Source organism: Falco biarmicus, chromosome 3, assembly GCF_023638135.1.
Source record: "Falco biarmicus isolate bFalBia1 chromosome 3, bFalBia1.pri, whole genome shotgun sequence".
In the NCBI taxonomy this organism is placed as follows: Eukaryota; Metazoa; Chordata; class Aves; order Falconiformes; family Falconidae; genus Falco; species Falco biarmicus.
This window is the reverse complement of record NC_079290.1, coordinates 89890105-90178462: the sequence shown is the minus strand read 5'-3', so window position 1 is coordinate 90178462 and position 288358 is coordinate 89890105. Positions and strand designations below refer to the sequence as shown.

At 42.7% G+C, this 288358-nt stretch overlaps 2 protein-coding genes and 2 long non-coding RNA genes across 8 annotated transcripts; 2 read left to right on the top strand and 2 right to left on the bottom strand.

Moving 5' to 3' along the window:
- Positions 1–13670: 13670 nt before the first annotated feature.
- RNF152 (ring finger protein 152) lies at positions 13671–59605 on the top strand. Of its 4 annotated transcripts, XM_056332696.1 has the most exons (3): positions 14850–15270; positions 55569–56369; positions 57391–59605. In XM_056332696.1, the coding sequence occupies exon 2, from the start codon at positions 55757–55759 to the stop codon at positions 56366–56368; it is 612 nt and encodes a 203-aa protein (XP_056188671.1). In that variant the 5' UTR covers positions 14850–15270; positions 55569–55756; the 3' UTR covers position 56369; positions 57391–59605. The 4 variants fall into 4 exon arrangements, with proteins under 4 accessions (XP_056188667.1, XP_056188671.1, XP_056188670.1 ...); XM_056332692.1 differs by lacking the exon at positions 14850–15270 and adding an exon at positions 13671–14771 and having other exon boundaries at positions 55569–59605; XM_056332695.1 differs by having other exon boundaries at positions 14851–15124; positions 55569–59605.
- An 8073-nt stretch (positions 59606–67678) lies between these two features.
- On the bottom strand, positions 67679–81041 carry LOC130146395 (uncharacterized). The gene is made up of 3 exons (XR_008820896.1): positions 80869–81041; positions 70392–70528; positions 67679–68317 (listed from the first exon to the last, which is right to left on the bottom strand). It is a non-coding gene; the product is annotated as an uncharacterized LOC130146395 (long non-coding RNA).
- A 12683-nt stretch (positions 81042–93724) lies between these two features.
- LOC130146531 (uncharacterized) lies at positions 93725–167454 on the top strand. 2 transcript variants are annotated; one of them, XR_008820947.1, is made up of 6 exons: positions 93725–93915; positions 123710–123755; positions 142913–142945; positions 151727–152003; positions 152861–153064; positions 164765–167454. It is a non-coding gene; the product is annotated as an uncharacterized LOC130146531 (long non-coding RNA). The 2 variants fall into 2 exon arrangements; XR_008820948.1 differs by lacking the exons at positions 93725–93915; positions 123710–123755; positions 142913–142945 and adding an exon at positions 146588–146676.
- On the bottom strand, positions 145491–263275 carry CDH20 (cadherin 20). Its single transcript, XM_056332749.1, has 12 exons — positions 262955–263275; positions 182653–183019; positions 175789–176083; positions 173998–174117; positions 170429–170596; positions 168342–168529; positions 163449–163702; positions 159839–159975; positions 157176–157297; positions 155186–155303; positions 148585–148836; positions 145491–147098 (listed from the first exon to the last, which is right to left on the bottom strand). The coding sequence occupies exons 2-12, from the start codon at positions 182893–182895 to the stop codon at positions 146599–146601; spliced, it is 2397 nt and encodes a 798-aa protein (XP_056188724.1). The 5' UTR covers positions 182896–183019; positions 262955–263275; the 3' UTR covers positions 145491–146598.
- Positions 263276–288358: the final 25083 nt, after the last annotated feature.

Sequence of the window (288358 nt, the reverse complement as noted above, 5' to 3'; positions counted from 1 at the left end):
CTGCTACCTCTTTTCCTGCTAGATTGATGGGTATTATGGACACTACTGATGTATTGTTTGAGGCTAAAACTCAATAACAAGCTCAAATTAGATTTAAGGAAATGAGTCAATAAGCAGAACAGGAAGGAAACACACCGATTTAAGCCTAGAAAACCACATACCATTGTGTAGTGTGGGGGTTTAATACCTTTCTTTTTACTGTGAAACTGGGGTCAAGAACTTTCAGGTGCAGTGTCTGTGAGGGGTAATGTTCCTACTCTGTCTCAAGTCAAAACATGTTAATTACAAAAAAATCAAATTGGCAGAAGCTAATTGCTCTTGATGAGGTAAGACAAATGTTAACACACTGCTAAAGGAAAGCCTGGTGAAAACTGTCCTGAAAGGCCAGAGAAGACAGGCAAAGGGAAGATGAAATCAGGACTGAGAGTGAAATGCCAACCCCACGCAGAGATCATGTGGCTGAAGGAACACGGAGAAGGTGGAAAGGGTTTAGCCCTGCATGGCTAGGGCTAAATCAATAGGAAATTTCCACCTGAAGTTGTAAAAAAGGGGATAGTGTGTCCTGAAAGATTTAAAATACAAAGTCCTGCTCAGCCCGTTACCCAAGTGGTGCAGTGCTACCTGTAAATATTGAAACACAAATTGCCCAAATGGGCTGCTTGAAATGCTACTGCCGGAGTAGTGTGAGCAACATGTTTGTCAACATTGCAGGGGGACGTGAGCCAAACTAATGACAACACCAAAAAGTACAGTAAAAAAGGTGTACTTTCCCCACATGTCAGAGGCTGTGAGCTCCGTGCCAGGTTCTGTGAGGACATGGAGGCACATGTTCCCAAAGGCCTTTGTTTCCTGCTCTTAGTGTTTTACTGCATTTATATTTAGCCACACAGAGGGGGACAGTGATAAGGGTAGATTCACTCTTTCATGAAGCAAAGAGGAAGACAGGACTGTTAGAAATATCTGTTAATTTGGATTTGGGGCCTGGAGGCCAATTCATCTTTTCATGGTCCCAGAACCAGCTGGGGGGCTGAGGGAAACACTGTGCTTCACACCCTGGCGGTACCTTCCACGCAGGGGCTGAAGAAAGCTTAGAAGACTATAAACAAGTTTTCAAATGCACCAGGAGGTAGCTTTTATTCTCTCTGGTTTGCATATTGTGGAACTGGAGCACTGAAAAGTTGATATTCACAGTTTCCTACCGCTTGACACCTGCATGAAATGTCGGGGTTTCAGAAGCACTTCAGGTTCTTGAGAGGAACCGAGGGCAACTGCTCTTTCTCATGACTTTGAATGTTATGACACTTCTTTGCTAAATTTGCTAGCATGCAAAATGCTGGTGAAAGTCAGCACTGAAGCTGACTACAGCAGAGTTTTGAATCCATTCTCTCCATGCTAGATAATGCCTCTCATTACCACTGTGGTTTTATCCTTCCTAATGACTACTGCACTAGGAATAAATCAGTGACATGCAAGCCTGTATGTTTTTTGGCAAACACGATCACCCATGAAATTTGTATAATTTTTCTCTTTCTGCCCAGCCTGCCCACTTAGCAGCATCTCTCTTTCCTTGGGAAAATGATCCTTAATTGGGAGGGTCATTTATGGCACCAGCAAATGACTCAAAAGAAGCATTATGGGCAGAGACATCTCAAAAGGCCAGTTTCATCCCCTGGTCTGTGAATGGGAGACCTGGTTGCTCAGATCGGTGTTTTGTCTTGTGGTAGCTCTAGCCAGGGAGGAAGCACTGTTTCTTTGACCCATGATCATGTGAGTATCATCCCAGGTATAAATGAAGAGCTGGATCCACAATCACTGAAAAGGATCTCGTGACAGGGAATTTCACCTGATGCGTCTGGTAATGTTTTAGAACCAGTGACCCAAATTCAAGCACTCAAACTGCTGTGTTTGAGTTGCATAAACATACACAGGTCTCTCTAAATTTTGGACAACTGCAATATGGTGTGTACTGCTGCTGTAGTTTTGACAGTGCTAGCTCAGTGAAATTACTAATTGCAGTTGAAGTGCTGAAAATAATATAGCCATATGTGTAACTGCTGTGTGTACTTCATAAATGAGATGGTGCCATCGTAAACTGTGAAAATAATGCAGCTGTATAAAATCAGAGTGATGAATGCGCATTGGCCTGCAGTTCTACTAGTGCAAGCCAATGCGGGTACCAAACTGTTCTGTCAAAAATGTGGGCATTTAAACTTGCTTTGTAGGGAGGCAATTGTTTACTGTGCCCTTTGTTTATGCGCAGAATACAACGCTTGTGGGTTGGTGTTTTGTTTCTTTTTTTTGTTACTTTCCATCCAAATTCTTCTATTTTGGTGGAAAAGGGAGTGTTAACTACTGACGTGTCTGTTATGATGGTCACCCTCCAAGGTAGGCAGGCTTGGCCTCAGCTGTGGAGAAAATCACCCATTCTGGCCCCACAGTCAGCTGCTGTGGCTGGGAAGCTCCCATGTAGAGGGAAGGTGAGAAATAGGGCAAAGCAGAGTATGGCAATGGGGAGTGTTTGTCTTTGCTGCATTTCTCCCCCCTTTTAAGGCCAGAGAAAATCCTTAGTTGAGCTAAGGTCATCACCATCACAGCGCATCTGCATGCAGCTCTTCAGGGATGAAGTCTGGGCAAGGAAGGGACAAGCTGGAACAAGAGACCAGCAAAGACCTAGGCCACTAAGAGTTGAGAGCAGAAAGACAAGGAACAGGTTTACAGTCAAATGACACCCAAGTAAGGAGACAAAGGATCGGGAGTGAAGCCTAATGACTCACAGAGGAGGGAGAGGATGGAGAGACAAAGACCATGATTGCTATCAGCTCCTAGAGGGAACATTCCAGCCACATCCCAGGCTATCACATAGCTGCCCTGAGGGAAGAAGCTAGGAGAGATGCTGAGGACTGGTTAGTAAGCAAAACATATCTTCCTTGTGGTCACAGGGAAACCTGGCCAAACTGCTGGGACATTACCTGGAGAAGACGATGATAAGAGCAAATGACGTATTTTTTCTTTTTTTTTCTTTTTTTTTTTTAATAAAATAATCTGCAGCTGCTACAGTATTGCAACATTAAAGATGAAGGTTTAGAAGCAATTAAATCTCTGGCTGGTGTGACTGCACTGCTGGATGTTTCCAAAAGAGGCACACTCAGGGTAAGGGTAGTTAAGCCATCAGCAGATAAATGGGGATTTGTCAGCTTTCACATCCTAAGCAATCTCTGCAGGCGTGGGTGCATCACCGGGGAGTGACTGCCACTGTTTTATCAGTCTTGATAAGTATACAGAAACCTTTGTGGATAAATAGCAGCCATGGCTTTTATCACCAGGACCATAAACTTAGACTCTCCCTCTGATACCACTCAATAAAAAAACCCCCTACATCCCAGAAGTGGTTAGAAGTGTGTGAGAGACCCCTAGAAAATACTGGTGTGTCCATAGGGAGGGCCCTATGCCATAGCACACTTCTCTTACCTAATAAGCTACAGGTGGCTGAATGAAATGAGATGGTGCACTACATGTACTCAGCAGAAAAAGACCACACCTCGTGGACAGCCAGAATAACCTCACTCTTTAAATATTCACTATTTTTATTTTAATCTTCCATGCTGTGGCAACTTCATTGCACCACCACGCCCCCACCCCCCATGCCTTAAAACATAGCGTCAACAAGAACCAACCCGCTGGTGAGGCTGCGATGGTGCTTCAGCTGCAGACATGACTACATAGCATCAGCTCCAGAGAGGTTTGTCATGCTGCCATCAGCACTTTCTTGTTATATGGGATGTCTGGACAGGTAGGAGAAATATTAGGCTCTGGCAAGCAGCAACTTGCAACTGCAGCTGTTTTCACAGCTCAAAAATAAGCCAATGCAAGGCAAGGATTTGCTGCACTGAGAGCAGCAGGAATAAGGGACCAGAGACAGGCTTCCTCCTCACCTCAGATTTAAAGCTTGGTCCTCCTCATTCATTTGAGCTTTTCCCCCAAAGCCACCTGGCAATTTCCTGGAGCCACTGTCGCATGGCAGAGTTTTCCTCTTAAAATAAAGGGTAGACCAAACCAGCGGTGGCTGGCACAGGGTGCTGTATTTATAACACGTTAAAGATGAGGAAGGTGGTTACAGAAGTTCAAGCCAAGTAATATACTTCATAGCAGCAAGGAAGGAATTATGGGGTATGAGGTGAAAAGAAAAAAAAAAAAGCTAGCATCAGGAGTGATGCTGCTTGATCTCACTTTGATAAAGCCACAGGGAATGAGATTGAAACTACCTGGGCCAGTAAGTCTCCTGTGGAGAGCAGCCCAATTTGCTTAAGACAGCAATGATGGTAGGAAAGGTGAAATCCCAAGCAGAGGAAGGGTTCTGTGAAGCTGGTCTCTCTCTTGTGATTATGTTTGGGCAGTTGCCTAAAAGATCCTGATCCTGAGTTCAGAGGCTGTAGACAGCTGGATTTCTCCACTCCTGCTGTAATCTGTCACGTGAAGTAGAAAACCTGTCTTCTGTCACTAGCAACGCAAAAATCAGTGTAAAAACACATTCAGAAAGGAAAACCCTTCTGACTTTAAGATGCAATTGAGCTCTGCCACACACAGGTGGATCCGGCTTTGGAAAGATCTGCCTATAAATATTTTCTTCGTGTTCCTTTGCCAGATTTTTCTTTAGGCACCAACATCATCGTGTCATTTGAAAAAGCCAGAGTCCACAGCTTTCAGCCAAACTTACGGTCCTTTAGCAATTAATTTCCTAGTTTGTGTTGACTGCTATAGTTGTAATTTATCCAGTAATGTCCTTATTCACATGATCTAACCATGCTGCTGTCACTTGTCCCATAAAGGACTTTCCCCTATATGGATCCATGTCTCCTTAGCTGGGTTCCTGCCTTTGGGTCAGTGGCAAGCAGCTGAGGAGGGGCTTCCAGAAAAGGGTAGTTGCACCCCTGCCATTTCAGCATAAGCAATGGTTTGGCGTCAAAGGCTTTTCTTTGTTAAAAGTTGGGAAGATGACAATAAAAAAAATAATTTGTGGGGAAAAGGATAAGGTAAAAGAGGCTCAGAGTTCTGCACAGTAGTGTGGACCTATGTCAGAACAGTTTTAAAAGAAGGCTGAAAGAGAGAAATTAGTAGAAAATTAAGCAATGGAGGGGAAAGACATGCAGATAAAGTGAAAATAGCAGTGTAGGGTTTAAAGGAAGAGAGACAGGGAGTGAAAAATATATGAGAAAAACTAAAAAATGGTCAAGATGATAGGGAATATGGGGAGAATACAGAAGACACCATGGGAAAGAGAGAGAGGGCAGCGGATGCTGCTTTTCAAAGAAAAAAAATGAAGAAAGAAATATGAAGAAGAAAAAAATAATAAACATGGAAAATGGTAGACAGAGGCTGGAAGAGAAACAGAAAATGGTTGGAAGGGAATTAAAACGTTAGAGGAAGAGCATGAAGAAAGCCGTGTAATATTAGGACTAGCAAAGTGTATTTTATTTATCCATGTTCCTTCTGGATTATTTTTCCCTGGCAACTGCTGAGGGTCCAATTGCTGCGCACTCCCCTCCCTCCGTGGAGGGCAGCCAAGCCCTTCTCTTTGAGGATGATGAATGCACAAAAGAGTCTTGAGCGCTTCAACTTTAAACAAAGCGCTCTCCAAAGCTCCCTTCTGCCTTGGGCAGCTTCCCCCCAGCCTCCCTGGCGAAACGTGGCAGCTTTGTTACAACCCGTGTGCAGGCTCCCAGGAGCTTCTTTTGCAAGTTGATCCATTATGAATGCTGGGATGAATAAGTGAGAATCAGGCTAACCTCACCTCCAAAGAGGAGAGGCTGAATCTGTTCCCTCCTCTGCATCTCTTCTTGCATCCGCTGTGCATGGTCCTTGCAGACAGATGGGCTGGGGTGTCAGCTGTAACAGATATTTACCAACTTCTTTATGGGACCCTCCAAATCCTGCTGTGGTCAATGGAAACTCCTCCACTCGTTTTAATGGGACTTTGTGTGGTCCTGCAAGACTCACACCAACCCGTACCCTTTGGCCTCTTCAGAGAATATGATTTGCTGAGCAATTTAGTCTGTGGGAAAGTTGAGAAGCTGAGAAAGGCAAGATAAATCCTTTAATCCTTTTATTTCTTCCCCTGAGTAAGGGGAGGCCTTTTCCAAGTCCAAAAAGGTGTTTGAAAGAAAGGCCTTGCTCACTGGTAATTTTTGTCAGTCCAGACGGTGACACAGCAAATTCTTCAAAAGCTTCCTAGTGATTTAAGAGCGTAAATGCCATCTGACTTCAGAAACGAGGCTTGGGCAATTTTTTGCCCTTCAGCCACATCTTCCTGCTCTTCAGCCAGATCTCTAAGGAGGTCTGCGCTCCTTTAAGGGAGATGTGGATATGGGGGTTTACACAACTCCTTTTAAATCAGAGGCATGTATCAGAGCTGACATGTCACAGGACTGACATTAGACACATGGATCAGGCAAGTCTCACAGCCCAGAGGTCTGAACTAGGAACCTCCATACATATTTTCTGCAGCAATCTTAAATGTGATATAAATGGTGTTGTTTTAGAAAACATGAACACACTTGACTGGAGCTCTAGGAGAGTGAGTATTAATGAGATGGATCTATGAGCTTAATAAGAAGCTTATTCCCTCTTGGACCGTAAGCAGGTCATTTGGAAAAGCACATACTAACTGAGCGAGGCTGGGAAAAGCCAGAGTGTTTTAGAGAGCTCTCCCTTCGCTGCGGTAGAACAGCTATGGCTCTGCTGTGCTGCTGGGGGCCCCAGCGGTACGGCCCCTATCACCAAGGGTGTCTGCACCACTGTGGCTGCAGTGGCTTTCTTGCTGATGAGGTCCAAAATGCTCTCAGCATCATCTTGTTTCCAGCAGGGCAGGAGGTGGAAGGCCTATAAGGACAGAGCAGCAACTGCAGTCCACCAGACACTGTACACATTGACATAGGTTTGAACACCCCTGCCTTGGTGGATCTGTCCTGAAGACATTTGTTTGCATGAATAGTCTTCAAAGTAGACATGACTGAAATCCCCTAAGCTTCTTCCAGGGCTGCAAGGACTGCAGGATGAGGCCCTGAATGAAAGACTGCTGTGCCAGGATAGCCTCAACCAGGGCAGGCCAACTGGGCACCTCTTGCAGGGACAGCATTGGGTTTGGTGTACTTCCCAGCCACCAGCAATGCCATCCCCTCTGCTGAGGCATAGACAGGCTGCTCTCGTTTTCAGAAGCCCAAATAAAAGAACATATTTATTTCGTATATATTCATGTACTTAACTATTTACGCTGTCTATTGCAGGAAATCCATTGGATTTCCTGAAGAACTTTGTTACTTAATTCATTTTCAGTGGTGGTGAATCTGCAGCTGTAGTGTTAATTATAAATGATGTCATTTTCAGGAAGTGTCAGGATGAAACACATTTGCTGCCATGCTAGTGCTGAGCATGTAAACATCCCAGTGTGCTTGTTTTTCCATGCCTGCTTTGGATTTGACACTTAAATTCCAGCCTTCAGTCCTAATCATGCTAACACTTAACTATGTGAGTAAAGTTACTCAGCTGGGCATGCTTCAGTGCAGCTTGTTGTGCAGGTAAGGGCTGGCAAGATCAGCCAGTGGTTTGCAAATGTGTAGTATAAACAAGTCTACATAAACACAGAGACTTCCACACCTCGCTTTATTTTCTCTGCTGAAGTATACAGCAGGACAACAGGACTCGTCGTGGTGATCGCTGGACTTTCATTGTTGGACATGAGCCACGTGTTCTGCCTATGGTAACCATAGGTTTCATAACACCAATCAAGGGGTGTAAAACACCCTGAACTGGCTGGGTTGTTTGGTCCTAATGAACTATGTTTAGAGTGTTTACACAGCGTGATTTCATCTTCTCAAGGCCTGTAATGTGAACTGTGGACTCCTACTACCCTAAGGGTAATATATGTGGTACTTGTGCTAGGCTAGAGAAAATAACCTTTCTCCTACTCAGTTTGCTTTAATTAATGTCAGAGTTGAGTTGCACCACTTTTTTTGCATATTCTGTAGCTTGTTGAAACCTTAACCTTTTGGGCTAAAATTTTCTGTGCCAGATGACTACCTCATTCTGGATTCTGGAGGGATGTTTCTGGCTGTTCAGCTCTTTCTAGGAAATATTTTCCCAAACAGCTTCTTGTGGAAGATGTAGTGTCATTGCACTTTGGAAAAGGAAACCATGATCAGAAAGAGATAATGTTATGTGGAAAATCTAGTTTTATGCATGTGTCTTTTGTGGCTCCTGTGAAAAATACCCACATTCAGCCAAGTTACAAACCCTTGGAAAACTGCAGCTTGCATACATCTGGTAGAGGCTTTTAAGTTTGGCTGCTGATCTCTTTGATGCTTCTGGCAGTGGAGACTGTGCTCTGGTCTATGGCTGCTGAGACCGAGTGGGGGGTTTCTGGCGATGTTGTCCTTGGTGCCTCCTGGCACAGCCACGGAGGCTTGTGCTCTGCATCATTCACCTCCTGGGCCCCAAGTGGTGAGGAGGAAGGGTCCTGGCATTTTTTTGTGGAGGTGGCATAAATAGGTGGACTAAAGCAGTCTAGAGAGAAAGATGGAGGCTGGGGACTTGGAGTGGAGAAGATACTTGGGTCCTGCTGTAAGAAACCTGATATGGGAATTGGGGCTGGAAACTGCTGGGGTGAAATGTGAGCAACAGCCTGGCAAGGAAAACTGGAGAGATTGTGCTGAAGAGCAGAAAGTGACCTACCAGGGGTGGAGACCAGGGGTGGGGGCACAGGGAGCCTGGGACATGGAACTGGGGTGATGGCACAGGGGAAAGTGAGAGGGGAGGTTGGTGGTGAGGGGTGGGATGATGGGGTTGTGCTGTTGAGATCCCACACACCCGAAGGGGAGCCCAGGATGCTGTGAACAGCAGCATGCGGTCATGTAGTTGAAGTGTATGATTATGTCTGGAGGGACTTGCACAGTCAGCCTTAATTTGGGTGTTTTCTAATTTTGAACCCCTTGTGTTTGCAACCTCAGCTTTCCTTTTAATGGAGCTTTTTGTCAGTGATAGGACTATCTGTAGTTGTTCTGTAGTAAGCTTATGCCAAAGGGCCATCATGATGCTCTAGTATGCAAGTCCTGAACAGTGAAGTAGTCATTGCACTTGGTAAATTATGATGAAATATCTCCACGTCATTTATTTGTGTTGTGTTTGTATATGAGGACTGTAATTCTCTTAAACCATGGCTACTTCAGAGGAGGAGAGTGAATTAACATGGATGAATGAGGGGCTGTCTAACTAATGGGCTTTCAATATAGTTAATGCCCAGCAACAAATTCAATGTTGCCTTGGATAACAGAAGAATTGGGTTTTTTACATAATCAAGTTTTGGTAATTGAAATTCACTGATGTGAGAATATTTTTTACATAGATGTTTAGTCTTTTGTTTAACATACAGTGAACTATTAATTAATGAAAAGATACAGGTATGACTTTGTCCTGATGTATGGTAAAAAACAAAGGATCAAGATTTGATTCACATCAGTGTATTTTTCTAAACATTGCTTTCTGATGGGGTAAGGGGAGATAAAATTGCAGCTCTGCAGATAATTGCCAGAGCTCATAAACACTTCTTTTTCCCTCTTTCATTTCTTGACAACTGCAGCAGCAGAGACAATACCCAGAACTGTACAGAGAATAACCACTGTGGTAGCACCCCTGGTGTGTTTATCGAGCACTTTGCACTGGCAATAAACATTCAAAAGCCAGCAGGAGACAACCCTGAGCACCCTGTTGTTGCTGGCCTTGCTTTGAGCAGGGTTTTGGACAGGAGGATCTCCAGAGGTTCCTTCCCACCTCAGCCATGCTGTGCTGGGATAGGCTGGTGGCCAAGGTGCCAGGTTTGCACATCTCAGGCACTTCTACACAGGCTGCTAAGAGGCCAGTGGTGAGGCAGTGCCGTAGGTGGTATCCCAGTTGGTGGGACAGTGTTTGTGGCTTCTCCAAGGTGGCTCTCTGAGACTGATTTAGGCTGGGCCACCACTTTGAGGGAGGCAAAAGGATTTATCAGCACACCCAAGTGCTATCCTGGATTGGGAGCCTCAGGGGGGCTATTTGTGCTGCCTATCTTTGGGCACTAAACTTTAATGCAGGAAGCTTTTTCCCTTATCTTGTCTGTGAAGGGAAATTAGCCCAGGCAGAAGGTGACTCTGAGCATCCAAACCGGATTCCTGCTCTGAATTACCTCCTGGGACTTCTCCCCTTTGGTTGTAAAGGCAGCCAGATGATACTGAAGAACTTCCCTAAATTTTGTACCTCAAGATGCCAATGTACCTTCATTTTTAAGGTTATTAGTTACTAGATGAGCATTTACAAACTATCACAGGAGAAAATTATTGGTCAAATTTCTGTACCCAACCCAAGGAGGAAAAGTGGGTTGAATGGCATACAGGTGAATATGGAATTTGTTGCTCTTCTATGGTAAGCACATTGACCACCTTCTGCTTGAAGTCTTTAATGTTAGCACAGGGGCAAAGGCTCACCTAACTAGAGGGGGTTTTTTTGAGAGAGAAATTGTGGGTTCGAGGCAATTCATAAAACTGAGTTACCACAAATATGCAGCCTTTTTACATGCCCATTTTCATGTTAGCAATCTGTAAAAATACTCACTCTGTCGAATATTTTAAAGCACACAATAAAACAGTGTTTTATGGAAGAGAACAAGGGAACATGTACGAGCCTTGTCAGACTTTGATGAGCCAAAATGTTCATCGTTTTATCACAGGGTATCAATATGAGGAGTGACAATCACCTGTGATCAGTGGGGCTTGAATCTGTTTCCACCAACAGATGCCTTTTTAATCTCCATGAGCTGTACTTTTGCCTGGCAGTTTTAAACAACAGCCTTCTGCAAAGCTTTTGTGCAAGGTGGGAGGTTTGACAGGCCCTGATTCAGCAGCGATTTTAATGGTTAATGTAATTTTTTCCCATTAGTCCCAGAGGTCTGAGACCATAGAAGTCTTCATTTTTTTCCACTGGAAGATGTTACGTGAGCAGGGGATATTACGAAGTTTGGTTAGGTACTGCTGTCTCTCACACACATGCTCGCTGGCTGCTGAACCAAATGGAGAAGCACTGAGCTCTCTCTGCCTCTTGCTTGGGTGTGTGTGGGTGTGTGCAGGTCAGAGAAGTTCTTTCCTCTGTGTCATTAGCAATTTTAAAAAGGGGGGGAGGTGGGGGAAGCAGGGACATTACTATCCCTGATTTCTCCTCCTGTGACAAAGTGGCCAAGGGTTTCTAAAGCAGCTGAAGTAAAACAGGAAGACAGGAAGATACAGACAGCATGATGGTACAAACTTTGTTTCTCTAGGAGACTAGACCCCTTAGAATCAGCCTTGGGAATATGATTTAAGTCTCCACTATCGGCTGAGAAACAAAAAGGAATGAATCCCCCATGTGCTGATTATTTTTAAAATGCTTGCAAGCTCCAGTGTGGTTTTATGATTATTTGGTGACTTGCTTCTGGAGCTGAAAATCTGACACTGAAGTCTTACAAATATATTGTCTATTAGAGGTCCCTTAGGTGATCATAACAGAGAATCCAAGAGTTAGTTACCTTTGTTAGGGGATCCCAGTGCTATCCCAGCACTTGTAGGGATTGCTGCTATTGTCCCTATGAAAGATGAGGGACACCACCTCCCCAGTACGAGCTGGTCCAAGAGCAATTTGCTCTCATTGACTGTTACACATGATGTGCTTATGAAAATTTTAGAAAAATCAGATGGAAAAAAAAAGGTCCCTTGATCCAACCAAACTGGCAAGAGAATAGTAAAGGGCAGCAGAGCACAGCTGCCTTTGCAGGGCAGAGTGCAGGGCTGTCCTTCCCTGTCCTTCCATCTGTCCTTCTACACCCCGGGTGCTGGATGAGCCCTTTTGTGCCCGTTTTATCAGGTGGGTGCCAAAAAGGGCAGTGCCAGTGAAACTGTTGCCTTTTACAAACCTGCATCCCGGTGAAAAGAGTTTTATTGAAATAAACTGCGTGGAGCAATCTGAAGCTGAAATCTATTTCCCTGCCTTTATTTCAAGCCTATTGCTGGGAACTTTTCCAGATTTCTTCCCTAGAGATTTAAAGACTCTTCTTCTCATAACAGGTGCGGCCTGGGGGATGACAGTGGCAATGCATGAGTCCTCCTGGGAGTAATTACACTTCCTTTCCCCTTCCCCTTGTCTGCTGCATCTATCTGGTAGCGCTTCTGCCAGGACCTGTGTGCAAACGTTAACTTTAATCCATTCAGCAGAGGGAGTCAGATGCTAAAATCTAAGTGTGTGTGCTAGCCTTTCCAGGATCAGGACCTTGTATTTGCATGCAGGAGCAAAAATACTTGATTCTTTGCTGTCCGCTTAACCTGGATGGGGGTGTATAGGAGTGTCTTGATCTCAGCTGAGCTGTCTAAACTCTGCTGTAATGATAAAGCCACAGCAGTAACAATAGCAATATAATTAACAAAGTCATCGTGCCAATGCTCTTCAACACTGCCTTGCAGGTTCTGTCTCAGCGAGCGGGTTATCTTTCTCTGCATCTGTGTAGTTCCTGGCCTCTCTGATGGATGTAATTTGCAGCAGCACTGGCCAGCACTTAGTTGGAGGGACATTTGTTTCCATTTTGTAATGAATTTTCCTCTCTTGTGTCCATGGAGATCTGGTACTGTACACTGCTTGTGGGTATTAGCTGCCACTTGTTTTCTAAGGAGGAAAGGGGGAACTGATCTAGGGAATGGTAGGGGCTTGGCGCACAGACATGTAAGGAGTTGTGCCTTCCAAACTTGGCGTGCCTTTTCAAAAACAGGATGTTACACAAATACCCGATGTGAATTTGGCAAAAGATTCTCCTTGAATTGTAAAAAACCCCCGTGCACCCCTCTCCCAGACATCTCAAAGGCTTTTTCCAAACAAAACCTGGAGAACCTTGAGTGGCCAGGGTGGGAAGGTGTGTGCCAGGGTGTGGGAAGGTCGCAGCGGGTGCCATGGGTCACAGCCTGTCCCAACCTTGAGAGTGGGGTGGGGAGTGGGGGCGTGGAGGGGTGAGGGGGGTGGCAGATGGCCCTGTCACCCTGCCCAGCTGAGGGAAGCCTCGGGAGAAGCCACTTGGGCACTTGCTGTTCAGATGAGTCAGCTGGACAGCGGGGGGGGGGGGAAGGCAGGGAGCCGCAAAATCTTTCACACAGTCCTTCTAGCCCATCAGCAGAGAAGTGAAAGCTGCATGTGCTACAATGATGCCTGTGGTGTAAACTACACCGTGAGAGGTCAGGGATGGTGGTGACTAACACTTTGGAGGCAGATGTGAGGAGGAACCAGCCTCATACTGGTGGCTGAAATTTGGCCTATTTGACTTCTCCTGTCTCATCTCAATTATTTGATTAGGAAGGTCTGAAACACTGTGGGATGTGAAAATCTGCTTTGAATGTTCATTCTGAGGGTAGTAATTGAGTTTTAAATATTTATGGCGGAACCTGGAGTTGTACTAGTGGATGCACTATAGGCTTTCCCCAGCGGTAAGCCCCACTTGCTGGAGACCCTGCTCTGCAAATAGCCCCATTGCAGAGGAGAAGGGGAAGAAGGAAGGGCAGGAAACCAAGTAGGTTTGTGAAAATTATTTATTTCGTTGATTATAGAGGTCTTACTCCTCCACAGGCAATGCTTTCAGTGTGGAGCTGCAGGAGCTAGGGAGGACTGTTTTAACAAAAACTAGCACCTGGCTAACCTGCAGGTCTTCTCTCCCACCACTCGCAACCCTTTGCCCCAAAACAACACTGGCTCTGCAGAAAGACGAGGCAGTGAGGAGTGAAAGACGCTTGTCTGCCCTTGCCATTTGTAGCTCTTGCTGCTTGCCATTGCCGATCCCAAGTGAGACACTAGGATGTACATATGCATTTTTTCCTTTTACTGCTGATGTAAATAGGATTGTTTTCTCTGCAGGCAGCGCAGGAACGAGCCTGCGGTCCCGTGCTCTGTAGGCCCTGGTGCAATGAACACGAGGCAGGCCTTACTCCCTACCCAGCCCGGGGTCTGCCACGGTAAGACAACCGCCACGTGTACCCGCTGCTGACTTGATGTGCACCAGTAAGGCAGCTCTAAGTCTCCAGCTGGGACTGAAGGTCTTCCAAGGCTCAAAGCACCAGTGACTGGAGCCGGAGACCCTGCCTCGCACCGGGCGCTCGCACGGCGCCGCGTCCCCGGCGGGGGCAGCTGCGGTGGGCGCCCGGGACGCGCTGCTGCGCCCGCCGCCCCAGGGAGCACGCGCCCGGGTGCCCCTGCCCCCGCGCCCGTGCCCAGAGGCACAACACGCCGCATCTGGAAGCCGCAGAGCCCCTCCCAGGCACTGAGGAGCCCCCCAAGCGCTGCGGTTTCCCGCTCCCCGCTGGCGGGACCGCGCCGGACGGGGGGTGCCCGCGGCTGCCGCTGCCCTCGCCGCTGCGGGGCCGCCCCGCTCGCGGCCCGGGCTGCCGCCTCTCCCACCCGGGCCGGGGGGGGCGGTCCCGGTCCCGGTCCTGGCGCTCTCCGCCGGGCAGCCGCGCTACCCCTCGCTCGCCGCGGCCACTCGCTCGCCGCGGCCGGGGACCCGGGCTGGGGTGGTGGGACGCGCCGGGGTCCGGGGCGGCTCCCGCGCTCCCCGCCGCCTCGGCCCCGCCTCGGCCCCGCACCCGCGGGGGGCGGGGGGCGGCGCCGGCTGCCGGGGCGAGGGCGCGGGCTGCGGCGGGCGCGGGGCTGCCACCCCGCGGGCAGGCACGGCGGCGGCGGATGGCGGCAAGGTCAGTGGGCGCCCGCTCCTCGCCGGCGGGGCTCACCCCCCCCGGCCTGCCCCCCCCGGGGGCGGCGGGCGATGCTCGCGTGCGGTAGATCCGGCGGCGGGGGCGCCGCTCCCTCCTCCCTTCCCCTTCCCGGCGCGGCGGCGGGGAGCGGGGCGGCCGCGGATGCCCCCCGCCACACCTCCCTGCCGCCCGGGCGAGGGGGAGACGCGGGTTTCGTAACCGCCTGCCCCGCCTGGCCCCGCCGCGCAGGGCTCGCTGCGGGCTCCGCCGCGCCCCGGCCCCGCCGCCCGGCGCTCCCCCCGCGGCGGCCGGTCCCTGCGGGGGGCGAAGCCGGGGCGCGATGAGAGGTCCAGGTGATCCGCCGAGACGTGCGCGGGGCGGCCCGCGTCCCGGAGGGTGGCGGGGCGCGAAGGTTACTTTGCAAGCCGGCAGGGTTGCGCCTGCATCGCATCAGCCTTGTTCCGAGCGGAGGAGGGTTATCCTTGGGCTTCGCGAGCAAGTAAACCCAGCTAACTTACAGACGGGGTTTTGGTGGGGGTCCTTTGTTTCTCTTGGAGGTTTGGTGTTGGGTTTGTTTGTTTTTTTTTTTTTTATTTTATTTTATTTTTTAATTTCTCCTCCCTTCCATATGCTGGCAGTTAGCGGAGAAGATATGCGGTAACTCGGGTGCCGTCATAAGTGCTAGACATCTCGCTGGGTTTTTAGAAAGCGGCTTTAATTTTTTTAACCGGAGGAGAGTAGAGGCGTGGAGCCCCCTGCCCAGGTGGGTCCGCGCTCTGCAGGGTGGCAGCGCTCGGAGTTTGTTACGGCGGTAGATGCTGCCTCCCGGCTGAGGTCGAACTGCAAAACTGTGATTCAGGAGCCCTGCCGACATCCATCACCCCGGCGCCTTGTCCCGACATGCCGTCCGGTGGAGGGACATCTTCGGAGGCAGCTCTCTGCCCCTTCTCGAATGTGGATACGCTTAAAGATCTGTGCACCGGGCTGTGAGCTGGGGAGGCATGGAGGGGGTGTGTGTAATAGGTGTCTGGAAAAAACCCCAAAAAAGGCAAACAGGCTTTTGAAAAGGTCCCATTAATTGAACGAGAAACATAGTAATTTCTCTGCTCTTGTTTCCTTGCTGAAAACTCTTTTCTTCCTCCTCACTGCCGTCAACCATGGTTGGTTTGCTTCTTTTTTGCTTTTGGTTGGTTTTTTTTTTTTTTAATAGTACATTTCAGAGATCTTTTCTTTTGATACAGATTTGCTTAGGCTTGGGGTCTGATTGAGGCCATTGGAAAATGTTTGTAACCTTCCAACTTCTGACATAAATGAAGGTCCCATTTTTAGCCTTTCTGTACCCAGGCTGGGGTCACAGGCCTTCTTGGAATGGCCACTGAGTCTGAACTAATGCAGAGCTCATGGTATGATAATAACAGCAACTTAGGAAAAAACCTTCTGCTGGAAACACTATTCTTGGCTATGTAATGGTGCGCAACTGGGTTTCAGCTGGTTAATTACATGAAAGGCAAAGTGTAAAAGTAGCCCTGGCTGAGGGCGATGGGGCTGGGACAGCCGCGTGCTGTTGCTTTTGGTGGCATTGACGTGTCTGTGACTGTTGGGATGGGACTTTGTGGAAAATCCCTGCCACACACGCACTTTTGCTGTGAGTATAGTTTAAAAGCCCAAACCTCTGGTTCAAACCTGTAAGGTCTGTCAGAGGGTTTGGACAGTTTGCCAGGTATGTGAAGACAAATGAAAAAGATGTTTGTTTTCCACTGCTTGTCTGGGGGGAGGAAAGTTGGTTGGGCTGATGGAAGTTTTATGCGCATGTTATGTAGTCTCTTTGGGACTACTGGACAGTGCTGTGCAGTGCTGTGGAATATCCAGGTTAGAAATACCAGCAGGACAATAAATATTATTCCAGCCTTAATATAGTGTGTTTAAATGATACATGCAAATGCAATAACTCAGAGCGAGGTGCTCATCCACAGGTATGTTATGGCTTAGAGCTTGCAGGGAATGGGCAGTGGTCACCCTTCCCCAAGTGACTCACCTGGGGGTGAGCTTTGCCAAAATCCCTGGGTATGTTTTGGTCGTAGCTGTTCCTGGCTCCAGTTCAGGGTTCTCACCTTGACCCTTCGATGAACTGGAGCAGGAGCTCCATCAGCCACAGCCTGACAGAGGCTTCAGCACAGTTTTAACTTCAGTCATGTGTGTTGTCCTGGTGAAATTAAAGAGGGATACTCACAAACTTGCATGCAAAGGATTTAAGCTCAGGTCTGCCTCTCGTAAGCTTTCCAGGGTGTGAACTGCTCGTCTTTTTTACTTGCATGGTGCTGAGAACAAATGCCATATCGTGTCTGGGTTCAGTATGGAAGAACTGACCTTACTTAGGGCTGGTACTGACAGACGGGAGCAATGGTGCTTCTCTGCTGGAATTTTATAGAGGATTAGTTTGCGCTTGAGACATGAAGTCTTGCTGAAAGCTAATGAAGCTTATACTCTTAAATGTGCAAACCATCCTTTTGAGCAGAATTTAGTTTTCTAAGTCAGTGAAATATTTTTCAGACTGTGACCCCAATCAGTTGATGGCGCCTGGAAGAGACGGGTCTGGAGAGATGCAACTGATCTAGATGATCAGTTTGATCTAGATGATCAGTTGGTATGACTCTGCCAGAGACCTGGTGATTTGTGGTTTTGATCATATGGCTGTTGACCTTGGGACTAGCCCAGGGCACTGGCCTTTTAAAAGAGTGGTCTTACATTGCCTCCTGTATACCTGTATGTATTTGTCAGCCAGTTCTGCAGCTGTTCCATACATACATCAAGTAGCAGTTTTTCTGGCAAGTAATTCCACTGGCTTGACCGTGGTTATTCAGCTGAGTAAATGGTGTGCAATCTGAGTTCAAGGCAGTAGATATTGGGCATGAGTGCTGTCTTTTTGTGCAGAATGTGGGAAACTAATTCCCAGATCCTGGGATCCTGGCATGCCTTAAATTCTCTGCTGTTCTTATGCTTTGTCTCTATCCAGTGGGTGGGTGGGCTGGAAGTGAGATGGGAGGACTTTCCTCCCCTTTACAGTATGCAGCTCTTCCAGAGAAATTCCACAGCTGTTTCTGAGTCTGGACAGAGTTGCCTGCTTGCTTTGTGCGTGCTATTTTCTACGCAAATAGGTTTTCTGCTGCTGTGCTGAGCCCTGCGAAGGGAGCAGAGGAGCCCTTGGAATCGATGTAGCTCGGTAGCACGGTCTGACACACTGGGCGGCTTCAGAGGAAACTTCCAGCCCCACCAGTGCTCACCGATAGTGCAGCATCTCCCCGTATCTTGGGCTGGCGAGGGCTCGGCATTTGCTGGTCCCACCGCAGCAGAGTCGACCCCTGCCTCAAAGTTCCCCTCTTGGTGCAGGTGTCCAAGCGCCAGCAGCGTGGGCTGAGGGACGCTGCGGATGGTGAGGAAAGGGATGCTGATGTCTCCGGGATGAGATCACCTCCAGTGCTGGGGCTTGTGGAGGAGGGAGGAACCCCAGCAGGTTCCACACTTAAGGGCTCAGTAATAGTCCTTCAGCGCGGACAAGGCATTTCACCTCTTTCAGATGCAGATAACCTTGCCCTCCCTGTCTTCCCGCGGCAGAAATTACCCCTTCAGATGTAAAGGAGTTTGTAATTTGTTCCTTCCTGCTTCAGATGCATAAAACCTGGGCAGTTACAGAGCGTAACTGCAGTGTGTGCTGTGCAGCTCCAGGCTTGATTGAGCAAGGCGTCAGTTTCCTGGGACACAGCGGAACATGGAAATGCCAGTAATCAAATGCACCATAGTTTTAATCTGGTTTTATTCTATTTTATTTTAATTTAATTTCCCCAGGAAATGAGTGCAGCCTGTCTCCTGCCCTTTGTGTTTGGCCAGTTTCAACTAGATAGCACCAATGGTTGTCAGTCTTGAAGTTCATTAATTTCCCACTTGTTTTTGTTAAGATGAGTGGCTGGCTGGGAAATCTTTGAAACTGTGCTCTCTCTGAAGAAAAGGAGACCATTTTCAGCTATTCTCCATTCTGCCTGGTAGCAGCTGCCGCATTGCGTGAGTGGTCGTCAAAAATGCAGTACCTTTGTAGCCCTGGCCACCTCGTGAGGTGTTCATGGTCTCCGGGGCAGGGTGATGTGTGGGGTAACATTGGAGGGAGCTACAGGGGCTGTGACAGAGGGGCAGGAGGGCAGAGGACACAAGATCTTAAGCAGACGGGGCCTGTTTGTTGCTGCTTGAGATTTAGGAAGGCTGGCAGGCTGACAGCCGTAGCTTGGAGCCTGCTTTCCTTGACCTCCAGGACACCTTGGGCTGAACGGAGGGGAGCACTGGAGCAGATGGGAATGTGCAGCCTGGGCAGGACTTATGCAGAGGTGTGTCTGTGCACAAACTTGCCCGTGTGCAGTGGCAGCATGATCATCTGGGCGTTCACCAGTGTCATCCTGTCGAAACCAGTGATAATTTGGCACTGATGAAAAGATGTCATTTAGCACCATACGTTTCTCCCAAAATAGCTTCTGTGAGCGAATAGTCTCCAATTCCCACACAGCTCTCTCCTCACAGTTACTTTAGGCAGGTGTGTACTTGGGCTGATACAGTGCTGTGAGATGCCAGGGACATGCTGCTGTATTGCTAGGCCACCCTGGTGTAGATGTAGCTGGTTTGGCATGGGTGTCTTGGGTGATCTGCCTCAGAAATCTGAGCAAAACTATACTAGGAAAAGCAGCCTTACCCTCACCCAGGCTGTGCCTGTGCTGGTCAGCTTATCAGTATAGTTGTGCTGGGTGTGGTGAGCACATTTCTTCCAGACTCAGACTGAAGGAAGGCAGGTGTCTGTTCTTATGCAGTGGCATAAGAAATAGGAGCGTCAGGATGTCAAGGAGCATGTGTAGGATGCATATGCAATTTCTTAGCCAGTGCATGTTTTGCTATGCTACCCTCTGTGTTGCTGCTGGTCTTCAGACAATACATGCCTGTTGTGCTGGGGCATAGAGCCTGGCTTTTCAAAGATCATGGCTTTTCAGAAATCACCTGGTTGCTCTCTTATGTCAAAATATTGTCACCCTGGAGGGCTGAACAGAATCCTAAACACCTGTGTGCCACTCCTTTTCAGACAGCCTGTAATGCAGCTAAGCTCAGATGCATCTGTCAAGGTGAGATGAAGGGAGGAACTGTGTAGCTGGCTCCTTGGGTTGTGGAGGATGTGAGGCACCAAGACATACCAACAGGGCAAATGGGGAAGCTATTCCCTCTCCTCCTGCAGAAACTCTGCCTGCCAGAGATGGGGCAGGGCACCTCTGGCATCTGTGTATAAGTTTCTACACTATTAGAGATGTGACACTTAGTGAACGAGAATGTCTTTTGCATCCTTTCCTTTCCCCTCCATAGGTACCAACTTGTACCGCTGGCAGTGTGGCACAGTAGATGACTGGTAGCTAAAAATGGGCTCTTGGGCTTGGACCTGACATCCCACACAGGTCCCCCCTCTGACAGCGCTGGCCATCCAAGCTTTGGCATGGGAAATCCTGAAACAGGCAGTCATGGGGTAAAACGTTGCTGCTGTAACATTTCTGCCTGTTTTTGTTAAGTGTCATGCTAACTATATACATTTAGTGATGGTGTAGCACTTTCTCTGTCAGGTTTTAAACCAAACTGAGCAGGTTGCGTGCCAAGAAGGAAGGATTGCAATGATTTCACCACCACCACAGACTTTTCCATAGTGGAGCTTTTCAAAAAGTTGTGCACTGAATAGAGCTGCTGTGGCCCGAGTGCCTGGGACACTGTAGGCTCTGACTGGCTGCACCTCAGGGACTTGATAGCTCGAGGTTTTGCAGGCTCTGCTCTCTGGGACGGGGAAGGATAGAAGTGAAGCTTGCTTTGTTGGGAGCAAAAAGTACGCAAAGCTTGCAGTAGTAGCTGCCAGCACCTGTTAGACAAGGTAAAAATACTGCTTAAAAGAAAAGGGATGTGTGTTTACAAATGGGGGTCATATGAAAACAAAAGACTTTTTTTAAAAAGCACAAAGCCTACATAGCAAGCATACTGTCAGGCACACTGCCTCTTGCCAGCTAATATCATCTGCAAATAAAACAAGTTAGGTTGTTGCTACTGCAGCTGCTTTCCCTCATGAGGCAGGGTGAGCCAGACTCGTCTGACTCTGAGCAGTACGTTAGCCATTTGCCTGAAGTCCAAGGCGCGCAGGGTAATTTACTTAAAAAACCCAATATATAACAATTACCATCCAGGATGAACACATGCGACCGTAACGTTTGCTTGCAGTTGTGTTTTCTATGACACACGCTCAGAAGTTGCTTGTTGGCTGCATTCACCAGCAAACACAGCCTGGAGGTGATTGGCTTCTTCCCTGACCTGCAGTTAACAGCAGTAATTATACTTCAAGAAGTTTTAATGTGGGAGGTAGGAGGGGTTCAGCGGCTTCGGCAGGAGGCTGTCAGTGGGGTCATTTGGGATCCAGGCCTTGGGGAGCTTTCCTTCTGACCTTGGACAAAGCGCATCAGCTTCTCAGTGCCTCTGCTCTTTAAATCTGGTGTTATGATTCATATCAGAGCAATTGATTGATATCGGTCATGGTTCCCTCCTCTGAAACAACCCCAAAATCCCCAAATGTTTGTGCATGGAATAGAAGTTTAAATATAAAGTCTACCTCTCTTCGCCCTGCTCTTTACCTTGGGTAAAGGTGGAAGAAAAGAGAGTCGCTCACAGCCATCTGCTGGGGGCATCAATCATGCTGGGAGCAGCGTCTGCCAGTTGTTCCACACATTAGTAATGATGAAAAGATATAAACATATGAGCTCATAATTATGTTGTGTTTAAATTACTTACAAAATAATGACATTAGGAGAACAATGGGGTTACAAAATCAGGCGGACAAAAGCAAGGAAGTGCCAGGACTAATGTTGCATAGCTCCCCTTTGCATCTGCATTATGATACAATCTTTAATTCTGTAATTGCATCATTTTTTCCCTTTCACAGGGTCCCTCTTTCAGTGGATCCACAATTACAGCGTAATTAATTTTCTTTTCCTTACATTTACTTTCTGCGTGTGTCTCCACATCTATTTATTTTACATCCCACCCAAAACCTTGAACTGAGCAGTGCTGCTAATTCCTTCCTGGGGGCTTCACAGGTGGGGAAGTTCTTACTGCCACATCTCAAGTGCAGGTACTGTCTTCATTTTTGTAGCTGAGGAACGGAGGCAAAGAGCGAATAAAGCTCAAATAATTGAAACACCTTTAATTTTGGCTGCCTCAAAGAGATACTTAGGGGTGATTTTCTTTTTCACTCACCCCAGAATATCTGGCATGATGGTAGCATTCATCTGCTGGGAGCACAAAGACAGTTGACCTCAGCTGGAAGTCTTGGCACTCTTGCAAGTTAGCCCTAGGTGTCTTGGCCTTGCAGGGGTTGGGGACTGCCCTGTTAGGGGTCACCTGAAGAAAAACTGGTTTCAGGGGCTTGCTGAGCATGTTACAGAGACTGTGGAGCTGAGAAAGAGGCAATTCCTGCCTGCAGGTGGTATGTCCAACTTCCTTAAGCAAGGTGATTGTCTCTTTTTCTTCCTGTGTTGCCTCATTCAGTAATCCGCCTGGCCTCCACTGAGTGAGGCAGGGTTTGAGAGACAGCTGTCGCTTTTATCACACGACCATATCTTTTCCCCCTGAAGCAGTCGATTTCCAGGGCTCAAGTGATTTGTGATCATTAAATCTGAGACAGAATCAGTGCAGATGTATACAGGAGCTGGGTGAAGGTTGTATGGGCAGTCTTCATTATCCCTCTTAATTTTGGAATGCTCAAGTTTGTAGTCTCTGTATTAAAATTTGAACATGCCTGGGTTTAAACACAATTTTATAACCATACAGCGGAAAAAGGAGGAGGTAAATAAAAACTGGCCATGTCATATGAACCTGCAGTGACCTGGGTCATCCACAGGGTGTAGACCTTTGGGCTGTAGCATTAGCATTAATTTTGACCCATGAGATAACGGCCTGCTGAAGCGCACTGTTTGGCTGTGGATGGTGTTCGTTGCCAGAGTGGGATGACATGCGCAGCAGGTCATCTGCTGCTGTGGTGGGGGATTTTGACCCAGAGCCAGGGTACCCTCAATCCCATTTAAAGATGGGGTGGGCAGAGCTGTGGTGCTTCCTGAGTCCTCTGTGGCTTACCTGTGTCTGTCCTGCTCATCCCTCTGTGGCCGCCTAGTTTCTCATCCCCTTAAACTCACCCTCCCCAGATCCCCCTCCTTCCCCTCTGTTCCTGTACATCCCAAACAAATGCTGCCCGCTTCTCCCCTTGCTTTCTGGTACCATCGCTCTAGCCTGTGCCCATCTTTTGTTACTAGCAGTGCCACGTATTAATTTTCCAGAGGTCCCAGATCTAGCTACCCTAGTAGGCTTGTGTGCAGTCTTGATTCCAGTTTAGATCTGTAATATTTGCTTGTTCAAACTGTAGATAAAGGCCAGCCCAATACATTCGAATGGAGGATTTTAGGGCATTCATCTTCCTTACTTTTAGTCCAGAGCCATTACTGTGGACATCCTCTGAGATCAGGCAATGCATAAACAGCTGCTTTAGGTCAACTCTATAAAAACAGTTTACATCTAGAGAATATGCTGCATTCTGCTCTGTTTCTCAGTGATTTGTTGTATGCAGTCTTGTTTGATCCCACCTACTTTCTACAGTGAAGCCTAGGTGGATGTGCCATTTTATGGGGTTGAATATGAGACTGAAATGACATAAATTCATAGAAGATTGGGGAAGACTGGCTGCCCGTGCTTTTTTGTCTCCTGGGAATGAATAGAAACATGATAGTGCAAGCAAGAGTGTGCAGGTTCTAGAGGCTGGGCTTCCACATGAAATGCAAGTTGGTGCAACTCAGCTGCTACTTGGAGAAGCGCTGTCTGTAGTCCCAGCAGGCCATTAGATGCTTTTGGCCTGCATGTCAGTCTTCTCACCAATTTACAGTGGGTTTCTTCCTACAGCTTTGTTGAGAGGAGGGGAGGGCGGTTAGTATAAACCTCATGCTGCAGTAAGAGAGGATGAAGCAGACATTTCCGATTATGTTCAAATGAGCATAACGGTTGGTTTTCTTTATGTACTTTGGGCTTTTTTGTTTCGTGAAACTGGATGAGGAAAAGTGAATGATACCAGCTGAGAAAGTATGTTTGCTAACAAAATCTGGTCTCGGAACAGACCAGGCTGACCTGCAATGAAACAGTGGAGATGAGAATGATTTTAAAGTCAGACTTCTGTTCTTGGGAGTTTGTAATATGAAACGTGGTAGATATAAACCATGTCAAACTGGCACCAACCAATTCTCCCTGCATTACCACTGTGTGTGAGTAAGTCCAACGCCTAGTATTTGAGTACTGAACTACATGTATTTGAAAAGGAGAGACTACTAAAAGGAGCATGGGACTGGTTTTCAGCTCTGGTTTGAAGGTACTTGGGGGCCAAGGATGTTGTCTGGTCTGTGAAAGGTAACTGGGAGAAATGGCTTGTATCAATGGAGAGATCCACACATCTTTTAGAGGGGGGAAAAAAGGGTTTTGCAAATAAAAAAAGAAGATTGCACATCACTGGCCTAGCCATTTCCAGCCTGGAAGGTGGCAGTGAGCCTGTATGCCTAGGATTTGGTCTGAGTTTGGGTAGGCTTCAGTTAATTAATCCCTGTTCTCTGTATTTTGCGTGTGTGTTTTTCCTTTGAGGTAAGCATGTTTGGGCAGATACTCAGGCACAGTAGGTTGCCATAGCTCCCCTGTGGGGTGGTCCCTGGCCTCTCTCACACCCGGTTTGCCTCCCTTTCTCCTCTTCCTCACAGCATCTGTGGTCGGATGGTGAGTGGCAGGGCCAGGGCTTTGAAAAAGCTGGCTCAGCAGAGGAGGTGGAGAGCCAGCTGATGGCAGTATTAATATTCTTTGAAAACTGATGGATGAGACTATTATAAATTGTAGAGGGAAGTGAAACTTAACGGAATCCATGTTTTAATTGCATTCTGGATATTTTTCAGCAGCGAGCTTCTGAGGTACAGGACAGATTGAGCATTTTTGTGAGGATGTTGATGTAGACTGCACAATGTATTGTTTTGAAAGAAAGAAAAAGAAAAAGCTTTGGTCGGTCTGTTTTCCACACTCTGGTGCTCTCAGTCTTCTTCAGTTGTACTGCATGGTAGCATGCTGTGTCTAGACAGTAAATCAGACCTGAAACACTGTCCCAATGCAGCTGGAGAAAAAAAGAGTCTATTGCAAGCACTTGTGGTGTTGAGCCCAAGCCTGTGAGGGGTACTGAGGTGCTGGACTTGTAGTTTCCTCTGTGTTCCTTTCATCCCCGTGGAGAGGAACGAGGATCCTGGAGCTGTTCGGCTTGTGGTGACCAGCAGCATGGGTCTGTGTTTCCTCCACGCTGCATGCCCCCCTCTGGCACTGGCACCCACTTGCTTTTAATTTGGGGAAAATCCTTTTTCAGCTGATGAAGCTCCCCTGTTCAGTCTGAGTAGCACTCCTGAATGGATGACCCGCCTTACAATGGAAGGGTTCTTGCACTTCAGTTTATATCCTTCCTCCTCATTTTCCTTGTTATTACTTTTGTCACTACTAGGAGGAGCGCCTTCCTGGTCCTGGGCAGTGTCTGCACTGGACATCAGGTGCAGGCACACGTTGTTCATGAGCAGGGATGGAGGCTGCACATATGCTGCACCCATTGGGACCGCTTCTGCCCTGCTTGGGTCCATGGCTGGGCTGTTGCCACTGGTGCAGCTCCCTTTGCCTCATGGGTCTGGCTTTTGAACCCCACAGTATGCAGAGAAGGTCCAGCAAGTATGCAGTGAAGTGTTCTGGTAGGCTTTTTATGAGACAGCGGTTCATTTTTTTATTTGATGCCTTTGCCAAATGTCTTTCAATAATTTTGGAAGGTTGGTTTACATGACTAGTGCCTGTGCCATACTTTGTGCAGTCCTGGTAGCCACTGTGGTCAAATGCTTTCCTCTAAGCATTAGTAGTATATTACCGTATATATAGTATATATATACTATATGTATATAGTATTAGTTTCTGCAAAGAAAAGTGGGAGGCTGTGACAACAGGAACAAAATGATCATGATTTTAGGCATAAGGGATGTTGGTGAACTGGAGGCAGTGGACAGCTAACTTCTAATGAGTGCTATCTTTAAAATTCAGCCCAGACACTCGCGTGCTGCAAGCGGTTTTCTCAGGGACAGATGATTCACTTGAGTATGCTTCATCCAGGATTGGACCAAAACACTCTCCATCCAGTTTTGTTTTTCTTCAGGCTTTAACAAAACCAGTTTTCTTTATAGTATTTTTCCTTAGACTTTCTTTCCTCTGGAACTGAGAACTTGTCTCCACAGTCTCCTTAACCCAAACATAACTTGCCCTAATTGTGCATATTTTGAAAAAGTACACGTGTAGGTGGTTTAGTTAAGAGGAGAAAGCACCAGCCTTTTCTTTTGCCGCCTCCTGCTTTCTCCCAAGTCAGAAGCTGAGAAGGAGACACCTTTTAAGATGTTCCTGTTCAGGAGTGGGCTCTTAAAGTCCCAGTCTTATGAAGTCTTGGCATCTTCGGCAGACGAGCCTTCTGCTCCCATCAGCTGCAGATGCAGTTGCATAAGACAGGGTGTGATCAGGGGCTTGGAGGGCTGCTATTTCTAAAGTGAATAATTTGGGGTGGAGATCGTCTTCTGCCTGAGTGCATTAGCATCCCTATTTTCTCCACCTTTTTCATACCTCTGGAAGGATTTCTGGTGCCTGACTGGGCTGTGAGAAGTTTCCCCATGTTCCCCTGCTTATCTCCCTGGGGCAGCAGCTGCAATCCGAGTGGTGAGGTTTAGAAATTAGTTCCTCTTGCTGCGTTTCCTGCTCTGGTGTGGGTTGGTATTTTAATGGCTTCAAGCTAACGTTAGGGAGGGTAGCACACCAAAGAGCCCGGCTGCTGTGGGAGGTAAAGTTTCTTCTGTTCTCAAAACTGGTGTCCTTGCAGGCGATAAATGGACTCATGAAATGTGGTTGCAGTCCCTGTGAGTTACAGACATGCCTTAGCTGAGCAAGTGGTAAGTAACGAAGGTGAGCAGCAGATCGTGATGGCCTTCTGACATCCTAAAGGACCCGAAATCTTTGCAGTGTTTACTCTGAAAATAGTCTTTCTGCCTTTCCCGAAGTGCACTGTTTACACACGTGCAAATGTTGAGATTTTGCAGTGTACATGGTTGCGTTTTTTGTGCTTTGGGCACAGCTGGTAATGCTGATAGGAGCATTTCTATTGTACAAACACTTGCTGCTTGGAAGGTAGAAATTTGCTGAGACTGGCACTGGAAGCCCAGCAATTCTTTCTTCAGTGAGGGACTGCTGCCGGCAGAGCTGTGCTCGGCAATGTGCGTGTGTGCGGTCGCAGCAGGACCGGGGGTGCTGAAGTGCTGGCATTGTTATTTGGAATATTTAAATCCATTAAAGCTTTTTCTTCCTAGCATTTATTACTTAATATTATTATTTAAAAGTAAACCTGAATTATGCTATTTTGCAGATGCTTGGGAGTCTGTTTTCTTCCTTCCACCACATAGATCTGTTAATATCAGTGACTACAGCTACAAGGTGCTTGTCCAGGCATAGCTTGTCTTCACTTTCGTGGGATCAAGTCCTGTTTGGCATTTTTTGACCTGATTCTAGCAGGATTTCATTTTGTTTGCCGCACTGTTCTGTATGTCAGTTTGCCTGTAAATCACAGAATTGTAGAATCATTTAGGTTGGAAAAGACCTTTAAGATCATCAAGTCCAACTGTTGGCCCAGGACTTTTATGAGAACTGGCAGTGTGGGTAAGGGAAGGGGCTAATGCAAATACATTTCTTTTTATTTTGGAAGCTCTTGCAATCCACACTTCACTGGCAGGGTGGTAATGATGTTTCACAGAAGAATGCCTTTCTCATAATTTGATTTCAAAGTGCTCTAATGGGGTCCATCCACAGCCCCAGGCATGGCAAGCAACACGCCAGGGCCAGGGTCCATCCAGCAGCAGGAGACAGGAACAGAGACAGGGCCCAGAGACGAGGCTGGGGATGTGGCTGCAAGCGTGAGCCTGAGGTCCATCCAGGGACAGGGCTGGAGGGAATGATGTCCCTGGGGGAGGTAAAACGAGGTCCTGTTTCTATTTTTTAAGTGCCAATCCTGTGCTGTAGCCGTTCTGCTGTGTTGCTTAGTCAGCATTTAATTTTAGGAAGCCTGAAGGTGAAGGTATGTTGCTGTAGCTGAAATACGCCTCCTCCATCAGATCCCTGCACTTGCAGTATGTGGCTGCTTCGTGTGTGCAGAGCTAGGGACGGCAGTGCTCGTGGGCCATTGCGGTAGCTGAGGGAGGTAGCTGAGGGATTGCTTAGGCTCCCAGTATGTGGCTGGGCTCGGCAGGCTGCTCCCCGCTGCTGCCGAGTACGTAGTGTCACGCCGAAGTTATGTCAGAGGGACGTGGCAGCTTTTGCACCCAGGGCTGTGCAGTCTAAGGGCTCATTGTTTAAGCCCTAGAGATGGTTGATGAGAGGCCAAGATGGTTATTTGCATTACTGAGGAGTTGATTAGTAGACTGTGTTCCGTGGCTCTCATTAGAGACCTGATTGGGATCAAACAGAAAGGATTTGTGTGTGTGTGTGTAATTTATGAAGCCTGCTGCTCAAACCTCCAGTAATACTCTTATTCATTGCCTTCCACACTGGCAATGGGGAAGGGAAGCTGGAAAATGCTAGCAAAGGTGGCTGTTTCATGCTTTCCACAGAGGCTTGGGATGCTTCTTGGTGCTGGTGTCACAGTGGATCAGCAGCGTACTGTAGGGCCGCTATTGGAAGAGTGCAGGGGGATCTGATTTTCATATTCCCTGAATGTCAGTTTAAAACTGATGTTTGGCTTCCTTTGTATAAAAATATCCTTGTTGTTATAGGTGAAATCAAAGGACCAGGCTCTTTGGTCCAAAACTATTCTCGGTATTTGTTGCATGCTCAGCTGACCAAATTTGTTCAAATGGGAAATGCGTTTTGCAAACCCGAAAGCTTCCATGAAAAAAAAATTATTCCATCCATTTTTTTTATTATAAAGCAAAATACAAAAAGATCCCATTTCTCTGCTTCCTTCTCTCACCCTCTTTCTGCTGTGTTTCTCTTAGTGGCAAAATGAGAAAAGTAAAGGTTGAAGAAAAAGTTTTGTGTGGATACTCACACATGTGTGTATGGGGAAAAATCAAAATCAAAATACAAAGGCTAGTGAAAATCAGTGATTTATGTGATTTTATTTTTATAAAAAAGTTGCATTTAGCAACTTGCAGCAACTTCGCAAGTTATTCTACTTTGTATTCTGGTGGTACATAAACATAGGCTTCATTCTCCACTTTCTTGCCCTTGCTTATCCTTTTCTAACTACAGCAGAGTTGCATTGATTTAGAACTAGTCTAGGGTTTTGGATAGCAATGGCCAATTATTTTTCTGTTAGCTCATTAGCTTTTTTTTTTTTTAAAATTGGTTAGTACCACAGGTGGTGGCAACTCCTAGCTCTGAAGTGTGCCGTGCACTTCTCTGACTGGCCTGCCCTGCCTGCTGCTTGGCTGTCCCTGCATCACAGCTTGGGAGCCTCTCCATTTTACTCATGAGACACAGGTCTGAGCAAAAGCCAGTGACTGCTTTCAGAGGGTCTGCTGTCGCTGGTGTGATGCTGCATACTCTTCAGATGTATCAGCTTCCCCTTTTTGCAAATCAAATCAAAGGGGGTAATGTGCAGATCCTGTTTTATTTCAGCATGGCTTGCTCATTCAGTGGAGAGGATGCGAGAAACGCATGCAGTCATCTAGGTGGATGAAGCCATCTTTGAGTGTTTCAGTAATGTCACACATGACAGAAATTCTGAGCTTCTGTGTGAAATAAATGTGTCTTTTCCAAGAGAGGAGAATCCTTGACAGTACTTTTCAAAGCTGTTGGGGAATCATGGATTAATTAACTACCTTGATGATCACATTAACTTTTCATTTTCTTTTCTTGCCACTTTTCCAATTGCAGGCAAGAAGCAAAAAAGAAAACCAAAAAAAAGTAACATAAGGGAGGTGCTAGTTTATTTGGGGTTTTGTTTCTTTTACTTCTTTAGTGCATCTTTCTTGTCTGTAACCAATTCCTGGCAGTGTTTTGTGACCTCCAGTGCATCCCATCAGTGTTCTCCATTTGGAGCCCCTCCAGGCAGGCAGAAACCTACAAACCAGAGCACTGAAAGGACTGAACTGCCCAAAAGGAACAGTGTTTTGCACCAGCTCTTCCTCTTTTCTCCCATGTTGGCAAAGATTGGGGGGAATTGTTTAAACCAGTTGAGCTATACTGCAGAAGAAAAAGAACCAGAACAACATGAAACCTTCAATGTTTGCAGATGATTACAAACAGGATTCACCACTATTATTCCTCCTCAGAACACTTCTGCATTCACTACTGGTGTTATTTTAATACATTTTTAAAGTTTTTCGAGGTCAGCTTCATCTGAAAAGAGAGCTGTGATATGGTTGTAGTGCATATAGGAAGTTGGGGTTATTCTTGTTTGTAAGGATACATGTTTTTAGACTCTCTGGAGCTTTAATATTCTTGGAATATTCTTGAAGTGAAAACTAGGAGTTGCCTAGGCGTTAGCTGAAGAAAATGTCTTGGGCCACTGCAAAAATCATAAACAGAAGAAATACAAGTTGCTGTTCTTTAATGCTACATAAAAGGAAACTGCTAAACAAGTTTCCTTGGTAAACAAACCAGTTTGTGAACTGTATTGTATTACTTTTTTTGGTAAATGTGCCCATTTAATCAGCTCTTGTTCTAAGATAGATTGCTGGCACCTTACCTTCTGCAACCAAAAAGCTAGAAGAAAGAAATTTGTAGGTGTAGCAATTTCAGGAGATTGCTTGGAATCTCAACTGCTTATTAGGTTTGATATATTTGATATATTTGGTATATATTTATATATTTGATATATTTGGTACCTGGTATTTTGTTTCAGAAGTGCATAATGTAAATAAATTTGATTAGAATAGTGTTCATACATTTTCTGTCAGTCTCTTGGCTGGATTTTGTAGCTTGGTAGAGCACAAACCTCCAGGTGTTGGCAAAATCTCTTCCTGTGAATGCCTTTCCTGTGAAAAGCTGGTGCAAAATAGTTGTGTCCTAGCAAAGGGAAAGACTAGTAGGGGTGCTGCACCTCCTCAGTCTGTACAGGTCTCTGTGGCACTTTGAGGATGCATGCGATTTAGCCGTTCCTTCATCACAGCTTAAGAGTCCTTCCGCTGTGCCTCAGTTGCAGCTGCATGGCTCACAGATCTCACACCAGCAGAGGAGGGCAAACGTAGCATCCACCTGCCCTTACCTACTAAGAAAGGGTGCTTGGCATCTGGGAGTCACAAACACCATCTTGCAACCCTTGCTCTGTCCAGGAAAGCTGATGCAAATCAGAAAAAGCTAGAGAAGCAGTGCCCTGCAGTCCACACAACGCTGGCTTCCTAGGTCTTAAGAGTGCAGGGGATGTTTGGAAGCAATGAAAATAGATGGCCATGTGCCCAGTGCAAGAAATTATTAACTCCACTGAATTTATTTTTATAGTGAAATTGCATTTGCACAGCTCCACGAGAGATACTTTAGTGGGAAACAAACCCAGCAAAGCATTTCTTTTTGTGGACATAGTGAATTTGGCACAGATGTGGTGAAACTAACTATTCTCTTGATGAAAACACACTGAGGTGGTAATACCGCAGTTTTATATCCTCTCTAGGAAAATTTGGCAACGAAGCTGTGGTAGGTGGAGGTTGTATTTCTTTACACTCCAGATTGACATCGCTGTGGAGGAAAAGGTATGTCAAACAGGCATAGCTTTAGCAGTTAGGTGACTGTGATTTCAGAGTGAAGCACGGAATTAATAACTACCTAGAAAATAGAATATTACTTGATGGAAATTCGATTTTACTTTTTAGTGACTCAGGAATGTGAGCACTTAAGATTTGAGTCATACTCTTTAAGTGTGTTTCAACAGGACTTTCAAAGTTATGGGTACATTTCACTGCATCCAAATTAATATGCATGTAAAAGCTTGAGGGCACTGTCTGTGCTTGTGAATTGGGCAGTTAGTGACTTGGCCACCTGCATTTTGTGTTTCCATGCAAAATAATTTGCATTAGTAATAGAGCATTCCATGTGCATGTATTGTGTGTTGTAACTAATCTGCAGAGTAAGTCTGGGAAGCATAGGAGTCCATGTAGGTAAGACTGGATACTTGCTGGAGGCTGCTACATGTGTCTTGTCTTAAAAACAGAAGGGGAAAAAAAAGGCAGAGTGGAAGGGGTAAGGATTACCTGGTTATTGTAGTTGGAATCCAGTGCACATCAGTTAACGCAGTGCGCTGCTGATGGTAGGGAATTATGCAGGGCTCTGTTTCAACTGGTCTCCAGAATGACTCAGTGTAAGAACTGACAGTGAGGTCATGTGGATTTTTTTAAAAAAAGACCTGTTGGACTAATTAGACTATGTTATGTGGCTTAGTATTAGTTAAGCATGCCCAGAGTTACTGGTAAGAGTTCAACCCTTAATTTTCTGCTGGAAGCAGCTTCCCTTCAAGATTCAGAGATGTACAGCAGTTGTCATTAGAGATTGTAACTTATTAAACCCCAAAGCACTGTAGAAATTATGGGGGAAGTAAAGAAGCTGCACAAAGTAGGAGGGGAATTTATATGACGAGGGCCACGCTGAACAGACAGGTGGCTTAACACTCAGTGTTGCAGGGAGAAGATCAGTTGTATCAGTGCTTAGTAACTACTTTCACTGTGTCTGTTCATGTGCATGTAATATATATATAAAAATTAGTGGCTGCTGTGATTATGTATAATGACTTATTATGTAGTTGTTTGAACAGGGCAACAGAGAAAGTAAGACTTCCAGACTGTTATTTCTTTTGCTTATTACAAAGATTCAGTTCCTTCCTCTCCACCTCCCGGCACTTCAAACATTGCTCACATGTTATCTGTACTCGCCCTTGCTCTATCCGTCCCTGTCCCTGCCCACCTCTTGTTCCTGCCCTGGGCTCCAGCTGCCGTAGGGAGTCCAGTGTCTTTTCTCCTGCTGCTTTCTGCATCATCTCTGTACCCTCTCTAATTAATCTTCAGTAACACAGATGTAAATCAGGCAGATTTTTCGTTTCCCTTTAATTTCTGTAGCTATGTAAGTTACAAAGATATTTTTTTTTTAATTAAAAAAAAGTCTTTGTCCAGTGTTTGTTTCCAGATACTCTAAATGATGGGTAGAGACCTTAGAAGAAGAGTATTTCTACAAGGAAACTCTTTCAGTATAAACTTTGCCTTTTACTTTATCTGGCTGAAAAAATCTTCCTCTCTTGACCTGTATTTCCAGAGGGGCAATTTTATTGAGGTTCAGACTCTCAGGTTTTATATTGTAGAAAGGTTGTGTCCACTGAGGGAAAGCCTTCATCTCTCATATACTGTTGACTGTTTAAAGTCCAGAGGCACAGTGCAAGCCTGGAATTGTGAGGCGGTGTGCCTGTGGGAGGGCTCCGTCTGTCAAAACTGGGTCTTTGTACTGCCCAACCATGGGGCAATATGATCAGATTAGCCAAGACGTGCAGTGGGGTGTTTTTAGTGAATTTTGGCAGCTGCAGGAAGACAGAGGACTACCTGACTGGTCACAAAGTCTGCTGGGCAAACGCGTTTAACCGGTGAAAAGAGTTTGAAGCAATGCTATGTTGTATGCCTGTGATGTCTATGAATGGGTATTGGATGCCTCAAGACCAGCTTTGCTTTTGTGTGACATGGTGGCTGTGTGCTGGCAAAGGTTACGGGGTGACACTGGGCCTCTGTCCCGGCATAGTGTTCAGCTTGGTGTTCTTCCTCCAGTACAAAACTGGCTTGTCTTTCTGGTTGGGTTTTGATCCAAAAAAGTAGCCCCCGTCACCAGTGGACCACTGGGTGGGTACAATGTGCATGTTGTACATGACATGTCCCAAGAGCATGGCATGCCCAGCTTAGCGCTGGTGGCCAGTGTTGAGTCCGGAGCAGTTCTTTCCCTTTGAGCTGCGCCTGGTGTTGGCACAGCCTAAGCTAAACTTAAGCTGCCTGAATACCAGCTTAGCTAACTTGTTGATCTTTGGGACTATTCACTCTTCCCAGTCCAGGCAAACATCACTGCATACCCCTCTCCAAAGGTTGTTTTTTTCTCGCTGCTTTTTTCTCTCCCCCCCTGCCCCCACCCCTGCCCCGAGTAACAACTTTCAGTGGCACCTCCAGTAATGTTTCATTGCCATGCAAAAGGCGGAGAGCACTTTGTCAGCAGTCTACTTCAGGCAGAGAAATTTATATCTGTGAGAAGCATATGTACAGAACAGCAATTACTCAGATCATCAATATTTATATAGCAGATAATAGTCATCATGGACAAGATGAATATTGTCACAAGTGCAATAGCTGCTTGGGGGGGGAATACAAAATATAATTGCTAGGTTTCTTTAAATGGGATAATTATTTAACTTTCAAGTGATCGGTGAAAATAGCTTAGAGTCTGAATTAAATATTCAGTGGGAGTTCATCTACTTCTAGAAAGTAAAGGAAATTCCCCTTCTGTCTACCCTCATGTCACACAGGGAAACCTGCTTGGGATGTCTTCCTTTACATGTGGCTTTTGCTGAAGGCAATGCTGGTGTCAGTTGCTGAATGAGGAATCATGAAAAATAGTAAAAAAAAAAATAATCAAGCACCTTGTTTAGAAAACGAATTATTGTTACATTTGCTGTGGCTGGACACGTGTTGCTGAGATGGAGGCATGGTCGCACATGCTTTGCTTTTAAAAGACATACCCAGTGTCGGGTAGAAGGTGGCCATCCTTAGGGTAGGTTTTTTACCAGAGCTTTCCGGCATCCCTCCCGCTAGCTGATGTGATGCTGGTCGCCTTGGCTGTACCTGGGCTGGCAGGCAGCCCAGCAAGTCCCCATCCTGGCTCCCACTTCACACCAGCCTGGGTCTTGCCTTCAGGGTGGTGGCTTCCTGTTCACACAGGAGGTGCAGCTCCTGATTTCTGCAAAGAGAAGCCTCCTTCCATCCACCCTTTTAAATCCTTGTCTGGCATTGTGATTATTTGGAGGGCTTCCTTCACTGGCAAGAAAATCTGCTAGGTTGCCCTGTTTCTGAGAAGTATTAAATCAAAAACTACCTGCATGCGAGCTGTTTGCTACAGATAATTTACTTGCTGATTTTTTTCTTCTGCTTGTGAAATACCTCTGAAAGCTCCATTGCACTGGGACTCTGGTATTGACTGACTCTTCAGATGTGACTATCTGCGTATTTGTATGCCTGCACCGTGTCAACTTTTTTTGGTTGAGGGGAGGCAGTGGAAGGGAGCATGTGTAGCACTTGATGTTCAGCATTTAGCTCATTTGGGTTGGCTGTCATTTGCAATGTCAATTGCACAGCTTGGAGTTTTCAAAACACCAAAGCAACTCAGGAACATTTTCCACAGAGTAGATCCACAAAAGACCTGAAGTACTGCAGTACCAAACTTGCAGGCACTGCTTCTGGTGCAATGCCAGGAGAAAAGTTGGCCCAAGAGTGGGATTTGCAAAAGCTGACATCCCAAATAAGGAGACACATGAGCTGGCTACAACAAGGGAGAAACAAGAGGAGGTCTTTTAAGCCGGTAGCCCTCTTTCTGTACTGGGAAGATACGTTGAACTGCTCCTTTTTATTCCTTTCTGGAGTCAGGTAATGTCTACTGAGGTGTAAGCAGTGAACAAGTTAGCGGTTGCGCTCTCTGAGTTAGGTGTGATGCTCAGCCTGAAGGAAGCTAAGACTGAGCTCCCACCTTTGTCTGGCGGCATTTGATCGTGGATCTTTTCCTCTCCATAGGTAAACCCATTAGACTGCCTGGATTCTAGCCCTTCTCCAAATGAATTTTTAATATAAAATAATTAAACATTCATTGGAGCAGGGACAGGAAACCAGGTCTCTGCCTTCCCCTCGTACTCACTTTTCCTTTCTGACCTGAATATTGAATTATGCACTTCAAAGTTGAATGGGGTCAGCAGGAGGCATTGGTGGAGCTCTGCTGAGCTACTGAAATTGCTGGTACTTAAAACTTTCATCTGAGAGAAGGGAAAAGAATATTACCATTTTATCAGATTCACCCTTAGTGAATGAAAGTTTCCTTCTGCTGTGAGCATACCCAGGTTCTTGTGTGGATTCACTGAGCCTGCTGCTGGCATGTGGCTTGGGGAAGTCCTTCCCTGTTGCATGCAGATTAATTTGGATGGAAGACTTGTTTGAAGGTAAATTTAGCCCAGCTGAGATCTTCCTGATGCAGGTAAAGCTCAGGCCAATAATGACAGTGTTAATATTTCAGATGTTTGTCCCCAGTGCAATAGACAGAGATGCTTTCTGAACTGCAGATCACAGACCCAGTATTGCAACTAGGTGTCTTTAAACTTTTTCTTAGGTAGTACCCCTTATATTTTTTACTGATGCTGATGTAACCTTTGTTCAGAACTTAAGCTTGCAGTCAACAGACTTCTTAGTTACCTTCCCCAGATCCCTTTGAGGCAGCCACTGTTGAGAGTGGTGTGGGACTATCTGCAGAAGATTTCTTCTGCCTGAGGTTCTGCCCTGAGGAAAGTAAATTCTAGCCACCTCTTGGAGAGATTGCTGCAATTCATAAGCCAGCCCCTCATGTAGGTGAACCAGCCCTGTGATAGACCCATGCTCGACACATTCATTGCTCCTTCAGTTGTATTGCAGCTCAGAATAGCTTTTTTTCAGAGTAAGGAGGAGAACAAGGGGCCATTGAAGATAGCAGGTAATCAGCACCACTGATATTTCAGATTATTGAATTGTGTTGAAATAATGAGTTTTTTCATCAGGCTAGATTGTTTGTACCTAATTCTCTGAATCGTGGGCTTTTTTCATTGCAATAACTTACATGGGGATCTGGAGGTTATGAAAGGGATTGCTTCCCCTCACATTGAATGGGGTCCTGTGTTTTGGCTGTCTTGTTGCATTGCTAAGCCCAGACCCATTTATGTTCAAATTTGAGGATGAGATGTTATCAATCTGAGGAAGTGGGGTGCTTGCAGCATCCAGAAGCTGTGAGCCCCTCTAATTCCGTTTCACTTCAGTGTCGAGCACTGGGGCACTACTGTGAAGACTGTAGATCAAAGTCTTTCTGTTATGCTGGTGCAACCTGGCTAAAGCCTTGAATGGTTTTGATGAACAAGGGTTTAGAGATCTGGCCCTGTGTAGTAGTTTTCTTTTAAACTGAAAAATGGAAAGAATTGTGTGCTGAAGGATGGAGTCAGGGTTATATTGCTACAAAGCCTCAAGAATGTTCCTGGAGCAGAAAAATCCCTCCTGCTTAACCTCTAAGTGGTAAAAAGGTGAAGCTGTTTGCCTTTTCAGTTGGTTTTACAGCTGGTGTGAAGATTCATCCTGTATTGCCTTCTAGAAGTTTCTTCTGCATCCTAATTTTGTCAAAGTTCACTAGTTTATTTTATGGAGGGGAAAAAAACCCTGAAATCTCCTTTCGCTGAAAACGGGACTGAAGAGTTAGGTTTAGGAATGCTAGCACCATCTCCCATGGGAACTGTAATTAGCATACTTTGTTTTCCCATTCTTCCCTCCGGGCTTGGCTTTATGGCTGGCTTCCATCTCCTCTTTTCATGTTGAGTTGCACTGTGGTTATGGGAGATGCAATCTAGCTGGGAAACCCAATCCCTGCTGGAGAATGGGAACATGGGTCGCTGTATGCAAGTACCTCGAGCTGGTATAAGCAGCATTTCACAGTTCTCAAAATGGGTTGCCAAATTTCCAGGTTTTAGCAGAAAGGCAGCAATTCCCTTAGTACGGGTGACATAGCTGTTCATTTCATTCCATTCATAAGGCATTCACTTGAAACCTGCATTAAAACTTACTTTTCTCTAATTTTATTTTAAATTAGCATCTTGGCTTAATTTGCAAGTGCAAAATACCATTTTTTAGGGGCTTTCCCTGCAGTAATAAGTGGATACTGGAATTTGTTGTAAGTTCAAAGTACAGCAAGTAGGAGATGATGATTTGATTTGCCTGAGGAGACTTCTCTTGTTGGTCTAGCATAAAGATTTCTGAATTGTGGAATGGAGCTAGACCGGGAACAGGAATAAAGTACTCTTCAGACTTCAGATTTTACTTTCTGGAGTAGATTCCCTTCTTAAAGTAGAAATCAACAAAAATACTGGAGTTGTGTTGATTGAACAGACTGATGTGTCATCAGTTTGTGGAGTAGGAGATGCATCAGTGTATGAAGTTTGAGCATGCCTAGAAGACAGAAGCTGGTCAGTCATAGAAAACTGGTGAGAATTCAGTGAAGTTGTATTGCTCCTAAACTTGGTTTTAATGAGCAGTGAGCTGTTTTTACAAGAACACTGTTGCTGCTGTTATGTTGGCTAATTAGCAACCCCCCCTCAGGAAAAAACCCTGACCCTCCTCAAAGTCTTCCAAGTGTATAGAAACTTCTCTCAATTTCACAGTCTTCTGCCTTTTAGCTTACAACTTACAGCAAGCTGCCACTCTCCCTGTTTGTGTGACTTCCACAGAAGACGCAAGTAATAGCGTTTGAAAGGGAATTTTAGAAGAGATCAGAAAATCTAGGGCATGTCAGGATGATTTTGAGGTGATCTTAAAAATCCAGCAGATCAGCTGCATTTTTTTAAAGGGTTTTTTTTTTTTTCCTGCATGTTTTGAGATTTAGCCTCCCTGTTCTTTATCTAAAGGTTGGGAAGAGTGAGGCTTTCCTCTCAAACAGAGCATGTCACATACATTGGCATTTGGGGGAAGCAGGACTGCTTGTGGGGTGACCTGTTCTCCACCAGAAGGATTTCTGGGCAAGTCTGGCCCAGTTCTGTTCTTGAGAACAGTTACTGTGAAAGAGGCTTTGCCCAGCTCAATGGAACTGCTTTGTGTGGAGGGGTTGTGGGCACAAAGAGATACTGGCAGGACTGGACCCAGGCTGGTTTTCACAGCTTTAAAGAAATGAGGCTTTTAAAAAAGTCTTTATCCACCTGCAAAGTCCTTGTGATATTTTTTTAAACTCCTATGTAAATTTTTAATTATTTTCATAGATAAAATAAATTTCACGCTATCATACTGGTGTTCATGAGCATCCTTGCAAAAGAGCAAGGTAAACCAGTGAGAAGGATTTTGGTAAAGGAATGTGCGTTTTAAGAGGATATTATGCCCATGTTCAAAAAAAGTTTAAGGAAAAACCCTCACACGGACTTCCCTCTTGGGGTCCTGATTTATAGTCCAGGTCTTCTCTCTTCTGATGGAGCCACATCTCTAACACAAGAAGACGTGAGCGAGCTAGAGCTGGCTGCTTACGGTCTTGCCTTAGTAATGAGGATTTATTTAAAGAAAGGTTAAAGTTTCGTGACGTGTTTGCTTTCTTCCTTATGCCCACTTGTTTGGGGTCAGCGTGACCCAAAAATGAGTCGTGGTGTTTGGTGAAGGGCAATGGAAACACGACCTCACAACTACAGGAACTTTACTGTTGTAGCCCTTGGAGGAGCTATAGGAAAAAAGCCCTTCATATTCTGAGGAACCTGACTTGTTTTTTCCAACATTATAGGGTTACATTCCTGTGCTACTGCTTTCTCTGCTGGCTGAAACTCCTCTGTGGGGTCCAATGGAGAAACTCTTAGCTTTTTATGTTAATGGGTGGTTATGAAACAAGAACAAAAATATTAAAAGATCATGCACTGGCAATTTAATGAAATGATAAGAATCTACAACTTTGCCCTTTAATAAGATTATAAAACTGTTGCTTTTTCAAATGAAGGGAGACACAGAGGTGGCTGTAGCCTGTAGATGTGCAATTTTGAATCAGGATATCATGCTGCGTTGGAATTTTTCTGTTCACTCCTTTAAAGGTCTCGTTTTCTAGCACTGGTGCTCATTTCTGTTGTGTATTTTTAAATAATATACAGTAACATTTTTCCATCATAAAGGCCTGTGCATTTCAGTGACTTTTACTGCTTTCTTTAGAGAGGTTATGCAATCAGATATTTAATGACTTTTTTCCTTTAAAAAAATTTGAATGCCTGTGTTCATATCGTACTACTCACATTTAGCACCTGTGTTTTGCACCTGCACTCTTATTTTGAGGAGCCTGAAAGTCTACTTGCAAAATCTGAGCTCATTTGTGAAAATCAAGCTAAAAAAAGAATATAGGTGGATAGAATGATCATCTTTAAAGCAAGAAGCTTTCGTTCTAACGTTCCTTCCCTCTTTAGCCCCCCACCTCCATTAAATATATGATATTTTCTTCTAAATTAAAGTTCAGCTATTGCAAAGGGATTGACCTTTTTCATATCTATTGACTAGTCAGTGCTGGAGAATTTTGCATGCCTTTCTGAGCCACTTACAATGCAGTTGTCTACATTTTGCTGCTTGGAAACATTAAAGCTCCCAAGAGTCCACACTAATTGCAGTCTCCTCTATCAAGAGAGGTTGCTCATTAGAGATAGGCGGTTTGTTGTACCTAATAGCGAGGAGAATACTGCAGCCTGGGCACCCCTTAGTTCTGCTTCCTAGTCAGGTGGGTGGAATATCAAGGAGAGCATCCATGCATCTGTTCAGGAAGATCCATCGAAAAAGGAGATCCAAATAAGTTCCTAACAGCAACTGTGCAACTTGGTAAGTTGGAGATATTTCTGAGGGCTCATGATAACCACCAGGCAGTTACACGCTTCATTGCTGCTCAGCGTTAAGATTGGTATGGGTTACAGTTATGCTCCATGACTTGCTTTTCCACAGGTGAATATTTTATGAACCAAATCCACATTGGGATAGCAGCTAGGAAGGCAGAGTGAGCAACAACAGCTGCCCCATTCTTCTTTTCATGCCATCAGCCCATCTTTGTGTGTTAAAAGATACTTGCACTAAAAACATACTGTGTAAACTTTTGTCCAGTGCATATAGTACGTAAACCTTGAAAGGAATCATACCTCTTTCAGTGGGTGATGTTAGTGAACCATCAAGAAAAAAGGTAGGTGTTTATTGCTTGTGAGGAAATAAGTTTGGAATTCTAGATATAAATTAATTTCCTAAAACACTATGGATATTATGTGGCATTGATTGTGGACCTCCTGCTGCAAGAAGGGCGCATTGCTTGGTTTTAATGTGGTTTGTGTGTTGCTCATATCCACAGAGATGACCGTAAACTTTTCCAGTTTAGTGTCTATTTATATTTGGGGTTAATTCAAGGGGCCAGGGAATGCCAGTGATCCACTGACATATACAGGAGAGAAAAGGAAATTAATGACTTTCTGACACATCTTTTCTGCTATTTCCACATGAGCAGATGGATCCCACGATACAGGTTTGCCTTTAAGGGGAATTTAAGAAGTAAATACTTGCACTTTTGGTAAGAGGGCTGATTATTGTCCATATCTGAATGGGCAACAGGTAATTCATAAAGACTTCTGATAAAAATGCAGGCTTTTTTTCCACCCAGTTGTATGACCTTCAGTGTTTTAAACTTTTCCAGGGGACAATGATATGGGAATTGCATCTTTGTCAACTGAGCCAATTCATTACTTCTAAATGCTGACTGCTATGCTTGATGCCTAGAGTTGGACAAAACAACTGGGTTCCACAGTTTTTCTTTAAAATTTCAGTTTCTAAGAGAATAGCACCGTCTTCCTAGGTTTAAGGGTACCTCCTATCTCCCCTAGGTTGCACAGTGTTTTAGGGGGCCTCAGTTTGAAGATGGAAGGATTGGGAGGGTTTCTAGCCAGAGCAAAACAAGCAATTGCTCTTACAGTTGGATGAGAGTTGCAAAGGTCAGATGAGCCACAGCTCTTTGAGGTGGGTTTATTTCTTCTGGCGGACAAGGCTAGTACTAGACAGAGGCTTTCCTGACAGTCAGTGTTTGGTTGGAAGAAGTGTCAGTTTGGCTGACTTTGCTGTGGGAGGAGTGCAAGTGTTGGGCAAGGCAGAAGGCTCAGAGCGTGGGAGTCTTCACCACACCTCAAGGAACCATCTGTAGCGACGCTTCCTAGCCGTGCAGGTGAACACTGTAGCTGTAGCTGTATGTGTAGGGCATAGCTAAAAATAAACAGAAGGGAAACTGGTTTCCTAATCATTAGGGTGTGTTTTTTGTTGTTGGTCCTGTCTTAAAGCAATGAAAGCTAGCATTATTTCAGCTATATCCCTGCTTGCTGCTTGGTTGGAGGAGTGTAGGAGAGTGGTGGGAGGCAGTAAGATGCTGCCACCTCTCCAAGCACAACGTGGGGAAGCAGCTCTAGCTGCCCTGAGGGAGCTCTGCCCTCAGTCAAGGAGCAGGTAATGAGCTCAAGCTCAGTGCTTGGGGTGTGCAGGTACCCTACTTGCTTTTAGAAATGACTGCACAAGGCGCATCTCACCTTGCTGATGCATCCCATCCAGCACCAGGATAATCTTACGGTGCTAAAAGCTGAGACTGGCAGCATCTGGCCCTGCTGTTTGGGAGCGGGAAGGTGGAAACCGTCATCCTAAACCAAACCTCCTGAAGGGTGCTAAAGCCAAGCTAGTGGGACAGCCGAGCAGAACTGGTGCTTAATGCTTTCTATTCTGGAGTGCCACCTGCTGGGACTTGCTCTCTCCATGCCCCTCTTTTCTAGAGGCAGCTGCTCCAGAAGTTGAGAGCTTAGACCAAAGAGGATGGATGTTAGTAATAATAATAGTGCTAATTATTTGTATTGATCATTACATTATTTTTTAAATTGTCGTAGTACTTAAAGACCTTGTTTATTGGCAAAGACCTCACTCTGGCAGGTGTTCTGCAAACTCAGTGTGAAAGAACCTGGCAGAGACTTCACTGCTTAAAAAATACAGAGCACAGTATATGAAGGAGTGGTTTAAAGAATAGCAAATGATTTTTCCAATCCATGCTGTTACTCAGCAAAATATGAAGTATTTTTTTCTTTATGTCTTGATTTAGTGAAATATTTTGATCATTTCTGTGGCTGGCAAAAATCCAAAAGCAGTTATCATGAAAGTGAAAGACAACTGACAGTGAAGTCACTTAAGCAAAGTTAGGAAAACACTCAACTCTAAAAAGTAACAGTGATGTCAGTAAACAAAGTAATTCTGAAAACCTTTTGGCTGAAAAGCAAGGGATATTGTAGTTCATGGCAATTTTCAATGCAAATTTGGGCCCAGAGTTGACTTTTTTCCTTAATTCTAGCAGATAACTTGTTTTGGCAGTAGAAAAGAGGTATTTTTTGAATCTGTTTTGTAACTGATTTTCTGTCAATGGGCCAAATCCTCACTGGGCCAACTCAGTGTGGTTCCTTTGGCAGTGGTTTGGTTGTGTGCATTGACGTTTCCAGTGTTCAGTGCACCACTGTAAGGCACACAAATGTAATACTATAGCAAAAATGGAACAAAGACCTCAACTGAGTGGAATGTGGTCAAATCCTGCATAGGTGTTTAAAGCTGTATGCATGCACACTGTGTCTTCTTAGATCATCTCTTCCAATGCAACACTTTCTAGAGTGGCAACACAGACTTTTACCCTTTCCCCCTTTCTTTTAGCAGTCCCTAAGACATCTCTTTGGTTCTTAACTGCTGTTCTGTGTGGTGCTACATGGAATAGAGTCATAGATTCGTTTAGGTTGGAAAAGACCTTCAAGATCATTGAGTCCAACCATTAACCCAACACTGCCAAGTCCACCACTAACCCATATAATTAAGCACCATGTCTGCACATCTTTCAAATATCTCCAGGGATGGTGACTCAACCACTTCTCTGGGCAGCCTGTTCCAGTGCTTGACAACCCTTCTGGTGAATAAATTTTTCCTTATATCCAATCTAAACCTCCCCTGGTACAACTTGAGGCTGTTTCCTCTTGTCCTATCACTTGTTACTTGGGACAAGAGACTGACACCCACCTTGCTACAACCTCCTTTCAGACGGTTGTAAAGAGCAATAGGGTCTTGCCCTGAACCTCCTTTTCTCCAGGCTAAACAACCCCAGTTCCCTCAGCTGTTCTTCATAGGACTTGTTCTCTAGACACTTCACCAGCTTCGTTGCCCTTCTCTGGACACACTCCAACACCTCAAAGTCTTTCCTGTAGTGAGGGGCCCAAAAATGAACACAGCATTCAAGGTGAAATAAATGTTGGAAATAAGTGATGAAGCGTACCTGAGGTAAGTCTTCAAAAGCAATTAATGCTTTTGGGATATACTCTGGAGATCATTGGGATGAGTGTGACTTTTTTTAGAAATCCCTGAACCACCTTTCAAAGTAAGATCATTTAGATCCTTAGCAGGAAACACCTGTAAAAAACAGCAATCCTTTCAAACATGTAGTCCTCTTCAGGGTTCGATCGCATCATGAAAAGTGACTTGTATGTTGAAAATGCCCCATATTGTCATTTTTTTTTTAAGCCAGCAACCAAAAAAAGCTGAGTAAGTGGCTTTGTAAACATGCTGCTACAAAACTGCTGCTGATAGCTGGAGAGTGTTTATCTCATCTGCTTTTGCTAGACTGGGAAAAGTAAAGAAATCATGGTGTATTGCTAGACTTAAGCATTCCACATCCAGCAGTAGAGTGATATGAGTAAGAGGTACTTCTGACTCACTCAGTGGCTGACCACATCAGAAGAAAAATTGGTACAGAGTCAGTACAAAAAGCTTTGTTTGCCCTTTGCATTACATTTTCATGAATTTCTTCTGAAAGAAAACAGTTGAATTGAAATGAATGTTGCAATGAGCTGACATTTTAATGGAAATGACCATTTTTGCCTAAGGAGAAAGTATTTGCTTAATTTGATCTGAAACTGCCAATGAATTTGTTCACCTCAAAACTACATTTCTTTAGTTAGCTCTAACTCACATGCAGAAATCATGAGACTGGCTTGCAAGACAGAGACTGAAGTTTAGGGGTTCTACCTAACTGGGATTTGGGGCTTCTGAAGTTCATGTTTTCAGGCTTTTCTTCAGAAATATGAGGCTAGCAGCTTGATTTTTACCGAGTACTGAACTGATCGTCCATAATCCCGTGAGCCTGGGATGCACCATGACTGTATACTATTAAGATTGTGATGGAGTCTTGAGCATTAGCAACATTATGCCATTATCTTTTCTAAGTTTGTTCTGATTTACATTGCAAGGACTGCAGAACTAGGCCCAAAATTAAGAGGTAAAGCAGTTTGCTTCATTTTGGTTGTTTTACTCTGATGTAGCGTAACACAGTCCTTTCTGAGCATTTGCGCTCCATACAGCAAAAATGCTGTATACTGTTAGTTAAACTATTTTCACACCGGGATGTATCAAAAGCAGCCAGACTTTGAATGGCAGAAATATGATGGGTGATGTCTAGTTCAAGCTTTGAAGCTTACTTTAGAAAGAATGAAATACAACCTGACAAAGCTTGGCAGGTCTGATAAACTTCTTGCAGCTACAGAAGGTGAGTGGCTTTTGGAATTGAATACCATCTCTGTGAAGAAAAGTCACAGTAGATTTCACATGATATGGACAAGAATAATTTATTTTCCTGTGCATATGAGCAGCCAGTTACTGTCCCCATCCCAGCATGGCTGCCAGAGCACAGAGGCTAGCAGCTCTGAGCTCAGTCTTCCAGAGCTGTAATTTATCTCAGCCCACTGGAGAGGGGTGTGGCGGAGCTGACCTCGGTTACGGTGGTTGCCCTTGAGAGCACCACACTGCTTAGCTGTGAAACTACTTTTGTCTGCAAATGGTGCCGGTTCGTATGGGGGAAAGACTCGGTGCAAATCCCCTCAACTCTATTCTAGACTTCATCATAGAAGTCCATCCATGGGAGTCTTCTCATTTCTCTCACGGGGATGTCCATGTCCATGGGCATGAAGGAGAGAGCTGAGAGCTTCTGCTGATGTCCGTTGTCTCACCCCTAGTCAGAAATTTTCTCTGGTGGTACTGGGGCTTCGAGTCATGCTGTGTAGCTGGTTGAGTTAGTTGATGTGCCACCAGTTGTTTAGTTGCAGCTGTTGTGGGAAGGCTGTATCATGTTTCCTCAGGTCACACATTTTCAGGGTGGTACAAGGGTAGCAAAGGCATCTGCACTTAGCGATTCCCTTTATCTGCCTGTGGCTGCTGGCACGACGTTCTGTATTGATGAACAGTGTGTTAACTATGTAAATGTGCAACTGACCTTGAACGTGTGTCTTCCCATTAGCTTTCGTGGCTAATGTCAGGCCATGCACTTCATAACTTGTCAGGACTGGAGCTCCTGGAGTCTTTATAGTTTACGGCGAGAAACATGTGGTTTGGAAAAGTATAGGAAGAAATTATTTATCTACTATAGCCTGCTAAAGCTCTTCTGGAGGATTGTACTGGTGTGAAGACAGAGATATAAATCATGAAATAGGAAATCATCGATATGGATGCAGTTCAGGCTTGGTCGCAGTGAGAGTTGGACCGTTCCCAAAATTCACTAAGTAAGGGTGGTATTAATATTACTAGCTGACAGAGTTACAGGGTGAATGATTAGTTTCCAATAAGAAAGGAGCTTTTGGATCAGTTCCAGTTCCTTTTGGTGTAGTCTGCAAACCAGAATGACCAGTGCCATGACCTGGAGTAGCTGTAGTGCTTATCAGAGACCGAAAATGCATGAAGATCACAATTTGTCTGCATTAGGAAATGGCATCGCAGTTGACCTTGAGGATGCATATTAGTTTGCTGTCTTCTACTGTCGTGAAGATAAGCTCTTGGAAGCAGTTCTTCTGCGTTAGGACTCTGTTACACCTTTTCTTTTGATAAAGAGGGGGCTTTACTCCCTTGTGCTGCCCATTTAGCAGATTTCAGGAGAAAGGTAGAAAGATGAAAAAAGCTGCCCCTGCCCCATCTAATCTCCTTCAGACCTTATTCAACTTCTTTATAGTCTATGAAAGAGAAGTATTTACTTACTTCTTGTTCTGTGGCTTCTAACAAAATATTTTCCTATTTCTTAATCACATCTATTTCAGTGTAAAAGGATGTATTATTTTGATTCCCTTAGGTCTGTTGCACTTTTTTTAGCAGCCATGTGAAGGTAGCTGTTCGGTGATGTGGCTTGCAGGATCACATCCTCAGGAAGCCACGTGGGGTGAGTACAGAGTGCACAGCATGTTAAGCAGGTGGGATGTATGAGGTGGGAGCACAGAGCAGAGTTGCAACAGTTAAAACTCTCATTTGAAGGACTTCTGTTTGCTGAGTTAAGTGTGAAATTGAGTTTTCAGTTTTTGTATTGCATAGTCAGTGTGTGAACGTGTGAGTATCGATTCCTTTCTCTCCTCCCCTGTTTGAGCCAGGTAGATTTTGACCTAGTTTTATCAAAACCTATTCAATGACCTCAGAGAGCTGTAGCGCTCTCCTGTAATTATAGACTGGTGTCTTAATACACTAATTCAAGCTGATTCCCACTCAATCACCCGCTGACCTGTATCATTGAGAAACGTCTGCATTTGAGCTTTATTTCAAATTACTTTTCTTTTTTTTTCTGGATGATGTATTTTCTAAGTCTAATACCAAATCCTCAGGGGAGGGAGGGAAGAATCTTTTAATTAAGTTTCTCTTCAGGTATCAGGCAAATTCTATCAATGGCAGATGAAGCATAAGACTCTAATAGGAGAGCAAAATTTGTCATTTAAGTGATCAGGTGCTTCATGCCTCTCAGCATTTCAAACGCCACAGAACTGTTGTGTTGCCATAAATGAAAATCTCTTAGAAAGAAGATATTGCATTGCATTTAAAAGCTGTTACTGAGAGCGAGTTTAATGCCTATACCTCCTCCTGCAAGGTTGTGGGATTTTGGCTTGAGTGACTGAACGTGGGACCTCACATTAAGTTAGGGAAGCAACGCCTAAATCCGTCTTTGCCAACCACCTGCTCCACATGTCCTGGTCATTAATAACTACTGATGCTGCTTTTATTCTGGGGCTGAGGGGTAGATTTCTTTTCACACCACCCCTCCCACCCCCATTCCTCTTGATGTCAGTTTGAATGGCAAATGGGCCTCTCACTTGGCAGTGGAAAAAACTGGCTTTTAATGCCTCTCACCCTGGGGTTTAGGAGTGAGTCAGGCATAATTAAGAGCAGCCAACAAAACTGAAGAAGTGCTAATGACTCTGAAAGTGGTGTGCTCAGAGTGGGCTGTAGAAATGAGTACCATCCCTTGGGATGCTTTGAATGCTGGAAATTTTGTTTATTTGCAAATTGGGAGGAACCTTTTAATATCCGGTGCTGGGATATTTTCACATTTGGGATGGCCTAGGACAACAGTCAGGTCTCTCATCCTGTCAGTCCAACCCTCATGCAGGAAGAGAAATGCTAGGACTTAGGTCAGCAGAAGTAGTAAGGAATACTTTCACACTCGCCTAGCAGGGCAGAGCTTCACCTGGGGGTTCACTGTGTTCTGTCAGGCTGGAGGAAGCCTGGGAGATTTAGGGAACCATAGTTCTGGGGCAGCTTGACATGTGACCTTGTCAAAAATCTGCAGATGTGTCACCGTTGGGCTGGTGAGGAGCAGGTCAGGCTCCCACTGTCTGGGCTTCAGGAGCACCTACACAGAGGGCTGCCAGAGGGCTGGGTGGGCAGGAAAGCTGTCTGCCTCTGTCTGAAATGGGCACATTTCTGAGGAAGGTTTTAATGTCAGATAACGTTTCTCACTGGCAAAGCACATCGTGTGAAACTGTCCAATGAGTATAGCTGTACTGTTTTGACTCAGCAGTAAGGAACTGTACCTGTTGTTTGCTGACCTGGCACGTTGCAGGTTATTAGTAGTGTTTGCTGTCGGAACAAAGTGCAGCTGATCCCAGTCATATTTGACCAAAATAAGGTCTTTGGAGCCAGGGAATGTGGACGTGTCAAAGTTTGTAGATAAAAAGAGGGAGCAGTGCAGCTGACTATGTGACATGGAACAACGAGCAGCATGTGAGTCTCTCTCTGTTTTCTATAAACACCAAAGATTGGTGTTTTCACCTGATCTGTTTTTGCTCCAAAATTGTAAACTTCTACATCTAGTTACATTCCTGTGGGTGACCTTTCTGCCTCTGTCTCCTATTTCTAGGGCTGGCTGGTGACAATTTCTAAGGTAAATGCTGTGGGATGATACCTTGTAACTAGGCTCCTTTTTTGTGATCCGCCTGCAATTGCTCAGCTGCCAGAGAGGCAGGACAACGGCTGTCCTGTTTGATCTGTGCCATTGATATCATCCAGAGCAGATTCTCTCTCCATTAGCATGGATCCCCTGGCACTGGTTCATAGGATGTTGTAGACTCATATATCACAGTTTCACTCAGCTTTATTTCTTTGTGGCTTTATGCATCCAGGAACATGTACACCTGATTCTCATCTTGGCAAGGGCTGGACTAAAGCTAAAGGAACAGTGCCAGCTTGCGCTGGTTAAGGATTTGGCCAAATTAAAATGCTTTTGTTCTGCAATGTTTCTGTACAATTGTGAATAACTAAATGGAAAGGATGGTGGCTATATGCTGCCTGACTGAAAGGGAAGTGCCTGGAAAACAGGTAATTCTGGAGAGAAGAACAGGTTATCTTTGTTGCCTTATTGTTAGCTTTATGTCCCTGAAAATGCATATAGTCCTCTCAGTTGTAATCTACATGGTGGATGAACTGTGTCCATTTAACTTCTGGATCACAAGCTCTCATCATATTCACGGTCTGTGGAAGAGCTGATACGTACATTGAAAGCCACAAAAAATCTCAGGCATACCATGCATGGAGTTGCTGCCAGGTGGAAGAGCTGGGAGAAGTGGGTGGTTTTCTGAGCTTTGTTGATTCTCTGCTGCAAAAAAGAAGCTATCCAGAATCTGTCACCTCTGCCTGGTGGCTCACAAGGTGAAAAGTGGAGCTTGTGATGAAGCTGTCCAGGAGCTTTGAGGCAGTCTGGGTGGAGCTTTGTATGACCTTGGAGCAACCGCTTCTTTTTTCTCAGAACTTCTTTTCTTAGATGATGAAAGGATATAGTGAAAATACTTCTCTCTTAACAAGGGTGTTGTGATGAATAAATTAATTGATCATTGTGCTATTCTCAGTTACTATGGTAATTAGTGCTACAGAACAGCCTAAAAATAAATAGGACCATTTAGTGAAGGATATTGAGGAGAAATCAGGTAGCACATCCTGGGCATTTGCAACAGCCCTGATGTGTTTTGTCCAAACATGAATTTGCTGAAAATAGAACAATGCTGAATTTTGTAGCAGAAATGCTTCCAAATATTTAATATGTTCCTTCCTCCTCACTATCAGTTTGAAGTGACTCTAGCACATGTTTCCTTCCATGTCTGTGGGCAGATGATTCTTGCAATTAGTTCTCCTATGGAGAACAGTACTGTGGCCTTACCCCCCACCTCCTTTCCAGCCTAAGGGCACCTGAAATGAATGGATTTTCCTCTTTCTTCATCATAAATCATACATACTCAGTAATACTGTCAAAGAATTCTTAATGTGTTTGGGGACTTTACGTAATGAACCTTCCTTGAGAAAGGTGAAGTATCGTCAATGCGCTGCCTTGCTGAAAGCCTGTTATTAACCTTGCTGTGCAGCAAGCAGAGCATGCCTAAATACATGTATAAGTCTGTGCAAAGTTTTTGAGGCTTTCTTTCAGTGATCAGCTAACTACATCAACATGCCCCAAATCCAGTCTTTAAAAATATGATATGATGTTTAATCTTCTGTGAATTGTATTAGATTCCACAGGCATCATTAAATTATATTTTTGGGGCTTTCAAGTTGATATAATTCTGGGCCCTAATATGTTAGGAAGATATGTGAAGATAGTTCTGAGTTCTTCAGGGGAGGCAGCACCCCTTCAAGGCTGTGGTTTCCATTGCTTAGTATCACCAGGGCTGTCCTTGCTTAATAAAAACCATTATGTCAATAGGTAAGGATTTGCCATTGCTCTGTTCTCTGACATTGCCCAACTCCTGTCATGGATGTTCCATGTCTGTCTTTGCCATGGGTTCCAAAAGCAGTTGTCTTTTCTGACCTGGCCACTTGGGGACCACTTTATAGTTAGGGTTTGTGCAGAGCTTTCTCTGCAGCAAATAGGGTTTGTGCAGAGCTTTCTCTGCAGCAAACCTGTGCTTTCTTCTTCCTTTTGCTCTCCGTAGCTGTGCTATACTAGCTGCAGCAGCCTTCATCTGTTCACCTCCTGCAGCACCTCCCTACTCTGTGCTGGGAAGCTATGAATTGCAAGAGAGCAACAAAAGCTCCTTTCCCCCTTCTTCTCGGGGAGTATGAAGCTGATTCCTTGTCATTCCTGGCCTCCTGCTCACCCAGTAAAAGAGAGCTTGGTGCTCTGCTGTGGCCTCTGTCAAGGTACCAGCAGAACAGATAGCATGACTGACAGACAGCTGAAATACCTGTTTTATTCTCCAGACCTTTATTGCTTGAGTCACGCAATCATTTCTCAGATCTTAAAAACTCTTGGTTCATGCAAAAGTCAGCCCAAATTTGCAAGGAGGACCTTTGTGCCATGCTGTCAGCCACCTGGCTGTACTTTGATCTTCTGCCACAGGGGTAATCAGCTTTGCAGGTTCCTCCCTGGGTCTCTGCAGCTGCTTGTGATTCATTGTCTCGCTGGTCAGCGGCAGCCCTGTGGATCTTGGGCAGACCCACAGCAAGGGGACGAGGGTGCAAGGGAGGCAGAAAGGTCTGCTGTTCATTCTTCTCAAGGCCTGTCTCTTCTCGCCTCCTTTGCTCCTGCTCCTTTCTGACGCTTGAGTTTTGGAACTTGTGGATTTTCATACCCAGTTAGTTTTTATTTGTGTTGCTAGTTAGATCTCAGCCCTGAAGACTTTCCAGTTGCTGTCAGGTTTGTGTCAGGCAGAGTGACTACTCACAGTTGCAGTTCCCTCTGTCTGTGTGTATGGCCTCACTGTCATAGTCCCCAGCACTCCCTTCCACACGCCTGCCCCTATCCACACATACATATATGCTGTCGTTCTTCAGAGACGTAGACATCCTTGACAGCCTATTCTGATTCCTCTGCCACCCTCTATGTGTCAACAGTCCCTTTGCCCTTCTTAAGCATCGCTGGGTGCTGTGAGCAAATAATGACAAAATAATGGTTTTGGTTGATGCTTGACATCAGCCAGGCCCTCACGTGCAAGCCAACTGCCTCTTGGTCTTTGTGCGTGAAGCGCCAGGAAGAGACCAGTCTGAGTAAGCTTTGAGCGAGGTGTTCACCTGTGATAGCTCAGTACCTCCAACTGGTGTGGGGGTATGTTGAGCACAAACTCGAGTTGAGCCCCTGTCGAAGAGGAGTTCTGCTCCTCTGGCAGAGTTATGACAGTGAAGTGGTAGAATAGTACTGAGAGCAAGCTTTTTCCATCCTGTTTACTACAAAATTAATCAAATAGATATTATGCAGTTTGATTCTGACTATAGATGAAGGCTTGACTTTCTTTTATCCCCAAACTGAGCTGTGGCAGAATTCAGGAGTGTTGCTAGGCTTTCGGTATGGTTGGGAATAAAGTTACACTGCGCCCATGAAGCTACATGTCCAACCTTTGAACAAGGCAGTTTCAGCAAAGGCCGAGGGGTTAGATGGCTGTGGCTACTCTTTAACTTGTCTTCAGACATATTCTGAAGGAATCATACTAACCTCTCTCTCTGCTTACTGGGTCTTATCACTGACCTGTCAAAATACACCTCTGATCATTATTTGAGACGTTCTGGGAAAGTAAGAAATTATGTAATTCAGCATTGGTATATGCAGCCTTGTTACTTGAAATAATGTTTGTAGTTGTTCTTTCAGAAAAAAAAAAACCAAAAAAGGAAAAAAGTGTAACTTCAAGACACGCAGTTGGAAGTGACTGTTTCCTTGATTCAGCATCAGGTCAAAATGGGGTTGTTGCTATATTTACAGCTTCTGCAAATATATCCACACATATCTGAACAATGTATGTAATGTAGGTGGGCTGGTAAGCCCTATCTTAACCTTTTAATTTGGCTCCATCCTTTTCCTTTTTCTTCCTATAGATTGCACTAATGCTTTAAAACTTTGACCTCCTGGAGAAATGCTTCACAGGATTACTTGGCATTCAAACTAGCTGAGATCTTGTTGGGATGTTTCTTTTTCTTTTCCTTAGTACACTGTTTGCCTGGAGGTGACTTTTGTTTTATTCTTCAGTTCCAAATACTCATCTCATTCTCTCCTAGCCCTGAGCTACTGTAAGGATGTCACTGGGACAGGTATGAGGGTCTTGATAGTGGATGAGTTTATGACTTCTGGACAAGGATATGCAATCAGAAGAATGATCTTGATCCCAATAACATTCACATCAATAAGACAATGGTTTACTTGCAGCACTGTAAGTGGAGAGAGATGGTTGTAGGTGACAGCTAAATGAGGTCAGAGAACTTCATCAGTCAGTCCATTGACATCTAAAATGTGGAGACCAGAGCTTCTATGCAGAGATATGGATTTACATCTGCAGAAGGAGTACTTCCACCTGTTTTTAAACATAAGCCTTACCTTCTGAATTTCCAGTCATTGTGACTCATAATAATACTGCACTATTGTTGTACCGGGTTTTTTTGGGTAGATTTGCAGATACAGCAGATCAGAGTTGTGTCTTGTAATGTCTGAGCTCGAGTTTGGCTTGGACAGTGGGTAACAGAAAATTTTGTATGGATGTTTCTGTGCAAAATATAAAAGTGCTGGGTTGCTTCTGGCTGAAAACTTGGTCTGATGGCTTCAGTGATTAATTCCTAAGCTCCTATAACTAGTTTCTAATCTGGCCTTTGTCAGTGTTTTTCAGCTGGGAACCGCCTAGCATTGTGGATAGTTCTCTTCCACTTTTTTCTCTCTCTCCTGCATGCTGGTCTTTTAATGACCCTTTCTGATGGTCTTCCTTTGTGCCTGTCTGTATTGTAGGGATGTGGACATAGTAACAGGAAGGGCAGGATAAAGAAGATAAGACCTCTGCTATTTTTCTTCCACTTTCCCTTGGTGCAGCCTGCACATGGGCAGTGTATGCTTAGCCCCTTCTGCAGCAGTGTTGGGCTCCGTCTGTGCATGGACTATCCCTTAATACCACATTATACAGTGCTGGTGCAGAGCAGGTGCTGCATGGACCTATGCTGGCTTCATGCTGGCAGGGGTCTTTCCTCCCAGAGATGGTCTCTGTGCCGTGTTCAGGCAAAGCAACCCAAAAGTGCCATTCAGGCGGCTGGCAACATGCCATTTCCCCTGGCAGCCATTGCCTGTGTTTCACAAGCTCCTGCCTTCATAACTGCAGCCCCTGCTCCCTCCTGAGTCAGGATTGTCACTGCGTGTTTGCTGAAGCGCCTTGTGAGCCAAAATCCACTGCTGTTACAAAATCAGCAGCAGGGCCAGTTCTGCCAATGTCGGTGATATCAGTCATTAGCGTTTGAAGAGAGATGACGTGCATTTTGTTTTCCCTATTCAAGTACCGGTAACTGCCAGAAGCAGGATATGGGACAGAGTGGTCCAGAGGGCTGTCCTGCATTGCAAACCCCATGACTGTGCCTGTCTTCTCTTCTTGAGCTACGTTATTTCTGTTTTACTGACGTCACCCATCGATTAGCGTGTTGCCACCTAGGTGCTCTGATCCAGAGGGAAGAGCAAGAAATAACTGTATGGAAAAGAAGTCGTCCTCTGACAGCTGTGGTGCTCGGGTATTAACTCAAAATATTTTGGGAATAACATTGCAATAAGAGAAGATCAAAGGTCAGCATGCAAATATTTTGGGTTTTCTTTATTGTATTTTTGGATGCAAACTCAGGCTGATACTTCTTTGAATACAACAAGGAAGGCAATGTAAAAAGTTGTAAAAATGCTTTCTGTTCATATTTACCATGTGTTGGAATGACCAAAATCAACCAAAGTTCAACAACTCACTGTGAAAGTGAACACAGCTGCCTTTTTTTTTTGCATAGCTGTAAGAAATAAGTGGGGAAATGCAAAGAATCCCTTTGTAGTGAATAGTTTAGAACAAGGTTAGTAATAATTTGCCTTTAATTCAGTGCATTAACAGATTGTTCTCTGTGGTGTTTGGTGGTCCTGGGTCTAAACAGAGCTTTTTGTCTCAGGTCAAGTTTTTGTCAGTGAGGTTTATGTTTCAGAGGACCATGTTCAACAAGCTGCTTGTGTAACCAGGCAAACAGTTAATTTAACCGAAAATTATGCCATTCCTTTTTGTTGTGTGCAAATATGGGTGTTTCAGTACAGTTACTTGGTTGCTCATTCATGCACAGGCATAAGTTCAGGAGCCTGTAGAAATACATCTGTTTAAACTTAATTTTTCTTTCCCCCACTTTTCATGCAGACTTAGCGGTTGAGCCAAATAGCTAAAAATCCTCAGAGGTTTAAAGGATTAAATGAGAGAATTGTTAAAGTGCAGGAAGGGCTGAAAAGTCCTGAAAATATGACAGGAGATTAGATGCTGAAGGACCTGCTTAGTAAACTCAGGCTCCCCTGTTATGGGTATAAATATAACGTGAGTGGTGGACTGGTGGGTTGGTAGGGATTGTACAGCTGTGGGAAAAAAGTAATAAGGGAGATGTAGTGATAGCTGACCTGAAAGTTTGCTGCTGAGCAGTTTGGTGAAGCCAGTGGGAAGATGCTTTCTTATTAAGGGCTGCAAATGTATTTCTCCCACTAGATTACAGAGTGAGCACTAGTTTTAGTTCCCACTTAGCTGGACTCTTTTGTTCCCACTGGTTCCTGTAAGTAACCTGTTCCTTCATATTTTTCTGTTTGTCTCAGGTGCTGAACAGTTGAGGCCAGAGGTTCTCCTGCGCTCTCCGTAGCCGGCACCCGGCGCTGCCCCGAGCAGCAGCAGCAGCAGCAGCAGCAGCAGCAGCAGCAGCGCAGGAAGGCGGGTGCTGCCCCTCGGCTGTGGGGCGCCGGCGTGAGGCTTGGCGCCAGGCCTGCCGTGCCTCCCTGCACCAGCCATGGAGACCCTGTCCCAGGACTCTCTGCTGGAGTGCCAGATTTGCTTCAACTACTACAGCCCCCGCCGGCGGCCCAAGCTGCTGGACTGCAAGCACACCTGCTGCTCAGTGTGCCTGCAGCAGATGAGGACCAGCCAGAAGGACCTGCGTTGCCCCTGGTGCCGCGGGATCACCAAGCTGCCGCCTGGGTACTCTGTGTCGCAGCTGCCTGACGACCCTGAGGTGATTGCCGTCATTGCAATCCCCCACACCTCGGAGCACACCCCTGTCTTCATCAAACTGCCCAGTAATGGGTGCTACATGCTGCCCTTGCCCCTCTCCAAGGAGAGGGCACTACTGCCGGGAGACATTGGCTGCCGCCTCCTGCCTGGCAGCCAGCAGAAGTCCCTGGCAGTGGTGACGATCCCGGCAGAGCAGCAGCCGCTGCAGGGCGGCCTTCCCGCTGAGGGGGGAGCGGAGGAGCCGGACCGGAGAGGCGCTGTGAAAAGCTCCACCTGGTCAGGGGTTTGCACTGTGATCCTGGTGGCCTGCGTCTTGGTCTTTCTCCTGGGCATCGTCCTCCACAACATGTCGTGCATTTCCAAGCGCTTCACGGTCATCTCCTGCGGCTGAGGTGGGGAGTGGGTGTGTGCGCTCCCCCGGGGGTTGGGTTGGGGTGGTGGTGGTATCAAGCGAGACAATTCACCGCAGCTTTGCCCAGTGACTGCAGCACACTGTGCGCTGGGGCAGTGGTGCACTGGCCTGGCCACAGCCCCCAGTAGTGCGTTGTCGGGCCTCGGCAGCGTGCAGAGGAAATCACATCCTATGTCTGGCAGCGGCGGCGCTGAGGAGGACTGCATGCGTCACCGTAATCATTTATCAAAGGGACTGCAACTTACAGTGATTTTTTTTTTCTTCTTTTCTTAATGGTGTTACAAGATTAAAGACATCTGTGTAGCTGGTGACACTGTAAAGTATACGGTATGAGCTCTTCTCTAAACACAGTAGATTAAAATCAAAGCTGCTCCATGTAGAATTAAAGGAGAATTTGTGCGTGACTCTGTACAAGGTGTTCAATACCAGTCCACACATGCATTATTTTTTAATGGGGAGAGGGAGGAAGACTTGTAAAACCAAGAAATCATTTAGCTGGTAAGACATTTTATATGTTTTAAACTACACATTAATTATACCAAGTTAGGGAGTTGTACAGTAGTTTTTAAAAGGAAGTGTTTTACAAGCAATCATTTCTTTCCATGGTGTGTGTTTTTTGCCTCTCTCTGTTTTTCCCCATCTTTTTCAACATCAGGGAAGTGGCACTTGCAGCATCTTTAATTTGAAGGAGCTTCCAAGCAGGGAAGCAAAGTGGGCTAGGAGGAATATCTAAAAATACAGCCAAAACACTTCTGCCTAGCTGGCTTCAAGCAAAGGATGGCTTTGAATGGTAAACACTGGACATACTGTTTTACATCCAATCTGGCAGCAGGGCTTCTCAGCAACCTGACCTTCATAGCCATTAGTGAAGGGTCATGAGAAGTCCTAGGACTCCTCCTGCAAGACTGCGATAACAAATTGTTCTTCTTCTTTTTCTAGAGGATGTTTTTTCTTAATCATTTTTAAGGAATTTAGACCCATTTTGCTTCCCTCTTTTCTAGGAGATAAAACCGTGCACCCATGGATGGTGTGACAGAGGAGTTGCTCTAAGGAGGCCTCACCATCCCAACTGAGACCGAGGACCCTTATATGCAGTCATCTAGTAAGAGGCAGTGACTCCTGCTGTGAGGGCAACCCAGGCCAAACCAACCCTCTACGGAGTGGGCTACCCCTCCTAAACCACTGTGGCTGTCCTGGTGTCAAAATTTCTGGGTGACTGTAACAAAGCCTTTCCTCGCATTCCAGTCTTATAAATGTTGGTGTTTGTAAGGACAGATTTTGAAAAAAACACCACAGGAAGTGTCTCCCTCCACCTGTGAGTGTCATGAATCCCCAGTCATTGGCAGTTCACTTCTTTGGAAGAGCCAAATTCCTGAACATTCACTGCAGTAGCGCCTTGCTCTAAGCAGTTCCGCTAGCTTTAGTAGTACTGCTTGGAAGTAAAACAGAGCTCAGTGTGAATTTGGCTATTTGACAAGCCTGAAAGCTGAAATTTGTGTGAGATTTAGGGATTGGATCAAGGGGCACATGACAGACCTTTAGTAAGACAGAAGAATCTATTGATTTGCACTGCTGCTTTTTGCAAGTACAAAGCATAACCTTCCTGAAGCATGACCTCTTGTTGTCCACCTACTGCTCTTTCTAGTAATTAATTAGAGATTGCTCAATGCCATATTACAACACTGGAGAACATAATTTTGATTATGTGGTGCCCAAGCTGGCCCTTTAGATACCAGTGGTGTTCTGGTTATGTCACAAAATCCAGTTGCTCGTTCACAATAAACATTCTCAGCTAGGACTTCTGCCAGGAACATACCTCTAACTTCATGCTGGATTTCTTCCTCTCCCTGTTCCCAAACCACCATTTTCTTCCTTGATTCCTGCTAACAGAAGAATAGCATATGGTGCTTAATTGTTATGGCGTGTGTTGGGTCATGTATGGAGAGGAACCATTGTGCTGATTTTTATCTACTGTCATATGTATGCATAGCACAGCAAAAAAAAAAATCCTCAGATAACACATCCAATGCCTTTTTCATGCAAGGCCCATGTGCAGTATGCCTTGAACCTGGCTTACCAGTGTTGTAATTACATGGACACCTCTCCGCGGCATGTTTAATTTGGTTGCAGTAGGGAACAGCAGGTATTCCAAAACGTGTCTTGTGAATGTGCTAATCTCTTGTTGCCACTAGGTAGCCAGATTTCTACTGACATCCACACTACGCTGCTTATTCTGTAAAGGAAAGCCAGTTCACAAAAAAATCTTGCCTTTATAAGACTTTTGAGGAAGTGACCAGATACAGGACTTGACCTTCTACTGCCTTATCCCCTGTAGCAATTGCAGGAGCATATAGCATAGCTGGAAGATGCTCTGAGAGCAGCGCTGCTGCATTTTGCACCAGCTTCTGCATTTGTTTACCTGAGTTGTCAGTGACTGCACAAAAACACGAGGCAGTGAAAGAGCAGGTCCTGGAGATACAGTGCTGATAACGTTAACCTCCTTCTGGCTGTACCTGGCCAACTGAAGCTCTTGAGGCTGAAGTTTCTCCGGCGTTACAAAGAACGGCTGTCTTGAAAACCGCCCTCTTCGTCCCTACATGGAGGGTGCAGTATGAAAGATAAATCAGAAATTAGGTTATAATACCACCCTGCATAACACATTGTGCAACAGGCAGACCTGGACTTTATCCGGTATTAATGACGTAAGTATTCTATTAGCAGAATACCATCCTGTATTACGTAACACAGTACATTGTTTTGTTAATATGAATTTCCTGTACTTTTCATGCCTGCTGAAATGCATGTTTGACCTAATTTCTGATCCAGACATTTGCCTGCTCACAGCCTTGTGTAAGAGCAATAAGTAAAACCTCAAGATTCTTGCCTGCTTGTGTGCGCACAGTGTGTATGTTCATTCCTTTTTATAAATAGGAGTCCTGGAGATGTTTCTGTTCTGGCTTCGGTCTGTGACTTCAATTTTAAATTTGCAGCTGCCATATCATGTTGGATCACCTATCTTTTTTGCTGACTTGTGTAGAAGTGAACTAAATTGTTTGTTGTAATTTACAGTGTTAAAGTGTTTCTCAAGTATGTCAATAGTCATACTACTTTAAAAATGCAGTGCAGTCTGTCCCATTCCTTGATCCAATACCTGGCATTAAAAAGTGATACTGCTATATACACCTCTAACTTTTTTTTTTTACTTTTTTTTTTTTTTTTTTAAAAAAAATAAACAGCTTTGTCTTTGTAATTTTTCTCTGTGGAGAAACACATTTGGAGTTGTGTCAGAATCATCAGGTTCTGGGCTAGTTTTTCTTCTCTGTTGCCCAGTAAGAAATCACTGCTCAGTTCCTCCTCAAAAAAGACTGTGACACAGTACCGTTTGAGCAACCAAAATTTATGCTAAAACTTGTGGGTAATTATTCAAGCACCTGCATTTTTAGAGCAAATTACTCTGTATGAATGTGTATTTATTTGCTTGTTTAATGGGAAGGAAGTGTGTGTTGGGGTCCAGCTTCATTTTTTTTCCAGGGGGGAGGCCCAACTTCCATTTTTGGCTTGTGCTTTGCTGGAAAACAGACTTTAGGGTTCACTCTGTGAAATTTTGTTTAGTGAATTTTAAAAATTCAAAATATGCAATTTTGGTATGTGAGATTTTTTTTAGGAAATTGTGTGTTCGGTGATTGTTCATGCTTAACCAAGATGTAAAGGAGCCTGGATGGTTTGTAAACATGGATCAATCATTAACCCAAAGTTTCATCTTTATTAACGAAGCTCAGTCTGAATAAAACATCAGCAGGAAAAGAATGATATCAAGTGAATTATGGTACCTCTGTTACTTTGCCATCAAATGAAGAGCGTGGAAGGGAATTTGGCAAAACTGCTCTGATTTTATGAGGGGGTGGCTGGAATTCAACTCTCAGCATTTTAAGGCAAAATGTTGCGTGGATTGTGGTGAACTGTAAAGGTTGTTAATATTTTAATTACCTGGGAATACAGAGTTATAGCTGGTGACTACCAAGAGGCACATGTTTTTTTCTTTTTCCTGTTTTAATTAGATTACTTGGAAGTTTTAAGTAAATGTTTTGCTTATGGAAGTGAGGGATTATTTGCCTTGACTTAAGCATGTGTTGTACAGACTGGCATGCCTGCTTGCCCTTCCCCTTGAGCCTGCCTTCCTAGCCATGTTGTTGCTGGAGCCCTGGGCAGCCAACCTTTCTAATATTGCAAATGCTTTTCTGAAGTAGAGATAGCTGACATTGCACTGGTTTTGTTACATTCACAACAGGGCTAAACCAAACCCAAACATTTCATACATGAGTTGAGCTCTTCTGTAGGTGTCCTGGTATCAAAAGCTCCAGGCATCAGTCTACTGTGTAAACTGGTCCAAGCCTCTATGTTCCCTGGATCTTTTCACAGCAATGCCATGTAGTGGAGAATGGTGCCTCCTTCCAGTCATAGAAAGGGGCTGTACTCACCATCCACAGCTAAACTGCCCCCAGGGAATGTGGCCTGCTGGCAGGAGACACTTGGGTGAATACTGCAGGAGACATTTGCATGTCAAGTGAACACATCTTGAGTAAATGTTGGGGCTGAACTGTGAGATGTGTTTTTTCCAGACTTTTTCTGTGGGTGGATGGAGGGGGGAGGGAGCGAGGGAGGGAGGGAGGGAGGGAAGAAAGAAGGTAAATGGCAGCAAATGAGTCCCAGCATCATCTGGGAGGCTGTCGAAGGATGCGCTGGCCCTGAAGGCAAAGTTTTTTGTGCAAGAGCTTCAGCAAGACAAGATTGTCTGGAAATGCTGCAATGGATTTACAGCGCATTAATGACCTTTCCGGTGTTGTACACTGTCCGTAGGCCTGACAGCTGGGGCTGTTGTGTTCTTCCTCTTTGTCACTTCACCTCCTGCATGCTCTTGTTAACAAGCAAAGCTGCTTGCTTCATCCTCAAGTTGGAACGATTTTACAGACATATCTTAAGTTGCCCTGAGCATCTCTAATGAAAAAAATTACCTTCCAAGTTCAGTGAAATTTAATGCTTAATAAATGTTCAGAAAATGCATTTTTCAAGCATTTCCTTATGCTTCAGTACATTTTTATTTTAGTTCTAAATAATTCCTGTAATTTTGTGCTAAGCATGGTTCCTGAACATCAGAGGCAATTCTCAGGGATTAGTTAAGATCCACAGCCGGAAGGAAATATTTCCTGTCCCCCTTATCCATCCCGTGGTCCCTTTCAGATCTACACAAGTCCACTGGTTTCACTCTCCTCATCTATATCACACTGAAGCACCTAAGCATGGGGATGAAATGGGTACTCGTGGGCATGCAGGGAGCACCTACACAGTGGAGCACAGGGGCGTGTTTCCATGTTTGGGGCAGGTATGCACACAGTACATGCCCATCTGTAGCAGAGAGAGGCCAAGAGGATTAGTTAAAGGGCCTCAGGCTTTCATATCTCAGGAAAGCCATGTGCTTTATGGTGCTGGGATGATGAGGGGCTGAGGCAGCTTCATCACTGAAGCTCAAGGCCCAGACACAAGCTGAACGGGGATTCAGGGGGAAGAAGTCGGGATAAAAAAGCAAAGACTTGAATTCTCAGTGTGTGCAGATGTGTCACATTGTTTAAAAGAAACACTTGTTTTATTTGCGTGTGTGTTGACTGAACGCACAAAAGCAGGTGGCCATCTCCCAGGACTAATAATGAAGATGACAAGTTGGTGATGCCAAACAGCTAAAGACAGGATTTACTGAACCTATTAGATTTGAGAAGCTGAAAGCAAAGGAGATGGCTATTTGGTACAGCTATTGCACTCAACCTACAAGAAATAGTAAGATTGGGTTAGGGGTCTGTAGCTTTCTGGCTTGGTTTTCAAGATGGAGTAAATAAAAGAAATGAGAAACAAATAAATGAGAAACCTGAGTAGTTTCATGCCAAGTGTAATTTACTTGCCTGCCTTGAGAATTATAAAAAGAGGTGTGTGTTTTGTCACCGCGCTGGTCAGTTTTGGAAGCATTGCCCTGTGGATGGCCGCATGCACTGACTAGTTCTGAGTCATTAGGATTTGCATCTGCTTGAGAGAAATCTGAGTCTGGCTCAAGATCTGAAAAAAATCTTCCCCTGCAAGATGGTTTGAATTCAGGTTGTCATTGGAAAGCGTGTGATTTCACTTTCAAGAATTTAAGAATGGTGGTGGATCTTACAATACTTTCAAAACAGTATGTCATATGGTAGATGCATGTGGCTGACTATGAGCATAAAAGATTGCTCAGTTCTGAAGCACAGCCAATTTGCTGATTGAACTGAGAATGAATAATTTCTTGCTTAAATTATTTGGAATAATGGTCACAGATGTTTCTTAAAGATTTGCTTAAGGAATGTATTGAGATATCTGGGACATATATTAGGACATATTATTAGGAAAATATACTAACTCAGAAAGCACTAAAGCAGTACGTCTAAGACAGCTGAAGGGATTCAGTCACACATGATTAAATACTTTCTTGAATAGAGGTGGACTTACACTAAGGTGTTTATTTCTTGATACTTGGCTAGTCTGCATGACTCTTAAAGAATATTTGAAGTAATAATTTGCTTTGGGGGAGGTTTTATTTTGAAATTTGAAAGCATATTGACTAGGCTCTGTAATACCCCAAGGCACTTTCAAGCACCCAAGTGTAGAAACCTGTATTTCTATAACTCTTCTATTTTTAATTCCTCATGGTACATAGGTGAGAATTCTTAACTTATGGTGAAAAAAAAAAAAAAAAAGCAAAAAAGCAAAAAAGCTCGCTGTTCAAACCCACACCAAAACCCACCCTAGGAATCCAGAGTGATGACGATTTAAAAAACTCAGGCGAAATCAATTGAATTCTAATCGCTTCTTTCCTGCTGTGCTCAAATGCTGAGGGATTTGCTAAATCTACAGGTTGATAAAACTGAATCCCTGCTTAATGATTATATTCGCTAAACTGGCTAGCTGCAATGGATACGTAGAATGTTCTTTCTTTTCCTTTCTGACCTCTGGTTTATAGAAGACAAGATTTGGACAGTTGTAGCTGGATTGAGCAGCATGATAAGAGTTGTAAAATGTTACCAGCAAGGAGCATGGTTTTGTGATAAACAAAGAATTGCAACATCGAATGTCTTTCAGCAACCTTCCAGGCAGAACAAGCATGCAGCAACTCCAGCAGACCCCTGGGATCAAGAGAAATGACAGGAGCAGTGGATAAATCAGGATACTTTTTAATACTCTAGACACTCTCTGTGTTTGTTATTGCTGATGCCTGACTTTGGGTTTGGGTTCTTTCTTTCGTCCTTTATAACAAGAAACCTAAAAATCACTTTGTACTGTTTCCTTATCAGCATGCCATCTTCTGTTTCCTCTTCTTCAGCCTGTTTGGCCATGCTATTTCCCTGCAGATTTGCAAGGAAAATACCTTTGTATATATAAGTAACTGCAAATTTCTTCTGCATTTTCAGTGGTGAAAATAGTAACAAGTTGCCACAGAAATAGGAACATCTCCAGGGCTCTATACAGAGTCTTATGTGCAATACCTCTTTGTCTGCTGTTATTATCATATGTCCTCTCTAAATTAGTATTTTGGATTATTATTTCTTTACTATAGCTTTTTTTTTTTTAATAAAAAAGCAATAGCAAAACAAGAGTAAAACTCAGAGACTAGAAATTATTTGCACAATCTGATTCTTAACATCATTCATTAACAGCTTTTTTGGGGTTTTTTTGTTCCATATCAGTGACAATGTAGTGATTCATCTTCCTTTGGTGAGGAAGGGATATAAGGAAGAAGAAAATCCATATTCATGGCTCAGATTAGGTCTGCTGAGTTTCAAAATCTATGTATGTGCTGCTGTTTTGTAATACCTCATAAACCTCCTAACAGCTGAAAACTGCAATAGCACCAAAATCTTAATGAAATGTCACGTGCTGCCTGTTAAGTTTAAAATGCCTGCTGAAATGTGCAGAGTCCGGATTTTCTGGATGTTGAGCCCGCAGAGCACTATATGTGGAATTAGTTGTGACTGTCAGTTCTCTGAGATCAAACTTGAGTCTTATGCCTCATTTAAAGCCGTTAGTGGACTTGGCCTCTGAGGATCTCCGTCACATGTCCTATATGCAGTGGCAGTCCTCATTTTATAGATCTAAAGCAGGCAGCCTTTGATAAGGAGATATTTACCAATTTGGGGGGAAAATTATCAGTCTCCTTAAGAGATTGTTAAATCCTTGATTGGGTCACTGGCCTGACTTTGGACAAATGAAGATGGAAATCTGGTTAAATTGTCCTAGCACAGTCCGCCCCTGCTGTGCTTGCTTGGCGGCCCAAGGGGAAGGGAGGTGTCCTGGGGCAGGCGTCGAACCGGGTGAAACGTGGACAGGACCCACCAAAAATCTCTGTTGAAACAACAGCCCCGTAAGGACACACCACAAATATTCTCCTTGCTGGAGTGGTCCAACATAACATCTCTGGTTAGAGCGTGGGGTCTTATGGTTCCTCTGCCATAGATATGACTTTCAAGGTTTAAAAGAAACCTGAGAACCTTTCTGTAAGATTCTGGCAGCTTTCTAAGCCATGACACGTCAAGCTCTCCTGGCCACTCAGTATCCTGCAAACTGGAGAACCTGCCCTTCTAGTCAGCTTCAGGGGAGAAGGGTAGTCCCAAAGCAGGCTGCCCCATGGCAGGGTGCTGTGTCTGTTGCTGCACTAACAATCAGTGTGCTGCTCAGATACTTTTTTGTGGTAGGCTGTAAAAAGTGTTTCTCATCCTCCCGCCTCCTCCCCCACCCTCATTTTGCTTATAATTGTTCTGGAAAAACAAAAACAGGCACTAGGAAAAACAAAAAGAGGAGCAAAGCTGTTCTTTGTTCAGGCCACATTCATACCATCTGTTCTGTACCTATTTAAACTGTCAGAGGAAGGCAGAGGTGCCCCTGCATTTCAGCTGTGCTCCAAATGAGTCCCAACAGGCTTTGTGTTTTGGAGGCTAAACCTTGCTAAACAGAGGACCTCTGAGAAGAAAAATATTTTTGAGTCCTGTGAGGCAGCAGATGCTGTCGGTGATTGCTGGAAAGTGAAGGGGGAGCAGCGACAGTCTTTGCAGCCAGGCATTCTCCCTGCTGCAGTCCCTGTGGTTGGAAACCAGCCGGCTGGTGTGGCACAGGGCTGCAGCAGAGAGGGCAGGACCAGCTGCACACAGGCATGTATTCTCTAGGGAAGCTGCTTGTCAGCTTCTCAGCATGTATTTCAAGCTACTTGCAGTTGATATGAGTTTGGATTACTTCAGCTACAGTATCCCTAATTGCTCCTTGCAAGTGAGCTGTAACCTAAAGCAGATCTAAAAAGCCCATTCCACAGGGTCCGTCTTTGCAATATCCCTATTAGCAAGGGTTTCTGTATTACTAAGAGAGACAGGAAGGAGCGGGGATTGCTGCATGGTTGTTTTTTGGTGGTTTTATTTTTTTTTGTTTTGTTTTGGTGAAGGCAAATGAACTTTGACAGGCGTTAAAACAAAAAGACAAAGGAAAAACAGTGAATGATTTGAAGGTCACCTGAAGTGTCCTCAACACAGCTTTGAAGTGAGTGTTGGTTTTCTATCTCAGTGCCAACCCTGAAGATGTGTGTATGTATCTGCGCACTTAGTACATTCATTAAAACAAGAGCTGAATGAAGATTTGGATCTTGTTTTAAGAATAGTTACACCAGAAGCTGAAAAGTAGAGTCTGTCCTCAGGCACACATGGCTCTCCTACAGCTCTGCCGCTGTCTCTGCTCCTTGTTTTACACTCTTGTTTTACATGGTCCCTTGCTCTCTCTAGGCTGTCTCCCCCACCGCTCGTTAATTGTATTCTAGCTAAACAAGCAGGTTGGCACTGTTCAATGGCTGTGAACTGAAGTTCTTGACGTGTTTCAGAAGCAAGAACACATATAACTTGGTTTTAAATTACTTCCCCTTTCTTTTCTTATGAAGGGCTAACCAGCCCTTACAGATATATGAGCTGCTAGGCTGCCATGTCAAAATTTTGTCAAATATTGACTTTCTAAAGGTGAAATTAAAGTGCTGTTGAGAAATCTGCATAACTGGAGAAGCATTCTTTGCTCGCTTTGTCTGTCCTAGAAGGCATCTCAAACATTGCTGAGTTTCTAACTGCCCCCTTCTGTGTACATCCCACTCCCCTGCCCCTGTTTTAACACACGGTATTTTTGTAGGCTGATCTCTGGAGTCTTGTCCTTTGTATATGTGGAAGCGCTGATTTTATGAGAACTGTTCAGACACATTTGCTATGATTAAAATTCTTAAAAATTATTTTCAATAGACTAGCGTGTGCTTTTCTTTTTAATACAAAAAGTAAAATTGGCTGGGACATTCACTCATTGGTTCCACTGAGAGCTTTAATAGAGTTGCGCAGTAATAAAGGAAGACTGAGATCCTCAGCCAAGTTTTAGATGGGTGGAGGTGACTTTCAAGTGGTCCATCAGAAAGCCACTTTTATAAGCCTGTGAAAGAGAGGGAGAAAAATGAATGGGTTGCACTCCCTTTCTTTCCCTGGGCAACTTTACAAGTTTGGTACAGCTTTGGCCTTGACTTGGGTGCAAGTCCTTTGGGATGGGAGAGGTTGTGACATTTCCCTGTAATGTTCTGTGATTCTTGAGTGTACATGTGCTCACACATACATGTGCCTACACTCATGCGTGTAGGTCTAGAGATACTCTCTTACCTTCTTATCAGACACACTTTCTTATAAACATGAAATTAATGGGCGACTGGTATTAATGAATGTAAATCCAATAACTTCAGAGGAGCTCTGAGGATTTACAATACCCAAGGTGAGGACCAATAGATACAGATAATTTTTTATAGTCAGCAGTGTCTGGTGTTTAAATGAGTGTATTGCTGTGAGCAAAAGTGCAGCTCATTTTCCTTGTAAATCTTTCATTTTTAAACCTGGTTTCCTATGGAAATGAGACATGCACACTCATGCTCTGTGTCTGTGTGTCCCTTTCTGTTGACCTTTCAAACCAAATTTAACACAGTGGTAGCCATCTAAAAGATGATTAAATTTCTGTTTTGATGATGTGTAGGTAGAAGAGTAGAGGGAAGAGAGAGACAGATTCTGTATGTGCCAAACATATGAAAAAGCTACAGTGTAGACTTGAATCTTATTAGAAATTAGAATGACCATATGGGAAATGCTCCCCAATAAATGACTCAAGCTGAAGAAAAACTTAAATTGGAACTTGCAGTGAACAATGAGACAGCAGTGCACAGGAAATTAGGTTTTATTTTTGCTTCTCTTCATCTTATTCCTTTTCTTTTGAAATGCAGCTTCTTCTAGCATTTTATACATATATTTCTGTCTTGAGTGATGAAATATGGTGACACTGGTTGCCTGTATATGGCCCAGGGCAAATGGAGTTTGCCACCACCAAAGGCTGAATGTTTTCATTAGCAGTGCTGTGATACAACTTTTATGACATTGGTTTGCATTTAGTGACTTTAAGCAAGGGTCACCCATTTTCACTGTGATGGGACAAATACCGATTGGCAGAACCGTAGAGGAGCATCATCAAAAGCAAATGCCTGGTAATGGTGTGTTTGATTTTTTTTTAATGTCAAAAGCAATGCAAAACCATGCAGTGCTCTGTCATTTATGATAGCTTAGTAAATATGGTTGTTTTCGCTGGAATGAAATAAGAGTGTAAATTAGGTTTGTCAGGTGAGGTAACATGTTTTTTTAGTTGAAGTGATAAACTGAGAAAAAACACGTGAGTTTTTGTGCCCACAGGCTCCTCTTCAAGCCTGCAATAAGAGTAGCTTACATCAAAACTAGATACAGGCAGATGTCAATTGCCCTGAATTTGCTTTAGTTACGCCACTTCGTTGGAGTACTGAGGGAGTAAGGGAGATGTGACCTGTGGAGGAAAGAGGAAATTTTATTGAGAGTCAGGAAAGCTCTTAACCAAACACAAGTAGAGAGTGAAAGAGGCAATTTCACCAGTGAAAAATTCAAGTGGTTAAGGGAGAAAAGGCCTGAGAGAGACTTACAAAGTGGCATGAAAAACTGATATTCAGTAGATCCCAGTCTAACAGATGACCAAATCTCAGAATCTAGTACAGCTGTTAATTCCCAGGATAGATGGAAGCATTCTCAAATAGCAATGGTTTTTCTTCCCCTATGCCACCAGCAGGCAGGCATAATGGACATTTCCAGTGTCTTTAAACTCAATAATACCAAATAGGATTTCTGAGTAAAGCTGAATAAAAAGGAATTTGATATTTTTAGTTGTGTAAGTCTCGTATAAGGGAGATTTGTTCAAAGATCTGATGCATTGCTTCAGTGAGTAAAAGCCTTCTGTATGTTACCTAGCTAACTAGAGTAGCTTAAAGAGTGCTAAGCGCTGGAAAAAACACTTGTGTAGCAGAAATTGTGTGTCAGCAGTTACTGCTTCAAACAGATGGAGAATGAGAAGGGAGAAAGAAAGAAAGACTGACCTAGGCTTACCTGGGGGTCAGATAACCATTAAGAGATCCAGATTTCCCTGAATCCTGCACTTGTATCTGTCTTAGGCTACACTGCTGCAACCCAGGGCTGCATCTTTAATGTGAGAGTCATACATGGCGCCATGAAATGCTGATGAGCATTTGGACAGCAGTAACCTGCTCAGCTACTTGTGTAACAGTCCTTGTATGGGGCACGCAGGGAGACCATGTGGTGTGGGATACTCTGCTGAGTATGCCTTTTGGTGTGATGTTTCCATACTTTTCAGAGTACCAGCAAAATGGGGCCACCTGTAGCAATTCTGCTGCTGGGATTTCTCTGTGTTGCCCATGTAGGAAGTTGGGAGGAGGCTCCCAACAAGATGTGGAGTAAGGCAACAGCAGCACACAAAGGTATGAAAGATGTTGTCTCATCAAAACCACCCCTTTACTGCCAGCTGAAGGCATTATAAAAGATTGCTGGTAGCTCAAGTCTTATGCAGGAAGACAGGTTAAATAATCACAGTGTTCCTCATGGCCTCCTAGGCAATGAATCTGTGAAGCAGTGAAGTGGGTTGTTGCTTTCACCACAGAGGAATTCATCATGGTAGCCAAATTAATGACTGCTTTTCAAAAGTTTCTCCTGCTATCTAAAGGACTGATTTGCTACCTGCTGTTTGTTATCTGTGGCATTTTTAAGCTTCACCCAAGTAAGTATATTGCTTTGTGTGTTTAATGCCAGAATACAGCCTTCCTAACCTTGATGCTGTTCATTGCATTGCTTTCTTCTTTTGCTGGGCTTGATGATGATACTGTAACAGTGTACCCAGCCAAGAGCCTGTTAATTAGTTTCCCTTGCAGCTACCTTAGGGTGAGTTCCCTCTGCGCCTTTGAACGGGCATGCTCGCGAAGTTGACCTTGTGGTAGGAGCAGTAAGGCTGCGATGCTTTGTTGCTATGGTAGGCTGTGTGGTCTGTGAAGGTGTAACGTAAGGCTCTCTACGGCACTAGGGAAGGTGAAACGAAGCAAATGGGTCAGAGGAGTGATTGCAAATGAGCTTGTCAAGGCCTAACTGGAAGGCGTAGTACTGACTAGCTGATTTGCTTTTGCTGTCAGCATTAAGCAAATACATACCCTGAGCTGGGTTTAGTCAACAGAGATTATTGCCAGTGCTATCCTGATCTGGGGTTATCAGTTACATCTTTTTGTGTGTGTGTGCTTCTGTCACCTGCCACAGGCTGAGAGCTGTGGAGCAACAGGCAGAAGGCTTTCAGGGCAGGGGCTGATTGCAAAATGCAAGGGGTTAAATTAATCCTTCAGGAAACCTTACTGAGTGGAAGGTTGTTGGTTGCATACCCTAGCACATCTGAAAAATGTATTAGTAGTATAAATACAGGGGCATAGCTGACAATGGATATGCAGTGGTTTTCACTCTGAGTCTATTTTTTACCACCGAGTATCAAGTCTCCTAACTCATATGAATTAATTTGAGCCTTTTATCATCCTTACATATAGCTTTCACTGCTGAGGCACCAGAACACTTGGTACTGTCTTCAACTCTGATGTGTCCAGGACAGACTAGAATCCCCAGATTTCATCAAATGAGACATCTCCTCCAGAGTCAGTGAGCCACCTCTGCATCCTACCTGTATTTGGGAAGAAATACATGAACAAATTATGATAATAAAAAAAAATAACTTTAAAAAATATATAAAACAGGGGCTGTAACTTGGGTCATATTCAGCTGAATCAAAACACACAAATAAGTAAACAAACCAATGTTTTCATCCATTGCTGCCCTGGTTAGAAAGGCAGGACAATTGTCTGTGGCAGGCAAGCAGCTCCCAAGCTACTGTTCAGCTCCTTCATGTCCTCAGCCTAATTAATCGGTCACAGGTGCAGATGGGCACATTAATTGCTCCAATGTATCACTTTTGACCAGTCCCAGTCATGCCTACATAAGGGGAACAATGCAACTTGTGCAGCCTTTTGTGGTGGCTCTACAAGAAGGGGGGATAAATCATGAAGGCCCAGTTCTGCCACCTCTATTCTCACGGAGTAAGATGGCTTGTAAGGAGAGATGTTTGAAGCACAGGGGCTAAGGGTGGGTAAAATACTCTCAGCATGAGTAAGTATTACTGAACAGCAGATTAGCACACTGTGCCAAGCACTTATCTAAAATTGTTTTCCTCTGCTTACACCCTGAGATTCTTGTCTCCAATTATGTTTGTTTTGTTTGCTTTTTCTTTTGTCTGTGTGTATTCAAATATTGATGAGAGAAATTTACACACAGAACGAAGGATGGATAAGGTCTGAGTAGCACAGTAAAATAAAAGCACTTGGGTGGAGTTCAGCCATTAAAGCTTAAGGCTATATTTAACCTATTACTGTCTTCAGCTGGGTTTGAAGTACAAATGTACCTAGGCAAGAAAACAAAATTACAGTGGTTTAGTTAGGAGTTCCCTCTCCAGGAAGAGCTAGAATAAGCACAATGTAGCCTGAAACAAGGCCAGATTCCCCTGGGACATACTGAGCAGGACCTTGTTGAAACCAAAACAGTTGTGTGCTATTACATTAAGGCAGATCCCCTTTGGCATGGGTTACTGAAGGCAGCCTGCAGGCAGACAGCCGGTCCCAAGGCTGCATTGCAGGCGTGTGCAGCAGAGTGGAGCGACCCCAGTAGGACCAAATCCCCTCGTGTTGTGTCTGGTTTTACTGGGGCAGCAGCTGCTGATGTGGCTGCTCTAGCTTCATCCCTCTCCATAGGTGAAACCACATCTACCCCTTGGTCAGATCCCTCCAGCCTTGTCCTGTCTCACAGCTCCACTGCCAGCCCTGCTTTGGCTACTCTCCTTGATGTGCTGCTCACCAGGGGCCATTTTAGTGTTGGGTCTGAGAACAAACTCCTTTCCCGATGCCTGGCTTTCCTCTAGGAGTAGATCTCTGTGCTTCTCCCTGGCCTCCTGTGAGCAGCTCTCTGTTAGCCTCCTGCCACGCCGTGCAAGGGAGGCTCTTATCTTTTCTCCCAGAACTGGGAAGTCCTACGTCTGCTTGGCAGAGTGTTTGGGCGGAGGGAGCAGGGCTGGGGTGTTGGGTGTGCTACAGCCAAAGCAAAGGGAGCGTGGAGGCAACTGCCAGTGCAGGAGAACTTCAGTTAGGACCCTTGACTTGTCCTCTTCCACCCCAGAAGCTGGTGTGTTTTACCAGCAGTTTGGTAGAAGCAAAGCAGAAAATCGGGCTGTAGGTGTTTTTCTGTGGCTGACAATCTTCTGCCCTAAAAAAGTATTGCTTTGCCTGTGTTGAGAGTCAGTTCTGAGGGGAGGGTGAAGATCTGAACTTCCTCTGCTGGCCTGCTTGGAGATTAGGAGGTGACTTCTTTAACATATGCAGGCACCTGAACACAGTAGGGAAGCTAACAGCAGCACTATTTTTTGACCTCGCTGATAAACACACGGCATTTTCCAGTGCCTATAGGCAGAATGTTGAATGGAACAGCTCGCTGCTGGTGCCGAGCACCCTCTGAGATGCCTGATTTCCGTGCTCTGCTCACACGCTTTAGGCCCTGGCAGTCAACAAAGTTGAGGGCAGACAGAAAATTTCCCTGCAGGGTCAGATGGGTGTTGGTGTTCCATCTTTTTATGGGCAGAGAGGTTCAGCTGCTGGCATCACCTGCACACATCTGCCAGACAGGCTCAGACACCAGAGACCTGTCAGGTGATGATACCTCCTTCTGGCTTTTTACAAGTGCCCCATGATTCGGCTTTTGGAGGAGTGATGCATACCTGTAGCATTAGGATATTTGCATGAGACTGGGAATCAGGCTAGATGCTCTAGTGATCCCTGCTACCTTTAAGTTCTATAATACTGTATTTTTTGAGATGTAGCATAGGCTACTTCTGTGCACCTAAAAGAAAAAAAATCCCACTACCAATCCTCTAGATTACACCTCCTGCAGACCTTGTGCAGCAACTATTTTAAAATACCTTTTTAAAAATATGTTCAGGTCTTGTTTTTAAATGAAGGCTTTGACCTTGATCACTTGAGAATACATGGCTGAATTCAAAATGTACTGCTTAAAACTTGTTTAAAATATTGCCATGCATTATTTAATGCAGAAAGACATTTTAGAATATGGTTTATATGAAAACAGATATGAAATTGAATTGTATATTAATGTATCAAAATCAAAACTGTACACTAAGAATTAAACCAACCCTTTCATTGGTTTGGAAATTATGTAATGGTTGATAAGTTCAAAGGCAAACAAAAATAAAAATTTCAGACAAACATGGTTTTGTCCTTTGGTAATGTAGGTATTGGTATTAATGAACTGTTCCTCTTGTATGCGTGTATGGTTTTAGTCAAACAGCAGGTATGATGGAGGTATCATATCAGAACTGGATTGTTAACAACTATTCCTTGAAAGTTTCTGTGAAATAATAATAATAAAAAGGCACAGTCAGGTGCTCCTTCACATTTATCCAAGATCTATATGTAAATTCAGAAATAGTGCAAGCTGAAGCATAATGTTTAACTGTGCTTGTGTATATATACACATGTATGTGTGTGCATATATATATGTGTGTGTGTGTTTGTTTAACGATATTTATATCATAAAATTTCACATGTCATTCCCTAAGAAGCCTTGGGAGCACAGAATATGTTTTTATAAGCTTGTAGAAAACTCATAAGGAAAAGCTTGCAAAAATATTTCAGCTAAAATAATAATAAGGTTGGAGATTTTACTCTTCTGTACATTGTACCTCAACATGCAGCTTTTCAGTTTTGCAAGGAGCGTTCTCTGTGATGTGAATTTCCTATGCAAATTGATCTATATTATACACTGATGTAATATAGGCATGTGAAAAACTGGAGAAACGCCTCACAGCGAAGTTGGGTGGACATTATAGTAGACCACATATTGCCTGGGAGTAGGCCAGTGTGTTCTCAACCATACTTTTTTGCCCAGTAGTCATGAGGAAAATATTTAGAGGGATGTAAAAGCCAAAAGTACAGTGAACTGTGGATCGATGGAGATCATATGGATCTGGTTTCTTTTTGCTGATTAGTTTTCTTTCTTTTTTTTTTTTTAAATTCAAAATAAAAAATGCATTTGTTGTCACTGCACTCTTAAGATGGTTGGTTTTGCTGCTATTCCTTTAAGCATTTGAAGGAAGCAAACACAAGTGGACACTCCTGAGTTCATTACCCAGTTTACAGAGCAACCGGGGTAGTTTCCAGTGTGTTTCCACTGGCAGCTGAAGACAAGTGAGGCTCTTGCCCTTTTCTGGTTGTTCTGTTGATTAATGAGACCTTCCTGTTTTGCTGCAACACTTCCTGGACTTTCTTATTTCAAGCTTCTCCAAAGTCCAGCTGCTGCTAGAGCACCACACGTTCACACTTACAGTCCATAACCCATCAAAAGCACTAGAAACACTGCAGAGGAATAATTTGTATGTCCAGATAAATCGCATAAATTTGAGCTGGGTTCTGAAAATGTGCAAACCGTTCTATGGGAGACCCTATGCTGGGGTGTTAGCAGGTGGCAGAAATTAGGCCATGGGACTTGGAGACAGGGAGGTTGCTTGGAAAAGTGCACTGGAGTAAATGCCCCTGGCATCACACGCATGTGCACGTAATCTAAACTGAATTGCTAGGATTTCTTCCAATATAGCAAGCTATGTGTCATATCTTTCGTCTTCCTCTCTGTGGGTCTTTCGCTTTTTTCCCCTCACCTGCAGTGCAACGGTTTATTTTTCTATGCTTATGGTTGCCATCTCATGCAGGAGAAGAAAATACATCATTTCCAGGGTAAACCTGCCCATGAAGTTTTGACCACTGAGCAAAATTGTCCAGATCGAGACTGAAAAACGCTTGTAAGTTAGAGGATAGGCTTCCTTCCACTGACAATTTCCAGAACAGAGATTGTCAATTGGGAAAGTGCTATGCAGCTGTGTTTGTTCCTTGGGAGGGTTTGGGCAGAGTCCTGAAAACATTCCATGGCTGTGGGGTGGGAGTGAATGAACACTGGTCTTCTCCAAAGCAGTGCTGTGCAGGGCTTATTTGAGCTGTGCTTGCAGCCTGTATGGTTTTGCCCCTGCCAGCTGGAGCTGCACAGCTTGTTTTCAGCCACAGGCACCTGAACTCTGTTCCTTTTGTAGTTTGAGCAGAGGAGCTGTGCTTAGAGCCCATCCAGAAAGCTCAAGGATCAGATAACACCTCCCGTTCCTTACTCGTAAATCATCCAGGAAAGATAGTGTTTACCTCCAGACTTAAGATCTGTTCTTATTAGGGTGTCTACAGATCGGACTGATTGCAAAAATAAGCTGTATGTAGAAAAACAAAAACACTCCTCTGGCCTTTCAAAGCAGCAGAGAAGCAGCCACCTAGAAACTGTCAGGGATGTGTACCTTTCTCTCCTGTTTTGAGCCAAAGGGCAGTTACTCTCCTATTAGCTTTTCTGTGAGCTGACTTTCTGTGTATTGATTTTATGACCTTTCAACTGCTGTCTGTCAGGCTTCTGCACTGACAGCTTTACAAGGGTCTGTTATATGGTCAGAGCTTGGAAAATGTTTGTATCTTTGTTCTTTCAGAGTCAGATGAGTTCACAAAATCCTCGGGGCTGGTTGATGATATTCTTTCTCACCTCCAGCAGCACCCTACTTCACAGGTCAAATCAATGCAGCTGCTCAGAGAACTGGAAGAATTCAGGCCACAGAATCAGCCTTTATTGTCTGTTTCTGCCCTTAGCGAAGTTCAGGGGAAGTTCCTCCAGGATCAGGGTGGCTACCTGTGTGTGTGTATTTGTTCATGCACTCATCTATGGAAAACTGGCTGTATGCCACTTATGTTGAATTCTGCACCTAAAAATAGCTTTGTGGAAATGGGAGGTTTGCTTTGTTTTGTGTTTGTTCCCTTATCCCTGACTGATTGTTTTTGTCTGCCAGCAGGAACAAAGCCTTGTTGTTTCGGTGCTCTGACTGGGATGGGTTAAATGGATCCTGTTTTCAGAAACTGCTGAGCCTCCAAGCCCTTGAGATGTCTGCCCATTGGAATGTTTCACCTTCCCTAGCCCAAAATGGTGGCAGTTGCCCCTTCTTCCCATAGCGATATTGGATTTAGTTGCAGCTTTCTGCAACTTAATAATTTAAGCCCACCTAGTTTGTGGCTGTCGGGGAGAAGAGATAGTAGATTACTCTTCAGATATTCATCTTGGCTTTTTATAGAAAATAATTCCACTTCTTTGCCAAGTGATCTCTCACTTTTGTTTGTTCTCATCCTGCTGACCATTCATCCTCCATTCACCAGGCTCACAAACAACCTCATTTTTCATACCTACTTCTCCATTTGTTGACACTTCAGGCTCCTGCCCATTGCTCTCCTTCAGCAACAAGCTCATTCGCATTCCATATTCAAAACCCACAACATGATTCATTGAACAGAAAAGTGCTTTTGCTTTGCTCTGTTTGTCTGGGACTGACCTGGAGGATGACATTATAAATGAGCTCTTATATCTGAATTGCTTTGTCCTGCTTAGCAAAGTCAGTAGAAAATGGCAAGGAGCTTTTGGTCTTGAGTGGGGTCAGCTGCTTCTTCAAAGTCTTTCTTCTCATTGATCTTATGTCTTTGCTTCCTTCTGTTGCATGAAGTGTATGAGTTTCAGTTTTTAGGCTTGTGAGGGAGGTTTTTGGAAAGGGCAGTTTGCTACACACAATTTTCACAAAAAAATCCACCAAACCCACGCAACAGAGCAGAGGTGGTATGCAGGCATGAAAAGAGGGGGATGAGCTGGACACTGGAAATGTTGTAAACCATGAGAATGCTGCCACTTTAATTTTGCTATTTCAAGAAGTTCCAAAATGTGTGTTATTAAGATAATTAAAATTAATGGCAAAATTCACTCCTCAATGGTAGAATTCAACCTACAAACTTCAATTAATGATCTGAATTATTTGTTGTTCATTCAGACCAATATTCCAAATCCAGATACATGACTACTTTTGACACATATCACCAAAAAGGAATAACCAAAGACTAGTCTTAATTTTTATCTTCCACATATTAATGTGCAAATACTGCCCCAGTGTGCCATCTGTTTTACTAGATCTACTCAGCTGTCTTTTAATTTCAGTCATATTCTGTATCCATGCAATCAAGGCCTCAATCAAGGCCACTGACTACTGCTGAAGTCAACATCAAGATTTATAGAGCTGCAAAATACTATGGCGAAGGCTAAGACTTTTGAGACATAATGAATCTCAATAGATATCATAATAGAGATTACCAAGTGCTTTATTATATACAGTAGTTATTGTTGTCATGCAGAACATTCCAGGCTGTGACATAAAAATCGTGCTTTTTTTAGTGTAATATCTGGAAAAGGAGTTTAAGTTTGGAATCTAGAAGAAAACTGTCCTCAGAAGTGCGATCAGAAAAGTTCACGAGCTTTCCTGGGACATGGTACGGTTCATTGATATGAAGGTAAGTCCAGAGTAATACAATTGGCTGGTAAAGAGCAAAGTTTGTTATACAAAAAAGTGAAAGATGGGAGTGGAAGTGACTAAAATCCTGCAAACATAGGTGAAACAGGTGTCAAACTTGTGGTGTCTTAATACTGTTGAAAACTGGGACTTTTTTGGTTTTAGTAAGTTACAATTAAAGGTATAAGCAGGCTTTAGTGGAGTAGAGCACTAGTCTTGAAAAACCACTGGAATTCAGAAATTGGAACCACTTTCAGAGCGGGTGAGGAAGGAGAGAGAAGGAGGATATAAAGGAAGCAGGAGTTGTTTTTACTTTGAGTGGTGAAATATAGAGAACACTTGTGACTAATTTACTGATTAGGTAACAGTTTGTGACCTATGCCACAAATAGCCACAGTGAAATTGTTAGAGTCTTCTGGTGCCTGCTGTTTCAAAAGGATTTTGAAAAACTAAAAAGGAAACATAGAGGAGATGAGAGCGAATGTTTTTCGAGGCCTTGGGAATCTGGTGTTGAAACAAAACTTAAGTATCTCAGTTTATTTTATCAGCAATGAGAATCAAGAAGTGACAGGTTTACAGTGCAGAAGTTCCTTCAAGGAGAGAGAGTAATGAGGTCTAGACAAGCGTGTGACATGATCTTGTAGCTGGAAGCTAAAATTACACTAGTGGAGACAGCAAATAAAGCACAGGTTTTGAACTAGGAGCTCTGCATAACAATGGAACAAAAACGCCACAGATTTTTTTCCCCCATCTTCCTAATGTTTGTGTCACCTCTTTGGAAAGTGTACTTCAAGTACAAGGCACTGGTTCCAGTACAAGACTAGGTAGGTGAGTGTTAATCACTTTTAAAATAGAGCACCATACTGGATCAATTAATTATTGCTTTTTGTGGCCTTCAGCTCTGTCAATGTATTACACTCACTCCTTTCAATCACAAAATATTCAGAGATCAGGATCATTCTGTATTATTTGTTCAGATGTAGTATCTTCCCTCTGTGTCATGAATGTAGGATATAAAAATGATAGATACTCTCCTTGTTCCTTTAGCATTCAGGTGTCTCTCCCATCAGCTCAGAGTTTAGGACTGAGATTGTGGATGCTGCTTTGTCATGCAGTCTGTAACTTTAATCACTGTCTTATAATTTAAATGTAGGATTTCAGTTTTAGATGTGGATGTTATCACAGAATTTGGACATAATGCCATCATTTCTGCCAGGCAGACATAGGCAGCATGTTAAACAGTGCTTAACTGACTGTGGTCTTTTTCATGGCTCATGCATTTGCTGTCATCGAAGTTCTAAACTTCCAGACCCTGGGCACTAACCTTGAGGCATCATTGTCCTGTGGTTAATGAATATAATGTGAACATTTCTGGCACAAAATGAGCAGTCATATTTTGTAGAATACAAACTCATTTCTATATTACAGTTTCTCTTAGAGGGGAAAAAATACGTCTCATTTCTGAACTGTATTCCTTCATTGCTATTATTTACCTGTTTATGAGGAGCGATACTGTAAAGACTGGGAAACAGCATTTGAAATTCTAGATGTAAAAAGATGAAAACAGTGGCTAAAAGTGTAAGGGGAGCACAAAATAGGTGTTACACTTACTTAGCTGGTCTTTGGTTTTGGAATTTAGAGGGGAGTCTGGGAATTTTTCCTTCTAGATGGGTGTGGGATAGAGATGCTCTTTCCCTGGCATGCTGGAAGTTAATCACAGGGGCAAAGGTGTTCTGGTCTCAGGTTTGGCCATTTATCACATGTTCTACTCCAAAGTGAAATCCAGTAATTTCATCCTCACAGAAGAAGATGTGGAGGAATTAGTGTACCAGGGTTTTCTGATCAGGGTGCTGTAGGAGAAGTCTTGGCCAGAGGCAGGTAGAGGAAACAGGCATTTTGGCAACAGGAGGTGAGTGGGAAGAGGATACAAGCATGAAGAGCAAGATGCGAGGAATGAAATCAGAACACAGAACCGCAGATTTGAGGGGTCAGGGCATTTCATATAACTGCTTTTTTTTGTCTGCTGGGATGAACATGGCACTGGCCATGCACTAAAGCAAGAGTGGTCAAGTCAATTCAAGTGGTGTCTATATAAAGGAGCCTCGTGAAGGTAGCCTGGCTGTGCAGCCACTGCTCTTGCAGTAATCCCGAGCACCAGGAGGTGCAGGCAGGTGGGAGCTGCCTGGTTCGAAGCCTTGAGCTGGAAATGCAGGGAGGAGCATGCAGAGACCTCAGAGTTGCATGGATGGAGTGGGCACCACTCAGGGTGCAGAGCAGCGCTGTGAACACGGTGACACTGAGCTGATGAAGACTACTGAGGATGTGCAAGCACTCCCGGTTTTGTCATGGGCTGCTTTGGCTGCCTCATTTTACAGCGTGACAGCAGCTCTTTTAAAGCAGTTTGTGTATGTGGGATATAACATGTTTTCTCCATTTCTGTGTGCCCTTTTCCCAGAAAGTAGGCATCTGTGACTTTACAGCATTGTATTGCTTGAGTCGTGCCACTTCCATCTCCCTTCTTTAAATTAGGAAGGTACAGTAACTGGTGTAACAGAGCTCATACATTTCATCTGGGAGATTTCTGATGTACTGGGAAGGAGGAGGGAATCTGTGTGTGTGTCTTGTTACAGAGCCAATTTGAGCCCAAAGGAAAAATTTCCATTGATTATAACACAGCTTAAATCTGGCCTGTAATACCTACTAAACAACAAATCATGTTGTGATCCTTTTAAGTCATCACTTTATATATATATAAAATCAGGGGAATTATTCTTATTTATTATCCCTTCCACTTAAACCTTTTGGGGATAGCAATGCATTCAGTTTTAGTGATAACAAAAATACTGCACTTAATGGCTTTGGAAAATCACTAGAAAAAAGGGTTTGTATATGGGATTGACTCAGTTTATATCCTGCTAAGTAGCTATTGTGGAACAGGAGCAATTTACTGAAAAGTTGTGAGGAAAACCATATCACAGTACTGACACGTAGATAGAAATACCAAGTAGCTTGGTATTTCACAGCTAAATCATGAAGAAAAAGTTTTTAAAGTAACACAATGTCAGAGGCTTTTTGTAACTTGTAGGATTATGTCCACTAGAACCCAATTCCAGCATGAGCACAATTAACTGGAATAGGCCACTCTGGGGACCAGAGGAGGAAATCCTTTAGTATTTTCAAAATTGGTGATGGAAGGAAAGTAGCTTCACTTTAGCTAAGACTGAAGCTTGTTTTTTCTTCAAGCCCAGATTTTACCTTCTCCACTAAGACTAAACATACTTGAGGCTGATATTCTGCAGTCTCACTCCTCATTATCATCTTAGCTCTCTGAAATTGCCTCTAACATTTGAAAGAGGAAACACAGAAAGAAATTCCATGGTAGAGTTCCTTGTGTCTTTCTCAGTATGTTCTATTTTTAGCATACACTATTACCTGAAATACTATTAGTCATAGAAATGTTTGTTGTGTTACAGTTAGTGTTCAATACAGTTAAAAAATAAACCTACCTGTATATTCCGGAATAGTAGAGTCTTCCTACAATATGAAAGCCTTGGTCATGTGTCCTCAGCTTTGCAGGACAGCTTGGGAGAGGATGACTGCTTGATGAGTTTCTTTTTCAAAAATTATTGTTTAAAACCCACAGGCATTGGAAATACTGAGATTACTGCAGCTAATCTCCCTGTATGGGTCTCATGCCATAGTAGCTAAGCACTGCATATTTCCCCCCCCCCGCCCCGCCCCAAGAGATCTGTTTTGACCTCACAACAAACTTGTAAGTCCCCTGCTCTCACTCACAGAGGCTGGGATACTGCATGAAAGTCAGCCCAGAAAGTCCAGGGCAAGCGGGCTGCCCTTTATCTCCCTGTTGGCTAAATGTGGATTTGTATCTTGATTATTTGCTGCTCAGCCTCCCTCAATACATAGATTAAAGCATGCTCTGGGTAAGTATCTATCTTTGGGGGGCAGCAGAAATGTATTTTTCTGTGGAACGGTCCTTCTCATTGGATTGTTTTCTGAATTGAACACGTGAAGGTGCCTCCCAGTTCAGTAGCAGTCTGTATCGGCTCCGTACCAGCTCTGTCGGTCCTTGCAAATCAATGCAGGTAGTGGAGCAAGAAGCACTTTCTGTGATGTAAAACCTCTCTTTGAGTCCAGAAAGACCTATCTTTTTCTAGAAAACTAGTACTCATAGCTGATTTTGTGTAGGTTCGTTAAAGACAGTTTCACTATTACATCCACACATCGTCTGTAAATTAAAGTCTTTTTGCACAAGTTTATATGACAGGAGAAGGGTCAGGTGGAACAGCACCGTTGCTTTTCTTTGAGTGGCTGCTTCCTAACTTCTCTGAGGATAAAGGCAAAATCTTTCGTGCTCACATGCTCTGACCAGATTCAGTAGATACCTCTTCTGGCCACTCAGTAGGCTGCCGACAGGGGACATCATGGCTGCTTCTGAAGGGTTTAAACTTATGCTGGCTTGAGCTGTTGATAAGTGACCCTGGTGTGCAAACTGTCTCCCCTCAGACAAATCCATTCTCCTCAGCAGAAGCTATTTTATAGTTTCAAGTGATTACATTTCAAGGGTCCGTGAAGGCAGCAACCCCACGCTGTTAGTCGTATGTGAACAGTCTTTATTAATTACCTTTCAAAACAAAGCTTGAAAAGGGCACTTAGGCAAAGGGGAGTCTTACAGTTAAAGTGGAGTTTGCACCGTCACTGAGGAGAGTCCCCTTCTCAGACTCTAGTTGGTGTGCAGATTCATCTCCAAAATGGCTTTGCATACTCCTTGCGCAGAAATCCTGTGATATTCATACCTGAGAAGCATACTGGCTCGCTGAATGACAGGCTTTTACTGCCTGAGGAGAGGGAAGTATTTCCCCCTTACAATCCAGTCTAGAAGGCTTCAAGGCAAAGCTTTTCCTTGACCAAGACAAAATATTTTATTTTGCCTGACTGAGGGACCAGGACCTTAATATATACAATCTTTTGAGCTGGCCCAGGTTTCAATGCTCACAGAACTGAAGTGCCTTATGAATTAAAGACTGACCTCTCCTTTATCAAATGAAATTACTATGTCGGACTCATTCATGGAATGTTTCCCAGCACAGAGTTCACTCTGCTTTGTATTTCCATCAAGAGCTGATCCATAGTATTCTGGTTTATACTCACTGGTAGCATTGAAATATTTTTATTATTAAAAAAACCCTTTGCATGATGCCATGTGTGGTTTAGTAGAAACGTTCTCTCCTGTGCTCTAGAGGTAGTTTTAAGACAAATGATGGTGTTTTCAAAATTGTTTGAATTTTGTTTATAGCTTCATCTACCGCTTTAGTAGTAATGCACAGTGCTTTAAGATACATGAAATCATCTTTAGGTTCCTGGAGGGATGAATTTAGAGACTACTTTGAAAACCCATCTGACAGATTTACTAGTAGCAGGAAAGTAAAGCAGATAAAACCCATCATAAGTAAATCTACCCTTTTATTAAGGAGGTTCATCTTTCAAACCCTTTCGTGAAAATACTTTGCAGACCTTCATTCCAAAATTCAGCTGATGTAAATGAACATCTTCCTATTGATACACAAGATGATGTGTGGTTATATACCAAGTCTATTCCCCCATATTAGTTGCAAAGTCTTTCTTCAGAGCATGCATATGTAATTGCATTAATTTTGAATGGAGATCCTTATAGCCCCACATCAGAAATGACATCTCTAAATTTTGGTTAAAAATACTGCTCATCAGAAACAATTGGGCTTTAATGTGTTACCTCTCTGAAGTTCATCTAGGGTCACCAAACTCTGAGTCCTTTCCAATTACAAAATAAATATATGAGCTTGCAACACTCCTAAAGCGTTTCATTTCTACATGCACACAGACCTTACCTGACATTGACCTGACTTGGCACTGGAATGTCCATTAGATTTCACCACGTTTTAATTTCCAGGATTTTATCCATAACATAGCTAATATCAGCACTGATTTGAAGAAGTCATTTCCTTGCTTTTTGTGTTTTGTCAGTGATTAGAAATGCAACCATCTTGGCACTGATGGTGAAAATTCGTCATTGTAATTGTTCTTTAAGGTTGCTTTCTGTAACTCGTACGGCTTGCCAGAAAGACTTCCAAGGTTTCTGAAACAGTTGATAGCATTAGAGATTTACTGCACAGGTACCGGTGAGGAAGAGCCCTGCTCGTTCTAAGCTCTGCTCCAATCTCCCTTCAGCAGCTCATGTATTTTCTTTCAGACCAATACTTCACTTCTGCGATTTTCCACATCTGGGCTCAGACTGTTTACCATTTTGAGAAGGGTTCACTTCAGCTTGTTCGAATTCCAGGAACTCATACCCAAACCAAGGAAATAACTCTGTTTTCAATACCTTTCCATACCTGCACGTCAGATTGTTTTGTTGTTGTTACAGAGAGAGATATAATTCAAGATTTTAGGAGCTTTTTTTTTTTTTTTTTCCCAAGGTTGGTCTGCCTTGTGACAATAACAGTCAGAAACACAAGAAACTCATGAACGGAGCACATTCTCCTGCTATTCTAGCACCTGCAGCCAGTAGCTGCAATCATAAAATTTTCAATTTCCATAGTATTCCATTAAGAGATAAGTCCTGAAGTAAATTGGTTCAGCAGGTAGGCATCGAAAATGGAGAATTGTCTTAATCCAGCAGTTCCAGTTCAATTACAGTGTGAATTGTTGAGATACTTTCCATATGGTTATGAAAAATCTCTCAAACAACAAAACAAAGCATAGGATTATTCATAAATGCCACATGCCTGTATTTTGCCTTCTGAACGCTAGACTACACAGTAATCAGAAGTACTTTTAAAGCAAATAAAAATGTTGCTTCTGCAAACATAGGTGCTTAAATATTAATCGGAGCTCTACTGCAACCCTGCTGAAATACTTAATTTTCTGGCTGTCACTCACTGTAATTCTGACAGTAGTAATGAAATGGTGGTGTCAGCCCTGCTTGTTAGTGACCTGGGAGACTGCAGCAGGTGTCATTCCCTTTTTAAAAACATTGACGCAACGGCACCAATTTATTCCTGTCTGAAATTGTGGAGAGTCCTATGTAAATGCAAAAAGCAAAGTACAAAGAGCCAACACGACGTATCCTTTGCAGCCATGGTGTGTAATTCTCTCTCCCTCTGCTCAAGGCAACCACTAGAAATACTGATGTGTGATGTGAAGCCGCCTTCCAAGCCCACTGCCGCAGGAAGGGTCCAGTCTGCGAATATCTATTGTCTGAACTCTGGGATTTTCTCTTTAAGGTAAAAAGATGGACCACAGGCTATTGGTACGGGGTCTGGATAGGAGGTGTTTATTTTCTAGAATTAAATGACATTTTAATATAACTACTTCTGCAGCCCATCTAGACTTATTGCAAAGTGTGTGAAACTATTTTACCCCTGAAACTTTATCTAGAGATCATTTTGTAGACTTCTCAGAGATGAGAAATAAGCATAAAAATGATATTTACCTCTAATTCTATTTATATTATTAGACCTTGAGCACAGAGATAGGAAGAAAGTACTGTCCTAACCAAAGGAATACATGGTCGTGTAAACAATATGAATTCCTCAAATGGCAAGCCTTTAACCTTTCACTGGGTGGGCACCAACTTCCTCCGTGTTTTTTTCTCCACTGGAGAAGCCTTCTTTTTACAATGTCATATTCCCTTTGATACCTTTGGTACATTTTAGATTGTGTTAATGTAAAAAAAAAAAAAAAAAAAAAAAAAAAAGTAGCAGCATGTATAATTCCATTCTGTCTGGATTAAAAATTAAATTAAAACCCGCCTACAAAAGGATAGATTATTCTTTCTTTTTTTCCAGGTCTTAATGTTAAATTTTCTGGGAAAAGCACTATACTTTTTTGACCAAGACTTCCAGTATACTAAGATACAAAGAATATCCAAAGTTTTTTCTATATTGCCTGAAGTATTACTTCTGTCTTAGAGGCACCCAAATACTTGTGTGCATTTAATATATGAGTGTCTCTTTTCCTCAGCTACCTCTTTCTATTTTGAAAGCCTATTCCATCTATTATTATGAACTGGAAAGTATATTTTAAAAGTAATGATGACATATTGGCTGGAAGATTGGACGTGTCACCTGTGTGGGCTTGTGTGCTCAGCAGAATGAGCTAATTTATTAGGTGGCTTAAGCATGGCTGACATGAAGCACTCATGTTGTCAGTTCTTTCAGTGCCGGCATAGTATTTGGAAACCATAAGTGAAATGGCACCACCAGCTACAATGACACTAACCAGTGAATTTTACCTTCTCTCCCACTGACCCTGGCTGGAGGTTGGCCTAGCATGTTGCAAGTCCTCTGGGGTTTCCATCCAAGAGAAATGCAGGCACAGGGAAGCTCCTCTATGCCCATTTCTCACTCAGATATGAAGGCAAGGTGCAGCTGGAGCAAGGTCCCTTGTGCCCCAGGTAAGACATGGCCTCTAATGTGCAGTGCAGATGCAGCCTGTTACGTAGTACAGACAGGCAAGACCAGCATGACTGAGGTTGGAAGGGACCCCTGGAGGTCATCTTGGCCAACGACCCCTGCTCAAGCAGAACCATCTACAGCAGGTAGTCCTGGGCTATGTCCAGACAGCTTTTGAATATCTCCAGGGATGGAGACTCCACAACCCCTCTGAGCAACCTGTGCCGGTGCTCTGTCACCCTCACAGAAGAAAAGTGTTTCCTGACATTCAGAGAGAGCACCCTGTGTTCCAGCTTGTGCCTGTTGCCTCTGGGCCTGTCAGAGGGCACCACTGAGAAGAGCCTGGCTCCATTCTCTTTGTGCTCTCTCTTCAGGTATCCATACACATTCATGACATGTCCCCTGAGCCTGCTCTTCTCCAGGCTCGGCAGCCCCAGCTCTCTGACTTTCCTTGTAGGAGAGGTGCTCCAGTCCCTTCATCTCAGTAGACCTTCACTGGACTCTCTCCAGTATGTTCATATTTTTCTCAGACTGGGGAGCCCAGAACTGGACACAGCAGATCTGAACTTAGTGCTATCCCTGTTACAGCACCTTAGGGCCCAAATTGCTTGGAGTGATTCAGATGACCAGCCCTCCGTGAGTCCTTGACCTCAGAGCTGATGAGTCACCAGAGAGGAGCCCTGGGGACTGATTCTTTCCCATGGCTATGGGGTGACGAGGTTGGAGAGCAGTTCATGGTGCTGATGCTGACTGCTGTGTTGAGCAGGATGGCCCAGTAAGAGCTCTCTGCTCATGTCCTGCCCCAGAGCAGATGACAGCTGGCTCTCTGAGCTGTGCATGGTGCTTGGGCAATCCATGGCTTCTTGCCACCAGATGGCCTAGTGCAGTGCTGGGCTTGCTGCTGACATCCTTTTTGAGAAAGGGCATGTGCTATGGTGGCATCACGGGGAAGTACTGTGTTTACTCTTTCCTTTTTCTCTTCCTTCTTCCAACCTCTAAAAGTATCAACAGCAGTTTGACCCTCCATGCAGCCCCATTTCTTTATTCTTCCTTCCCTTCTGTCCAACCTCCTGAGATGTCTTTGCAACTCCGTTTTCCCAGAAAAGCAATTGCCACCCTCCTTCACCCTGGTTCTCCCACGCCCTTTCCTCCCCTTTCTTTCTGAGACCCTAGTTTTATTTTTTTTTAAAGGATGAGAAAGATTTTTCCTCTATAATTAACTTAGCACATGGATTCTACATTTATATGTATTTATGAAATATCAAATAATGTTTGAAACAACAAATAAAAGTAATGCATACAAATAAAGTTAATACATTGAGCTGCAGATGAAGCTCATTTGCATGCTAAGGTATGTTTATGCATTTTTTTCTCTTAATATAACTCTAAAATGAGCATTAAAAATGTTGAAATTAGAATTAATATTGTATTGTTATTCTGTAAACAAGACTCTGCATAATCTTAAGGATCAGAAATGGTATACAGCCATACTGGAAGGGTAAAAGAAATACACATTACTGGGGAAAAAACTCCCAAAAATAAATAAACCAGCATATTTTATCTTAATGCACTAACACAGTATTATGCTGAGGAACAGAAATAACCTTGGATATATGCTCAAGTTTAACAATTAACAGCTACCTTTGAGCTTATAATTTGCTGATATTTAAATGTCTTTTATAAAATAAGTTTATTTTAAAACTTTATTAGTTATATATTCCCTTTAAAGTGTATATAAAGTATATAGACCTTATTAGTTGTAGGAAATACTCTTTCTCCAGTCAGTCTGAAAGTGTTTAAAACAAAAAGCTTTCTCTTTTCAACTGAAAGTCAATATTGATCTTTTTTTTTTTTCCCCAGCTAGATTTCAGAAAACAAAGGCAAGAGATTTTTCTGAGTACCTCCCCCCTTCAGATCTCCTTCAGGTGAGAGCTGCTGCTGCTGAGACTTCTTCCATGGGTTGCATCAAGCAGCTGATGCTCATGGTGAGTAAACAAAGGGCAGAGGTAGGGGAAGTGGCGGAGAGCCTTAGGAGATGGGGAGCAGAGCACATTTTGACTTTCTGAAGTTGACTGGTAGGGATTAATACTCTGTTATCTGTGGGATGGAGTGAATATGGATTTCCATGTGGAAAAAATGGGAGTGATACCCACATCTGGGTACAAGAAGGTCAGACAGTGCTCAGAGGTGTCTGGCCAAAACACAGCTTTGTTTCTGGACCTCCTGGTTTCTTGTGAATGGTATTACCTGGCTTTTCAGAACTGTGGGGGCGTTAAAACTTTCAGCTCTGTTCACTCACTGCAGGTATCCACTGCTCACCATCCACCAGCACAGCCAGTGCTTCCTCTGAGCTTGATGAAAAGGCTCCCCAGCCATTAGATCTGAGAAAGGGGAGAAATGCTCAGGGCTTTCTGAATGAGGGTGAAACGGAGGCATGAAAGGTCAGGCCTTGGGACAGTAGGAACAGACTGTTGCAATGGTGAGAGGGTCTCAAAATCCAGATTTTCATCCTTAGAACTGGAGACATTCTGGCCTTGAAGCATTGCTGGCAGGAAGGGTTAGCATGGCCTGGTGCTCACGTGTCCTTCTCCAAGCAGGGAGTAGTGAAGGTCTTGGGACATTTCTTAGCAATATTATGAACTCCCAACAGCCTGATGCTGAGGTGGAGCCTGGTCAGAAAGCTCCTGTGCTGCAGAGCTGGTTGTGTCACACATGAGAAACCTGGAGTCACGGATGAGCAATAGGAAGAGATGTGAAAAGGCAGGAAAACCCACAGACAGACATCTTAAGGTAGGTGGTTGCCTGGGATGGAGCAGTTTCTACTCTGCCCCTTGTTCTGGGTGGTCTCTTTTGCAGAAGCTCCCCAGTTCATATGGACCATGAGTGACAGGGAAGCCATGAGGAGGGGAAGGGACTTGCTTTTTTTATGTGGGATTACGGAAAGAAAACAGCTACAAAGGCAACTGAAAACTGCAATGAGTGAGGAGATAGTTTGTGTCCCACTGTGTGCTCTGTTCTTCCAGGAGCTGCTCTGGTGCCTTTTAGAGAGAGGCAGAGTTCATGCTTTTAAAGAGGAGGAACACAAGAATGAGGCTGATAGCTTCTTTTCTCAGACAGTATCACATTTTTGGATGTTGACAGGTTTCCACGTGAATTACTGTTATCCAAGTTCACTGCTTGGTTGAATTGTTTTGCCTGCCCCAAATGTCTCTCAATTGTACTTGTTCCACAAGGCTTGCCACCTAAGCACCACTGCAATAACAGAAATCTCTTGTCATATCCTCTTTGTTTGTAGTCAAGACTTGGCGCTACTGTTACTCACCAATTTGGTGGCTTCAGAACAGCTTCTAAGTACATGCGGGAAGGACTTTTCTCAAGGTGCACCTGAGCCAAGAAATACAATAATGAGAAAAGTTTTTACATCAGTTTCAGAAACTCACCTTTAGGGAGGATGAGTTTGCAATGCTCTTGTGTTACATTAGTGGATATTTATCTGCAGAAAGGACAAAAACAAAACGGAAAAACCCCACTTTTTGCCTAATTGTGTTCTTTCATCAGTCGTCCTGCCTTTGGCCATTTCTATTTATATGTGGATTGACTGTGCGTTATCACAGATCTGTTTATAATTCTGCTAAGACATCTGTGTTATATTTTAAAAATAGTATTTCCTTTTAATAAGAGCTACATCCCAAGGTGCCAACAGGCCTGCCATTCTAAGTCTCAAGCGTTCTCCTTGATGGCAGTGGGAGGCAAATAAGACCAGATCTTTTTAATTTGCCATTTTCCCCTGGATGAGCTTTTCTTTCTTTGTTGAGTATGTAATATTAAAGTGGTATTTAGCTTGTAATCTCCTATTAAATCAAATGAGATGGGAAAGCTGATTTTGTTTAAGTCTGTGGTGGTGAGAACTGCTTGCAGGAAGATATATCTTTGCAAAAGGGACACGACTAAATAATTAATTTAACAATGATTAATTATTTTTCTCAGGCAGCGGGAGAAGGAGCTCAATAGGATAAACACTCAGGGTATTTCTCATTAATTTAGAAGTCACTTTTATGAGAACAATAAAGAAATCACTTGTCAGAAGATAATCCAAAATTAGCTAAGCCTTGATTCTGTAGTGATGGATTTGCTGTCTCTGGTGGTTTATATTATGCTTTAGATTAGCAAAATTGTTCTTTAAAGTTTGGTCTTGGAGTTTGATTGCATAAGAATTAAACTTTCATTTAAAAATAAAAAGAAGGAGCTTTCTGCAGTCTAGAGGAGGACTTGAAAATGTCACCTGAGCCAATTGTGATTAGGATGAAGTTACTTTGTGTAAAGAGGGGTGAAGAGACCTAAGGAGTATTTACAAAGTGGATAACCCATTGGCCACTGCTGGTACTGATCCATGTAGGCTCACAGATGGGCAGCAGAACTGGCAGCTGAACATTTGTTGTTTGTGTCCAAAACTACACTCATACATAATGGGTGGGCTTGTGCATGGGCATGGGTCATGTCGTATTGAATTAGACCTTTATTTAACCTGGTGGGAAGACATTACAACCTTTGTTCAGTATGACTGACTGCAAATTATAGTATCCCCTCTTTCTGTTACTGTGTTTTGTTTGATGTCGCAATGCGAGTAGAACGTCTGGATACTAAGAGAGCAAATTTTGGTATTAGTTTTGTAGCCAAAAAGGTAGACTTTTCCCAACGGATAGCTAACATGGGATACTTATGTTGTAAAACCCTAGCTGAAAAAAGACATCTGTATTTCTTACTCTGAAGTAGCAAGATGAGCTCAGTATTTTATGCCGTACCTCTGGGGTAAACTTCTAACTTGCGTAGAAGTGAAAACTACAGGAGCTTTGTCTTCCCTAACATTTTATTGGGGGTGAAAAATGCCAGCTTTTAATTAGTAGTGAAGAGAATACCAGTCTCTGAGTACCACTTGAATACTCTGAGTATCCTTTTCAACTGTGCTGAGCATATCCGTCCCTGAGCAGTTCTGTGGCAAGTCATCACTCCTATGCCAATAACACCAGTGCTTTTCCTAAGGTCATACTGTGGTGTGGAAGAGGGAGAAACTCATACTTCTAAGGAAACCAGGAGAGTTAATGTCTGTATAGGAAAATTTTGAAGAAATTGCATTGCTGCTAGTGTGTGGAAGTAGGGAAGGGGAATAAGCAATGGGAGGGAATTCACAGAAGTGAGTTGCAATATTTGCTTAATGAGACTAGAAAAAGAATTACGAGGAAGCATTGCTTGACAGCGAATATCTTCCCTCCCATGTGAGGAGGCTTTAAAAATAAACAAAGCTAAGATGTGTCCATTGAACAGCCAAGCTATCATTACTTCCGCAGGGATTATGCAGTTGTTAGGAAAGGGATGGGAAGTGGGGCTTTGCAAGCATCTAGGGCCCCATTGACAGTGGGAGGTTTCTACCCAAATGCCTTGTTGCTCCCTGCTAATTATATACACTTGACTTTACACCTCAAAAATAACTTGACCTCTTTGATAAGAAGTTTCAGTCACTCTGTCTTTCCAAGCAGATCTTTATTCAAACACGCAAATAAAAACTCACATTCTCTCCCACAAAGAGGTAGAGTTGCACTCATCTGCTTCTCATGATTTTCATCACATGACTGTAAAAAAAATCATGAACATTGAAAAATATTTAGGCAGAGTTAAAAAAGGCTAACGAGTTAAACCAACAGATATTTTGAAAATGGATATTTATAGTTATATTATTTCTGATCTATGCAGATTGCATGCCATAGAATTCAGTACAATTATACTCTCTCATACCAGCAGTGAATATGACCCAAGAGCAAAAAGAAAAGAAACAAAACCATTTCTGGCGCATTCGAAACAGGTTTATTTTGGTGATGACTTCTTGCTCAGCTGTGCACATCAAAACAAAGCGATTGTTATGCTCTCGGTGAGAATTTTATTTATATGCCATGACACTACCAGTACTGAATCATGGTGTTCTTCCAACTCTCCCCAAAACAACAGTCTGTCTAAAAGTATTTAAGAAAATACAGCTATTATTGTTTTCTTACATGTTTTCATACAGTGAATATGGGAAGTCCAAAAACACAGCCAGAGTCTTGCTGACACTTTTGTTTTCATACAAGTGAAATTTACTGTAATTTGTTTTGAAAGGAGGGTCACTCTCCCATCAGGGAAATTCAGAGGCGTCTAAGGAATATCAGTAAAAAAAATAAGATTTCCATTCTTGTGGTCAGTTGGTGGGTTGAAGGTGCTTTAGGCTTGCTTGGAAAGATATTCAAGGCCGTGGTCTGCTATCTGCTTCTCACAGTAAAACAGTTAGCAGCGTGCTGTGTTCCCTGCAGGGCTTCTGCTGAGTTTGGCCTCCACCAGAGCCGCCTTTAGATGCTTTCATCACTGCTTTCGTGTGACCTTATAGCTTTCCTGACTCATCAGAACTTGTTTCATGTCAGGAGACCACTTTCTTTGGCATCTCGCCTACATCCAAATAACTCCTCTCAAGGCCTTGTCGGAGTACTTTAGGGATATGACATTTTTGTTCATGACCTCTCTTTAGATACCTATGCACCTCTTCATTTAACCAACTAAAGGCTGTTCATACTCTTTATCTAGACGAGTGCCTATTTCTTACTAGGTGGGTCTTTGAAGACTTTTCATTCTGCTGGGCAGCTATTTCTGCCTAACATCCCCAACACCACAGAAGGAACTACAGCTGCAGTGGGGTATATGATAATTTTGTCATGAAGGAAAGGAGAGGGGAGGAAAGCTTGTTTCCTCCCTTCTCAGTGTAACTATTTACTAGGAAGCTATTCAGCAGCCTCTTAAGAGTAATAGGTGTTTGCTAAGCAGAAGCTTGCTTTTGTTTACAACAATGTGTAAATGGTCATAATACTAAGGTAGGGGTGGCTTGACTGAACCTTTTATGCCTGAAGTGAAACCAAGAAGTAAAAAAGGGATAGGGGGAAGTCTGCCCCAGTTCCCATCCTTTGTGGGAAGGACTGATCTTGGCTTCTCCAGTGAGTTACATCCCACCCTCCTTCGTAAGCCAGTGCAGTGCCTGTGGAGGGGCAAGTCCAAAGACCCAGTAACTGATCAAAAGACGGGGAGAGTGCTTTGCTTCTCTCCCACTTCATGCGGTATGAACCCATGTTTACAGCTACAGACCTGCTAAGCATCACTGCCCCAGTGGAGGGCGCTGTTGTCTATGTATTGTCCTTTCTCCTTCAGACAAGAGCCGGACGACGGGCCCATCACCATTGCTGCATCGCCTAATGTAGAGAGTAAGTATAAGCAGGCCTTCATGTCCTTATTACTAGTTTTGCTGATCCAACAAATACCGATTCCTGGGTCTTCTTCACAGTCCAGCCCAGAACCTCACCCTGACTGTGACCCCATCTCCTTGAAGAATTGTGAATCTTCCACTGAATTGTGACCTGTCCTGCTGCCTGTGTCCATTTCCCCTGGGGTCCACAAGCCACACGGCTTCCTGTGTCCTTCTTCCATTACCTCAAAGGTACTGGTGCATTTTAACCATCCTCTAGCAACGTAGTTAAGTAGTAGTCTCCTTTTCTCTTCCTGGACTTCATCGCTTACAAAACAGAATTGCACTGCTGTGGATCACAAACACTGCTCTGATCTGGTCTCTTTCGTGGTGGTGCAGGTACTACACAGAAGAGCCTGATATTTTTTCACTGTAAAATTTTGTCATAGCCTCTTGTTTCCCATCAGTTGTAATGGCTGAGGGTGCAGCCTGGAGCACTGCTATTTTTTACTGTGCGGACTGACAGCCTGCAATGGTGTTCACCTGTTCTCAGCAGGGCGGGTGGTGTTTGCTGTGCTGACTGACAGCCTGCACTGATAACCCCTTCTCAGCAGGGCTGGATTGCAATAGGTAGCTGCCCACTAACATCTTGGATAAATTCTCCCGTGTGTGTCTGCCACTGACCATGGCCATATGAGGGCAGAGCTTTGTAACTGATTAACAGGCCAGAGTAGGTTATTTTGGAGGAAACCTGAGCAGATGTGCAGTGGTGAGGGGGGGTGAAATAACACTATGGATTATGATCCAGTGGCTCAGTGTATAAATTGCTGGTCAAGGGTTGTGAGGTAAGTTTTGCTTTGTGGGAAATTGCTTGTAACAGCCCGGGTACTCTGGTTGCTTATACCAAGACAACGATGCCACGGCAACATCTGACTGGAATACTAGTAGGGAAAATATCAGCTCCAGCTAATGAGACACTAATCCTTGTTAAAATATGATCTATATCCCAAAGAGCAGAGATAGTGGCAACAACTTTTACGTCTGATTTTGTGAAGCCAAATAATATAGACAGCTGTTGTTCTGGGTTTGAAGTGCAGTATACAACAGATAAGGGTCACAACAGGTATAACCCCCAGGTTCCACCCTTAAACAGTAATAGTGATTGGGGAAGGGTAACAGATCACCCTCTAAGTGTGAAAGCTAGAAGTCACCTTTCCCATTTGTCCAGCCTTTGTGGATGAAAAGAGACTGACTTCACTGCAGCAAACTCAGCAGTTTAGTCTTGCTTTGCTCTAGGAAAACCAGTCTTTTTTCATTGAACGTTATAAATAGAGACACACTTTTCAATCTCTTGTGGAATCTCTCTGGCCCCCACTTGTCCACAGTGGCAAGCTACTTATCCTGGGGGCATTTAAAAAGCAACAGCACAAATCTAGGGGTTTATCTTTCTGTGCAAAGAGGAGAGCAACTTTTTCTAAGCTTACTGTTCTGGGCCACACTGAGTTACAGAGACTCTGCCCATGTTGTTGTACATCTTTCCTTTAGATGTTGATGTATTGTTGGCTTATCTGTACAGCCCTCTGCTCTCTCTGATAAGTTTTAAGTGAAGAGGGAAACTGCTGAGGTGTATATCTGAGTTCCTGAATCCATTCACAATGACATGAGAAGGAGTGATTTAGCAGGAAAACACAGAGCCTGACAGCAAGGTGTTTTGCTCAGCTGTTTCTGACAAGAAATAGAAATTACAGTAGAAAATCCCCTGGCACTTGTCAGCCCAGTCCCATGAGCCTGACCTTCCCAGTGGCATACTCCTACCTCCTGACCACTCCATTAGCTCTTCCGAACAGGATACAAGTGGAAGGGAGAGCAGAGGGCTGTATCGCTGTATCAAGATTTAACCCCTTGTTCATGGCTAAGTGCATGCTGGATCACAAGCCGTCATTACTGTGTCAGGCATGTTTTTTGGTTTACAACTCTGTGTCATAACACACTGCTCAAATTCTACCCCAGTCCCTGTGGCTTAAACTGTGTAGGGTCATAGGAGACTCCCTCTTGCCCTAGATCATCAAGTCCTACTTTTGGGGTGCAAATGCATCATACAGTCTCTTCCACAAACTAATCAATCTCCATTAAAAAGTAGTTAAGATCTTCCTGCTCTCTTTCTTCTGTCTTCCATTAGAAGCCTGGTCGCGAATCAGAATGCACTGCCGGGTCTGATTTGCAGGATAAGTTTATTTATTACCTGTCTTTAGCCTCTGGCTCTTTGGCTTGAGTAGTTCTTTTCCCTATCTCATGCTCACAATGTTTCACGTGTTCATAAAAAGCAGCACTGCCACCTGCCAACCTTTTTCCCTTTTTTCTTTTCTAGGCTAAACAAGGCAATCTTGGTGTCCCCTTGTAACATAGGGCTTCCACTTTTCTCTAATAATTTTGGTAGCTGATATCTGAACATCTTGTACATCATGGATGCTTGGCTTCTTAAGCTGGGCTGTACTTGTCTCAGAATTTTCCACCCTCAGATACTTTTCCTGATCCCATTAATTCAGTGGCATTCAGAAACTGCTTAAGTACAGTTTAAGGCTGTACAGAAAGCTGGCTGCATGTTGAGCACCACAGGTTAATCCCTTTGAGGCCAAAAAGCCATTCTGTCTTTTCATGGTAAGGTCAATGAACATCATTTAGAGGTTGTAACCCCTGGAAAACAGCATCATTATTGATTGGTACTGAATTGCTAACTATGAAAATAAGTAATATAACAGACCAACACAAATAGCTTAATTTCTTCCAACTGAAAAGCTATTAAAAAGCTGTGAAAGATGTTTTAAACTGTGTCAAGCACAGAGACACTCTTCATAAAGAACTTCCATTATTTATATGGGTTATCAGGTGCAGTTTGTAGGCTGATATCTGCAAATGTGCATGTGGAAATGCTAATTTGAAAGCACTAGACCTTGTATGATAGTCAGTAAAATAACCTCTGGGCTCTCCACATGTGTATACCACCAGTCTGTACACATGGTGATGCTGCCCATTTGAAACTGGGACCACTGGCAGTGTCTCTTCAAGATTAGACTAAAATCTCAAAGGCAGGAACTTTCTTCTCTATTTGTGTGAAAAGCTTTGTGTGTCTTTTTGACACCTTGTAAATAATATAACAGGGCTCTGCTCATTTTCTTCCTCATATATGAGCAGTTTCTGTCAGAGCAATAGGTAAGAGAGATAAACTCAGTAATATATCAAGATTAAGGCTGGATGTTGGGGTTGAGTGGTGCAGACCTTTTATTCTATGCAGACTGTAGCTGAGAGCTGCAGGTGAAGCAGCCATTTAGACTCTGAAAATGCTTACTTGTTATATTTGCTCTTCCCACTCACTAGAAATCATTCAAAATGAGCTGGGAGATGGAATTAACAAGAAAAATACGACTATAACTATAGAATGAGCACAGCTACTTGAGAAAATACAGATGACTCATTCAGGATCGAAGAAAAGATACTGAATGATAATTGGAGCGTTATCTTTGCAGGTCAGTTGTTTTCTCATTACCAGACCAGCTGTCCAAGCAGTCTTCTCACAGTCACCTCTTGGCTGGGGACATAAATCTATCCATATAGCTCATACTGGTCTTAGGTTTTTTTCTTATTGACAAGAATGGGGTAGCCTACCAACCTTTATTGCTCTTGTCAGCCCAGGAATACTGACTGTGGCATTATAGATATCCTCAAGAAACAGAATTTCAGGGCCCCTGCGATATGTTTTCTGCTGCAGTGGTTTTCACCCCTGGGATAGTTACGATGTATGATGCTGATGTGTTGGGCTTAACGGTTACCTCAGCATGTTGCTAGCTATTCTCTGCGTGGAATTTAAGATCCTCTCTCAACTGCACTGTCAGATCAAGTTTTCTCTTCTAACATCTTGGTGTTTAGTCTTTTTATCAGCCATGAGCCAGTGGTGGAAGAAAATGATTGCAGAGGTATGAGGGTGCTTCTCTGTCTCTTTGACCTGGTGATCCTCAACCAGTGCTGTTGGGGTGGCTTATTGTACTCCAACATGTTTAACTGTAGAACACCTGACTATAGGGGAAGGCTTGACCTTTGACTGGTTTTCTTTTGTGTGATTTACTTTGACTTTTAACCTGTTTTACTCTTCCTGGCATACTGTAACAGATGGAAAGCCAAGATGAAAAAAAATATTAAAAAAGACCAAGTCTGTCTGGCAGGGTAGAGTGTTTTCACAGTCACTGTCCCAGTTTCATGAAGCTTGTTGTCAGCTGGGTGAAATGCAAAGTCTCTCTTTTCAGAAGGAGCATACCTCCTGAGACAGTACTGTAGGGAGGGCAGTGGACACAGCCACTTTTTGCTGGAATGTCAGGAGAAGCCATGCTGGATCAGAAGAAAAGTCCATGTGGGTCAGTGTCACCAATTCTGGCAGTGGCCAGCTGCAGACTCTCAGGAAAAGAACTATAAGGAGCAGAGCAAGTGCAGAGGGATACCTCCTTGAGAAATCTTCCCTGCTACCAACTGTAGGAGATTCTCACATCAGAGCTTATATTGGCCTCTTTTATGTTTTATAAGTGATTGAGATAGCCCGATTTTAAATGCAGCAAGAGCTGTCACAGGTTCTGCTACCAAATTATAGAGGAGGTTGAAACCAGAACCTCCTGCTTTCTCTGTGTCCTGTCACTTGCTTCTGCTCTGCAGCAGTTACATGCACTGTCTGTAGGGGTTCCCCCAGACTCAAGATCTGACTTCTGTCTAGCAGGCAAAAGTACTGAGCATGCCTGACATACAAGCTATGCTGACATTTCTGCAATACTAACCATAATTCAGATGCTTTCCTTAAGGGGTGGTGGCAAGAGGAATTGACTGAGGAGAACGAAAGCCCATGGCAAAGGTTAGTGGAAAGCTTTTTCTGCATCTTTGAGGTTCCCTTAGGTGCCTCTTCTCTTTATGAGTTCAGTTGTTATACCCCTTGTAGTGCTGGGTGCTGATGGTACTTGTGCAAGCGAGACAAAAGATGGAAGAAGTAACCACAGATTGCTTGGCCCTGTGTCAGCCATTTATCTTCACTGGTGTGGGGATTTCCCCGCTCAGTAAAAGGAGATTCTTCAAAAGGGTCATCTGGTCTGAGTGTATCCTCTGTGACTAAAGCAGTCCAGCTATTGACTGCTGAGGTTCTGCTGCCTTTCTGTCCCTCCCAGCTACTGATTTGTAAATACCACCGGCATCTGCATTAAGCCACACTCCTCACATGATGGATGTAAATCAGAATAGCACCTGCACTATGGCATTTAATCAGCAGAAGTAATTTAGGAGAGCAACTTAATTGTTGTTACATAAGTGAGTCAGATCATCACAGACTAGCTGACTGGTTGCTACACAGGGCTCTGACTTGGGATTTTTATGTCCAACTGTTTCTAAAATGAAATCAAAGAGGGTGAATCCTGGCTAGTGCTATGCTGCATTTCCTCTTTTTCTTCACTGTATTCAATATACCCCTTCCCACCCACTGCTTCTTCCCATCAGGGTCTGTCACATGGTAAATCTACTGAAGGTCTTGCATTAATCATGCCCTAGTGAATTATCCAGCAACATATTTCCTCTGTCAGTCAACCTCCACTTTGAAATGATAAAGCCTGCTTGCTTGTGACTACTGCATATCACTGGTTGCCTTCTTACTAGTTTTAGTAGCAGAATAAATGGATTTAGACCGCTTCATTTGTAAATCCACAGCATATATCCACCTCTCTCCAGTTCTTGAAAGCTGGAAGTCCAGATGAAGCATAGGTGATGTTTTCCAAGAGCCAATTTAGAAAAGCCTGCTTTTGGCTGTAGCTTTGTAGCACTGCCCTGCCCTCAGAATCAGTCAGGATCCAGATGAAGTTCACCCTTATGGTGTGATGCCAGTACTGTAAAATTGTCATTAAAGAATTCCAGATACATTTTTTTTCTTCTAAGAAACTGTCTTGAATTGATTGAATTAAATCAGATATAACACCCCAGCTGTGTTGCATGTGCAGAGATTTCAGTTGTTAGCTCAATTAGTTTGTCTCTATAAAGAACAAATAGAATGCCTAGCCTGTAAGTAAAGAAGGAATATGATAAGGTAAAAAGAGAAAGAAAAAAGTTAGGTAATAGATCATTTTCATGAAAACAGTGTTTTGTATGTGGATTAAGGAGATAATCTCAAATATTCTGATGCATGGTGCCAGAATAAAAAAAAAACTAATCACACTTCTGTCTGCATGACTGTGTCTATTAATGTTGCAGATTATCCAAGAGATTGCAATTCTTTTATTACATTCCTTTTGTGTATTTCAAAGCACTTTTGCATGGAATAATTTTACTCTTTCCCTGATGTACTGTCAAATTATTCTCTTGTTGCTTATGTGGATTTTCCCCATAACAATGAAGGAGGAAAAATAATTTTAAAGGCAAGTGTAATTACAAAAACAGTAAGAGTTGGCAGTGGAATCTGGGATAGGGGCAGCGTTATTATCATCTTCTTGATAGACTGAAGACACTAAGTCCCTTTACTGTCCCTTTTATAAATTCCTCTTCTTTCCGCTCCCTCTCCTTTACCTGTGTTTTCCTCTATATGAGACTGATCCATACTCTGTGGAAGTACATGTTCCCCTGTTTCCTTCAAAGGAAAATGCCCTGCAAGTGCTAGTCACAGGCCTGCTTCTGAACACCATTAACGTGAAGGAGTTGAGGAATACCTAGGTCCTCTTTTGGGGAACCATGCTGAAGTACTAGATATTATAAAGCATTTTGAAGGCAATGAAGATACCTTTCTGATACCTGAAGGCCTTTCAGATACCTAGTGCTTTATATTTATAAGGGGCAAAACTCAAAAATTCCTAGGAGTCAGCCAACAGTGCAGCTGGTGGGAAAAAAAAATAGAAGCTTTATTTGTTGGCTTAGGCTCAGTCATTTAATGGTAGACTACAAATTGCTAATAGCTTTTGCTCCTGTTGATGTCAGGAGCTGGAGAGGGGTACTGTGTGGGAGTCCACAGTACCTGGTAGCACTGACTTTCACTACATAAACACAGATGTAAGAAATGAGCAGTGATGCTGGATGAGGGCTCACTTTCTATCAGTCCTGCGCCTATTTCTTAATGCTTGAAATGGAAAGTGTAGTAATGCCGACACAAGACTGTTCTTGTTTTCCCAGTGATGTTAGAGTTAGAAGAGAACATTTATTCCCCCTGCTACCACCGTCTCAATAGCAGGCTACTGTTTTCTCTTAACTAGTTCATTCCCTTCAAAGTTTTAACACAGCAGATCAGGCCAGTTTTCTGACGCTCTGTTTTCTTGTGGGTGTGCCAAAATTTGAAACAAGTAAATAAGCCTTTTCTTTCTAAAAGGACAGCTTCTGTTACTGCTGTTAATCTCCTGTTACTCTGCAATTGCTTTGTGAAGAGCATTTCACTAGGTAGCAGTAGCCCACTTTTCCATGCTACCAGCCTTCTTACCCATGCTCGACACACATCCAGTATGTTTATGAGCTGTTGTAGTTAATATTTTTTTCCCCCTCAAGTTCTGGTCCTTGTCTTAGGTTGTGCTTTTTGTTAACTCTGAGGGTAGTAGCTTTGTGTGTTGTAGAGCTTCTCATTTTCTTGAATTTTGCGTGTTTTCACAAAGTGTCAGGGCCCTGAGGGCGCCTTGCTCTGCCTGACTCTGGTTCCTGTCACAGGGCCTGACCCTGCTCCCCCACCTGCAGGTCCATGTCCCAGCCCAGCCTTGGCCCATCCCCAGGGAGGTGCACAGGGCTCATAACCCCCCTGCCCGCGCATCCCGGCTCCTGGAGGTGCTGGTGGGATGGGCTGTGGCTGCTAGGCCCTGCCATGACCCACCCAGGGAGCCCCCAACCCTCCTGGTTCCTGGCCCCAGGGAGCCACCAGCCTCCGCAGAGCCCTGACATCGAGCTTTGTGTGGCCTTTGTTTTTCAGTTTTGTTTTGAGTAGTATCTTGTTATTTCTATCATGTTCACAGTGTGAAGCCATTGTTCACATTTCCGAAGCTCAGCTGTGCTCTGGGTTGAGTTCCTGTGTTTTTACAACTCCTCCAGAAATCTGCTTCCTTGTGCTCGGTCCAGAGGCATAAGCACGACCTGAAAAGTGCTCCTGTTCTTTGCATTAAAATGTGCACAAAGCTTTCGATTTCCCTGCCTCTTGCATGAAAGCGTCTCTGCCAAGTTTTTATCTGGTGTGCAGGCCTCTTCCAGCTCCTATAATTACATTTCATAACCCCCTGTACCTGAAATAACTAAAAGCTCTTTAAAATGTCAAATGATCAGAGTCAAAGCCTGTCAGGAATGGAGCTTGTCAGAGACAAAGCTATCTTCTGATTGCCCTCCGCTTTGCTGGCACCCATTTCTTGCTGATACATAACGAAGCTCTGTTTAAATCCTTGGCAGCAGCCTCCTATCTCTCTATTTCACATGAATTTCAGCTCTGGCTGGGGCTTGAATCACTCCATTCTCTTAAAGTGTTTTCTAAGTTTGCTTTACCCACAGGACCATGCATTATTTGGGAATCGCTCACAGCCAAGGACGCCAACAACAGCCTGGGCCATCCAGGGTATGAACCCATCATCTCAGCCTTGCATGTGGCCAGACACCTCCATCCTTTGGCTGCCTCTTCTCAGGATGCGCAGAGCACATACAGCTCCTCACAAGCCTATTGGTTCTGCTGAATGAGGACAGGTGGCTGTCAGGAAAGCCAGAGGATCTGCTAAGGGCAGGCTAACCGTTAAGTCTGTTATTTACCCTTGTAGGAGGTTACTTCTGTGCCATTCCCATAAATCATTTCTCTTTCTGTTGTTTGAAAGTGAACAGTCCTTTTACAGTTCTTAGTCCCGGGGCCTCAGTTCTGTAAGCAATGTCAATTTTATACACGTGCAGTTTCTTTGCTTGTTTTACATGTGAGTTACCCAGGTAAGAGGAGCATCTGAATGAAGAGCTCCTTCCTACAAGTTTCTCTGTCTCTGGGGGAGTAATATCTGGGTCACTCTGAGCATGAAGCCCTTCCTTATGCCTCTGATAAAATGAACGGGCAGATTGAGCTCTACAAGATCAAACGAGAGATAACAACCGCTATCAATCATTTTCCTTTTCCTAGAAATAGCAATTCATCTAACCCATCTAGGGCTTTCGAAAGACAGAAAGGCTGTGAGAAACAGATCCGGCTTCTGCCCAAATCTCAAGACAAAAATGAACGTTGATAAATGTTTCAAAAGTCGGTGTCTCACTCAGAATTGCTCTGCTGGCTGTTCCTCTGTATTGTGGTACTTTTTATGCATCTTTGCAATATTCTAACTGGGAGTTTTTGCTTTAAGACATTTACTGCCCTTTGCAGCCAAGGCTTTCAGGGACCCGTGTCCTGCTAGTTTAAGCCAGCACTGCCCTCTTCTGGAGATGACATTAGGCCTTTTCAGTAGGAGTGATGGTCTTTCTTAATTACCAGCTTCATCCAGGACCTGGCACTAAGTCAGCAGAATACTTATTCAACTTGTATATGTTAGTGGAAAGCATGTGTAAAGTAGTTCTGCTTAGGTGTTTCAGGACATCAGCACATCAAACTGAAACCAATAATACTCTGACAGCTGCAGTGGAAACACTTGAGTATAAAATCAGGTGTGTTTATACCATACTGGTCTCTGAATCTTAAGTTTTGGGAGCAGGTCCTTATTTGACCCCTGCCAGAGGGTCAAAAATTTCGCTAGGCTGTGATAATTTGTCCATACTGAGCATCTGCTCCTCAGCTGCCTTACAACCACACCACTGCTAATCTAGTGTCTAAATATTTCATCAGCCTTGCTTCTTTCTGACAAGGTCCCTTTCAGAACAGGGAATAGGCACTTGTAGTTGCTGGAGAGGAGGGCCATGAATCTCAGCTGCCTTGTCAGGAGGAAGCCCAGGTGGCCACAATGTCTGTGTCTGCTTTGTGTGGGCTGGATGCGTGCTGTCAGATGCTGTGGTGTCCTGGCCTCTCGGCTATGGCTGTGAGGGGCTGGGTGTGCCTGGGGTGTGCACATGGACCTGACAGCTGGTAAAAAGTGCCACAAGTTGCACAGCTGAAGGCACAGGTGGTACTTTGTGTAGGTGGTTCTTGTGAAGGTCTTGAATTTTAAGTTACCTATAAAATTGCACAGCCTTTTTGAGAGCAGTTTATCTTATGGGTTGCGATGTGCTTAGGTGGTGGGAAAGGCTGAGAAGCAGAGCTAGATTAACTTTATAACTGTCACCAAGCCCAGATTTCACTTTAAATATTTTATATGGTGCATTTTCAGCCTGGAAAATTTTTTACCTTCCTGACAGTATTGAGTTTCCTGAAAAATATGATGTGGGGTAAATAAAAGGAAACCCCAAACCAAAACTCATTCAAGTACAATGAAAAGTACAGTGCTCTATCACTCTCTAGTGATTTCAGCCAGGAATTAGTGCTTTTCAAGAATCAGTGACAAATGATTTACAATATACTTGCATCGTCTAATGCATGTTATAATGACAGCCACACTAAGTGACTTATACCAAGTCATTCAGTGCCTCATCTATAATTGAGGATACCTGATGTCTAATTGCAGCAGTCAACCCGGCTGTTTTGGTATGATTGTCTACTGGGATTGCTAAACAAATAATAACTAAACTTTTTGTTGATGTTCAGTAGAGTTTGAAATAGATGGATTCTATCCTTTATTTCGGTGAACTTCCTAAATTTAGACTTTCCAAGAAGAAAAAAAAAAAAAAAGAGTGAGCTAATTGGTCTTTTAAAAATTATTATGCCATTGGCATGTGGAAACATTGCATACAAGACCTTATTTTGTAAGTTTTGCTTCCTGATTGGTAACACTTGGGAATTCTGAGGAATTATGCAAATGGTTGAAAGTGGATATTCATCCAAATCAGGGCTCCAAGTTCTGAATTTTTCAGTGACTTTCAGTAATTATCACTAACTCTTTGTCCAGCAAAACCTTGACACTGGTATACTCTGATCTTTCCCTTTCAAGTTGGCCATATTTTTAAGACAGAAGAGTCTTTCACAACATGTTTTGGAAATCTTCAGCACAAGGTGATTGCCTTTCTGATTTTCCTACAGACAACAACTGTTTATTTGTCTTTTCATTGTCTGTTGTGTGAAAAGATATGTACAAGGCTTCTCACATTCGGCAACAGAAATCTCTACTGCCAGTGTAAATTAGGAGTAACTCAGTCAAAAGCTATGAAGCTCAACTGGTGTGAAACGGCTCTGAAGAATTGATTCAAGGGCAATTGGAGTTAATGGGAATGTTCCCATTGACTTCCATGTGCTTTGAAGTATGTCATTTGTAATGCAAAATAAGTAACGGACTTGTGGGCTGATGGCAATGGTGAGGAGAAATGTTCAGATATTAATTTTAGCATGGGGAGAGCAGTTATCCTTAAGTCTTCGTGTAGTGTCAAAACGGAAAAGGCAGTTTCTCTTCTGGGTTGTTCTTCCCTGTCACAGCTCTTTGAGTCAATAATTTGCATTCACTTCTGCTCCAGTCCTGACTGTCTGATGCCTTCAGAACACCACTGAATCAGTAAATCCTCACCCTTATTAGTAGTGTTGATCAGTTCAAATTCTGTTTTAATGGCTTTGCTGGCAACACTTTAATTGAAACTACTGAAAAACTCATGTAAATAGTACCCAAGTATGTTTTAGTTAGGATTAGTCATACTGGTTATAATCAGGTATGTATTTCTTACAGTAGGGTCAACAATATTTTCAGTAGAATTTTCAGTATCTAGGGGTTTGAAAAAGCTATGAACATACACAAGCAGTCAAGGACAATCCTTCTGACCGCACGGATTCTCAGAGATTCTTGTTGCTGAGGTACCTGCAAGCGCAATAGATTTTGAAAGAAAGAAAATAATATCATTAGGGATCAGAGATCTCTTTCTTTCTTTTTTGGTTTGTGGTTTGCTTTTTTTTTTTTTTTTAGTTTTCCTTAACAATAGGTAGTCTCGAAAAAATCTACAAACAGCCTCAGCACCAAAATGGCTGCTCAACTCTGAGCTAAGGGGGACTTTCTGAAAAAAAGAGCAAGGTGATGCTTCGAGGGCTGTGCACTGCGCACTACAGCTGTGCTCTGCCTGGGCAGATTTTGTTGTGATTTGTCATGATGTAAGTGCATTTTCCTTTTCATCTGGCAGAATAGCGTTAATTTCTCCTGCAGTACCATGTGAGAAGATGAAAAGTTTTTTTGCTCCTGTGCAGTATACTATAATACAGGCAAAAGCTGTGCAGGCTTTTAAAATTATGTTTGGCCTTCATTATGTCACGAATTCATAGTGTTTCATAGAGACTTTATAATATTTCTGTGGTTATTACAAGCAATCAATTACTATGGAAATTATAGATTGCGCTTGAATGTTTGGAGTGAGAAATTATAGATAATTTCTGGCATGTTGGTCCAGTTTCTATGGTAATCTGAATAAGTGTGAATTAATTGCCTGTTGTTGCCATGGTTCTTTATGGTAATTCCAGACTCTCAGTGTTTGAAACATACCAGGTTACATTTTACGCATGTCTTTAGTACTTGTTAACATACCTCTTAGGATGTTCCAAAGGTTACCGTCATCTCATTTCCCCTGTTTTTTACTATCTAAGGATGTTAACATGAAGAGTTGGAAGATAATCTTCTTTAAGAAAATCTCTCTAGCCATATTGGCTTTTACTTTGCAGTCCAAGAAATCTGTTAAGGCCAATTTCCCATTACTGCTTTAGGCTCTGGCTGGGGCTCATAATCTTTCTTGTGCCGTAGTGATTGGCATGACATTATTTTTACTTACCTTTCTCTGCTGCTACTGTTAACAGATTGGAACTGCTGGCAGCTTCAAAAATGTCTTGGGCAAAGTAATGACCAAGTCAGCAAAAAAGCAACATTTAGATCCATCTAAACAGGGATTTGAGAAACAAAACAAAACAAAACAAAAAAAAAAAAAAGAGAGAGAGAGAAGAAGAAAATGCTAAAATAATGGGAACAGTGAAAAATAAAAGTGTTCACACCAAAAGAAAATCATTCTCCCACTACTGTTAACCTCATGTCTAGTGGATGATGACAATGAATCGCTGCACCCTGAACGGGGTGGTACAGCAGTGAAAAACTGCAGTGGCCTTTCTTAGGGGGCAGTTGCTGTGTTCAAGATAAGAATCCATGGAGAGTGTAAGGTATCATCAAGGGTTGGAACCTATACTCCTTTATGTGTTTGGCAGTGTGGTGATAAGGTATGTGCTACTGTGTAAATTAGAAGATGTGGACTGTTATCCAACATGTTATTAACTACGAGCCCTGTGAGCTTCAGAACAGACTCATGCTCTGCTTTATTTGTTATTGAGATGAAATTATGTCAAAAACTTGGCTATCTAAGCATCTGTCTTTCACACCATGATAGGTAGATGATTACTGGTCCGTCATATTAGTCATCATTAGTTACATACAACCCCTAAATTAATTAATGCTATTCAGATTACAAAGTCAAGTGTTCAGGAAATGCCAGTTGAGTTTATAAATGATAGAATTAAGGTATTTGCCTGTGGAGGCTTAACTCAATCCCTTTGTGCATGGTCTTTGTGATCCAGCTTTTGATTACATGAGCACATACTGTTTTTCCCACATTCAGTGCCAGGATGGCCAATGCTGTCTTTATGAGCCAGCTAATTGATATTTTGCACTCATACTTTCTTAGTGGGTGGTGCCAGGATTATTTATGATATTCCAGTCAGACAGTGTAGATGTGTTAAAAATTCCTTATTATCTACAAAGAGAGTGAGGACACTGATCAGACCATTTTTGGAAAAATTACATTTAAAGGGAGAAAGAGGAAATTTGGGAAAGTTGACAAATTCCCTGTAGTGATTCTTCCACATCCCCATTGTTTTGAAAAATGCAGAGCAAGGGGAAATTTTAAAATTAAAAAACAAAAACAAAAACCTTTTCATCATTCTGGAATTCAGTATTCTGGAAATAGTGAAACATTTGTTCAACATTTCAACACAAGCCTATGAATCTTTTTTGTTTGAGAGCAGCATAGCTTTAGACACTGTCTTAAAAACAAACAAGAACCTCCAGAAAAACATTGAAATGGTTAAATAACACAAAAAATTGCACCAGAAAGTTTTCTTAGATTAAACAAAATGGTAAGTAAAATGTGTTGATGCTTGTGATTGTCTCGAAAATATCTGTTTTGACTGGATCTGAAACAGGTTTTTTTGTTGTATTTCTTGTTTTAGTGGTGTGGTAAAAAATCAATTGTTTTTGCAGTAAAATGCAAGAATAACTGAGAGCAGCAGTAGCTTCTCCATTAATCAAAGTTGAAAGTGATCTTATCACAGGCGTAAGTAGATATTGATGGGAAATAGCTCATCTCAGGGTAGGAGAGCATTACAACATTGCTAACAAAGGTGTAAAAAGATCCAAAGATGAAATTAGATAAGTTTTATCTTGAAGTAAAAGGCAATTGCTTAGCTGTGAGCTTTAGAAAAAGGCTGCCATGAGAAGCAGTAGATTCACTATTTTTAATAATTTTTCAAAGTGAAATTATGGTTGGTTATTTTTGCTAGCTTTTTTGGTTGTTTTGTTTTGACGGGTATTTTTTGTTGCTTTTTTAAACAAGAATTAATTTCTGAGGAAAAAGTTATAATTATCAAGCTACTCAACATATTTGGGAAAAACACTGGAATGGCTCAATGCAGAGGTTCTGGTTGATGTAGCAGTTTGCAGATCTCCCATATTTATCCTTTTCTTCTTGGGTGAGAACAAAGTGTTGTCTGCATTATCTTCAACATAATCCTCATATCTGCAGCTCTCCTGCAGCTCTCTTTCTTTGAGACTGATTTGAACCATAGTTTACGTTTCAGGATAGCAGCTGTTCCCTTGCACTGGTCAGGAAGGATTTCTGTTTTCTCAGTGTACAGCCAACCAACTCTGTCCTAGTTTTTTCCGCTCCTCCTGAAGCATTTGGAAGGTTGAATGGGTTGACACAAAGCATGCTTTTCCTAAGCCATCTGGCTGGTGTGACTTGCTTACCTACTTGGGGTCACATTGATCCCTGGGTTTTGAGCAAGACATAATTTCTCTGTGTCAGATGGGCTGAGAACTTGGGAGTTTTAAATCTTTCCCCCACATACTTAAACTGACAGGGTCATCTTGTAGAAATCTCAAGCACAAGGAGCACTTTGGCTTTACTTGTGCTTTCACAGTAACATTGTGGACTGAAGAACATCCTTCTAGCTACAATATTTAGCGTTGGTTCAGGTGCTGCTGCTTCAATAGAGGAGGGAATGTAGTGGTCATCTCTTGCCTTGAGAACCGTGAAACTCTGCTCTGAATAGCAGTACAGTAAGATGGGGAAAATACCCTTTGTCAGAGGGTTTCAGAGATGTTTGCTAATTGCAGGGCTCAACAAACTTGCTCTTGGGTAGAAGCATGAATGCTTGAGTGAACACAAACTTTTTAATCTCTTCTCTTTCTGTCTTCTTGCTCCTTGTCTTCAAATCTGCCTCAAAGGGGGGCAATGAACACTTGATACAACATGGCAAATGAAGCAGCTGAACCCTGCAAGTGACTTGTGAACTGAAGTTGAGGAGCAGTCTCCAGGCATTCTGTGAGAAAACTTCGGGTCTGGAGAAGGACTTTCTGGATCCTCAGATCATAAAGACATGGAGGCCACTGCAGCCTGATTTGTTTTCTTTTGTGTCCAGTGTTACAAGGGCTCTCTTGTGTCACTCTACTTCCTTGGCTTTTTCTGATACTTCATTCAAAAAGATAAGAAGAATTTCAAATTATTGTCATCTGAGGAATTTGCCCAAACAGTAAAGAGACATGCTTTCAGCCAGCATCATACACTTCTGTTGTGTTTCTACACGCTTTCTTAGTTTTGGGTGTTTTAATGCAGAGAGATGCATTAAACACTCTGTGGTAAAACAATGTTCTTATTTCTTCGTTGTTTCTTGACTCCTAGATGCCTGCTCTGAACTTTTCTCCATCAACCATCTTGGAAGATTACAGATATGAATAGATATTTTGAGATTGTAATGTCCCATCACATGACATGTCCATTTATTATGACAGCTTACAACATGTCATGTCATTATGTATCATTTCTACTGATGTAATAGAATGTAGGCCACCAAGTACCAACCACATCTGCCAGATGGGGTGAGACTGCAGAAAGTCATTGCAACACCCACCTCTCCTCTGCAACAGAGTTGTCCTGGCTCTGGCTAATTCTTTTGATGACCTTTGAAGATAGCTGACATGCATAGTCTTTGTGGGAAAAATAAAGTGGTTATTTACCATCACTATAATAAGAAAACCAACAACAAATCTTGAACCTAATTTCTCATTTAAATTTGTCTTCAGCTACTGGTCAGTATTCTGCCTTTTCTCTTTTAAGGGATTGCCAGTGTTTTCTGTTTAGGATGCCTCTTCTGCACCATTGCAATTACTTCTGTATTTGTGTTAAAGGCATTGCACTCATTGCCTTTGTCCCTGCTCTCAGATTTTTTTTTTTTTTAGTATGTTTTATTTTTCTCACCCATTTTTCAACATCTTTCAGGAAAACTGGCCAAAAGAACTGCATATATTCCTCTGGGATTAATATGAAGTGCCGGAAATACAGAGGCAATGTCACCTGCTTTTCCTCCTAATGACTCTGCTCTTTATGGATCAAGGCATCTCATCAAGTGCTTTTATTACAGCATGAGAATCTGCATGGAATTGTTTGTTAGCTGTGGCCATGAGATTTCCTGTTCCCCACCCACAGCCCAGTGCTTCAACTGTGTAAGGCATGCATTGTTCTGACAAGGGGGCATGACACTGTACTTTCATTTATTGTGCCACTTGCCAAAATTTATATGCAGTGACTATTTAATATTTATTTCTGAATAACAGAAAAAAGTAGTTGTAAAAAGAGATTGTTAAGAGGACACTCAGACCACGAATACTGTAAAGGTGATCTCTGCAGGGTGAGAAAGGTCTTCTCTCCCTTGAGTCTGCAACTCCAACGGTGTGCATGCTTGGGAGCTCTCCAGTCTGGGGGAATATCAACTACCTATAAAACATTGCAAATCTATTTCAAATTTGCATTGTAAACAATAACCGTATTACTATATTCCATTACTCTGTCTTTGAAAAAAGAGACAATACATCTGGCTTTGATGGTTTGTATTTTATATTTACTCTTCAAGATTTAGGGGAAATGGAGTCAAATTAATATAGAGTGACTTGAAAATATTCTTTACAGTGACACAGTGCCAAAGCCATGCGAACTCCAGGCCTTTGATTCATAATCTCAGGCTCCATTGCCTTATCTTCCTTGTCTCTATTTTTTACTTCAGGCATAATTCAGCTAGAAATTTCTGCATGTCCTTTCATCATCTCTCATCAAAGAGAGGATTTTCTATGATCTGCTGCCTGTGAATATTATTATGGTCTGGCTGAGCCTCCCTAGTGGATGGTGACCAGATTGTGTTATTTGGACCTAGTGTTTAAATTCTGTAGTAGAGCTGCTGTCTTCAAGCTGAATTCAGTCCTCTTTTCATGATGTGGAGCCTCTGAAATGCTCTTTCAGGGGCACATCTTTTTTTTCTAGTCCCTTTCCTGAATCTCAAAGACAGTGTTGATACATCCTGGAGTATATACATCCTGGCTTAAAGTTTAGCCCCTTTGGGACCTTCATGGCAGTTGAAGTAAGGAACACAGGATTTGCAAAGGAACTTCCTGAGCACAGATACATGACTTTAAATAGTGCAGGGGAACTGCAGGTCCCTGGAAATCAATACCTATCTGGATGCAGCACTCTTTTCATCCTCCTGAAACAATATCTCCTGACATTCTATGGATTAAGTCATTGCCCTTCAGTTCTTTGTTTGTGAGCTCACTTTCTTTAATGTTTACTTAACAGTTAGTGCTACTTTTCCTCTTTCTTAGCATTTGCTGAATATTTTTTATGCCTCGAATCACTGTGGGATTACTATGGTAAAAAGTCATTAGAAGTCAATGATTTTCTTACAACAGCTGGCTGGCTGCTAGAATAATACTGTTCCAGTTAGATGACCCCAGGAGGACCCCATTCAGCTTTCTGGAAGGGTCTGTTCTTGTTTTTAAGCTGAGAGTCTAAGTGATACTGAAGGCTGAAATGAGAAAATTACCGTATTTACTTGAATGAAAACTATATTCCAAGAATGTACATACCCATGGACTATTAGCAAGTGGTGCACCTTGCACAGTTATAAATAGCTGATTTTTAAAGAAATCCTGGTTATTTTTTATGTACTTTATTCAATGCATTTAAGTATAAACAGTGTCTGATGTGTATTTTGCAGTCTATCAGAGGTGTTTTTCCTAGACAGATGCTATAGCTCAATCAGGTATTATGTATTCAACTGAGAAATGACATCATCCTCCTTTTCCACAGCCTTGCAATTGCAGTGGCTCAGTGGACTATTCTGACTCTTGTGATCCTGCTGTGTCATTTAGAAAATGTGTGTCTGTGGTGTCTTAGCTCAGACTTATCAGAGAGTTATATTTTTGACTGTATAAAAACAAAAAAAAAATCTGGAAAAACAGTCCATTCTTATTAAAAGACAAATGAGTGAAATAAATCTGCACTCCCAACAAACTAAATAAAATTGCAGTGTAAAATCACCAGAACTTCCCCAGGCTGGTGAAGAGCTTGTGAGCTGTGGGCTGCAGTCACTTTACAACAGAGCTTGCACTGATGCTAACAGGAATCGCATGTCTGGCAGGAGGGCGGTGGTGATCCTGAAAACCAGCTTCTTGGAGAGACACCATTCTGGCAGTGCCTTTGGGTTCCTGTGCAATGTTGCACCATGGTTTGGGAAGATGGCAAAGAGCATCAAAAAGGTTGTATAGAGGTGGAAGATGAGAAACAAGGAAAAAGGTCACAATGAAGGTAAAAATGAGAGAATGCGTTAATAACTTTTGTCAAGAGAGAAAGGAAACGTTCTGTGGTGTTTGACTCACCATGTGTGTAGCCTTGAAAAATACTGGGAGTGTTTTGGAATCAGAAATGAGGGTGCCTACGGGTGAAAATTCCATGCTTCTCTTCCGAGGGTAAATAAAAGCTGAAAGAGTTTTTTGGATTAAGTGAACAGATTTAAAAGTGCGTGGAGGCAGGACCTGGTTGAAGACCTAATGACCCTCTGCAGTGCCAGCCCTGATGGGTGCTATTACTGCATCCAGGTGTAGCTCTGCATTGCCTATTCTCAGGATTCCCTCTGTAACTTTGGGTATTCATGGTGTAGGTTCATGGCTCAAAAGTGGAAGGGGCTGGGGCCATAAGGATGAGTAAGAGAGAAGAGAGCCCATTAGTGTCCGCCATCCATTGAGGGGATCTATTCAGAAGCTAACCCAGCTAATTCAGGGGTCTCCAGAGGTGAACATTTACAGCAAGCGATCACCTGTGGTATTGTGGAAGTATGAGTATAACAGATCACTGAGGGAGAGGGTAGGGTAACAGAAAAATCAGGGGGTTTTTTTCCTACTGGGATAATGCGAAAGAAAAGATGAGCAGCTTCACTTCCAGCATGGCCCTTTACATGTGCCTTATGTGGGAGGTGTTGCAGAAAAGAAATGCTTAACAGTTCAGCATTGTTTTATTCTATCGTCCAATATTTTATGAGGTGATGTATATACTACATAAAGCACTACATGCAAAAATAATGTGTTGAATACAATTATAGGTATTGTGGCACAGCAGATATATAAGAAATGTTATGTCATGTAAACACTGATAGAAGGAGATATAGAATGGGAGAAATTATTATAGCAAAGTTAGGTATTGGTTCCCAGGAAGGAAAGCACAATTGCTAACTGTTGTTCCTCACATAAAAATTGATTTTCCTGTCTTTCTGCTTTGGATGTTCTTACGTGGCATTATAGATTTTAAAGTATCATCCAAGGAGTGAAAGAAGAATTGGGATGTGAGCACTTCATGTTTAATCCAAAATTCTTGATATTGAGGCAGTGGCTCAGTTTTGATTTTCTGAGATTTGTGCTTTATCCTTACTGCTGTCCCCCCCTCCCCCCCCCGAATGTGATTACCTCAAAAACATGTATTAGATGTATCTGGTGTTCAGATAAGGGTGGTGGTTACAGTAGCATAAACACTAATGACAAACTTGATTACTGGAGACCTTGCTGATGCTGAGAAATGCTTGGATGGACCATAATTTTATGTGAGTAAATAGTTTTTCCTAACATTAGTTTTGCATTTAATCTCTGGAATCTGTGGGTCAGAATCATTGCTGATTTTCTACTGGTATGAGAAGTAACAGTCTGGTCTCTGGTATTCATACTTCTCTGGGAGGAAGTTGGCTGAGCTCTAGAGAACCCAGTGGGGAAGCACTAGCCCCAGTGAACTGTCTGAAGGAAGTGGTACAGAGTGGACCGCTCTGAAAAGGTGCTGGGTCTGCTGGGACTGTGTCCATTCCCAGTGCCTATGCTGTAATTCTATGTAATTTCATTTCAGGCTTTTTATCATTCTTTGATGCCAAGTTATTAGGGAATTTCCCCTTCCCAATGCCCTTTCAAGCTGATAAATGAAATGAAAATGCTTGTTTTGGGGCACTACGGTCCAGCAAAGACGAGCCTGAGACATCAGCAATAGCTTCTCCCATCCTTCTCTGGATGGCGTTCATGGATAGTTGGAAGGGAGCTGTTCCACTTCATCTAATCTTTTTCACAGAGGTTTTACCTCTTAGGCAGCTGTGAAGAGGCAGCTTTGTATATTTATGTACCTGTTCCCAGGCTCTCAAAGGTGATTTGCCATTTTCCATCCTCTCCTGTAGCATTGTACTATTGCAGAACTAATGAGGACAGCACAGCTATCCCAGGAATATAAAGCCACTTTGAAGCAGGCGATAACTTTTTTTATAACTTTCTTGTCCTCCAACAGAATTTTAACCCCTGCAAATCTTGTTCAATATTTTGGCTATTCACTCCAGCCACTCTTTAATCTCAAAGAGCTCTGGCTGTGGCTTTCTTGCAGGAGGAAAATAAATAATTGTTTTATTGTTATCTATTTTTATTTTTCCAACACCTTAAATTCTGCATTGAATTCACTGGACACTCATTTTCTGTGAACGCAAGCACATCTCTGGGATAAAAGCATCCATAATCTCTGAGAGATGAGGGAAGGTAAATGGCATGAAATTGTTTTAAAAAGATAATATGAAAGTTGCAAAGCCAAGTACCCAGAAACAAATGCTGGAATTCATGCCTAGCTGAAGCTTTAATTTGGTTCCTTTCCATGTAATATGCCTTTTGTGTACTATTTGGTCATGGTTTTTCCACAGGCCTCCTGTCTCACTCAGCACATGGGACGCTTGGTGCTCATTCACCAAGTATCTTTTAAAATATTTTTTCCACTCTTCCATGAATATGGGTTCTATACTCTCATAATTTTGTCTTGGGTTTTTCTAAGGTGCCTGTGCTGGAATAACCTTCTTGCTTTCAAATACTAAAGAGGTCACAGCATCTTTTAAGTAGAAGGGATAGATAATATTTTCCATTTTTTACTGACTGCAGACTGAGACCTGAAGATTAAAGCCAGTAGTATCAAAAGGAAATCCAGCAGCAGAGACAGTTTGGATACTGTTCTTCAGGTTGACTTTCCATTTCTTTAACTATGTAATCTTTTTGCTCTTCTTCCAGTTGCGTGCCTCCTTCCTGTTAAGTCTTCCTATGTCAGTAACAGATGACCTTGGGTCTTACAGACAAATTTTCTTTCTCCCGCAAAACCCCAGTTCACCCCCAGAACCACTTTATTCTGTAAAATTACCAGAAAAAAAGTTAATTGGGAAGATTACATCTGAGGAAGATTCCAGTGAGTAAATACTGTATGTGGAAACCTTGTGGGGTATGAGAGACTGCAGACATTTCAGGAAACACAGCAATTAGCATGTTTGAGAGGAGCGTTTTGCATGAACTGGTGGCTGTAGAATGAGGAAAGTCGATGAATGTAAGATAAAATCCTCAGAAACTAGATGATTAAATGGAATAGTGAGAGCTTTTAACCTGCAGAAAATACAGGAGAAAGAACTGAAAACTAAATGGCCAGTACAAGACTGGGGTGGGAGATTCGAGGGCTGCTAAGAGGGCCTAGCTGTGCATGAGGAGTGGACCCAGAAAAGGTGCCGACAGTATACAGCCATATAAAACAATGAAAAGCAAAGGAAATCTGAATGATGGAATCAGTGAAAACTGATGTAGAACAGAGAAGCTGTGAAATGAATACAGACAGAACACAGAGGCTCTGCTTCCTTCTGAAGTCGGAAATAGAATTAGGCAATTGCACAGGACGATGAGGAAAGCCTCTGCAAGAGTTCTGTCGCTCCTTTGTGTAGGTCTGCATTATTCAAGACCTGTTTGGTGTGCTGGTACATCTATAGGAGACTGGGGGTAGCACAGTGTGCTGAAACACACTGTAAGTTCCCAAAACTTTGAAATCTACCTGTGACAGGCCAATTAAAATAGGGCTAATGAAATCGCAAGTCTCTGCAGTCATTTGAGGGATACAGACTTCTCCATAAATATGGTAGCACTACAAATGCTGAAGGTGGAAACAAGTTTTTCTTATTAACAGATGGGGAATGGTAGTGTACTTTCGTAATGATGTCTCATCTCCATGTTACAATGATGCTGATACAGACTAAAAAGATGCAGCTGCTAGATTGCAGGTGGTTTCACAGCTGAAAGCAAATTGCAGCACTTTCACAGACATATGCATGATTTTCCCTCCCTGTGTTTGGTTACCGTGCAGCAGGCTGAGCCCTTACAGTCTTTCTGATCTGAAGTTTAGCGTGCGTGCACAGTCACCCACCACACCCCTACAAGCATATAGCTAACTTCGGACGTGGCTTTGGCTTGCTAGTCTTGAAGAATATTCAGAACACTTTAATAGTTTTTGCAGTTGGTTACTGTGTTTTTGTGGGTCACCTTGTAATGCAATGGCTTAGAACCATTTTATTTCCCTACGATTGAATCGCAGTATCACAATTCAGCTGATTCTTTATGATTATGAGGACATGTAAGACTAGCCAAAGCCATACGTAGCTATGTGCAACGCTCTGAAACACTGCCATCTTTTGGTCACTGGGAAATGTATGATTCGTTTCGGATTCCTCTAGGTTTCTGGGAGGAGAGAGAGGAATGTATATGCCCCAAGATTTTATCTTATGCAGCAATGCATTACATTGAGGAGCCTGGAGAATCACATCTCCATATTTTGGTAGAACTTCATTGCTTGAGAAGTGCTGCATTATTTTCCTTCCTGCCCCTGTCCAAGAAATGCACACACAGATCTCACTTCAGGCAAAAAGAAGAACGAACTACATACAGCAGAGCTGTATGATGCTCTGCTGAAAAATGCTTATGCAGTGCATTAATGAGGGCTTTATGAGACCCTGTGTTGAGAACCTTTAGGATATGAAGGATAGGAGGTTAGTCAGCATGATCTGAACGTCACACTTGACATTGTACATATTTGGAAAATACATCTAATTCCCCCTTTGAAATTATCCGTATCCTCCAATTCATAAGATTTCCATCCTGTTCCTATTTATTGTACATTTATGAAGAATTTTGAAGCCTGCCTAGCTTTCTGCCCAAAACATTTGTTAGTACTGATAGGGACCTTGAGCTTTTGTGGTGGATTGACCCAGGTTGGATGCCAGGTGCCCTCTAAAGCCACTCTATCACTCCCCTGCTCAGCTGGACAGGGGAGAGCAAATATAATGAAAAGCTTGTAAGTCAAGATGAGGACAAGGAGAGATCACTCACCAATCACTGTCACAGGCAAAACAGAATGAACCTGGGCAAAAATTAGTTTAAGTTATTACCAATCAAATCAGAGTACAATAATGAGAAATAAAACCAGATCTTAAAAACACCTTCCCCTTACCCCTCCCTTCTCCCCAGGCTCAACTTCACTCCTGAATTCTCTACATCCTCCCCTCCAGCAGCGCAGGGAGACGGGGAATGGGGCTGTGGTCAGTCGGTCACACGCTGTCTCTGGCACTCCTTCCTCCTCAGGGGGAGGCTCCTCACACTCTTTCCCTGTTCCAGCATGGGGTCCCTCCCATGGGAGACAGTTCTTCATGAATTTCTCCAATGTGAGTCTTTCCCACAGGCCTCAGTCCTTCACAATCTGCTCCAGAGCAGGTCTCTCAGGTGGTCATGAGTCCTGCCAGCAAACTGGCTCCAGCCTGGGCTCCTCTCTCTGTGGGCTACAGGTCCTGCCAGGAACCTGATCCAGCGCAGGCTGCCCATGGGTCACAGCCTCCTTTGGGCATCCACCTGCTCTGGTGTAGGGTCCTCCAAGGGCTGCAGGTGGAGATCTCCTCCATGGGCTGCAGGTGGATATCTGCTCCACTGTTAGCCTCTGTGGGCTGCAGGGGAACCTCTGCTCTGGCACCTGGAGCACCTCCTGCCCTTCCTTCCTCACTGATCTTGGTGTCTGAAGAGTTGTTTCTCTCACATATTCTCACTTGTCTCTCCAGCTGCAGTTTCTATCGTGCAGTTTCCCCCCCCCCCCCGCCTTCTTAAATATGCTGTCATAGAGGTGCTGCCACCATCGCTGATGGGCTCGGCCTTGGCCAGCAGAGGGTCCGTCTTGGAGCCAGTTGGCATTGGCTCCATTGGACATAGGGGAAGCTTCTGGCATCTTCTCACAGAAGCCCTCCCTGTAGCCCCTCTGCTACCAAACCCTTGCCATGCAAATGAAATACAGCTTTAGACAGCAGTTTAGCAATGAATCCTGGAAATAGGGAGAGTGGAAGAAGAAACTGCAGATGTTCTCTAGGAGCAAGTCCCTGGCAGGCTGATACCAGACACAGGATTCACAGGCTGTTCTCTCCGTGCTGAAGGTGAGTACAATCAAGGAAACCGTGACAGTGGCCTGAATCCTTCACAAGGGCTCTTTTGTGTCTTTACCTGACTGCCTTACCTAATCAGTGCTTTGGGAGATGATTAAGGTGATTAGAAAGTAGGACAGTAATCAGGAAAAAAAAAAGGATAAGATATTGAAGTTATATTGACTAGGCTTGACTTTTCTTTTCCCCTATGCAGCTTTTTATGTGGAGTTAACTTTATTACTGAAGATTTACATCAGTGCAAGGAAAAGCAGAATTAGGCTTTCTGATGCAGGTGCCACGTGCTTTGATAGCACCTTTCTAGCAGCAGACTGAAATATGTGAAAGAATAGATGCCCAGACTTACAAGAACACAAGTTGGTACATTTTTTCTTGGCAGAGAGCCAGGAGAAATTGTCACATCAAATTAGGAGGATCTATTTTAATTTTCTTCTTCTGACATCCTCCTATTGATTTGGTCCAAGTGCCTTCATTCAATAATTCTACTAAATGAATACCAAGCAGTCTAGACTTAAATAGCATTTATTTATCAGTACAGATTTTAATATAAAGAATTTTGGTCTGTCATGACCCAGCTTATTTATGAAAGTGTGTAATTAAAAACAAACAAACAAACAACCCACAGAAGTATATTTTAGCACGTAACTTGGCTGGGAATTAGCTGTAGTTTGGAAACACTATTCTTAGGAGCAGACAGATTGCAGATTTTCAGCAATTAGTACCGATTATTTGGTGTAATAGAAATAAAGTAAATAGATGTTATATGGCAGGAGGGGATTGATACCCTATGAAACATTCTAGTCTAATGAGATTATCACTTAACCAAAGAAATAACTGGAAATGAAGACGTCACTTGTGAAGTTGTTTGGAGGTAGCATGTAAAAAAAAAAAAAAAAAGAAGAGTGACGTGAATATTTTCTGTTTGGGGTGACATAATAACTGATTTTTTTCTGATGAAGAAAAGGTTTATGTATTATCTGCTCACAAGGATTGATTACAATATCAGAAAAGCTTTAGTATGTTTATTTTATTGTGCCATATACATTTGGAAAATGTAGGTCATGATTGTAGTATCTTCTTTGGAGGAGAGGGAAAACTGAAGTCTTGGTAATTTCTGCTACTGAATTTGTGGGGAAAGTAAGAATGGGAAGTTGGTTCCCCTCCCAACACAGTCAATTCTATTTTGTGAAACAGCATTGGATCTACTTCAACACCTCCACCAAAGCCAGTTAGTAATGGCACTTTTGTTCACTTCCTTGTTGTAACAGCTATATTTTGTTATTTCTTTCTGCTCCTGAAATTTCTAAAAGCAGTGGTAGCATTTCAGGGGTGGTTTTATCTGTGTTTTCATGCATATGTGAACATAACTATTAATAATATTATAGGGTTTTGTAGAATTAATAAATTCATTCAGGTACTCACTGTGTACCACTTTTGCTGGCTGAGTCTACTGCTGTAGAAAAGATCTGGCGTGAATATCCATGGCTTACATGTGAGTGTGTAATAATTACTGTCAGGCCCCAAATTTGTGGAACCTTGTCTAGTCAATGAACAATATTACCGGTTCAGTATTAATAATATCCAGAAAGCTGGCCATTAAATATTTGTTGGAAGGCTGCCTAGTATACAGAACTGTGTGTAAGGAAGGGAATATTTGGATGAAGACATGGAACAATAAAGAGAAACTTTAGCAGGATTCAAAGAAATGTGGTCTCTCTTGTGTAATTCACACCCTTTCTCACATACGCATCACTGTGCCCAACAAACTTCAGAAGGAAACCTCTAGCTCAGCCTGCTAGACACCAGAAGACACTATATGAAGAACTTAACTACAAAGTTTGAGACTAATTAGTTCTTCTGTTACCTTAGTAGTGCTAATTCATTTAAATGGATTTGATGGAGTACAGTTTGATCAAACAAGGATCAGAGAGAGGCAGTCACTGACGGTGGCTGATGGGAGGGACAGACGTCAGGAGATTTGTTCTTTTCTTTCCCCATCCCATTCCCTCTCTGAGAATTACTGTTTGTAATGATAGCAAGCTTCAGAAGAGGCTTGCTGCAGTAGCAAGCTTATGATCCTGATTAATTTTCTATAACTCAGTAAACTGTAAATAAATGGATTAAAGAGCCATTTGATCTTCAAGAAGAGGTTTAAAGTGGCTTTGATGACTAAGTACCTGGGGGAATACAATGGATTATCATGGATAATTGATTAAAGAAGAGAGGACATTAAATTGATTTGTATGTGAATACATATAATCTGCAGTTCGTGCATATGAGTTCTATGTCTCTGCGTGCATGTGTATAAATACAGACACATACCTGAGATAGCAGAGTGGGTATATAGAAAGTATACATGTTACTATTTATTTACTTTGTCTTCTTTCTAGTTAGGAAATCAGAGATGAGACATTACTCCAGTGAACTGTAATTGCATTTGGAGATACAGCAGCGTGCTGCTAAACTTCAGGTGAAGTTCATGCATCAGGCAAATTTCTATCAGACGTGTCATCCATGAATAAACTGAATGTAAAGGGCAGCACCATAAGTATAAGCTTGTGTGCGTTGAAGCATTCATTGGTGACTGAGAAGGTAGATGAGTGGTGTAAACACTGAAATACATTAGAAATCATCTCCCCATAAATAAGGACACAAGAAAGCATGCTTGCTCTTGCCATCTTCCCCAGAGTGTCTCAGCTTGGGTACCAACACCTCTTTCTACTCTGGGTATGTGCTCAAAAAGAGGACTCTAAGGAAAGCTTAAAAGCATGTAGAACAAGTAGTAAGGGGATGAAAAAGTCAAGGAGCTGCCCCCCTCCAGCTTGCTTAATGGAAGAACGTAAAGATGTCTCAACTTTTAAAAAAACACATTTTAAAGTCCCACATGGTCAGAAATGAAAACAATGTAAGGTAACCCTGAGACCAGTATTGTGACCTCTTCAGATTAAAAAATTAGCTCTCCTGCTTTGTAAACTGGATTTCAGCATACAGTATATTAGTCAGCAGAGCTGTATAAACCTGTTAAAAATAAGAAGTGAAATGGAAACAACAATTCAGTTTTGAACTTAGTCCTGTGAAGGCTACCTTACAGGAACTGAAGCAAATCTACCTACTGTTTGCTCTCAGTTTCTTTCTTTTCCTTGGATGAAATATGTTTCATTTTACAGGTTAATTTTTCTTTCCCTTCATGTTAGTAGAGACTTTGTGGAGTAGGGAAGGGTGAATGTAGCTTGGGGAGGGGAAGGTAATATTTGTACCTTATGGCAGTTACTTTCTTGCACCCGTGATGGTACTTTTAGTTTTGTTAATTTTGTCATTTAAATGATAACTTTACAGATAATTCAAAAGCAAAATGATATAAAACAATTCATTCCTTGATTTTGCCCCTCTCGCACATATATTCCCTGTCTAGCCATCGTTGCTCTTTAAAATTAAGTGGAGAGAGAAGGATTTATTTTGCACCAGGGCTTTGGGAAATCTAGAAAGCAGCTGTTCACTTCCACTAGAGCAACAGAGATAGCACAGGCTGTCCTCTGGGAACTGACATCAAGTATAGTACTGCATTATAAATACCATTTCCTAAATACAGACTAGGCTCCCCGTGGCTGATGAATAGACCCATGCTGTCTTAGTACAGGGAGTTAAAGAACAACATTTGCCTCACTTTCAGAGTGGGGGGAGGTGCCTCACAGCATTTCTTTGACTTCACCGGTTGTGTGTGGTGTTGGATAGACCTTCAACAATCCTTTACAGACTGATATTCACACTGGCTCTGGCATCATCACCTCCCGCTGAGGTGATCTGCAATTAGGAGTGCAGATCCTTCCCCGCATAGTGAGAAGAAAGACGTGATCGGACCCTTCTGTGCTTCTGGACTCAGGCACTGGTTTGACTCGTAGCCCTTGATAAATGGCTTTACAGCATCTTTGCATCACGTTACTGGCTTGTGAGCTGATGCCTAAACTTCCTCATAGTACTGTGGGGATATAATAAGCCACACTAAATGACTGTTGGCTTCACTGAATGCCTTTCTTCTCTTACTCATCTGAAATAACTTTCCAGTCTCATTTGGAGAGTTAAATTCCTCTTGCACAGTAGGAAGAAATTAACTTTGTACAACCAATACAAACTAAAGGAGGCAGTAAGTAAATGGGTAAGCTGCAACTCAATAACTTCTGGAAACGCTCCTCATTAACAAATTCTCATGTCTTTGGATGCTTTCCTCTCCTTTTTTGTTCCATTTTGTGCAGAAAGATATGACTCTTCCTATATTTCATATTCTAATGCACCTGTTTGCCACGAGGTATAATCTGAGGAGGTAAGGAAGTGAAGCAGAAGGCACTTTACAGCTCCCTGTATCAGCTGTGAACAGCCTCCTGTGAATTACAGTTGAACAGACACGTCCTCTCTTCCTTAGAGAAAGCAGCCTAAGACAAGACTGTGCTTTTAGGAAACAAACAAACTGCAATGGGGGCTGATTGTTATTTTTTTTTAAACTAACTCTTTACTACTCTGAGAGCTTCTTAATCAATCACCAGAACACAAATGATTGCCAGCATTCAATAAGCACAGCTGCACAATCATTTTGTTCCTGAAGATATGAAATTGCAGTAGTTGGTACTATCTTAGCCCTCATTAGAGCTGAATTGCAATTGAAACTTAGGAACCTCTTGTCAAGGCCACTTCCACGCTGCGACAAGAGCCACTCTGCCCAAGAGCCAGAGTTCACCACACATAGCAGTGATAGGAGTAGTAATGCAAAAAACAAAAGAGACTCCTGATTTTGCCCTCTGTGCAAGGAAAAAGTGAAACTGGAATAGGTAAATACTATTTTTCACAAGATGGAGTGGAGTTGAGTTAAAATGTCAAAGAAAATGTTGGTTTGGGAATGGAAGAAGACTTCTATGTTCTTTTGGTATACCCCAGTGGTTAAAGCTTAATAAGTGAATTCCCAAAGTTCATTGTTTCTATCTTATTTTTCTGTGAGTTTCCTGGTAATCAGAAAGACAGCACCTACCAGCTGCTATTGAAGTCAATAAAAGCAACCATAATGTTTGCCTTTTATTAATTGCTTCTGTGCAGGCAGTTCTCCCCTGTGAATCTGTTCCTTTGGGTTTTATTAAGAAAACAGAAATTAAACTTGTGTTTGAAAACGGCTTCCCATCATTGAGGAAACTGTAGGGTAGATGAAACAGTAGGAAGAAGCAGATGGAAAATGAGTGAGGTTTTTCTCAGAAAGAATTCAAATAATTTTTAATAATTTGTCAAAAAGTTCAGCAGAAGATGTCAGTTTTTCATTGAAAAAGTGAATAGTTCATTTTTTCCTATGAAGAGAGAGTAGTATTCAAGGAAGGAATGCACTTTCTGTAATGATAACATTTTAGCAACAGCAACAATAATACTAAAGCAACAGGTCTGAGTTGACGGAAAGGATGCTGGAACAGGATGAGTGGGATAGAAAGGAGGCTGGAACAGCAGTCAAGGCAAAACAGATGGGTAGCTCTATGCATTGAAATTCCCAGGACCTGTGTCACCAAATAACAGTTAAAATTAAAAACAAAATAATAATAAAAAAAAAATCACAGAACTCTTCCCACTCCTTTCATTTGCAGATGTTACCCGTTCTTGCTGTGTACAAGCAGGCATTTTATGCTTTCTGATTAGTAAAGAAGTTACCTTAGAGTATCAATACCCTCTTTGCGTTTTGCCTGCAGGCAGCTGAGCTGATGGGACACAGAACTGACTGCACCAGTACCTCCAGTAAGGTCACTTTAACTGTTACTGAATATGAATTTTTCAGGCTACTGTACTAACAGTGTTCCCTGTCTGAGTGGGCTGTTTAGTGCGTTTAGCCATTTCCCTTGGAAATAAAACCAGAAATGACTAATCAAGTTATGTTTAAAAAATGCTGATCTTGTGTTTGTGACTTTGCTACTTCCCTCAAGTGTAGGCAGAGCAGAGCTCTTAACCAGCACGTGGTGGTACAGCCTGTGACACACCGCAGGAGCCATGCTTTGCCCCAAGGCAAAATCAGGACAAGAAGCTGGAGTGCTGCCTTGCCTTTCCTTTCTTGTGTGTGTCCTGTCTCTTTGGAGCAAAAGTATTTCTGGTGTAATGATGACACCAAATGAAAGTAAACAGGGCTGATGGGCAACTTGCAAAGAGTTTAGCTCAGCTAAGCATTCCGATGTTATTTCTTATTAATTATTGAGAGCCGCTGTGTGCTGGAAATCATGGAATACACGGAGGATGACATGAACTAGAGAACACTCAGTGTAACTGAGTCACTCTATTGCTCTCCCACCAAATGCAGTTTACTGAGGAAGGGCAAGAAGGGGAAACAGTTTTATAGTTGCAATGCCTGTGGGTCAGGCACATGTAGACACAGTGACTTTCTGGAGCATCCAGAACACACGCTTAGGATGAATTCTTACATGACAAAGCCTGTGCTGTCTTGCCCTTGCTAACACCTAGCTGTCAGGTGGCATGAAGAAGCACAGGCTCACCCTGGCCTCTTTTTTGCCTGGTCCTCCTGGTGCCGGTAGTGATAGTGTCAATTTGCTTAAGGAAAAAGTTCTTCTGGATTCTATTTTTCAGTCTATTTCAGGACGTAGCCCTGACTGATTGAGAAATTAATTCAGGACTGGGCCATGCCATCCTCTCAAGCTGAATGGGATTCAAGCTGATGACTTAAAAGGGAAAAAAACATATAGGTTATTGGCAGTGTCATTCAGCTTCAAGCTCTCTATGCACCTCTGAGAATGAGACTTCTAAATTTTTCTCGTTGGAAAAGCAGTGGATAAAGTTGTTAATTGCCTCATGGTACAGTCAAAAGATCTTTTCACAAGACTGTTTAATCTGGACTAAAAATTGCTGTAGGCCAGAATCAGGGCAGATAGAACCGCTATAGCTAAAGTCATACAGCAAGAGCGTATGATGTGAATCACACATATGAGCAGCAAGTGAATGTACTCTGAATAAGTAGCATTTGAAAGGAGGTTTTAAAGACTGGGAATGGGACACAGTTTTTAAAACAGGAGGTGTCATTGTGCCCTTTCAGATGCCCTCCATCTCCTACCTGCTAGCTGTTTCTCCAGAAGGTTGTGGATTTGCTGTGTGCGTCAGCCCCATGTGGTTGTCTCGCATACTTAAGGGCATCTAGACTGGCATTTCATGCCTGTGTTGAGGCAGCTGAAAACCCTCTGAATGACTATTCCAGAAGGTGTTTGGCTGGAGCTGTGGGGCCTGATCCAGCTTTTTGCTCTGTATTAGTAAGTCCCATTAACATTTGGTTGTTCTGCATCACTGATCAGACTGAAAATGAAGTAAAAGCAGCCTTTATCACAGGGTATTGTGCATTTATGTCTGCCCCAAAGTGGGGCAGAGGGAGAAGCAGTAACTTCTAACTGAGGTTTGAAAAGTGACTCACTGCCACGTTAGGAGCAGATGTTTTTAATCTCTGCTTGAACCACACATTAGAATTGCTGACCAAGTCAAATGATAAGATCATTTATTTTGCTAAATTAGGTTTCAGAAAGATCCTAAAAGTGAATACTTCAGATCATATGAAACTGAACATAGTATTTTTGGTCATTAGACACTTAAGATAGTTACTAATCAGTGGCTACTTAAGACAGTTGTTAACATTACCATAAATGCTTCATCGTTCTTGGACTTGAATTTGAATACTGAAAGGTATATGTGCCACATGTATATGATCTCATTCTCTCTTTTTCTTTTCCTAACAAGATAATAAATTCAGTTCTTCAACAACTGTTCTGATTTTTTTTCTTCCCAAAATGTTCAGGTTCCTGTCTGTGAATAATAAGTGCTTTTTAAAGCAGTTGTGTGTGCCATGGAGGGCAATACATTTGTGTTTGGAGAATCCAAAGTTTAAAAATAATTAGATTGGGAGAGGGATTTTGTCTTATTTGTGTGTCCATAAAGTGCTGTTATTCTATTCTGTACAGGGACGTATGTCATTCTAGCATCCAAGTTCCTTCTGGCACTGCGGTAAGCAGTGTGCTTAGTGTTTTGCAGTACCTGAATTCCCCTAGACCAAAATCCGAGCCAGACATTGCATTTCCTTTGTTTTCCCAGCTACACTAGGGAGCAGTGAGCACACTTTGTATTGGATACTACCATGTGACCTTGGAAACACTGGAGTTTTAACACCTTCTTTACATTGGCTTTGCAATACTGTATGCTTCCTTGGAGCTCTGACAATCCCAGGTTTGCAAATGATTTGGAGATTTTAATGCACTTTAGCTTTCCCTGGGACAAAATAATGATATCTTGGGGTGTTTTAAGGACTGCAACTTCCAGCTAGATGAATTCATCTGATAATAGCTATGTGTCTAGAGTTTAGTGATGCAAAATTTGCAGGTTTATGTACAGAACTAATTTTGCTGAGGAAGCAATGCATAATGAGCTCTGAGAGCTGCCAGCTAGTGTCTGCAGCTTTAATTTGTGCAGCTAAAATGTGAATTCCTCCCTGTAAGCTGTGAGCAGCTCCGTGGGAATCTTCTTAATATGTGTAAAGTAGGGTGTTCATAGCAATAGCAAATGCACTGATACCACAGTGCAAACACTTTGAAGCAGGAGAACAATGTTTTTCACACTGTTTTATTTGTTTCAACTAAGTCATGTGCAGCATCAAAAATGATAACTAAGACTAACTTTGAATTCTTGAAAAGTCTCTGTACTGTGTTATACTGCAGCAGTGGGATGATGAATCAGTGTGAAAGTGAAGAAAATATGGCTTTGCGCATTATGTTTTGTTGTGCTTTGTGTAAGGTAGACCTTTGAGACTTGTCATGGGTTATAGACTATTTGGGGAGAGCAAGGAGGTTCTGCAATGACTGCTTGCACCAATAAGTCATCATACTGATGTTCTTGTCAGGGCACATTGCCAGGGCAGGAGGGCACTTCAGAGACTGCTAATAGGTTACCATGCTTGGGTAGTAAATTATCCAGTTTTACTGGGCCTTCCTGTGAAAAAGCTTCAGTGAAGCAGCTCTTGTGTTTTTACTGTGGTTCACGGGCCAGCCAGCTGCAGCATGATGTACCTGCTGGTGGGACGCCAGCTGCCTCTCCTGTGTCAGTGCTCACGGGGTGCTGCACATCCTGGGGAAAGCTGTAAGTCAGAACTGCTGAGACTCAAACATGACACTTCCCAAAAATGCTTCACGGCAAATTTAAATTTGGTATCAAACATCGAGGTTCATTTGTAATCTTTCTTTTCCAGTTAAGCTTTGGGCAATGATGACTCTTCAAAGCTTTTAGTTGCTGAGGTTGTACAAAAGCCTAGCCTTTCAATAACTGCCATGTTATCTCCTGGCACTTATGGACTCTGCACTTTCTTTGTTTTGTTTATTGCTTTTCTGTTTTCTCACAGATTTTGGTAGGCATGTGCTATACTGGCTGAATCATTTTTATGTACGTGATGTGTCTTCTATGATATCCTAGTTCTTGAAAAACATCCTGGTAAACTTTCAGCAGTTTTGCTTCAGGTGTTCTTGCACTGTGAGCAGCCTTAGATGCTTTTCAATATTCTTAGTTTCTTATTCCACTCACCTGCAGGACATGATTGCCTTCTGGCATCCTGATCAGTCTTTGAGCAGAAACAGAAGAAAAGAGAACGTAGTGTAACATCCAGGCTTTCTACTCTTTCTGCCCATATATTATTCTCTGTTAATAGGCGAAGCAGAGCTCTTAGTTCGTAGGCATGGCATTCCCTCTTTACAACAGGTCCTTTTGTCATATGGATCACCTTCATTTTTCACCATTCTCTGAATATAAACTATGAAAATTGTCCCTTTTATTCCTTCCTACCCTGTGAATCTCAATTATAAATTGTGGGAGGGTCACGATCAAAAAGTACAGAATACAAGATGTTGTGTTATAAAGGTTTTTCTGACACCCTTTTGGGATGACCTACATCAGTCACTGGTCATGTAATGCTTTAGAAAATTAGAAGGAATTGATTTATAAATTAAACTAATGGAAAAAATTACCACGAATTTTAATAGAAGTATAATATTAACAGGAATGGAACTCATTAGATTTTGAAATATGAGGCAGCCTCTCCAGCCACTAGACTCCACAGCTGTGATTATAACTGGTGGAGATTCAGGGATATTAAAATGGTTGCATGAAGGCTTTCTGCCTGGCCCATGAATAGTCTAAGTGTAAGGGGAAAGGAAGGAGACAGTTGCAGGAGAATAACAAAGAAAATCAAGAGTGAGGGCAAAAAATATTGAGCTTATACGGTGACTGTTCTCTAGTTCATGGTAAGTTACAATGTTCACCATCTGCATTACCTGGGGATTTGTTTCCTCCAAGTGAGAAAGCTGGAAGAATTTTCCTTGCCTCTTGCATCCTTGCTAGCGTGTGTTCCTCAGTTAGAAGTATTATTCTGCTCTGAGCATGCTTTTTCTCTCTCATGAGGAGCAGCCTCCGCGCAGTTGGGGCTCCCCTCTGACTACAAAGGCTTCTCACCGCTGAGAGCAGACAGAGAGCAGCACCTTTTTCTGTTTGACTTGCTTCAGGCTGAACCACAGCTCTGAACTTTGTACCTCTTGATTTCTCTTGGTCTTTTTCCTCCCAGGCAATGCTAAAGTGTCCTATGAACACCTGATTGCAAGTTTTGAAAAATATTCTCCTAGGTAGAAAGCATTCCTCTGTAGACTGATGCTATCTGACACATGCAACTGAAATGTATGTGCATGTGTTATCTGTCTGCGCATCTAGCTACTAGTAATTTGCTTGGTCTTTGGAAAATTAGAGCTCATCTACGTTTGTCCAGTTTCTTCAACTTGATATCTAAGGTTAGGTTCTTTTCTGCTCATGCATTTCTTGTATGTCTGGTTAATACTTAGTTCTGGTTCACTTAATATGCATTTATACACCTTACTTTTCAATTGAACTTTTACCCGTCACGGACTGAGAGGCAAGTTATATTGCCAGGTCTCAGTTAATTACCAGTGCCATTATTTTTTTATTTGCAGTGCCTGAGCAAGCAGGAGAACAACAGGTTAAGTCACATTTGCAAAGAGATCATGACTCAATTAGTGCTTATGAGTAAAAAAGAAAAAAAAAAGAATAATTAAAGGTATGGCAATAACAGCATTATATGTGTGCCTTAGTGCTAAGGAACCTGCTCAAAATAGAAGACAAATAAAAACCCAAAGGATTAGAAAGGATGTGTATAAAGCCTGAATGCAACAGGGAATTTGTGTGTGACACTCTTCTCAGAGAGGATTTCGAGGAGCTTGTTAGAGCAGGGCACAAAACCTTGGCTCTGGTTTTGCAAAAACAGTGGCTTGGTTTTGGAGGGTTTGCTGAGTGGCTAGTTTCATTTTGGTTGTGAAAGCAAAAATAAAAAGCACCAGGCATTCCAGATCATCCCTGTCCGCTACAATTGCAAAAGCCCCAAAGTGTTAAAGCTTTGCTTGTAAGCTTTGCTGTGTCTTACTAGGAAAACTGTTTTCCCTTTTAGGTTCAGCTATGCTTCTTCCCCCAGCAATTTATAGTTATGCTAATTCCCATTATTTTTAACTGCTTGACTCGGAAAGTGCTGAAGTGCAAACCCAATAACTGAATGGCTCACTGTACAGGATTGGAAGGGCTGCCTGTAATTTTGTTCTGCTTACAACTTGGTGGTGCTGATAGTCCGGACTCAGATGTAAAACTAACTATGGGCAAAGAGGTGCAGGTCCCCTTGAAGTAAAACAGCTACAGCAGTTGTAACCAGTTGAAGAGCTAGCTTTTTGGGTTTTATGTCCTTCACTAAAAACTAACTAACTTGAGGGACATCACATGTGTGCTATTTGTTAGCTGGGTGAAATCTTTCTGAAATGCCAGTTAAAGGATTTTTAAAGGAATTCTGGAGAAGAAATTGTTGTACACGGTATCAGGGATATGCCGTAAAAGGTTCTGTAGATTTTAAAATATAAGGTCCAAATGTGTGCCCTTAAAATGAGTGTGCTGATTTCAGTGAGAGCAGGGGCTATCACCATGTCACCGGATTCAACCAGTGCCTGGAGCTGCAGAGAAGGAGCCACAGATTCCCCAAGGATCACCCAAAAGCACTAAATACGTAGGACCACAGTGTAAACAGCAACAAAGATATAACCCAAAAAGGTGTTAACCTCCTTTTCCACTAAAGGTGCTGCTCTGGCTTGTCATCCATCTCCAGACTGAGAGGAAACAGCTGTGGCCTGCTCCTTCTCACACTACATATTTGTCTTCCACGTTTGTCAGCTTGCTCACTCACTGGGGTAGCCTGTCTCTCTGCACAATATACAACCACTTGCCTTTCCTACAGGCTGCTGGCTGGGAAGGTAAGATGTTCTGCATGAAGAGAATCCAGTCACTCTTGAACCTGGGTGCTCACTTCTTTGTGGCACTGTTTTACCCTTCCTTCTCAGTTTTTCAAAAACTTCTGTAAAGCCCCTGTGATGTGAGTGTGAGTAATCATACTGGCAGCAATACATGGTTGGCTAGGGAAGCTGAGCTGCACATCTAGTGCAGTAAAAAATAACACTGACAGCACCCCAGTCTGTGGCAATGACTAGATGGTTTCTTTTAAGCGTGGATACATTACAGTGACTGAGGTGGTTGGTTCCCTGCCCCCCCACCCCCATGTGTATGTGTGTGTCCAGATCATCACAGAGGGTAGATAATGGTGAATGTGAATTTTTTGCTGAGTGACAGATCCATCCAAGGATGAGACCCTAGAGGAAGTTGACTCTGCAGCGGAGAATGGACATTCTGCTGTTGCCATTTGAAAATACAAATGCCAAGATGTTTATACCCAACAATGCCATGTAGTATACGTAGGGAATATGCTCCTCCTACTGGGAGAAGTACAGTTTGGTGTTGTGGTGTTTTGCTGTAGCGAAGCAGGGGTTACTTCTTTGAGAAAAATGAAAATTTTGTGCAGTCAGATTGCAGGTAATTAACGTGAACTTTTTGTATGGGTCAGGACTATCTAGTAACCCACTGGGCTTCTGAAAGCCATGCAATGGAATGCTTATCAATTTTTTTGTTTGTTTGTTTTGAGTGTGTGTATGTGTTTAAAAGTGCATTTAAAATTTTCTGGATCTGGAGAACTGATTAGGAAGCACATTCCTTCACAGAGCCTGCAACCCTTCAGCAGGTGGATTCAGCACAACCCTAACCAGCTGGGGGCTGCAGTGGTTGCACTTAGTGCAGACATTTCATGTGGATCTAAACAGGCCTGAGGGTTTGATTGATTATATTTGCTTTTCTTATAGAAACATTGGCACCAGTCTCTTCCCTTGATGGATAAAGTGGACTAACCATACACAGAAATAGCCATTGCTCAATGTAGGACTTAGAGTCGAAGACAAATTATTTTCTAAAAGGACAGAGCCCTGTCAGTGGGTGCTGAGTGCATTCTTTTCTTTGATCCGTTTTTTCGTGATGAGGATAAAGAGTTTTGCTTACTGTGTGTGGGAAATGGAGCAGAGAGTTAGCTAGCAGGAGTGCTGAAAAGTGCATTTCCTCATTGTCTGTGTCTTTAAATGCACAGCAGGATGCTATTTTGCTTCTTAGCTGGCCTTTGGTAGAGGTAAAGTATTAATATGAAAGAGCAAAGAGGGAATATTAGTGTCCCAGAGTCATGGTGTGCATGATAGAGAGACCTGTTGGAAAGTTTGCTAGCAGAAATCCAGGTAATGAGGTAGGAGCTGCTGTGTTCTCCTGCTGCTCCAGAAGAGCAGGAGCATCTTGACCTTCAAGTACAGACTGCCAGGTTCTTCACGCTCCTGCGCCCTTGAGCTGCAGGTTAAGAGCCAGAGATTAAGAGCTCCGAGGGACTGAGGAGGTCAGATGGCTTTTGTTACTTGTACTTGGGCTTGTGCTAAGGGTGTGCTCATGACCAGAGCATTAATAGGGCACTGTGAGATGTTTTAATATATTGTTAATTAGTTATCATGCAGGCTAATTGATTTCCTATCTATTAAATCTTCTGTTGATGGACTTTTGAAATCTGTAAAATGTTATAACAGCTATAAATAATTTAAGAAACCTTATAATTCCTCTATGAACCTATTCTTTAGAGTAAAGCAGGATTGATATTCATGTCCTGTATTTTTAAGTTACACGTATGATGGCAGCATCTTATGTCAGCACATGTAGTGGTTTAACCCCAACCAGCAACTAAGCACCACACAGCCGCTCTCTCACTCTCCCTACAGCAGGATGGGGGAGAGAACAGGAAAAGTGAGAAAACTCATGCGTTATGATAAACACAGTTTAATGGGACAGAAGAGGAAGATGATGATGATGATTATTAAATAAAATATAAATATATTTATACAAATACATACAGTTATTATTTTTATTATTGTTATTATTATTATTGAGTTAGAATATACAGAAAAAGTGATGCACAATGCAGTTTCTCACCACTCACTGACCAACGCCCAGCCAGCTCCCGAGCAGCTTTCCCCCCAGTTCATACACTGAGCATGTGTGCTGGTTTTGGCTGGGATAAAGTTAATTTTCTTCATAGTGTCTAGTATGGGACTATGTTCTGGATTTGTCCTGGAAACAGTGTTGGTAACACAGGGGTGTTTTAGCTATTGCTGAGCAGGGCTTACACAGAGCCAAGGCCTTTTCTGCTCCTCACACCACCCAACCAGCGAGGAGGCTGGGGGTGCACAAGGAGTGGGCATGGGACACAGCCAAGACAGCTGTCCCCAACCAACCAAACGGATATTCCATACCATATGATGTCATGCTCAGCATATAAAGCTGGCGGAAGAAGAAGGAAGGGGGGGGGGGGGTGTTTGGAGTGATGGTGTTTGTCTTCCCAAGTACCCATTACACGTGATGGAGCCCTGCCGTCCTGTGGATGGCTGAGCACCTGCCTGCCGATGGGAAGTGGTGAATGAATTCCTTGTTTTGCTTTGCTTGTGCATGTGGCCTTAGCTTTATCTATTAAATTGTCTTTATCTCAACTCATGTATTTTCTCACTTTTACTCTTCTTGATTCCCTCCCGTCCCACTGGGAGGGGGAGTGAGCTGTATGGAGCTTAGTTGCTGGCTGGGGTTAAACCATGACAGCGTGATGCGTGATGTCCTATGGTATGGGATATCCCTTTGGGCAATTTGGGTCAGCTGTCCTGGCTGCGTCCTCTTCCAACTTCTTGTGCCTCTACAGCTTTCTTACTGGCAGGGCCTGAAGAACTGAAAGTCCTTGACTCAGTATAAACTCTACTTAGCAACAACTAAAACATCACTGTGTTATCAATATTATTCTCACACTAAATCTAAACCATAACATCATACCAGCTACTATGAAGAAAATTAACTCCATCCCAGCCAAAACCCGGACTGCATGTCTACCATACTGGACAACTGAATAGAAAGGATCCCACGTGTTTCATAGTGGCTGCTTATTTTCCTTTCCAAGTTTTGGTCCTTGTCTTTGTGCAAATTATCACACTGCCTTTAAAGATGCTCTACAAGGTTTGTTGCAAACCCCTGTATAGCTATCGGAGCTGACTGGAGCACGGCCATTTGCTCAGTCTGTGGGAAGTACTGTGTTTGGGGCCACTAGACCATGGTGAGAACCAAAGTGTGTGTGCCAAATGCCAGGTGGTCCTTTCAGTGGAAGCTGGTGGGGTTCTCAGTGGCTTCCTAAGAATAACGTAAGCTCTTGGCCAATGTCATTTTGGTTTGATCAAGTTGTGGGTAGCCTCCTTTAACCTGGTGGTACCTGCAGGCATTTCTGGGGTTGTGCTCACTTATGCCTATTTGCGGCACTGAAGAATGGTTCCAGGGACTGTGGAAACCTGGGAGTGAAACATGTTCCCAAACCCTCTTTTTCCCAGTAAAGCTCTCTCTGTCTAAAAGGGCAAGGGCCATCCCATCATTTCCCTGGTTTTGGAGGGACCCTGTGGAGGACTTGCAGACCCTTTTGCCTGACTTGGAAGCTGTGTGGCTGGGTTGGCAGTGTAATTCTGGCAATTTTTGTGGCCTCAGTTTCTGGCACAATTGAGTATTCATGCACTGGTACTTCTCACCTCTAACAGAAGATGTCACCTGCTGAACACTGCAGGTGACTCCATGAGATGTCTTGGCAGGACCCTCAGGAAGCAAGCGCACTGTTGCTGCTCCACTGAAGCCAGGGCTGCAGAGGGTTCTGCGATTGGAGTGCTGGGGAAACTAGTCACCTAGGACTTTTGTTTTTCTTTTTTTTCCCCACCAATTCACCTACAAATGTATCATCCAGTCCCACTGTTGCTGCTGGGAAGAGACTGCCAGGGCATTTAAAAAAAATGACATTTTCAAATGCTTCCCTCCCACTCCTTTACTTTTTATATTAGCCTCTTGGAAACTGGAAATTGAAATCTGTTTCCTCCCTCAGGTTTTCTTTTTCTTTTCTTTTTTTTTTTTTTTCTTTTTTTCTTTTCTCTCTTCTATTGCTTGAGCATTTGTTGGCTGCTTTTTAAAGGCAGCCTGTAAGTTCATGAAATGAAACAAGCAAAGAAATAAGCTATACCATACTAAGGTGGGGAGGATGTTAATACATTTTGCAGAAAGGCTTTGCAGACTTCAGACACAGGCAGGAAAGCAAGGACACTGTAGGTAATATTAGCATGGACTGCATCCCATAAATACCTCTGTGCCACTCTAGCACAGATGTAGGTTGCCAATAAGGAGCTGGTGCCAGGCAATGAAGTTATAGACCCTATGTAATTCCATGCAAGTCTCAGTGCTGTGTGACGAAGATGTTTATAGCTGCTGGAGTGCCTCCTGTTTGATGCATCTTTCAGGAGGTTATTCACATAGGTCTGTCCTATGTCCTGGAGACTTCACTCACTTGCAGAACAATTAGAAGTCCCAGATGAAATGTGTCTCATTATGGCATATACGACATTACACCTCAGGACATGTTGTCATGAAGGCTGGATGTCAGAACACTGGTCCAACAAACAATGCTTTATTTCTTTCTGTGTCCTGTTAGTGCAGTGGGGTGTGATGTCATGCAGCCGTCTGGACGTGATGCTGACTCAGCCTGGGCTTCCTGGCACTGTGCCCCTGAAACCCATTGCCTCTCAGGATGGATCAGCACCACAAAGTGGGTGATGGGCCTGTCCGCCTGTCTTATTTCTGTTTCCATGTGCCTTTCCCTCCTGTCAAGGGATTTACTTTACGTATGAGATACTAAGAAAATCAATCCCTTCTTTTATAATAAAAACCTGACTCCAGGAATCCTGGTCAGTGTTGCTGTCTTTGGGGATTTCTTCACAAAATTCAAGCAATTTGTGTGTTTTCATTAAAAAAACCAGCCCCCTAAAAATGTAGCTCAGCTTTTCAATTATTTAGAGAGGCAAGGTTTTGCGGTATTAGCCTCAAAGTTGCCAGTGTTAGTGGCAAACTGTTGAAAACAAAATGCAATTTTTTTTCTTAAAAGAAAAATATATTAAAATTAAGCAAAGAATGTTTAATAATTTGGGGATAGCTGATTTTTCTTTTCATGAATGCTTGTAACTAATATAACTGTTCACCCCTGCAAAAGTAAGCACAGGGCTACAGCAACATTAACTGGCCTCCATGTCTCCTAATTCCAGTATGATTTACCCTTCAGCTAGATACTTGCTATTAATGACACTAAAAATGTAAAACAATGATTTTGTTGTTGTTGTTGTTGTTGTTGTGCAACTTTTAGCTGCCTTATTGAACACTTAGCAGAGAAGGGCTGGAAATGTTCAAATTAGCAAGCACGGGTATAAGAAAAGGGGGCCTTTTTTCTCTCGGCCCATGGCTTTGCATGACTCTGTAACCTCCTCATCCGCATCAGAAATTCCAACATGAAGGAGTTGCTGCAGCCGTCGCTTTCTGTTCATCCTCAGATCTTTGTTCAGGCATTTCTAACATGGTCCTTACTTCACTGTCTGTCCCTTTTCCTCTTCAGCTAAAAGGATGTGAAGTAGGATCAATGCTTTCTTATTATTGTTGTCCTGTCCTCATGTTCTGAATGTGCTCTTTGCAGGGATAAACTGAACATCCGCACAGCTGAATAACTCCAGCTTCTCTCCTCTGATTCCCAGCCCTTTTAAATAGTGCTTTCTGTCCAGTGTGCCCCAGATCTCAGGAGCACGCAGCAGCTTCCCTCCTGCTTCCTGCTGGGCTTGGATCAGCACACCCCCAGCCCTGAGACACTACACCCTCCCTTTTCGTGTGAGGTGCACTGCCCCTTAACACGAGCCCACCCGCACGTTCAGCGGTGCAGCCTCATACTTGGCTGACCCACCCATGGGCCTGCACGGAGCAACAGGGGGAGGCTGGCTGCACCTCATGACGGTCTGGGTTACGTGCAACCTCTATGGGTTTTTGGTTCACAATCAGATGGATTTTGACCCCCTCTAATGTTAGTGTTTCTAGATGGAGCCCACTGCTCCCAGCACAAGCCTCGGGATTTAATTACCCTTTGCCAGGGCTATCGTGAAGTCACAGTGGTTATTATTCACTGTGAACTCTGTCTTGCCCATGCTCTGTGCAACATGACCCCTTTCTCAGTCATGCTGGAAGCAGCTCAGCACTGTGGGAAATCCTGAGCACAGTTAAAACAAACAAATGAGCCCTGAAGGCAGTAGCTTCCAGCCACAAGACTTCAGTTACAAAGTCAGCTCATCTAAACACCTTAAAAATGTCACCAGAAACACTGCTGCAGTGTGTCAGCCCTGGTTGCTTGTTGCAAGGAAAGCAAAGCTTTTGCTGTTTTCAGAGTGGTGTCTGTTGGAGCCATTGTAGGGTCAGAGTGGATTTCATTAGCTACGTGGAGCATCAGGAAAGTCAAAAGGAATGAGAAGAGGCTGGAGGCCGACACGTGCAACGGTGCAGTTGGCTTGCAAGAAGTTGTGTTAGAGCCCAACCATACTGCAGCTCCTGATCCCTCGCCTCATTTCCAGCAAAAAGAGACACTCCAGCTTTTATAACATATTGATTAGCAGGAAAAATAATGTGTGTGGTGAAGCTGTCCATAGCCTTTCTCTGTGAAACTTTCCAGCCAAAACTAGGTCAGGTTTAAAAGCCTAACGTGTGCACCGAAGCACAAAGGCAGTGAGAGAGATGACTTGTTCCCAGTAATGATATTTTAAACAAAAGGAAAGAGCTGGCATTCTGTTTGTTTAATGGCTGCAAGCTGACCGGATATTTCACTACAGCTGTGTTTTGCTTTTAAACACTACCACAGTATTTACTTGCAGAGACAGGGCAATGAGTTGCAGGCAGAGGCTGGCAGGGAGGATGCTACAGCAAAGGTAGCTAAATAGCGTAATTTTCCTTGTTATAATTCTGATACATTGCAGTAGCCATTATCCACACACAAGGTGAGAGATGTTCTGCAGATGTTACAGGCAGAGTAGCTAAGGTGGAGGAGACCATTACCTCTGTTTTGTGGACAGGGATATCAGAGATACTAATAGAATAAATGACTTGCTATGGGTCTGAAAAAACTCTTTGCCACACCTGTGTACAAGACCAGTGTTCTTCCATCTTGTCTTCCATACAAACATCTTTTATTTAAAAGAGAGACTGGCCAACGTTGTTTTTTTTTTTTTGCCACATATCAGTTTGAGCAGCAGAGTGGTGGTAACTGTTGCTGACAGCAGGTATATCCACTGGCAGTGGCAGGTCTCATGTCCTTTCTGGGCTGTGTACCCTTGTGAAGCAGCATGTGCTGCATTATGGGGACCCAACCTGGCAATTTCGGTTCCTCTGAGATTTTACTTTTCACTAGAGTCTCTTGCAGTAATGTCTCAGTGAAACCTCTCTTCATCCCTGCCAGAGATGTGCAGTCAGAAGTCAGGATGCCCTCAGGGGTCCCCTGGGCACCTCTGGCCCATGTGAGCACCTGTGTGGCCAGCAGCTGATGGCCTGGGTAGAGAGAAACATTCCTCTAGTGGCCAACTCTACTCCTTAGAAGGGTGTCTATGGTAATATAGGTTTCTTGCTGGGGAATCCTCCTCTGCCTCTGTAGAAAAAGCTTAGACGTTTAATTTTTAGATCTGTTCTACATTTTTCCTGGGAAAATGTGATCTGCTGTATTATTGGTCTCAAATCCTGCTGGGCTGCACCAGGACACTGCTGATTGTCTTTAGCAATAGTATTAGCATATCCTACTCTCTAGGGGCTACCAATAATAATCACCATACACACCAGGGATGCTGTGCTGCTTCGGTAATTCATATTTACCGTGTGCTTTGATGGTTTTGGAAAGGAGGTCTGACAAAGAAGGAAAATATTGTGACTGCAGCTGATAATGTGAGAAAAGGGGAATAGATTAGAATCTGGCTTGCTACAGCATTTTGCTCAAGTCTATTCTAGATAGGCTTTAAGGGAACCTGCATCACTACAGTCTCTGAGTGCCTTCCAGTAGTGCGTTAAGAGATCTTACCAACATCTGCTACTTCTGAGTCACCCTTCTTTTCTTCTTCTCCCAGAGCTAGAAGGATATGTGATTTTTTAGAAGAAATGTGCAGCTCTATATCCTATCTAGCATGTGCCTGGGGCCCTAAAATGCTCTAGCAGTCTGCTTAAATAAATACTAAAACTCTTCACATCGTTATGCTACTTTAGAGTGAGTAGCAAAGATTGTTATCCCTGTGGTATGCTAGGTGGAAAGCCACTGCACAGAAAGACTGTGAAAATTCATCATACATATAGCATCAACATCAGAGTCAAAACCAGACTGCAAGTCTTGTAGTGCTTTGGTGTTGCTTGTGTTGTCAGTATCTTATAAAATGGTCAGAGTTCTCACTGCAAGTAATGTTTCTAAAAAGCTAACATCATCTCTAATTTCTACAAATTACACATAATTTCTGTTGTGGTTGTTCACTAACAATTCAGGAAAAAACTTTACGGTAAACTCTGGATGATAAGATTTAATAAGTGCTTTCATACGTTTTTATCCTACTCATCTGTTTTGAGTGGTAAATGCAACATGGACTTTTCATTTCTTTAGTGGTTGGACAGCTGGCTGAATGGTAATTGAGAGTTTCAAATAAGCAGGAATCATGAAATGAAGTTTTCTTGGATTAGTAGCAGAGATAATTTTCTGTTCTGGGACTATATTTCTCTTTTAACCCATAGACATGTTTATATTATCAGTAAAAAATAACTTTGCACCTGATCTATAGCTCAAAGTTCTACTGCCCACCTGCCCCCTATGCCATAGGCATAAGTTATGAAGTCATAAGAGGAAATCTGCTTCGATCGACAGACTGTTGGGACAGATTACCATTTCTACATTAATTTTCTCTGAAATGTTTGTAAATTTTTTAAACTGTGCTTGCTTTTATTTGTCTGTAAAAAACCCCATGACTATTCCATATCAGATAGGACTGCCTTACTTAACTGAGGCTTGCAAGACACTTTGCAATCATCTCAGGACAAGAGCACAGAGTCTATAGGCAGAACATGCATGTTTTTCCTTACTTGTAGTGGACATCGTAAAAGTAAGACCATGGTCAGTAGGTGGAAGATAGAGGCTGTTGGAAGTATGTACATCAAATATTTAATTTTCTTGTTGAAAATGTGGCTCCAAGCTGAAAGTAAACAGTTTTCTAAATCAGAGAGATGCTCCAAGGTTGAAAGATGTCATATGCAGGCTGGGGAGTGTGTTTTAATGGTAAGTTTCTCTTACCATTAAAAAGACACTGTTTTCTACCTTTTCCATCCATGATACCTGTGATCTTACAGAATATTTGGTTGAGGTCTTTCAAAAAGATATGTCCTTTCCGGACAGGTTGTCTCTCCTTGAATGCTCCAGGAAGCATCCATGTAAAAAGAAAAACAAATAAGCCTAAACAACCCACCCTGTGATAGCACTACTGCTTAGGAGAAGAGCAGCTTTTCTCCTCTGAGCTTGGGAACACTTCTCTAAGTTTGCAGGGATACGTGTTATGCCTCAGGAAGGCAACATGAAGGTATGAAGCTGTAAAAATTCTCCTCTTCTGAACTACATCCCAGGCTATCCAGGGGCAAATACCCCTACACCTGAAGGGAAAAGGAGATTCTTGTGTTTCCTAATTACTCCCTCGTAACTGATTTGAATGATGACCAGGTTAAGGCAATTTGGGGCACTCAGAGACCCACTGGGGATGAGCAGTCGCTCTGATGCTCTGCAATGATCATGGCACTGAACTCTCTTCCCATTGTAAAGGGGAATAAGAGGTGCAGAGAGGTTCTCCTGTACCTTTAAGAGTGGAAGCAAGAAGAGTGAGAGCAAGGGGGAGGACAGGTTCCCTTGGTCATGGGTTATCTTCAGTACTGGTTTCAAAAGGATCTCTCTTTCCCTTCCTTTGTCCTTCCCCCATGGGAGGGGTGTGCTGAAGGACTGGTGTCAGGGAGCCCAAGAACGTTCAGCTGTGCTGGGAGGAACAGAGCACTCCCCACTGCTCCAGGTTCTCTGCACTCTCCAAACAGAATCCAAATGACATTTTCCAGATTTTTCTTTTTCTAGACACGGTGGAAAAGGCAAAATCTCCTATTTGGTACCCATTGTGGTACTCTGGTGCTGAGTAGGATCACATTGTACTCTGTCGTCTTACCCAGATTTTCTTGGCAGGTTGACTGCCCAGAAATAATAAGCCTATAAATAGGGTTTCAACTTCCCAAGTCTTATGATGAGTCTGGGAATATTCACCCTTCCCACAAACCAGGAACAAAATCTAACCCCACATTATGACAGATGCTGTCCTTTTTTTTTTTTTTTTTTTGGTGTTATATGGCATGGCAAGCACTTCTGCCTCTAGTATTAAATATTACAGCTCATGCACCTTTGAGAAAAAAATTACAGAATCAGTCAGTGTGGGACTGGCCTATAATAAGATGCTAGTTTGAAAATTCATATCACCCAAGAGGACCATTCCTTAATGGTAAGCTTAATTACAAATGAGGTCTGAAAATGGTATTCAGACAGTGTACTGTCTTCTATATCAGCTCTTAAAAAAGTCACATGGTTTTTAAAAGTAATTGTAAAGTGACTCTCTTCCATCTCTTCCACCATATTACCCTAATGTCTCTTGGGAAATGCAGCATTGCACTGCTGCTTCTGCTCAAAGCCAGTGATGCAGGTGGCCTGATTTACCACCTCTAAGGCCAATAGTAAAATATCTTGCATGTCAGTGGGGGGCAGGATCTTTAGAAGGTTGATATAGGAAAGCAAAACTGAAGATCTCTCCCTAAACCTTGGTTTGGCAGTGATACTCCTCAGCCCCTATTGCTTTCCTTGGATCATAGCTCTGACTCCATGCCAGGTTCGCTGCCTATTTTCCTCTGCCTGCTTAGAGAGGATGCACTGATACAGATTATTACTACATTACAGTCCAAAAGAGAGGCAAATCAGTGACCTCTATGCATGAGAACAAATCCCTTGGGTGATACAGCTGTTCTGTAGCTGTGTCTGTCTCAGAGCACTCTAATGGCATATGCATTGCCCTAAGAGAGACAGGGCCCTACTGAGTGAAAGGCAGCTCCTCCTCTTCTGGGTGCCACAGATCTCAGCAGGCATAAATTAGGATGTCTCAGACAGACCCACTCCCTGTTTACGCCAGCTGCATGTGAAGAGAATACATTAAGGCTGATTTCTTGAGCAGGGTGCAATGGGCTGCCTCACATCCTGACAGACAGAAAGAGGGAGAGCAGCAACATATTTAGCTTGCAACAGTATGGATTTCCTCACAGGCCATCCTCTCTTGTTATTGAACCCATCATCTCTCCTGGGGAGCAGCAGCCTCTCCTGGGTTTGGTCTAACTGGTAGTTAAGCTAGCATAAACCAAAGTGATCACATCTGACAGCACCTTAGTAATAAGACCATGGCAGCACAAAGGCAGAAGCAAATTAATCTCCTCAACTGTGATTTTATACAGGTCAGAAATTTTCTTAAGTCTATCAGGCACCATTTGTGCCTCTTTTATGTGCCTCATTTCTCTTGTTCATGGCCGGGACAGGTAAGATGCGGTGCATATGTAGGGCAGACCTCTGGGACCCGCCTGTCCCTCCAGTTTGATGGTTCCTGGGAGCTGTGGTCAGGCAGCAGGCAGTGAAGCAGGTTCTAGTTTGTGCTATATGACAGTTGCACCAAGCAAAACCCAGGCACAGGCTAGTAAATCATATTTCAAGGTGTCCAAATATAACTTTTGGGTCCCCCAAGGATCTGTGTCACTATTGGTCTTGATGAACTATCTAAAAGGGGATTGTAGGCAGCAAATACGATGGTGGCATAAAATGATTAAGAGCAATAAAAGCTGGAGGAGAAATGACAAAATCAAGAGGGACCTAATAAAGCTGGATAAATGTGCAATGCAGCAGCAAATGAGATGCAGTGTTGCAGGAAACTTTATGCCAGAAATAATTATGTTAACTCTTCTTATGCATTCTTGAGTTCTGCATTTTGCTCTGAAGAGATCTGGACGCTTGACAGACAGCTTAAAGAATGCTGCAACTCAGAGCCTAGATGTGCTGACCAGTGCAGTATAAGAGCTGGCAGGTCATGCAATCTACCTAGACAAGAGATGGGTGGTAGGAAGTGAAAAGGAAAATGTCAGAGACTGTAGCGTTTGCCTGTGGTCACTCATAAAACCAAATGTAGAGCAGAGGGCTTAAGAATGTCATGCCCAGGGTCAGACTCCAAACCGCATGGATAAATCCCCAGAGGCCAGGCCGTTAACTGGGAGCGAAGCACCTCCAGAGGGCCATAGCATCATACAGATGGCCAGGACAGGTGGAATGGATCACTCTTTGTCTAGCTCTGTTAGTTAGACAGAGAGCTTAGATGAGTTGCTTAGGCCATATGCTCAATCTTTAAGTGTCTGGAATTAGTAAAATGACTTACACCCTCTGTTATTTTTCCCTCTGTACCATTTATTTTCAGCCACAGCTGAGACCAGGGGACTGTTCCTGGATGGTAAGTTGTTTTGTTTTTTCCTGAGAACTGGCAGCTGTGGAAAAAAATGTCATCAGAGGAACAAAATGAAATGACTAGTGATAAAAGCTCTATGCACTCAGACTGGCCTTGGTGCACAGGGGGACTGGGGACACTGGTTGGGGGGGGGGGGGGCATATGGGATCTTGTCCTGGCCCTTTGACATTCCTGCCATTACGCCAGGGCAGGGGGTAGACTGTGGGTCCCACACAGGACTGGGGCTGTCACCTGGAGCTGTCTGCTGGTGTGGCGAAGCCCAGTCCCTCCACCACGGCAGGCTGAGCTCCCTGGCTGTAAACCACTAGCAGGTTTTATGTAGTGCTGCAAACGTTCATGCATGATGCCAGGCCTGACCTTGAGGAGCCCCAGGGCAGGAGACTGGGGACCTGCGTGATCAGCATGTTTGTTTCACTGCCAGCCTGTGGCACCACACATTTCCTTTGGGTTTAGAGTCTTCTCCCCTGTTCTACTCTGGGCCATGCCTGCTGAGCCCTGATGTATCCACAAGTGGATCTTTTTGTATCTCATCAGTAAAACAGAGCACTCTTCAGTTTTGTTTGTGGGAGGGTGATAGATGCAAGTGTTGGTTGTTTGCACAGAGATTTCACAGGCTGCAAAAACACTGTCACCTGTTCCATAAAACAGAAAAAAAAAAAAAACCAACCCAGGCTGCCAAGTGCCTACTAAACACCAGCTGGTAAGTGCCACAGCATCAACCTGCACAGCTATTGACTGTGCTCACAAGCTGAGGCAAACCTGAGGATAATCAGGCAGCCTAACAGTGACACGCAGCTTAGGAAGGTGGCTCAGAGCCTGCTCTCCCTGCAGGCTCCTCTGTGGCGCGAGTGCAAGCACCTAACAAAAGTGCTGATGGTTCTTCCCCACCTGGAGATCATAACCTAGGAAGCTGGTCGCAGCTGCTGCATAGCCTGTCTTGCAGAGGCCGCTGCTGGAGGCTTCTGTGGAGTAAAACCAGACCTTGGAGCAGCTTATCACGGAAAAACCCTCAGTAAATGCTGTAGTTACCTTCAGGTTGAAGGCAATATGATGCTGGACTGAATTTCTCCCCCCCTTCCTCCCCCTCTGCCTACAATGGGAGAAGTAAACCATTGTGGTATCAGGACATGAAGAACTACCCAAAGGCTTTTTGTTACTGTAGGTTGTGACTAAGGGAAGAACCAGTAATGGTCTGAAAATACCAAACCATAGCTCTACAGACAGTAGCCTTGTATGGCAGCAAGGGATACTTGCCTTACACTTCCCAGGGAAGGCTTTCGGCACTGAATGTATTGATGCAGTGGAAGATTGCCTAGAAAAATTACAGAGCCATAACTGTTGGGGATTTCAAGAATAAACAGGCATCTGCTTAAAATATATAAACCTGATGGTTAATTCAGACAAGAAATGGTGGAGTAGATGTCCTCTCTATCTTCCTTCCTGTCCTATGTTCTGTGATTCCTGTTGCATTGGGGGATGAGGAAACTCTCAGCAGCCTCTCAACAGCGGTTTTGTGTCCCATACACCACTTCCTTGATCATGGTGGCTGCAGTTCTTTGTCTAGTGTTATAAAATCAATATGATATGTGAGGGTTAGTGGTATGGGATGAGTAAAAGAGTCATTATCCCATAATTTTCAGTGCTTTTTCTGCAATGGTGTAAGGCAGGTTCAGGTGATAAACAGAAGCTATGGCATATTATGCCTGTGGAGGCACAGATTTTCATCACATCAGTTGGGCAAATGTTTGAGAAGTCACTAAAATTTTTTTCCTTGCTGACTGCTTGGCTCTCCAAGGGTGCGTGACTTTGTATGAGTCTCTGGAAGCAAGGGCCCTGTCTTAAATTGGTGCAACCTAAGGTTAGGCAAAGTAGAGACAGCACTGTTCTGCGTGCATCTGCAACAGAAACTGAGCACAATATGCATGTGGTAAAACTGTGGTAACTGGGTGGTTATGTCTGCACATCTATTTTCTGGGCAATTTGAGATGGAGAGATTCCTTAGCTAGAAAGAAACCTGCAAATGCCATTTCAGACTGTTCTGCTTTCAGAAGTCTCTCACCATCTTCCATGAAACTGATGTTAGTGTAATTTCCCTGGCCCTTCCCATTTACACATGCAAACAAGGTAAGATCCAGGCTCAAAACTTTCATTGCAGAGTCAGAATGACCATAAAAGGGTATTGTGTGATGCAATCTGCCATGTCTGCTGTGTAACTGGTTACCAAGCTTCTCAATGCCCCAGCTATAATGTTTTAAAAAAATCGTCCAAGACTTGCTTTCAACTTCAGCACAACTGGAATAGAAAAGTGACTAGTCTGATGGGCTGCACTTGGGCTGATTCATGGCTAAGGATAATGTCCAAGCAAACAAAAATAAAAGAAGCAATCTGCTGGAACCTGCAAACTGAAGGCTTGTCTCCTTGACACGCTGCTGCTGAACCATTTTTTCGTAATGCTCAAGGCATGTAAAGCCATGGATAAGCACTAACTGCTGTGTGCAAAGTAGTCAATAAATTGCCATCAGACTTTTCCTTCTGTTTAACTTTTATTAAAAGAGGTGCTAAGGTACTGTACTGTATGCAGTACATCATATTTATTACCAAAATTAACAAATATACAAAACTTATACATGTAATTTTCTTACATCCATTTATTGGTCTATAATACTGCATTTGTTCAAGTAGGTTATCTACAGTATGTAAACATCCCTTGGATTGACCTCACACAGATTAGGAAAGCCCATCTAACCCATGTAGTTACCAAATATAGCTTTTTCTTTTTTAAAAATTTATTTGGCTTTCGTTGGTAGAATCTAATCTTCACATTTGGCACATGGAAGAGACATCTACAGTGCAAAAGAGGCAGACTTTCTGGTTTTGTTCTGAGCAGTTTAGCAGAGTCATGGTTTTAAAGAGCCTAGAATAAATTTACACAAACTTGATAGAAGATGGATTAGTGTTAACACCAATGACTCACAGATCAGCCGTTAAACTACAGCAGAAATTCAAAGCCTCTTCCCCAACCCTCATCCAGGTGGAAAAAAACCTCAGCCTTGTTTCTAAAGGATTAAAAAAGGACTCCGTTAGCAACAGAGAGAGGAGTTTTAGTTTACAAAGAGCCGTCTGAGATTCCAGTTTCAATTTTCTGCTTTGTGGGATTTTTTCCCCCCTCTTGTTAGCAAGCAATTTTTTTTCCTCCTTTTTAATGGGGGAAAAATAACTGGTGAGGAACAACTTTTCTGTGGTGGCAGTTTTTCAGTGAGTCAGAGATTACAGTTAGAGTTTACAGATCTTTGAACCCAGATGTATAGAGCTCAGTAAGCTGCCGTGTACAAGGGGAGAGAAAGGGGGAGAGAGAGTAACGTCATTATATTCCAGGCTTCGAGCTTTGCAATTTTGCTGTAAAAACGAGGAAAAAAACTTCCTTCCTTCTGCTTCTCATGGTTTCAAAAACGTGACTTAATTTAACTGAGTAAAGCTGATCCAGAGAGACCTTCATTCGCACCCTTCTTCCCATTCTCATCCAAGCACCGTATTGCTATGTTTTAGGAGGCCTCACCCATGTCCATGGAAGCATCTGATGAGAATGGACCTAACTGGACACCGTTTCACATGGAAACCCCTCTGCCATTCCTCGTCTGTTACCACAGAGCCCCGCTGCTGTCCGTGGCACCGTACATCTCGGCCAGCTTTTTGAAGCGCGGCCCCCAGTCCGTCAGGTAGTCGTAGCTCTGGTCTGAGTCTGTCGTCACTGACTGTAGGGAGCTGAGTGACTCCGCCACCGAGCCGTTCCCTTCAAACATGTACGTCTGAAGGGAGTCAAAGGGAGGTGCCCACAAGTCCATGTCAGCTTCGTACAGCTTGGCGAGCACGTAGTTGTGGACGTTGTTGTCCATGACGCACGCCTGAGGCACGTATCGGGAGAGGCTCTCTATTTCAGGGAGCATGTCTTGCCGGTTTTTCACCACCAGCTGGGCCTCCCGCGGGTTCCACATGGCAGCGATATCGAAGGCCTCTGTGTCCTCCTCCCCACCACCTTCATCATCGTACCTGACGATGTTCTCATGGATGTTCTCCTCCTCATCAATGATGTATGGCTGCTTCCGCTGGCGGCGCATAGAGAGGATGAGGAGCACAAGCACTGCAGGAGGCAACCGAGACATGGGGCCATCAGTGAGGGGGCAGACCTTGCAAGGGCTTCAGACTCTCTGCCCCCCTGTTTCCTGTTTGGTGAGCTCAGCCAGCCCCTTGGATTTAAAGAGCTGTGGTGTTTGCAAGTGGAGAGGTGTAGAAATCCCCCACCCTCTAGTCAGAATTAGCAGCTTGAGGTCCCGCTAATCTGTCCCTTTTCTTGCCTTAATTCTTAACTCTTGGTGACGCTTAGAACATGTCTATCATGTGTTTGCAATGCACTGTAGTAATACCTGAGTTACCTTTAGCTAGCCAGGTAGGTATCAGTAACAGTTTATCTGCAGCAGCCCAAAGCTCCATAGAGATATTTTTTTCCTGCTGTGTAGCCAAGTGTTGCAGCTGACCTCGGTGATGCCTCTTGGGCCGGGCACTCAACATGACATAGATGGATGGTGCTGAGGCACCATCGTGATATGTCTGCCTACACAGCAAAATGCTGAGCTAGCCCCTTAGTCTGCTCCAAAGCATGTATTTGTTTATCTGTAAGCCTCCTGCTGTCCTGTAGTGCTGGTGCTCCTCATCTCTGTGCTTCTTAACATGGGGAGAAGTGGTCATACAGGCACCAGGGCCCTTTACTGTTGAAAATGTGCCATCACCTGGTGACTGTATTTCCAGGGCTAGAACTCAGCAAAGGTTTTGAATGCTGAAATTTTGAACTGAGGTATCTAGGCTGCTTTGAAAATCCAGAATTGAGGCACCTTTACATAATTTTTCCTGTAGCTTACTCCCTGCTCCTCAAACTGTGTCCCCTGAAATTTCAGGGAATGTGTGTTTTGCACTAATGTCTCGTGACTTGAGAGAGTGAATGAAGGAAGTGAAGTTCATTTGATACTAACAGCTAACAGGGAGCATAGGAAGTCTGGCCAAGGAAAGGATGACATTTATTTGTGGACACAGAACACATGCAAGGTACTCAGCCCCTTTATAGCAGCACAGGCACCATTTAAATGTAATGTCTCAAGGAAAAGGGATGGAGGTGGGAAATCTCCTGTCAAAGAGACAAGAGGTGGAACTGGGCTTACCACTCCTGTTTCCTGTGGGAGCATTTGATCGGAAACTGCTGAGTATGAGGAAGTAACCTGTACCCAGCCACAGCTCTCAGCACTTCTTCCTGCCATCCCTCTTTCAGGAAAACAGGGCCATACCAGACACCTTGGGGCATCTGGCAGAAATATTTGCAGGCCATAGTTTTCCCCCATTCCTACACCCCAGAGTCTGAAGCAACTGACTACACCATCTGGCCCTTGATATGGCTCTGTAAGGATGTGTGTGTCTACCTGTAGTATATCTATCTATCTATCTATCTATCTATCTATATCTATATCTATACATACACATAGATGTGTGTGTTTGCGTCCTTCACCTTCGGTGCATCAGCAACCCCCCAGACAGAACCGAAGAGTTTGTCCCCTGCCAAGAAGAAGCCATGGGTTTACCTAGCAGGACAAAGATGCAGGCAAGGATCGCAATGAGTGCCCCTCTGCTCAGGCTGACAGGGAGGACATAGGCCTCTGCGTTGCAGGACATCACCATGCCGTCATCGTCACAGCTGCACACGTGCACGGTCAGTGTGCCTGTGCTGCTCAGCACTGGGCGGCCATTGTCACTGATCAAGATGGGGAGGTAAAAGGTGTTCTGCTCGTGTTGCCTGAAGCCAGAACGCCTCGTCAAAATCCATGCTGTATTGTCTAAAGGTAGAAAGTAAATGGAGAGAAGAGCTAATGTGCAGAGCAAATACATTCAGCAGCAAAGGAAGGTTAACAAAATCAGTCCTAGACCCACATCCATTTGTCATCTCTCTTTTTCCCTTTGTTTTTTATCACTTTGTCACTAATCAGCATTTTGCCTCTGCCTCCCCTATTCCAGTATCTTCTCAGGCCGTATCTCCAAACCTGCAAGGCATATACACCTTAGGAGCTGCCCTTACTGCTTCTGACATAAAGTGCCCAGAGCAAACTCACAGCCTTCAGATTTAGCTAAAAGAGCTTTCAGAAAGCAAGACAGAAACGAACAGTTGAAGGCAACTTGTTGTCCCTGTTTGTTCATGCTCAGCAGCTTTTCCAGACCTCGCTCTTAAGTGCTGCCACCATTTTGGAGATGCTGGTGTATAACCCTTGTGGACATGTTAAGGTACTCCTTACGTTTTTTGATTCATGGCATAGTCGTCTGCTTGAGGCAACAAGAAGACAAAGGAAAAAAACAGCTTGCTATCCTAAAGCAGCAGCGAGTTGAAAATCTGCAACTAAACATTTTTCATTGAAATACATGCAATTTCATTGGCACTTTTGCCATTGAAAAAAGTCAGAATGCTACATGTCATCATTGTCAGAATTATTCGGCTTTATTTTGACCATTCTGCTTCATTCAGAGTGACTGCCTGCTTTTTATGAGAACTTAAATGAAAAGGAATCAAAATGATGCCCCTGAAAAAAAAAAAAAGTGACCTAACAGCCAGTTGCTGTTGGTCATTTCAAGGGTAATTCTACCTTTGAGGCTTTTTCCTCCATATTCAGCGTGTTTTTTTAAAATGTCAGAATTTCCCAGTGGCATTTGAATTCCTGTCTACCCCCTCCCTGAAATTCCTCAGACTGTGCACCATTTCCTAAGCAGAAAGAAACTGGATTCAGGAATTTATTCTTCCGAATTGTCATCTCAGGGATGCCAAGGCAAAATCTTTGGAGATCAGTGATTTTGTCAGTGCTGACTTCCAAGCTTTTTGGCTTCAGGGAGTTTTGGAAAGCGCAAGACTGAATGTCTCCAATGTGATCTGGGCCACCAGGGAGTCTAAAGGAACCTGCAGGATAATTAGCCTTTCTTACAAACATGTCTGCAAATATTGGGCCAGCAAGGATAAATGGGGAACACAGGTACTTTTTCTCTTTGGCAGACCTACAAACTGTGACCCTGTGCAGTGATGCTGCGGGATTTTGGGGAGCTGAGCTTCATGCAGTTTCTTTTACTACTTAGTTTTGTTTCCTGTTCCCTTGGTTCAAAAGAGGTCACAGCCTGGCCACCTGCATCTCCAGGTTGTTACCAATGTACATTTGCTGTGCTTTGAAATGCAGGGTGCCAATCAGCTGTTCCCAGGTGGCTTGGAACAACGGGGCTGCCACCTAGAAATGGCAAAAAACCTTCTGATCACAAGCAGACTGAAAAAAACCAAAATATCAACAAGGGATCATTCAATTTCCTCATTATTTCCCTGTCAATTTGCTGCTAAAATTTAAATCTTGAGTGATTTTCTTCAGTGTAGAGACTCAGGCTGCATGCAGATAAATCAGCTGTATTATCTGCTGTAGTCTGAACATCAGAAATTATTTTATGGCTTTTAGGAGTGAAATCAGGAGTTTTACATGCAGCCAGCTATGGCATATATGCAAACTCATGCTAGGCTTGCTAGACTTAAATTATGCTCCAAGTTCCATAGTTTGTGCTGCAGATCTTATGGCATCAGAAAGTACTGGCACATGTAAGTATTGAGATGCCAGGCTCTAGAGTTCATGGGATTAGTTTGAATTTGTGACATGTTTTTAAAAGGAATCTCAGGGTCTTTTATTTCTTGAACATCAATAACATTCAAACTCTGAAAGCATAAAATTCTGAAGTGTGTGTGCATGTCCATATGTGAATATATAGTGAAATTGTAGTGTCTCATTAAATTATGGGATCCAAAGAGCTGGAGCTTTGAGGAAAAATCACCAGGTGTAAGACAAAATCCCCAGAGTTGCTTAAAACTGTTAATGTGTCAGTGTTTACTGATTTCACCACCTTTTTGATATACCATGCAGCTCTGAGTATGGGCAGTTGGTGTAGACAGACACAGATAAATTTCAGGAATGTGTCCCAAATCCCAGCCGAGAGCAGCACCTTGCAGCTCCCATGGTTCCTGGGCAAGGGATGTGCTACAGACAGGAGCCCTCACCTCCTGCAAACCTCCCCCTCCTCTCCGCTGGAGCACATGCAAGTGCTTTCTCTCCCTCGCACTGTTTATATGCCCTCTAGTATGTGCTCCCCAGCTATTAATACCACATCTTTTCATCACTGGGCTTGTTTTAGCATGAGAAAAAGTAGACCAAAGGGCAGAAAAAGGCAAAGCACCTGCATTTATGCTGTGCCGATGGAAATGTCTGAGTCATCTTAACAGTGCAGTAATTTGGTTGCATTTCTTTTTCCTGGGTGAAAGAGCCACTCTCTTTAAACTGACTTACAATAGAAGTCACAAATTCTATTCAGGTGACAGCAAACCTTTTTACGTAAAAATGTTCTTTGTGAGGGAAAAAGTTTTTATTATTCTGAGCTGGTCATACTTCGCCTATAAAAGAAGTCACAGGCCGTGAACCTGACTGAAGCTGTGCAAAATCAGCTAGTGAAAGATCTCAAGTGTTTTTAACCATAATTATTTTTCTGCAGGCCAAACCCAAATTTCTATAATCAAATATTGAAAGTTATACATGTATATATATATTTTCTCTGTGATGTGTTGACTATATCACCCAGGTCTTAAGTGTTCTTGCTGATAAAATCCTGTTGGTGACTCTCAGCATTACATTTTGGCCCTTTTGTTTTGCTTTGTACTAGGCAGGCATCCACATCATCCCTAAAGAATCTTTCTACCTGTTACTCTGCAACTGCAATATGTTGGTGCCAGAGCTTGTTGTGTGACTCATCAAAAGCCAATGCTGTTTGACGTGCTACTGCAGTGCGAAGGACATGCTGGAAAGTGATGCAGCATGGCAGAAACCAGCACACACAATTTTCTTCCAAAGTTGGTATATGCTAAGCTCCAGCCATCAGGAGAAGAGAGCTTGTGAGGACATGAAAACCCCTTATATTAATAAAAAAAAAAGCCAGCATGGTAAGGATGCACAATATTTTTGCTTCGCAGGTTTCAACACAGCATCTTTGGCTTGCAGAGGGCTGGATGGTAGCACTTAGCTGCAGCGCTGAGCAGATACTGAAGACTGCAGCACGGTGGGTCCTGTGCCTGTGTGGCAGGAGGTGAAAACTGTTTTTCCTGCAGGCATGCAGGCTGGTATCTTCATGTGGTTGTGAAAGAAAGCCACAAAGCATCTCTTTCCTGCAGTTTTCTGTCCCACTGGAAGTGATGTATCTTCCTAGACAGGTCAGGGGAATTAACCACTGTGTAGGTCCAAATCTGAGATCAGAGCTAACCACCACCCTTCTTGCAAGAAAGGCTTGGTTTCTCTCTGTATGCATCCGTGCAAGAACTGGGGATGATTAGCCCAGAACTTCTGCTAGTGTTTAAAAACTAATTGTAATAATTATGAATAGTTAGGAATAATATAAAGAAATGTTTCACCAGCAGTGGGAGAAAGAGCAAGGAAGCAGGCATTACAGACACCATCAGCTCAAGAAAGGGGCCACATTTTTTCTTGGGGGTTTTTAGCTCACTGCTTTTGTGCTCTGCAAAGTGTGAGGTAGACCACAGTTTTAGGGAAGGAAGAAATAGCTAAAAACTTTCCTAGGACAAATTTAAATGCAAGCGGGAGGACTGCCAGAGGCTTCCAATGATGGGCCTGGTGGTGGTATATCACTGATGCCTGCACCCATTAAAATGGCTACTCTTGTCATCAGTTCCTGGTACTCAAAGATGGAAGGCAGCAGTTTAGAGTTTAATCTGGAAATGCAGTAAGTTTATTCTGTTGTTCATCCCACTCTTACAGCAAGCTTCTTCTGTCAAAATTTTCCCAGCATAATCTTGCCTGGATTTAGAAGTGGGAGAAGATGACTTGCCAGTGCCCTGCATCAGTAACCAAAGAGATGGGAGACCCCAGCTCAGTTCCCTGCTTCATCCCGTATATCCTATACGGCTTTGGGAAATCACTTGGGTCCAGATCTTTACAGATACATGTCTCTCTCCCACTGATTTTATTGAACTCAAAGGGAACCAGGCATGTAAGTACTTAATTTCTCCTTGCCCCAGATCCCTGTCTATAAAGTGGAGAACAATAGGATTTCTCTGTTTGCCAGAGATACGTGGAGAAAGGATAGACTGATGAAGTTCTCAGACACTGAAATGATGAGGGCCAAAGAAATATGTAAAACAGCTCATCAGAATGCAAACTGTGATCTATCTGTTGCTCAGCAGAAATCAAGGTTTTAATTGTTGCCAGGAAGGCTGCATGTCTTGCACTTTCTCTTACTGCGATATCGGACAACCAAGTAATCAGCACAATTGCTACTCTTAACAACGCCTTCCCACAGCCTGGGAAGCATTGCCATCTCCTATTTATGTGCACAAGCTATGACTAGCAAGGTGGGTTCTGCTTCTTGTCCTACCACCCTGTGACATACAGTATAGCTACCTGCTCTGTGACTAAGTCATGTAATTTATATAGTCCTTAGTGGTCCCAAGATGAAAATATAAATATAAATTATGGTTACTGAAATGACTACTGCACTCTAAATTGCTGAGGCAGTAAATTAATCCTTAATGTGTATATTTCAAATAGTCAGTGGTTTGATTCTTAACATTTTTATTTCAAATTTGTAACCAATAGTACCCTAAGCTTCTTGTGATATATATCTCTGGAAAACTGGTATTTTACAGAGAGTGGGAGGCACAGCCATTCAGTCACTGCTGTCACTATAAATTATCGCAAGTATGGCCTTAGAAAAAGTGCATCTGATGCTGGGAATTTTGTGTGTTTCTGTTTTTAGAACAATGCCTTGAGGATGAAGTGAGTCTAGTTTGCCAAATGCTTTAGCAATAGTTGTTTTTTGTTTGTTCACTTATTTGAGCAATATATATTCAAAAAATAAAAAAGAGGGAAACAATGGGAAAGAGAAGGGGATAAAAATGGAAGAAATTTTGTGGGAGGCTTCAGGGACACTGTAGAAAAAAATTACTTTGGGTATGAAAAAGCATTAACATGCTGGAGGGGGGCTCCAGACTCTGCAAGTAGCATGCTTTAAGACATGTTTATTTAGTGAAGGCAGGGGCTTTTTTATTAGCCTCTATGTTGCTCTTTCATACGCCTGCAGAGGCACAGACAGGGGCTTATGGAAGTAAGTGTGACAAGTAGGCATGTGTGGGAGCAGTGGCAGGCAATCTGCTTGAAGACTGGCCATGTATGTTGCAGGTGGCTAGTCTTTCTCCCCATTTATTCTGGAATCACTTGCTGATTTGTGGTACTTGACACACTAAACTCTTACTGAAATCCAGCCCATTCATATTGACTTTCAAAGCTCTGCACCAGGTCATTCAGGCTCTTTCCCCATGAAGGCTGGTGTGGACTGGACCTCAGCATCTGCCCATGGAGATCCTCTATCAGCAGCAGTCAAGTAAAGGTGTGCCATGGTGGGGCTTTCCTGCAGGCTATAAAACCACCAAAGCTTCCCAAAAAGAAGCAAATTCCACTGGTTAGAATACTCAAATGCCAGCACTTTGCCTTGAATCTTCCCACTGGTGTTTCAGCTTCTACTTAGCACATCTTACACAGACTTTTAGCTGGACACCAAGTTACCCGCATAAGGCTCTGCATCTCCTCCCTCCCTCCCTTCCTTTGCTAGGGAAATGAGTATGTGCGAAGAGGAAGAAAAAAAGTGCTTGGGGAAAAAGATTTGGAACGGTACAAGAACCTTCCCTTTCTGTGCCTGGGAGAAAACATGAAGAGCACAAAAAAAGAGCAATGTAATTCTCTTCAGATTTGTCTCCTAGTTCCAGTTGCTATCCTACCTTTAAGCATCTCCTTTTGAACGAATGCAATTTCCACTCCAGTAATCTGAGATGCCTGCAGCCTGACCACAAGACCTGAATTTGCACAAAACACTGGCACATTTCCTTAAAGAAGAAAAAGAGGCCTATTGCTAGAGAATATTTATTGAGAAGAAAATATCATATAGCCTTCAAGTATATTAAGTAATATGTAATTTTATCACTGCCTTTAAGGAGCAGGTGTCACTTGGTATTATTTGAAATGGCAGTCTTATCACACACTATAAGTCACAGCCTCTCAAGTCCAACTCAGGCATTAGAAATTAGAGTAGCTAACTGTCTGTGTCCACTCTGATTACCTTGATTGTCCCTTAGAGTAAAGTTGGGGTTGTTGGCTGCCTCCGGAGCCAGGCTGTAGTAGAAGTGCTGACCCTCCTGTGGGTCGTCCCTGTCAATGGCACTCACTGTCTGGATCAGCTACAGAATATGAGAACAAAGCAGAAGCAGGCGAGAAGCAAAATATATATAATATAAATCAACAAACATAACATATAGTTAACATATAATTTTTATATAGAAATAAAAGCAACTGTAACTTCTGAATAAAACTCTTGCAGAGGTATAATAATTAAACCAAGAAGAGACTCAAAACCTTGCAGGTTTCATTTATTTTGCTCTGATCATGCAAATCACATTTAAACAAAGGAGGAGATAGTCTGTTTGCTTCAAACAACAGACACTCTCGTGCATCCCTATCTTCTGTTGCATGGTTCTTTTTTCTTTTGAGGGCTCAGGGTGTTCAGAAAATTCATTGTGCATTAAAGAGCTTGTAAGAAAGTCCATACTTACTTTCAGCATCATTTCGCAGGTAGAAAAGAACTTCAGGTTGAATTTTTTATCACTGTTTTAATTTTAAATCAATTAAATTCTTCCCAAGGTGTCCGTGGAAAAGAAAGAGAGAAACGGCAACTCTGCATGTGCAATAAATAACACCATGGAAAGAAACTAAGACAATGCTAAATCCAGAAAGAGATTTGCCACCTCACCTTTAGAGGTTTAGTAAAGTAGGTCTAACAGCTTGAAGCACAGTGAGCTATAGCTCTGTCTGAATAAACATGCTGACATCTTTTTAGACAAGGAATAAATCTTCACCTGGATTTTTGCATTTGAAAGTTATTTTTGGATTCAAAGGCAAATGACATACTCACAAAGACTTATGTACCACCTTAAAACTGATTTCAGAACTTTGCCAAATGTGACAACAGAATTTGTCTTTCTCCACTGAAGGAAGTATTCCAAATTAGTGTGCATGTCTCGGAAAGCTTATTATTTAGGACCTCAACCTTCAAAACCAGGAAAAAGGCTACAGAATGGTTTCTATTCCCTATGTTATTAAGGACCTCTGTAAATTGGTGAGATGAGACTATCCTGTATGTGATAGTTGTGAGTACAGTTGTCCCAGCAGTGAGTAGCTATTTCATTCTGCTTCACAGCAAGCTGGGATAAGCTTCAGCAAACACACAGTGGTATTACTGGCATAATTTTTCCTTCACAAATCATGAGTGGTGTGTCTGTGTGTTTAAACCATGCTAGTCAACTCTGAATTAGGAGAGACAAGTCTGCACTGTGGGCCCTGGGTGGTGAAGCACCGGGTCGCCTCCGCACAAGTGATCAGCAGTAGAGCTTGCACCAGCTCCAGCAAGGGACCATGCTCCCTCCACAGCATGTCCATCTGTGACACCGGCAGACCTCGTTCAAGGGCTTTGATGCAGTTTTGGAAGGGAGGGGAACAAAGAGGCTTCTCCACCTGCTTGGAGGTGCTGGTTTACAGTGGGCAGAGTGGGAAGTCCTGTGTTGTCTATGACTGTCTGGTATCTCCAGTTCACAGCAGAACGGATTGTTTGGCACCCCTTTGAAGCCGATGTAGTATGTTACACCCAGCTCCTATAAGTCCAGGGGTGCTTAAGGCTCTTATAAATAGGGTCTTTTAACAGTAAGCCTTATCTATCACATGGGCCAGGCTGACTCCACTCTTCGTTGCTGCTACAGGACACAGCGGGTGTTTGCCTGCTGGCACCTGCCCAAGAGAAGGCTTTACTTCCGTCATGAAGTGCATTGTATAGTAAGCCTGGAAACTACTGCGAGAGAAAAAAAGAGGTGCTATATACAATGCCGATCCCAGTGCGACATGCTTGCTTTTGCAAAGCAGCACAGACAGCTGCTGAGGAGAGTTCAGATGAAACGTGTGGTTAGCTGAGCCCTCTCTCCAACGGTCACCCTTTCTGGCACGCTGTCTTAGTGGAGGACAGCACCCTCTTCCCAGTGCCCGGCTTTACTAGCGTTTCTCACCTGCCCGGCTTTGGCGTTTTCACAAACAAAAGCTTCATAAAACCTTGCAAACTCTGGGGCGTTGTCGTTCACATCCAGGACTTTCACGGTCACAGAGACACTGCCCACCTGGGATGGGTTGTCTGGAAGGAGGAGGCACAATGTAAAGGAAGGCAATATATGGGAGGAAGAAGAGGGTGCTCCTCACTCTGCTCAAGACATAAAGTGGCTTTTTCACTACTGACTCATGTTAAATGATGTTTCCCCATGGGGAGCTGCGGTTGCTTGCGGGTTGTGTGACTCAGAGTAAAGTTGCAAATGCTGCTCTCTGCCTATCCTGGCTTCCCACCTAATCACATCTTTTTCAAACAAATTCCATGAAAGACTTCAACCTGGTTCAGTCCAATGGTACTATTTCCATAACAAAAGTTTTAGACAATGCCTTGTGTTTTTTTTATTATTGCCTTTTGACTGGGCAATACTGTTTGTTGAGCCTCAATACTAGTGGCACAAATTAGGAAGGGATCTTTTAAGGATAGCCTTGTTATTTAGAGCTTTCTGAAAGTGGTAATTCTGCAGTTCAGATATGTTTTTGCTCAGAATTTATGTTCCTTGAACTCAAAAATAGTGTCAAGTCTTTGATACTTTGTACAGGGGTTTAAAATGTAGTAACACACGAATTTGTACAGAAAAGCTTTCACTGAAGCTTAAAATTGCAATGAAATTTTTACATTGTGTGTGACATAATTTGTGATATTTCTGTCCCACTGGTTCATTAGCTTTCTTTGCCAGTAAATCCATATATCATTTCCGATATTCACAATTTCCAAACTAAGTGGCCACAGAATAATTTTTTTCTTACCCTGTTTTTCTGCCCCAAAACATCTTTTTTCCCTTATTTACTGATACAAAGAAACTCTAAGCAGCAAGAAAAAAATAAATTAATCAATAAGAGGTTAGAAAAGGTGCAAAAATCCAGAAAATTCTTAAAAAATAGTGTTCTCATATTCTTTTTAGCCATAACACTTTGTGCATTTATCTCCAGATATATCTCCCTTTATAGCTAGAAATTGTATGTTCAAATAAACAATGGAGCATTTTCTTACACTCTGGAATTTTCTTAAATGTTCAGTGTACTGTATCCATAACATATGTTAAATTGTATCATTGAGATAATGCTCTTTAACTATATTGTTTCTCCCTAATTTCTGATTTAATCCTTCTAGTATTTATTTGTTATTAATGAGTAAGGATAGTTAATCCTTAATTCCCACATGTCCATACATATCTTGCTAATAACCTGTCACTGTGGCAGATGAATGTCTGCATTTACACTCTTAGGAATATTGATCTAACTTTTAAAACTAGCAGCTTTATTGTGGAGTGCACAACTATGACTCATCCTCCATCAAACCTCTGTACATGTGCAGCACAATATTTTAATTCAGTGAATATTTTCGAAAATGTTAAAGGGAGACACGCTTTCATATTGCTCTCACCCTCGAGCGCTGCTACAGGGGCAGCTTTTACAGCCTCATGTGTGTATGTGGATTTACATGGCATTGCAATGGATATTGGTGGCTGATAAGAAAACTAGCAGCAAAAGAGATGGGAGTGAGATCCTCCCATGTCACCAACTCCTCTCATTACTAAAAAGGGGACAGAAAGGTATTGTGTGCTAGAACAGCCTGCAAATATGTGGCAGAGTCACCCTGGCTCTTGTGAAATGCTCCCTCTGCTAACTTCAGGCTGGCTGATTGCATTTTGGACAAGCTTCTTGAAACGCTTTGCCTCTCAAACTGCCCCATATCTCTGGTACAGCCTGGATGTGCAGGGAGCTCTCTCACACTTGAGGAAAGCTTCTGCAAAGCTTCTGCCCCTCAGCAGATAAACTGAGATCCTGAGCAAAAGCTATGTGGACAAAAAAGATTTCAGGTAGATTGCGTGAAACTTCTGTTTTATTTGCTTATATATCCCAAGCTCCTTTGTGAAGCTCACATCTGTTAGTATTTCGAACTCAGCTAGATTTTTCATACTGATGCTATGAAATGATCAGCATCTCTTTGGTCTCATAGCCTCGGTAAATACCTGGCATGGATGAATCGTGAGCTGAGTTTTAGCTCATTGTAAAACCCAAAAAGCATAATAAGTTCAGTATACTAGAAGATTCTAAAGCACTCTGGCCCAAATTATTTGTGCAGCAAGCAGATGGTGATTACAGTTACCTGATGTTGAACCGGAGCGGATTTCAAGTAGTGACCTAGCAGTGTAGGGTCATTGGTGCCTACCACTACGTACATCACTCAATCCTCCCAGGTAGGACTGGCAGCTCTGGCAGCTGTGCAGCCTTTGCAGCATCTGCTTTACCTGCCTAGCCCTTCTGAACGGATAGAACCCTTGCAGAAACACATCAGGAAGTGTTTTAAATAAATCTTTGGAATACTAATGAATTGAAAAAGCAGCACTCTGCATTTAATTGCCAGCCTCTACTCCCACCACCCTGTGAAAAGGAGCATGAAAAATAAATAAAATGCAGTATTCGCTTGTTGATGTCAGAAGAACAATACAGTTAATAAGCCTTCCCACTCAGTGCATAAGAACATGTGAACTACTGAATTCAGGTCTCTCAGGCTGCTTTGTCTATTGTATCTCTTTAATCTATGTACAGTCTGCTTTCTCCTTACTCAGCTCCATGGCCAGCACAGTGATGTTGTGCCAAGAAACGTCCTCCCGGTCAAGAGGTCTTGCAGTCATCAGTGCTCCTGATGTAATGTCGACATAAAAGAACCGCCCCGGATCACTGCTCCTGTCAATCGAGTATCTGCAAAAGTACGTATTAAAAATGTTAGGCAACCCTTGTGAAAACTGTGTGTTATAGCCAATGAAGTACCCGAGTAATCAGAATACACAGCAGAGCCACATTCTTCCACAACCTAGTTATGTGCTCCATTGACTTGCATAGATACAGAGTGAGATGCTCAGAAAACTAGGAGTTTACATGTCTAATGGCATTTAACAGTGAGTACTACTTGGGTGGAGCTGGAAGACAGGAAGATTTAGAGGAAGAGGCCTCAAAGCAAGCACGGCTCAGCACAGGAACATCTGCTTTACAGAGAAAGTCTGTCAGTGAGGAGTGTGATTTCTTTTTCTAAGCAAAATAATTATGCCCCTTCCTTGGGCACAATTCAGACAGGATGAAAATGACTTTACATCAGTTCATTCTCTGGGCACTTAGGCTGATGTGCCTAGGTCCTTTCCCTGTGCTTTTGTATTCTCTCCTCCCTGAGGGCAATAAACTCCACCTGCATCTTGGACCACCCTACTGATTGAGCCACGTCAGTGCAAGGGCGATGATGAGTGGCTTTCTCTTATCAGCCAGCCAGAAAAACAGCTCCCTCTGTGAAGCTGATTGATCATAATTACTGAACCTGCCTGGCCAATATCATGCCAGTTTAATGCTGTGAGCAAGCTCCTTGCATGTGAAAGCAGGAGAGTGTGGTGGTACCTGCAGGCTAGAAAATTCCAGCAGGAAGGCAGCTGATTGACAGGTGTCACGCTGTACTTGGTCAGAGGGACTGTTTTGCAAGGTGTGTAAAATATTCAATACCTTTGCTCTTAACAGCAGTTTGTATAAATTGTCTTCCTAGCTAACTATGTTAATGTGGTAAGACATTCTTTGGCAAAAGCTACACATACACCTAGGTAAATGCCACAGCCTAGAACAGAGCCCAGACTTACTTCCATTTTTGATGGTTCTTTCTTTGAAGCTGACGGGAATTGAAAGCATTAGTCATAACGGATGCTGAACAGGTCTTTTCTTCTGAATTTTCTCCTTTCAGCACAAATGCCTTCACTGGAACAAGCATGCCAGCCTGATCTTTATATAGGTACTTACTAAACTGGGATATAAAATACTATTGAGCTTTACTGTTGGGAAATTCTTTTACACTTTTTTTTCAGAAAAATCAAAAAGGGTAGGATGGTGGGTTTGCATTCCTTTCCTTCCCAGTCCTTCCCATCTTTTCTTAAATAAAGAGATTTCTGAGGCATTTAATTTATTTAGGAAATAGGTACAAGTGTTGGTATATTTTGCTATAATAATTAAACTTGTATGAGGGCTATAAAAAGAATTTCTATCTGACAGTTTAAAGCCAATGAGTATCTGAAATTTAATAAGGCCTTGTGATTAGTGGTGCACTATTAATCATTGGTGTCAAGAGGCACACGTGAAGTCTTTGTCTGGATTTTCCATGTAAGTTCTCCTGTTAATGATACCTGCTCCTTCACACTCATTTCCACTGTACTCTAGGTAATCTTCCTGAATCACTTAACAACAATCACGGCGTATTTCCAGCCATCAGAATTTCACAGGCTGGGAGACCAGGTACTGGATGCTGGGAAAATGAGGATTTGAGAGTTCCCCCGTGTTTAGTGAGCTCTTCTGAAATGTGTCCTAGGTTTTTTCATACTTGAAAAAATGGTCACAGTTTTAATTTCAGGTGGATTTCAGCTTGTGTAACAAAATATGCATCTGGGATTTTAGTTTTCTTATCTTGCCTTGCCCTGTGCAAAGTGAACTCAGAGCAAGCCTAAAACATTGCCAGACTGATACTGCACAGAGTTGGCATGGATAGAGGAGACTGCGTGAGAGGCAAGGAGAACCAATTCTCAACATCTGCATTTTAGATAGCATTACAAATGGTATTTATTCTTTTTTTTCCTTTCTTCTACCCAGTCATTTACATTTGTATGTATTAGGTGTGTGGGAGGAAGGAGGGAAGGAGGGATGGAAGAAAGGAAGGTGGGAAGGAAGACAGTAGAAAAAAGAGGAAGAAAGTTGGAAAGGAACAGAGTTACAAAGGATTTTCTGTGTATTTGCAACTTTTTAATGTACCTTTGGTGATGCACTCTGTGTTTTATAGAGTGCTGTTTCATCAAGGGTAGTCACTAGAAAGCTCTGAAGAAAACTAAGAAAAACCTCATTAAAAATAACAATGAACACTTCTACCCTCTGATAGTCTGCAGAATTATTCTTATACTATTTTAAGCAGATTAGCACAAAGCTGTTTGCAACTGCAGTGTTTGGATAATGCTAGACAGTAATCAGCAAAATAGGATGCAAGTGAAAAAGAGTTTAGGGTAATGAAATTCTGATGCAGACAGTATAATACTTAGTTTTATTGAAGAATTTGAGACAATGTCATGAGAAGTATGATAACCTTATAATGTAGGTAGAAAAGATAGGTATATTAAGGTAGCAGAGATGAAAAAAATAATTAGAGCAGCAACACCGAAAGCAATATCATTAAGAAGAACAGACTGTGTCTGCTCAGATCTCTTGGCTGAAGCCCACAGAGTTGCTCATATATAGATTTCATTTCCTTTAAAACCTCCAAATACTCAATGTTTCAACTCCCTCCTGTATTTCCCAGGGCTGTTCCCAAACGTAGATAATTCAGAAGCTGGACTGACATGAGGCTTGGCAAACAGAAGCTCAGCACCCAAAGCATTTCTCAGATGAAAGAAGACGCCAGCCTGCTGGGATTATTAACTTGCAGTCACTTGGAGCTTCTGCAGGTTGTGAAAATTAGCATGTGGGCTGGCCTTGGAGAAAAACAGTCCTCTCTGATAAACTGGGCTGACTTGGCAGCCACTATGGAAAAGAGCACTGTGATCACACAAATCTGCTCTTTTGGCTCCTTGCTGAGTTGCAGCTACGAAGCTCCCAGGGCTGTAAATACACCTTTACCTTTCTTAACTCCTCATGGGAGTATCTAGCTCTGCAGCTTTGACCAGACACTATATAATTTAGTGGTTCATGAATATTTATTAGTATGCATTCAATCTACTCCAAAAGTAGCTGTGTGTTTGAGCTGTTGACAAAGGTAGGCTTTGAAAGAGAAGGGGGAGAAAGGAGAAGCAAGTTGACTACCTTCCTCTTGGTATGGCAGCTGATTCTCAGTGATGCTGTCAGGTTTTGTGCCAGCAAAGACACGAGAGTCTGTTGTTTTTTTAAAAAATGTATGCTATCAGGACATGCCTGACCAGTTCATTGTTATGCTAGATGCAGATGTTCCTTATACCACAGAAAAGGTGAGGATGAGCTCCTGCACTGCTTTGACAGTCATAGCAGAGCCCCTCTATGTGTGGGATGTGGTTTGACTGAACCCACTGATGACTTCTACTGGCTGAAAAGAGAAAGTCCCTCCCACCTGCGCTGTTTCAGCCCCATCACTGCCCCACCAACCCGTACCAGGGAGCGCTAGTGGGGGAGCAGACAAAGAAATGACAGACCTGATGGAGTTGTTGGTCACATCTGGGTCCTTGGCAGAAATGATCTGTATGGTGGTTCCAATCTCCACATCCTCGGGCACTTCCACAAAGTAGAAGCTGGGCTCGAACACAGGAGGTTCGTCCACATCTTCCACGCTGATGTGGACGGTGGTGGTGTCGCGGAAGGGACCCAGGTTCAGGAACCGCATTTCCAGGTGGGGGTTGGCACCCTCTACTTTCAACGTGTAGCTTTTCTTGCTCTCAAAACTTAAAGGCTGAAGAGAAGCATTAGGGACACTGAGCCATATGATTTAAGCCATATAACTGCAATTTTCCGAAGTAAAAGATGTCCTCTAATATAAACCGATACTTCTTTTTTTAAAATGAACCTTTACTATGACTTTTATTATAAGGGTAATGAATGAAAATATTTACAGATGGAGACAAAGCATTACAGATGGAGTGACAGTAGCATTAGAAATGGCACCATCTACATTTTTTTTTTTGATAGTTGAACTGAAAAAGCTAGGAGAAATATTTGCAGATCACTTCAGAATACATATTAATTCATTCTTCCTGATGAAATGAAAATAAAAGTGGCCACACCACCATTATGTTGTGATTAACACAGCATGTTTTAAGCCACTCTGAGGAAGACTTTTACAGGTGAAACAGACAGTATGGGAACACCTGAAAATAAGGTAAAGATACAGAGTCGGTTCCTCAAAAATGGGTGCAGTGGCACGGACAAGGATGCTCACACATGAGGTGGAGGTCCTAGTCAGCATCTTCTTTTCTCCCAGAGATCAGTTTCATCTCAAGAGAGCCCTGACTGCCAAGCTGCTAAAGGGCTCTAGTGGAAGCAGGGGACATGGTCAACCTCTCTTGTGGGATCCCGTTCCACTTTTTATCAGTAATTCATCCTTCCTAGAAGTGGGTTTTTTCACCTCCTCTTAGTAAATGTCCTAAACACAGGTTCACAATCCAGGTGCACTGAGTGTTAGGGTTTGAATCTCCTGCCTGCCCAGAGAATAATGTAATTTCAGAGCATTATGAGATCCCCCTGACCTGTTCCTGTGGAAGCCCTTCCACTTTGTACGAAATACTCAAGTATTATTTGAAACAGGGAGTGGGAATGGCTCTTTTTTTCCTTTCTTTTCTGTCTTGAGATAATGGATAAAGGGGGGACAGCTTTCTCTATTACTAGTTTCATGAAATTGATTTCCTATCTAGATAAAAGGACTTATTTGATGAACATGTGTATAGAAATAATTAATGCTGACACTGAACCTCTCAATAAAAAAAATTTTCACCTCTCTTCCCTCTTCTTTTCACAGATCCCTGAAGAACATAAGGCCTCTCCAAAACCTGCTTGAAACTAAATGGAGAATTCCATATTTAATGTGCAATTTACCAGTCCTGATAAGAGATGACTAAAAGCATCTGATAAACCAGACTGACACTATGGAAGGATCAGGCCAAAATATATTAAAATATTTTGCCAGATGAAGTACATCTTTGGAGGACACAGTCAGACTTCCCAAGTTGCAGTTAGAAGTTACAAGCAATCCTGCTGTAGTTAAATGGTTACAACCCTTTATCTTTATATTCTGGGGAGTTTTAACGCTGAAAACCAGCACAACTGGATCCCCTTAGCTGGCATAGATCCTGAAGAAGACAAACTTTCTACCAGGAAAGAAATGGCCCTGTTCTTAGGGTTTCCCAGTGGGACACATTCCTTTTTGTTACATGAATGGCTTTCAGAGCAGGTGGCTTTACTCGTATGTGGGGATTTGAACATCATGCGTGGACTGCCACGCACAGCCTCAGTTCATTCGGACTATGGTAAGATCACTGCTCTTCTCACCCAACACCTTTGCTTTTCCTATTCAACTCTTTCTTTTTGAAGCCCTACCACCAGATGGAGGCAAGGAGATGGGCAGGAAAATAGAGGAGGAGGATGTCAATGCAACTGGAAGTCAAAGGTACAAAGATCATTACTATAGCAGTGAAGTCGTCCTTGGCCAGTCATAACCCATCTCTTCTCTGCCCTGCTCAATAGTGCAGCCGGCCAATTCTGCAGCCAAATTTGTATTAGTTTAAGCAACATCAGCCGAAGTTTCACACTCAGTCATGGCAGGAGTATATGCCATGGGCCTCAAAACAACCCCTGAATTCAGTGGAGGCTTCAGTACTTGACTACTGCCACAAGAGCTTCTTTCGTCAAATGTGGAAAATGCAGTGACATACAAAAGCTCATGCTGCCATGGTAAAATTACCAGTACTGATGTGCTGCATAGGAATGTCTGATGAAAGACTGGACTTCTTGGGATTATAAAACTAAAACTCACTCAGCATTTAGTACATGGGGCTGAGGAATGAATCCTGGAAGAGGAACTGGTTTTCTTGTACCGAGGAGATGAATGTCCACTGTCACTGGAGATGCTGTGCAGTGGTACAGTATGAACTGTGCAACCTGTGGCAGCAGGTACAAACAGATGATTTGAAACTTGCTCCTGCTGCCCTTAGTTCCACCTGGGAAATCAGTGATGGCTGCAGGCATAGCACTTGCCAGCAAGAATTTAGCTAGATCTACAAACATATTACAGAGTCATTATGGTCTACCAGTTGCATATTTATGCATTGTAAAACAGCAATAAAATATGTTCACATGACCAAACAACACTTATTGTCCATCTGGCAAGGAATGTGCAATGCAAAACTGCCTAAACATATAATAAGAAAGAGGCCATTACATTTCATGGTTTCTTGTGTGAAAAAAACTGCATGAGAAACATTGCATGTACACTAAAAAGCTAAGTTATAAAAAAGGCAGTTAAATCACAGAAACACTTAATAGCTATAAAACTGAACTATGTTATGAAAAGACATAATCACCTAGAATGATCAAGTTAGAAAAATGAGAAAATTCAAGCAAGTGTGCTAGGCCATCACATTTTTGATGACCCCTCAGTTTGCCTTGGACTCCTTCATTGTCAGCAGTGGCTTTCCCTCCTCATGCTCTCATTGCCAGCGCCTCAACACTGCTGCCCCCCTCATCAGATCTGGCTTCCACAGGTACATTCAAACCTCTTTCCAACACTGGTCCCATGGGGACAGCAAGCAGGTTGCCTTCTCCTGCAAACCGAACATGCTGCAAAACACAACCAAGAGGAGAAGCAACCCATGGAAACCTCGCCTTGCCCTCACCCTCCTTCCCCCAGTGCTGAGGCAGGCACCGAGCGGTGTGCCATGCAGGAGGCATATGGCAAGGGCCGCTGTGCCTGAGCGGGCAGGCTCAATGACACTGGGTAACCCACCACCCTGCCCGCTACGGGCAGCGTGAAGGCCAAGGCAAGGAGAAGTGGGGGCTCTCACCTGCATAAAGATCAGCCTTATAGGCAGGAGCTTTGAAGGAGCCATAACTCTTCTGGGGGTGCTCAAAATTTTGTGGGATTAATGGGCTAAGATAAGTGGCCACAAGACCGCAAGTGGTGGTCTTATCTGTAACTGTAAATTCTGACTTTTTGATGCCCGTGACAGAAGTGCTAGTTATTTTCTCTGGGCAATCGCTCTAGAAAAATGAAAGAGAAAGTTTTTCTTTCTTTCAAAGAAGATCTCAGTCTGGATTTAGAAATTCTTTCTCTCTCTCTCCCCACTACCCCTTTTTGATATCTTTTTCTATAAACACCAGTTGAATTGTGTTTTTTTTTCTTTTTGTTTGAGTGGATCCAATGGACAACCTTCCCAACGTTTGTGTATTGATAAAAGTAACATTATAAAAAACTACAGGCATATATGGAATTTTACAAACATTTATATACAGTAGGTGGATTGAGCAGTATGTACCTGATGCCAACACATACCTGGTATGATCGATGACATAATTTTTTATAATTCCTTCTCCTGACATACATGAACTTCTAGTAAAACTGTATTCCTAACAGCAAAAGTCAAGCTTATTGAAAAATTTACTCCCATGAAACTATTTTCTTTCATCAATAAATGAGTGAAAAATTATTTTAGAGCTTGCATTCAACATCTATTTCATCCCAGCAAACATGCTTAACTTTAGGGACTACTGCACATAAACAGGAGTTGGAGAAAGGTGACCATAAATACATGCTTAAATGCTTTGCTGTAGGGCATGGAGGTTTGCAGGGTCAAGTCTCTCCGATGTGTTGTTCCATTTTAGTGCACAATTTAGTCCCAGGCTATTTAAATGGAGACTATACTTCCTTATTAGTACACTAGATATGCTTAGGCAGAAATATAGTTACAATTTCATAACCTAGAAACAGAGTTGAACTTCAGCATTTATGTAAGACTGTAGAATAAATATCCTATAGCAGGGAGTCTAAGGAAAATACTCTATGCCTTTCTGCATCACCTGCGGTACAGAGTACTAGCAGTTTCACAGCTGCCATTTTAGAGACAGCTTCTTCTATCCTAATTAGCATTTATGGATCTTCAAGCAGCAATTAAAAAAAAAACTGCCTAGGTTTTATTGGTTTATAAATAATTCTAAGGCATGCCTTATTATTGTTTGTGGGACACTGGAGTGAAAAATGTGTACAGTTCAAATGCAAATATTGATCTAATTTCTTACATTGTAGGATAATTAAGCTACAGAGAATATTTAAATAGATAAATAGTGAATCAGAACATTCCTTTGGTGGGAAAATACATGTTTATGCTAATGCTGTCCCCACTTTTTAAAGGTTGCTCCTGGGAATGCAGTCTGCTTTCATATTTTAGCAATGAATGTTAAAGAAATTGTGTTTTATAGCAGGAAAAGGGCTACTCTCATGTAATGGGAACCAAGTTGCTACAGGCATAAGGGAATATTGCACAGATAAAATGGAACCACCACTGTCAGCCATATAAATTACTATAAAAAGGAAACTTTACTACCTTTCTTACAGTTATGATGCCCACTTGGTAATTAGGATCAGTGTTAATATCAAAGACATCCAGTCCATCTCCATCCACAAGGCTGTATTTCATCTCTGCATTAATGCCTTCATCCAGGTCTTTAGCAACCACGCGGCCCACAGTGGAGCTGATGGGGGCAGACTCCAGCACACTCATCTGATAATGCTCTGGCGCAAGCAGTAGAGAGGGAGAAGGGAGCAAAAAACAGGCTGTGAAAAGGAACCGAAAACCACAAAGCAGTGCGAAATGCTGATCAGGGCAGGCCACAACACTGCACAGCCTGTAGAGTCTCTGGTACCTTCCCCAAAGCTGCAGCAGAGGTGTGATTCCCTTTTCAAAGCCACAGCCCAACTGAATTGCCTGGGAAAGTTTTATTTAGGTGTTTGTCATATCGATAGGCTTGTTCAATGGGTGCTTTTCAAAACAGCAATATACCTGAAAATGGGAACTTCAGCTAGAAAAATAGGGCAATTAACACTAGTGCTGTTGCAGCTATGATATAAAGCAGGATATGAAACAGATTTAATAGGACAGGCATCTTTTATTAGATCAGTTTGTACGGTGGGAATAAACACAGAAGTTTTGAGCACCACAAATCCCTTCTCAAGTCCATACAAACTTCTTTTCAGCCCTGAACAAGGCTCTGAGAGCTCAGAAGCTTGCCTGTTTCTTCCAAATTTATCAGTTACTCTACTAAAATATGCCACCTTTCCCAACAAACCCTGTCTTGAGCACATTTGGTGGATCACTGATTTGCTTAGCAGCAAGGCTGGGGAAAAATAGAGCCGCTATTTTAAAAGTGTGTTTTAAAAATATAAATGTTGTATCTTCTCTTGTATTACTTCTCTGCCATCGTACTTCATGTTCAAACCTTCCTTGCTGCACTCTCTCTGTTGACTCCACCAACTATGGAGCTTTATTTGAGGCAGAAGAACACCAAGGATGGGGTTTGATCTATCCTCATTCTTCTTAATCAAGAGTTTGATATCAAAGTGACAATTCATGCCACTTTCAAAACAACAAAACCAATCGGTAATGGTGCATTTAACAAGTTTCTCTGACAGAAGAAGAAAACTGGAAGTTGAGGCTCCTTGCTGACCTTAGAGAAATCCTTTGATTTAGCAGTGCAATATGCAGAAACAGATGGAGGAGAAAAACCAGCAACAAAAAGAACTGCTGGAGTTTTCATTTCTGAGGTAGATGAGAAAAATGGCAAAACCAAAATGACTATATGATCTATACCACCAAATGAAAGAGCTTTCTTTGAAAAAAAAGAGAAAAAAAAAAGAGAAAAAAACCAGTTATATCTTGAAATATCTCGTTCAATCAAACCTGAAAAGTTTCTTTTTAATTTTTAACAGTAATACAGAATTATGTAGATAAGTTTGATCCAAAAGAATTTTAAAAAGAAGGAACAAATTTTAGCAAATTTTGCTTTGAGATTCACTTTTGTAAATGCAAAGTAACATTTCTGATGAGAGTGGAGTTGCCTATTTTTACATTCTGTTAACTGTGGCTGTTACGTATCTTAGTGTTTAACTGCCGACATGGTTTATATGAGCCTTTCCTGGAGAGCAGCCTGTATGGTAACGCACTCTACACGAGCAGCACAGCTACCAGACCTGCGGTGGCCCGGCTGGGGTGTTGAATGAATGAATTACCTTTCAACTTCCAGCACTGCCACATGTCCCTGATCTGACAGACATCCTTTTGGAGACTGGATGAAAAGAGAATCAGGGCAGCAATTAGCAGCCAAAGGCAACGGCCACGAGCAGTCTAGGAACACAAAAGCTCTCCTCCTTTCCTTTTCCTGTAAATTAATTTCCCACCCTCCAAAAGAGAGTTGGCTTTGATGATTTTGGAGGTCAGAAACCTTTACTGAAAGACAAGGTGGTGACTGCTCCGTTTTGACATTTTTCTGAAGAAAAGCTCCTTCAATCAATCTGAAATTCTGCCCATCTTGAATAGTCACTATCCTGACTTTGAAAATGTCTGTAAGGAGAGCAAACAGCAGCCGTGCCACTCAGCCACCCCCTTTTCCCCGTCCTGGCGCGGCGGGTACTCACTCTGTGGGAATCTGGGTGGATTGTCGTTGACATCAGAGAGGGTGATGTTAACTGTGGTTGTTCCAGCTAATCCTCCCAGCTGTCCACCCATATCCTTGGCCTGGATAATCACTTCATAGTATTCTTTTGCTTCTCGGTCCATGTTCATTAGAGCTGTTCTAATTAAGCCTGAGATTGAGGAGGGGGGGAAAGGGGTTTTTGGAACAAAAGAAATGGCAGTTAAAGAGTATACAAACAAGGTGGCGTGCTCTTGCTCCTGCACGGTATTCCTTATGTCAGGAAAGAGACCAAGACTCTGCATTCAGTCTCACCTTTCCTAGCAGAGCAAAACTCCCCCACATTAGATCTAGGTTAACAGAAGGTGTGAATTTTAAAGCTGCCCAGTTAAAATGCATCAGCTCTGGGGCAGGCTGGCTGCTCAGCATGAATACATTGCCTTCCGAGGGAGCCGGGAAAGCTTTTCGGGAGCAGAGTGTGCTGTGCTGACTGAAGGCCCTGCTCAGGATAATGATGTCTGCAGAAAAGTGGAAGCGATGTGCGTGGTTAGAAGACACACTGCGGAATTTTCCAGTGTCCCTGCACACCAGCGCTGGAGGCAGCCTGGCGTACCGGCCCGGGCCTTGCCGGTGCCCCTGGGGACCGCGCCGGGGCTGCGAGAGCGGAGTGCGGGGAGACACGGCGGGGTCGGGAGCGGGGTGGGGGGCTGTCACCCTGCTCCCCGCACCCTGCCCAGCCTCCCTGGCCTTCAGGGCAACACTACTGCGAGAGAACATGAGGTGGCAGCAGCACTTCTCGTATGGAGCCGGGCCAGGCGGCCGGGCCGCTGCCGCTGGGGAGGCGGCGGGGCGGGGGGTCCCGCCGGCCGCGCTGGCCTCGCCTCGGCCCGGCCTCTCGCCTCCCCTTCCCTTGAGCCTCATGTCTGCTGGGGAACGCACCCCTTTCCTTTTCACCCGGCTGCCCCCTGCCCTTCCCCGTGTCTGTCTGCCAGGACGGGTTTCGGGGCTGTCAAACCCCCGGTTCCCCCAGTGCCACCCGCCCCTGCCCGCCCCTGGCCGCTTGGCACCAACCGGGGTCCCGCCGCGGGACAGCGGCAGCGGCTGGTGACAGCCCAGGGACCTACTGCCAGGGGATGTACTGCCAGGGGACACCTCGCAGGGCACTAACGGCCCTCGCCAGACACGGGCTGTGACACATCTGGGGTGCCCTCCGGTGTGGGGGCAAAGACCTGTCAGTCCCCGGCACCATCCCAGCCACATGGCTCAACATACTTGCGCATCAGGACACTATTAACTTGAGTGATCTGCATTTAGTCTTTATTTTTAGCAGAAAGACAATGTATGTGTTTAATAAAAAAGCAGTAAAAAGATATTGCGTTGGCAATTATCACTGCATGTAGAAGGGAAGAAATAGTGACCAGTACTGAACAACTCACAGTGTGCTATTTTAGTCTTGCTACGTGGAGTCTTGAAGAGTCTCATCCTGCAAAGCTGAGTGACTCCCATGAAGTGCTGTAGCTCCTCAACTCCCATGGATATAAATAAGGTATAAAAATGCTTAGTATTTTGGGAAGCATTTTTTTTCCATGTGCAAATACTTTGTAGGGAATTTCCACTCTCAGCTTGTCCTTAATACAGAACAGGCTAGATCTAAAAAAAGACGTCGGTGCCAAAAAGCCAGGCTTTGTCATGCCTATGTTTGGGGCCCCTTGTCCCTAGAGGGGGCCAGTCCAGGACACCAGAACTCAGAGCCAAGCTGGGGTTCATGCTCCTCCAGACAAGACCCAGAGGACCAGCCACACTCAGCAGGGAGACTGCTGCTGCTGCTGCACACAACTGGTCAGCAAAGAAATGCTGAGGATAGTGATGAACCTTAAAACCTTCCGTAGGGCTATAGGAAAGGCTCAGTTTCTCAGATCTTCCAAAATAAACGCGCTGGTACCCTTTCTTTCACCAAACTGAATCAAGTTTGCACTCTTAAAACAGTAGTAAAGAGGAGAGGTGATGCCCTTTCTTCTCTGTAACAGACAGATGGTTTCTTGGGAAGTGGGAGACTCCGGGGCCTTTGTCTGCTCTGCCTGAGGAGATTTAAATCCATGGTTTTTTACCTTCTAGGGGAATATGATAATGAACAGGCTGTAAAAGTATTCTGGAAAAAAAGGGGAAGGAGGCTCTCGGCTTTCCTTTGAAGCTGTGTCTTCACATATACATTTGTTCAGCACCTGTGAGGCCAGTGACAGAACAGGAATGGGAGCACGCTTCTGGAACCAAGAAGTTGTGTCGGGAGGTGAAGGATAGGGACTCCAAATGCTTCTAGCAGATGAATGTATTGAAATGGGTTGGCTGCTATTGTGTGCTTTAATCACTACTCATTGATATAAAGGAGCTGGTGACAGTTTATGCTCTAGCTCTGTTTTAGAAGAACGTGAGAGCTGCAATTGCATTTTGTGGGTTACCAAGTCCTGCAGGTGGGTTTGCACTGGGGAAGCCGGTGAGAGTCCTGTGCCTTGATGGGGAAATGGTTCCCAGCTCACAACTGCACTCAGCCTAAACCGGTGTCCTGTTGCCTACGTGTAAAGGATGAGGCGGCTCTAGTCACATCCAGAGCTGCAGTTCTAAGTGACTGGGAAATTACTAAGTGGAGAAAAAGACTGTTTCTGGGTTTAAATACCAATCAAGTTCATGATTTTGGACTTAAGGGCCTCTCTTTTGTCTAAGTTGCACTCTAGCGGTTAAATCTGTACTGGATCTGACCCTGGATATTGCTGCTTTGCTTTCCTAGAAATCATTCAGTACTTAGCAAATCTATGACTATGTCCTTATTTGTCTGTGGTTGATCACCTGATTACAAAATGAACATTACTATTTTATTTATATTGTAAAGAGCTGAGGAAATAACATGCCACATAGAACTTTGGCTAGAGCACCTACTCCATAAAGCGCTAGCTTTCAGAAGTAGATTATGCAGTGTTTTTCATTCCCTAGGGCTCAGCAGTGACTATCATCTCATGGGTTTCTGACCTTAGCACTACAGATGCCCTTTAGAAACTGTCAAAACCTGTCAGATTCCTCCTTTGGATATAAACCTTGGATATTCACAGAAAAAGAGAGAAAGCAAGCAAAATAGAGAGGGTGTCCTGCAGATAAATTTAAGGTTACTAAGAACACCCTTCGGTAAAACTGCTCTGGATAACCACATCCTTTAGCTTGTACTTTCCAGTCCTGGTTGGTTCGTAGATTTTTTTTCCACTAAGCCTTGTTACCAACTAGATCTGCTGAAGACACTGTTAAAATGACAGAAGCTAATATTTACAGCACCAAACACACCTAGCTCCTGAGCTGAAGAATATGGTCATTCACATTAATGTATCACTGCAGAATGCATGTCCTTCTTCTGGAGCTTATTACTACAGCCTTGCTTTAGCCTTTGCACAGTGCAGCACTATCTTGGCTCCAAGCCATAGAAATACGTTTCTCTGACCACAGCCATGATGCACTCACTGCCTTTTCTTTCTGCTTGAAACTTTTTCTTTTGGTATTCACACTACCTTATTACCTGATGAAATAACATACCTGTCCGAGAGTCCACAGAGAAATACGGTTGTCCTTGGAGAATACTGTACACTACTCTTGCACTGTTCCCATAGGTTGGGTCATCAGCATCTGTCGCTGTCACCTGGATAACAGAGGTGCCTGACAAAAAAACCCATCAGGTAAGACCTTGTGGGATAAAGAGCTGGCATGAAAAGTACACAGTTTAAAATAAATTGAAATGCTTAACAAGAGCTTTCCAACACTGAACTTCTTCATTTGACACTCATAATGCTTGTACTTACTGCTCATACTTGTGTCTCATTAGCACTAAAGGAATTAATGGGCATAAATTCATCATGCATCCATAAGAAGATATAAAAGAGCAAGTACTCTATGGACCACAGTTACAGAATTGCTGATCTAACAGTACTTCATTATGGTTTGCAGAGAGCTGCTAGTTATATACTGCTTGCTTCTTTTCCCCTTTTCTTGATTTTAAATGTTATTGAAAGGCAGCTTGAACAAGATCTATAGCTATGCTGACATAAATCACAAACTGCTGTAGCGGGCCCATGGATGCTGAATGTTGACTAAGGGATGGAAATTGTACACAAAAAGTGAGTGTGAAGGGATGTATCTCTGAGATAATCTCTCTGTGGGCTTGCAGTTTGCATTGTATGGCCTTAAGGAAGTGCCACCCTGCTGAAGTGCCTTTTGGAATGCACGCAGATGCATACATATATCTTCAATTGTTTTTCAAGGTCTGCTTCCTCTGAAGCTAATAATGACTTGCAGGTGATGTAATTTATCAGGAACAAGGAGAAGGTAAGGCATAACTGTTTGAAATATATGTGAGTTTTGACTCCTTAAAATGTCAGACAATGCCTTTATGAATGTATTTAGCCTTCTACGTAATGTTTTGTGTTAGAAACAAATCCAGCATTACTAGATAGCACTGGAAAATAAATCTGAATTCAAGCTAGCTGTTACCATTAGAAAGTTTATTTCTGAATGGAACTTTTGTATTAGATGCTTGTCTCTATGTCATCATAATACTGAAGAATGAGAAGCTGAAGCGTATCTGTAACTTCAGGGCATGAGATTTATGTGGTATTGTTATCTCTGCAGTGATGTCACAGAGCCACAAAGCAATAAGCAACTCCAAAAGAGAGAAAACAGGCCAGAAAACCAGTATTTTATGTGACTGTTGGATTTGTTATATGGCAGTGGTTTCTCCTGCCTTGTGTAGGTAGAAAGGCTGCTGTTTGTCTTCTGCACTGCAATAACAGGACTATCTTTGACATGATCCCATTCTACAAAAGCCGAGAGCAAACAGTACCAGAAGCTTGGGATCCACTGAACTGTGTTTAGCACAGGCTTACACAGATTGGAAGGACAGAAGCTGCTAATAATTGTTGTCATGTCTCCATGACTTCAAGGGCTCCTGGACAGTATCTCAGCTCTCAGTGTGAACTAGAAGAGGTTCCTAAAATGTCTTATTTTCTGGATGGTGGTGGTTGTCTAATGGTCATTACTATGGCTACCGTCTGATGGCAGGGGAAAAGGGGCACTGCATTACTGCAAGTTGGTGGATGGCATCTTCAGCTCTCTTGCTTCACTTGGCATGTTTCCTTTCAGAGGGGGCCAGGTGATGGTGGTATAGAGCCTCGGATTCCCCTTCTGCAGCAAAGCACCCCGGGGAAAGCTCTCCTGTCCTGCAGCTCCTGCGCAAGGGGCAAAAGCTGAGTCCAAGGAGTCAGGAAATTTTTGTTTCGGTGACCATCTCTGATTTGCTTATAGGGGGAAAAGAGTCCACAAAATCTGCCTTACCCACAGGTGACATTTCTGGAACAGAGGCTATGTAAGGTCCATCCAGGAACTTGGGTTCATTGTCATTGATGTCTTGGATTTTGATGATGAACTCTGACTCTGGCTCCATCGGCCGGCCAGTTCGCCTGTCCAGGGCCTGTGCTCTGAGGGTGTACTGTGATCGTTCTTCCCGGTCCAGTCGCTGAATGGCATGAATGTCCCCCGTCGTGTCATCGATTGTAAACACAATGCCAGCTCCCTCTCCTGAAAGGATGTATTTGATTGAACCGTCTCCCCTGTCCATGTCAGAGTGGAGCTGTAGAAAGGAACAGGATTCAATTAGACCACGAGCTGGACAAGCAGCTTCTGAGAAGCACTAAGCACATGAGCATCCTGAGGATTTTGGTCTTACTCTTGGGGCGCACAAGCTGATTTTAATGAACTCGTTTTGCTGAAAGAGGCAAATACCCAGTAAAGTCTGTATCACAGAGTTGCAATTAAGAACCCTCTCCTTTCTTCCCATTTCAGCACCCACAGCTGTGCCAGAAGAAAAGGCAGAAACAACCCAAACAGGACTAGGCTCTGTGCCTTCTTGAAATCTCACTCAACACAGCAATTATCTTTTGCCTGGTTGCAATGGCTGTTGAGAAGGACTCACTGCCAGGCTTGCGTGGCTTAAGAGGAGTCAGATATTCCAGGGACAGCATAATGTCAAGGCAGATAAGGCAGATCTGTCTGGGATCAATGGGAAAGCAGAGTGGGAGAGCTACTCAGTAATTGTAATGATTCAGAAATCACTTAATTTTTTTTCTATGAAAATTTTGCCAATAAAATTAGGCTGGATTCTTTACATCTTCAGGAAAGAATTATTGTGGAATGGTAGGTAATGTAAGCAGTGAGGAACATTTGATTGTGTCTGTGGCAGGCTGTAGAGATGAGAGGCATCCCAGATTTTCTAGGGAATTAGCAAACGGATTTATTGCATGACTGCTAATTAGTTCTGAGCAGCCACAGATAGCTGTGAATGCAACAGAAGAAAAGTAAATGCAGTGCTAATTATCATCTAAAACAGAGAAACAAATCATCCTGGGGACTACCATTCTGTTATACACCTGGTTCCCGTGAAATACTGGAATGACTATCAAAAGACAAACAAATCACTTAATTTCACTCACACTAAGAAGATACTTAATGGTATGCTCATACTTCCATGCTTTTGAGGAATAGAAAGTAAAGACCAATGCCTAGAGATGGCATTGGTTCAGTCCCAAAAGACAGGAATGCAATAGGCTTGAGGTGCAATAATCAAAACAGGATTTTCAAGAATGGTTCAGGTGTGAATACTGTTTTCCAGTGAGATTGTCATTTTGATAAATGAAAAAAAGAATAGATAAATAATAATAAAAAAGTGTTCAAAGTGAGCTGGATTCAGTTAAGCACATTTTTAAATGCATGTATGAGCTAATTAACTTAAGAAATATGGTCAGAATTAAGCTTGTGTTTAATGCTTTTGTGAGCTCAAAGGGCACGTGAAAAACTGGAGCATGGGGCCAAACATAAGTAAGCATTTGTACTGGAGAGAAAAATCTTGGAAAAATAAACAATATGTGAACACAGGATTGGTAGTATTTGAAGAAAGAATCTAAGGACGAATGGGAAATTTGTGTGGAAAAGCAGAAGTGAATCTTGCACTCGATTACAGGCTATTCTGTCAAGAAAGAAAGAATACATCTCACCTCTGAGCTATTTAAAAACACACTAAAAACTATACAATAACTTACCACACAGGAAAAAGTTTAATAGGGATGTGGACAAATTGGCTTATCTGACCAAAGCATCTCTAATGCCAGTGAATCAGCTCTTCAGTTGTTTTAGGGCACACGGTCCCATCAACTTGGGAGCTGAAAGACCATTTTGCCCAGTGAAGGGTCTGGTTGGAAGATGCCCATTCTCTGGAGGCTGTTTTCCTTATCAGCCTCTCAGAGTGCAGCACATGACCTACACAAAACTTGGGCCTACTCCTGATTTTAGGGTAGGACTGATTTCAGCTGAGGTGGGATCAATATGGTTTAGTATGGCAAGTCCCACCCTGAAGATAGGTCTGTACATAGGTGGCCCACTGACTCTTCATGACTGCTGGGACACTGAGGACCAAGGGCAGCAGCACTGCAACGTGGCTGCAAGAGCTGAAGGTGCAGGTTGGACAACTGCTGTGTCGGGTCATGGATATGTCATTTCATTGCTTTGCCCCTGGTCTCTGCAGTGGCTACTGCATCTGAGAGACATCAGTCCTTTGGAGGAATGCTGGCAGCTCTCAGGTGATATATCAGCTAAATGGAGGAAGAACAAGCCCAGATAAATCTGGCACTGGCAAACAGTTGAAATTAGATGACTGCCATGTGTATTAATTCACATGCAGGCGCCAGGACTGCAAACTGGTGTATCTTCTGAAAACACCATCTTGTGATTAATTTAAAAAAAAGACAGTGGTTATCATTATTTACCCTAAACACCCATAACTCAGAGATTATCACTGTAGGAGCTAATAAACAGGATGCTTCCAGAAGGACGACACTATTATAACTTTCCGAATTGATTCAGAACCACAAAGCTACCTCTTGGGCATTTGTTTTAGTGCATCAGCGTGTCAGTGAGAGAATGCAGCTGCTGAGACAGATACAGATGTTAGACCTGTTTGGGGAATTAGAGCTGGGCCTTATGGAAGAAAATGTGTTCTGGAACATCAACAAGTCTTCATTAAATAAGAGAAAAAGAAAGCAAAAGAAAGAAGAAGAAGTCAAAGTCAAATTCAAAGTCAAAGTCGAAGAAAACGCAAAGGCAAAGAAAAAGTGAAAAAGAAAAGTAAAAGAAAAATAGGAAAGTAAAAAAGTAAAAAGGAAAAGTTGTTAAAAAATGAAAAAAGAAAAAGAAATGAAAGAAGAAAACATCTTTTAAAATACCAGAAGGTGTTGGGGAAAGTTCAGAAGACTTAGAAGAAGATACTAAATCAGACTCATGGGTTGGGTTAAATTACACCTTCTTTCCAAAGCCCTATTTGGAATGAATACAGTCATGTAGGGAGCAAACAAGGAATGGACATGGCACACTAATAAGAATTTGGGAGTACAAGAAGTTCTCTGTCTAACTGTGATTTGTTAAAAACATTGGGTCTCAACCAAGGCTAGGCAGTAAGAAATGCTAGAGGCACTTCTGCAGCTTCTTGTGTAACCTGCTTTTTCTAGACAAGGCAAAAAAGAGCATAAAAGACATAATACTGCCAGACTACAATAAATCTGAAAGAATTTGGTGTCTGAAGGGACCGAAGCTCACACCATTGCTCACACCAAACCCCATATCAGGATGCTGCGGTTTGGAGTGTACATAGAAGTCACTGTGTTGGAAAGAAGATCCAGTTTTAATTTGAATCTGTTTTATGGGTGGTGCAATAAATCGTGCTGCCATGTGACTGACACAGAAGTAGGAGGAATTAATTTGTACCATCTCCTCCATATTAAACAATGGACTATGGGAGGAATAAAGTTAATAACTCCTGAGAAACTGTTAACTGTGTCGACCTGGATTGCTTCTTTTGATGAAGATAGTACAAAAGATTAAGGAGGCTACATCTGCATCTGAACAACACATTTCCCAGCAAAAGGGCATGTGGAAGAGAGTGGTGCTGTTGAGGGCATCTAAGGGAGGACTCTTGTAGCTTTACTTACTGGGCTGCAACTCCATCCTTGATGTGTTCTTCCTTCTCTACCTCCAGGGAGGTAGCACCTGCAGTGGATTTTTGTGAGGATGCATGAATGAGTGTGGTTGATCTGCAGTGATAGTCTGTAGAAAGGATGCATTTTATTCATCCTTCAGCTGATGTGGTTCAAATGCCTCTTTCCTTTGAAACAGGGTTAGGGAGTTTCCAACATGGCAAAGTGGTAAAGTCTGTCCCCAGTTCAACTACTGACACAGTTTAGGCTGCTGGATGAATGTGGAAACTACCTGCTGTAGCACACGTGAGAGCTTTGGTTTCCCTAGCCTATTAGCCAATAGTGGCTATCTCCAGGAAAGCTGAAGCCTCGTCTTTATTTGTGACAGGACCAGGAAGCCTCTGAAGCTGAAATACTTTAAATTAGGATCATGAACACTGGAGAAAACCAGAAATTGTACTGACTTCAACTCAGGAAGCTTCTTTGCATTTCCCTGTCCAGAAGATATTTTGCACCTTTCCTTACACTTATGTAGGAAAGTACATTTTTCATAGCAGCCTCGAAAAATCATATTAGGCTAGCCTGGACCTATGGTTCAAGTCAAGGTGCCTTATGGGTTGCTCCAGTCATACATAGCTTGCCAGAAACAGCTGCACAAGAGCATCAGAAGAGCCCGTCTCTTACGGGAAGCCTTTAGAATAAGAAGTAAATACACCTCGATCTATGCTGTGCACTCTTTCTCCTTCTGACACGGGCTTGGAGAAAGCAGATGGATAAAAGCCAGGCCTGGCTAGAGGGATGATGCAGGGTGTGGTGGTGGTGTCAGCTGGAAGAGGCTCTGCCCAGCCGGCTGTGGGATCCAGGGATGCTCGGGGGGCTGGTGCCGGCAGCAAGCAGTAGGCTGGGAGTCCTCCTGCACCTCTGTCCTGCTCTGCGCCAGGCCTGCCAGGGCTAGTTCTGAGTCAGCCCGTGGTGACTCAGGCTGAAAAATTTCTGGCTTGCCAGAACAATTAATTCAGCCCACAGTCTATTCCCTGCTGACCCCTTCCCTAAGGACCTCTAAGACAGAGGCAGCACAAACGCAGGTGGGGCGGCGAATCGCCGTGGGCTGCAGCTTCTGAAGCAGCCCCCACTACATTCATCCCATCGCATGGCCAGCTGCTCTACACCCAGTTCAGGGGTGGGAGAAAGGAAATGTTTGACCCGCAGAGGTCCATTTTGGCAGCAGAGTTCCCTGGTGTCTGATCTACCCAGAGCAGTGCAGAGCTAGGAGGCTTTCAGAGAGATCCAGCCGTGTCAGCTCAGCAGTGCATGGGGCTAATTGGCCCTGTTTGCAAGTTAATTAGCCCTTGCACACCCCCGTGTTAACACAGCCGTGGCGTAGATGGTGTTGGAGAGCGCTCAGTCACGGCAGCTTGGCCTTTGTGTGGTGGACACAGACCATGAAGAGTCAGTCTCCTCTGCTTCCCCCGCTCAGAAAAGCTGAGCCGCCGTGAGCTCAAGAGTGCCTCTGACCGTGCCAAGTTTTTGTGCTCCTAATGATGCGATCGAGTCTAAACCAAAAGAGTCAGTTTCTTCCAGTGCTTGTTTTAGCTAAAATTCAGCTCACAGTGCATGTCTGGAGTCACTTCAGATGAAACACAGTATGTGAAATAGTATGCCTGGCCCTTGTTCTAAAGCTGGGAATTGCATGAAAACAAATATTAATTTCTTTAATCAATAGAGATATCAAGAGCTGAAAAGCTAGGTGCAGAGATGAATGAAGACTAATGAGGTCTCATTTAGCAGCAATCACTAGTAATGCCACCTCTGTGGGAGGAAGGAGAGCACATCTTGCTGTCAGTCACGCAGGGACAGATCAGGAGGAGGTCTTTTGAAGCCCATGGATTCATTTTGATTTATACCGGTGTGACTGAGGGCCCAGTTTAGCTCCCTGGGGTTGTAAAATGATAAATACAAGTCCAAAATATGCCTCTGGGTATGTGATTTTTTTTTTTCTTTCTTTCTTTTTTTTTTTTTCTTTTTTTTTTTTCTTTTTTTTTCTGCAGATGGATAGCTTGGAAGGAAAGCAGGAGCCTTGGTCATCCAAAACAAGCAATGAAATCTGAAATAATTGTTTTCTGACATCCTGTCTTAGTACTTAAATTTTCACATCAATCTGTATGTAGTCTGCACACATTGTAGTGGTATCTGATATTCTAGGCATGTTAAGTCTTAACTGTATTGTTCAAACACTTAATCATACTAACTCTCCCCCTCCCCACTTTTTTCATATTCTTTACCTTGGTGTAGACTAGAAGCAAACTCAGTGTTGACCATAACCCTTTGAATAACAGGGTCAATACCTTAAACAATTTAGAATCTTTAAAAACAGTCAGAAAACAGACAAAGGAGGATGGTTATAGGGAGGCAGATTGTGATGGCAGACATCACTGGTCTGATTTTCATCAGCTTGTTCCTCAAGGAGCTGCAGAAAAGTGAATGCAAAATACTACCAAGTAGATGGGGTGAGCTTAAGGATCAATTTTACACATATCTGTTCCAATGTATAGGTTCTTGGGTTATAAGTGATCCAAACCCAGGACCTGTCATGGTTGGATTTAATGACCTGTCCTTCTGCCCTTCTAGATCTGCAGCAGCTTCTCAGTAGTCCACAGAATTAGCCTGTGGTCAACCTGTGGCAAGCAAGAAGAGACTCTGGCCATACAGATTTGCAGAAAATAAAAACTGAAATGTCAGTTTTCAAGAGAAACTGGCTATTTAATTTGACTGTGAGTTTCAGTATCCAGCAGACTTGATCACAGACAGAAACACGATCACAAACTCCTCCTTTCTTTCCTGATCCTCACATGCCAATATAACCTCACTTTGCCTTGACATTGTAGGTGTCCCTGGAAAGATCATTGCAGATTTTCTAACGCCACCTCAATTACAGATGATGATTGATGCAGCAGATCTCTTTGAAATAGGCAAATATACTGAAAGCCCCTTGAAACAGAGATTCTTCCCAAATGAAGGTGACACTGGACAAAAGTTCTTGGGAGCAGAAGTGAAATTAATGTGGATAAAGTCACTGCCAGAAAGAAGGTAACTTAGAGAAATTTCCCATGTTTCACCATGGTCAACAGATACACAGCTCTAAACACTCCGCTAGGTATCCTCCTGGTGCAGGTCTTACCTTCCCCACGTAGAGAGGGTCAGTTCCTGTGTACTCCTCCAGAACGAAGAACTGGTTCCACACCCAGCTCCGCTTCATACGCTGATGCAGCTTGTCTGACAGGTTGTCTTCTTGCCCTTCAGTGAGGGGCCTGGCACTTCCTGACAGCACAGTTGTAGTAAGGTCCAGCAGTCCCCAAAAATACAAGGAGATGCCAAGTCCAAGCAAGTTCTTTGCATTGCTCATTCTACCTGAAGTCCACATCCGTATACTAGGGGTGGCTTAAAAGTCAAAACACAGTATCTTAGGTCCCTCAAGAAGAAAGTAGGTCCTGTGTGTAGTTCTTTGAAATGTCCAAGAGAGATCCTGGTTCTGAGAAGGTAGTCTCCTGTAAAGTTAAAGGAAATTCATAGGAGGATATTTTTTTCCCCAAGGTAAAAGAGTTTCCTCAAAAGGCAAATGTCCTATAAAATATTTAATCTTCTATATAAAAATATAGTATCAGGATGCACACCTTCTGAAACTAGGAATACTATTACCATACAAGCTGCAGAACTGGAGCCTTAGGTACAAGAATCATCAGGGTTTAGTCAATAAGTAAGAGTTCTCTACTTTGCTAACTTAGCTGTAGTGTTGCTTTATGGTATTGATTGGCATGAGTTAAGTGCATATGCTTTAGAAATATTTATGACCAGAAGTCCTTAGAGAATATTTAAAAACAGTTCACTCTGGAAAGTTGTAATAGCTGGTGAACACTTTTTGGCAACTGTCTTTCTCCTTCCGTTTGGAAACTGTCATTGTCATTACACACACGTGTACGCACACAGTCTGCTTAAACACAAATATTATTGCTGTATTGCAAACCTTGAATATAAATTCTTGCAACTCCAAGTTATTTCTAATATTAATTATTCTTTCAACACACACACCCCCCCCTGCCCCTTGCTTGAATTGAGGTTTCACACTCAGCTGCCTTCCTCTGAGGAGCTGACTGCTGCTACAAATGCAACATTTCTAGAATCTGAATGGTCAGTTAATCATTTTATAACCCACAAAAGGTTTCACAGTGCTGATGGTCACATGCTATTGTGTGATATGTCCAAGCAAGTCAAGCTAACACATTTTTTCCTCCATAAGCCTGAAAGACCCATTTAAGCAGAGGAATGCTGACCTCTACCAGAGGACACTTTCTCATCAGTCTAGGATCTTTTGTTGTCATGAAGTCAGTGTAGCTGGTGGCTTCACTCCAGGCTACAGATTGCAGCAAACCTTTCCTTCACCATTTTTATGAGTTTAATGATGTGGTGCTGCACTCAAATTACTCTGTTGAAACACTCCATACATTCTCTGTGGGCCTAGTATTTTTGCTGTTCTTTTTAAGAACTCTTCTTCCCCTTTTCAGGACAGACTCATTAGGAAAGGCGTATGGGACTCTGCGGCTTAAGCAAGTAGTTCATGCTTCATTTTATTGCTGTTCTGTACGTAAGTCTTTAAGCTTAATTAATTCTTTTATCCTGTGGAAATAAAATGTAGCAGGAGGTGTCTGTCAAATATTTCTAATTGAAATCCTCAAAAGATCTCAAAATCATAAAAAATATTTTAAAGAGTTGCATGATAATATTTTGAAGTGAAGACAGAGACAATGCAATGTTTTCAACAAAAAAGAAAGTGTTTGAAATTTTCTCAGCATCCAAGCTGGTGCGACTGGAGGGTTGGGTACACTTAGAAATCTACTGAAAGAGAAATTCAGAATTTAATCCAAAAGTTGGCTGAAATCTGAAAAGGCAGCTTAAGTTTGAAATAGATGCCCACAGGGGAAGTAAAGACAAAAGAACTATCTTAGCATAATTTCTATACAAAATAATGTTTCCAAGTATAAAGCCCCCAAGGAATATGACTGCACAGTGCTGCTAGTCTATACAGATGTGAAGTGTAGCAAACAACTAACAGGTCCTTTACCTGGAAAAGTTTACAACCTAAGGCTCAATAGATACAACAAAGAATGGACAAACTTTAAACACAGAACATGGTAAATCTCTTCTAAGCAGAGCAATGTACAGAACTGCTGGTTCTTTAGACATTGGCTGCATAGTGTGCTACGGCTTATTGTCTGCAAAGCCAAAGAATGGGGATTTATCTAAGCAGTACAAGCCCAGAAGGACCATGGTAATCTCTGCGTGTCTGTCACTTCATGAAGAAGCTGGCAGCTGTGAGAGGCGGGGACGAGGCTCAGCTTGCTGGATACCCACAGCCAAAGGGGTCCAAGAGCTGTGTGTGCCATGCTTGCCTCTGTCCTGTGCATCCTTAGCTCCCAATAGCCAATAATATACCTTTGCACTGGGCAAGGAGGCTGAAGTCCTCTTCATATAATAGACATGTCCACCTTGCTCTTAGTGTGTTGCCAACAGTAAGATTTTCTTAGCAAAGTCAGGGGGACATTATTGACAACCCATGTTTTGCTGGCAAGTAAATGTGGGGAAGGGCCTCCCACCACCCATCAACATGATTTGAGGGAACGCAACATTACCTCGGGCATACAACAGGAAGGGAGAGTAGGGGCAAGCTATGATCCACAGCTCAGGTCCTGCCTGAAGTTCTTACTTTTAAGAAATTCCGCCTACTGTACAAGTCAGTTACATTTTTGTTCATGTGACAAAAGAGGTGATACAACATGATGGACCAATTCCTGTGGCAACGAGAATTGTGTTTGCAGGTGAACTCCCAAACCACCAGTTGAAAACTAATGGTGCCAGATGTCTCCCGCAATTCAGCTCAGCCAACAAAGATTGACAATGCTCAGGCAAGACATGTTTAAATGAACTTGCAGTTACCAGTATACCTGTAATGATGCAATGGCAAAAGAAATCTGATAATCAGGATGTTTTTTCTGCACATATCAGCAGAAAGAAAAGTAAGTAGAAGCAGTGAAATAAAGGTCAAAAGTAGGGACATAAATGCTTCAGGCTTTCTGTGATAACAGCTTTTATCATCTGAATGTCACTCAGCATCACAGTGCATTCCATGAGGAACCTTTCTTGAAAACAGTGTGCAACTCAGCGGCCCTCAGAAGTAACGTCCCTAAGAGCATTTCCTTTTCCCAACGCAATCTCTTTCTGGGGTATCAGCAGCTATCAGGAAACTCACCACTAAGTAATGTGAAGTCTTGTAAAAGGATGTTCCTTCCCTGAGTACCAGTAATTTCTCCATTTGTGCCAGCCCATGGTGACATGGTCATATATTTTTGTAGGAATGGAAGAAAGCCTTAGTGCTGAGGTGGCACAGAATTTTTTTTTTTTGTTAATATCAGTTTCTGATGTCTCATGCCTTTTCAAAACTGTGAGCAAGCGGGCTCAAACTCATCACACTTTGCTTCTCGTCTAAAGGCAAATTACTGCTATTAATAACAGTGTTTAATCAAGAATGGTTCCTCTATCTCTACGGCTGAAGGAGAATGAGATTGTTTTTTCTGCCTCAGGTCCTCAGCTGGCATTAAAAAAATGAAAAAAGACCTTTGTTAACTTCTGGCCTGAGGTGCTGCTGATCTCTCTGGGCCTCTTTCCCCACAGCTTCACCAACCCCAGGTGTGTGCGGTTGGCCCCTGGATCTGCAAGACATACTGATCAAGTAAAGTATTTCTCAGCGGTGTAAAAGGCACTCAGGTACATCTAGGGGTTGAATTGTGTGGTAGCACAAGTGACAGCTGAGCTACAGTTAAGGTCATGCATGAAGACTGAGTCTTTCATGCAGACCGCTTCTCCACCAGCTGAGTGTGACGGATGAGTGTGGGGTCACTCGGACTGCAGACATGACAGTTGGCTAGGATGATAGCCATATGCTTTGAGCGTGCTAGCTTGGTGGGATCCCCAGCCTTAAGTGGATCTTAGTAGTTTTCGATGCAGACAGATGATGCAGGCTTTGAGGCAGAGTCTGTTCTTCTGCCTCAGGCCAGGTATTTTCTTGCAGGGACATCAGGGGGACCAGTCATCCAGGAAGGCACTGCTTGGCGTGACTGAGTGAGGCAGAACTGATCTTTTAATGTTCTCTTAATGCAAGTTGTTTCTCGGAGCCCTTCAGAATGGGTTCGTAAGGACATCTGCAAAGATGGAATTGATGAGCCTCTGTTTGTCATATGAAATACCTTATAGAAACATGTTTCATGGCTCAGCTTGGGGATGTGTAAAGGATTTGAAGGCAGTAAAGGGAGCGAAATCTTGTTTTCCTTGCTCACACAAAAAAATTATTCAGCCCAGGAAGACTACATGACCAAAATCTTTGGGGTGTTTTATTTTTCAGGAACAATTTAGGTCTTTCAGAGCCCAGTTCATTACCCACAGCTGAGCAGTCCATTGTAATAGCCTTAACTGCATCTGTACGCTTTAGATCTCTGACCCTGAGTGAACGTCTTTCTTGCCCCTGTTTTCGTGATGGATATTTGATTACCAGCTCAGCTGTTTAGGTTACTTTCTCTGCTCTTGCCTTGCCAACATTGCTGAAAATCCCTTTTCTTGTCACTCAAAAGTTACAAATATGGCTTTTGGCTTCATAAAGACCTGTGAAGATCTGCTTGAACTCTGTGCAACTGGTGGCCTATACATCGTACAAAGGAACTAGCTAATTGTTCTACTCAAGAGAGTCACAATAATGCACTTTCCACCAATGCAAATACAATTTATCTTTTAGCTCGTACTATGAATTAAAGTAGGTGTATTCCAAGCATGAGCTGCTCTTTATGCTCCAATTTTAAAGATATTCCCACCCCCCCCACCCCCCGCAACACACACTCTTGTACTGTAATTAAACTATTCTTTATTGAATATCTAATTCTGGGCAAAGATGAAAAGGAAAAAAAAATCTGCCAGAACCAACTTGTAGCATTTCTTGCAAAGTGACCTATTTATTTTGTTAATTCTGAAGAGAACAGCATTTCCAAAAGAAGGATAAAAATATTAATAGCTTGGATGACCATATGGGCATCCAAAAAGTGCCACTGGGATTGCAAAGTATTGTTCTCAATACATATTTGCATAAATGCCAAGGATTTTATAGTCAAAAAGTTCAGACTTGAGAAGGTTTATACACATGTTGAGCAAGTGGTATCCCAGAAAGCTGGTGGACTATTTGCGTTCATAAAATTAATTACATGCTTATATCTTTTACACCTGATTCTTCCAATGGATTTTGCTGTGCAGACCCAGCACTCATGTAGAATGCTACAGACTTTAGTGGAACATGTGAAGGCACATGGCCTGAGCAGAGGCAATTCATCTGCAGGAGACATATTACATGGAGAAAGTGGGGAAGCAAGAGGCAATCACTTTTAAATTCCTTCCTCCACTTTCTCTGTACATAAATACAGAAATACATGTGATATTTCTAATATATATATGTAAATGTTTCTTAGCAGCACATCATTGTATTAGGGATATGTTAATGGAAAATTATTTCGTGTTTAATGACACATTTAGGGAGCTTTCCCCTCCTATTTTGCCAAAAGAAACCACTCAGTAATGACCACAGTAGGAAGAAATTAAATTTGGGTGAAAAGCAATTCTCCAAGTGAGCTATTTACCTTGTTCCTTGAATGTCTTGTGATACTTTAAACCCAAGGTGGGGGTGTGAGTGTTGCACAGTTTTTTACCACCCATTAAATGGATTATTCCTTTATGTTTTTACAGATTACTTCTTAGGTTTCCCATACCCTTCATTGCTCACAGCTTTGTCATGAAATGCCTTTGAAAAAAACAAAACAAAACAAACCCAAACCCAAAACCCAGTAGGCTGTATTCTGTACAAGGCAGGCTACCCGCAACAGGTGCCTAACACCAGCCTCCAGGGATGGAGTCTCCACCGAGCCAGGATCTAAAATCTCTTAAGCAATTTATGCGATACTTGTCTCCTAATGCTTATGTTTGCAGTACCTAAGTTAGTACTTCTAAACAGCTTGTCTGATTACAGTCCTAAACGTTTTTGTACTGCTTCCAGAACTTTATATGTTTTATCTCTGGACCAGGCCCGTCCTACTGTTACTATTACCTATTGCTATACTTACTAGGCAAGTTTAAATTAAAAGGAAAAATCTAGAGGCATTTGATATTTTTTCTTGAAAATAGGCTGGGCCTGAACATGTATTTTTATTTTCACTTCATTTTTCTGAGATTTTCATAAACACAATGAATCTTGACAACATACCATATGGTGCATAAACATTAATTCAGGATACAATCCATTGTCATAAAATTACATCTACAGACCAGTCAACAATCTCTCCTGGGACACATCAGTGAACTCATTTTGCTCAAGATCTGAAGTCCTTCAAAGCTACAGAGTGCCTGCAGAGCGAAAAATCCCACAGAATGACAGAGGGAGTCCCATCATATAAATCCCAGTTCTATGGTTATAGACGCATAAAAAGATCAAAAAGAATGAAACACACACACATGATCACAAAGTAAACATTTCCAAATAAAATTATGCTGATAAGTTAGATCAGGGGAGGATCTGATCCTTAGCTTTTACTCAGGCTGAGGTACTGTAAATACTACCATAAAAGATCAGGACAGAATTACAAGAGGGTTTCAAAAGCTCTGTGCTGGTCTAACTAACTCTGCTGGTGTCAGCCTCAGTGGGAACTTAAGTTCCAAGAGAAACTGCAAGCACATTGGAAAATTAAATAAATTCCAGATAAAATAACCCCTTTTCAATTAAGGATGTGCAAAAACATATACTAATTAAGCTTTCATTATTAAGTAAAAAATTAATTTTAGTTCTCACAGTCTTCTCACTATTTTTGCCACGCAGTCAAGAAGAACCCTGTACAAGTGACTGTAAATTGTGACTTGATGTTGATGTAATCTGTGATAACACTCTCAAGCACATATCTTTTTTTTAAAAGCACATATGTTTTTTTGTCTCCCCCAAAGCATGACCTTTCTCACTTCCTTTGCAGTGGTACCAGGGGCCTTTGCTCAGACCTGTCTCAAGGCTCCCAAGCACGACAGGCAAAATCTATATCTTGCCAAGAATGAGAGGGCTAGGTGGGAAGAGCGGAATTCTCCATGCTGTAAGAAAGGAAGGAGGAGGACTGGTCGGGTGTAGGATGAAGAGCTGGTGCCTGTCAGAAAGCCAGGGTTTCCGTGAAGGCAATGAGAAGATGTGATGGTGAATACTGCTGTGACCACCTGAGCTCTGCAGACTGGGAGGGATACAGCTCAGGGACACAGCCTTCTGCTCTAGGCAGTGGAATACTTACGCCCTGAACAGGTCCTGCTCACAACTGTCACAATCCTCTTCAAGAAAAGTGAACTAATGCCTTCCCTCTTATTTTTCATTTAGTTCCTTCTGCCCTTGTCCTTCCCCTCTTACAGATCCCGAGCAGATGCCTTGCCTGATCGGCTGCCCCCCTGCAATGCGATAGAACTCGTTCCTGTTGCGTATCGGGAATGCACCTGGAACCTGCGGTGCCCCTGTCTGTGCTGCATGGTGGCTGTGGTGGCAAATCATATTCTTTAGCTACAGATCTTTGCATTTTGGGTATGCTAGTCCTGAAACATGACACATTTCCACACAGCAGTGAAAACTGGACTCTTCCTTATCCCACAGCTGCTGGATAGATGATTAGAGTCTTTGATACCTCCTAAATGCTAAAGATGGAAAAAGTGTTATCTCTATCTGGAGACAGATATGAGAAAGCTCTCTCCCTGGAGCACATAGAGGTAATATTTCTTCCCATGTATGAAGATCAAAAATAATGGTAAGTAAGGGCCTATGTGCTGTCACTGGTGAAGACAACTTCCTAATGTCACTATGACTGTGTTTCTGGTTAACTTGGCACTTCATACAGCTTTTTGACATATTAGAAATGGACCCAAAACAAACCACTTCCAAAAGCAGCTGTTGAAGACAAAGAAATGAATGGGTAATTTCTTTTTTCAACCAGAAAATAATATTTGGCCATCTCTTATAATAATTGTATGCACCCACTGGCACATAGTGGGATTTTTTGTTTTGGTGGTTTTGATTTTTTTGTTGTTGTTGTTAAAATTGTGCCTGTATTCACAGAGAGAGGATTGTCTTTAACCTACTCAATAGGTGTAGGTACTCTAAGAGGTGAAAATCTTTCCTCTAATTCATATTTCTTGAGTCTGACATTGCTTCAGCTGTACAACACTGGCATCTGTACCTTGTCTTGACCTCACTGATTGCCCTGCCTGAGCATGAAGATGTTCTACTAACCAACAGCATAAACATTTTCAAGCCAACTTCAAGCTTCTGTCTATGAAATCAAACCAGCAAAAGAAACAGAAATCTTGCAGTCTCTTTCTCTATCTGAACTGTTAAAGTCTCCCTTGTTCTTATCACCCAGCTTCAAAGTGCTTCTGGAAATACAGAACACGAGTGCCTAGCCTTCACAGGATACTTTCAAGATGAAAGAATACAGTAAGAAGGAATAAAGATGTATTGACTTCATTTGTCCCAGAACTGTTCTAATGCAGCAAGAATAAGGTTTGTAAAGCCTGAAAAACAACCTCAGACGCTTTGCATGCCAGCCTTTAGATTTTGGTCTTCAAACTCAATTGTTTCAGCCTCCCCAGGGAGTACATGTGAGGTATTACCTAACTGTCCTCTATAAATGTGACATGCACTAACAACACCCCTTAGGAAGAGGACTCTATTTTCCATCTTCTTCATATCCCCTGCTGGGACATTTTCCCAGCTTTCCCAGTCCCTCCCATTTCAGAGGCTGAATATCCTAGATGAAGCAGTTCCTCTGCCTGGATTTCTTAATAGCTTAGAAGAACTAGTATTTCCCAGAATATAAAAGATTTCTTAGGCTTTGTCTAGCTGGCAGACTCTTGGCTTGGCTTGGCAGTTTGTTACAGGTGAATCTTTCAGAGGAGACTCCAAAACCCTGTGCTCCATCTGTTTTAGTATTCAATTTGCAATGGTGATGTGATAGCAGCTTTTGTGAGAGCTGAGGTATTCTTGGCCAAAATGCCCATCCTTCCATTATCTGCTGTAAGCCATATGGTTGCTGTCCTTCCTCACAAGGGAGGATCTTCTACAGCTGGTTTGAGTGATTTCCCAAGAAAATGAATTTATGCAGTAATATAATTGCATTGATATTCCATTAATATTGTAAAAGGCAGATACTGATCCCAAGGATTACTGTATTTCTATCTGCTTCCTGGCAGTTAGCAGGTACAGTAGGAAAGGGAGACCCAGATTAATGTCCCCACCGTGGAAAGGATGGGCAGTTATACAGTCTCTTTGACCAAGTGATCACCTTGCATGCAGTTTCAGAGTAGTAACTGACGTGTTTTGGCTGGTATGGCAAGGGCACTGGAAGGAGCTGGAATTATTGTGTGCATGAAGGAAGAGTTATGGGAAAAAGACATAATCATAATAGACCAGGCTTTGTAGTTCTGCTCTTCTACACTTGTTTGTTAGTAGCCTTATAAGAAAATTTTATCCATATATAAGTTCAAGGGACCACTCCACTACTGAAAGCCTTCTTTAGTGATCCAGTGGCACACACAGTAAGGTATGGCTTCCATTCTCTGATCTTCACTGGTGGTAACCAGGAAGTCATTTGGGGCCTCTTTAATATGTAAGCATACCTTCTCTTTAGGTAGGGAGACCAGCCAGCATACAAGAATTAATGACCCTGACCACAGCACATAAACACAGGAAGATCCTACAGACAGCAACCACCGTGGGACATCAAGGCCCGTTTCTCCCACTGTCAGTAGTTGCTTCCTGTAGTCCCTCAAATGGTTTGAAGATCCTTTCTTAGTTCTCAAGAATTCAGACAGAGAATTGCAAATATGCAATCCAAAGACAGCAAGGAAATGCAGAAAATGCAGGAGGGCTTGAAGGAAAATTAATTAAAAGTACATTGCAGAAGAACTTCTCAAATGAGATTGCAGCTTTGCTGTTAGCCCATCTGTGGTTAAAGTCCCTCTCAGTATGCTTTGGAGGTGGTAGTTCAGGAATGAAGGAAATTCTGACAAAAGGAACTTGACAGCAGAATAGCTGTGATTAATAGCAGCAAAGAGGATTATACCAAGAAGCTGGAAAGACAGTACTTGCCAAGTGGGAATGGAGTGGGCTTCTAGCCTGGCACAAATGAAATCCTAACCAGAGAAGGTGTAAGAAAAGGGGAAAAAGCGTTTTCTTTCTGAGATATTGAGCTATGGGTTGCTGGGAAAATGTATGAGATGTGCATGCAGACTTAAATTGCCTGAAGACAGTTGCTCAAGGAAACTTTGCTTCCCAGTGAAGTCTTGATGTAATTTTGTTTCTTTCACTTTGTGGGGGAATCTGATTAATTAAATATTTTGTATTTGAAGTTTCAGAGAGGGGAAGGAGAAGTGGAAAATAAAGAACAATGGGAATAAGCACCAGTGCCCAATGCTGAAGTCTATAAGGTGGTACTGCTTGATATATAATCTTTAGTTAATCACAAAAATTAAGACTGTACTGTTGTGAGATGCTGGAAATGGTGAGAAGAATTCATTGCTGGCCCTTGTGATCAATTTATGCATCGAAGCATGAGTTTTGATTACTTCCTTTTGACTGAAGAATCATTTTGTCTCTTTGAAAATTGTAGCAGTATAAATATCACCTTCAATTTCCCCCAGATTTTCAGCATTTTAAAATTCTCTTTTTAAATTTGGGGGGAGCATGAAGAAATAGGATGGATCCATTTTTACTTCATCAACTTATCTTGATCTCAGCCAAAATCCTGATCTAGTGCCTGGTGAAAATTGATGGGACATTTTGATATTATGTTCTGTCTTCTCTCAAGCCATATAACCTACACTTTTAAAGTATCTTGCCAAATTAATCAGTTTGCACAGAATTTAACCTCAGCTACTTCAGAAAGCAATAGCCAAAACATTAGTGATTATCTTCATTTGATTATAGAAGATGAGTGAGTTCCTAGAGGACTGGCAGAGGAAAACCATTGCACCTATACTTAAAGCAAGAGGGGGCAGTGGGGAAGAGTGAATTATAGACCCTTCATGCCAGCTTCAATATGTGGAAAGTTACTGCAACAAACAACCAATTTTTTAGCATCTAGGGTGGGGCTAAGGAATAGCCAACATGGATTTGTGAAGAACAAGCTAACAACATAAAAGCTGTATTTTCCTTTTGTTGGTGACCTAGCAGGTGTGAGATGAAAAAAATGCTGTACTTCTTGACCTTCATAAAATGTTTCACACAGCTCCACAAGTCATTGTCAAACAGAACATAGGGCAATATGGACCAGGTGAAATGAGAGTAAGTCAGACTGGAAAACAACTCAGAAAGTATTGTCACTAGCCCAGCATCATGGGAGTCAGCATCAAATGGTCCTGCAGGACTTTGCTTTGTGACCAGTACTATTCAATGCTTATGCTAACAGTTTGGATGATGCAGTACAGTTACAAAATATGAGGATGACATCAGGTTGGGAGACATTGTAAGCATTTGGGTAGGTGGGGTTAAATTTAAAAACTGTCTCAATAAATTGGAGAAATGGTAGGAAATCAGTACTAGAAAATTCAGTAAGAACAAGTGGAAAGCACAAGCCTTGGAATGGCAAAATCAAATGCCCAGGCATAGAGGTGAATAATGGCCTAGGAGTCAGCATCGTACAAAAGGCACTAACCACAAACTGATAGGAGGCAACATTTCGATGCATGGGTTGTTGCAAAGGGAGAAAATGCCACTGTGTGCTGTGTCAACAAGATGTTGGGCAAGTTGCTCATGTTGCACACGTGAAGCACTTTTACTGGCATTCTTGTGCTGACACAAAAAGGCAGTGCTTCACAGCTTACAGGAGATATGGACAGACTCCCAACCTGCTGCCAGGAAGACAGCAAGAAATATGAGCAGAGCTCTGAAAAAACAGAATTTGTGAAAAGGTTAAAAAAATTGTATTTGCTGAATCTGGAAAAACTAGATTTGCGGAAGGGCATAAAAGCAGGCTTCAAAAAAGTGTAATATGTACTAACAGGTATAATAGGAACAGTGGTGATGTACTTAGTTTCCAGGTACAAGTGAAGGTGCAATAAACCTAATTTGAAGCAAGAGAAATTCAGGTTACATGCAAATCGAACCTCCAAGGATATGATGGGTGAAATACTGGAACAGAAGACTGATAGAAACTATCAACTCTCTCATTTTTTTTTTTATTTTTAGCTTTTGAGAAAAGGCTAGAAAGTAATCTATTAGAAGTTGTTTAGGTGACCTCTGATCTTGTACCAGAAGCAAAAGACAGAAGGAATTTAGAAAACTCCTACATTTCTATAACCCTGAAATGCATATAAAATCACATCTTAAAATGTAAACCAAAAAGTTTGAGTGCTGATTATGTCTAGTTTTCCTGTCATTTCTTTGTGTCTTTTGACCTCTTCCCCTCCTCCTCTGTTAGGCTGAATCCACACGTGCTGGGAATTGCCTCTACTGTGCAAGTACTCAAATAAACCAATCAGTTTTAGTAAGTGGTAGAGAGAAACCTTATCATGCATGGATAGTATTTTTAAGCTTATGTGAACATGCCAGATGAACCCTAGAAATATCAGTGCTTCTCATGATAATCAAGAAGAAACATAAAGAAAAAACCTCATGCTTTTCTTGATCATCATAAGAAATTGGTCTTCCCAGGAAAGAGATGATCAGAAGTTGCTTGACTGTGATAGCCATACTGTAGGGCTATCTGGAAATAAAGCATTCACTCCAGCTGCACTTACCCCTCGTGGGTCCCCACTTCTATAACAGCAATAATTTCAGGACTGGTAAATCTGATCCAGAGCCTTGGATACTTAAATGGAGTTCTTTTGGATCATCCTTTCAAGCAGGAGCTTGTACCCTTGAATACAGCATAAGATTTCTGCAGTGCAAACTACTCTGTAATTTCCCTAACCACATTGAACTGTCACCTTACTTCATAAAATAACCATCAAACAATGTTCTATTGATTCAGAAGAGGCTTCTGTTTCTGCATGTGCTAATTGATAGTTTATTAAAATCTAAGTTAGCATACAAAAGTGTTAACTAGGCTAAACTCCCTGCAGCTTTGTAAAAGACCATTATTCCCCATTACCTTTCACATCCCTATATGAGAAAATAAAATACTACCTACCCACTTTTCTTATTGATTACCGCCTCAGAGTACAGGTTCACAGTCTATGCATCCAAGCAAAACTAATTAACTGACCCTTCCTCTTAAGTACAGCATATTTTCAACAAAACAAAGTGTGAACCCCAGTGAGTCCATCCTAGCTTGTTGTACGTCACAGGGCACAGTTAAGACACTCCTCTTTGCATTAGTCAGTTAAGATATAAAAGAGACCCTAGCTATTTCTGCCTTTTAAAAATTGATCAACACTTACTGTAAGAGTAGGAGTGTTGTTTTTCATGTCCTATAAACTCAGTTTTCTGTTTATCTAAATCCTCTTAAAGCTGGCATTGATTGCCTCACTTTTGGCCTATGCAGTCTTACAGCAATGCTTTACATTATTGCATTTGATCTTGGATTTACCATGTTTCAATGTGAAGCGAAGTGTTTTGATCTGCTTAAAACCAAATTTTTCCAAAAAAGCTTTTGGCCTAGTCTCTAGATTTGTACAGATTTGGCACAGGGCAAATCTTACTTGCTTTGCTAATTCGCACCTTCCAGTCAACTTCAGTAAGAATATTCAGGTGAACAGACCCATGAAGATGTGACCTGCAGTTCTGCAGAGGCACATAAATGACATAAAAGAGTTACAACACCTCACTATATGCTTTGTAGGTATAAATGCAGCTTTGGCCTTCAGATGGCAAAGTTAAATGCCTATATTATATAATCTGTGCTCATTAGCCTATTAACTGTCTCATTAGCAACAATGAATAACTGCAGGCACAAAATATGTCTGAAGAAACTAAAATTTTATTCAGATACGATTTGTATTACTGTGACATTCCTTGGGATGGAAGTGCAATATAAATTCATAGTATTACCTGTCAAAAATCTATCACCTCTTCTCCCGCCACTAGAATATCTTTACTTCAAGAAATATTTTCCCTGCCAATCACATGATAATAAGCAAAATGCAGCCTAAATGAAATTTTCTACTTTTTAACATCAGAATGATCTCCACTTGCATAATATAAGTTGACTGGGTTTCCTAATATTTCACTCACATAAAATAAAATAGAATAATGTAATGTAATACGATATACTATAAAGTGATACAGTATAATGCAACATAATATGACACATTTGGAAAGCACGGCGTTCATTTTCCCTAGAAGAGATGACATGCTCATTAATATGAATCATTTGATAATACCAGGAAGGCCAAATGCAGCACACATGCGGCTGACATCCATAACTACTGGGACAGCTCTAAGGCAGGGAGGGTATGAGCCAACCTCAAGTCCACAGCTTGAGATGCACTGAAGAAATGAGCAGATTTGATTAAGTCAGTCAGTTGCTGCTAATTTCTAGTTCAGTATTGAAGGTAGAGGAATAAACCAGTGGACATGACTGACCGAGGAAGGCCCAGCAAACAGTTACATTTCCAAGAGGATTTAAACAGGGAAGTGGTATCTTGCAAAACTCATGTAGGGAAAGCATTGCAGGCTGCCGGGGTAACACGGCGATGCGGAGGGCTGGGCTGTCCCAGTTCTGCACAGAAGCAGCCTCAAGCACTGCTGGCCAGGGCTGGAACAAGGTCTTCCTCTTGCCCTGCGGTTTGCCCACTACACCCACTCTGCCTGCTCACATCTCCCACCTGCCCAGCTGGCAGAGATGGTACCCAGGACCCCAGCTCTGGGACCCCAGCTCTGGGAGGCACCTGCAAGTGGCCGTGGGCAATCAGTGGGTGCCTGGGTTGCACCCTTCACTAGCCACTTTGAAACAGAGATGAAAGACCCTCTTGCGGCTGCTCTTGGCAGAAGCTGGCCAGCCTGAGGAGTCTATACACTTAAAATTCGGGCAGAGGAAAGCAGTCCTCTCCAGGAGCTGCCCTGAGGGCTGTGGGTCCCTACGTGCTCTGGCCTGGGGAGGTCTCACAGCCCCCCTGCAAAAATGCCACCCCACTTTGTGGGCAACGTAGCTGGCTGGGAAGCTGGAAGGATAGCCCTGATGGAACGGCAAAATAATCACTGCTGCTCGCGCTGTGTCAGGGGCAGGAGGAAAGAGGGAACTGCCCTGTGCACAGGAGCCAGACTGCTTCACTTGCGGAGGGTTTAAACAGGCACTCACCTGTCTCTGCAGCTTTTGTTAAAAAATGCAGGAGTTTTTCCTTTAATGATACCCCCCCCCTCCATTAATTTCAGAGGGTAGACTCCATAGTGGTAGTTCCTGTTCATTTTGCTATGAAGAAAAACTGAGTAAACTAGAAAAATGTGAACAGAGAATCAGAAAAAAATATGTCATGAACAATAACTCTTTTGATTTATTGTTTAACATTCATTCAGGATTTCAATAAAAGCTATAGTGTCTGTCCAACATTATTAATTAGCACAAGCTTCATTCACTGTAACTCTTCTTTCTCTTCAAAGAAACATATATGTTGTTATATATCCCCATTTTCTTTTCCCACAAGGCACATTTCAAAACAACATGTGCTGTTTCTGATGCAATACCATATCAATCTGATTATATTGTACATAATAAGATATGCCCTAAGACAGAGCATTGCACAGATATTTATTTAGAAGGACACCTTTGATGTTCTGTGAACTAAAGAAATTTAAAAATTCTACTGGAATAAAAGTGAAATTCTGTGTCACTGTAATCAATCTTGATCCATTGTAGAAGTCTGGGCTCTGCACAAGTGTCATTCTAATCTACTTCCAAATATAAGCTTCCAACTAGACAGTCAAGACACGCAGATTAGCTCTTTGAACAGGAATTTTCTGAAAGCACAAATAGAAAAGTATGTGCCTAATGCCTATTTTACAAATCAACTTTTCGATTAGAAGAGTTTTACAGCTTGTTTAAGAATAACACTTCCACGTCACCGTCACTTTCAAGTAATGCATGGGCTTAAATTTACAGCCTCCTTGAACAACTTTGAGGAGCAAATAATAGAATTATTCCCGAGCCTTTTATATGGATACCAATAACTGCAACAGACAGGTATCTAATATTTCTGAAGCACTATTTCAGACAGCTTGTCCACATCTTAGAGAACACAGCCTATTCATTTCTTACCAACACAAAAATACAATGCTTTCTAAATCTTTCCTCTTTTTTGCAAGCCTCTATATTCAGTGAGAAGCAATAAGAAAAATATACTTTATGCCACCAAGAAAAATAAATAGCATTACAACATACCTTTCACTACGTTTGCACTTCTCTGTTCTCCTGTCATTTGCTACAGCAGCTCACTTTACATATTGCCTTTCTCTTGTGCGCTTCTGGGCAGTACGTGCAACAGGCGCTTCAGCAGCTCTGTCCTGTTTTTAACACAACCCACTCTAAAGAAAAAGTGGCATTTGTATTATAGTATGTGGCAACTTTCACGAAAAAGAAGACATCATCCCAAACCAATCAGAACACTCTGTCTGACGATCTAGTTTCTCTCTCAACTGATGCACCGCTACGTGAATGGGACCAGTAATCCACGAGGTGAGGTATACAGATGCCATTCACTGGAAAGGATGCTGGGAGAACATAAGCTACATGAGTGGATGGTGGGAACAATAGCAATCATTTCATGTTGAGGTGGCTGGGAATTAATAATGCATGTGTTGGGGAAACAGTTGTCCCATTCTGGTGTGGAGGGGGCAGAAAGAGTGGGTGTGGGAGTTATCCTGATCAAGTTAGCATTTCTAATTAAAATCATTGTCTCCGTAGACTCAGACGATACCATATGATGGGAAAACAATTTGCCAGTATCCAAGCAAGAACTGGTTACTGTTATACGGACCCACAAAAAAAAGAGCTCAGATGCAAAAATAGTATTTTATGTAGGCAAGCAGGCAGGCAGACATTCACAAATGAAACCAAAGGACCAAGAGAAATGTCAGCAGGCTACATGTTCTTTTGATCTGGTATTGTTTAGATATGCCATATAAATGAACGCTTCATCTCAGCTGAACCACCCATTCAAATTATTGTTAATTAAGTAATAATCCCTGTGAAATGTGTCATTACCAACAGTTAAGAACTAGTTTATTATGTTTGCCCCAAGCTATTAATGCTCAAGCACAATGGCCACTAATTGCAATAAGGACTAATTTCCCTGGAATTACACATGCATTTTCTAACTATCCGGTGGCATAGTTTTGTCTTTAAACTTTGTTTTTTAACTAGAGCATTGGTCAGTCAGAAAAACTATTCTCTAATCATCCCATGCAGAAATTACCATTAACAAAAAGAAAGCTGATTTTTGTTAGCTTTGTACATTATTAAATTTGTGTTGCAGACAACAACAGCAGAGGTTATAATCCCTATAAACAATGCATCAGCTCCAAATCCAGCAAAGCTAGCAAAAGCATTTTCAATCAATGCAGTGAGCTTTGGATCAGTCCCGACAGTTTCTTTAAAAACAAGGCGGGGGTCTGTTGTTTTCTAAGCTTACATTATGGATCTTCTTCTGTAACATGTTATTAACGTAATGAGAAATCATTTCTGGGAAGTCAATGACCAAAGTTTGACATTTATTCCTGTCAGCTGTTTTCAGCGTAGACAAGTTAGTTGGCCATCAGAATTATTATTAACTATTGTTAAAGGGATAAATTGAGAAAATTAATCCAGAGGCAGGGGAAAAAAATCTACCTGGAATTTAAAAGTGATTTGCTCCACAAACACTTTTTCCTTCAGCTCAGGACCAGAGTATAAGGAAAAAGCCTTAAAGAATAGCTGCCATTGTCATTGCATTTTAAAAGCATCCACATGACAATTTAAAAAGAACTGCTATTTCAGCTGTTTCTTAAATAACCTCTTTCTTTCTCCATAATCATGTAATATATTTCTTTCACCTTTTGACTAGCACTTTGGTTTTTTTAATAAACTTACACACTCATTTTGCAGGAAATTATATTTTTAAATGCTTCTCAGAGGTGTTTTATCCTAACAGTTTCGTTTGGGTTGAATTAATGTTGAATCCTGATTTGCAGAAATACAGGGAGAGTAAGAGGAAAAAAAAGAGAAGCTTAGCTTGTATCCCAGCTCAAAAACACACTTATCTTCAATTCCTATTTCCAAATCAATCTTACAGTAACCTTTATCTGTAATAACAGAATTATTCCCATACTTCTAAAACACATACAGCAGCAGTGTGGTTATCTGCTTGACTAGATAGTCAAAAGAGTGTCCTCCCCCCCTCTTCACCAGGGCACAGTTTGTTTTCAAGCCTTCGATGCCAGTTCTCACTTGATAGTTTTTTATTCTTTTCTTATTTCTTTTTTAGGTCCTCATCTCTCTTTTTTTCCCCATTAAGATGCGAATGGGCTGGTACCTCAGCCAATATGTCCATACATGCCTGAATAGACTTGCAGAAAAGTGGGGGTCTCCTTTTGTCTGGGCCCGTACGGCTGTATGTCATTCCACGCGGATAGGCAAGGGCTCCTCTCTCTCTGTGGGAGATTTCCAATAATTGCCAGAACAAATTAAAGTAGGGCTTATCTGTTCCTCTCTCTTTTTAGCTTGAAAATGGAGGAACAAGACCAATTTTAACTGGTGACAATGCAGCGTAGAAATAGATTGGATACAGCTCGTGTGAAGTCATGTTGTAGACGGCAGTGGCAGGACACGGCTTTGAGGAGCGAGGTGATGTTGTGCTACATGGACTCGGCTGGTCCTTCTGATCTGACAAAGAATAAAAAATGAGTTGGGAGGTAAAGAGCAGTCCATCTAGCACCAGGCAGGGGTGAATAAAGGAGGATTTCTGATCACACTGGAGTGGACTGGGCAGCCCAGAAAAGCAGAGTGGACTGCAATGTGTAAAAAGGACAGACATGGCATATTTTGAGAAACTGAAATGAAGAGTATGATGAATTTGAGATATCCCACACATATACAGCATCTTCCCCCTCCTTTTCCCCCACCATGTACACCTTGTGCCTTAGTCTACAGGCAAGTATCACGAAGCACAGTCTTAACACTGGACAGAGCAATGGGGAGAGATCTGCCCTGTCTCTGCAGTGCATATTTGGAAGTCTGGGGCTGAAAAGAGTGTATTAAGAGATAATACAGTTATCAGACACATATTTTCTATAGCAAAGAGCTGTCATCTTCCTTTGCAGATGAGATAAAATAAGTTCAAAGTGCTTTCTCCAGGCAAAGACAGACTCAAAACCATGCAAAGGAAATGAATTCTTTGACAGTGTCTGACAGACAGAAATGTGAACCACCAGATTTGAAAGGGACCCTTAATTCTTGGGGCTGCTGAATGCCAATGAGAAATATTAGGATCTTCTCTTGACCAATATGATTACTGCTACCACAAGAATATATCAAACACCTTTCAACATACTGTTGTCAGTTAAGCTTTAAAAATCCATCATTCACTGTAAACTATCTTCTCAACTACCACTCTGCCTCAGTCAGGATATTCCAGCCCCACAGTCAGTGAGAAACTAATAGCGAAAAACAGTCCAGCAGTACTTAGTGCTGTCAGCTTTCCTTCTTTTTTTTCTCTTAAGCTCTTATGCTCCTGCTCCATGCCAGAAAACCAAGCAGGAATTTGTGATACAGCCATTAGTGAAGACCACAGCACGTAACTTCAGGTTACTGGAACTGGATGCAACATCTATTGTTAAGGTCACCCTCACATCCTATCACAGATACCAGAGAGATCACCAAGCTCCCTCTCTGCTCCCCCTCATGAGGAAGTTATAGACAGCAATGAGGTCACCCCCCAGTCTTCTTTAAGCTGAACAAACCTAGTATGCTCAGCCACTCCTTGTAGGTCATGCCTTCTAGTCCTTAAACCACCTTTGTTGCTCTCCTTTGGACACATTCTAATATTTCTACATCCTTATATTGTGCAGCCCCAAACTGCACACTGCCCTGAAGGTGAGGCCACACCGATGTCGAGTTGTAGAATGATTGGTGTAGAACTTGGGACAAATGTTTGCCTACCACAATAAAGTACTAGGACCTTGCTTTTGACTTTTATACAAGATGAGTTCATTTCACATCACACACAAAAAGCAAAAACATAGTAAAAGGTGAAAACATCACGGAAAAAACCAGACGGATTGACAAAAGTAAAATGCAAAGTCACATCTTCTATTTGTCATATCAATCCTGAGGGTGCCCCTTTGACCTTAATAACTTCTGTAACATATGAATCTTAAATAAGCAATTGCGTTTCTTAAACAGCCCATAACTAAAATAATTACCTAAAGAGATGGTATAATTTTAGATCATTTTTAAATGTCTCTGGAGGAAGCTATGCAAAATTCATAACAGGCTCATTTTCCATTAGGTACTCAAGAAAAAAAATTAGTGAAGTGCAAGTTTTACAGTGTGATCTTCGGTTCTAAAACTTGTGAACAGTCAGCAAAACTGGAATGGCAAATCCATTTTGAATTGACTTTTTTATAGTCATAAGCCTGCGAATTCAAGTTTTTCAGAAGCATGCACTTCAGAGATGCAGTATTTTAGTCCCATACATTCTCATTACTAGCTATTCTTTTTGGTTGGGTCAGATTTGGGCTCGTTACCATCCAATGGACAAATGCTCACATTCAAAAGGGTGTTTTGAGAACCCAGACAGAACTCAGCTTCTCTGTTTCTGACTTGAAAACACGGCGAACTTAATAAAACCTACATTCCTGCAAAGAAAAATACAACCAATTTCAGTCATTATTTATAGTCTAGAAACCTTCCTTACTTAGGAGTCAGTAAAGGGGATTCCATGTCTGTAAAATGGGATAGGCTGTCATCGGCCTTAATTAGCACCATGCTGGAGAATTCTGGATACAGAATAAAACCGTCCTTTCTTTTTATAAATAGACAAATGCAAAAATAGAAAATTAACTGTTGCAAAAATATAAAGACAGAAGAATAATCGCACATCAGGGTGAAGTTATGGATGACCCCTGAAGGAATTGCCAACACACAGCAAAGAAGAGGCCACATTCACGGGAGGAATTAGCACCCGTCTGCTTGCCTCCTGGTGACCCCTCTTCAGAGCCTTGGCAAGAAAGAACTGTCTGTGCTCAGTGTGGCACGGAATCTGCCTGGTCTGTACTTTAAACAGCAACAAAACCAACTGCTCAAGAGGTGCAGGGTGCTTTGCCCACCGGCCACGTGGCTGGGACAGAGAACAAAGCTTTCCCAAACCAGTCACATCAGAATTTATGTCTGTTAGTCCTTTATTGCCTCGCTGTGGCTTTCATTAAGGACTTCAAAAGCTTTGCTGCACTCATAGGGAGTGCAGCAGTAGCCAAAAGCAGGTTTGGAGGTAGGCAGTCCCACTGGAGGTCTCCCTGGCGAGGGGCTTTCCTCCATCCTGACAGTCCTGGGAGGAGGTGCAGGGTGCCCCTGCCACCAGGCAGCATTGCCAGCCATGTCAGAGGAGATCGGGGCAAAGGGGCCCTCATCTGTTTCCTCTTTCCCCTTGTTACTGATGTCCCAGATCATTTCTTGTACAGTATCTCCCTTCAAAAACTGGAGGCAATGGCAAATGCACAGGTAAAGGGGCCTCCATCTGAACTGGGGCAGGGGATCCTGACTGGATGTAAACCCCAACCTTCAGTGCAAGACCAGGTGGTGCCTAAGGGTGGGAGCTCTCCTGCTCTCACGACTGTGCTATTTCTCTCAGTCATCTGCTCCATGCAACTACTTAATTTATCGGCACGTTGGGCTGGCCTTGGTTGCAAATGAATCCAAAACCTCCTTCCCCTCTGCACTCTAATTATTTTTGAACATCATGCCGAAGAGGCTTGGTTTTCCCTTGATAGGACAACCTAATTCCCTCTCTCGCCTGTTGAGGACTGCCTGTTTTGCTGTTTGATGTACTGAGACAGAAATGACACCTGGCTGGTACCGACAGCCTTTGGGGCTGCTAGCCTCATGCTCTGAACACAGAGCTCTCCGAGGGCCACTGCACCAACTCAGGTTTTCACTCCATACACTCATCACGTTTTTTTCCTCATTCAGCAAACCTGCAGTGCCCAGATAGAAACAGACCCCTTCCTAGATGCATCCTGCAGTAGCTTTTAAGCACTCATGTCATTCTGCATTATGATTCCCACGGCTTTTAAAAGCTAGGGAAGGGCTGGGAAATGTTGTGAGTAGGAAATCCCTGAGGAACACCCACTTGCCACAGATACTTCTTGCTAATTCTGCAGATGGCGTGTTCTTTCTTTTGAACAGGACATTAAAATAAGCTCTTGCTTACGTGAGGCTATTAAAAGATGCAGTAGTCCTTTCAACAAGGGCAGTGGTGAAGTCTTCTGTGTTCTTTCCAAATTCCAATTCAGTTAATTACATGTGTAATGCACTGTGCAAAGCTTCATCACTAGATGCTTGATTCCTGCTAATATCTTCTGGCTGACTGAGTTCCCTCTGTTGTTTCATCTGTGTGTAGCTGTCATCTTCATTCCCCACCCTGGACTATCTGAGAGTGTACATCCTCTTTCACTGTTGTTCTGTTTTATTCTAGATGTGATCTGGGGAACAATGAAATGATTCTTGAATACATAAAATCCATAAAGATGAAAGGTGTTATAACTGTATGTTAATTATTCATCACGACTAGTATTACACACACTAATGTTTTCCTCAAATTACAGTGTACCCTACTGAGCCATAAACATGTTAAAGAGCTGTAGTTTTTCATATAAATTTGGCACAGAATTCAAATGAATTTCACCAAAGAGGTAGGATCAAGATCAGATTTTGTGAATATAAAATCCCTTCCTCACCTAGGGACGAGTTTAGAGAAAGAAGCAACAAAGAGTTCAAAAATATGCATTGTTGATAGCTTATAGTGCACCATGAAGCCTTTGCATCAGATAGAGCACAGTTCAAAGCCAGCCACTAAAGCATATCACCATATGCACAGCAAGGATACTGAGATCTCTACTGAGCACAGAACTGCTGAACACTGGCTCCACAATTACCCTGTAGGCTGTCCAGCCTGATTAACTACTGACGTCAACAAAAATAGTGACTGGAAATTCCTGCAGCTAAGTACATTTTTGTCCTATAAAGCTGTTTTGGGTCTAAATACAAAGATCTCTGCACAACTGTGTGAAACAATCAGCTACCAGCAGTAACACTTAATGGCTCTGTTCAATGTAAACTGTGCACTTAGGAGTGATCACCATATAATTATAAAAAAATGCATTAAGAAATAAAGCTTTAAAGAAAAAAAAAGTACTCAAAATCAGATAGTAAGTTGAAATGATGATGTGAATCTCAAGTAAATTCAATATAAACTGCAGACACTTTAAATAGGGGTAGCAATAAAAAGGCACTGGCATTAGGTTGTTATGAATGTGTTGGTGAACATTCTGCTGTTGTGTTGTTTTGTCTAGTTCTACCAACAGACACTATTAAAAGGAAATAGGATTAAGTTGTAAAAAGGAATCTTCTGCAGTGGTAATCACAACAGACTAAATGACCGCCTGTTCCCCATTTCAAATGGAAGGCAGTTAGGAGCTTTCCACTCAATAAAGGGGTATTAGTGCTGGAATTTTCTTTCCTGGCAAGCCTGACAAAGCCCAAGGTTGAAGTGAAACAACGGACTGCACGCTGCGAGCAGTGAGGTGGGAGAGGGTGCTGGATGCGATCCTGTTGCTAGATGGAAATGTGCGTGTGTGTATATGCAAGTGTATGCTTCTGCACCTAGATGTACATGGATATACATTTTCAGCCACCCTAACCTGCGTCAAAGAGGAAACGGCGTTTCCCAAACACGCGTGGCAGAAAAGGCAGAGCGGGAAGCTGCTGCTGGCAGCAGCGAAGCCTTACCTGTAGTATCCTGTGTAAATCCAGCATTTACCTTGCTGGCCTTTTCATTAACAGTGACTGGAAAACACGGTGATCACTGCAAGCAGGAGACGAGTGTGGTAAGTTCAAAGCCATTTTATGTTTTGGATGTGGCACTGCACTAACATGAAGAAAATCAGAGGAGTTCATGCTCAATTATTTAGATTTGTCTCATCTGTTCAGACTGAAGAACTATGCAGGGTCACAGAGCTGTTATCTCATGTCTTTTATGTCAACAGATGACAGGATTTTTGTTACACAGGAAAATTGTAGATATGTACATCTTCTGGGGTTTGATGACTACACAGCCTGCCTGCACTCTCCAGCAGTACATGAAATATGCAGCCCATGTCAGCTTCTCAAAAGGCACGTCTCTGGCACTTCTTGTGAGCTCCAGTCTCATCAGGAGATAAGACGCTATACATCATTAAATCAGCACCAATCAGGCACCTATTACTGGTGCAGGAGAAAGGCCCATTCAACAAGCGTTTCCAGAAAGGAATAATCACTAATAATGGCACTGCACTAATTCTATGTTATCTATTGAAACATAGGCTACAGTACAAAAAACATCTCCAATGCTATTGAAACTTGAGCACAAGCACTAGAAAAAAGTACCAAAAGCTGTTTGTAATTAGGTATTTGGATTAACAATTGTGCACTTATTTAAGGGTCCTCAGCACCTGCAGGTCCCAGATGAAGCATCCAGAGACACATTCACTGACCACATTCAGGCTGTGACCAGTTTAGGATGGTACACTAGTAGACAACTTGGCTGTAAAAAAGTTAGCATGCATCTTAGGGCATTTTACTCTCCAGCTGATGTTACTGGGAAACATGATTTTCCCATAGTATAACAGCCATTTGCAGGACTAATTTTCAGTTGAAACACTTTCCTCTAGGCTTCCAATTATAAATGAAATCTTTAAGGTTGGGGTTTTTTTATGTCTTTTTTTTTTCCTTTACTGTTGGCTATTGGAGAGGTGGGCAGGATAAACAGAGGCCAAGAATAAGGAAAGGTTAAAGAATAGCAGGTTTCTTAGACTGTCTTGTACACACTAGACACAGCCTACTCTGGTCTGTGCAAGCACAGGCGCTGCTCTGAAAAGTGAGCTATATGGAAAATTTCTCTTTTTGACCAAGGAAAGAAGGAAGCCCTGGGGCTGCTTCCACCCTGCCTACCATCTCACTAAGGTGGACTCTTGCATCTTTCTTGAATTCTCACTCCAAGCAAGATTAGTTTTTTGTGCAGCTTTTTTTGCACCTTCCCCTGGACTCCCAAACCTTCAGCACCTCTTCAGTGCCGACATAAATGTTCCTTTCTTTTGCCTTTTGTGAGTATGAGTTCACTTGACTTACAGTGTCACTGATGTCTGACTATAAGGCTGGCATGTAATGTTTGCTGGCATCCATTGTACCCAGATACAACCTCCCTAGGCTCTGCAGATGTTCAAAGGGTTCAGGGATGCCCAGGACTTACTCAGCCAGCAGGACAGCAGCTCTGATAGACAGCATCTGTGCAGCCTGCCATTTTTTGCAGCCTCAAAATACAGCCGCATATCACATCGCTGGGAGTAATACCACTTGTATCATCAACCTGGAGAATAAAGGATTTTTAGCTGGATTTCCCAAAGAAATGGGTGTACAGTAGTTTCTTTCTGCCTGTCAGTCCTCATCGAATAAAATTGGAATCCATTTAGCCAATTTCAACCCTATTTGACAGAGAAGATGTTATAGTGTATAAGGAAGAGGATTATGTGTGATATACCCAAGGGACCTATTTTTCACAGGAATTTTGTATATCCATGCATTTGGATTGAGAGCAAGCTCTTCAAGAATATCTCCTTCTTTAATGTGCCACATATATGCTGCTTGCATGGTTGTGTAATGGATGTCATCTTTTTAATGTGTATTTACAGACAGTTTAAAATATGCACTGGGATCTTAATTTGGAATGAGAATGATAGTATGCAATTAAACTCTGAAATGAAATATAGCAAGAACATTGTAGGTTGTAATTGCAATTATTACCAGTAAAAAGATGACGTGCCTGAGATATGGTCTGTCTATCATTTGGTGAGTGAAAATTCTTCAGGGAAAGAACTGCTATTTGTTATGAGGTTGTACACTGCCAGTCACGGCGGTCACCTTGAGCCTCTCTACTAACATGATAAAGATGTGTTGAGTTGAGTTCAGTTGAGTTAAGGGAAGATAAAACCAGGCAGTATCACAGGTGACCATGAGTGACACTAGAGTACTTCTCCTAGTTTTAGAAGATGGCACCAACACTGCATCTTCAGCAATCCCTGTGTGGTAAAAGTTAGTGACCTTTTAATGGTGACAGTTATATGAAGTGGTTTGAATAACTACCCATGAAAAGATCCTTTTATATATTTTTAGAGACATCCTGCAATGAGATGCTCTTTTGTGGCATTTTCATTTCCATTCTAAACCATATTAATGATTCACTGAGTTGGACAATCAGATGGGGAAAAAAACCCCAAAACAATTTGCTGCTTTCAGTGCTATTGCCTGGAGGCTCTGCCTCACAAACGGCCAAGAATGCTCTGCAGCCCTGATGGCTGAGAGCTCCTCAGATAGGGCAGGGAATTTGGGGTGCTCCACCTCTCACAGAAATGTCTCACTCCACTGCAACCATTCCCAGACAGATGATGGGGAAAGATCATCTGAAACAGCTGCAAACAGCAGTAAACAAGCTGCAAACAAGCCTACTTAGGGAAATTCTCATTTGGTATTGCTGGCTTTATCACCTGCATCTACAAGTTTGCAAATAACTGGGTTTTTTTCAAATTCAGCATAGAGCACACTGCAACAGAAAAACAAAATGAGGGAGGAGGGAGGACATGAAAAGTGGAGAAAAGGAGACTGTAACAAGTAAAAGGAGAGACCTTCAAGCTATAAAGCAGTTCAAAGCATCAGTTTTGCGTTTTTTTTTTTTTTTTTTTTTTTTTTTGTTACAGCTGTTTTCTTTTTTTCTCAGAGATGTTCAAGGAAATATCTACAGAGTAAGAAATATCCTGCCCATATAGGAGAGGAATATGAACTTAATTATATCTGTGTGCTTCTGCAGGAAATCACTGAGATGATGGACCCACTTGTATTAATTCCATCAAATTCTTCTGCATTATTGTCATCCTGCAGGAAAGTTAAGCCTACATAGATCTAAACCTCCTCCACTCAAAGTCTGACCCAAATCAGTATTTCTTTTCTGTTTTGCATTTTCAGCATGATAGACAGAAAAGAAAATATGTTTAGAGAATGGAAGCAGGCTTCACAATGCCCACACAGACCTGCACAGGATATGAAATACAATTTAAAAGCATTTTATACCACGTTCTTTTAGCCTGTTGGTGAAGTTTAAAACAGCAGTGCTGGCAACTGATAACAAATACCAGCATTCAACTTTTCAGGGAAAAGTAACTTCAGATCATTGTGAAGCTGAGGCTGAAACTCAGTTTTTTGAGATTTAGAGGTGGCATCCTCGGAAGACTGAAGGAGTCTCAAGGAACCTTAGTTTTTCTCTGCAGTTTGTTCGTGGCTACACATTATCAGACAATTCTCTAACCTTTGTTGCAGGTGGAGACGGTTCCACGGCTTTGAGGATCCTTACATAAAGCAGTGTAGGGCACCAAAAAAATAAACCTAAGTAGCAATTGGATGATCATAGCTTTCCTGAGAGTTGAAATACCTAGTTAAAAAAACACCCCGAGTGACAACAGTACTTCAACATCAACTTCCCTAATATTTCAATTGGCTCATTCTTGTGAGAAACAAAGAGGTGCGGTAGAAGGAGGAAAGGCAGACTTTTTCCAAGGTCTAAGCAGGTGTTGCAGAGAACAGGAGAAGCACAGAGCCCAAGACCTCATAAAGAAATGAACACCATGAGGTTCTTTCCTGATGTTTTTTGCCCACAGTCAATATTTTCACAAATCCACTTCACCTGATGCCTTCTGTCTTTAATTAAGATGTTGGCAGGTATGGTTTGTTTGAATTTATGCCAGAGGTTTTATTCTAATTTCCTCCTTTTATGATACACTCATCTGGAGGAGCAGGAAAAATGATTCACCAGTTCTTGTGAAGGGGCCTCACATCCTCCCATAGTTGTGTTGGAAATCCCTGTGAATCTGGGCAGAAGAGAAACATCGCTCAGACACGTGACCTCTAAAATAATCAGTGCTCGCTGTCTGCCACGCACTCTGATCCCCTGGCTTGCAATGAGGGTGGCAGTGAAGTCAACGACCAGTCCTGGGGAAGTCTGTGCTGCGAAAGCTGGAGGAGATCACTTTGGAAGATGTGAGGCAAGAGAACAGAACCGGTCTATAAGTCATAGGCCATATTCATCAGAAAATCAGAAGTGGAAAAAAACCCCATCAGTCTAGACTGTTCCTAACACAGCTACTCAACCAGGACCAAATTTGCCATTGACGCATATTAAAAAAATACTTTATGAATAGCTCACAGAGTAAGGTAGCCCTCAGCTTGAATACATGTATTGCGAACTAGCCACAAGCAGGGAAAAGGGCTGCTTGAACAATATCCAGTGAATATGCTACTCAGCTGATCTGTGTGCTGGTGGTTTAAAAAAAATCAACAAAACCTCCCCCTCTCTTCCCGCTATTCAGCTTGCTCTGGTCGCCAGAAGTGGTACAATACGTCCCTGCTGTTGTAAGCAACGAGCATCCCAACCCACACTGGTCGTACACCTGGGGCACAGCATGTCCTGTATCCGTGGGCTCCCAGTGTCCGTGTACTCCCTTTCAATGCTTTCCATACCTGCTATTGATGCAAAGGACTCGGAGGAGATGCCCCTCTCCTTCACCCACCTCTGCATCCTACATGACCTGCTCACCGCTGCCCCTTTGACCAGATCACAAAGTCTCTCAGGATTTTTCTTTCACGTTCTGACTGCTGCAGCATTTTTCTGCCCTCCTCTCCTTTGCTCCAGCTCTATAAGCCATTTGTTAGCAGCCTGGTTTATCTTTGCAAGCTAAATGGAAGATGCTGTTGGTTTGTTCAGCTGTGGATGGGCAGAAAGAGCCAGCCACAGCCTGACAGCACCGACATTGTGCACAGAACCGGTCCATGGTCTCGCCACCCCCAAACAGTCCCAGGACTGAAATAACTGCCTTTATCAGGATCTGTGAGCGTTTGGCTTTAATGAAGTTCATCAAAGATACATTGGGGCTCAGTTTGTGTTGTAGTTGCTAAGGTAAGAAGGTAAAGCATCACTCCATTCTGTGTTAAAATGAGGATTCAGCATGAAGTGCATCATTAGGGGCTGCAAGGACACAAGATGCAATTGAAATAAACCTAACAGCATATTGCAAAGAATCAGTAGCTTTATTTGCTGTTTAATGATGATGATACTGTTTTCATTTCATTATGTAGGAGTCACAACCAGCTTTGTGTTGGCTAAATTGTATTCCTTAGCAAGTAAACTGAGGCATTCAATTTACGGCAGCAACACCTGTTCAAGAAAGCTTACTTAAGACTATCATAAACTGGTCCTGAACAACTAAATGCATTTGCTTCCAATATAGCACACTAGATTATTAAGACATGACATTCTGTTTGGTTTGGGGTTTTTTTAAGTTAATAAGGAGATAATAAAGATTTCTTTTGACTGACAGGACAGAAAACCCACACAGCCTGTAGCAATGCATCTTGTGATCTGTGCTCCACAATGACCTGTTTCAGTTTTCAGATGTTGAGGATTACACAGGAAACCCTAGATCTCTCTGTGACTCCGGCTTTGGGCAATGGTTGGACACACTGTATTTGTTGCCTTTCCTTTTCATGGCCTCTCTACCAAAAATACCATGTAAAAGAAGCAGAAAGGGGAACAGAAGCGGGTGAGAAAAGAACTCAAAGAGGCCAGCTGAGGAAGGAATGATTGTCACAAGACTGAAGTCATTGGAGGTGTTTTTTTTAAGAAAAGTAGTGATGAGGAACACTTCACTCGTTAATTTTTTTCTGAAGTCTTACAGAGTGGTTCTGCCTTAAAGAGGTTTAGCTATGGTGTATCTGGGAAAGGACAGAGCGGCAAATGCATTTCAGAAGACTGCAGATGCAAGGAGGCACTGGCAAAATGACCAAAAAAGAAAACCCCCACCCAGGTCTGGAGTAGCCAGTGACCGTTCCTTTGTCTTTATTTCTTCTCCCAGTCAGTTTTTTCCATGGTTCCCCTTTCTCCACATTGCCTCTCTGTTGGCCTGGGTCTTTTTAGCAGCCTCCCTTTTCCCCCAGCGCTCTGGTAAGGTCCCAGGGTGCTGCGTTTGTCATGGCCTGGGTGTGCAAGGTCAGCAGCATAGAGCCCTTCTTGTACCTGGGGTGCTCTGTGACCCTCCCAGGACCCAGCTGAACGCCCAGAGGAGGGTGAAGGTGCAGGCACAGCCACGTCCACCCTGGGCTGAGCTGAGCCCTGAAGTGTGGGTAAAGCAGGCAGGTGCCAGGGACCATTCTGGCACGCATCCTGCCGCAAGGACAAGGGATGCCAAGAACTATTCTGCTCCTCAGCTTTGGCATTCAGTGGCAGCTTTTTCTGATTTAAATGGATCTAATTCACTTCTGCCCAAATGTTCTCTTTTCCTTCTCTCTTTTGCATCCTGCAGCACCTGTGCCACGGCTGGAGATTCACTAGTTCATGTTTCGAGGAAGCAGGGGGATTCATAATTTTTATTGCCATTCCCAAGTGGCCTTTGCTTTACAGGTCTGCCCTTAATTCTGGTCTCAATTACCAGGGATTGCACATTTTAATATTACTCTGAATTGCTGAAGTGAGGAGCTTTAAACAGCTCAATGGCCACATCACAGCTGAGGCCTAATATTGTTTTCCTCTAATCAAAAGATGTTAGCTGTGGAGAGGTGTTGGGGTGGGCCTGACAACAGGGTGTCTGCACGGCAAAGGCAGATTTTCACGGCTTTGTGTAGAACCTGCAGATTTCCTTGGAGACCTAATGAATTAAACATTAAGCCTACATATACTATGATAGGATAGATATAATTCCATGATTAAATTCAGAAAAAAAAAAAAGTAAAAAGGCATCTACATGTGAAGACCTCCAAGACCTCTCTGTCCCACAGCATAATTGGGAGCGTTAAAATGCAGTGTCATCCTAGGAATTTCTGCTACAATAAAAATCACATTGTGGGCGTCTATAATTATTATTTCCTGTTGATTTTCTGCATAAAGTACATTCAGCTTGAGAGTGAAGTGCATATGTGTTTCCTGGCTGCAGACCTTGCAAACCATATGTAGTTCTGGACTGGCAATGTCTTTTACAGCGCTACCAAGCATGAATAGCTAATTGGCCAAACTATGCCACTGTTGAACCTTGTGCGGTTCTATTGGCCTCACTGCAATTAGGCAGGTTGCAACTAATTACCTCTCTGTAAACACTTCTGAGGGTGATGCGTGTGATAGAATAGAAACCTCAACTTCTGTCTGCATATCTGCATCAAATCTGCAGGGCAAAATAAAGAGAAAAGCAGCAGAAAGACTCAGTGTGTTGTTAGACCCTCTAAGCAAGAAGGTACTCATTTTATGTGGCAATTTTTCAGAGTAAAGTTACATACAAATGGCAGACAATCCCGCTCCTCCTCTGCCTTTGGGCTACTGAATGCCTTATGTGCTTTTCTCCCAGTGTAAGAGGAATCCCTGACAGAGGACTGTCAGCCTCTTGGAAAGATACTCTGGGATCTTCACTCCAAGTGTTCATGACCCCTGTTCTCATACATAAGGCCAGGAAGGATTTGAAAGGAACTGTGGATTAAATTGCATTGGCCAACTCTTCCCATTACAGCTTCTGGGAGTAACCAAGCAAAGCACTTTGCGAGCAGTTGGTGTCTGTTCCCTTCCATTCCCCTGCATGCAGAGGATCATGCCCAGCCTGAAGATAAGAACAAAATATGGCTATTTGGAAAGTAACATGCCTTCTCTTCAAGTTGCTTATGGCTAACATTTGCTACTTCCCTAATATGAAGGCAGAAAACAGGGATAAATACATCATCCATATTCCTAAGGAGGCTGTGAAGATAAATACACTCAAAGCTTGTCAACGGCTTGGATAAGAGGAGACCAGAGAGGTGGAGACCACAGACCTCTGTTACCCAGAGCTGATGTTTTGGTGCTGGCACATGCCAATCTTTTTCTGCCTAGAGGCATCTGGCTCCTTAACAGCCAGGAGGTATTAATTCTGAAGACCTGTCTAGACCAGCGAATCATAGATATTTTCTTTAAGTGGAGGCCTAACGTCTGACAAGACTGGTTTTGCAGGGACTTCTGTTTTGCAAGTTGTATTGCTTTAAACACAAAGAAAAGTAAAGGTTAGTTTTGTTTTGTTTTTCTTCTTTTGAACTTTAAACAAACAAAAAAGGAATTGCAGAATTAGAAAGAACCTTGATGTTCAAAACAAGAGGCTTGACTCACTTTGAACACATAATAACACTTCCCTGTGCTTAAAGATCCATTAAGTAAAATCAAGTTGCAAGGCTCTGATTGTGATCCGATAGCTGTGGTATGCCAACAGCCTTTGTGCGCGAGTGGGAGTACAGAAAGGGAAAACATTTTCATGGAAAATAACACAAACAGCACTGTTTGTTTGCAAGGATATTAGGAGCCTGCAGATGAGTGAGGTAAACAATTGCTTTTATTAATAGCAGCAGATCAATGCCACTAGGTTAGCAGAAACTGAGAATAAAGCAAAAAGAGAAAACATACCTGTCTAGTCACACTCCCTCTCCTCCACTGCTGAGCAAAATCCATAGCTATGAACGGCAGCAGCAACATACCCTGCCGAGTATGGGCTCAAATTTGGTTAAAAATTTCCCCAAACCTAAAACATAAACAGAAATGTAGCCATCTGCCTACGCTAAGAACAGGCATGTCATCTGTACTGATGTAAAAGCAAATGAACAAGTGAATGACTCTGAAAGAAGCGTGGCTCCTCTTTGCTTCTCCACCACTTTTCTGGGAAGAATAAACTAATTCAACCCAAGAGAGGTTGGTTTTCTGTCTTTTCTTGGCCAGGGAAGAGCTGCCCAACTCCAGCTGCTTCACCTGTACCCATGGCAGGAGGTGGCATGCAGGAGCTCCCACTCTTCCTCCCACGCGGAGCCAGAAAATGATCTGAGCTGACCAAGAAGCTAGGGCACCAAGGCAAGATGTGCAGGTGGGAGTTTTGAAGGGATCCTGGGAGCTAGTCACCGGGCTGATCACAACTGACAGTCAGTGAGCGCGTGGGTTATCTTTGGGCTTGTGTCTTCATTGGGGCTTGACAGCTTTAATCCTCACAGGCTAAAAAAGACTGCATGAACCCCCTGTCCTTCTGCCGGCACATCAGTCATAAAAACTTTCACACAAAAATAAAAACAAGAGCTACTTACTTAGGCAGTTTTATATGAATGCAGTGGTGGCTATATCAGAAATTTCCCCAGCGTATCTACCTAAGAAAGTCTCACGCTCTTCATGGCTTACACAATTTTGTCATTTGCAAAGCAAAGGGGCAATTTAGGCATTGCTTCTTTACAGATATTTGAAAACTTTTCTCTATAGTGTTATCAAAAAGAATCAAATTTGGAAATTATAAAAAAATAAATGACTGGTGTAACTTCTGAAGATTTTAGTTCAAGATATTAAAATAATAACTACCAAATTATTTTTGTGATAGGCCTTTCATTATGTTTTGAATATTTTTCTTTTAATCTCAGCATCTATCATGAGATTAACATATCTGAGACTTTCCATTTATTGTTCTTTATATCACTGTAATATCAGTGACAAAACCTTTGCTCATATTTGGGTCAAAACACTCACTTAATGATTTCATACATTTCTGTGGTTCATTTTTCCTAGAAGATCAATAATCATCAACTTCTGAGGGAAGTTAACTAGTCAGATCACATATTTCCATAAGACTATTGCTGACTTCTGTGAAAACTGCAGAAGGGTTTCTGTTGTGCGAATCTGCTCACAACCAAATTTTTCAATACTGCTAAATGTTGTAATGAGATTCTGAGTCATACAGACTTCAGCATGGGATGTTACGAGTAGATGATTTGCTATTGTAATAAATAATGAAAACTAAATTACACTTAGCAAACGAATGAACAAGAGCTCTTTAAGTGACCCATTATCCTCTTTATATTATCCTGCTCACGTGGTATATTACAAAATTCAGTAATTCAAAAAGGGTATCCCGTGTCTTATTTTACACTGGATGTAATTTGAGTGGAGAAAAGTAAGATATATACTTCCTCTGGGATAATCAGCTGTACATGTCCTGGTGGAAATAATTTGCAACTTGCAGTTCTAGGGAAAAAGCTTAGAGATTGTAATGGATCACACACCAAACAAGACTCAAAAATGTCCTGCAGGTACTAGGAAAGGAATGCTGTAGTGCGATGTATGAACTGGGAAAAAGCAAGACATCTGAAAAAGCTCTTCTCGTTACACTCGGCACTGAGAAGGTTTCATGTGGGATTGCATCCAGGTTTGGGCACTACACTTCAACCAGCATGTGGCTCAGCTGCAGAAAGGGCAGAGGCAAGCACTGTGGTGGATTAGGTTTGGAAAACATGACTTGAGAGGAAAGCTTGCAGTTAATTAGCCTGAAGAAGAAAGAACTAAGGAGCCAGCATCGTAACAGTCATCAGACACATGACAGTGTGTTGTGAAGAAGAAAGGCACAACCCACGGTCTGTGCCCATGGTGGAGAGCCAAAGCAGGAAAGCTGCCTGCCAGTGAGGAAAGATCAGGTCAGACGTGAGGGACCTTGCAAGGACAAGGCTTATCAAGCATTGCAGCAGGTTGCATGACGAGGCTTTTGTACCTCCATTCCCAAACGCCCCTAAAACCAGGCTAAACTGGAGGTATAATTGATCCTGTGTTCAGGCAGGGGTGGCCTCTTTGACCCTGCAGCTCTGCTTTATTTGCATTATAAAGATGTAAAAATAGCAGGGCATTGACACCCCTCTCCCAGGCTCCCACCTCTGTCAGTGGCTGGTAATGGAGGTTTCAGAGGATGTGCAAAAACTCTGTAACACAGAATAGCGGAACACAGTGCTACATGTCCAAAACACGGCAGCACTTGGCTTTGTCATAGTTTAGCCCCAGCTGGCAACTAAGTACCGCACAGCCACTTGCTCACTCCTTACCCTTCCTGGTGGGATGGGTAGGAGAATCAGGAATGGGTAAAACGCATGGGTTGAGATAAAAAAATATGCAAATATGTAAATATAATAATATTAATAACAATGATAATGATGTAGTAATGAAAAGTGAGACAACAAAAAGAGAGAGAGCAATAAAACCCAAGAGAAACAAGTGATGCACAATACAATTGCTCACCACCTGCTGACCGATGCCCAGCCAGTCCTCAAGCAGCAATCAGCCTCTCCCTCCCAGTATAAACTTACTGACCATGACATTCTATGGTATGGAATATCCCTTTGGCCAGTTTGGGTCAGCTGCCCTGGCTGTGTCCCCTCCCAGCTTTTTGTGCACCTGCTCACTGGCAGAGCATGGGAAACTGGCAAAGTCCTTGACTTAGGGTAATCACTACTTAACAACTAAAACATCAGTGTGTTATCAGCATTATTCTCATAGTAAATCCAAAACACAGCACTGTACCAGCTACTAGGAAGAAAATTAACTCTATCGCAGCTGAAACCAGGACAGGCTTCCTCTTGGAATAATATGGCTTTATGATATGTTGTATTTTTAAGCTGACCCAGGGTAACAATAGACATTCTCAATGTTCATGTAAGTTTCCAACCTTTTAACATTTTTTACTAGACTATCGGCCTCAGTGATAGCTAGTGGCAATGAATTTCACATCTAATTGTGCTTTTGGGTAAAAATATGTCCCATCTTAGCCGTCAGTTCTATCTTATAAAGGAAAGGTAATTAGGAGTTCCCAAGCTGCCTCCTCTATATTATTTGTTACTCAGTATATGTCTATCACGTTCTGTGTTACTTGTTTAATCTCCAGACTAAGCAGCTTCAAGATTTTCACTCTCTTCATATGGAAGTCTCTTTGTGTCTGTAGTAACATCCATCACTAGTCCCCGAATCATCTATCTGGACAGCATATGCAAATCTCTTTCTTCTGACTGAAGTAAGGGAAGTAAAAGTATAGGTGTTTTGTCTTTTTTTTTTTTTTTTTTTTTTTTTTGGCTGTGAGAGGAGATTTTAATGTTTGTGTTTGTTTTTAGAACATTCTTTGCATGGCTGATTTTCCACAGCTTTCAATATATTTGGCTACAGTGGAGAAAGTACAGACAGTTCTGAGACTTTGTTCTGAACTTAGGAAACAGTGCATGCAAGACACATTGATTTCTTTGTCCATATTGATCCTTCTTCATTACTTAACTCTCAAGCCCATAAAATCTGATGGTTAGAAAAAAATACTCATAACTTATTACTAGCTTATTAGAATTTCTATTGCAGGTGGTACATGTTCTTCCATCTAAAAAGAACAGCAAAAAATTGAATTCAAGATTATGCTTTTCTCTCATAGAATTAAAAGTTAATCTAAATAAACATAAAGGAATAAGGAGCAGCATCCAAAGCACTGTATGCTCTGTTCTGCTTGTCCACTATATACGAATAGGAGCTTTGTATTTCTTGCCCTTGCTCTGTTTTTAAGAACGGTGTAGATTTTTCAACCAGTATGTGGTGCATGGCAATAATTTGCACATTTGCTTCAATACTGCACTGCTGCTCAAAGGTAATTGCTAGCATAGGTACAGTCTTGACTCCTAACACAGCCAGACAGAAGCTGAGAAGACACGACCGCATCTCAGACTCAACGCCACCTCTATACCCTTGCTAGAGGAGCTGACTGGCAAAGTAAGAAATACAAAACTGTCCCCATCAGCAGAAGTAATAGTGGCAGGAGGGTTTGATAATGTCAAGGGGGTGAGGAAGGTAGCCACAGCACAGAACATCCCAAGGACATCTTCAGGGTGAAAGTGAATCTCAAGCTTTCTTAGTGCATGTTTGTATCTCTGAGAGGTATCAAACCCTGCCTTATGAGGTAACAAATCTTGGCATTTAACAAATATTTCAACGACAACGTTACCGTTGTGAAAAGTGATCATCTGGGCAAACTCACTTTGTCTGCCTTCAGGTCCTTTTGTCACAGAATTATAGCATAAAAGATGACATTTTGTTGGAACTTCTTACTGATTTGCATTATGGCTAGAGGTAGACACAGAATTCTAAATATCGTCTATGGGTTGCCTGGCATTTGAGGGCTTATGTCAGATCTTTTGGGTTATATGAATATTTCCTTTGATGTAAAGGCATTATTTATTCTTACAAGAGCTATTTAAAAGACAAAAGAAAAATCTCTTTTCAAAATGTGTTAATGAAATAGCAGCCCATAGCAACTAATGCATTGTGCATTTCATAAATATATATTGCAAGTTAGGACAGACAGCTTTTAACGTTTCCTGTGCTCATCTCAATCTAATTCTTTGAGATCTTCTGGGTTGTGGTAGCTTTCTTTGAGAAATACAGACATAGTGTTGCAGCTGATCTGTCTTGGATATTACTTCAATGCAGATAACCCATAAAGAGAGCATATGGACTCAGAGCTCCCAGCCTTTAAGTACTGGAAGTACAAGTATATGCTTTATTTATTTGATACCTCATGCATCTAACTACAGTTTAGAACGGATTCATGTTATCACTGGCTGCTCCTTCTAAACCTCTACAGACCCAGTATGACTGTGTGCCTGTTAGATTGCAAATTGTGAATATTCAGGTGTGGTAGGACTGTTTTCCTTCTCTTTATGGTCTTTTATATGGTAAATGAGCAGCTGTGGGTAAGAAACTACTTTTTCTAAAGTAACATGAGTCCAGCTCAGCCTTTTGCACAAAACTGACCATAAGAGTCAACAGAAGTCACGGAGAACAATGAGGTGTCCAACTGATAAAACTGGGAACTCTGCTGAAGTCTGAGCAACAGGCACAAGAAAATGAGACCAAAGATCAGTGGTATAAAAACACTGTGCTGGGAAATAAGCTAAGAAAATAAAGAGTGGACATGCTATTCCACCTACCATTTCCTTTGGGAGAAGTATATTTGGAAAGCTGATCGGAAGGATATGTGATTAGTAGAATACAAGTAAGTTGATAGCAATGTGTGAGGTGGGGACACCTCCTCTGATCACAAGATGCACCCTAACACTGTAGCACCTTGCTTTCCTTGATTCTGGAAAATTATGAGATTGAACCAAGGAAGCAGAGAAATCTAGAGCACGTCAACAACTTTTTTGCCTCACAACAACTTCTGGCAAAGATCCATTGTGTAATGAATGAATTCCTAGTTCTCTCTCTTCTTTTTATGCTCTTTTCCATCTCCATCTCTAGTTGTTCTTTATCTATAGTCTTATTGTTTTGTTTTTGCTTTTTGTGTGATTTGGATGTTCTTAAATACCTTCGTGTGCTTTTTGATGTGCCTGCATCTTTTTGTGTGAGCCTGATGTGCTTGGCTAAGATGGTATTTTTTGTTGCTAAATTGAGCATATCATCAGAAAAGGAGCTACCAGCAAATCAGCCCAACTCCAGTCCAAAGACACCAGCTCTTGAAAGGGCCAAGAAGAGTGTGTGCAGTGCCTGCCATTCTCCAGAAGCACTGTTGCACGTAAGAGGCAGTCAGGGAGACCAAAGCCTTTTTTTTTCTGTCATTGGTCCTCTTTGCTCCTTCTTTGCTGCAGATTTTGTCCTTTTTTTCTTATCTTCAGGGAACCAAGTTGTGACAAAACAACTCCAATCCAGCTCAAATTACATTTTGTCTTCTTTTTAACAAGAACAATTAGTATCAGTGAAATGGTCTCTCTACAGCTAAAGTATAAGGAAATGTGGTATATTGCTAAAAACAAGTTACTTCACTCTTTATATATCAGATGCATTAATCTTTTCTTTCCTTATTCTGCATCTTTAATAAAGGATGATAGATTTTTAAGCTAGTTGTTTACCGTGGTATTAAGCAGACTGAGATTCCTCTGTCAAAACCATAAACATACTTAATTGTCTAATGTTCTGCTGTGACAAGGTCATGTTACCACCACTGAGCCTCTAGACCCGTAAACCCATTGAAACCAACACATAATTTAGTTGTTTTTCCCCTTCATGCCAGGGTGTCCTAGGATGCACAGATGGTATTTTATATAAAATCAGTGATTTGTTAGCAAATTTTCTATCTCCTGATTTCTCGTGCTGCTTTTACACCCAGATAACTCTCCCAACCCTTCAGATTGCACCTTAATTACATTTTCCCACCAGTGGACTGAGTATCACCATCCTTCTCTCCAGCAAAGCAGACTTTGGGAATGATGCTAAGGCTACTCCTCCTCACCAGGTCCCAGGCAGCGCTTCCAATGGCTGCCTGTTCTGCTAGAGGGACAGAGGTCCTGTCTTTAGAAGTCCAGCCCACTCACTCATTCGTGGACCATGCTCCGTTCCCTTTCCTGGCTGCGTCTGGATGGCCTGTCTTTGATAGTGTAGAGCTGGATCCCCATCATCCTCCAACATGGGGAACAAACTCAAAAATAGGGCCATGCCTGCACCCTGGGTGAGCCGAGCTGCTCTTGCGTGTAATGGCCAGGAAAGCTGGGGTCTGGGGCACTGCAGTGCAGGGATGCGGCACAGTCTGGCTGCATCCAGGGCTGCATTGCCACATCCACTAGGAAGGGAGCTGCACGGGAACAGCAGTACTAGCCCAGGAGTCTTTATATTGCTTCTGGAAACAAGCAGGTAAGTCTGCATAACATCATGTGCTACCATGGGAGTTTTGGGTGTGTCCTGAGAAAGTTAGCTCTGGATGTGAACTGTTAGGCTATCTTTACCTTAATAAATTCAATAACGATGCCTGGGCAGTAGATGGTGCTTGTCTGTCTTTCTAGATTGTCAGAAGAGTCCCCAGTCCCATGGGCTGTTTCATGCCTACTGGTCTCAGTGCCAGAGAGCAGTCCTGGGTATGTTTAATTAACTAGGATTGATGCAGTCTCAGGTTGCTTTTATCATCCGCCCAGATGCTGACTGGCTACATGTCTCACTTTCCTATCTGAGTCTGCTGCTGCTGGGCACCTGAATACTTTCATTGGCTTACTGCTGCTGTCCCTCATAGGAAAAAAACACTCAGCAGTAGCTGAACTGACCATAAATTACAAATTAATAGAAATATGCAAATATGACATAGTAAGTTATTCAGTAGGAGCATGTGTGTGCAAGTGTGTCTGTGTGCAGTGTCTTCTGAAACCCCCTAAGCTCTTGATAAACCCATGCAATCATTTTCTGCTGCTTATGGTTTTGTTAAAGTATAACTTTAAATAAAATGTGTCTGATACCGTAAGCCTGAGTTTATGAAAATCTAGAAAGTTATGCAAATCTGAAACCTACTTCTCTTTACAGATGACGTTGGCAGGTATATATAACCTATCAGTTCTTAACATGAAGCCATTGTGGTGGTAATACTTCTGTGTGTATTAAATGGTTCTGAAATAAAAGCAGCTGATATGTGTGCTCTAGCCAACATTCAGATGTTCACAACTCAGAAATTTTAATTTGAAGAGGACAAAAGAAAAGAGCTCATCCACATCATTAACTGATGCAACACAACACTTCATTTTGAAGAGCAAAACTATTTTGAAGTTATAGGAGTCTTGAAAAATAGCCCAAACTAACTAATTTCTGCTTTCACACATTATAGTCACATGTTATAACCAACCTGAGGAGCAATTTTCCTGAGCTTTTTTTTTTTTTGCTTTGGATTGCAACGTATTAACAACATGTGCAAAATTAGCACTCTCTGAAAGAGGGGAAATTACTGTGGCAAGGAGAGGTCTTACTAAAAAGCGTCAAAAATGTTGCAAGCTGTCATCTGAAAATAACCTTTTTTCTTTTAATACTCATTAAAAATACTGGATCAACAACAACAGAATCAGAGCACCTCTGATACAAACCAGACAACAGCAACGTCTTTCCCCATCTACTATAAAAACACATCACCTGTGCATCAAATTGCAAAGGTCTTTGCAGCCATTCAGTACTTTTTCTCTCTTACAAGATTACAGAGAAACTCATGCCAGCTTGCTAGCTGAAAAACTGGAGATTTTGTTCTTCTACTATGATATAAAAAAGCAGCTACAAAACATTAAGTCTTCCTGAGAGGGTTTTTCCTCAACAGCCAGAGAACTACTTCAAGCCACATTTATTTTTCTGCTCCTCGTCACTGAAAAGGGCAAAGATAAATCAAAACATCCCACTTCACTCTTCCTCCTCCCCTTCTCTTTACTTTCACTAAAGAGATTTCAATACTGCTTGTGCTTCTTTTGTTTTTGGGGTGTGTGTGTGTGTAGCAATCAATAAAAATTGAAGCTCTAATAATACACTTCGGAGCATTCTACATGTACTTGAAGAAGCAGGAAAATAGGCTTAAAACCTCTGCTTTGAAACAGGGCAAGAAGGGATTTCAGATTGGACTTCCAAAGCCAGAGGGTGGTAAGAAATTTGGTTATGTGTTTCCTTTAATCTCTCATGTTTATTTTATGCCACTTTGCATAAATAATTAAGCATCCGTGAGTACAAAAGAGAAATGAGAGGAACTTTATAGCTCTGTGGTTAGGATACTCACCTGAGAGTCTGAAAACTTGCTTTCAATTTCCATTCCAAATAATATTTGTCTGTTTTACACAGTGGAGCAACAGTGCTAGGCTGCAGAGAAAAGATGCTGCTTCCTGAAATAACCAGTACCCTTTTTCAGGGTTCAGAGCATGCAGCTTCTCTCACAGAGGAGAGAATTGACTGAGATTGCCAGCATCCTTTCAATGGACATTAGTGGCAATTGCAGACCCCCTTCCCTTTTAGCTAACACACCACCACATCCTATTTCTGTCTAACCTGTTCCACAAATACAGCATATTCTGGAAGGGCATTATCTTATATATTTGAATATATAGACAGGCAGACAGATTTTCACCCTAATTTTGAACAAACATTTTTGAAGATAGTAAAAAAATATGTTTCTGAGGTTAGATGTTCTATGTATCGTACTCAGCACACTGTAAGCACTTGCCATTTTCTAAGTCAAATAGTGGACTTGGATAAGTTTTAGGCAAGTTAAGAACAGCTGTATGCACAGAGACGTACTTTCAAACTGCTGACACACTGAACTGCAAAAGCTCCATTAAAAATATATATATATATTTCTCAATACAGGTCTCTAAAACACACACAGAGTTTAAAATAAATTGACCGAACATTTAAACCTGCTTAATTTTGGAATCAATTCCACGTTTGAAATAATCTACAACTTGAAGTAGCTGAAGCATAAAATGTGTTTGAAACTGAACAAGTTCAAATATTGAATCAATTTTGACATAAATGTGTTTGCATATTAAGGCATTAAAAATGAATCCAGTTTAAATATTAAGCTGATGCGAGAAAGAGCTGTGCTAGGAAAAAAAGATTAAGGATGACCACTAAAATTACAACACACTCCAGAAAATCCTGGAGTTTGTTATTTAATCTTACTGAAACAGCTATTGCTGAAGGAAAAAGAAAAATCCTGTAAGCATTGGTATGTAAGAGTTAGTAAGGCATTTGAGAACACAGACAGAGTGGTGACTGGTGAAGAGTTCCTTACTCAGGTTTTACTCAGTATTTTTCTGATTTCAAGGGCCATCCTACAAAATCCTCTTCCACCTGTAGCTCTAGTCTGGTTTTTTTCCCCTTTATCTTTCCTCAGGAGTGAAGGAAGAGCCCACAAACCTCATCCTTCCACCCTGTAATGGCACTGCACTCACAAGCCATAATCTTTTGAAATAAGGTAGCATTAACTGATTGGGACTCAAAACAAGGTTTTCTTTATATAATCAAACACGCCACATACCTCACTCCACAGTCTGCTGCAGTCTGAGGGGAAATTCCCTGCCCCTTCCATCCCCCTTTCTAAGCAGAGAATAAACCACAGGTCAAAGCATGGTCTTGGTCATCCCTTGCCTACACCTGTGCTTGCAGAATGCACGCTGGGGCATGCAGGAGGGGAAGGCAAAGGAACCAACAGTAAGGGACAAAGTTCTGCATGTAAAAAAAAAAAAAAAAAAAAATTGCACTAGGGCAAATGTGCTCAGGCAAAAAAAAATAAAAAAAAAAAATCACATGCTGCCATAAGCAATTTCCTTAGGTTAAGAAGTCAGGCTAAATTAGGTCCCTCTGCCTTGGACCCATCCAGCTGCAAGTGGCTGGTAAGCCTGGCATGAGGGAAAGAGCTTTACAGCTTCCCAGCTTAGTGCTGCTGCTGGGAGCAGCAGGTTCAGTAACTCAGCCTACATTTTTCATCTGAATTCAGATGACTGAGTATTGCCAGATTTCATGCTATTTAGTCAATTACTCACTTGGGCTGCTCAGCTTCTGTTGGGGAAGCTGCACCCACCTTGCTCTTGAAAGTCCATGTGGCTGGAGACACCCCTTGCCCTTGCAGGGCATTCAGCTGCATGTGACTGTGAGCTGCCGATGTTTCCCAGTGGCAACCTATATGCACCTGAAGTCTAAGCTTTCCTTCACAACCTTTCCAACAAGCTGGCTCTGTGTCAAGGTTCACCAATCAGTTTACGTTCAGCCTCCAGTATTAATTCCACAGCCTGAAGGAGATGATTATTGCTTAACCATTTCACCTGTGAAAACATCCCTTTCTCCACATCACTCCCGGGCACTGTTCCTGCTGCACAGAAGAGCAGAGCTTATATAGCACAGGTGGTCCAGGTCAGGGGTATGGTAAACAGGCAGCAACAAAGTCCCTGAGAAAACACCCTGTAATCATTATCCAGTAACATTGAACTGTCATTAGTGTGAGTTTTGGTACTCACAACCAAAATTACAGAAGGTTCGGTCTCTTGAGACCTGGCTGTCATTTCTGCAAGACTTCACAGTGCTGAGATTCGCTAACCTCAGTAGCAAAGCCCATATACCACATCTACATCTCTCCCTGCCACCCCCAGCACAAGAAGGTGGCACTTCTGTAAGAATGAATGAAGTCCAGGTCCAAAGTCTTGCACATCTGAAACACTCGGGTCCATATTCACCAAAATAACCATGGCTGCAAATACTAACAGTCCATGGGCTATGTCGTCCCTTAAAGAGAACATCAAAAAGTCAGACCTCTGGAATGGAGCCTGCTTGCTGTCGAAGTTTCAAGGAGGATGGCAAGTTTAGCTCTCTGTACTCTCTGTGTGGAAATCGCAAAGAAGTTATTTTTCACCCGAATTTTATTTTCATAATAGAAGAGTTTATGCGTGACAAGAACTATTGTCTGACTACGTGAATTTGAAGACCATTAAGCTGTGGTTATCAAAAGATAATGTTAAAGTGTTGCCTGTAGTTGTGCAAAATGTTAAATTTTAATGCGTTAAAAATGTAGTCCCCAGAGAAAAGCTAACAGTGATGCTTGATGATAGGAGACACAGAATCAGCCTCCTGCCCCACAGCTGTGGAATCGCTCGCTGTGAGAGCAAGGCACACTGACACTTTCACATCCACCTGTATTTTTTATATTTCCCTACATCTTTTAAAAAACAATTAATGGAACCTGAATACGTAGTATCTCCCAATCCTTCTCTTCTATAGATTCTTCTCTTGATTGTGAGGGTGGCAGACAGTTTTACTCAGTGACATGCTGCATGTGCCTTGAACACACTGACTGGAGTTTACTCAGTTTTATTGATTTCAGGGTAACAACCCAGAGAGATAAATATTAAGGAGTGTGAACAGGAGTTCAATAATTTTATCAACTGCTTGCTAGTCTTTTTTGTTTAAATGACCCATGATCCATGAAAACGGATGATCCATGAAGTCTTATGAATGCATTTACATCACTTGACACGACAGCTACTCACTGAAGTGCTTCACAGCCCTGGGTGCGCCGGAGCGCAGGGAGTCTGGAGGCAGCCCGTTACACCTGTTGGCACAGCAGACAGCAGATGTGGAGGCTTTGCAGGGGCTGAAGAAGACTCCTGCAGTGCGCTCCAGTGTTTCCTTCTGAACCACAGGCCAGTGAGCTGTATCTTTCCATACGCTTCTGTAAGAGAAATCCTTCACATAGCTCATCTCAGTGATGTAAAGTGAAATCCTTTCTTCCTCCAAGTCGGGGGGGTTTATCATTAACTTTATTGGGGGTTTATCATTTAACTTGTTCTAACGCAGCATTTTTGTCAGCCCTAGCTGTGAGGGACTGGCTGAGTTGGACACCTCCCCAGCAGCTCTGGAGCACACGACAGCCTCCTGCTGCATAGACTTTATTTAATTATTTGCTTTATTCATTCACTGACAACCTTTCCTTCGTCCTTTATCATACACGAAGCATTTTATATATAAAAGGACCAAAGGAACTCAGTCCTGCTTCTTCCTATCTCAGCCTCAATAGGTTAAATTGCCATGGTTACATCTCCTGTGCTGCTAGACCTTGAAATACATCTCTATTTCACTTCAGCTTTCCAAGCTCAAAGCTGAGCTCTAGACAAATTTAGGAAGACTTTTCATCAGGATATTAGCTCCCCTCCCAGAAGTCCCCTTTTGGGCTGTGTTCATGCCTCCAGCTTCCTTCTGTGCCTGTTTAAACCAACAGTTGCAGCAAACCTCCAAATCAACAGCCTTGTCAGGATGAATAATCTAAAATTAATGTGCACTTGTCGACATGCATTACCGTTCCTGACAGAGATGCGTTGCCTGTGCTGGCTACAAACCGACAGTCCTTCAGAAGAAGTTTGCTCACTGCAGTCCAAGGGCTGATGGAGAGCCGGGATAAGGCTGGGAGTTGGATTTCAGATGATAAGTACAATGGTTCCTGACACATAAGACTCAGAGTGAATTCACTAAAGACCAGGCTGCTTACTTTTTTCCCCACCGTTTGCTTTATTCTCACTGGTGATAGTTATCACATTTATACAACACCCCCTGAGAAATCATCCAGATTGGTTTTGAACATCTTGCTTTTACCACCCTCAATTTCAAGTTGTGGAGCTAAAGCATGAATAATCCAGCACAGCACAGATACCTTACAAACGCACACTTTAACTCTTAACTTTGTGCCTGGCACTCCCACTCGCACCTTGTAGTTTTTTTCCTTATTCTTGGCTCTTGCAAGCCTTTCTTGGCAACTAACTGTGCTCTTTTGTGGGCAAACTGCAGAGAGAGATGGGGGCTTTGGAGCCAGAGAAATGCTGTTCATGAGAGCAGTATGGGGTTACAGTTGTTGGCACTGCATCCACTGAAGTAATGAAATGAACCTGGAATTAAAATAACTAACAGAATAAAGTACTGCTCTGATTTGCCCCCCCCCCCTTTTTTTTTTTTTTTTTTTGCACAGCTCAGTAATCAGCATTCAGCATATTGCTGCGTTTTTAAAGTTAACTGTTATGGAATTCATGAATCTTTCTTCATGAATACCAAAGGATTTTGTCTTTTGCAATTTAATAGGTAACAGAGTCGCTTTAAATAAACTGTCGCTAAGCTTTCGTATGTCAACACAGTTATATGAAAATTGAGAGAAGCTTTTTTTTTGGTTTTGCTTAAAATTGTCACTCCCTCACCCTCTCTGCTCAGCCACAAGCTCAGGCCAGACTCCTCTGCCTCCAAATGTTTCCATTCTGGATGACCTGGCAATAGCAGGGTGGTACCTTGCATAAGGATGCCCTCACGGCGGGGATCCAGAGCACTTCTGGAAACCCAGAGCCAAGCGGTTACTCGTGGCAGGGGGCTTTTGGGGAGAGAACACATATGCACTGTCTGTAATGAAGGCAGCTGGAGCTTGGTGCTTTGCTCTCTTCGAGCACGGCGCGGAGTGCTCAGCCCCATCAGCACCCTGCCTCACCCAAGCTGGGAAGGTGACTCGTGGGGGGCTGAGCACTGCAGCCCACATCTCCACACCTAATATCAGCTCCCACCCAGCTCTCATCCCCTGGCAAGGCCACCACAGGGAGGAAAACAGCCTTTTCCTCCCGCATGCCGGAGTGCACCAGGGAGGCGACACAGCTGCTGACATTTTAGTGTCTAACTTCCCGGCTGCTCAAGGCACCGAGGCTTTTGCTCTGGGAAATACCGGCCAACTGCCCTGATCTGGCCGGATTAATCTTTGGCAGGGAAAAGCCTGCCCCCAGGAAAGGCTGCTCCCCTTTCCTAATGCCACCCCTGAAGCGATGCGGCAGGCTGGAAGCACATCTCCGGGCAGCTGATGCAGGGGCGGCAGCAGGGGCAAGGCAGAGGAAAGGCAGCTTCTGGCAGTCACTGAGGAGCAGCCCCCTCCCTGGGAAAGTGCAGCCTGCATGCGGGGAGAGACACGACTGAAGGATGAAGGGAAAGAGTAAGCAGAGAGGGAGGCAGCGGAGGCTGGGGCAATGGGTGAAACTGCCACCGGGCAGCGGTGGCACCTGAACAGCTTTGCAGGCAGGAGAGGAAAGAGCATCCCCTGATGTGCTTCCTAAGGGATGATTCTAGGTAATTTCTGGGCAATTGTAGATCTTCCTTCTTCATCATTCTCCCCTACTCTATTTCCACTTTTTTAAGAAGAAAATTACCTAGAATTTACTAAGCTGCACAAACAGTAAGTTGGCATCTTTCAGCATGTTTGAAAAAAACATTTCCTTAGCAGAACAGCATACAGGTTTGTAACTCTGTGGTGACATTGTCATAATACATCACGGGGCTCAGACTAGCATCCCAGCAGATTAAACATAAAAGAATTAATTACCAGCAGTGTTTTCTCACAAGGGATTTACAGCCTTAGAAAGACACGTCCCTGGCCGGTGCTGAAGCACAAGCACCCCAGCAGCCCTTGGCTAACGCTGCGTGGCCCATCTATTCATCCTTTGCCGACTGCAAACACAACTGAGGTCTGGTTGTGAGGCACGCCTTGATTTCTTGCTCTTGCTTTTGGATTCTTGTCTGGCCAGGCAGGAGCATGCTGAAAGAGATCTGATTTTGAGCTAGAAGAGTTTTAGGGGCTGGAGGAAGGAGAGATCACGTGTGGGGGAAATGGGAGCAACAAATTAAACTGTGGGAATTAGCTCCCAGTATAAAGTGGGATTTCATGGCTAGGCATGCTCGTGTCTGTTTTGAATGTTCCTACAAAAGTGCTGGGAATTTGAAAAGTATCTGCATTTTAATAGTAAAAATGCCTAAGTTGTGCACTTGGAAGAACTTCTATCTACGATTTCAGCAGAGGGGTAACACACAGGGGACAAGGTTCAAGGAACCCTGTTTAGTTAAAAAGAGAAAAGAATTAAATTAAACCCAGGTGGCATTAGAATGCTGGCTTTAGGGGTTTTCTGAGCCTCCAAATCATTGTCTCCAGCTTACACTCATTCTTCTGGAAACAGGTTCTAGGCAGCTGTACACTCAGACGTTGCCCTGTGCTAATTATCTGTTCACTGCCCCACAGGTCCTGGTGACATGCTAAAGGGGGGAAACAAAACAAAGTGGTCCCTGACAATTATCTTCCGTAGAAATCATCAGGCTCTTAATGACAAACATCTTACCATGCAGTGTTGGTTTTGTGCACCTTTCCACAGGAGCTAAGTGAGCAACCTGCCTTTTTTCTCTTTTTCTTCCCTTTTGCAAGGCTCTCTGAAGACAAGCTGCTGGGAGGCATCGTCAGCATACTGACTCCCTGCTGCCTATTAGAGTACAGGTTACATCTCATCAAGTTACGCTATGGCACGTGTCTATGAAGACGACATGAGGTGAGATCATGCCACAGAAATTAACAATGCAGAAAGACATTTTCTTGATTCACAGCAAGGCATCAACTTACACATCTGAGTAGTGGATTAAGGGCTTCCAGCAGTGAGGTGGTGAGGAAGTAAAAGAACAAGCTGCCAACTGGTAAATATCCACACTAATTTTGCAAATGCAGGTATTTCATGTCTTTCCTAATCTAATCGTGAACGCAAACTGGATTACTGCATCTGACATGACAAGAATAAAACAGCACCAACAGACTCTGGAAATTAACAGAGTGAGTGTGCTGGAGGAATTACATTGCTGATACAAGTCACTCTCATAACAAAGGGCACTCCTGAAGGGAGGGGGTGGGCGAAGAAAGTGGGAAAGACAGAAAAAAAGCAGAGATAGGCAGCTTTTCCCCATAAATGAGAGGCACAATTAAGAAGCTAACCCTTTTTGCACGGAGAACAGAAGATTTTTCCCTTCTGATGCTCACTGCAGCATGGAACTTAGTGAGACCATTTACGACCACTTGACAGGACAATATAGGGAAGGATGTGGCCAATACCACGGGCAGTGTAGTTCACACATATTAGAAAAGATGGACCACCAGAGATGCCTGGAGGTTCAGGGGAGAAATCTGTGAAAGTGAGGAGGGTAAGGAGAACAGCTGTAACCAGGTGCACCTCCCCAGAGAGATGCTAAAAGGGATCTCACCTGCCTTTCCAGTGCCCTCAGCTTTGGGCAGCTGTTTAAATTACTACAGAGTTACTCTAAAGAGAAAGCTCTCAAACCTGGTTTTATTTCTGATATCATGTATTACACAGAAGTGCAGAGCAGTAGAGAGTCTTACTCTGAAATCTGTTTCTTTTCTGTGTCATTTTCAGGTTACTATCAACAGAGCCCTTACAACTAGCAAAGCTGCACTGTTTCTCCAGGCTCCTGTCTTCTGTATGTAGCACAGCTGAGGCAGTCCCCAAACTACCTAAATCTCATGCCTGGAAGAAGAGGACTTGCACCTCACCCTAAACTGTTTCCTGGCTGCTGCAAGTGTAAGAGCTGACAAGCAAAAACACGCTGAGAGAGTGGTTGCAATAAGAAAAGTTCTAAATCAGAGAGGGAACAAGAAAAAAACAAGCAGGCCAAAGAAAGTTAAAGTAATAATAAAAACTAACCTCTCCTTTTACAAGTGTCTTCTGTGGAGAAACTGGGCTTAAAGAGAAAATGAAAAAGTTGTGACAGCAAGGAGGAAGAGATCCACATAGATAAAACGGGAGAGGGGACCGTCTCTGCAGGAGTGGCAAGAAAAAAAACCCAAACCATTAACACTGCCATGGAAAAGACCAAAATAAAGTGAAGAATTACAGGAGCAGAAGGGGTTTTTCATAGGCATTGGACTTAATGGGTCTCATAATCCTTTCCTCCTCCTCCCTGCCCCAAACGAGGAAGCTCTGCCTTTGCTGATAACTGGGCATGGTGGGAATGGAGAGGCTGCTTTCAAGTAGCTTTGTGCAGTACCAAGACTTCCTAAAGAAAAGCTGGTCTCCTTCCCTGTGGCAGGTGGCAGGAGGACTGCCTATGAGCCCTTCCACCTGGGAAGCTGGCACCACCACAGCATGACAATAGAAAATGGGAGGTCACTGAGCACAGTCTGGGGAGGTGAAGAACGGGGAGCAGCAGTGATGGAGGACTTGGGGATAGGAAGCAGACAGTGGCAAACACAGTGAAATCACCCCCCCCCCCCCCCCCAACGTGCAGTGCAGCCCTGAGTATGCAGAAAACCTGCCATCAGGAGTGAAGCGTTAAAGAAAAAGTTAAAAGAATAAACTAGTCAGGCCTGAAGCAAAGAGAAAAGAAAAAGCCAGCGTCAAAGAGGAGGAGATGGAAAAGATCAAGCCTCAAGCCAGAAATGATTAAGCTTAAAGCTACTGAAGACAAAACTGAAGGCAGGAAACAGTAAAGCACAGAATATAATGAAAGAGATCCAAGTGAACATGGAGGCAGGCTAATCTCTGTTCATCTTAGCTGGTGTTCTGCAATGACGTTTACCATGAGGCCCAGCAGGACACTTCAGTGTTAAGAACTCTTTCTGGAAATAAAAAGCAAAAGTGTTTTGAGAGGACAGCCGAAGGGTTAATGCTGGTTGTCTCACTGCACCCAGTGGTTTATGGCCATCTCCTGTGTTATCCCTAATCAAGGATTTACCTCTGCTGCATCTGCCTTTGCCTCTCTGCACTAGATCACAACAGCACCGAGGTAAAGCAGGTATTCTCATGTTTGGGTACCACAAGGGCTAATTTGCCTTGACTGAAAACGTTACTGCTTACCTCTGGTTCTCTCTCCACTGGCAACTGCTTAAATAACTTCATTTTTAGTTTGGCTGCAGCAAGCCTCCAGTTATAAACTTCTCATCCTAATATGCCATTGGCATTAATAATGTCTCTGTCTGCTGCTGTGCTGGGGACTTTTAGGCATTTTTCCTCAGAAATAAAGCCTCAACTGATTTGATTTCAGTCACACAATTGATTCTTAAATCTACCTCCTCTGATGCCTTCTATCAAACTGAGATGTTGTTTCGGGGAGATGGAAAGCTGGGGCTGAACTTTTATCCCCCCACCCCCCATTTTCCCAGCAAGAGAGGTCTGACTTAACTAATGAGAGGACTGAAGGAACCAAAGTATAAGGAAATAAACCAATAACAATCATGAATGTAAAGCAACCTGGCTTTAGCTCAGTTTAATGAGAACAAAACATGTCCCTAAGCTTTGAAGGTATTGCCTAGGCTCAGAACACAGCTCTTCCCTAGGTTCTTCCAGACATTAGCGGAGCTAGCATTTTGCCCTACTTAGAAATTGTAGAGGTAAGAGACAGGAGGCTACTTCAGCAGTAACAGAACTTCAATTCCTGGAAATCAAATGCTGGTTTTGTTCATATGCAAATAATATCCAAAGGCAATGTCTTATTTAAATCCTAGGAGTACAGAAGAGTAACAACAAAATGACTTTGCCTACATATGAAGAAGAGAATACTTTCTAGTCGATGCCTGCTGCCCCAGAATTGGCCTGAAGAATTACTGAATGCCCTTTAGAGCAAAACTTTCAAATGACAGCATGAGGAGGCATCACACAAATCCCATTCCTGCTTTTGTCCTCTCATACGTCACTCTCAGTCACAGAGAATGATCCATGCCTTTCCTTTTCACCTTTTCCTTCTGGACTGATGAGGAGCCAGATGTGGCCAGGATCACTGAGAAGCTGTAGAGTGGATCTTGGGTTCTATACTAGAGACTGATGTTTTCCATGACTCTACAGAATATGGTTGTGCTCATCTACGTGGTCCTGTCAGCACCCTTCATCCTCACAGTGACTGAGAAAGTAGTTTGGCCAGTAGATTTTACCAGTTAACTTTTCACTAATGAAAAAACTAATGACAAAATATCACCCAGAGGCTACCACAATTTTCTGACCTTTGTGTAGTCTGCGTTTGAATCCCTGGCCACTAAGTAAAAGTCTTTATGTTTTCTAGCAATCTCTAATAATTTAGTTACCCATATAGATGCCCTGAAGGTTTGGTTTTGTCTTATAGGGGGAAAAGAAGGAAAAGGTAAGAGAAAGGGGAGGGGAGGGAAGGGGAAAAGGTAAATGGAGAAGGGGAGAGGGAAGGGAAGGAATTAAATCAAAACTAACCAAGATAAAGTTTAACGGATGGAGTCTGCACTCTGCAATTATAGGTGCTGCAATACAATGATTTCATGCTATCATCTTAGTGTGTATTTGCAACATTGTTCTAGAAAAGCCCTTAGCTCAGGGCTTAGTGCCCATCCCAGCACCAGAACTATACCCAGCTCCAGCGACATCCATCTCTCTGCCCTGACAGCCTATCCATAAGGAAGGGGAAAGAGAAGGACAATCCTTTGTCCTTCCAACTGGCTGCTCCTGCCCATTGTGTGCTGGGTGTGTAGCACCGCCGCATTTTGCAGGGTGGTATTGCCTGACGATGCCAGATGGAAGCATTATGAGGGGAGGATGTAGCTCAGGTTGGGGTTGCCTAATAGTGTTGGCTGCAATTCAAATGCAGGCACTGTCCAGCTAATTTACTCATCCCAATTAAAGGTCTGGGCCTTACATGGCACTGCCCACACCGATACATACGTCGCACAGTCACCAGGAGAGGCCAGTCAGCTTACACTACAGTCCTTGAAGAAGCACTGGCGCAGAAGAAACTCCTCTGATAAAGGAGTTATCTTAAAGGAGACTGAGGAACACACGACTGAGTGGACAAAGCAGGTTAATAGCACTGATTTAAAACATTCTTAATTGTTTTATTCCTGGCTAATTATTTTTTCCAGTAAGAAAAAGAAAAAAAATGAAAAAGTCAACCAGCCAGAAATAATTAAGAAATATTTTACAGTAACTGTTTGCATTAATAATAATATGGAGTGTTACGATTAATCAGAAGGTACAAACACATCGAGTTAATTGCAGGTTGCTGATTACAGATTCTGAGACTGGGACTAATGTGCTAAATGGACACAGAGCCAAATTTAAATATAAAGTAGCATTACTGATTACCCTGAAGTTTTCAGCAGTGTAACAGATCCAAATCTGACCTGCGGTCTTCTTTTTCTACTTGGTTTGCCCTGTTTGGACAGGTAATTAGATGAGCTGAATGCCCTGTTCTCTGAGTTCAATGCATAAATGAAAAAGCTTTGCTCACCAGCTCATTGTGAGCCTCACCCCACCAAAGCAAGGGTGTATTCAGTCATTGACTCCAAGACATTAGTGACTTGGCCCTGTATTTTCTGGACAGGGAATTTGGCTGTTCATTTGAGGGGCAAGGCAAGTTCCTAAAAAAAAAGAAAGTGATGGTCACTAAAAAGGACAGGCTAAGGTGAGACGTCTGAAAAACATATTGTTGGTTTGGGATTATGGGCATTATGTGGGTTGCGTCATTTGTAGGACACAAAAGCAATTACTATTTAAACAAGCATTAAATCCCAGTCAGGGTGTTTGGGTTTCATCTCTGGGCCAAACAACTAATTACTGCAAGGGTTAGAAAGAATTTATCTTTTCCTTCTCCTGCACCTCCCCCACAGTATTTCATAATTGAATGAGCCCGTTGGAGAGGTTTTGCTTTTCTGTTCACTATTTTGCTGGTTTTTGGAAGGGGGATAACAGACTACAGGATTGTTCAAGTTTTGGCAATGCACACATTTAATTACAAAAGCTCTTCCAACAGCACCAATGTATAACATAACTGCAATCAACACCGCAGGTAAGCATTAGTTATATTGTTATCCACTAGCTATTAATAATTTTTTAAAATAATAGTGTGTGCTGTTAACTGCATAACAATTTAACCTCCTAAATACCTGTAATGAAATGAACAGTTCAATGCATGTTCATTCCTAGGCAATTGTCCTTGTACTTGAGATGATCATCTGCTTCAGGAGGGGATTACAGCAGGTATTTAGGGACTTTCTAAAAGTTAAGCAGGTACTTAACTGCCATCCTGCAGTGGGATGGACTTTAGCACCGTTAAATTCACCAAGGTAGAAACGTGTATCTTTTCTTAAGCATGTCCTTACCCGAACAGACAGTGCCAGAGGATGGGGTGCTACTGAAAAACAGGGTCAGGCGTATGTCGCAGTTTTACTGCATACAAAAGAGTTGCATCACATTCATTTTTAAAATGGCCAGTCCCAAATTCACTCAATTTTACGAGAAAAAAGAGGAATATTCATCTGCAGCCTTGCAAAGTCTTTCTGCTCTCTCATCCTACTGGGAATATAATCCCTTTCAGTGACTGCACCATTTCCAGCACAGTCTCATAAAGAAATGACATAATTTTGCCATCCCCCTGTCTATGGCAGAGCCGCCATAATGAATGTGAAGGACAGTGAGGACTGGGGATCTCAGCAATTCTGGATAAATATGTGTTACATGAGAAGAATGACATGTCAGTGCCTGTGGAGCAGGGTCTGGGCAGGCACGCTGCCCATGGGAGGTACAGCCTCCCTGCAGATGCAGGCCAGTACATCAGATTTACAGCCCACGTCTGACTTATCTGCAAGCAAACAGCAGTCAGTTTCTGGACGTGCTGCAGCCCAGGGTGCTGAGCATCTTGTTGCTGCAAAAATACAAAAAATACCTGTCCCCTTAAAAGGTTTTCCCATCTGAGATCTGGCATTGGATCATCTGTACAGTACTGCATAATGCAGGATCATCTCTATTATCAAGCACAATCCTAGCATCGACTGATGGGTCTCCAGGGCCCTTTCAAAGCTGGGGCTCTGGGAGCTCATGCACTCACAGCCTGCTCCTTAAGACAGGGCTCTCTATCTACGCCTGTCCATCCAGGCTGACCACAATTAGTTTGAAACGTGTTCGCTTATTTCAGTTTGAGTTATTTCAGCCAGTTTCAGCTGGCTTGATTCAGAGCTGACAGCACCACAAATCACTAGGGCCCTACACATATTATATAAAATTGCAATGAAGAGAAGGAGGACCCAGATGGGTTTCCCATGGAGATAAAACCTATAGCAAGTTCTACCCAGTTAACTGTGGTTTTGGCCCTAGCCTGTGCTGGGCACCCTGCAGATGTGGCTGGCCAACTAGCACATGGGTGGCTTGGACCTTGGCATGGAACAGGTCCCTGAGGCCTTGAAAGAGTCTGAAATTTTGTGCGGACACTTAATGTGGCACGGGGAAGCAAACTTGAGATGTTGGGGTAGCTGAGACTACAGGAGCCAGAACAGAGGCAATACAGCAGCTCCAGAGGAGGGAGAGGCATCTGTAGGTAGAGAAAACAAATCTATAGGACTCCAGGCTTTTTTAGCTGCACTGCTCCCAGAGCAACTCATTAAATGCCATGATACCAACTGGTTTTTTGCTTACTTCTCACTTGGAAGTTATGTGAAACAAATCCCCAACGAGCTCTCACATCTCACTATGGGATAGGCCTCAGCATCTAAGACTCAGGAATTTATTTTACCTTTGCAGTCCCTCATGACTTCATTCAGTATTCCTGCAAGCCTGATCCCTACTGACTAAAATATTCCATGGTAATTTGTCACCATTATCTATTGCTTTACTAATGTTACGTTGGTAAATTATTATAATCTCAGCAAAAATATTTTAGTATTTCCTTTACAACTTTGTTCAAAGTAGTCTAACCAGAATTAGATTAATAAAACATCTGTCTTTCAATATAGTTCAAAGTAGCCTAGCAAGATAAGTGCATGCCCATTAATTCTGCAGTAACAAGCAGAGTGTATTAATGATCAGGACAAGTAGCCACAAGAAAGCCACAAGACAAGAAAATCTTTTTTTTTTTTTTTTTTTTTTTAATCTGCCTGTAAAATAGGAGGTTCAGTTTAGCCCTAAAATCAAACATTTTGGTCTCAGTTAGCAACATTTTCCCTAGGCAAAATTACTGACACTCAAGGTACGTTGGAATCAAGAGCCACCCTTCGCTTTAAAGATCCTAAACAGTTCTACTTTCCTATACAACTTGCCATTTTCTGCATCTGCACTGCTCCTGTTTTTCTGCTAGCCTGGGACTGTGCATGCTCTGGTCCCTCAAAGCTGTCTCCATGGTCTGTACAACAAATACCTTCCTAACATGTCCTCTAGTTTATAGTCAGATAACTCCTGAAGGCTCACTTCCAAATGCTTATTGGAATCTAATAACGCTGAGGTTAATGGGCAAATAACTGTAATTATTTATTCTCAGGTGCTTACCTTCAAGAGAAAAGCCATTATGTTATCAAGAACTACATTACCATTATTACAATACCATTACCATGACCTATTGCTGCCTTAACTCTTCTCTTTCCATTATACCTTATCCAAACATAGCATCTACTTAGGTTCTCAAGTCACAGGGACATCAGCCTTGCTTTTTGCATTTGTTCCTCCAGCACCTACAACAATCTGAATGCTACTGAATTTAATAACAACAGTAATATAGCATTGCAATGGAAAACAAAGCAAAGATACAAGAGTAAGATCGTGTCCTCTGCAGCAATTCAAAACCAATGTTAAGTTGATCCGTAATATTTACTAAGAACAGTTCCTACGTCTTTATTAAAAGCAAACTAATACAATGCACAATACTTTAATGGCACTTTAAATAAAATATACTGTCAATAGTGTAAGAAAATGTGGAGAAAAAGAATACTACATTTTGTCTAGGTGTGGGATACAGAGCTTTGGGGAAAAAGAATGCACCACATCCATTGCATGACATACAGAACCTGACAAGAGGATCTGTGACTATTTGTTGGCCAGGTCAAATATAAAGGAAAAAAAATATCTCACTTGCCACAGAGACCTAGACCTGGTGCTTTAGAGTTTGATGCTCTCTGCTACAGGGATTGAGTCTTCCTACACATTTCTGTGAAGTGTGTCATCCCAACACCCAGCACTCCTTGGGACACGGCCCTTAAAAATAAAGAATATTACTGTAGAATGTAGGGCAGCGTGTTTTCTTCCAGGGTCTACTGATGCTGCCTACTGTTTCCTACATGCATTTGTGAACCTAATATTTCAATGGTATTCAGCGCTACAATTCCCACTAAGGTCAGTGGAGCTGGATTCAGACCTGATGCTTAAGATACATCTGATAATTTTAAATTCTACCTTTATAAGCAAATATTTCACATTTGAAGACTGGCATCAGCAGTGCTGAGTTTGCTGTCAGAAGATACATCTCTGCACTTCCACTGTCAGAGTCTTTCCCCGTAACCTTTTCAAGACATTCCCAGTCCAGAGCAAGGGAGAGGCAAAGGGCACTGAGAAGAAGAAACACAACTGCTACAGGCTCCCACTGTTCTCCTTCTGCAGCAAACATTCCCCATCAGTGTGAACTGTAATACATTACCTGTGCTGGTACAATGGACAAGTTAGGGTATCTAACTCGCATTTAGCCAGATGAGAAAGGACTTTCTTTTCCTTGCAGTCTACCAGCCACTTTCATGAGAAAGAATTGGTTTTACTAGCATCCACTGCAATGCACTCCATAAACTGGAAGAAATGCTCCTGAAGGCTTGCAGCAAGACTGAACACAGTTTTAGAGCTCTTTTCATAAGTGAAATCAACAATCCATACCAAGCTATTATTAGAAGTTCAAGGTGGAATTTCTATCCTGAAAAAAAATTGCTCTTGGAAGGGAAGAAGGACCACATCACTTAAAAAAGCCCTATTTTAATTTTTTTTCTGCTCTGCCTTCTAACCCTGCCACATCAGTATCGGCTCCCCAGAGGTATTCCAGTGTTGTTGCAGGAACTCGTCAGAAGAGTGCAGTGTATAGTAAGAGAGAGTAGTGCTCGTGTCACCCAACAAGTCCTGTGAGCAGAATTAATTGCCTTCCTTACACAGGCTGATATAGCTGAACCAAAGTTATGGGTCCAAAAGCTTGCCCAGCTCTATCACCTGGCCCATCAACGGATACTACCTCTTCTTACAAAGGTCTCTTTGCTAGTGAGAGGTGCAGCAAGCACCTTCCAGTAAGAGGCTGGACTTGGTGTCCTCTGTAATGCACAGTACGCAGGCTGCCTACGGTGCTTGATGAGATGGCACCACCTAAAATTACCTCCCCCTCAGGAAGTCAGTGGAAGTTTTACAGCAGAGTACATCTAATGGATGCTAGCAAAAACAAACTCCACTTAACTTTGTCACAAGAAGTAAATAGGGTGAGAACATCTACTATATTTAGGTATTACATTCTGCTGTAATTCTAAACTGATGTACTTAGTATATAATTCTGCAACCAAGAATTGTAATGCAATCTAATGTACTAAAGCATAACACCTTTAATTCTCTATACTGTAGCCAGACAACTTTTTACAATTAGTACTGGTTGGTTTTTGCTGGTTTATTTTTTTTAAGCAATACATGTAGAGTCATTAAGTGCAATGTAATGCACAGGATGTCCATGCTTTTCCTCCTCTATCTTCTGCATGAAGCAAACAGAAAGGAGAAAAGATCACCTAATGTGACTAGAAGATATATGCATAGCTAAGAATGAATACTGAAAAAAAAAGCATTAAAGCACTAGGGCAGGCATTAGTAATCCGCACCATGTATTTTAGAACAACTAACTGCCAGAAAGAAAGATAGTGAGGACAAAAATTAAATAAAACAAACAAGCAAGTGGAAAAAAAAGGGGGAATTTTATGATTTCTTCATACAAGCTAAGTAAAATATTTGTAGAAACAATATGAGGATGTTTCAGTCACAAAACAGCCTGACTGAATGATAATCAATTTAATTATCTACATTAACTGAACAGTTGAGAGCCCAGGTTGAAATTTAATAAAGCACACTCTGTGACAATGCTTAAAGATAAATCATAGCTTGTGACTCTGTGAGCATCATTTATTTTAAACCATTGCACTGTTTCTGCAAATTGCATTTATTAAAGCTATGCAAAAGCTTCAAGTCTTTTCAAAGATGACTACATTTTGATTGTGCTGGTTCTTGTTATTGAAGGTGGACTTATCTAGTTACTCACATTTCTGCACCCTCTCCATTAATTCTGGGACAAATGTGTTTGGCACGGGCATACTGCAGGGAAAAAATGGGTCCAGCTGTTTGCCCAAGCTTGATCCTGCCTTCCCTATCTTCCCTCTTCAGCTGGTGGCCCTAAATGTATTTGCACCATTTATTCCCCCAACAGATATGCCAATGTCCCAGGCACGTAACCCTGTGTATATGGCTACTCCTCATTTTTATTTGTCACCCCTTTGCTAAGACACCCCGGGCACAGGCAGCATGGCTTCAGCTGCCCCGGGGCTGGAGGTGAGGTTCCCACAGGGCTGTATCTTATGCAGAGGCACCCAACTCCTGCCTCAAATATGGGAAGGAGGGTGGTTGCCCAGACCCTCCTTCTGTAATAAGCTGGGTCCTATCAAGCCCTTATTAATAGCCCAGGTAACCAGGAGAAGCAAGGCTGAGCAGACTGTGGCACAGCTTCCCCCTCCTCTCCCTGCTGGCGAGACCCTGGGCACCAGCATTGTGCCAGGGCGAGGGAGAATGGGAAGTCACAGGCTGCAAGATTCACAGGGTCTGTGGGAGAGCACCGGGGCCGCCCGACAGCACGGCCCCAGCTTTTGGGGGGGCCCTGCCCTGCCCTGAGCGGCCACCCTCCGCCTCAGCCGCAGGGTGCATGGGGAACATGGGGGAGAGCCACCGCCAGCAGCTGCCAGGCCGGGAAGGGTGGCCCGGCGGCATCATGGCAGCCTGACTCCCTGCCCGGGGCCAGCCCTGAGGCCCTGGGTGCCTCCTGGTGGCCCTGGCATGAGAACCGTGCTCCTGTCCCACGCAGGGACGTGGCACGCGCGCAGGCTTGACTGACGTGTGTGCTCAGGACCCACAAGGTTAATTATAATGCCACCTGTAGGAGGTACTTTCCCGCAAATATTAACCTTCTGGTTTTTCCATATGCTCCCATATGGTCCAATTTTTCTTCATAAGCAGAGCTTTACGAAAGCTAAAAAATGACAGCTAAGCCTTACTTTTGTGCCTGTAATGTCAAAACCAGAAGTCACTTGACTTTGATAAATTCAGTTTTTTTTTAAAAAAATAATTTTAATTTAAATAAATTTCACCTTTTACTCCCGTACTGTAACTTCTTAGGAACAATTTGCATTCACAAGATAAATGCAATTTGATAGACTTTGTCACGAAACATTTTCATCTGTGCCTGGCAGGAGTTCAGTGAGAAGACTCAGACTGCCTTATCTCAGCGTCCTTTCTGCAGCCTTTTCACTTTGCATCCTTGTTGCAGTCCAAATACGCCCAGTTCTACAAATGTAGAAAACATCACAGAAATCAGATGCAATCTCTCTTAATCCTGGGAGGAGCAGAAGAACCAGCTGTATTGTGACGTATTGCAAAACAGAGTATTAATCGCTCAAATAATAGGCAAAATAAGCACCCATGTTCTTAATGAATTGCTACTAATTCTTACCAAGAATAAAAAAAACCAACCAGACAATAAAAATGCTTGAAGCTTCTCAGGTTTCTCCACACAGTGTCTGAAAACAGACTTTGTTAGCAGATTGACTGAGATCTTGCTGGTTTTATGGATGTGCAAACAGTTGTGAGAGGAATGCCCAAAACAAATCACTTCTAGAGGAGCTTTGAACAATAAAGGGCCTCTGTTTTCCGGTGAATTGTGCATATGCACACAAACGCTCACCCATAATGTGAATTTAAAATAATCCTGATGCGAGTGAGGGAAGGGGAGGGAAGTGACACATGAAATAACTAGGCAGACTTTGACCCTTTGTGTCAGAAAACAAAAGCCTTCCAGTTCAAATCTGAGATAGCAGGTCTCATTTGACATGGTTTCAACAGACATACATGCCTTCTGGCTTAAGCCTGTCCCCAAAGGATACTAAGACCAAGCAAAGCTTGCTTACAAGTCACCCAAGCGCAACACGATGGTTTTAAGTGGAAACAAATGAATGGAATAGATGTAATTAAAAATCCAAACTGAATTAGACAAAATTGCTACAGCTTCACTTTACAAAGTCAGTGAAGGGCAGGAATGGAGCATCTGAAATAGCTATTTGGCATAGGGTCACTATGGAGATGAATTAGGGTTAATTTTCTGCTGGAGTGTAGGTCAGGCACTGTGCTGTGGCAGAATGCTCATTTTACTGGGTATGTTTTGGCCTACTTACAACTTTAGAAAATAAATATTACAATGTTAAATTAAATATGCTCTGTGACAAGGATTTGCAACATCGGGAGACTGTGATTTATATGCAATTGGCTCATATATACCATCTAATATGATATGCACAGTGTAATGAAAGCTCAAGGGTCTGATCTGCAGTGCAGAAATGCTTTACAATCCTCTTCACATTGCATGTTGTTTTTCCTTCCTCTTCTTCTTCTTCTTTTTTTTTTTTTTTTTTTTTAAATGACTACATGAGTTAATTAGTGGTTATGTACTCTGTCTTTTTGCCTGGCCTAGCTTATCCCTACTGCAATAAATCTCTTTTCTTTCCCTCTCCCAAGGATCATTACAACATTAGCCAGCACTGTCAACAAAACTAATTGAAAGCCACCTGCTTTTAGGATCACCCTAATGAAAAACAGCAAAGTTAAGAAACAAAATTCAATCAACTTCCTAACAGTCTGTAATTTCCTATTAATTCACATAAATGTAGAGGTAGAAAAAATCCACACAAGATCCTTTTTGTTTTCACTGCTGGCCTTATTGCCCACTCCTCCTTACATTTGTATAATTAGAAATTTTTAGTTTTTAACCTAAATCACTCCTCACTCCTTAAAGTGGAACTAGTGGTATTACATTTCGACTTTTCAACTGCAGCTGTACAAAAAAAGGAAAGTACCTGCAAATAGCCTTCCTATTACAAATCAATCCATTCCTTTTGCTAAACATTTGGGTTCTTTTAATCAGGTATGCCCAGATTCAGCAGAATTTTTAAAGATCTCAAGGTCCACTTAAACACTTACACAAATGATCTAACTGTCATTGCCTCTGATGAAATCCAGGCACCTGCAGAAACCTGGGGCAAGGCTGAGCACGCAGGACTGAGCAGGTATGGATTTCCTGAGGGGAGCCTTGGCACACGAACGCGCAAAGCCCTTCAGCACATGCTGAACCTCAGGCAGGTGATTAAGTACTATTGAAGTCAATAGGAGATAAGCATGTGCTTCAAGATGAGTGCTTTGCTACCACTGCACAGGAGCACACAATTTAGTCAAGTGAACATCAGTAAAGAAAACATTCTTGAGGTAGCCTCATGGCTAAACTGTTTCCCATAAGTAGTTCCCCAGCTCATTCTTAATTGTAGAGAAATAAGCCTGGGAAAGGATATGAGTGGCTGATTTATTTCTGTTAGACCAACTGAAGTATAATACTGAGAAATAAAAAAAAAAAAAAAGGAAAACACAAGACAGACGGTACTAATGACTATTTGTGTTACAGCAGGGCTTAGGTGTCCCAGTAAAGCCTGAGATCCCACTGCGCTAGATGCTGTGCAAACATGTCAGTGCGGGTGTTCAGTAAAGGAGAGCTGCCTGTAAACACGACGTGGAAGTCCCTTTGAAGTCAGCCAGAACCCAAGCATGCAAGCAGTTTGTACTGTCAGGCCATACGTTTCAAGCCATATGATTAATTGCTATCAAGTGTACTGAAGCGTAAGACAGGGTCTCTCATACTATGGCCACCAAAGATATAATGAGCTAAGGAAAAAAAATAAGGTCACAGATAATATACTGGTTGTATTTAACAGTCCACTGTTTACTTCTTGAGAGTGTAAACGTATCATTATTTTTCCTACTTCAAAAGAATAAAAACTCTATTTAGATGAAATACACTTAAAACAATGCAGGTGACATGCAATATGGGACAAATGCTACCTTCATGCAAATGTATGCATCTCTCATCGATTATAGTAATGAGATACACAAAGAAAGATCAGAGGAATATAATTCGATCTTTTCTGGAAGCTGCTCCAAAATTTATGGTGGATGTAGTGTATGTGCATGCACAGAAGGGGAAGACAGTGAGGAGTGATAGCACTGTGGAGCCTTCCCAAAGAGGGCAAATTCGGGCAGATTTTTCCAATTCCCAAAAACAGCAAACAACAACAACAAAAATATTCCCAAAGAGGGCAAACAAAAAAACCCATGAGGACAGACTGATGCCTACAGGAGGTCACGGGCCCTAGGACCGAGGTGAGCCCCACAGTTTGTGAACCCGCCGTTTCAGTGATGCAGTCGTTGCTGCAACAGGCAGAAAAGGCTTAAAAATAAAGGCGTACAGAGGAACGAAAGGAAGGAAAAAATACCAGTCAGGAATAATTATCACAGTGTATAAAAGTTTCCACTCCTTTATTATCATAAATTGCAAAGTTTTATTGATGCATATTTTATCACAGCACTCTTGCCATATGTGATCTGAAGATTCAGAGCCTGTCCCTGGGGACAACGGTACTGATATAGATAATCAAGAATTCCTTTTATGCTCCTCTCAACACAGCCACAGCTCAGATTGAAATTAACATCTTTTACAATGAAACACCAGTTTTCTGCCACAACTAGACATGACAGCTGGAGAGAGAGGCCTGCTTATCCAGTTACTCCTTCAAGTCTCAGTTTCATTACAGCCTGTGAAGATGTAAACTAGGTACAAAGCAATGTGGATGGTCACTGAATACCAGAAAAACGAATCTGCATGCAACCTGCCACGTGAGGAAACGGGGGAGAAATCCTTCCAAGTAAATCCAGGGATGAAAAGCAAAGATCAGAGGAGGCAGCCCCTGAAAAAAAGCAATGAAGAGGAAGCCAAAAGCTTTGAACTTTTTGCAGTGTGCACTGCCTGGGTTAGAGTGGGTGATGCTCGCACGCATGCATGTGCACACAGGAATGGCACCCACGCCCAAAAAGAAACCCAGCATGGGGATCTGTCCTACTTCAATCACCCAAAGGAAGGATTTTACCTAGTGGAAACACTAAGGCTGCTTAGTGTTGGCACTTGTTACTGGTCATCTTTTTAGGTTGACTGCTTCCACCTGTACGTCGGCCCTGCTTCTCACGCTGCTGAGGAAGGGGGCATGGAAGTTGTTTTGCTCTGCTCCCCATGGGGTCGTACGTCACTGTAGCATCTGAGTGCCTTCCTGTAGAGCATTAAACAACCAACATCTGCCATGTGTGGTTTATTCTCCCTCTCATCCTACTCTCAAGGGAAAACTGGGTATGCAGTGTAGTGTTTTGTTTTGGCAAGACTTTTTGTTGTTTTAAATCTATACACTGCCATATGTTAGGAAAAAAAAGAAAGAAGCACCTCGCTTGTGAAGGAGAAAGGTGGGGTTCGCAATGGTCATTTGTTTCTGAGGGAGCTAGTGCCAAGGTCTCAGCCTGGCTTCCCAGAAGGTGCAGCTTCCCACCGGCTACTAGAAAGGTGCAAACTTCACAGACTGTCACAGGGAGCTGGAGATGCTAATGCACTAGATTCGCACCCCCTTCACTTGTGAAAGTGGTCCAAGCCCAGCACTGAGCACATGCCTGCCTGTGACAACACTGTGAAACAGTCAGTTGCTTTGGTATATTACATGCTGGGACAGTACATAGTAAACCTACACTATTGATCATTGGCTTTTTTCTTTTCTGATTAATATCATGTCATCTAGAGGTTTTCTCCAAACAGCCACTAGGGAAACAGAAAAAAACAATATCAGTGTAAGTTTTGAAACATGTTAAGTGGGCAAATGCACTGTTAGAGATGCCAGGATGCTCAGGAAACATTTAAAGCATATTGTGTGCCTTCGGTATAGATCAGGAAAGAAGTATACAAAAGGAAGGCAGATGCCACTTTTTAGCCTTGTGTCTTTGCCTTTCTACAGGCTGCACAAACCAGTACCTCTACAGTTGAATCCTATGGACAAGCTCAGGCTAAAACCACATGTAATAGCGAGCCCACTTTAGGGTCATTATCAAGTACCACAGGGAAACAGAAGTCTATGGAAAAAAGATGGGTATATGACAGAACTGCAGTGAAAGGATCTAATTGATATCATCAGCAGAAAAAATAGCACTAACACATTAGCTGGATGATTCTTCAGTGGATAAAAATGGCAGGGCAGGACCTCTCACTCTGCATTAAGAGACTGTCACATTCACTTTCTTAAAGCCAAGGAATTTTTGGAATTTCCTGCTCTTCATCCCACTGGAAGGGCTCACTAGGAAGGGTTGATTCCCAAACCCTCAAAACTTTCTGTATTCATGAAGGATGAGTCTTTTGGGGGTTACTTATTCTCTCTTCCATTACATTTCTGACATGTTTCCCAGAGTTCACTTTTATGAGATGCTGATGTTGGAAGAATTTAATGTTGAAGATATTCTTCTGCACGAAGGAAACTTTGGAGCACAGGTTCAGGTGACCAGGCTTTCTCCACACACACAGAGTGATGACTGCAACCCCACTCCAACTATAAAGTCTAGATTAGCTAAGGAACATTTGAAGAGAAATGTAGCAGTACCTATTATTTTTCCTTTTTTACAAGAGATTTAAGATAGAATATTTACTATGATCATACAATTTTATATCAGATTGAAAAACAAAATTCTCATCTTGCAAGAAGTTATAGTATTTGGCATTTCTCCCGAGTCAGGTTAAAAAGCCAAAATAATACAGTTTCTTTCTCCATAAAGTTTTTAAAATCAGTTTAAGAAGGCAAATATGTTAACTTCTATGTTATGAAATGGGTCATCCTGAAGTTTCAGAAACAAAATGTTTAGTGTTGGAGGGTAGGAGGGATGTGGTGACATTACACCTTGACTCCACCTAAATAGCCACAACTGGGAGCTGATGTTCTTGACCTACTTGTCTCTATCTGCCCCCTGGATCCTTCTGCCCTGCCAGGCTTAGAGCCCCACCAGGCATGAGTCTTATGGTGCTGCTATTCTCCAGGTGCTTCACACCACTGCAAAATCTCATCCCAAACAGAAAATATCTATGTCAGCCAGATTTTTCCTCTGTGGAGCATTTTGCCAAAAGGTCCGTTTTCCCTATGAATATTTTCAAATTTAATGAACAACATGAAAATACTTAATTGGACACTTCTGTGATCAAGCCTAGCTGTTTTACTACAGTTTGCATTTTGTCCTTTGAGTGGGACTATCAAGGCAGAATGCCAGGTAAGAACACTGGTATCAAGTTAGAGTCTCAGTGTGATTTGTAGATAAAGTGCTTTGAAAAGCATTTTAGGTTAATTTTTCTTTGCAACCACAAGTTTTAAAAGTATTATTTATAAGCAACCTTTTTCATCTTTCTTTTCATAGTAATGTTGGTTTTAAAAATTGTTTTACACCTGGGAATCAGGAAGCACACTGGAAATAAACACTTATTTATGAAACTCTTAATAAGTAAGACCTCATCAGGAATCTGTACATGATCTATCATGATGGACAGAATCACCAAGCCAAAGAAGGGGTCATCACTAATGCAACAATAACAACAAATTAATTAAAAAATCCAGAGACCAGCAAGCAGTTAAAAATCAGTTGCTTATCATGAACAAAGCTCAGACCTTCTATTAGTGATACCTCATTCTAATTTCACCAGCACAACCCCATGGAAACCAGGGAGCTCGCATTAATGTATTGAAGAGCAGAATAACATAGAGACATGCCAGGGTGTAAAGATTTTTTACATCTTTCTTTGAAATACTGACATGGGTCATTTTCCCAGATACCAGTTTGTCCTGAGATAGTAAATCCTGGACCTTTAAGATAGATAGGATGTAATTAAAACTAGAATATGGCCTGTGGGAAAAGATCTCTCCCCACTTAAATCACATTGTTTTCATTGCTTTACTGGTGTAAATGGTATTTTTATGTATGTGTCCAGAAAAGAACTCAACTGCAATATTTCTTTTCTACTGCTGAAATATTAGCATTAAAAAAGCAGTATTTTACAAAAGTCATATGAACATAGTGCCTATAACATAATCAATTTTGTTGGAATTATTTTACACCAGCCTTCATCCTTGAAATGATATCCCTTCCTTTGTGGAATGTTTTAAAACTTAAAAATGTTATTTGAAGTAAGACTCGACAGTACATTAACTGCTAAAAATCAAAGTACTCCTTTTTTTTCCCGGGCCCAGAAGAATTAATTTTGTTGCCACTAAAGAGGAACAGACACCCAACTTTTGAACAGGAAATGACCTAATATTTCTGAAAACCCTGCATGCAATTAGCTTCTTATAAGAGCCATCTTTCAAGCTGTCTTTTTCTGCCTCTGAACTCCAAAAGCTGCTCATCAGATCCAGCAAAATTAGGATAATAATACAGAAGCATTTATCAAGTGCAATAGGCTTGTTAGAGGCACACTCGTCTAGCTAACCAACACTGTCAGAGTATCTTTTAAAGCAGAAAGATATTGCTAAGGCTCTCCTGAGGTGTTAATTTCTACTCCAGGTCTTCCACACTAGTGTTTCTGCAGCAGTGGGCTAGAAGTAGTGCTGATCTAGGAAGTGGTGCCCAGACAGGGAGCCCTCCTTGGCTATGGGGTGGTGCGACAGCCTCATCCCAAGATGTGAAGATGTCAAAAGGGATGCCTGTTACAGCAGGGTTTACGCCAGCACGCCTTAGTGCTTCGGTGTTACTGGTGGGTGTCAAAAGCAAAGAGCGTTGCTGTCCTCTGAACCCCAGGGCTTGCAACTCATGGCTCAGAAACTCTGTCCCAGGTTGGAAAGAGGAAAGGATCTGGTGTCTTGGGATGGCAAATTGTTGGTACTGGACTGGGAAGTAGGGGACTGACTCTTAGTGTTTGGCTTCTCCCTCACCTTGCTCCTTGATGGCCCACGCTGGTCTCTGGGCTTGTCCTAACTTCATTCTGCCTTTTGTTTTTAGTCCACTGGCCAGAACTTGTTCAGCAACATTTTGATTTTCTAGATATGTTCTCCCTCAAGTAAAAAAAGCAAGTCTGGGTTTTTTACCAGAAACATATGGACTTCACCATTTGCTAGGGAAAGACTTCTCAAATCAGGGCTCGCTCTTGTGGCTTTCTGAGAGACACAAATCAAAATCTTGATCTTTTCCTTCTTAAATGTGAATGCTCTTACAGCAATTTTGTCTGAGCATTTTCTAAAGGCTTTGGTTTTCTTCTAAAACATGCTTTTGAAATCTAGGCTCTGGCAAAACAGAACTGTGATCTCTCGGCTCTGGTATTTGGATTGCAAGCACTTTGATGCAGTGCTATGTCCTATGTGTTTGTACAGCACAGGGGTTTGCTGTACATACCTAGCACCTGCAGGCACCTCTACAACACGAATTATAACTTATTATAGAAGTTTTATTTTTGCCTGGTGTTTCGGTCTCAAAAACCTAAACACTATGTATTTCCTTAAGCACCCAGATCCACTGTGTGGACAAAAGCAACAAAATTCTTGTTGTATCAGGAGATCCAGAGCCAAACTCAAAGACTGCCCTTATCTAGACACATAGTTCCATCAGACTGTGAAACTTCGGCTTTGCCAGTAGGGTGCCTGACAGTGGTAGAAGTTGTGCTAAGGCTGGATGCTTCTCCCACCCCATCCCTGCCTCCTTTTTCATCAGCCTCACTTGGCTGTGCCTGCAGCAACAGTATTGTACAAGTTTCAGATAAAGCAGCACCCTTCTTTCCTGTGCTTTTCCTTAAATATTGAATGTGTCACACCTGTGATTCTTTTAGTTGCAGGTTTTTCTGAGACAGGAATATTGAGGTTTTCTTACTGATGTTGAGAATACCCCACACCCGGCAGAGGACAAGAGGATAAAACATTGGGAATGCTGCCTCTTCCCCCCTTTCTCTCTTTTTTGATTTCCTGTAAACATTACTGGAGAAGATTGTACTGCAAAGTCATAAATAAAGTATACTTGTCAGAAGCTACAGTCTTAAAATATTTTAATGGTTTGTTTGTGTTCTCTCCATAAATTGTTTATTGGTCAATATGGCCAGAACTTTCAAACGTATCCTCCTTTGCAGTTTGCTGATATTGTCTCTTTTCTAAATACTTTCATCTAGTATTGAGCTTTCAGAAAAACCCACTTTCTACCTTTTTTCATTGATGAGAGATTTTTCTAATGCTGAACATTCAGATTATGCAGCATTACATTATCCTGTATTTCTTACTCTTACAGAGGCTGCTAGCATTAAAGGAGAACTATATAATTATTACCAAAGTTACTACTGGCAGTAGGGTTATGCAGCAGGGGGATGCTTTTTGAGTGGTCTCTATCTGTGCAGTAAAGCACATCAGAAAAAAAATAATCTCTGCATAAAAGATTGTTCTAATTTGTATTCTACTTCACAACATCATGTAAATTTTCTTCAAGTAACAGATTGATGTTGTGAAATGGTACCCTGATGAGTAAATTATCATAGAAGTTCATCAAAGCAATGATTTCAGACATGTGTCTGAATAGGCCATGAGCATACGGAACCAAAGATCTCTGTTTAGCCAGAGATGACACCAATCATTAATATAAGAACCAGACTTTCCTCTAGGTCTCCCGGAGCCCTGCAATGCAGGGAGTCTTCCAATAAAACCATCATCCTGAATAGGATGATATTTTAAATCAGAAGTTAGGTGGTTCAGTTCCCTCTTGAGAGTTCCTATAGAGGGTAAAGAAAGACCAACGGACTTAAAAACAGTTTTAAATGCATATAATGGTTGATAGGTTGGATATTCACAGCTAGTAAGTCAAGTATGTTATGACATTTAGTAATTGCTTCTTCAATAAATAACTTGATAAGTCCCTGGAGAAAAGAAGGTAATTTATCTCAGAATAAAAACAGTTTTTGTCCATCAACACTTTGAGGACAATTTGGTAGGTAACTAACTACATGAGGAATCTGGATACTCAGCGATCATTAAAAATAATGGGAACTTCAGTGTCCAGATCCTACAGTAGCTTCAAAAACCTTAGCCATGCACTCCTGGGACAATCACTTTTTGCCCACTGCAAGGGTATTAACACTGAAGCACTCACATCTTGGAAAAGAAAGAGAACAAAAAGCATAAAAACCTATTTCAAATGGTTATCTATGAGTGTTTTACTGATCTTTTACTAAATTTACACATGAAGAAGAAAACAAATAGAGCACTATAACTTATTTTCAATACTATAGTTATTGATGTTTCAACAAAACAAGGACCTTGTAGTCGAACAGTTGATCAGAAACAGGATTAGAGTGGCAAAAGATTTTAATCAAAATGCATTTTTCAAGGCTAGGAATTTGTAATAAAAAATAAACACCTACCTGCCACACATCATTACATATGTTTATTCTGCATAAACACCTATACAACCCAGTAAGGGATTACAGAGGTAATGCAATAGAGAGCCTTCTCTCAAAGACAAAAATTAATGAAATGGAATGGAGATGGCAAATCCTATGGAGCAGTTAATAGCTATACTGGGTATCTCTACTGTTAGCCATGGTTCATTCATTGCCTCACTAATAGACACATATTTAGCAGTCATCACAACACAAACGAGTCTTAATGGGAGCTCCTTCCATTGCCCCAGAGCAGCACTACAGCAAGCAAGAGGGCATTTGAGAACTATATGGGCCAAGGAAAGGCAAGGAAAACAGGCAGACTGATAACTCATTGTTGAGCTGCTCTTTTTTTGTTTTTTTAATTTTCTTTTTACCATTATCTCTTCTATACATTTGAATCTAACATCCAGTTCCTTGGTCCTCGACTTCATGGAGATGTACCATGTGCACAAGTCAGCACAACTAGCCCACCTAAAGTAGCGGATCCTCAACTACAATCATGTTAAATAAACACAGCACCCTTAGCAATGCCCCTGAACTCACCTTAATGAGGACTAACCTTTCCAAAGCCTATACTACACAAGAAAGGTTTAGCCATGATTGAGTCCAGCATTGCTATATAATGGTTCCATTACATCTGTAACCCTAATATCTCTGGCACATTGCTGACAAGATGCCTTTCTGTTGGCATATTGACGAGCTACAACCCGAAACTCCACACGCAAATCTGGGAACCTGATTTTTCTATAAAACCCCTCCAATACCCTGTACTCACCCTGGAGACCTCTTGTGGGATCCAGATGCTGTTATTCCAATCTCTGTTACCACAAACTGCTCTGCTTTCTGCCACGCTCATTCACAAGCCTGTGTGAAACAGTTATTTGTCTTCTTTTTGTATTAGTCCCTCTCTAAGCCAGAGCCAAATTCTATACCTGCCACTGATCAGATCTGTCCTTTTTTGTCTGTTATTTTATGAAGACATTTGTCATTTCTTTCTCTCTGCCTGACTATACAAATCCTCTGTTTTCTTGCCCTCCTGCAGCTTCTTCCTCTGTTCAGACTCTGCAAGGCTTTGTCGCTATTATCATCGTTTTCTCTCAGCATGCTCCCTGTCCTCTTGATGGCTGGTTTGACAGATCCTCTCTTGTCATCTGCTTGAAGGCTGATTTCAGCTCTTCCTTACAGCACTGTGCCTGTGTGCCTCCTCCGCTACAAGTGCTTAGTGTGGAGCTTGTTCTACCAGGGCAACGTCTGCTCCTTGTGGCCCTTCCTCCCGAGGAGGGTCACAGGGATGTAAGGTGTGCAGGGCTCTGGGACACAGGTGCTAGTCTGACAATGTCAGCAGTTGACTTCTACCTTTCCGATAGGCCTGCCAGACCTTCCCCTTATCATTACAAAGGATGTGTACCAGTCATTTGACAGGATCTCCCCTGGGTGTCCATGGGGTGCCCAGAAAAAAGGATGTCTAGGCTTGCTATCAGAATAAATTTACGAGCCTGCACTCACTCCCCCTTGCCTTAGAGAGAGATGTTCATGAGGAGCAGGCACCCCTAATTGTTTGCATGGTACCTGTCCACCTCTGTATCACTTTCTGAAGGAGACACAAGACTACAGCAAATCCATATGGGAAACACAAACCAAACAGGCAAGTGCAGTGGTTCCTTTCAGGAGACAGTGGACGCAGGCAGCCCTCCTCTGACAGTGAAAGAAACTGAGTGTCCAACTAAAACAGACATGCATCACTGATACACACTCTTCCCAGACTTCCCTTTCTGGGGAGGCATTTGTCTGCCCTTCACATGCCCTTCATGAGGTGTACTGATTTCATTCTTATTTCTTCACTCCGCTCCTTAAAAACATACTTTTTCTCTGAAGCCTTAATATATTATACCCACAGGTCAAGCAATACATAATACGTACTTGAATGGTTAATGCCCTCCAGATTATGCATGGATTGGAGGACACTTGCAGCAAAACTTCAAAATTTTTTTGCAGGCAAGTGCTTCTTTTCACTTAGGAACCTCCCCTTTCCAGAAGTCAGTCTCCTAATTTGCACTGAGGGTCAGCAGAACTTCACCTATTAAAGCACTTCTCTTCAAAAGTATCTTAACATTAAAAAATAGACTAATTTCATCCATAGGCTAAGCACACAGAAGGCACTCCATATATAATAACCTAGTGAAGCACCTATATTATTCTTAAGAGATTTGCCAACTAGTGATCTACTACTGCTATGTTAATTTATGTTACATCATGATCGCAATTCTAAAATAAACTCACACAAGCAGGGAAAAGTTAAGCCTTTCACTCAATCCTTAACTTGCTTTGCTGTAACTAAGTTACATATTGCAAGGGTTCTTAACTGTGTCTCACAATACCCGGGCATGTAGAAAGGTTAATTACTGTATTGGGTTTGCATGGCAAGGTTCTGGTAGTGGTGGCGGCTACAGGGATGGCTTCTGTGAGAAGATGCCAGAAGCTTCCCCCATGTCCAGTTGAGCCAATGCCAGATGGCTCCAAGATGGACCCACTGCTGGCCAAGGCCGAGCCCATCAGTGATGGTGGTAGCACCTTGTGATAACATATTTAAGAGGAGGGAAAAAAAACCCACCTGCACAATAGAAACTGCAGCCAGAGAGGAGTGAGACTATGTGAGGGCAACTATTCTGCAGACACCAAGGTGAGCGAGGAAAGAAGGGGAGGAGGTTCTCCAGGTACCAGAGCAGAGATTCACCATGGTGAAGACCATGGTGAGGCAGGCTGTACCCCTGAAGCTCGTGGAGATCCATGGTGGAACAGATATCCAGCTGCAGCCCATGGAGGACCCCACACCAGAGCAGGTGGATGCCTGAAGGAGGCTGTCACCTCATGGGCAGCCCATGCTGCAGCAGGCTCCTGGCAGGACCTGTAGCCCATGGAGAGAGGAGCCAGGCTGGAGCCAGTTTGCTGGCAGGACTCGTGACCCCCTGGGGGACCCACCCTGGAGCAGCCTGTTCCTGAAGGACTGCACCCTGTGGACAGGACCCACTCCAGAGCAGTTTGTGAACAACTGCAGCCTGTGGGAAGGACCCACATGGGAGTAGTTCATGGATGACTGTCTCCCATGGGAGGGACCCCACGCTTGAGCAGGGAAAAAGTGTGAGGAGCCTCCCCCTAAGGAGAAACGAGTGCCAGAGACAGCATGTGACTGACTGACCACAGCCCCATTCCCTGTCCCCCTGCGCTGCTGGAGGGGAGGTGGTAGAGAACATTGGGAGTGAAGCTGAGCCTGGGAAGAAGGGAGGGGTGGGGGGAAGGTATTTTAAGATTTAGTTTTTATTTTCTCATTACCCTTCTCTGATTTTCATTGGTAATAAACTAATTTTCCCAAGTCAAGTCTGTTTTGCCCATGACACTAATTGTTGGGTCATCTCTCCCTTTCCTTGATGCACAAGCCTTTCATTATATTTTCTCTCCCCTCTCCAGCTGAGGAGGGAGGTGATAGAGTGGCTTTGGTGGGCACCTGGCATCCAGCCAGTCAACCCACCACAATTACATAAACTAATTTTTGACCTTTGATTTGCTTCTGTAGTAGGCTAAAACGAATTGTGTAGAAGAATTCAACCCTGGTGTGCTCTCAACTTGGAAACTATTAGCACCTCTTTGGCTATGTTGTCGAGTGCTACTTGGTTCAGCAGGGCAAACCCTACACAGTTTGGTGAGTGCTTGCTCCATTAGTATCTACACAGAAAAAAAAGTGAAATAATTTACAGAAAGTCCCTACTGAGAAACAAATCCACACGTTCTTCGCAGCCCCCCCCCCCCCCCCCCCCCCAGAAGCCCTAACCAGCCTTACTCCTTCCCTCTTTGGTGAAAATACGGACGTGAACTAACGGCATGGGCCCACGAAAGCACCTCAGTGCTGTCACTGTTAGAAAAACCAGAAACGAGACAAATGGCAAAAAGGAGAAAATCAAGAGAGAAATTCAGAAAGCAGTCCTGTGATCTGAACATTTCAGTGTTTCACTGATTCCAGCTTAAACTTGGATTGTTTACTGTTTAGGGTATCAAGCCCTGCATGCTCCAGCTTTTAAAAAGCTATCACAAAAACAACAGAGGCAAACAATTTAAACACACAGAATGCATTTGATGGCATACCTTCACCCTGAGTATCAGAAACCCCTATAATTTATTTCTTTACATATTAACTATACTTAAGCTTTTCAAAGCAAAACAAGTAGTTTACAAATTGGAACCTCCTGTGACCACATGAAATACACACACCTTTCCTCCATTCATTCTTTAAATGAGGACCTGAGTCAACTCCTTCACAACAGTTACCATTTCCCAAGTCTGCAAACATTTTCCAGAGGTGGGCTTTATCTTTTGGAATACCATCATGACATGCTTGGTAGTGTTGTAGCTGGAGAATTTTAAGTGTTTAACCTTCAGAGGAAATGTATGTAACTATGTTAAAAATTCCTGTGAAAAAAGTAGGTCTTATCTATGCGTCGCAGTCAGTTTTCACAGTTCTTTCCTTTTTTTAATTACCCAAGGCATTCTGATTACAGAGCTACAAAGTAAACTATTTTAAACTGGGGTTTACAGTGATCTAATGGGCACAAAAAGCATATGGAATTAGGAAACATTTACTTCGCTTCCCCTTCTTTTTATGTTGCCAAATATATTTAAATCAAACTTGTTTTAAAAACAAATATTCCCAGGGTAAAGACTTTCATATCAACTTCTAGTTAAGTTGTTTCTGCTGAATTAGAAACCTCTGGCAGTTTTTTTCCCACTGAAATGTAAATGATGACATATCATTAACTAGCAGCATTACACCACTAAAATACTAAGACTGTCTTGCTTGCCTCAAACTTCCCTTTCCTTAAGTGCAATGCCTTAGAGGCAGCAGTGTTTAAATGGTACAAAGTACTCTACTAGCACCAGCCTGAATCTTTATTTAGGAGAACAAGCTTCACATTCTTCCCTGCTAATGCAGTATATGGGCATGTTCAGCTCCTCCATAAAACACACTCATACACTATTACTGTCTAAACCAAGGTACAGTACTGACATGACAGATTCATGTTCCCAGCTGTGACATAAGGGCTCTTTGACAATACCACAGTGAAAGCCCTATTAAGAAAACATGTGCCGGACAGTGCATCTGATGCAGTTAAATGCTATAAAAGATTTTCCAGGTGTTAATGAGTTACACGAGCAGAATGAAAATGAGATGGATCCGTGTGCTTGGAAATTCTCAAGAAGCAGGACCCAGGCTCTCAGAGAGACACACAAACAGCGCTTTATAAGCATCACTGGCCACGCTCTGCACCTGACCGCGTGAGGTGATGAGCAACCCTGACTATTCACTGAGGGAACTGTTCATTGAGGATCGTTTGCATGGGAAAAGACAGATTTTCATGTCTTCCTGCAGTTTACTGCATCCTTTTTATTTTGCTTGATTTCTGAGAAAGCACTAGCTATTTTCCCCTTTTTAAGGTTTTTCTTTCTTTTCTTTTTTTTTTTTTCTCCTGAAGAAAAGGAAAACATTGTTCCTGTTTCTTCATTTCTTCTTCTTAGTTTTATGAGGGATTCAGCTTGACCCAGTACAGATAAGAAAGTGTCATTTAACCCACATTAAAGTATCACTACTTACAGTTTATGCTTTTAAAGGACAGAAATACAGTCTTCTGCATACTTGGAAACAGCAGTGGTTGAAATTTTTCAAGGCAGTGTTGAAACTTAAGATATATTCCCTTAAGCTATGTATAAAACCATATATATGGGCTGCCTTGAAAATTTCAACCACTGATATTTCAGAGTATGTGCATAGATTGTCTTACACATCAGGTACCCAATGTAGGATTGTTTATTCATATAATGTGTTGACTCGATAAAAGGTTGTTTCATTTCTTTAGTATGTGTGAATTTTATGGTCACTGCCCTTGAGGAGCTAAGTTTTGTTTTATCTACATGACAGGTACAATGTGGGAAGGCTGCAATGCAGATTTTTCCACGCTGTTGTGACCACAACCTCAGTCTTAATCCTGGCATACAATTGTATCCAGGAAAAAAGATAATTTTGTCTCCATGCTAATTCCAGCCTGATACTCCTTAAAGGGGAAGCTCTCAGTAATACAAGATCCAATGGAGTCTCCTCTCAGAATTTAATTTAGACCCACCTGTTTTATTTCCCACAATGACATGTCACTACTATTTTACTTTTCATTTCCAATCTAATATCCCAAGTCCTATTCCAGCTCTTCCCTCACGCCAAGGGTTACTTGAATTAACTTGGAGAATTACATTTTCTTAAACATGTAAGAAGACTAGGTGGAGGGAATGAGCAAACCAGTCTGAGAGCACATTGACAGAGAATCTTGAAATTTACATCTTAAGGGTTAAAATTCCTCTGTCTTGACAGGTGTTCTGTGCAAATGTTGCATTCACACAATGTAGTATCTGACCATTTAACCATATGTCAAACAATCTCCACTATGACAACCAGATGTAGACATTGCCATGGAATGAAATTATCATTTTATTAATTACCCTTTAATTAGTTGATACAGCAGGAACATGCAGTAATTTAGTCATAATTGGCCTGACTGAGACTCAGTACTTAAAGGGATGGAATCTGTTTGTGAGACTACTTGTTATGAATAACAATTATATCTGTGACAATGCAATTTTATTATGAAGACGTACTGTGCATTCCAAACAACTTTTAGGTATAAAATAATATTCAGGATTTAACTACAATTTGCTTGCAAATGTTTTCCTTGAATATAAGTGTGTAATCCTCTGCGTACTTTGCTAAACAAGTATAACAATGCAAGAAAAACCTCTTCCCAAACTTATTGTGATGGCCAAAGCATGTTTTTGATTCATTTTAGAGAAACGAGGAGACACTTGGTAAATTTTGTATTTGAAAATGGAGGAAAAAAACCTTCAGACCTCTCAAAATCTTGTTACTGGTCTTCAGATTATTCTAGAGTTTAACATGGTATTTGCGTAGGGGATACACTATACAGATTTTTAGAAACATCCTCTGTCAGAACATCGCAAGCAGCAACTTGAGCAGTGTCTCTTATCCGATCACTTGATCACACTTTTTGGATTTCTGTAAGAAGAGTAGAACATCTTCAGGTTTCTTGGACTAGATAGGTGCAAATAAAGTTAGCAGCATCTTCCTCTAGACTGTGCTAGTAAGTAAAATGCCTTGAAGACGTCCTTTCAATACAGCTTGCAACTGAATCAGGACTACTCTTCATAGACAGAATACTGAGTACCACTGTGGTAGGCCAGAGAACATTCAACAGCTTAATAAAAATGCTCGTAAAGCAGATCTGAACATCGGCCCTTACAGACCCAGTTGGTGTGAGCTTTTTTTACCACCACTTTGGACAAAATTCTGGAGTAACCATTCTGTCCTTACTCTTCTAATCACTGTGACCTGGGTGAAGACTGCAGTGTTTTATATTGGTTTTATACTGTTAGACAATACGCCTCACGTTTTCCACGTGACTTTCCACAAAAATCTCACAAAGTGCAGGTCAAAACCCTCAACAAACACAGCTTCAGCAAAATACAACAAATCACTTAACTTTTCAGAGCTCTCTTTTTGGGTGGTTTTTTTTTCTATAATGGCTAACTCCTGGCTTTCTGCATGTGCAGGGACAGAAAATTATACTTAACTAAATTACTTTTTAAACCTTGCCCAATTCCAACACATTTATTTATTTATTTATGATAGGTGGGCAGGCTGTGTGGATGTCTCCATGCCAAATGCATCTTTCATATAACTACTCTAAAGTCAAATAAGTTATATGAAGGATGAGTCTGTTTCTTTTACAATTAGACTTCAAGTAATTCTTTTACTTTGCTCAAATGACGAGGGACTGTTCTGTTAAGTTTTCTTTGTTTTAAACATAACATCCTTCCGCCCTGTCTGATAATTAATCCACTCTTATGCTTCCTTATCACAAATGTATATATATGGAAATAACACGCTACACAGGAAAGAAAAACATTTTTTGCCTATGGTGCCATCTTTCAGTTAGTATCAGTAAGTCATATTCTGTTGCTTCTAAGTGCGTCTTGCTTGACAACTTATAACCACCTCCGGTACAGACACACGCAGGTTGTATTTTCCTGCTGTGTCACAGGGAATAGCTAACACAGTGTAACAAGAGATCATTTCATTAGATTGCCATGAAAGAGTCACCGCTGCAAGGAACTCGAGTTGAACGGGGACACAATCACAGTGTTACAAACTCCACAGTTTACCATTAAAACCTTGTGTGCCTGCCTGAAAAATGTCTTAGAGCAGCACAAAAGCTGGCACCATTAGCTTTCATCCCTGCTGAGTTGGCAATAAAGTGCACACATAAGTAAAATGCATTAATTGGTATTAGTCAATCTAGTTAAGATGTTCATTCTCCAGCCATCTTCAGATTTCATTTCCATAAAATAGGATTTCTTTAAGTCTCATAATTTGATTTTGTCCAGCCCGAAATGATGTTGACACAGTGGCAGCAAAAGCACAATTACACCCTAGCTTTACAAAGGTGTTCTCTAGCTAAATAGACCGGGACCCACGTGCTCTCATTCTCACAAGGAAAAAAAAAAAAAAAAAAAAAGAAAACCTGCAGAAGAGGAAAAAGTGATACATTTCCCTATCATTTTCCTATGGCTATTTTTCTTTCCTTTTCCCCGTATTTTTTCTACCGTGCACTACTGATTACTGCACTTTAAGATCAGAATGAACAATTAACTGTCTAATTATTCCAGTCACACCAAGCCACAATGAAATCTTTATTCAGTGTTTACAGCAATCTTTGGCAGAGACTGTCTTGCTGTTTTTAAACCAAGAAGAACTGCTCCCTTTGGCACCCCTCAGCATCAGCTGCCTGGGTTTCAGAGCTGGATGCCAATAATCAGTCTCCTTTTTCTCTTCCAAAGTGGCTATTTTTTTTTTAAGGGTGAAAAGACCTATTCTCATCAACTCCCCATATATTCTGCCTGATTTATGTCCCAGCCACTGGGTCTCTTCCTTCCGTATCTTTTACCATTTGTGTTCCCCTCGCACCCCCTCCGCGCCGCTCCCGCAGCGCCCGCCGAGCCCCGCAGTCCCCGGACGCCCCCGGCGCCGGGGCAGGGGGTGTGTGTTCCGCCTCGGGAGCCCCGGCGGGGCGAGGGGGGCAGTTTCCAGCTCCGCTGTGCAGCACCCCCCGCCCCCCGCACACCTTTCTCTGTAGGTGTTCCGCTTTCTGCCGAGAGCCCCCGCGGCGGCTACCGGCTCCCCGCCGCCTCCGCCCCGGGAAAGTTGGAGGGAGCCGCTCCGTGCGCCGGGCAGCTCCCGCCGCCCCCGCTCCGCCCTGCTCCCGGGGTCCCGGTGGGGACACCCCCCGCCCGGCCTGGCTCGGCTCGGCTCGGCCCGCCGCGGGAGTGCACCTGCAGCGGGGCAGGACTGTCCCAGGCAAACTCCAGAGCGACCCGGTGTGGGATTGCTCCGACCCTCTCCGCCTCCTCCTCACCCTCTGATTGCGGCTGGGCAGCTAGGGAGCCGGGGAAAGAAGCAAGGGAGCGGGCGGGGGCTGGGTTGGGGGAAAGGAACAAATCGGGAAAAAAAGACCAAAAAAAACCCACAACAAACCCTAAGAAAAAAAAAAAAAAAAGAAGAAAAAGAAGAAGGAAAAAAGCCTAAGAAAAAAGAGAAGGGGAAAAAGAAGAAAGAAATAAAAGAAGCGAAACCAAAAAGACAGGAGAAAAGAAAAAGGGGGTAAAAAAGAGGGGGGAAAGGGAAAAAGCAGCAGCCGAAGTCCCCGAAGGGCAGGACGCGTTACCTTGCCGTGTGCAGGAGCTCCCGGCTGCCTCCCGGGCGCTGGGACTTCCCTCCGCCGCCGGCTGCGCCCCTCACACCGCCGCGCCCCGCCGCGCCTCCCGCAGGGTCGCGCCGGCCGCCTGCGCGCAGCGCTGCGCCCGCTCCTGGCTCGGGTGCGGAGGGCGGCTGGGCGCGGGGGCTGCGCGGCGCTGCGCGGCGGGCTGCGCGCGGGGCTCGCGGCGGGCGAAGGAGGAGGAGGAGGAGGAGGAGGAGGAGAAGGAGGAGGGAGGCTCACGGCCGCCCCGCTGCCCGGAGCTGCCCCCGCTGGAAGCGGCCGCCGCTGCCCCTGGCTCCGCGAATATCGCGGCGGGTCTAACGGTACCGCGGGGACCTGCGGGAGGCGATTGGTGCCGGGGAGCTGCGCCCTCCTCCGCCGCCCCCCCGCGCCCCCCTTCCGCCCTCCTTCCCGGGGAACCCCCCCAGCTGCTGCCCCCGGGCCCCGCGCAGCTCCGCGGCGGTGGGGGAAGCAGCCCCGTGTCCCTCCCTCCTTGCCACAGGGCTTGTCACATCTCGGGAGGATTGCAACACGCACCGCACGGGCTGCGGGAAAATGGGCTGCCGAGGCGGACCAGAAGCAATACCGGAGAGACGAAGCGTTGGTTTGTTTAACAAAAAGGGTGCGGAGATGAAAGCTGAATTTCTTTAGAGGGCTCAATTTTAGTTAATAAACATCCTGAAACTCATGTCAGAGCCACTTTTACGAGGGTGAACAGTGCAGTTTCCTGGAGGGTTTGTGTAAGACTTTGGAAAAACAACCAAATAATAAAGGGGTTTTACGTCCACAGTTAAAGATCATTTTAGTGTTCATAAAAGCTGCCAGACTTGCTGAAATACTCCCTACCCACAGAACAGCAGCAAAGACAGCAGCAGGACAAGGCACCCCGTCTGCCTACCAATTTGCCTCAATCTTGACATGAAGTAACGAGGAGGGCAGATATTTCTTACACCGCCCCTGTGCCAGCCTTCATCTTTCTGCACAGTGTGGCAAGGTAGCAAACTTGTACCAACTTTGATGGCATGTACATGTGAAAGACATAGGGAAACTTGTCCACTGGGGTGTGAGAAGGTTATTACCTCTGTAATAGCTCCCTGTAGTAATAACTTCTTTTCGGTGCCAGCGCAGAGCCCATTCCCCGTCTCAGTTAAATTGGTAAATCTCAAGCAGCTCCACTAAACTCAGAGCAGAGCTGTGCCCCAGCAGTCTGTGGCCAAGCCTACTGGCAGTAGGAGACTCTAAATCTCATTATCAATTCCTTGGGACACTGCCAGTCCCTCAACAATTAGATCTTGAGATGAAGATTCAGATTATACAGTCAAGACTTGGGTCTTTTTCTCTCCAGATTTGCACTAATGATTATTTGCAGAACTAAGGTCACACTGGCTAGTTTTCTGGGCCCACATTTTTCATATTGATCGTAACGCAGTCATTTCAGCATTACAAAAGAAAAAGAGCAGTCAAATCTCTGGAGAGAAGATGTTGGAGGTTTGTATGCTGGCAAAGTGCCCAAATCAAATGATGAATTGCAGCTATGATAAATGAATACTTTGATGTGTTGGGAAGCAATATGATGGTCTCCCAGTTTCCTCTATTGCATGTTTGTCTTTGGGCTTCTCAGGCTGATTGAACATTTTTAAGCATAACAGTCCAAGGAGGCAGAAATGGCTCTCATCAGCATTGCTGGTCAGCGTCAGAGACTCAGCGCATTTCTGGTAATGATAAGGCAAAACACACACCTCAGTACCACTTTTCCACAATATTAGGACAGAATACTTGTAATAACATCCTGGAAAGTTATCAGTACAGCATTACTGCTGGGAGTCTGATTACAAAAGCAATGACCTCTTACTAGAAATGAATGAGCTGGTTACTGAATCTGTGTGTATTTTTTTCTAGACCGGAATTTTATTCCCAATACTTCTTTCTTGTGGTCTCTATTTTTCTGCTTCAATATAGTATACTCAGAATACATATCATTATAATTTAAAAGGCTAAACAGATGCCACTTGAAGAGTTTGCATCTCAGTTTGAGGGTAGTCTGTGAGTTTGGGTTTTTTCCCTCCAGTTAGACCGCAGTAAGGGGGGAAAAAAAATAGAACAAAATACATATGACAGCTTTAACAGAATGGTGACTGCAGTGGACACTTTAATTATGGGATATACCACAGCACCATGAAACTAAAATGCAGATACTGTCTATTGTTTAAGGTTACGATTTAGGTTTAATATATAGCACATAATGCAGCACTCGTATGTGACACACAAAACCCCAAAGAATTCTACAACATACAGAGTGAGCACTGGAAAAAATCTACACATTTAATATATGAGAGCCTCAGTTTCACATATAGAGCTAATGGATTGTCCGAACATTGTGTTTATTACAGCAGATGTGGCTGCGTACTCTGATGTCTGCCTCATGTGTTGTCTTCCTTTACAGGGACACGTGTCAGTAATGTGCCTGTGGCTCATCTTTTCTAAGAGCTGTTTGTGATATACAGTAAAATAGGAGGAACTTACAGTTTCATTGAGTGCCTAGTGCTCCCCCCTTAGCTGAGGGCTAAATCATGCAATCTGAAGAGTGCTCTCCTATGCCTTAGAAATCAGATTTGAGAGTGCATTTTGCAAAGAATGTCTCAACACAAACACACCTGTCTCAACATTATATGGTTTCAACCACCAAGTTTTTTCAGGAAAAATGAGAGATTTCAAACATGCACAGGCACATATCATGTGCAGAACACATGGGTGAAAATGTATCTCACCTCCTTCCTCAAAAATAACAAATAAAATTACAATTTTAAATTAAAGAAACTGACCTTAACGTTCCAACCTTACATGTAGCATAAAAATCAATTCTGGAATAGAAAGCATTTTATTAAGCACAGTTGTGGTTAAATGTCCTTACATGAAAGGACTGAATCTTTTCTCTCCAATACTTGATGCCTCCATACTATACATAATAGTAAATCCATGCAAAATAGAGTAAAAAACACCAAGGAATGCAGCATGCTGAGAAGTTTTAAAATTTAGAGGCTTTCCAAGAGATGAAAGAAACATTTTGCTATCACTGTTTGAACAGGAGAATTTTGTATGCTGCAAGCTATTTGCACTGTTCTCCTACAAGGAGGACTTGGAAGAAGCAGCATTTTATATGGATATTGCTTATGTGTTCATATAGTTTTCTGTCTTGCAGGACTGAAATGAGGTATGAGTTACAAGTTACCTAAATGCCAGAGGTGAAGGAACAAGAGAGGAGAAAGCTGTAAAACAACTATTTTCCACTTTTGTGTTGCATTTCATGTCATACAGCAGCTTTTATGTTTCTGTCTTATACCTGTGCCTCACTTTATCCAGCTCTGTTCATGATTCTTCCTACCAAAAAAAAAAAAAAAAAGGTTTTGGATTTTGCAGATATGGGCTGTGTTGTGATATCACTTTACAGATGGCTAATATGAAATGCTCATTCTTTACAAATACTAGAACCAGATATTTGCACCAGGAAGTGTTGGAAGAATTGATACAATATAGATTTTGTAGCACCTTCATGGCTTTTTCATATATTGGGTGCTCATTTAACCATTGTTTTGCTTTTGCAGTTAATCATAACCCAAACTGTATTGCTTTTTATTATGCAATAAACAATGGCTTTTCAAAATGCTACATTTTCTAAGGGCACTACAAATCTATTTGAGAAAGGGAAAAGGTGAATATTAAATAAAAATAATTCCCTATCCTGAACGATAAAATGAGGTCATCACCCAAAAGCAGTAAGTTTCCAAAGCAATAAAACAAAACTGCACATTGCTGAAGAAGTGACGTATAAAGACAATGCATATATAACAAGAATGGAGAAAGGAATATGTACAGTCATAAAATCACATCCACCTTTGTAAAATATTACTAAACCAGTAATAGGAGTAGCTTTCAAGTTGTCATGTCCACAGGCAAGAATACCAGCTCTAATTGTATCCAAGAAAGCCCAAAATGTCACATGCTGCAATGGTGAAATTCCTGAATGCTACGCAGTCTGTTTAGAAACTGTGCGTGCACACAAAATCCAGTGGTGAACTTAAAACGACAACAGCACAGCCAAAGTGAAGACATGTATATGGGTGTACCTGTCCTGCCACATGTATATGGATGTACCTCAGAACCTGTCATTCCACAGGCACCAAGCCACTACCTTCTCAGACACATGCCTTTCTTTTTGCCTCCACTCTTCCTGCCTCCCAGGTGACCACTGATGAGTCCCCAGGCCTAGCTCAGGACTAGGGCCTGAGTTTTCATCCTTTTCAGAGAGTTACCAGAGCTTACCATGGTCAGGCAAACCTTGTAAAGGTGTCCTCCCTCAGAACTGTCTGCCTTTGCTCTGCTTCTTTCCTCCTTTTGCCTTACTCAGTCACTTAATACAGTGACTTATCTTCTGTGTTGCTGATGTAGGGCAGGGGAAGGCCAATCTGACAAGGCTTTCTTCTTAGTCACCTTTTCCTCTATCTTGGTTAAAGAAAACCTTATTCAAACATATATTCAAAACTACTGGCCATTTGACAGCACAGCCTTGTTTTGGACTATCTCCTGCACTTTAATTTGTTTGCCTCTTCTGCTTCTTAAAAAAATTTCTCAGTTTATCATTTTAGTCTTGGTTTAGTGTATTGTTTCTTTGAAGGGATGTAGGATTTAGCATCTTCTTTCTCAACTGTTGTACTTAGGGAAGACACCAAACTGAACACAGACTTCTATTTCTGCCAAAAAGACCATCACCATGGTCTACTCCATTAGTAAACTCAGCAGAGTAATTTGTGGTCTGGAGCCACTGATGAAAACACTGCCTTTTCTCCTGCTGACAGTTGCATTAGCTTTTCCTTCACACTGAGGCTTTTAAACTCCACAGCAGTGCCAGGGAATCCTAAGGGTAGGAGTAAACTTTAAAGGTCTGGGCTTCATTAGTTTAGTTTGAAACCTTGATTTGGTTTCAAGACAGCAGCAACAATGTTCACAAAGTCCGATCCCCATCTGAAAACTTCACCCCAGACAGAGGGCATCATGAGGCTTACATGGCTGGGAGTCTCAGAGGGACCTGCCAAGGAATTGCCACAGCACCTTGGCCTTGTCCTGGCCTTTCCCTGACTGTACCATTTCAATTTGCTTACTTTTATCATATGGCATGGGAAATTTTCAAATGAAAAATACACGCAGTTGTTTACTACAATTTTACTTACTTTCAACAATTTTTTCCAACATTTCTTATGGAATGCTGATGAGCAGATTTTCTGCTCTTCCAGCCATTTAGTAAAACAATTTTGAATATCTCTAATTGCAGCAGTTAGGCAAAAGAAGTGAATTGTTTGCTGTGGTTTCCCTACCGCAGGATATGATGTGTGTACTGTGGACAAACCACAGGTAGGATGCCAGCTGGTATACAAGCAATTGTCAAATTGCTAGCTACACCCTTGTCTGCAGTGAGAGAACTGCGGGTAATGAAGGTTTGTCTTCACCTCATGCATGATGACAGGGGCTAATGGGAAAGGAATAAAGTGAAGAAGGAAAACCACCTCACATCTCTCTATATGAATATTAAAAAGAACAGGCTTCTATTGTCAGAACTTAAGTCAGTGACGTCTGTGCTTGGACTGCTTTTCCTGATTGCACTGAATGTCACAATAAAAAATGCAGCATAATTCTGATTGCCCAGCACTGTTCATGTTCTCTCTATGGGAACTGGGCAGTGATTTTTCTTTGAATACATCATTTGCAGCTTGCTACAGTGATTCTGCAAAGTCAATACATATCCTTAGCAGAGAATGAAGGACATTATGGAGAAAGAGAGAAAGATACTACAGTGACACAGAAAGATGATTCCAATGCACAAGCACATTACAGTTTTCATTCACAGGAATAAAATTGCTTTTTTTTTTCAAACACAAAGTATTTTTCAACATACATGCAATATGGTTATATCTAAAAAGAGCTCGTGTGCAGCTTATGTGTCAGTACTGACATAAACTCTCTGGCAGTGAATGATTGTATGATTATCTATTGTGCAAAGAAGATCTATTTATTGATTCAAGTCACATATATTTGCAAGGCAAGGTTTGTAGACACAGGTAATATTTTTTGTTAGACTAACTGATTAGAATGGAAAGACAGATCAGGCACACAAGCCCTTCCCAGAGCAAAATGTGGTCTGTTTTTCTCCCTAGGTACTCAAGCTAGCTTCATAAAGGATGTTACTTCTCCTTGCAAACTTAGCTTCTGTTACAGTCTTAGATCACCGTGACTATTACAACGCTGCTACTTATGTAATTATAAAATACCTGTCTCGGAACCTGGTTACTCCTCTGCATTATTAATAGTGTCTGACATGTTTCCACTACTGTATTGGGAATACATTTAAACAAAATCTTCTCCTGACCACCTGAAGTAATCAAATTGCAGCCTACAAGTGTTGAGGAAGTTTATGGAAAGCAATTTTCAGCCACAGGGTATTAGGCTGTGCTAGAAGTAGTCTGCTAGGAAGCAGTCACATCCCTTGGATGTGCGGGAGGTATACTCTGTCACTCCTGTGTCTTTACTTCCACAGGTAACAAGAAGAGTTAGCAGGTCATCTGCCAGCTTTATTATTTGCCTCTTCCCTGAGATCATTGCTGTTGCAGGGAATGGCTTGAAGTATGTGTTTTCTGAGAGGACTTTAGGACTAAATGGGGAATAAATAAGAGAGAAGCCAGACAGGGTCCTCAGTCTCTTGTCCTGACTCAGGTAAGGCTTAGGATTTTCAATGGGACCTTGGCTTGAGCTCCAGAAATCCACCTCATTTTCTGAGAAATGTAGCATCTTTTTCCTCTTGAAATGTACATAATAACCTTTGAGTAATTCTGTTACAGTTTAGAGGGATCTCATTAACTGTGCCCCTTCCCTGTTTTTCACTTCTGTTTCTTCCAGACTTTGGTTCTGCTGATGACCAGAGGCAAAGAGCTCAGGGATCTCCTGAACAGAGTCCCCTGCTAGTCTCGTCCAGCTGAGGGCAAATGGTCTCACAGTGTGGAAACACGCTGGTGAAGAGTGCAGACATCCCTCAGTGCCCCTGGAGCCTCGGCAGGGGTTCTGAGGGCAAAGCTCTGCACCAGCGCTGGTCACTTTTCTCTGAGCAGGGACCAGCGCACGGGAGATCGCTGGGGGACAAAAAAAATGGGTGCGTTGGACTTCTCTGCAGGAATGCCCCTGGGGGATTTGAAGAATGCTCACTGGCCTGCCATAAGCAGTGTAGTGTGAACAATGCCAAACTGTCAACTACATCAATAAGGAGAAGTTTTAGTCTCATCTCACCCCTTCACAATCCCCACTGACAGGCAAAAATTGAACATGTCCTTAACACTGGAAGAGAGGAATCTATTTTGTAGTGTGCTACAAGCATGATCTAGACAAATTGCACATATATTTTATTTGAACCCATCATGATACAACATAACAAGGCATTTCAATTACCTCAACAAGCTACCAATACAACTTTATCATTTCAATTTTTCATCCCTTTTCTCCAACTCGACGTTTCTTCTATATATCACTGTAAATCTCATCAGTCCCAGCCCAGTTTAGGCTAATAAATTTCAGTTACCATCTCAAGCCTAATGAAAAGGGGAAGCTTGCAGTGAATAAAGCCAAAGGCCCCAGCTATTGCCTTGGGCTTTGAGCTCACTGCTCTGAATGGGGAGGTGGACAGGCTCATTCATCCCCGCTAGCTCAGAGACAGGCATGGCGCAGAGGGAGGCTGAGCTGTTGAGACCCATTGCAGTGAGCAGGGCTGCAGGGTTGGGCCACCCCCAGGAACAGAGCCATATGTCCCCCTAAAGCAAGATTTAGGCAATGGTTTGAAACACAAAGCCAGAGCACAGTCTTCATTGGCATACATAGAGCCCAAAGACAGACCAGGGCTGTGCATGCACGTCTGGGGCAACATACTTAACCACAGTAACATTTACAGTCTTCTGGCATGCTCTGCCTGTCTTGAAGGAAGGGGACAAGTTAAGTAGGAAAAAAGTTATTTGCATATTAGCTGAAAATGCACTGAGATCCCAATAGGGTGAGAGAAAACTAATTTTGTACTGTAATTATGTTTTTTCTAAAAGACGGTAATAAAGCCTAAGGTTTTCAAAGATTTTATGGATATGCGGAAGAGGCAAACAAGCTAAAATAATACTGCAAATCAACATACTTATATGTTTATTAATTCTGACTAAAATTTGCCACCTGTGACTGAGCATTTTACTAAATAAACCCCACAAATTATAGATTATTGTAGCTAAGAATCTTCATGGCACTGTTTCTTAAGCTCTGATACTGAAATAGCTCCACTGTAAATGAATATTTACAATAAATGTATCCTCATAAAAGTTCCAAAGCATTTTCTAGTGACAGTCTGTTCAACTATTTAGTGATCTGAAAGAAAACTCTCCAAGAGAAGTTCCATATCACTGGAGTACATAAAATATAGAAATCTATGAAAAATGACAAAGGCAGTATGTTACTGTTGAGGTGCCTCTAACTTGATTGCTAAGCTGGTTGAAGTAGCTTTTCATAAAAGAAATATGTCCTCAGTTTTCCTAGTATAGCTAGAATAAGAGCAAAGTCAACAAAAAGTCTCTTCTTTACTTTCCTTTGAAGATATTACTTTCTTTGGAATATAGTAAAAATCTGTGTTCAGGGCACGTTAGGTAATTCTGAGGCATGTGTTCACAAGCAGACACATAAGAGGCTAATTAGCATGCTTAAGAGCAACTGAAACTTTGTTTTGCATATGTAAATGTACCTGCCCAGCCTAAGAAGTGGGTTTTCCAGTATGCCCATGTGTCAGCTGGGTTTACCGGCTTAAAAAAAAAAAAAAAAAAAAAAAAGTCTGATCCACCGCTACTGTCACTGTAGCTGTCACCACAGCACCACAGCACAATTCCGGCAGAAAACCTCAACACATATATCAGACCAAATCCTGTGGACCTTACTCAACCAAAAAATCTTGTTGATGTCAACAAACATTTTCCTCAAAGAATTTGTACACAATTGAGCCTTTTTTATACATTTGTATTTTATTATTGTTGATTATCTGCAACAAAATCAAAATAGGTTTTCTTCTTTAACTGAGGGATCACGGCACTGGGGAATGAAAAATAAAAAAATGCGTTCCTTTAAATCCAGATAGGGACTACTTTTATAATTTTAGGATACCTTGAAAGGGTCTGAGTTTTTTAGTTGAGCACAGAGAAGTGTTTGAAGAGCAACTTCCTTTAAAGACAGTCCATGATGGTCAGGTACAGGAGTATTAACCACTGTTTTTTCTTATGAAGCAATAATTTCAATAGAAGATGAATGCACCTAATTGTCCAAAGGGTTCAAAATAGTAACAGTTAGCCAACAAACCTGCATCTTGGGTGCTTTTTTTAAGACCCTGCCCAGACCAGGGCCCATTCTGTCAGACAGTATGTCCTTAGGCCGTAATTCCAGCCTTGGACGGTTTGCTCAGACTTTCAGTTCCAGGTCTGGCTGCCTCCCTGCCATGGACACCAAGTTTAGAGCTTTAGGGTAAACAAACCATGATAAATTGTCAATGGCACAGGGGTTTTCACCCTCAATAGCACCTTTAGGTCCAAGAGCTGGAGAGAAAGACCCCTGTCACCTTCCACGGAGGAAAGGTACTTGCTAAAGATAAATCTAAAAGGATCAAAGAGAACATTTTCAGGAAGTACCTTACTGGTTGTCATAGTCAGAGCCTAGCTGAAAAATCATAGGAGAGTTTGTAGAAAGCTCAACCTGCTTTCAAATTCAGCAGACATTTTCAGCATAATAAAGAGGAGACAGGTCTGGATATTTTCAAATGGTTTCAGAAATGCTGAAATAGTCCCCGGTCCAAAACAACACTGCACATTTGAAGGTAAGATCTGTGTTTGAAAATGAAAGATTATTAAGAAAGAAAATTAAAAGATAAAAGATTAAAAAATGACAAACAACTTATAGATTAAATAAGACATTTATTTTTAAAATATCTGTAGAAGAGACATCACTCTTTTCTAAACTCTACCAGCTATTAATTTATCATAATGCAAATGGTTTAATTAATGTTTAATGATACAGCACTTTCCACAGGAACTGATCTCCAGATGAACTGCTTTAGAAAAGGGATACGGTACCCTGAAAAACACATTTATGTGAGTTGGAAAAAATGTGTGTAAATCATTTTAGTTCTAACAAAGTGAAGAGAATGATGTTTATTTCCACAAGTTTACTACCTGTAAATGATATTGCAGGTTTTTATCTTGGTGCTTATATATCTGTGTGTATATATGTCTTAGTAGCTCTTTTTGTTTTCTGATGACACAAACTGACTTTGTGGAATCACTGAATTACATTGCTTGAAAGTACTCGTAAACTACAGTTTCTGCAGTGCTACCCTCTAATGCTATGTACTCTGATGGCAAATGTCACCAGTCTACTAGTTGCTAAGTTATGCAGCAACACTCACACTACATAAAACTGTAAGAAAACTCACAGTACTCAATAATGTTACTTAATAAGGTAACTTTTAAGTAACTCCAAAATTCCACCTGCCAAACTGCCTGTAGACGTAATAAGACCTAAAATTATGACAAGGTTCATATAAAGACAGATCTCCTCCAATTTTACAGTACTGTAAACATTGAGTGTATTACAGAAACTAAATAAGGATTTGAGTAGCATTTACAGCTTTTCTTAGTTAATTTAGTATTTTTCATTGTCTCAGATGATTTTTCAAGTTTCTTCCACACAGTAAGGAAACAAAACAAAAGACATTTTTACTTCTAAAGTTCTTTAAAATGTGGAGTTTCAAACAGATATAATTTTCCAAGTGCTTTAGAGGCTGTGTCAGTCACAGGGCTATTGGTATAGCCACTGGCAATCCAAGAGCAAAGCAGAATGAGTTCTGGATCAAGAGGAAGACCAAATACCTGCAATTCAAATTCTAACTAGATGGAATTATCTGTAGGAAAGAATTACTGAATCAAACTATCAAAGTGTTTGGCACAGAATTCTCTGGCAAGTAGAGAGATACAAGTTAATCTAGGTGGTAGGATTTTATTTTCTTGATGTATACTTTTGAATATTAAGAGTTTCTGACTTTTTACATTGTTCTTTTTCATTTGTTAGCTTTTGGAAATGTAGGGATGTTGTTTTCAGCTATAGTAAATTTGCTGCTCCTACAGCTTTAGCTCAACCCTTACCTATACTGGCTCTATGGCTATTCAACAAAACACTGAAATTCAACATCAGCCTAACAGTTTTCTGAAATAGTTACCTACATGCAAATTTATAATTTGCTTTCAACTTCCTCACTGGTTCCATCACATGGTACATGTACTCCAGAAAATTTAAGCTAACGCAGCCAGTTTGTCTCCTGCAATGAGGGACCCATTTCCTTCAGTGACAATTTATGTTAATCAGATGCTTTTTTAATTAAGAATGACCTACAAGCATCCTAATATATTTCTCCCTCTCTCTGACGGTAGTTTTTTACAAGACTGTGTCACTCCATTTCATTTGAAACTTGGGGGCTCTCACGTTTGTTCAGACAGCACAGGTCTCACAGCCCCTTCATTTTTGCTTTCACAGTATCTATATTCATATGTCCCTGTTGGTGTGTGTTGCTCCAAAAACAGGAGCACGGTGGGGGAGCTGAGGGAGAGCTGTGTTGCTCCAGTGGTGCAATATTGATCTTCAACTGTGCAACAGCTCTGCAGTTGCCCAGATTGGTTAGCCTTCCTATACATACCTAGAGAGGTTCCATATCATACATACAGAAATAGAGTTGCTTTGGACGTACTACCAAAATGGCAAGGCTATATGCTATCAGTAATAGCCATGGTGTAGAAAACAACCAGTAAAAAAGGCAGCAGAGAGAATAGGCATATGTATACAAAACACTGCACTGTGAAGTGTAATTCCTTTCATTCTATGTCATATGTATTTCTAAGGAGTAATACTATTTATAAATTCTTTCAACAGAGGATACAGTCCCTAATCTTGCCTCCTTCACAAAAAAACCCAAAAAACCCAACCCAACAACACCGCCACAAAAACAAACAAACAAACAAGCTAGACTTATAGTTCAGAATTTTTAGTTTCAAGTCTTTTTTTCTGCACTTATTGTCAGAGCTATTGCTACTAAAGAGACAGTGCAGGCAGCTGCCTAGGACAGAAGACTGCAGAGGGCAGCAAAAATGTGCCCATATCTCAGCCGCCCCATGTCACACTCTGGCATGCTAATACAAATTTGCTTTCCCCTTTGATTTCTGCTAATAATGCAGGAGTGTGACCTGTGATGGCTGAGGCACTGTGCATGTTTTGCTCCCTGCCTTCCCTGCTACAAACGCAACAGTCTCCCACAGAAAGCAAGGCACACGCCTGGCTAATATAACCGGGGATTGAATGTCTGCTGCAGGTCAGAAGTATTTAGCAAGGTGTTGGTATCATTTTATGCTGTCTGATCATAGCCTGATCACGTATCTTGTTCTGAAGTCTCTTGAAAACAGTTTTTCCCATTGATGCTATTTCCAAGCCATGGCTATGTGGATGCAACAGTTTTCCTTAAGTAACAAGGGATGTGAGCTCATTCATGTCTTAAGGCACTTTTTAACAGGAGAAAGGGAGACAGAACTGGACACTATGGTACGCTGATAACTCCATGTTTGGAAGAGCCAAACCTCTTCGCAGATCCATGTATTCTTACTCTAGCCTTTAGACTAGAGTAAGCCATACTTTGTGTGCGTGTGTCTATTTATACATACAAATAACCAAAACCACTATTGGTTTTAGGGTTTTGGACTGCTGCTTAGATAACTGGGGCTCTTTCAATACAGTTCCTGTAAATTAACCTGCAATAATGAAGGTTCCAGTTGATGTCATACAACCTTTACCATTCATTATAACAGAAAAACTTCACTTTGCAAAGAGATATTTCTAGACAGTCATCAGGCTCTGGAGGCAGCAGGAAGATGGGTTTTGTGGCTGCTGGAGCGGGTACACTGTTTCAGGTACAGGGAATTTTGTTAACCCATTCAGGAGCTGATGAATACCTCATCTGGATCAAAGGAACCACAGACATGCTTGGGAGAGAGGATCAGCTCTTCCTCAAAATTTGAAGTGTGTGTGTGGGGGTGTGTGGCCGGGGGTGTTTTGTTCCCTGATCACTGGCACCAGCTGATCACCCAAGTTTAGGTGACAATTCAGATAGCACCCCAGGGTTTTATCCCATTTTGACAAATTCAGCAGCATCCTTCACAGACTGGTGATATACATTATGCTGTTTTTTCTTTTATTTGCCTTAGCAATCACAGACAAACTCGTATAATTTATGAATTTGCAAGTCTTTCTGATTTTTTTGTTTGTTTGTTTGTTTGTTTTTTAAAAGGAAAGGTACACAAACACAGACTTAAGGTACCGCTTTGTCAATAATTTTATATGAAGTATCTAAAAAACTCAGAATATGGACAATTAGCTGTAACTGAAACAGAATTACTACAGACAATTCCTGGTACTAGGACTCAGGAGGAGGTATTAAGAATCAGAGAAGGGTGAGTCAGAGAACCATAAGGACTGAATATTAAGGACTTCAGACTGTAAAATGAATGCAGTAGCTGATATGTTATCATTTATTCAGAACACTGAGGCCGTTATATGACATAAGTAGACCACCAATTTTTATTTTAAATTAATCCGAGAAATACTTTGCTTTTTGTCAACTCAGAATAAATTATTCTGTTTTCACTTGTTTTCTGCCAGACCATTTAACTGAAACTTGTAGAAAATAAAGCTATTTCTAAAGAAAGGGCTGGGTGCTAGACAACTGCCAGGGACTTCAGTGTTTCTTTCCTGGCACCACATTTGCCTGCCAGCCTGCAGAACAGGCGTTACTGATGGGGAAGGGAAAGGAGGGAGACTATGGACAGGCAGTCCTCAGAAGCAAAAAAGGAAATTCAGCAAATTGTACCACAGATTTTTGCCTGAGCTCCAGCCATGACATGACAGCATACTGCCTAGTAATGGATGTGCCTACTCTCTTCAGCTTATTGCCCTTCTCTATTTGCCTACATTTAGCCCTACTGGAGATAAGCAGAGAGGAAGACATGGGGGTGGAGGCTGCCAGAATCTTGGCTTTGCCTTTGTATTGAATTAGGCAACACTGAAAGACTTACATGGGCCTGGAATATTTATGCCCTTAAATGTATTCTTTAGGCTTTCCTCAAGCTCATCTTTCGTCCTACAAAAAATGTTCAGTCTTTCACTTCAGCTCCATTAACAGCTAAACACCTGTTCTGGCTGACATGAGTGTTTGAGTTCTGTTTTGACAAAAGGTGTCAGACTGAGTGCACTAGATAAAAATGTCCTTCATACATTTACACTTCTGCAGTTGCAAACAGATCTGATACAGACACCAAAACCATGTTTCAGTTCAAATGCATGAGAAATGCTTTGTAGGAATAAGGGTGCTTGTTCACTCATGTTATTTCATGCCTCAAGTTACTCAGGACTTAACAGAACCTAACTATAGGTTTAACTGACTTCCTGACCAAGAACACTTCATTGAACTGAGATGTCAATTCATGGCCATCAGGAGTCCATGACATTGGCAGTTGGTTTTGTTGCAATAATAAAGCTTATTAAGGATACCAAAACACACAAACGAAATCCAGCTAGGCAGGTAAACATTATACATGAACGTTAAGAAAATTTAAATAATTGACTTGATTTAGCAAAGTGAATGTAAGATTTCGAGTTTCTGCCTTCCTTCCTTCCTTTTTTCCTTTCCCCCCTTCCTTCCTTTAGAATAGACTATTTCAGTTGGAAGGGACCTACAATGATTATCTAGTCCAACTGCCTGACCAATTCAGGGCTGACTAAAAGTAAAGCATGTTATTAAGGGCATTGTCCAAATGCCTCCTAAACGCTGACAGGTTTGGGGTTTCAACCACGTCTCTAAGAAGCCGGTTCCAGTGTTTGACCATCCTCTGTAAAGAAGTGCTTACTAATATCCAGTCTAAACCTCGTTGGGTGCAGCTTTGAACCATTCCCATGCAACCTCTCACCGGATACAAGGGAGGCGAGATCACCACCTCCCTCTCAGCTTCCTCTCCTTTCTGTACATTCTGTCCTGCTTGCCTGCCTTCCTGCCTGCCTGTCTTCATTCCTGCCTGCCTGCCTTCCTTCTTCCCTGCCTGGTATCCTGCTTTCCTGCCTGTCTTACTAAGCAGCCAGCTAGGCCAAGTGGCTTGTACCATCTATGATCTTGCCTTCCATAATAACTTAACTGAAACATACAACTTATTTCATACCTGCAACATGGAATTTCCTCTTCACCTGATCTACTAGACAGACACACACTCATGAGAAGCTTCTTTGACTTTGGAATTGGAAAAGTTTCTTTCCCTTCCTCATGACAAAAAAAAAATAAATCACCCTGGTATATACATCACCCATTTTCCTTCTGCACTTGCAGAAATTTTTGCAATTTAGAGCTTCTAGGAAGTCTTATATCAGTTTCCTTTAAAAGATTAAGTAGTGGACTGTAGTGTTCTTTTGTAGAGATCAATTTGCAGGTAGATGCCAATTTGTAGGAGCTGATCCTCAACAAGCATTGCAAAATATCCTTTTCCCTTTTGCTCAGCTAAGAAAAATACAGTTTTCAAAAGCTTATCAAAATAGTTTTATTTGGTATTGGGGTTGGTTGGTGGTAGGTTTTTTTTTTTCCCCTTCCTCCTTAAATCTAACAGGCACCACTCAATGTTTCCCAGGTGCCCTTACCAGGAAATATTTCCCCGTTTGCAAATAAAAAATGGACTTGCAAGACCAAGGAAACCATAAGGAGAAAGAGACATGCAAAAGAAAAATTGGGTATTATTATACCTTCCTTAATGATCAGTGAATCTCACTCCCAGAGTAACTTTACCTGTAGTCCGTTACCTTTTTTTTATGTGGTGGTGTGAACATGCAAAAGGCAAGGACAATTTATTGATTCCCAATCCCCATGCAGTAAACATTATTCATGGTTTGGTGGCACCCTTCTCCCTTGGGAAATATTATCTAGTTTTGCTTTGAGGTTTGCTGCAATTAACCCATCACTGATGATTTCTGTTTTGTCGCAAGGATAGGCAGGAGGAGCATTATAAGAATTCACTAAAGTCTGCTCTTATTCTCTGCAGTGTGCAATGTGTCTCACTAAGAGGACAATTTAAATCATCCTTGACTGAAGAGTTGTCCTTGGTCATCTTACACTGAACAGTGTTCAGTCTTTTGATGGGAAACAGTCGCCCTGCCAGGAATATTGGATAACAAATGTCTTTCTCTCGCTCTCAGTTTAGTTTGATTCCCCAGCCAATTCGGCTTTTGTTTGTAGCTATGATGGCTGCCACAATATCGTCAGTGGAAACTCAGAAGGAGATTGATATAGAGGAGACACTTTCTCTATTGAGTTCTCTTATCTCTGAATAAGCAAAGAATTTCTCCATTCCTAAATTTTCTACTCCAAGTTCTGGGTAAAGAAGCTGAGAAACTGACTTTCTGCATGTTCTTTCAACTGCCCGACAAGACTTAGGAGCAGAGACATCGCTGTCCTCTACATCACATTTATACCTAGCATCCTGAAGATCACAGGACTAGGAGAAAGGAAGTCAGCTATAAATGTAGCTTCCAGTTTTGAAGGTCCTATGGATCTAACAGTTGCCCATCGATGAACAAATGTGACTTAAGATGCAGTGCCCATCTCCATGGTTTTACTGTGTTTCCCCCCCTCTCTTCTGCTTGTTATGAATCACTTCCACAGCATGAGCCTTTTATTGTCGCTCGCCAGCTTTCCTGTCTATGACAGTTTTAATATATTTCATCCCAAACATCAAAGACTCAAAAGCCTACCAACTGAAAGGAAGACTTCTCTACTTTGATCAGTTACCCTTACCAGGCTAGTGCAAAACAAAGAACAAAGAACTTCCATTCCTAGTACAGAGTTTAGTGAACACCAAGGTCTGTGGGGTCTGAATGTGGTTCAGTAGATAGTATGGGTGCATGAAAGACAGTCACTTCACTGGCAGGGTGTTCCCCAGGGACCTGCAGAAGAACACCATACTTCCTTCTGTGGAAACTCCACCATGAATTTGGATACTGAGAAGACTGAAAGTTGGAAGAACCGAGCTGAGACACCAGCAGATGTTACAGTTGATTCTGAGTTGTTGAGATTTAGCTGCCTGTTTCTGAGGAGTGAAGCCCTGTCTATTCCTGCAGTAAGCGGTAGGTGGGGGACATCTCTGCTGTCGTGGAGACCATGAGCTCACATGGGGTGCCACAGAGATGTCTCAATGTGCACTTCTGAGGCTAGGATAAATCCCCCTGAAAGATGCTTCATGATAATGTTTTTTTGGGGGGAACTCCTTTAAAGATTATACAAAAACATGACCCAGAAGAATCTAAATCAGAGTACTGTGTTTCAAGAGGCAGTTTTGTTGAGGAATATTGGACTGAAACTGTCTGGATTTAACTGATTAGCATTAATAGCCAAATTTGCTGAAGCCTTGGCCTGCAAACTGTGAACTTCCACCCAGACATATCAAACTTTTACCTAATTCTTTGAAAGAGGGCCTCAGGAGCTGGATCAAGCAGGAAGATAGGGAAGGCTGCTACGGTCATCAGCAGAAGCTGCAATCTCAGAGGTAAGAGGAAAAAAATGGGCCACCCAGAGCCAACAGAGACCTGATGAAGAGCAAGAAGACCCCAGACTCTCATATTATTATGGTCTGAACTGTCATGTGAAGGTTGGGAAACTCAGATTGTAAAAGTGTAATTGCCCAGGAATTTCTTTGTTCAGAGTCCATATGCAGAGGCATCCAGTGCGAGCTGTTTCTACTGCTGTATGACTCAAATTACCTTATTGGACTGAAAGCCTGAGACTCTGCTACAGCATACCTAGGGTGGAGAAGATTCTTTAACAGTTTTCATATTATTAGTAGTATTCACAAACATCGCTACAACTATGTTGATACTGTCTACATCTGGATTGTTTTGAAATAAAGTAGCAGAAAATTAAATGCCAGAATTTACATAACTCTAGAGCATTTATCATGCCACATTATTATGCCCTTCAATTGCCAAATACATACCACTTGTCTGAGACAGTTTAATGTGACCTGGAATAGCTTTGCATTAATATCCTCTTAGGCTAGGTCTACATTAGCAAATGGTGCTGCACAATAGGAGGGGATCTGTAGAGTGAAACAGCTGATACAGAGGATATGACATGAATAGTACACATTTTGGAAGGGTTTGCTTTGAACTAGGTCTAGTTTGATCCTGTGAACTGGATGCATGTTAGTGTTTGGAGATTTTCAGTGTGTACCCAGAGTGTATCTTCCAGAAGTTAGCACGTTTTCAACACAAGTATGAAACAGAGCAGAGTAAGGGTGACAACCGAGAAATTTGCTTAAAAACCTCATTCCTTATCTGACTAAAACTCTTTTGTTTTTACCTTAGAAAACCTTAGAGACCCATCGGTTTTCCACATACAGAATCAGAAGAAATCTTAACTTCAGAGAATTCACGCTATGAAGCCTCAGCTCATTAATTCTAGCGTGGAAAAAAATTGACAGGGTCCCATGTGTATTTTAGTAAAAGTCTCAAGTGGCTGTGTCCACACTCAGCTCTGGCATCCAGGTGTGCACCTTCTAGAAGGACAGAGGATGTGGTCAGATAGTGTGGACTATCTGTGAGCCCCTGTCTAAATGCAATACACTAATGTAGATTTCTGAATAGGTGAGAACTACCTGAAATATTCCAGCTTGTGAGACATTTGGAATTGGGCTAATAGGTTGGAGGAAATAAAACTTTTTAAAAATGTAGCACAAAGAGAGGAGAAAATAAAAATGCTCTTAGTCATTCCCTGGAGCTCAAACAGTTGTTCAAACAATATTATGAGTGAAGATGAGATTTAAAGCTGAGTGCATGGGGCAGACATTGTAAAAATCAGGGAGAATTTCCCATTTCCATCTATTTCTGTTGCCAGAACCTTGCTGTTGACTGGTGTAAAACCTCATCAGCAGAGGATAACTGAGGCTTCTGGAGACTCTGATATAAATAAACTTTAATAGGTGTAATAAAACATGTCACTATTATAGCAACATTGGAATTGACTTACTTGGTCAGATCATTTCTGAGGTGGAGACCACCAGAACCAGAGACAATACTGAGGGTGAAGGCACGCTACCAATATCTACAGCATCAGTAAAGTATTTTCAGGGTTATTCTCCCGACATTTCTTAATGCATTCAGTTGTGGGTTTATGTAGCTTTTTTTTATCATTATTATTATTATTACCCCCTCTCCTTTCCTTTTTTATCTCATGCACTTACTTTTTTGGCTAAGGTTTTTGACTCTTCACTCAGCAGATGTTTTCACTGAGCTGGTCACTATGACACATAGGGGTTTTAGGATTCATCTATCTAAAGTCCAGCAGAGGCTGTGTTGTATAAATTACATCCTTTCCACCTGTTTTCCTCAGACAACACTTTATTAACCAAATGTTTATCTCTGACTTGGATTAGTTTATTCCAATTTGTATTAAGTCCTCTACAAAGAGCCTTCCCTTCTAGATTCTCATGTCCAGTTATCCTGAAGGGCTCTGTTGTTGAATGAGCATATAGGGCAACATCAGGGCCTGATTCAGAGACAGTGGGGCTCTTTATATTGACTTCAGCAGCCTTTGGATCATAAACCAAGCAATAAATCCCTGCAACTTCTAAACTGTGTCTAGCAGGTCATGTAAGCACACCAAGCTGCACCCCAGGTTCTTCCTAAAGAGGCAGATTTCTTTAACCCATGCAATATAAAGACATAGCCAAATAGAGACAAAATAAAAAGCCTAATACAGGTTTTCTCACTTTCCAGTGACAGAAAGAAAGCTATAAAAAAACCCACCAGTTAATGGCTGCATCATATAAACCACTGCTGGACACAATCATATTCCAGAAGTGAGATATTGTGAGGTTGAATGTAGTCTTGACAAGGATAGGAGGGAGAGGAAACCTGTGTAGTATCTCCCACAACACCAGAATCAGAGCATTCTCCCCTCCAGCAGTGCTAATGACATTAGAACCTTATTCCTCTATCTAAAGCCACTACTAAGCAGAAAGCAAACTAGAACTGATGATCTCAGCATCCATATTTGGGACCTTGCACAGCCAGAAGGCTACCCGTTGCAGATTCTCCTGCCATTCCTGCCAACAGGTGAAATACAACCAAGCGTAACGCTGCTCTGAGCTGTGTTGCAGCTAACCCCAGATCAGCACTTGCATCCCCTATAGTTAATTCAGGTCTGTACCAATTTGGCTGAGAACAACATCTGACCAGTACTTTGCACTGAAAAGAATGCAGCTGTAGTAATTGCAGTTACCTGGGTATACTGAAGAAGAGAGGTTTCTAACAGACCACTATGCTGCCAGTGTTGCTGGTGGCTCAGACCCTTACTTTTCAATCTAAATGGCAAAACTTTCAATTATTCCCTTCTTGTCTGAATCTCACAATGTTAAGTTGATTTTCTACTCACTGAAAATGTCATATTCTCAATCTGTTTCACTGAATTTGCAACTTTGTCACATCTCTTTCCCATTATCAACTCACTTCACAGATATGGCGGTCTTAATCTTGACCTTTTCATCACGAACTTCAGGATTGCTACTTTATTTGTAAAAAAAAAAAGCTGGTGAGTTATGTTAAATAAAACAAAACAAAACTGAAACAAACAGGCAAAGCAGCTGGTAGTTACCTTTGAGAACCCAGGACAGATTTCTCAGCTTTTTTCTGTACCATCAAGTGACTTAAGGACAAGTTTGAAGAAAAAAGGTGAGACAGTGTCTAAAATGATATGCCTTGTTACATAGCACCTCCTTTACTGAAGTCCTGTTCCTTGGCCTGTGCCATCTGCAAATGCCTTTGTATCTTCTCAGTTGAGGTAACCTACCTTTGCCTCCCGATTCATTTTCATTATCTTTAAAATCTAATGGTCAGGTATATTTTCACTCTTCATTTTAGTCCCCAAACAGCAGTCCAGAATCTCATTATGTATGTGTTTATATGCTGTTCTTCCCTTCTACTCTGCATCCTTGAACTCATCAGGGCCCCCAACATCTGAGTGCTGTCTAGCATGCTTGCTCCCTGCTTTGCAGAAGTGGAGGGGGCACTCTGGTCTGGTGCCTGTTAGCAGGGTGTGATGTTTATTAGGCGTTCAGGGATTATGATTTCCAAGAGAACTACCTCCGGGGTTTGTGGCCAGAACCAAACAGCTCTACATAACTTCATCAGGTCTGCAGTACTTTGCACAAGCTCTGTCTTGGGAGCTAAGCACACTCCCCAGCTTTTCTTCCCTTACAACAAAAGGGCTTACCGTTAAAATGTCCAGCTATAATACTTTTAAAACCCAGCTTTACACAATTGCAGCCAAACTAACACCTACACCAGGGGCTCAGATAGTGTGCTGTTGCTCAAGCTCGCAGACTTCCCTCCAACCTCCATGTTGCTTGCCTAGGGAGGCAACATGACTCTGACATCTCCGTGCTGGAAATCCCCTCTGCCTCAGCCTGCCAGGCTCACCACTTGGCTGAGGACCCCTCAGCGGGAGCTGGCTGACCTCAGGCGGCCCCAGCCTCTCCATGCTGAGAAGGTGACACTCCTGCCTGTGCTGACAATTTCAGGCAACTGCACATAACCACTACCTCTGGTGATACCATGGCAATTCACAGCCAGCATTTACTGACACGGGTAGGTAACAGTTTCTTTTTGCAAAGTAGCAGTGGCCCTGGGGCCCCCAGCTCACATCAGTCAGGGGGTTGTTTTGCCTTAACTGTCACTTTGCATATATGTAATTCCCCAGAGACTCTGGCATCTGTTCTTAACAGCCTAGGCATTCTTGTTTTCAGCAGAACAAAATGTTATGCCTACAGACTAGCCACTGTCAAAACCAGTTACCTTCTGATTGTCTCCCTTCTTAATGCACCTGTGCATGCTGTTTGCAGATACAGTCAAAAGCCATCTCACTTTCTTCTTGTTTTTCACAGTTCCAGGCAATATCAGGATTCTTGTTTTCGCTTCTTCCTCTTCGTCCACTAGCATAACATATATTTTGATTGCCTTTTACTTCTGGAACCATGAACCTCTCAGAACCCACTTAGTGCTCAAACTGCTTCAGGATGATTGGCTCCATCCTTTACTATTTAAGTTACTCATTATTAGGCTTACTGGATTCATCCTGCTTAGCTGAAACACCTGCAGGAGGAACTGTCTCTTCACACTTCTTATAGCTAATGGGGAAGGAGAGTAGGATAGGAGCTGTTGTCTGGAATTGCCTGTGCCTCATTCTCCTCCTTTCATTAGCTGCAGGAGGTGATATTTAGCGTAATGCCATAAGGTTTCTCCTGGAGGTGTAGAGAAGTAAGATGGAGCTGGACTGGTGAGCAATCCACATCTTGGGGTGTGTTTTTTCTCTTTAGAACTTCAATTGAACAAATGTAACTGGAGACCAGTTAACACTGACTGGACACAGTTAAATGCCTTGCTACCTCAACCCTCTATTAAAAAAAAAAACAAACAACAACTTCATTAGGCAATCGTGTTACTGAGGGTTGGTGGGTAAGAGATGTTTTTTTCACTTTTGCAGGAGCATCTTTCCCAATGAATCACGCTTCAGTTAGACTAGGCAGCATACCAGACCTAGGTGTGGGGTGTGGTTTCTTTTTTTTGTTGGGTTTTTTTTTTGTGTGTGTGTGTGTGGGTTTTTTTGGGGGAGGGGGGAGTGGGGGGGAGGATGTTTGATGTTTTCCTTGGGTGGAGATAAATTCAAAGAGCTATGCATTCCCTGTAGCAGAGAGGACCGAGACTCAATTACACTGTAATGCTGCTTTTATTCCTAATGTCTTAAGAGAGCAGGAATCTGTCACATGGAACCTCCTTGCACCTTCTCAACAGAGAAGAACAACTGGAGACAAGAGAATGACATCCTGCTAGTGCTGTGTGAGCATCAGGACACTGCAAAGCCAGAACACTGAATGCTGGTAAATCCTTGTATTTTCTAAAATTAAAGTAACAAACCTAACAAGTACTTCTTGGTAGAGTTCCCACCTTTTCAGAGAAGCATACTCTTCTTGCTTGACGGATGTGCACTGGACTCTGCAGCCACCAGGCAAGAAGCACCGCTTTTTTGTAGCTGTCTTCTTGTGGACACTCACACAGAAGCAAGAGCAAGTCTTGACTGGATGTGTCTCACTCTGTGTTGCGAAAACTGCCTCCTCAGAGCAGTGTCTCTGTTAGTTTCAGGCAAGAGCCTTCCAGTTCTCTCCCATGTTATCTGGCAGGTTTCAGAAGAGTTCCCTTTTCAGGGAGATGTTGATGTTTTGCAGCTGATGCCTCTTCGGCTCATAAATGCTGAATGTTGTACCATAATCAAATTCTCATAGGTAATTTGAGACAATAAGCAGCTTTTTCTTCTGTGGTAAATACTACAATCAACATGGTACACACTGGGGCCCTGGCAATTCATTTGCTGCTGTGAGATTGTGGTGGGTTGACCCTGGCTGGCTGCCAGACTCCCACCCAGCTGCTCTCTTACCCTCCCCCCCCCAGCAGGACCAGGGGAGAAAATAAGGTGGAAAAGCTTGTAGGCTGAGCTAAAGACAGGGTGTTGCCTTCCCAATTACCATCGTCATGGGCAAAACAAACTCAAAAATTTTTGAGAAAATTTCATTTGTTGCCAATAAAAATAATGTTGGGTTGAGGAACAAAGACAAAATCCAAAGCACCCTCCCCCTTTTCCCAGGCTGAACTTCACTCCTTCACCCCCACCTCCCACACCCCACAGTAGCGCAGGGGACGGGCACGGGGGCTGCGGCCGTGCCCACTCCTCTGGCCGCTGCCACCTCAGGCGGTGCCGCCGGCCCAGCGCGGGCTGCAGCTTCCCTCAGGCACGGCCGCCTGCCCCGCCAGGGTCTGCTGCCGGGGCACCTGCCCCCCTCCCGCTCCCCCCTCGGGGCTGGCCGGGCTGTTTCTCACCCCGTTGCCCTCAGCCCTGGCTGCCGGGCACCGTTTTGCCCTTTCTCAGCCCGGCTTTCCCCGAGGCGCCCGCCCGTGGCTGTGGGGCTCAGCTGTGCCCTGCGCTGGGGCCGGTGGAGCCGCCTGGAACCGGCTGGAACCGGCTGTGCCCGGCACCGGGCAGCCCCACCACCACCTCATGGGGGCTGCTGCCGCAGCCCCCCCACTCCTGTCAGCACTTGGGCACCGGCACCCAGCACACAGATTTCCAAATGTTTCCCCTCCATATAATATATATATATGCAGTGTACATGTATGTTATACACGTATGTGATATAAATACACACGTAAATGCATACATACGGCTTAACTGTGTGATACAAAAGAGCTGTTCATCTCTGCAAACCCTTTATTTGCTTAAAGAGCTGAGACATTGGTATTTGCTTCCACACCAGCTCTTCCTCAGGCGACCGGCCAGAGCCCCGCTCCCGTGGCCCGGCACCAACCCCGCCATGTGCTGGTGCTGCACAGCCCCCAGGACAGAGGCCTCTTCAAGGAATGCTGGAGCTGGGAGCTAAATCAGGGTGAAGCACCCTTCTTTTTGTGACTGTTTAGGTAGCTCGTCTAAGGCATACTTGATCCACTACAGAAATTCACTTAAGTCTTTTATTTTGGGATATCAGTTGTTAAATTTAAGACCATACGATCTCTGGAAACTGTGAGTGGAATATTGGTATTTCTGTACTAACTCTCCTATCAACACCCTGTATACCCGGATTGTTATTTTTAACTCCAGTTTAGATCCATGAAATTTAGAGATAGAAAAAATACACTAGCTAATCCAGTACATTTCCTATAAATGTACCATTACTCCCTGAAGTGCCTTGTATAGGCTTTTTTTCTCTTTAAACACACACAAAAAAGCATCTTTGATGGGGACAATTAAGGAGTTTTTGAACTATTTCATGGTTTCGGTGAGATATTTTTTTTTTTCCTGGGTGACATAGCTCAAAACTGTTTTATGCCTGATGTCCATTTGATCTGGGCAAAACTCAAATTACAGGCAAGATGCTGTCCACATCCATCTCTGGGTTCCTGCATTCCTAGGTGCCTGTGCTGGGACCAGTTTAGAGAAGACAGCAGCTCTCTGCACACCTGGGTTTCCTTCCCAGCACGGTTCATGTCAGGCCCCATTCTTCTGGCATCAAGGCACAGCAGCAAAGTACTGCAGCAAATGAGAAGCATCACAGGGTCTGGAGCTTACAGTTAACCCTGGTGGACTTAGGATCC

Coding starts and splice junctions, on each gene's coding strand:
- RNF152 (XM_056332692.1), top strand. CDS start 55,757: ATGGAGACCCTGTCCCAGGACTCTCTGCTGGAGTGCCAGATTTGCTTC.
- CDH20 (XM_056332749.1), bottom strand. CDS start 182,895: ATGTGGACTTCAGGTAGAATGAGCAATGCAAAGAACTTGCTTGGACTT. Junction 174,118..175,788: donor TCCAGAAATGTCACCTGTGG/GTAAGGCAGATT, acceptor TTTTTTTGTCAG/GCACCTCTGTTATCCAGGTG. Junction 147,099..148,584: donor CTGCATCTTTGTCCTGCTAG/GTAAACCCATGG, acceptor TGCCTCCTGCAG/TGCTTGTGCTCCTCATCCTC.